Genomic DNA, 259689 nt, shown 5'->3' with positions numbered 1-259689 from the left:
CATAAAGGAATATAATGCTCAAACATAAAATGATAATAATGATACAACATAAGCTTACACACGCTTCTTGTGTGGGGACCACCTTGCAGGCAATTGCATCCCATTTTCTATTTTATTTCGACATGAATACAAATTTGTCTTCCGGACACCCACGCGCACACAGACGCTTGTGTGCATTTTTGGAGTTCAAAAAAGCAGCTGTGGGCTTCGTGAAGGAAGGAGGTGGCGCGTCGTCGGGTGTGTATTGGAGCCAGACGACGAGTTCCACTCGCCCTATTCAAAGGCATGACTGAGCGAGTGAGGGCCGAATGACGTCCCCCTAATGGGCCATCGCGCACAAAAGAGCGTGAAAGTCATCAGCGGCGTTTCGGATGCGAGCGCGTGCACGGCAACGATGTGCACATGCAGCCCTCACGATCGTTTCGTGAACAATTCAGAGGTCATGATTGTCATAATTGTTTACAATAAAAGAAAAGAAAAAAATCTATATGTATTTAAATGCATATAATGTTTTATTTATTGTTTTTTCCTATTGTTTGATACATTTTAAGTACTTTAAAATTATAAAACATTGTTGTTTTATATTTTGGTTCATTTCATTTGATGATGGTGTTCTTATTCGTTAATTTTTTTATTGTTATTGCTTTCAATAACTAAGTCAACATATTTTTAATAATGCTAGAATGTTACCTCGTCCACGCCAGCAAGACGCCCCTGTCCACATGCCAGTTGTCAAGTCGGACTTTTTTGGGGAAAAAAAATCGATTTCTCACATTCTGACCCTCTGTGTGACACTCACGGCTTACAACAAGGCACTCAAAAGCGGCCACGCCAGCGGACGATCTCAAACCCACATTCCAGCGGTCAAATCTGATTTTTTTTGTTTGTTTACTTCTCCCCTATTTCTTCAAATTTTGAAGAAGTCCGTGCACTCACTGCGGACAACGAGGCAATCTCATGTGGCCTCAGTAAATATCTTCAATCAGGTCTTCTTTTTCGGACACAAATCTCAGAATGTACTTTGGGAGTTATTTTTAAAATTTAATTATTATAATTATTCTTTTTTTTTTTGTGGACAGACCAAAGTGACCTGCCTGCATATGTGGATGATGGCGAGACTACTCCACGTGGACTTTAAAAGGCACACCGGCCAGGTGCGTGTCGTCTGGCCCGCAATACACATTTCAACACGGACACAACATTAGGAACACCTAGATACTCGCCATACAAACGTTTGATTTCCAAAATGATCATTCCAGACTTTCGAGTCATATTTGGACCGTGCCAATGTATTTGGAACAGCTGTGGATTGAAGTGCTGTTTGTTTTAAGTGAAAAGTCCCTCAGAAATGTCATTTTGTGTGAAATAGTCGTGCATGAAGAACACCTCGACCGTGGTGCATGCCAAAGCGCCCGTTGCGCGTCGGCTATGCTGATGTTGCGTGCTTTGCATTTGCACGTGTGGCCGCCATTAGCCATTAGCATTGACACCCGCCACTGTACGAGCCCCCCGAGGGGCCACTCGGAGGACGTTGGGCTCATTATACACTTAATTAGGGATTACATTTTTCCAGAAATGTTCTGGGAACTCAACACGTGTATTGTGGATGTCTGAAGACGCGTTTTTCATTGAGAACGCGTCAGTTTAGTCCGTTTTCATTTAGCCACAGAATCTATTTTCTTGTAGCATGTTAGCTCTACAGCTGAGGTGACTTTTCGTCTTTTCCCCGTCAGGGGTTGCCAGTCACTTGCGTGATTTGTTTGGCACCGTTTTGACGTATCAATGTCAATTTCACTTTAGCGTCATCCACGGCAGTATTTTCAGATTTGTGCCGTGGCTCTATCTACGGCGTACAATTTTCCTTTTGCGTGGCGGACTCATCTAATGTCGCCATTTGTATCTCACAATGAAATCTATTTTGATTTATCATCTTTGCATTCTCTATGTGTATCTGTTTTCCTATGGCTGGTTTGCTAATCTCACGTTTATCATTGAGCGCATGTTGGCTTCATCGACTCTTTGGCTACTCACTTAGCATGCTAGCTTTAGCTCCTGGACACACGAGATTCATGGACTGTGTCAGCTTTCATTCAGCACTTGAACGTCGTCTATCTGTATCAATTAGCGTCATTGACTAGCATCCTTTCAAAATCAATGCAAAGTCCTCTTTCATCTGATGTACTCATGCAACAAAGGATCAAATCCGTCGTTAGCTTGTCCTAGCATTGAACACGAGTATATCATTTGTGACCCTCTCGTTCCAGGTGTCGTGTGTGTGTGTGGAGGTTTTGGCCTTGGGAGGTTGGGGGGAGGGCTCTGTGAAGCGGTGGTGTTGGCAGGGGTGCTGATGCAGACACCCGCCTCTAATGGAGGTGAGAATTGGCGGGTTGGACTTTAACACTTGACCTGTGTTTACACTTCCTGTGGGTGTCATTGTCCGTAAAGGGCTCACATGGGGCCGCGTTGCATTCAGGGTCCTCGGGCCAGACCGGATGTGGCCAACGGTCACTCACTCCATGCACCGCCGCTCAATCATTTCCTCTCGCTTTCTTCACCTCTTCTGTTTGCTTGTAGTACTTCCGTTATACAGCACGCACACATGCACACAGCCTGGGGCACGTTATCGGAAAATGAAGACAAAGCTATTCCACACATTCTATGGTTAAGGCCTTATTCCCATACCCCTTAAAATTCCTCATCAAATTACCCGTAATGTCAAAGCCAAACAAAGTTTAGAGAATTTATTTTAAGTATTCAACCCATCTATGTGTCATCTTTAAATAGATGACATTTTTTCGTCAAATTTATTTTTAAAATAATAATAAATAGCACAACATTATGCGATGAAAAGCTAATGACCCATTTAAAATGCTTCGTAAAATAACCTGCGTGGTGTTACGCGAGAGCAGGTTTTCAGAATGTGGGTAACATTTCATTGAAAACAAAAAACTAAAACAGTGTTGTCACATGTTCAAAAAGTATAAACTGGTTTAAAAAGTACAAAATGGATTGAATAAAAATAATGTGACTTATTTATTTTTACACAAAATGCACCTTAATGGCAAAGTCAAAACAACCGTTGGAAAGGTTTGCAAATGTACTTAAAAATAAAGATTCAACTCAAACATTAAAAAAAAATTAATTGCCCTCTTGATTGGTGCTCAGATTTTACGTTGCAGCCGTATTCAAATAAAAAAAATAAAATGCAAAATGGCCCTTTTGGACAAAGGAAAAACAGGTTTCCTGTTTTCTTTGTGTGAATCTATTAATAAAACCAAACAAATAAATAAATACATTTCTCAAATATACCATGTGCAAAAATATGCTGGTGCACAAAATGTTGTAAAAAAAAAAACCAAAACAAAAAATGTTGATGGTTCCTTTTTGGGTTTGCATTGGCGTCTCCACGGCAACAGCGGTTTACAGTGATGTGCTTTGTATGCATCCACGTCAATGTAAAGAACACATCAAAGCACCAAAACAAAGACTGCGGGACACTTTGCGCCTCATAATGGACTCCATCATGAGCACACACAAACACGCACACACTACTTCCCCTCTCTTGCGCTCTCTCTCGCTCTCTCTCTCTCTCTTTCACGCATGCACACACACACACACACACACGCGCGCGCGCACACACTGGCGCTGGACTTGATTGCATTGCAATACAGTAAAGCGTGAACTTCAAACAGGGACCACACACATGCAGGCGTCACCTCCTCCGGCCTCTGCTGACATCTGCTGGACAAGACGGGAACACGAACATTTAAAATAAAATAGCCTCGCAATGGAGAGATTCTCAATTAGTTGTATTATTATTATTATTATTATTATTATTATTATTATTATTATTATTATTATTATTATTATTATTATATTTTGGTGCCCCTCAAAACTTTCTAGCATTCTCATTTTGTCATGTAAAAAATGTTATTCACCTTCCAAACAGTGTAATTTAAAATAATGTTTACTTTCGATTTTATTGTTTTCGCTCATTAGAGGTATGGATGTCAAAGGAGACTAAATGTTGTCAGTTCAGCTGCGTTTCATACCACATATGTACGCTGGAGGGCGCCACGTTGCCAAACTTTCAAACCAAAGTCGAAAAAGAGACCAGGCTTTCCCCACCATATTTGTAGTTCTTTATTGAGCGGTTCAAAATATAAATTAATGTGCAGTTTGCTATCTTGCCTTTAGATGGCGGTATAGTACTCTTCACTCGTGCCTTCACAAGAAAGTGGTTTGCCAGCCATTTTTTTCGGAGTTCCACATTTGGTAACCGGCCAGTTGCTGATGGCCTGCTGATGACGTCATATAGAAGAACAATTTTTCAAGCTGGGAAAGAAACTGGCAGTCATGCCATCATTTAAGGGGACTTTGACTTTTTGGAGCCATTTGTCAAAGGAAACGGCATCATCTGTGATAGGAAGTGTCATCTCACGCCACATTTGGTCTCTTACTGCTCATGTCTTCATCCCCTCCTTAGTTTTCTTGTCCACAATTCCAAGTTGTCCCACGCCGCCCCCTCCACCCTCCCGGCCCGTGTCCATCTGGCGTCTTCCTCCATCTCAGCCTGGAGGTGTGTGTCTATTTAAGTGTGTGTGAGTGTGTGTGGGGGGGGGGGGGGGCGGGGGGATCTTCGGCCAGTTGGAAATTTAACTGGAGAGTCAGGATTTACGCTTTTGTTGTGATGGGGGGTAGCGGTGGGGGGGGGGGGGGGACAATAGTCTGAAGGGACACCAGGGTGGTGGTCGGGGTGGTCAGGGTGGGGGTCCATGTGACTGACCGACTCCATGCATGAGGCAGGTGGGGTGGGGGTTATTTCACCATACATTCCTCACTTTCGTGCATCTGCTGTTGTCATGGCAACAGGTTCCAACGTGTCATTTGACGCAAGCGAGACTGACAAGTCTACTCCCTGCCGTTCGGTTCACATTCACAGTTACTTTGTTGTTATTGTCGACTGAAGAGATTTGGGCTTCAGGTAAACATGAACATGACACCAAAGTTCCGAAGACCAACTTTTATTTTGTGGTAATCAAGATGTGTTCAGCAATTCAGGGCAGAGCATCTTTTGTTTTGAAGTCACCCACTTTTCAAATGAGCAAAAAAATATTGGAGCAGACATTATGAACTGAACTTCAAGAAGAAGAGCACCTAATATTTGGTGGGGTAACTTTCACTTGCATTAACTGCATCAAGCCTGCGCTCCTTTGACTTCGCAACACTTCTGTATTCTTCATTTGAAATGTTTTTTCCAGGCCTTTACTGCAGCCTCTTTCAGTTCTGTGTCGTTGCTGGAAAATGTTCCCTTCTGTCGCCTCTTTATGAGGTCAACTGCATCTGCTATTAGGTTGAGGACCAAGTGATTGGCGTGGCCGGTCGGAGACCTTCCACACATCGTCCTCCTTTTGTGATTGCATGTGTGTTTAAGTGCAAATGAAGTGGTGGTAAGTGACAGGCGGGTCAAGGGTGTGAAAGGCACTTGATGAGCGCTAAAGTGCATACACACCCAGCGCTTTGCATTTGTCTTATCTTTCCACCACAACTGTGTACGTGTATGTGTGTGTGTGCGTGTGTGTGTGTATGGCAGCATTTACATTGACGCGAGTTCAAAGCGGTCGTTAGCACAGAGCAGCCACCGCGCCGGCAACACACTTTCAGCTCGTTTGCATCACAGGCAGCGTGTTACGAAACTCATTTACGGACATGTTATTGTTGCAGATTTGTACTGCCACATGAACTAACTAAGCGGTTGATCGTCACATCAGAATTAATGTAGCATGAACGTTAGCTAGCACAAAGGTGGAGAGAGAAGGAGTTAGCTGGCTGAAATTTGATGCATTGCATGTGTCAGAATGATTTTTAGTTGAATATTTTGTTTTACTTTTCGGTTAAACAGTAATACATTTTAAATATAAGCGCCTTTCAAGACACTTTACAATAACAAAAAACACAAAACAATACGGGTAAAGGTTTTGAGTGAATTATTTATCGCCCCCCCCCCAAAAAAAATGCAATTAGCTCTACGGCCCCACGCACTGTTGGCCGTTTGGAATCGTAAAGGTGAAAAGCAACGTTTTCGGAACAATAGGCTCGGCTAGCTGCAAACAAATCACTTTTAAAACCAGTTTCCTGGTTTCCATGGAGACAGATCTGTTTTGCTGATCATGTAATCGGTTTTCCCCAATAATGACATTTTCCACAGATAAGCTGTGTAAACAGACCCCATGCATTTTGTTGTTGCCAAAACACCATGTCGTGTTTATGGGGCAGTAAACTGAAACAAAATGGAGGATGAACAAAGCATAGCGAGAAAAGTCAGCGCCATTCCTGTGTATGTTAAAGCCGCCCAAATACTGATTTTGTTGCTCCTTTGTGATCAAGATCTGACAAACACTCATGGCGATGATGACAAAATGTCATTGGAGCTTAAATATATTTATGTGGCGTCCATAAGAACGGCGGGGTATGGGTGGTTGGAAGGAGGAGGCGTCAGCAGGCGCTTTTATTCGGGAGGCAGGGGGGTGCGTGGCGTGCCAGTCTCCTCGCGCGCCTTTTGTCCCGTTCCTTTCAGAGGTGGGGTGTGGAGCCTTCGGGAGCTCGTACATGTCCTGGGGAAGTTCATTAAAGCTCATTTCCCCGTGGCACATTCAGTCAGTCACGCAAAACGTACGCACTGGATAGGTGCATGACGTCTACCGAGGGGAAGGTGAACTTGTTTTAGGTTTGGATCCAAAATGGAGGCCTGTGAACATCAAGCTATGGGGGCTGGGGGGGCGGCACACGTTGAAAAATGTGACTGTGGTGTCGAGACATTTTCACAGTTGATTCCCAGGTGCTATCTGAACACAACGCCCTGCAGTGTTTTTTGTTGTTGTCATTATTGTTTGTTTCATCAGTATAATTAAAAAATATATTATCAGGCCTGTTACATCATAACATGTTTGCATTTGTCTGTTCCTTTAGGCTGCGATCATGTGATCAAACACTTTCAGAGTACAATTGTGCCCCAATTTGTGTCCCAATAAGTCCATTATCCGAACCGGTTAAAAATGTTGGTTTTGTGTTGTTGCTTTTTGAGGAGCCATTTTGTATTTCAGTGATTTTCACTTCCTCTAACGGAATTTTACGAGCTACACGTGTAAACATAGCTTTAATCCTTATATATGTTGTGATAGTCTATTTATTAGGCTTTATTAGGTTAACTTTCGTCTGTTTCAGTGTGTTGTAAATGTGGTAAGACACCCAGTTAAGCGTAGAATAGTGTCTCAACAATTGAATTTGAATATATGTACAATAATATGCGCTGTTAATGTAAACTGATTATAAACACGGTCATATATGTATGTATTGCTCAATATATGTTGTTTTTAAAAAAATTGTCATCGAGTAGTAATAAAATGGCAACTGTAGATGAAACAAAAGACAACAGCAAAGAGAAACGAGGATGAAAAAAAAAGATACAATTTTAAAGACTGTCGTCACGATGTCGTTTTCAATTTTGATTGGTTCGGCCCACAAAACGACGACGCCAATTGGCTGATGGAATGCCGCTCCGCGGCCTCTATTTTGAACGTAAATAAGGATGTAGCCAGTCTTTCTCCCTCAGAGAGCGGAGGCTGTCAGACCGGAGGAGTTCGCGCTGCTGCGCTCTGACACGAAATAACCATGCCTCTTTAGCACCTCGGACGGGCTGAATTTGACATTTATTCACCCCCTTAAAAAGTCATCAGCTACCAGTACTTATTTGAACATGTTTCCGTAACTTTTTTTTTCCGGAGGCTAAATGGTTAGCTTGAGGTTTAGCTTACAACTCGGGGCACCTTGCTAATTGGCGACTCCAAATTCCACTAAACAACCCTTCCAAAAAAAAAAATATCGGATATCTTGAGGAGTCGACCTAGCTGGAGAAGAAAATAACAACATGGATGAATTTTTAGGCAGCGTTCGTCCCGTCGGCGGCGGTGCGAGGAGCAGGCCCGACGACATCCCCGGTATTTCCTCGTTGCCCGCGCCGGACGTGTGCCACCAGATGGCCCACTGCAGGACTCTCTTCTCCCCAGTAACAGCCTCGGTTCACTCGCCTGTTAGCAACCTCGCGCTGGATATGAACAAATTCATGGGACTCGGCAGGTAGTTTGAGTTTGATTACGTTTCGAAATACGAAAAAAAAACCCACTCCTTGGCGTGTTGCTGACATGGTATTTCCTGTCCCACAGTCAATGTGATACACCGAAGAGGAGTGTGCGTGCACGCCTGGAGAAAGTGTCCCCCATCGCCTCGGATGCCTCATCCGATGCCGGTGAGTTCCACACAAGATTTTTATGCCCCCACAACATAGTTATTGTTTTATTTAACAAACGCTCTTTTGAACTTTTCAGTCATTGCGTTTCCTAGAATTTTTGTGTACTACCTTCAAATATGTGGGGAAATGGTCTAAAATCGTCATTATGATTATTGTTGTTGTTAAAAATTGTTTAACTCTCGTCCCACAGGCCTCGGCATGGATTACCCCAGTCCCATCGATACCCTGGAAATGGAGGACTCGTACGTAAAAGCCGTCTGTTCAAATCGAGTCCCTTTCCCCTCCATGATCCCCTCCATGATCGGTCATCCATCCCAAACCCTACCCCCATATGCACCCCCCCCCCTCCATCCAACCCCTCAAATCTCAACAGCTGAGCCAACCGGTTTCTAATGTGTCACATTTGATCGTCTCAGTCAGTAGTTAGAATGTATTATTTTTTAATGGCACCAGTTTTACCATTTGTCAGGAAATTTGGTTGACATCTCTGTCATGACAGGACCCACAAAAAAAGTCTCCAGAGCCATTCTTAAAATTGAACAAAAATATGGCCATTTTGCCAAACTTCTACTTTGGGAATTTGACTGAAAGTGTCTAAAGGTATCTCAAATGATTGACAACTAATTGTTTATCAGATTCATTGACAGCTATTTTGATCATTTGAAGTCATTGTTGTCCAAATCCTCGCAACAGTAAATATTCTGATTTCTGTCATCCTCCATGGAAGCGGACTGATGATCTTTTTTTTGTTTGTTTTTTTTGTTCCCCAAAGACATTTGCAAACATCGGCTTTTTCTTTGGGAACACTTTTTGCCTGTTTTTTTTTTTTGGACCCGTTACGTACCAAACTAGCAACAAAACGACTCAGTTTCATCTATCCTGAACATCATTCTTCTTTGCAGCCGTATTATGACAAATCTCCAATTGATGTTGAACCTGAAGCTGCTTCACAAGAGAAAAAAATATCCCAAATCCCCATCAAGGTCAGGGATTGACCCAAGAAAAAACTGGGGTGCCCGAAATGATTTTTCCCGAAGTTAGTCCGGGTTTTCCCCATGTTGGGTGGCCTCTGCCTTGCCACCCAGGAGTTCCTTTACAGCAGCATTCAGGCACCGAGACCTCTTTGAGCTCCCTTACAGCTGTTGGGTTGCTAGGAGTTGTCCAGGTTGAAATTGGAGGGGGGTGGGGGGGGTGGCGGTTAATGATACCCCAGCATACCCCCTCCGGTCCTTGGCACGCTCTCCCTATGCGCTGTTGTTTCAATGGGAGGTGGAGGGGGAGCAAGGTTTTAGAAATCAGGGCAGCCCCCCCTCCCCTTCCAACACCCCTCCTTTCCCGTTAGCTTGTACGCTGAATGGGGCCGCGCTCCCCCGTCCTTGACGAACAAAAGGAGCTCTCGGGCCGCGGTCGTGGCAGGCATCTGTCGGGCGATTACCCCCCCCCGTCTGCCGAGGAGGCCCCTTCCGCCTTCACGGTTTAGCATACAGGTGCTCCCCGCCGTAATTGCTCCTGACCGGCCAGTCGCACGTCTCCCGTGTCGCAGCACCAAAAAAAAAAACTTTTCGATGTTCCTGAGGTGCAGCATCACCTTCACGCGGCCCCCGAAAACCAAACAAACGGCTGTAGAGAAGTTTGAGACTTTGACCAGGACTTTGTTCAAGTCGCAGTTTTTGTGTGTGTGTGTGTGCGTCGGCAGGTTCGAGAAGGCCATTCAACAGTCCAGTCGAGTCCACGAGTAAGTCGCCGTCTTTCTCGGGCTTCAGTCCGGGAGCCCGTTTTGTTTCCCCTCGTCAACGTGAAAACGGCTCAGCCGCCTTTTGACGCCTTCGTCTGCTTGCCTTCCCCTCACAGGAAAATGCCCGTCAGGCGAAACAACTCCTTACCGGTAAGTACCTGCCCAGAGACAGCCCCCCCCCACCAACCCCCACTACCTCCTGATAATAATAATAATCACGGATACTCACAGCGACAAAACTGCCCTGGTTTGCATTTGATTTTCTCTGGTTGCCCGTTTAGGCGCCATCTTGTCTCCGCTCATCACCATCTTGTTTTCCAGCTTCAGCTCCTTTGCTTCAGTCCGACCCTGAAGGGATCCGAACCAGACCCGAACCGCTACGGAGTATTTGGCCAGCAGCCCGTCCGCGTCGACTCCTCCTCTTCCTCGAACGCCTCATCGGCGTGGGACAACAAGGAGAACATCCCCAAGGTCTGTCTGTGCTCAGCGGCGTCCATTGTACTCGCCGTGGTGATGGGGCCCCGCGCCGCCTTTGCAAGTCACCCGACGTCTCGTCCGCAGGAGTGCTTTGAATTCAAGAAGCCCACGCAGCCCGTGGCCCGCAGCCGAATGCGCTCCGTCGACACTGCCCCCCCGAAAGATCCTTTTGCCCACCGCCCCAACTCGGCGCCGGCCCTCATGGTACGTACGCGCTTTTTGAGACGCCACTAGACGGGTATGTTTGTCCAACGCCCTGAAGACAACCCGACCATTTTTTATTTTTCCTGTGGTCCCACCAAGGCAGAAAAATTCTGTCGAGTTTCTGTGGCAGCCCGTCGAGGCGGGCTAAAATGTTTCACGTGCTGTGGCAGCCCACCATTGAGCACTGGGATGTTTTTATTTTCGGGGCGAACTACTGTGCTAACTTTGGGGCGTCGTCATGGCCCTCGCAGGTGTCGCCTCCCGCAGCGCAGCAGCCCCGGTTTAGCGACGACAGTCCGTTGTTCCTTCGATGTTCCTCCCTCGCGTCACTCGACGACGACGACGACGACGATGATGACGGCTTCCTGGACGTGCTGGACGACAACATGGAGGTGGAGCCATGTTTGCCCTCATCAAAGCCGACGGCAGCGTAACGCATCGCCGCTGCGCTTTACCGACGCCTTCTTCTTCTTCTTTCAGAACACAGACGACATGCCCCGAGGGATGGCCGACTTGCTCACAGCGCCCCTAGTGGCTGACGGCTTTGGCGAAGGCTCGGTAAGAATGTTTCACTCGTGCCAGTCGAGGCTGTGTGCTAGCTTTCAGTTTGAAGGGCAGCACGTTTAGGCGGCAGCTTCGCGTTTCATTTTGCGAAGCCGCAACTTTTCATCTTGCGCGGCAGCCCGTTGAGGCAGGAGACACGTAGGTTTTCCCTTTGTCGTCTGCGCCAGCCCGCTTCCGATGTTTTGCCAACGTCTCGGTGCGAAAATGAAATGCCGCTAGTCAAAATGGCCCCCTGGTCTTGTTGTTCTCCAGCCCGCGATCCGCTGGCGGCCTCGGAGCCTTTTCCGCTCGCCGTCGATGCCCAGCCCCTCCGTGTCGCGCCCCTGCGCCAAGCGGCCCGACTGCCCCCCCGACGACAACAACGCACCCGTGCAGGTCAAGCGACGTCGCAGCCTGGCGAGGTCTGAAGTCACCGCGGAGGACGTCGCTTCCCCCAAGACGGTTGGTTTTGACGACGCCGCCGCCTTCCGTTTGATTGAATGGAACCGTGTGCCGATTCTTTTAATATTTCGCCGCCGTCTTCAGGCTTGCATGCAACTCCAGAGGTCCAAGTCCTTCTGCCAGGCGGACATTGACAAAGTTCTCGACCGGAACGACGGCGCCGACGAACTTATTGGAGACTTTAGCAAAGTGAGCAACTCTCAACTGGGCCAAAACCCGGTCGTGGGCCCACAACATTTGTGATTTGACGCCACATTTTTTTTTCTTCGCTTTTTAGCCCTACGCTTTGCCAACGGTGGAGGGAAAACATCAGGACCTCAAGTACGTCACGGGAGAAACGGTAAGCCGCACGCTCTCAAACGGGGGGGGTCTTGGCGCAAGATTCCCGCGGCAAACGCTTGCTCGTTGGTGTCGGGCAGGTGGTGGCGGCGATGAAGGGCGACTTCGGCCACCTGCTGGAGCGACTCATCATCATCGACTGCCGCTACCCTTACGAGTATGACGGCGGGCACATCAAGGTACGCGCAGATGAAACGTAACAAATACTGTGAGAATATGGAATAGAATATGAACACGGATTGCCATTCATTTATTTGTACATTTATATATATACATTTTTTTTTTTTGGATCCGTCAGGGTGCCCTGAATCTCTACCTGGAAGACGAGGTCGAGGACTTCCTGCTGCGGCGGCCACCGCCCGAGGCCGCGGCGTGCCCAGACAACAAGCGCGTGGCGGTGCTGTTCCACTGCGAGTTCTCGTCGGAGCGCGGGCCGCGCATGTGCCGCTTCGTGCGCGAGCGCGACCGCGCCATCAACGACTACCCCAAGCTCCACTACCCCGAGCTCTACGTGCTCAAGGGAGGCTACAAGGAGTTCTTCCCTCTCTTCCAGGTATGCCGAAAATTCCCCCCCCCCCCCCCCCCCCCATACCCAGAAAATGTTTCAAAAACCCAGATCAGTATTTGCTTAACTTTACAAGAGTGTACGTTCTGGTGATTTGTCAACAATTGTTAGTTGCATGGTGTCTCCACCCTCCACCCCTTTATTTTCGGGGTTGGGGGGGGGGCCTCGAAAACCGGGTTCAGATGCTTTAGTGTGCTTAAAAAAAAATGGCTTCATTTTTGCAGCTCTTGCAAAGAGGCACCAACGGAATGACTCTAATAATTTGATGACCTGTCCCCCCCCCCCCCCCCCCCCCCCCGTCCCAGGTGCAATGCGAGCCGGAGTCGTACCGTACCATGATGGACGAGGACTTCCGCGAGGACCTGAGAAACTGTCGCCTGAAGAGTCGCTCGTGGGCCGGCGAGCGCAGCAAGCGGAGCATGTACAGCCGCCTCAAGAAGCTCTGAGCGTCGCCCCCCCCCCCCCCCCCCGCGGGCCACGCCCCCTTTGAATCCACCTTTGCCAACCACTTTTGGCCGAGTGTCTGCCATCACTGCCAATGTTCACTTTAAAAAAAAAAAAAGTCGCAGTACTTAAAAACACCTTCATGGTGAGACTCGATTTTTTTCTTTTTTTTTTTTTTTTTGTGTCCACCCCCACCCCACTCTCCACACTGCCTACGCGTTTTGACAAATTGAGTTCCCCGTCGACCATCTGAACCACATCTACGTTGTCATTGTTCTTAATTTTTTTTTTTTTATGATCCTCTACCTGTTCTCACGGTGACAAAGACACCAAAGAAGAGTTGACGGTGAGATTGTTGTCCTGCAGGACCACAAAAACGCGTGAAAGAGAGCGTGAGCGATTTGCGTGTGTTGTTGTTGTTGTGCGTTTTTTTGCTGAGCGAGTGCCGCCAGTTTTGGTGAGCCGCCCATTAAAAATCAGTGTGAGTTCCGACTCCCGACTTGTGTTGCCTCTTTGTTTTTCAAGCTACTTGTGTTGGACTGCTGGAGTACCCCAAACTCTGCAGCCTGGGGATTTAAAAAAAATGACACCATGATAAATCATGTCACAAAATGTTCTGGCATTGTAACTGACATCTTCAAACACTTGAAAATCGAAGTGCAAGCAGGAAATATCAAATGTAAAAATTGAAGCTAAAAATGGCTGAACTTCCATTTTCCGTGGTCGACCTGACATTGAAACAAAAATTCAAATCCATTAAAATTTCTGCATTCCCCTGGTTGTAGATATCAAGCTGAAGTCAGCTTTTTAATTTTTTTTCCTGGGCGCATCTACGTCCAGGCCGTTGCCCTTTCCACATGAGATCTTTTGTCCTCATGCACCATAATTCTTTTTATCCCATGACTCAGACGCACCAGCGTGGCTGTTGAGTGTCTCGGTTTTGGCGCGCACGTTTCAAACTAGGCCGCTTGTTCAAATTCTCCCTCTCAAAGTGGCCTCGGCCAAGGCACTCACGTGCACAACACACACACACACGTTTACATTCCACACTCATGTCCTGACCAGAGTTCAGCAGGAAGTCACGTGTAGCCAACATGTGCGCTAGAGGGATGGTTGTTGTTAGTGCGTGGAACAACTCCTGGCGCCACTTTTAAACGCACACGATCCTTTGGAAATATTAATTCAAGTCACTTAACATATAGCCTGTTCGTGAAATTGTCTTGCTTGTCTAAAATCCACTAGTGTGTACGCCCAAGTGGATTACAAATGTTTTTATTGTATGACTGCAAAGCAGTCTTCAGTCTCGTATCACTTTGCGTTCCTCGTAGCTTTGACTACTAACAAGATACCATTTCTATTCTTCTAGGAAAACGAACACACCACGTGTAATCGTATAGTGTTTTAACTAAGGCAATCCCAGTCATCAATTTTGTACAACTATTTAAAGTAAAAGAGAGAAAAAAAAGATATTTATTCCGTTTACGAAGTGTCATTGAACACACCAGAAGCAGCAAGCGACGTGACTGCGTCATACCGACGTGTGGCTGCCGCAAGTAAACTGCGGGTTCACACAACAGTGTAACAAAACCAAATTGAAATGTTAACATGGAAGTCTTCATTGATCCGAATTATCGACGAGATGAGACTCGACGCTCTGCATTCCTCGTAGCCGGGACGGCGGGATGCGGGTGCCATGCTTTGTGATGTTACGTCACTTCCGTCAACATTTCATGAAGTTTACGTATCGCCCCGTTACATATATACAAATTATTTTCAATCTTGAGGTATTAAATTGAATTGAATACAACTTTATTGTCAAAACATACAGCACAGAATCTGTCGCTCGTGCCACGTGTCAACATTTTTATCCAGGGTCGTTTCATTAGTTGGTTTTTAAAAAAAAATAATTCTCGTCTGTGTGTATTCGTGTGCGCGCGTAAAAATGACGTGGCTACGTCACACAGCTTTTTAAATGACGGTCACTCGTTCATGAGCGATGTTGTCACGTAGAGGTGGGCTGGCTGAAAGGTCCTCGAAAGTCATTCACAATGTGACACTGGAAAAAGCGCTTAAGGACTCTCAAGAACCACCAAACCATCAATGGTCCCAGAAAGAAGAAACAGACCTCAATTCTTGAATTTTAGATTTGAATCCTTGGCGAGTGGAACCAGGTATTTTTTTTCTTGATGTGGATGAAAAAAATCCTGTTGTGTGCTTCACTCTATTTGGTCCTGTGCTCGGTTTTACGAAGTTTTCACGTCGTTTGACAACTGCATGCGGCGTCTGCTGGCGCTGATCTGCAAATCAAGCGGCCGTGTGAAAACGTCAAACTGAGGGACAGCGACAGACGGGATTGAGCATAATCGACGACTGTTCGTTGGATCAAGAGGTCAACTGCACGGCGCAGGGAATGTTGACAAATCGCAGGCTGTGTTTTCTCTTTGCCGACGACCGCGCTGTTCCTGCAACAAGAGGCCTCTCAGTCTACTAGGACGGCAGCTGCGCACACACACACACTGCACGGATGACCAAATTATTAAAATGGCCATTATTGCCATCTGGCATCATGGGAAAATTAATCCAGTTTAAACCATGACAAGATGCTTGAACTCTTAATTCAATTTTCCTTCGTTTTATTTATTCTATTATACCTGTTTTTTATATTTCATTATTATTGTTATTATTATGATGATGCTTATTATTGAAGTTGGATAAAATGATTAAACCGTGGAGATCCTGCAAGTGTTTCTTTAGTTAATTAGTAATTAGCTTTTTTATATTTTATTTTGTTTTAATACTTTTTCATTCGATTTTTGATAATATCTTAACTGTTATTCCTTCTATCGTTTTAAATGTAAAAAAGGAAATAAAATCCCTCTTACTATTGTTGTTATTAAAGAATGGAGAAGATACCTATGATCATTTTTTACTGTATGTTTTTCGCAGTACAGTACAAGAAATGATAGTGTTGTCCATTCGAAAGCGCGGTCGTGATCCGTGAGCGCCATCTGGCGGTTGTAACCACATAAAACATCAATACGACAGTTGGTCATGTGATCGAACGCGGAAGCGAGTCCCCAAATTAGCATGACAGACAACAAGAGCAGTTTGCCGCCTTCGTTCGCGTTGCTTGAAATGTCGTTTTCGGCGTCATGGTAGTCGTCTTTCTCATCCACACCGTGTGCCCGATCGGGGCGCTCGCTCCCGGGGAGAGCCGGGTGCTCTACTCTCGCGTTTTCGGACCGGACGAGACGCTCTTCTTCCAGGGCGGGAAGCGTCAGCTCAACGCTGAGGAGAGGCGACTGTTGTCGGCCGAGAAGCTCGCCGTGGTGGCCCGGTAAGGCGACCGACTCCTCTTGCGTTGGTCCAGCAGAACTACAAACGTGACGTCATCCGTTGGTTCTTGTCTCAACTGCTCTATCAGGTCCAAACTTTCGGAACGCCTGACACGAAAGTAGTGCTGTTGTAATATTTTTAGTCAATCTATTCCTAAATAATCCATAATTTTGTTTTAAAATCATTTACACTCTTCGTTACAAATTTGCCATTCAACTATTATTTTAATCAGTATACAGTATTAGTAATGTATTACAAAATGTTAATGAATTTCATGCATTTTGTTATTTTTAATCAATGCATTGTTTAATATGTGCGTTATCAATTTATTTATTGGAAACAAATAATATTGCATTAATTCAGGGATTCCCCCACATTTTTCTGTATTATTATTATTATTATTATTATTATTATTATTATTATTATTATTAGTGATGGGCAGGTACCGATAGCAGGCATTATTTTAAGGTATTGGTAATCATGGCGTCGCAGATGCCAGCCACCAATACTCGAGGCAAAAAAAAATAAAAACATCTGTCATCGAGTAAGTCCTTCTTGGCCGTTGTTGGCGCTACATTGCGGTGTTGTGACACATTGGCGAATCTTCATCATCTGCATCAGAAAGAAACGTCTTCGATTACAAATTTGCATACTTGCTTGTGTCACTTGGTCCTGTTCGGACCAGGCAGGTCCAGAGCGCCGTCTCGCTCCGCCGAGAGGCCTCAGGGCGCCCGCCGATGGAGGCTTTGCCCGGCGAGGAGACCCTGGCCCTGCAGGAGGCCGACAGCGGCGTCCTGAGGCTGCGCTGCGGCGACCCCTACTGGCAGGAGGTCAGCGCGCTCTGGTTGGCCGTCAACTCTTTGTCCTTTGTGATGCTGTGTGAGCCCCACGAGAACTTGCTGCTGGCCGAGGGAACGCTCCGGAACCTCGCCAGGCACTGCCTGGAGCACCTGCACATGCTGGGACAGGGCAGCGAGGTGAGGGGAAACCCTAAGGGTCGATGTTATGGATGATTATTAGCATGGGATTGGCTGGCCCAAAAACCTGTTCTCTCTGCTTATTGGTCAGAAACGAGTGCTTTTGGTGACACCGACTCATATTCCACTGCTGATAACTAAAGTTAAACAATTCATGGATTAGTAGAAATAATTGTTGATTAATTGGCGATTAGCGTTCAATTAATTTTTTCTTTTTAAAAAATTTCTGTTGTGCATGTTATTTATTGTTGTGTCCTTTTTTTGCAGGTGCTGTTGAAGAGCAGCCGGGTGGATGTCCTACTGAGTCGGCTTCTTCCTCACGGCCAGCTCGTCTTCCTCAACCATCGCTTCGCTCAAAGTCTGGAGAAGGACGTGGCCGCCTACATGAACAAGTGACCTCCAGTGGACAGATGTTGGACGTCTTTGTTTCTGAAACGGAATTGTCTTTATTCTCCACGGTGTTATGAAGAGAAATTCTGTGACTATTCTAACTGTAAATTTATTTGTGTCAGCTACCCTTCAAATCCTTTTTTTTTTAATAGCTTCGCACACTATATACATGAACGGCTGGCCGGAAATGGCCCCGCATGCTATTGTTTAGACACCACTGCTTGAGAGTTATGTTGTTTATCTTTGTAAATAAATTGCCGATTAATTTCTTGAGGAAAAAAAAATCTTTTCAATAAAGTTTGAGGCAAGGAAGAAAACCAGACACGCCTTCGTAGCAGCCATCTTGGTGGTGGCGACAACCCCGCCAAAGGTAATGGAAAGCAGTATCTTAGCATCGGCAAAGCTCAAAAGAAACGTGTTGTGTCTACCTGTTGATATCTGGGCCGTGTTGGGGGGGGGGCAGGGTCGGCCTTACTCTTCCTCCGCGTGTTCGTTAATTTCGGACGACGGTCGACAGACAATGACTGCGGATCACGAGTGCGAAGGTGTAACTGTATGAGATTCACAACGCATTTATATCGTCAGGAGTGGTATCGAAATTTATGACGTGGTATCGGACTCTGCTTCGCCTAAACTCATGAGCTTGTGTCAACTGGTACTTTCCGAAGTTCTGTGTGTCTCCACGTTGTCTCCATTAAGGAAGAACTGATATCATCACGTGATTGATGATTGAAAGGTCTACTCGCAGGCGTGAGGAGAGGAGGCAAGGTGTGTGTTCTCATGCTGAAATGGGATAGTTGTACATTATGTTCAAACATGTCGCAGAATACGCACGTCTTCTCGTCGTGTCATACGCCAACACGTCTCTCAAACATGCTATTTTTGGCCACAGGATGCACGTTTTGATCTACGGATTACAATCGCAACGGAGTTGGAAGCGTCGTATCTCGCGAGAGAGACCAGCTGAACGACATTATCACCAACGAGGTAAGTTTGGATAAACTTTTCAAACAGATTCATGTGGTTTTATATTTACTTACAATAACTGAATTGGGCGTGTATATGCCATGGGGGGGGGGGGGGAACCAAACAATAATTTTGGACTGTAATGGATGTTTTCTGGGCCTGAAAAAAAAAACAGTTTTTAAATGTAACGGACAGGCGGCAACAGTGATAGTTCCAAATGTCCCTTAAAACAGGGACGAGAAAATGGATCCGAACCAACAGTTAAGACCTTCGCCACCAGAGGGCACTGTGTTTCCATCCGTTCAGTTTGAGCGCTGACAACTACAGTAAGACAAAAATGGATTTAAATAAAACATAACTGCCCCTCCCCTCCTCGAAAACCCCTTGCAGACATGGAAAACAAACAGCAGCGCCGTTTGTTTTTCGCTTCGCGCTTTTTGTAATTACGTCCAATTAATGGCGCGCGGCGCAGGAAGTTGTTGTTTGCTCGCCAACAGCTGTTTGGATGAAACGGATGAGCGGGTGTCAAGTGGAGATTAAAATCACATCCGCTCGTCAAACCGGACCAGAAATGGGAATCGGCTTGGGGGGGCCAGGAATTGGTTTTGTGAAAATTTGGGCTTTTAGATGCTGCTTTCCCCACAGGAGGTAATGGAAATAGAAATCATCTTCCAAACTTTAATCATTAAACCTTCATTAGTAGTCCGCGGTGAAATGTTATCAAAGAAATGGTCACGAGCCAAAAAGCGAAACCATTGTGTGCTAAATGCTAAGGCCAAGAGATGTTAATGCTAACACAACAAGCGTGAATTGTACAACAGCGTGTTAAACATTGCCGCATATTCATTGGGGCGGGGGGGGGGAGTGTCCAATGAAGTGGAAAACTAACAGAACTGCTCTCTGTGTTATGTTTTTTTTTTGGTACAGTCGATATTTATAGATGATAATGAATGCCAAGTTTTGATGCTAACATAACACTCTTTGAAGTCATGAAGTCATCCTTGTAAAATCATTTCGTCATGCACTACACGCACACTCTAAAAAGTCAAACTAGCACGAATGCAAACGCGACGCAATATATGAGGTGCCCGGGCAGCTCTGCTAATCAGTTTGCCAAAATAGATGTAAAATACACAAAGCGAGTTTTGTTTGCAAAGCTAAAGAAGCGTCCTGAATTCTATTGCTGACGAAACAACATTTCTGAACTAAACCAACCTGAACTGACCATTTGTTCAAAGACTCCTCACGACTCGGAACCGTAATACGAGTGCTGATGCTAATGCTAATGCTAAGCGATCTGTTCATTTCAACGGACTTCTGCGGCTACTCGCGAAACTGAGCTCTTCTTCATGTTAATGGCTTATTTCCCCTTCTCCATCCTATCAGCCAGAAGTTCTAACCCGCACAAAAAAAAAATCTTGAATGTGGAGGCTGCTCATTGAATAACTCCAAGGTCTTTTTCCCAACATAATATTTCTTCTTCTCTCGCCTCATTAGACGGCTATTGTAGAATGCGCCGAGGCTCAGCGCTGCCGGGACGCCATATGAATTTCAATGCGACTATTACAGTTTCACATATTTCTTAAAAAGGGGAATAAACGGAATTAAATAAAAGTGTACTGCGGCAGATTAGCCTGTCAGTTACAGAGGTTATTGGTAGCGATACATTTAACAGGAACAAACGGTATCAACCAGGAAGTAGCGCTGCTAACTAACTACACACGTTTAAAAAAATTACTGCTCGTGTTTTGAGTGTCATTCGACTTATTTTGTGTCTTTTTCTTTCAAAGATTAAAGCAAACTAAAATGTTGGGTCCTCTATGCTAATGCTAACAGAACACTTGAGTCCGTCATGGCTTGACATGTTGATTGACGTAATGATTCCGCCGCTGCTAATGCTAAATCAGCCATTATGGCCACGAGCTAAAGAAGCTAAACTATTGAGTGCTAAATGGTACTGCTTCCAGAACAGTTTCGGGCTCGCAATACACACACTTAAAAAATTACTGCTCGTGTTTTGAGTGTCATTCGACTTATTTTGTGTCTTTTTCTTTCAAAGATTAAAGCAATTTAAAATGTTGGGTCCTCTATGCTAATGTTAACCGAACACTTGAGTCCGTCGTGGCTTGACATGTTGATTGACGTAATGATTCCGCCGCTGCTAATGCTAAATCAGCCATTACGGCCACGAGCTAAAGAAGCTAAACTATTGAGTGCTAAATGGTACTGCTGCCAGAACATTTCGGGCTCGCAATACACACACTTAAAAAATTACTGCTCGAGTTTTGAGTGTCATTCGACTTATTTTGTGTCTTTTTCTTTCAAAGATTAAAGCAATTTAAAATATTGGGTCCTCTATGCTAATGCTAACCGAACACTTGAGTCCATCATGGCTTGACATGTTGATTAACGTAATGATTCCGCCGCTGCTAATGCTAAATCAGCCATTACGGCCACGAGCTAAAGAAGCTAAACTATTGAGTGCTAAATGGTACTGCTGCCAGAACATTTCGGGCTCGCAATACACACACTTAAAAAATTACTGCTCGTGTTTTGAGTGTCATTCGACTTATTTTGTGTCTTTTTCTTTCAAAGATTAAAGCAATTTAAAATGTTGGGTCCTCTATGCTAATGCTAACGGAACACTTGAGTCCGTCATGGCTTGACATGTTGATTAACGTAATGATTCCACCGCTGCTAATGCTAAATCAGCCATTACGGCCACAAGCTAAAGAAGCTAAACTATTGATTGCTAAATGGTACTGCTGCCAGAACATTTCGGGCTCGTAATGTCCCTGTTTTGATACACAGATCTGGAGGTAATCGGGCTTGATTGTGGTCAATGAAAATGAACTGAAAAATGTTTTCTTTTCCAACATCCTAACCCTAACACAAGCGCCGATGCTAATGCTAACCTCACACATCAACCATGTTTTTGTGGATGTGTGTCTTCTAATGTGCACGCTCAACCCCCCCCCCCCCAAAGAAAAACGTCTTGTTGGTTCTTTGCTCACTAAGCTTACAAATCATACTAGAAATTTCACAGCGCATCTTCTCTGAGAATACCCGCAGTTGCCTGTTTAGCGTCGCTAATGCTGTTCCATTTACAATTTAGATGCGTCTATTTTCTCATCGTCCTCGCGATTTGATTTCCCGCTGTTGCATTTTATCAATAAAACCCAAGACGACTTTTAATTTCCCCTCAGCCGACTCGTTTCAAATTGATTCGCCTCCTCGTGTGCCTTTTCGCCTTGTTTTCAACCTTTCTCATCAACCCTTGTGCCTCCGTAATCTACTTTTAGAGTGCTATTTTACTTGTTAAAAATGTTACCCCTCAACAGTATGTAAAGGCTTTACAAATACCTTCATTTTTACCGCGATACACCGACAACATAAGAGAGAGAGAATATATCTGATTTCTCCAGTCATAATCTCAGTGCTGGTTGTAAACGCTTACAACTTCGCACACCCCTCCCTCCCCAATAAATTTGCATATGGCTGTTTTATGGTTGGCTGCCGGTTAAAGTGAAGTTTAATGGCCGCGAACCTTCCTTGGGCTTTGCTTGTGAACTGTGAAGGAATGAGGACAGACCGACGCGTAAAAAATCCGACTGTGTACCCACAAAAGGTGCAAATTAGCCACCCGTCCAGCCCTGGTGTTGATTTTTAAAGCGCAGTAAATCTTTGCCTTTTTATTTGGCGAGTCCCTTTTTTTTTTCACACGCTATTCTCACCTGTAGACCAAATGAAAAGTTTATGATTGCTGATTGTTTTGTGTGTGTGTGTGTGTTTGTGTGTGTGTGTAGTCCTAGAACGGATTAATGGCATTTCAATTGATTGCAAAGGGGAACATTGATTTGACATGTGAGTAATTTGAGTGAGTTGATGGTATTGCACCGAGATACATATCAGGTCTTCTTTTACCGGAGAGATGCGCAAACCTAAAATATTCCATCATTTTGAGAAGGTCATGCTGCTTGGTAAAATGTTGTTTCTTCTCCCTCGAAAATATTGTGATGAGCTATTGCAAAGCATTTGTTGTGTTTAAAAAACAACATCAAAAAAACCCCATGATCTGTTGCTCAATTCGGGGCCTTTCTGTTGACTTTAGTTGATCAAGTCGGTGCTCTACACGAACCCCCCCCCCCCTTCCCCGCCCCGCCCCCTTTTCCCAAGAGTAGCAGTAGAAACGCTGCTGTGAAAGTGCCTCATTACGGCGGCTTTCCAAATGAATCGGGTGCCATGTATTATTCATTTACGTGCCCAATCCCCCTGGCGCGAGCCAGCCGGGGAGGGGCCGAGCGGGTAAAGCAAGCGGCGGTGGTGGTGAATGCGGGCGGGGGGCCCTGCAGGCCGCACTTCAAAATGAGCACGTGCGACGCCTCCTCGCTAATAAGACGTCGGCACGCTAGCACAACAATGAGTTATTCTGACCATAAAAATGTGCATTTAGGTGCGGTTGGCACGCTAGGCTAACATGCCAGTAGCTTATTTAAATCATAAAACATTAAAACATTCATGTCAGTCTGTTTATTTGGTTATTTACGTATGTATTTATTGAGATATATTTTCAACATGCGCCGAGGAGCTTTTTCATTCATGTGATTTGATTGATTTTCTTTTGTCGTCGGCTTGCGGGTGAGTTTTTTTTTTCCTCATTAAAAAGTTGCATGCAAATTATTTATATTACCGTATGCATATATGTGACAATGAAATATGTCAAAGTACACCCTCCCCCGCCTGAGAACATTTTTGTAGAAAACCGGTGCTTACCTTCATGTCATAAAAGGAGTTCAGTGGAAGATTGAAGGTCGCGGATGACGTTCGCGATCGTGAGCGCCACAGAGAAGTCATTCTCAAAATGCCACGTGAGCTCCCTCTGGTGACACATGAAAGAATTGCAGAATTAAATGGCCATTGTTACTCAGGCTTGTAGTTCAGTTTGTTTTCAATTTTTTTTTGTTTTAGTTGACATTTTTTGGTGTCAAACAGAATCCTTTTCAAATGACAGTTTTGCATTTCATTTCCCCAAATTGAAGCGGTGTCGGCGTTCTACCTCGACGCCCCTTTCTGAAACATTTGCTTGAAAGCATCGATATCCCCTTTGACATTTCCCGGGAAGGCAACGGTGGAGCTTTTCCGCCGCGCATGGATGCTCGCCTCGCTCAAAAGCGCACGGCTGAACTTCCATCCCCGCGCCGACGGGAATCAGCTGCGCGTCGTCGCTCCATTGGCCAGACGTCAAAAGGAAAAGTATCGGCCTTTGTGCGTCCTCGTGGGGCTCTCGGCGGCACTTCACATAACAGCCGCCCTCCTCCGCTCCACATTTCACGGCCTCTCATCCTAATCGGACGGCAAACTCAATCTTGTCAGTCAACTAGCACGCCTCTCGCTTTTTTACCCGAGTTGGCACGGAAAGGCATCGAAAATCGGCCCTTTTACTCTGACGTGGCCGCTTTCGGGTCATTTTGGCGTTTGACCCAATGGCTGAGTGACGGTCCGCTTCTCAAGGCGTCTCACGTTGTGCTCAAGCGTGAAGTCGAGTTTCTCCTGAGAAAATGCTTCATCGTTTGAGCCTCGCGGCTGGAATAAAATAAAATTATGAATGGAGCATAGTGTTCAAATTTGAGTAGAATTTGTGAAACTAAAAAAAATTTTTTTCAACGGCCTAAAAGCCGCTTTGACCGAGCAACATTAACTTCATTTCTATTGTTCAAATATTTTTTTTGCAAAAAAGTCCAACCCGTGAAAAGCAAGTTTGGAATTTCTATCATGAGTAGACCCACAAAAAAGGTCTCAAGAAATCATCCAAATAGACGTCGGAAATTGCCTAATTTGGCTTTGCAATTGCCCTTGAAATTTCTGCAAATGCGGTGTGATTGGGCCAAATGAGATTTGGTAGGTATGTCGTTTTGGAGTAAACCCACCAAAAAAGAGTCTCTATACAAAAAGACTCGGTAAATCAGCAATTTTGGTTTGAAGCACACATTTTGGCTCGCTTATTGCCCTCTGAAATTTCTACAAATTCAGCCCGGAGAGCCAGTTTGAGTGAGCAAAATTAAAATTTGCTAGACAGGTCTCTCATGAGCAGACCCCCACAAAAAACAGGAAACCCAAAATTCTGGTTTGAAACACTCGTTTTGGCTCCACTGTGCCCTCGAACATTTTTGAAAACAAACTCTGCCTCCAAAGCTCCCTTGACTCAAAAAACGGAATTTGGTTAGGCGTGTTTATCATGAGCCGACCCAGAAACGAGTCTCCAAAACCCCCTTGCCCGATAACGACACATTAAGCCTGACATTCGAGTTGGCGATATGGCAACAACGTGACAAAAATGACGCCACTTCCATCTGAAGAAAGTGGCGAGAAAACGACTCTTTAAATAAGTGTGATTGACGGCGTAAAGGACGACGGACAAGCGCACGAAGCGCACCGGGAGGCTCGCCGGGCCCATTGTGCCGCCCTCTTGTCGGCGTGGGAAAGCTGTCAGGTCGAGCCGACGTGGGAGGCGGAAATAATGAGCAGGTAGCACGCGCGGCCAAGGGTCCTTGTAAATCACCGCCGAAAGTGGCCATGGGCCAAATATGGGGGCTGTTTGTCAGCCAGGGCATGCCGCCTGAAAGCCTTCGGGGGAGAGTGGGGGTGGGGGGGGGGGGGGGCAAAACGCCCCCGCCGGGCCTCCTCATTTGTGTTCAAGTGTGTCCAAAAATCACCCGTGTCACTTTTCTCGTTGCTGTTTTGCTTTGTGTCATGCCGTTGGAGCGTGTTTTTTTGGGGGGGGGGCGGCTGGGGGGTGTGATATCCAGCTTTGGTACGTGTACTACAAAGACAATTTGGCGCACTAGCGAGAACGACTCTCTGACTATTGCTCTTGCCTTCCACCATTTCGTTTCAACACGCACGGCGTGAGGGTTTGATAGTAAGAGGTCAAGACGAGGTCAAGGTTTCAAGGTCGCGTTTCAAGCAGCTTTTTGTTTTTGTTTTGTTTTTTAAGTCAGGGTTGTGGTTTTAAAGTCGGGTGTCAAGCCAGGGTTAGGGTTTCAAAGTAGGCTTTCAAGGCCAGGGCAGGGCTTGGTTTCCGAAGCATTTAGGTTTTGAAATGTGAGTTTCATGCCAGGGTTAGCACTTTCCAAGCATCGTTGGAGTTTCGAAATAGGGATTCAAGCCAAGTTCAAAGAAAGTGCTTCCGTATGGTTTGGGTTCCAAGCAAGTGCTCAAGATTTTAAGGTAAGATCTCAAGAGTACTCCTTGACGTTTGTCTGGCTACCACCAAATTTGACCCGTATACAACGGACAAACCGGCAATGCGAAATTATAAAGATGGTGGTGGTAAATTTTGATTGGTCGCCACCAAAAAAATGAAAAATACAATTCTGATACGTCACACTGGGATGTCATTTCCTACCTAGCAGCTAATTGCTAATCAAAAGTTAGCCTTCATTTCCTACCTAGCAGCTAATTGCTAATCAAAAGTTAGCCTTCAGGATACACGCCTCTCGTTGGGACAAAAATAGTGCTCACAAAAGCTTTATTATTTTTTCCCAGAGAGCTTTACAGTCAGCGCTACGAGAAGCGTTTGATGTCAATCCACCCGTTTACCTTTTTAAGCTGCCAGACGCGCACAATCAAACATTTTCTTCTCCCGCTGCTTATTTTCCGCTGATGAATGATCGAGCGGCCGAGGGAACAATACGGCGTCGGGTCCCGCTCGAGCCGCGTCGTTATTCTTACTCCGCCGGTGGAGATTTATGATGTCGTCGATCGAAACCAAGACGCTTTGCAAACAAGACCGAGATCGCGTTGATCGCCTCGCAAATCGAGCGCCGCCAGGTAGCGCCGTCATCCGTCCCGAAAAGGAGGTCAACAACGTTCCCCCCCCCCAAAAAAAAAGCAACGCCGAGCAGAGGTGCGGTTTCACGCTAGTGAAACAAAAAAAAAAATTGGAGTTTCAAGTTGCGGTTTCGTGAATGATGAGCCGCGCTCCCCGCCGAGGGTGTTACGGGAGTTGAGGATTTGACGCTAATCTCGCCGCACCTCGGAAGACTCGAACCCCCACTGACGGTGGCGTCAAAAAATGCTTCGCCTCGAGGTTTCCGGTTGGCGCCGTTAGCGACTACGTTCCTGTTGACGGGAGAGCCCACACCCGTAGTTCAAATATGTAGCGTGGGGGCCACGATTAGCCTAGCAACGCCCTGTGGTGTCAGCTAGCTTAGCTTATACTGAACGCATCATGGTGACATCATGAAATGGTTTCCAAGCTTCGCTTTGCCAAATAAGGCAACACAGCCGTAGTTCAAATATGTAGCGTGGGGGCCACGATTAGCCGTGCAACGCCCTGTGGTGTCAGCTAGCTTAGCGTATACTGAACGCATCATGGTGACATCATGAAATGGTCTCCGAGCGTCGCTTTGCCAAATAAGGCAACGCAGCCGTAGTTCAAATATGTAGCGTGGGGGCCACGATTAGCCGTGCAACGCCCTGCGGTGTCAGCTAGCTTAGCGTATACTGAACGCATCATGGTGACATCATGAAATGGTCTCCGAGCTTCGCTTTGCCAAATAAGGCAAACACAGCCGTAGTTCAAATATGTAGCGTGGGGGCCACGATTAGCCGTGCAACGCCCTGTGGTGTGAGCTAGCTTAGCGTATACTGAACGCATCATGGTGACATCATGAAATGGTCTCCGAGCTTCGCTTTGCAAACGAAAGAATCCTAAACTCTGGTTCGCTAGCTTGCTTTCCTGTAGTTTTTTCAAATCTTTCCCCCATTACATCGAGTTGAGCTTAGCATATTTTAGTCCACTTTCGTCGGTCTCATTTTTTTGCCTCGATATTCTTGACTAAATTAGCTTAGACAAACGTAGCCTCGGCTTATCTTTTTGCCGAGCCTATCGGAGATATTACGTTGGCCTGCCCAAGCCATCTTATTTACATTTCGCCTGTTTGAAGCCAGCCGTTTGCACCTTAGCAATCGAGTTTCGCTTTCAACTCCCTGAACCTACAATAATCTATCCTTAAGCTTTAACCTGCGCTCAAAAGCTCTTATAGAGCTTCGAGCCATATTATGCTAGGTGACCTTTTCTCATCTAGTTTAATTTATCGTACGTTGTCATTATTGAGCCTCCATTTATATCTTTTACTCAAATTGGCTAGCCTCATTTGAATTCGCTCTTCATGCTAGCATGCTCGCTATCAGCTCCTCACCAGGCTTTTTTTTTTTTTTTAATTCAGCCCCCACCACTATAAAATCGGTGGAAGCAGATTGTGTTCGTGTGAAAGCGGCAGCCGCATTGGCGCTTTTGTAAATTAATGAACAGGTGTGAAAATGGCGTGAGTGGCGGCGGCGGCGGTGGTGGCGGCGGTGCAATGGGTGCTTTATCCCGCTTGGCGTCCTCCATCCCGCGCGCGCCCTTCTTACCTTTCACGCCTGCCTGGCTTTTATATAGGCGATAAATAAAGGAAGTTCTTCTGCCCCCACGTGTAACTCTGCTTTAGGGCCCACTGGAGCGATGCTAACATTGCACTCGCCCTAAATGCTACTTCATCTTCGCCGCACGTGTAGCACTCAGATTAGCCTTGTTGATCTTCATTTAGCTTGGTTGAGCCTCTCCTAGAGTTGTCACTTCTTTTTTTTTTCCTGCCTACTTTAACCTTAGCTTCGGTGTTCAAAGATGTATCTTACCTTCGCGTGCCCTGCTTATTTTGGTCAAGTACAGATGATTCGGGTGCATCTTTTCTGGATTAGCTTAAGCGTAGCCGATCGTGTTCGTTTATTGTAGCCTAGCATTCGAAAAAAATATGTCCGTCTTATTTAATTTGGGCAAAACTGTCTAACTTTGTTTGCCATAGATTATTCCTCACTCACTAGGGTCGCGGGGGGTGCTGGAGCCTATCCCAGCTGTCTCCGGGCAGTAGGCGGGGGACACCCTGAATCGGTTGCCAGCCAATCGCAGGGCACACAGAGACGAACAACCATCCACGCCCACACTCACACCTAGGACAATTTAGAGCGTTCCATTAACCTACGAGGGATGTTTTTGGAATGTGGGAGGAAACCGGAGCACCCGGAGAAAACCCACGCAGGCCCGGGGAGAACATGCAAACTCCACACAGGGAGGCCGGAGCTGGAATCGAACCCGGTACCTCTGCACTGTGAAGCCGACGTGCTAACCACTCGACTACCGGGCCGCCCTATTCCTGTTTTTTTTTTGGGGGGGGGTGATTTTTAGGGTAAGCTAGCCAAGTTCGTGTTCTTTTAGTTTAGCCTTGCTTTCCTTCTCCTTGCTATCCATCGCATCTTGCTGTATTCTATCGTTGATAATTTTTTAGACAAATTGTATGATGTTAGCCAGTTAGCCTAATTTCAGCTCGGCACATTTTAGTAAAGCCATTCCTGTCGACGAGCATACTTTTTCTTAGCTTTCCTTAGTTCATCTTAACCCGTCTTAATCTGAGATTCTTTTATGTAAACCTATACTAGCCTCGCGTGTTTTACCAAAGGATTTATTCCCGATCTTATCTGCTTTTCATTGTCTTGTCATTGCTTATCTTATCTTACTTTAACCAGCCTTAAACCATCGCATTTTTTTTTCTCCCCCAAATCTTAATTTAGCCCACACTTGTCTTAGTTTAGCCCGTCCAAGTTCAAGATGATTTCATTTTACCTTAGCCAAGGTTTATTTTTGACAAAGCGAGTCACAGAGAACAGTCGGATGAATATAAATATCGGCACGTAAACCGCGCAGTTGAGTCACGTGTTGGCGTTAAGTCGCAGCCAGATGCTGTTTTTCCCTCATTTGCCCTCCTGCATTCGACACGTGGGGACTTCATTGTACTGTGTTAAAAGCTGTCCCCCCCCCCCACACACACACTTTTACTTAAAAAAAAAAGTCATCTGTGAGTCATAATGGCTAATTTATTGAGTCAACTGTCACAGCAGCGAGCACCTGCCACCCACACGCCAAAAGCCAGTGAAATTTTTGGCAGGGCCGCTGTCAGCGCGTCGGGAATATGCAAATCATTAGCGCCTCCTTGGCTTTCCTCAGTGGGGACGTGTGACGACGTGGGCGGCTAATTATTATTTCCACCCCCCCCCCCCCCCGTCAGCCTCTTCGGGATCATTGATTGCGCGTCTTTCGAGGCGTCTTTCGCACTGAAAAGAAAAAAAAAGAATTAAAACGTGTGCGCAAGCGCATCGCTTTCTAATGAAATGTTTTCTTTAAGCTCACGCTGCCATGAAAAGAACTCATTATTTCCCCTTTGGCCGCCAACGACCCCCCCCGCCCCCCCAAGACCTGTTTTATCCCGATAATAGAACTATTTGGTTCCGGTCAAGATAATGTTCCTTGACAAGCAAGCGGAAAATGAAGTTTGCCATCAAACGTGGAGCTGACAGCAGGTCGTTTGTGACTGCCGCTTCCGCTGTGCACATTTTTTTTTTTAAATTTGAATATTGTGAGCAACAGAATTGAATACCCACCAAACACTTGGCTCAACTGCCTGTTGATTGGTCGGGTGCCTGTAATCGGAACATACCAGAGCGGAAAGACCAAAAAAAAAAAAAAGCTTGTTTTTCCTCATTTCTTTCATTCCTAAAATGGTCACAACCACGGATCATTCCGCTCTTGACACAACTTTTACTTTTTCAAAAAGACGAAAAGAAATTTCTAGATTGGAGAATATTCTCTATTTGGGCTCCTCTAATGTGCAATATCCTACCCGTGGAAGTAGAAATTTATAAATCTGAATTTAAAATATGTTTCTGCACCTCCAATCCTCTGGACTTTGGCCTGTTTTACTGCCGCTTCTCCTCCTCTACTGGCTGGCTATGAGGGAAGTTGCTGTGAGGACTGTGCGTCATTTTCTCCCGCGTTTTTCGGGAATTGAGCCGTAAGTCAAAACACTCTCGCGTTCCAAAAACTCCCCGCCGGCGGCATATTGCGACGTTGGCAGGCTGATGGCGGCGTGTTGTTGACACCCACAGAGAAGCCAGACGAGTGGCAGCCGGTTAACCGCGTGGAATCTTTCCGGTGTGTAAACATCATTCAAAAGTGTGAAAAAAAAAAAAAAGCCGACGAATTGGGCAATTTTGCGACTTGGAATATGCTGGATGGATGAATTGCCGTGCGGGGGACGAGCTTGTGTCGAATGACTGCGGCCATATATGGTCACGTGGACGTTTTCCACCTTCGACTCTCGTTTAAAAAGCACAGAGGGAGGCTTGAATAATGGATGACTGGCGGTTTCATCTGTCAATCCAAAGTGCACGAATGTCACGGCTTCTCACTGAAGGCTTTCAGTCACTTTTAATTACGTCGTCAAAAGGTTTTGAGGTGGCCAAAAAGTGGCAATCGAAAGGATCCGCAACACATGTATTTGCCGTAATGTATTAATATGCGCGGCCCGCTAGTCCAGTGGTTAGCACGTGGGCTTCACAGTGCAGAGGTACCGGGTTCGATTCCAGCTCCGGCCTCCCTGTGTGGAGTTTGCATGTTCTCCCCGGGCCTGCGTGGGTTTTCTCCGGGTGCTCCGGTTTCCTCCCACATTCCAAAAACATGCGTGGCAGGCTGATTGGACGCTCTAAATTGTCCCTAGGTGTGAGTGTGAGTGCGAATGGTTGTTCGTCTCTGTGTGCCCTGCGATTGGCTGGCAACCGATTCAGGGTGTCCCCCGCCTACTGCCCGAAGACAGCTGGGATAGGCTCCAGCACCCCCCGCGACCCTGGTGAGGATTAAGCGGTTCGGAAAATGGATGGATGGATATTCATACGCTGGGCCATTAGCGAGGGAAGTAGCGGTGGTAGAGTAGCAGCTACCAGCGTTAGCTAATGCTAATCTCTGTAACAACATTGAATGCAGCTCTGCTTACCTTTTGGCTTTGACGCGATAGCATTGCACAGAGTGCGGCGTCTCGCCTTCACTTAAAAATGGCGGCGCTTTTTTGCCAGCCTTCACATCATTGTGAGTTTTGAGAAAACCAAAGGGGGGAAAAAAAAAAAGCAAAACGCGTTTAGCACTCTGATCTGCACTGATGGTGATATTCTGGATCGTTAGGCACGAACCAATGAAATGACCCGTTTCCCCCATTCGCAAATTGGCTCCGAAATGAGTCTTGATTGGCTCACCTGAACGCATTAGCGGCTAATTGGCTAACGACACAAGGAAATCCCCCTTTAATTAGCCGCACCGGATGGCGTGACGCCGCCGCGCCGGGCGGACGCTAAGGCCAGATTTCCCGCGACGGCTATTCATTTGCTCCTCGCCAGACTATAAAAAAAAACGGAAATGTTCCTCTGGAGAAACTCCCCCATCGTTTACCTTCCCGCGGCTGCTAATTAGATTAACGACACCTCGCATCCAGAGGAGCCCTCCAGGGGCCGGGAGGGCTAGTAGTTAGCTTAGCGAGCGCCGCGTATCGACCGCTGCCGGCGTGGTTAGCTGAAAGCGACTTGATGCAACACTTCCCCGGGGACGCTTTGAAATGCAGTCAATATGTTACGGCGATTGCTGCCGCGGGCTCTGCTCTAATTTGACGTGTCCGTCCGTGTTCAGTCGCCGATGCCCCTGGGGCGGTGGCTTCGCGAATGTGTGTGTGTGTGTTGGATCTCCATGCCGCGCATTGACGTGACCTTTGTTACGGTGATGTCGTAATTATCAGGCTTCGGTCGCCCCGGATTACAAATCCGCGCGACGCTTAGCCGCTTCTCCCGAGTATTGAGTCGATTTTTTTTATTTTTTATTTTTTTTTTCCAAAAACGTAATTTGCAGTCGTGGCGCAATCCTGCGTTTTTGTGGATCCTGTAGCATGTTTAGCGTAGCATCTGCGCTTGGTTTTTTTGCGGGTATTGATTTTCCCCACATGCGCTTAGCAATGCTGTAAAAAAATAAATAAAAACAATTCAGTCCAGATTTTACTTTGCGGGGGGCGGAGGGGGTGATGGGGGGGGTCATTTTCTACATGTATTTTTTTTTTAATCTTGTAATCACTTCTGGATCCAAAATTCCTTCTAGTACACACTATTCTATGGGTGACTATTCCCATTTTCCGTGAGTTCCGACGGGACAAATTGTGTTGCGGCTGGCTGTGTAACGCGTTGCCGTCCGTCTCTCTGCATGTTTAATGTTTAAAAAAAAAAAAAAAAAATGCTGTCTGAAAGTGATGATTTCCACATGGAAACGCGTTGAGAGATCTGTCAGGGGGGCCGGGGGGAAACAAATCAACCGGAGGCTCGTCGGAGGAAACTTTTTTTTGGGGGGGGGGGGGGATGACGAGCGACTCCCGCCTCAGAGTTGTTTTCCATTAGCGGAGGAACACTCTGGAGACAAGAGGCGGGAGGAGGAGTGCTCGCACGCCCCAGTCGGACAAGACGAGGAAGAGTGGTGGAAAAAGAAGAGGCTAGCGAGAGCAATAAATACCTCTTGGCGCGCACACAACATTCCCTTGCGACCCCCCCCACCATTCCAAAAAAAGCAGCCTGCTCGTTGGCAAGTGGTGCGTGGCCATCGGCTTAAGTACGGATGGTGGAGGGGGAGGGGGGGCGGAGGAGGGCCTCTGGAGATGCTGGCTCGTTGCACCGCGCGACTTGTCTTGTCTGCATTGAAATAAGTCAAATATTTCGTCCCGTGGAAACACGCGACGGGCATATTGGACTCGAATGCTTTGGAAAGCGTTGCTGTAGTCAGAAATAGATTGTCGGAATCATCGCCAAAAATGATATATATATATATTTTTTCCTTGACTATAATTCAACATTTGTTCAAAAGTTGAATGGCTTCTCGGTGTGATTCTGAGCAGGGAAACCAAAATGTCTTTATTTTTTTATTTTTTCATATCAATGTTGTTCTATACAATCTGCAGAAATTGGACTTGGCAAGATACCCCCCCCCCCCCCCTCGTTTGTATTCACACAGAAATGTTGAGGCGGCGAAACTGCGGCTCGAATTGGAATAACTAGCTAACGTTCGCGGGTTTGTGTTTGCTGCGGGGCTGCCCGTTCTCAAGCGTAGCAACCAACGCCATATTTCGATCTTTTTCCCTTCAACGAGGACGCTCTTGTACAAAGCCGCTCATCCGAATTGGCTTGCTCACCTCTTCCCGTTTTTGTTTCGGATCCAAACGTCAGACGAGGCTAGCCGCTTAGCCCGTCGGCGGAAGCGCCCGTGTGTACACTCGGGTGTCTGCGTCTTTTCCTGAGTTTGTTGTTTTGACCGTACTGGTTAAAAATAACATGTTTAAAAATGAAAACAGAAAAAAAAATATTTCCCTCCCCCTCCTTTTTTTCCATTTTCAACCTTTTTTTTTTTTTAAAGCTCCAGGTCGCCACTAGGGCGGCGCTGAAGAGCCACATGCGGCTCTGCAGCGGTATGGCTGATGTAAAGGCGAACCTACTGATCAAGAATTCATCATCTTTGTAAGAGCTTTCACATTCCGAAGGGGGGGGGGGGGGGGGGTTAGAATGGCTCAAAATCCAAAAGCTGCAACATTTGTGCGGTGTGTGTGGGTGTGTATTGACACCAGTGTTACGGGGTTATTTTCATGAATACTGCAGAAAAACACAAAAAAAAACAAAACCAAGCTTTCGACGAGTGTGTAAAACATTGATAAATGCCGCAGAAGGTAAACACGGTAGCAATGCCGGGCCTGCACATGATGAAAAAGTGGAGCAAGAACATCAGACCAAACGCGCGCGTACCTTCAAGAGTGTCGTCATTAGCGCGGAATATCAAAAGGGGGAACCGTGCGCAGGATGCTGACGAGCGCAGCTTTGGCGAGTGTGTGGGATAAGCGGGGGGGGGGGGTGGAGACTTGATTAGCATGCATTAGGTGACAGAGCCGCCGCCGCCGCCGCCGCCGCCGCCGTCATGAAAGGCTCGACGAGGACGCTCGCGGCTAACGGCTAACTGCTCTTTGTTTCGCCGGTCGCCCCGGAACTGCGAACTGCTTCTTACCCGTTTCATCCACTTTGGCGTCTTCTGATCTGATGGAAGTCATCAAAAGCACTCGCGAGGACGTAGTTGTAGCTTCAAGCTAAAACGGGATGTTGGGAAAAAAAAATTGGATTGGATTTAGAAATCTCTCTTTTGGAGGCAATTCTGGATCTGTAAGTGACAAATTCAGGTCATTTCACATTTACAACGAGGAATTTCTGATTCCTAATCTACCGAGTATGTCTGTGCTTGGAGATGGATCAATAGATACATTGGCCCCTCGGGCTAACGTTCTTGACAAAATCGACAAGAGACGAGATGAACTAAAGAGGGCAAAAAAAAAAAAACAATGACGACGCAGTTAACTTTTAACTCTGCGTAATTAACTCGGCATCATTTTTATTCGATACTCATTTTTTTTCCTTTTTTAAACAACTTTCATTTATTGTGCAATAATCTAATTGTAATCTAATTGTATTTGTCACATGTTTTGATGCATTTTTATGCTTTATGAAACATCTATGTCTGAATTTTTTGGGGGGGGGGGTCTTGGAACGGATTCGAGCTTTTACATGGAAAACGAGTTTTTACTTATAAAAATGTTCGAGTGAAGACATTTCTTTCGGAAACAATTTCGGAAGTAGAGGTGTATCGCTGTACTTTATTCCTGAAAAAAAAACTGGTTGGGGGGGGGCAAACTTCTTTTCAAATCAACAAATAATGACTTCATTTTTGTCACAGCTTTTGTAAAAGAGAACTCCATTCTGGAAAACTGCAGAGAAAGTAATTCCCACAGTTGGGTAAAGGAAGTCTCGGAACGAGGCGGGCGGAGGGGGGGGGGGGTGGGGGCTGATTGCATGGATGTAAATGGGACGCAAATTAATGATGGAGCAAAACAAACAATTAGACCGTTTGGGAAAGCAAAAAGCTTCTCCGCTCGGCTGCCGGCGGCGCTAACGAGCGGCGTGGGCGGCGTACGTGTCGACGAGGTGGAAGGTGGCCACTCTCTCGGGTCCGGCGTGGTGCGGGGGGTTCGGGGGGGTGGGGGTGGGGTATTTGACTCCAATTAAGAATGAAGCGGTTTGCAAGTGTTGTGCATTTCATGCATTGCTGCCGTTTCGTAACGCATTCGGTAGCCTCGCAGTTTAGTTGTGCGGTGGCGGTTTGGTCACCAAGTACCCGAGTCGAGTGAGGCCGAGTGGATTCAGGAAACGATCCGTAACGTCCTGGAGGTCCTTCCCGAATTTTCTGGACTTGTGTGACTTTGCGTCGGCACCCGACGGGAATTCCGCTGCGCTTGAATCGCATTTCCTCGACGATGTCGACGCGCTCCCATTTGCTGTCATTCCCGGCGTAGTGGCGCTGTTCCCTCGGGGGGGGGGGGGGGGGGGGCGGCCCGTTCGACGACAATAACTCTGCTTCATAATTTATACAATGGACTCCCACGACGTGAGTGCAAGCAGCCGATCGTCTATCATCAGAAACACCCAAAAAAAGATTCTGCCTTGAAACACTCCATTTCATAAAGCTCACCATCGGCCGACCCAAAACCGATGATGGCTGCCGTTTGTTGTTCGTAAAAGCGTCCCAAAATATCAACTCAACATTGTTCCGGTCCCGCCTTGCCACGAAAAGTTGCGTCTGGTTCAACTCGGAGCTCAAAATATCTCATCAAAAATTCTCTCTAAAATAAAAAACTAAAAACGCCGTAACGCCGACCGAACCACGATGAACTGAAGCCTCCCGCAACGAAATGAACCGAAGCGTACCGCCACCAATGACGGCAAACCATCGCGCAGCTAGCGAAACGGCACCACGGCAAACAGGAACCCTTCCGCGGTGAACCGAAGCCTATCGCGAGCCAAACTGAACCACAACCGCAAAGAATCAAACCCTCAACCAAAAGTGGACCAAATCCAAACATACCTGGTCCAATCGAACTGTACTGCGTCAAACGGAACCGCGATGAACTGAACTGTCTCGTGCCAAACCAAACAGTACGGCGGTGAACTAAATCGTACCGCAATGAGCCGAACTCAACCTCCGCGAAGCACACGGTACTACGGCGGACCGAATCGTATCCTAGCGACCCGAAACCCGACCGCCGCAGAACAAATTGTCCCATTCCGAACCCAAGAGGACCACGGCCAACCGCCGCCATGTCATAACAAACGCTACAACCTCCGTCCGATCATCCCTCCGACAATGAGCCCGACAAAAGCGGACCTCCGTGAACAGAATCGTACCGCGTCCAACCAAGCTAACCTATCTCATGGCGAACGGAGTGTCAGCAGAAGTTCTGTCCATGGATGTTTCGCTGTCTTAGCCTGGGTCCTTTGATGGGTTGCTACTTCCTCTTTCCGCTAACAAGCTAGTCCCGGTTTTGATTATTTAGCAGCGCTTTGTTGAGGTCGAAAAATCGGTTTCAGTGGCAACGTGCTCATTTCCAGCTCGGCCCCGTTAGCGGCGTAAAGGCAAGCGTGCGACCAATCAGACGTGCGAGAGACGCAAAGTGGCAGCGTGATGCTAATGTGTTGAAATGGCGGGATCGTAAGTAACCGCGAGGCTGTTTCATGAAAGATGCATGCATGCGTATCTTTCATGCGTGCTTGGAGGAAGAGCGACCTCGCCGAACGTCATCGCCTTCCCCCGGATCCACTTTCATCCTCCTCCAAACCAATCACTCCATCTCAAAAATCAAAGTCTTTGGTCCAGCGAAACCTGAGGGTACTACGCCAAAGCCGACCGCAATAGGATCAATTCCATTGGACTAGGACGGGTATTCTGATAAAACGGACCCGTACGATAACCAAGCAAACAGAAATATAACGATACCGAACTCAAGCGAGACCAAGCGAATCAGATCGCGACGAACCGAACTGAACCGCGATGACGAACGCAGCCACACCACAAAGAGTCCAACTGTACTACGATGAGCTGAAGCAGATCCACCCGGCGCAACAAGAACCAAATCGTAGCACAATGAATCGTACCGCGACAAACCGAACCGGAATATGATCAGCGGAGTCTTCCAAAGCCAAAGTCCAACTAGAACCAAACCACGTCACAAACCAGTAGAGGTGTCCCGAAAAAGCGCGCTGCGGCGAGCCAAACCGGATTTAAACCGCGACGAAAGGGAACCGTAGCGGGACTAAGCCGACCGCGCAACCGCCAGCTGAGCCATCGTAGACTCAACCCGGGAATACGTCGACGAAGCCGACTGCTAACGCGCCAAACCGAATCGCGCCGAACCATCTCATGAAAAACTGAACCGAAGTCTAAAGTCCAAACCGTACCGCAACCAACCGAAATCGAATACGAAAGACTGAACCGGACGACGACGTCACGACTTAAAACAAAAGATATCGTGGCGAACGGCGAACCAAATTGTCGCAAGGTCACCTCCGTGCTTCTTCTGGATTTATCCCGACATTCCGCCCTCTCATCCGATCGTTTTACCCCCCCCCCCCCCCACCCCGGACAAGTTTTCTAAAAAGACGGGCGAGGAAATGAGTCTTTCCTTCTTCTTTTTACATTTTTTTTTTATTTCTACCGTGTTTTATAGCAGCCTCGAAGATCGATAGCTCGGCAGCTCCATTTAGACGGACGGCGTCGCATTGAAGGGGAAGCGTTCAAGAGTAGCCGGGTGATAAAAAATCCAGCGCTGCCTCGAAATTTACTGACTCGGCGCCGTGGCAAGTGCGCGCCGTTCAGGAAGACCACAAAGTTCCAACCTCTTCATATCCATCAGTAAAATATTGGCCCAGTAGCTGTCATTCGAATTTATTTTTCTTTGAAAACGATGACTTGTCAAGTTATGTCAAAATAATGGCGACGACGTACCTCGAGGGGCGTATCGAATCTACACCTTATAACGGTAGTTTGTTGCCGCCAACACAACACAAAATGGCCGCCAATGACGATGTAGAGTACAGTCGTCACATTTGTAAGCGTAAAAGCACCAACACTGCCGCGATAAGTGAAAAAGCGCCAAGGAGGTTTGGAGTGTATGTGGCTAGCAGCATGTTTAAAAAACGTAAACAATATTTATACTTTACATATTTGAGACAAAAGACCACGGCAGTACACGTATTTACTTCTAATCTTGAATTAGAAACCATTACTCAGTAATTAACATTCATCAGCATCGGCTTCTGAGAGAGACAGGAGACTTGCGTTCGTAGCCGCCGTTAGCCTCCAGCTAGCTCCTGGCCAGCTATCCGATTCCCCCCCCCCCCCCCCCCCGCCCAAATCTTGAATCTTCGTTTAATTCCAACAGCATTCAAATGACTTTTCCGCTGACATGCGTCGCTTGAGGTCGTCCGGCTTCCAGCTCGTTTCGCCATGCTAAAGGGTTAGCATTAGCGTCAGCTATCGCCGCCGCGCTGTTACTGTTATGGAGCGCGTATGAAAAAAAGAATTCACCGTCTAGGTCACAGAAAAGCACAAGACTGATTGCATCATCCCCTTTCAAACGGAGCTGTAACCGAATCAAATCGGAATTGAAGAGTGGCGAATCGTCGCGCTGGCGAATCAAACTTTCCTGGTGATCGCATTGCTCCCCATATTGAATCATCTTTGATTAGCGATATTTGTGTCTATAAGCTACACTACAATTCAAAACCAATCGGGAGGCTTGTTGACAGTAAAGGTCCGCAGAGGAGCACCTCTCCGGTGAAAACACTTTGGCGAAGGGGGCGGGAGGGGGGGGGGGGTAAAAAAAAGTCATTTGTCACGGGTGTGAACGACGTTGGCGGCATCGAAATGGATGGCGGCGGCACGACAGATTGCGCCGTTGTCGCTTTCGGCGTCGGCGTCGTGGTGGCGAGGGCCCCCCGCGGCTATAAATTTCGGGGCCCCCCCGAGCGCGAGCCGGCCGGCTCGGCCTTTATCTAAGAATGATAAATTCGGCACACTTGTGCGGCGGCGGCGGAGGAGGAGAAGAACGCTCGGGAACCTTGAGCTGATGGATGGCGGTCGCGATGACATCGGCTGTGAGGAAGCTGTCCTCCGGGTGGGGAGCGCGTAGCTCTTCGTTGCCTTCTTTACGGCCTCGTTTTCAAAAAAGTCAGTGAAGAAAAAGTCATCTTGGCTCTTTTTCAGGAACATTTGGATCATTCTTCCTCTTGGACGACACACGCTCACTTTATATCGGGAACAGATCATCCAAAGTGTCGATTAGGGTGTAATATTCCCGTGCGACCCAGAATGCATTGCGGGTGTCGTCTTTTTTAAAAAAAATTTTGTGGGTCTTTTCATGATCGACATGCCTACTTTTTTGTCGGTCTTCCTACATCAGACGTGCCTCCCAAATGCACCGGCTTCTCGGGCTGAATTGTTTGATCTTGTTTTTGGTTCTCCAGGGGTGCAAACTGAGCCAAAATAGTGACTCAAAATCAAAATGCCTGTCTTTTTTTTGTGGGTCTTTTCATGATCGACATGCCTACTTTTTTGTCGGTCTTCCTACATCCGACGTGCCTCCCAAATGCTCCGACTTCTCGGGCTGAATTGTTTGATCTTGTTTTTGGTTCTCCGGGGTGCAAACTGAGCCAAAATGGTGACTCAAAATAAAAATGCCTGTCTTTTTTTTAAATTTTTTTTTTTTGTGGGTCTTTTCATGATCGACATGCCTACTTTTTTGTCGGTCTTCCTACATCAGACGTGCCTCCCAAATGCACCGGCTTCTCGGGCTGAATTGTTTGATCTTGTTTTTGGTTCTCCAGGGGTGCAAACTGAGCCAAAATAGTGACTCAAAATCAAAATGCCTGTCTTTTTTTTGTGGGTCTTTTCATGATCGACATGCCTACTTTTTTGTGGGTCTTCCTACATCAGACGTGCCTCCCAAATGCACCGGCTTCTCGGGCTGAATTGTTTGATCTTGTTTTTGGTTCTCCGGGGGTGCAAACTGAGCCGAAATAGTGACTCAAAATCCAAATGCAAATCGAGCAAAAATCAAGTCTTTTTTGTTGGTTCTAACAAAAGATAAATTTCACCTTGCGATGGTCAAGTGATATTTTCTGGCTTCAGCAGGAAGATGACGGCTTTGACGGCGACCATTAGCGTCCTTCTGATAGCGTCATTTCACGGCATCACTTTGCCGACAATAAGCCGAGCTCGGCCCAAAACGTCTTATTAGCGCAAGAGCAAATAAAACCGCGCGAGCGAAGCGGCGTTGGGCGTGGCCACCGTCGAGGTCACGGCGGTGTCAAGGAATTCGCTCCTTGGCTCGGACAATCGCAAACAAAGAGAAACCCGCAGAGCAACGTTGACTCGGCAGCAAGGATTTTGGTCGGCGTGTTTCTCAGAAACGGACCCACAAAAAAAGTCTGTGAAAGGCGGGCTGAGGCAAACACGGAAAGTGCGCCGTTTTGCTTTGAAGTCAGCCATTTTAGTTTGCCACTCGTGTCCCGTGGGATTCAGTTGAACGTTCAGAAGCCCAACCCAGAGCAAAAATGAAATTTGGTCGCACCCTGTAGAATTGAACAACAAAAACAAAGAAGTAACATTTAGGTAGACGCACAAAAAGTCTCAAGGCGGCGTGCTCAAAACGACATGATTGTTTGGAGGCAGCCATTTTTGCTTCTTAATTCAGTCTTCGTAAACATTTCATAGGTGGACCAACCAAAAATTCTCTCAAGGCCATGTCTGGAAAAACCACAGGAAGTCTGCCCTATTGGTTTGAAGCCACTATTTTGGTTCAGTCGTGCCTGATAAAACTTTCATTTATTTTTTTTCATCCTCACCCCAAATAGGCGTAGCACTTATGCAGATGAAGCTGTCACATGTCAAAGATGAGGGTGCGGGAACCAGCCCCCCCCCCCCCCCTCCCCATGGATTCTTTGATGCAAGGCCGTGAAAAGGTTGCGGCGAGTTCAAATGGCGCAGATTGTAATTTTGCTCTCCGTCAAAATGATTTCGAAAGACAGCGTAGCCACGCCATGAAGCCAGCACTTGTGACCTCATGTGGCAGCAACCCCCCCCTCCCCTCCCCTCCCCCGACCAGACCATCACATTTTTTTTTTCCTTGAATCCATCTCGCAGTGCATCAAATTTTTGACTGTCATTAAAAATTAAAAAAAAGTTCCACTCGCACTCGCCTCATTTGTGTGTCAAAAATAATTGGGACTTTTCCAGAGTGTGAAACGAAACGAGCAAATACAACTATTCTGAAAATGCGTCCGCGAGTGAGCCGCTGAGTAGCGATGACCCAGAGCCGCTTTTAGTGTACTAAACGCTCGTCCGTCGTAACATTTTGACGTGTTAGATCTGAAAGGTAAGCAGAGCTGCAATGAGCTTTGTTGGATGCACCGGCTTGATTCACCGATCCCGTCGTCAACCAGGTGGTGCGTGTGTCGGCCGCATAAAAAAAACAAACAAACGAAGAAAAGAAACCGCTGTGTAGAATTGACTCTTATTTTGTCAAGTGGTCAAATCAAATAATCTGGAACTAGATTTAAAAAAAAAATACAAGATTTTATTTCCTGTCACCTCCTGTCGAAATAAAATGGAGTATATTCCACATCAACTGTTTTCTTCGTATGAAGTGCTGCACCCATGAGTGAAAAAAAGCAAGTGGCTATTAAGAAAAATTAAGCATGCTATTTTTAAAATTTAATTTAAAAGTACATTTTTGAGCTCACCCAAATTTTTTTAAATAAGAGTGAAAACGGGCTTAAATTTGGGGCCTTTTTAAAATTTTGTTTTTTTTATCGCATCCGATTTTGTGGTGCTTTTATTTATGAATGTGATCATTCGCTGGAAAAACCAATCGCATACCAGGATCTCTCTTAAAACAACCTTTGAAGCGTGTTCTTGACTCGGCAAGTAACTTTTCGGGGGGGCGGGGGGGGGGTCTCCTACGAAAATTTTTTTTGCGCGCGTGCATCTTTGTGTCGTATTCCAGGCAGCTGCGCCTTCTTGCTTCGCAACGCAGGTTGATTCAATTAACTGTCACTCGGACGCTTTTCTAATTAGTGAGGAGAACTAATTATGCCGCCGTCCCATCCTACAGGGACTCCTTTCCGCTCCAGCGCAGACGGTAGCGAGGGGGGGCGGGGGGGGGGATTAAAACTGACGGCTCCGGAATCGGCGCTGAAAACTCAATCACCTCTGAGCAAAGGCGCCCCCACCCTTCCGAGCGGACGTGGTGGATCGGTTCTTGTCGCCCGGTGCCACCTGGCAGGCGACGCCCAGCTCGGCCGCGAGATCGCGCTCGGGCGATGAGCACGCTGCAACCGACGCGCGTTGAACGCAATTCGCAACAGAATTCACCAAAAAAAATGCTCAAAAGCAGGGAATTAGCTCAAATCTTGTCAACGGATGAGCCGCTGGAAAAATCCTAGCTGTTTCTGGTGTTTTTGTTGTCTAATTTTGGGTGGAACGTCGCGTCGGGAATTTGGTGACCGTTTTGAGGATTGGCCGTGAAAAAAGGGGCCGCAAAAAAGCCCGCTAGCGGATTTCATTGAGCGGCATTAGTAGCGGCGCATTTTAGTTGACACACGCTTTTCATTTGGACTCGACGCAATGGCGCTAATCTGCTCCCGCGCGCTCGGGCGAAGCTTTTATCCGGCAGCTCGGCGCAAGCGTCTTTCGATCAGTCCGCCCACCTGCCTCAAAAATTCAATTTCAGGATTCGTTCCTTGAACAAAATTTAGTGTTTTTTTCCAATCGGCCGCTTAGCAGGCGAATTTCCCACTGAAATGTATGCGGGACAAACAACCGCAGCGGCGGCGCGGCGCTAATCCGCTCGCTTGGTATTTACCCAGGCAGCACTCGCTCACTTCACACACACACACACACATTTTGTGCGCGTTTGTCTGCGCACAAAATCAACATGCTGAGTCACATCAACAGCAGTTAATATTAGCGTCCGGAAATTTTTACACAAAAACAAACAAACAAAAAATAAAACAGAGGCCGATTTCACTTGGCAACAAGAAATTTGGTTGGCCTGTAGTGAGTCGACGCACAAGAAAAAACAAAAACGAAGCCATGTCGCAAAAGATAGAAAGAATTTGGCCAATTTGTTTTCCTTCGTCGTTCAAAGTTTGTTTGAGGGGGGGGGAATTCACCCCAGCGATTGATTTGATTTGATTTTGATTTGATTTTGTTTCGCTTCGTAACATGTCAGAAAGTAGGCAAAAAATGTTTTCCCTCGTTATCCAAGTTAAAACAATTCAAAGTCGATTCACACAAAGAGAATCCGTTTGCTTTCATGGAGAATGACAGAGTAGCGGAGAATATTCCCTGGTGAGAAACTGAACCCCTCCAGCCCCCCCCCCAAAAAGAAATTAAAATTATTTGAAACCTTACTGTGAAATCCGTAAGCCTTGGCCGGTAGCCAGAGAGTGCGCTGCACTGTCCTTTGCCGATGTGTTCCATGCAGGACCCCCCTCCCCCCCCGCCCAAAAATAACGCTGACCAAACTCGTGTTGTTGATTTAATATGTCCGATGGATTCTGTTGCGCCGTTTTGTTTTTTGTTTCCCGTGACTGCTGCTTGTACAAAAAAAGCGGCGGTGGCGCCACTGTGCTTGAAACTTTTGTTCCCATCAATAATTCAGCATCTTAGTCACCACAACCCCCCCCCCCCCTGTCGCTTTGCGTCGTTTGCCTCCGTTGGGATTTGGGGATTTTCTCAACGACAGGGCGGGTGGGAAGGCGGGAGGTTGGAACCTTCATCCAAGATGGAAACCCGAACCCAGACTTCAAACCCTAATTTGACACCTGAATGCTCGCGAGAAACCGTAATCCAAGTTGAATCCCAAAACCTGACTTAAAAAAAAAACAACAACAATTCCTGGCTTCAAAGCCAACTTTGACAACCTGAAGCCAGCCTTGAAACCCTAATTTGAACCCCCAAAGTCAGGTTTAAAACCTTGACTTCAAAATTTTACACACTGACCCAGTTTGGAAACCCGAACCCGACACGCCATCTCTGACTTGAAACCTGATTCTTGGCTTCAAACCTCCATTTGAAACCTGAACCCAGGCTTAAAACCCTACATTTGGCTTCACAGCCAAATTTGGGGGCCCAACCTGGCTTTAAAACTCCAATTTGAACCCCTCACTCGGTTTAAAGGTTTGAAGCGTTTGAAACCCTACCTTGAAAGTCCCTTGGAAGCATACCATTTACAAGCTAATGTCTAATTGTCACTGGTTAAAACCCTAACCCTAGACTAACACACAAATGCAGACTCGAAACCCCAATCCCAGCTTGAAACGGTTAGAAACCTTCATTTTAAACCCGACCCCTGGCTCACAACCCAATTTTTCTCTTCAAACTCAAAATTCAAACCAGAACCGACGGCTGAAGCCCTAATTTGAAACCCTACCCAGGCTTGAAACCGTAAGTCAGAACATGACTTGGAACCTTCCTTGAAACATTACATTGTAAACAAAGAACACGAAGGCCGGTTGTGGAGACCCGACCTTGAAACCCTAACCCGAAACCATGTCCCTGGCTTGAAACCCCCGATTTTTAAACCCTAATCCTGGCACGGAAACCCCATTTTTGTCTTCAGATTTGAAACCTGAGCCCAAGCTTGAAATCCTAATTTGAAACCCGACGGCTGACTTGATGCCCTAATTTCAACCCCAACCCTGAGTCGGAGCGCATCGATTTGAACCGTTGGCGTCGGGAAAGCGCGCACGCTGATGTGTCCTGTCAGGCAAGAAATGTCATTGGACAACGTCGGGCTTCATCATCTCAACTTACCGAATCGTTGCCTTCCGCTCGATGCCGTGACATTTCGTCCGTCCGTCCGCCCGCCCGGCCTGAAAACGAGCGCAGCGAGCGGCCAAGGGGAGCACTGAGACGAACGAGGCCCGCAGGGCTCGGCAAAGGCCGAACGGCGGCGGCCAAAGAAATCTCAGCCCTTGGAGAAACGGCGCTCGGGCTCCAGGCCTGCGGGTGGCGCTGATGCGCAGTACCAACAATTAATAATAATAATAATAATACATTTTATTTATAAGCGCCTTAAAAGCCCGATGAGCCACAACACTGGCGAGAAATGCTCACTTGAAACACTCTTTTGAAAACCCGACCCTTCTTTGGAACCGTAATTACCGAAACTCTTCAATTTGAAAAACGACCGGCTCAAAACTTTGACGTTGACAGTCGAAGCGTCACAGATGTGAAAGCGTCGACGACTCTCACCTGGTTTTAAAACCCTATTCAAGGAATGAGCCTTGGCATCACTTGAAACTCAAATTTGAAACCTTAACCGCAGTTTGGAACTCTTCCCTTGTCTTCAAACCCGCATTTGAAGCCCTGTTTTGAAACTCTCACCTGGGCTTGGAGCCCTAATTTGAGTCCCTGACCGTGGCTTGAAAATCTCTTTTTTTTTTAAAAAAAGCTTGAATTATCACTTGAACTTGAAACCATTTCCTGGGTTTTGAAACGTGAACCTGAAACACTAACCTTGGCTTGAAACCGTCATTTGAAATCCAAACCGTCACTTGAAACCGCAATTTTAACACCCTAACCCGGGTTTGAAACCGTCACCTGGCCTCGAAACCGTCATTTGAACCATTAACCCGGACTTGAAACCCTAATTTGAAACCCAAACTGTAGTTTGAAAAGCTGAACCGTGCATTTAGGAAAAATGACCCCCCGAACTTGAAACCCTAACCCGATCTCGAACCCGTACTTGACACCCTACCCTTGGACTCAAAACGTGTGAAACGCTGAGCCTTCTTTCAAAAGCCTCAAGTGTTCCCAACCTCGGTTTTGGACGCCTTACCGCGTCTCGGAAGCCCAATTTGAACGCCTTCCTCGAAAAACGGCGTCGCTGTCGCTCATCAAAAAGAAGCGCTCAAATCGCTGACTTGTATTCGCGTCAAATCGTGTTTGTGGTCTGCGTCGAAAAAACATCACGCCGATTGTCGCTTTTTTTGTGTTTCAATAAAGTTTTGCCCCCCCCCCCATCATCATCAATCTCGTGTTGCCCGCGCCGCCTCGGCTCCTTTTACGACTGCCATCCAGCTCAAATAGACTATCGATTGCTCTCCGATCGCTTTCCTGCGAGCGGGCCGCGGGAGGAGGGGGAGGGGGAGGGGAGGAGCGGCGGGGGCGGGGGCGCGCGCAGGCGAGGCGCGCGCCAGTGAATCATCCGCAGTTTTCCGCGCTGAGCGGCGCGCGCAGGTGGCGGGCGGGCGTGCGGGCGGGCAGACGGACACTTTCCACGGATGCTGAGGAAAGACGAACGAGCGCGGAAGGCCAAAGCGCGCACGCCGGGCGGGCTCCTTCGAATTCTTTCTTTTGGGGGCTTTTTTTGTTTTTTGGGGGCCGCTTTGTCCAAAGTTAGTTGAAATCGCCCAGCATGTTCTTCACCTCCTCCGCGGCCGGCGCCCCGCTCCTCCTCCTCCTCCACCTCTTCCTCCTCCCGCCGCTGTTGCGCTTGTGTGGATTTACCTCCGCCGCTGGCTTTTAGCTTGACGCCGTTCCGCGCAGACCACCATGGACCACCTCCTCCTCTTTCTCGGACCCCTGCAGCTCCTCCTCCTCCTCGCCCTACTCGGTAAAAAAAAAAAAAAAAAAGAAAAACTGGTGAGGGACATTGGCACGTTGTGTGTTGCGAGTTGAAAGTTGCACGCGGACCCGACTTGACGCGAGTTCGTGGATACGAGCGCCACGCACACTCGGCAGATGCGCGCACGACCGCGACGGAGACATTTTGTGCGTGCGTGCGTGTGTGTGTGAAATTTGTTTGAATGTGGATAAGGGTCCTTGTGATGACACGCGTGTTGACACGTGTTTGCTGATATTTTAGATCATTCCGACACACACACACACACACACACACACGATTTCCATCATGCACAACAATTCATTCTTGTTTGTGTGTGTGTGTGTGTGTGTGTGTGTGTGTGCTGAGTCTGAGGCATGCAACAGGCACTGTTAAGGAAACACACTGTTCACAACCGCACAAATTGCTATTGAACACAAAGATTGAGACATTTGTGGGGAGAAGTGTGTGCGTGGTTTTTTTTTTGAGGGGGGGTTGTGTGTATGCACAAATCAGCATCAGCGAAACACAAGTTGCACGCACAACGCACTCTGTGTGTGTGTGGGGGGGGGGGCGCCAGGGTGGGCGACTGGTTAGCTCATCAGCCTTAAAGTGCACAGGGTTCGATTCCGGCTTGTGGCCTTCTTGGCTTGCGTGGGTTTTCTCCGGGTATTTGGCGTAGTGGGTTTTCTCCGGGTTGCCTCCGGTGCTCGAAATGATCCCTCGTTGCGAGTGTGAGCGCGACTGGTTGTTTGTCTCGGGTGCGGGTGTCCACCCGCCTGCTGCCCAAAGTCAGCACCAGTGGATAAGCACCGGCACACCCGCATACCTCCTGAGGGGAAGCGGATTAGATCAGTGTTGGAATTGTTGGATGGATACGAGTCTTTAAATCCATATATATGTCATGGGTGTGTGTGTAGGTCCGCACGATGCCATTTCCATACCCAACAAGAATTCTACTCATCATGTTTGTGTTTGTGCACGGCGGCAGACGCCTTGGCATCCGAGTGTCGCACTTGCGTGGGAGTGTGCGTGCGTGCGTGCGTACCCGCGTTGGTGGAGAAGTGCACGCGTGCCATTTTTTTTTTTGCATCACAAGCATTCTTGAAAAACGCACTTCACATGCACACTAATACCCGTGCGCTTGTTGTTATGCACCTTGGCAGCGGAATGTCGTGTGTGTGTGTGTGTGTGTGTGTGTGTGTGTGTGTGTGTGTGTGTGTGTGTGTGTGTGTGTGTGTGTGTGAGACGTGTGTGTGCATGACGTGCGCATCGTTCAGTCTCACACATGCACGCACACGATTTGCGGAGAGCAGTAAGAAGAATAGATGGAATAGATCAGTCTTTGATGGTGAAGGGGGGGGGGGGGGGCGGCGGGCGGGCGGGGGGGGGGGTTCACTTTTCCTCCGTTGTGGCGCAAAGCATGCTGAGCGTAAAATGTAGTAGGTCTCCAAAGACAACAGCAATGTCCCAATTGATGGTCCCAACTCATTGATTTGTTGGCAATGAAAAGTTTTCCCAAAAGCGGGGGGCGGGGTTGGTGGGGGGGGGGGGGGGGTAGAAAAGCTGGCGGGTTAAACTGTTCGGGGACCTTGGGAATCGATTCATCTCAGCAGGTTGGTGTCTCAACCGAATCGACGCCTAGCAATTGTGATATCGAAAAGCCGAGTCTGATGAAGGTCAAAGAGAAAAGCTCGCCGCAGCTAACAGTCATCAATCATCAATCTCATTTTTTTTTTGTGGGTTTCGTCGTGATAGACATGCCAACGAGCGCTTTGTTGATCTATTTCTTGATTTGAAATTCATTAAATGGTTTAACTGAGGCAAAATTGGTTCTTTAGACCATTTTTTTCTCTTATTTTTTTTTTTTTGGGTGGCTCTACTCAGGATAGACATGCCTACGATCATTCATGGTGCTACAAAAAATGAGTACAAAAATTCTCAAGGGGAGCTTCAGTGCCGAAACGGCATTTCCTCCTATAATGGCAGACTTCCTGTGTCTCTTCAGCGTGTGTTGTAAGAGTTTTTTATTTTATTTTTTTGTGGGTTTCGTCGTGATAGACATGCCAACGAGGGCTTTGTTGATCTATTTCTTGATTTGAAATTCATTAAATGGTTTAACTGAGGCAAAATTGGTTCTTTAGACCATTTTTTTCTTTTCTTTTTTTGTGGCTCTACTCAGGATAGACATGCCTACGATCATTCATGGTGCTACAAAAACGAGTACAAAAATTCTCAAGGGGAGCTTCAGTGCCGAAACGGCATTTCATCCTGAAATGGCAGACTTCCTGTGTCTTTTCAGTGTGTGTTGTTAGACTTTTTTTATTTTATTTTTTTGTGGGTTTCGTCGTGATAGACATGCCAACGAGGGCTTTGTTGATCTATTTCTTGATTTGAAATTCATTAAATGGTTTAACTGAGGCAAAATTGGTTCTTTAGACCATTTTTTTCTCTTATTTTTTTTTGGTGGCTCTACTCAGGATAGACATGCCTATGATCATTCATGGTGCTACAAAAATGAGTACAAAAATTCTCAAGGGGAGCTTCAGTGCCGAAACGGCATTTCATCCTATAATGGCAGACTTCCTGTGTCTTTTCAGCGTATGTTTTAAGACTTTTTTTTTTTTTTTGTGGGTCTACTCATGCAATGCAGTGAATTAGAACCGTCTTTGGAGGGCGGAATTTTCAGAAAAAAAAATGCGCACCTCCATTCGTGGCCACTTGGCATATTCGACGAGCCGAAATGATGACAGAATGATTTTGCAACCTTCGCTTTGTATTCTTTTAGTTCCTTTTTCATTTTTTTTTTCCACTTTTAACAGCCAAATCATTGACATTTCAAGCTTATTTCTGCCCTTGCTCGTTCAAGCGTCTATCGCTATTTGGTTGAGGCAAAGCAACTCTCTCTTTTCCGTCAGGCAAAAAGCAACTCGGCAATTACATGCAAAGTGGCGACCCCGCATTGGAGATCAACACGCTCGGCTGTGCGAGTGAATGAAAGTGCGGCGGCAGCGACGACGACGGAGGATTATTATTATTATTTTTTTTTTTTTTGCCTCCCCCTCTTCCTCGCTGCTTATTATGTTAAAACCCTGTCATTTTCCGGCGGCTTTTTATCCAAGGACAATTATGTCGGTGCAAGAAGGAGGCCGCCCTTGCTAAAGGATATGGCATTTACGGGCAGAGCCCCCCCAACCCCCCATTTAACTTTGGTGTCGAAAAGGCTGACGGCTGATTGTGAGATGCCGAAAAGGTTGCAATTAAGTCCCCACGCCGCAACTTTGTGTGTGTGAACTGACTGGTGAGGCTTTAAAGGTCCTCGCTCGACTGCCACTTCCAATGTCCAGTGTCTCATAGCAACAAGTCTTGGAAAAAAAAAAATGGCGGTGCCACAAAAGCTCGTGTCGTGCCGGCCGTTTTGTTCTCGAAGCCGAGAAACGTCTTTGAGGTAGTTCGCAAACGCCTGCGTGGAGTCGGGGCAAAGCTAACGTGCGCACGGATGCGCAGCCGCGAAGGTGGAATTCGGCAGCGACGTGGAGAAGTGCTGCCGTCATGAAAGAAAATTCGGGATGCACAAGAAACTCAATTCAAATGGGCTGTTTGGTTCTCGCTTAAATTTAAATTCTTGTTTTTGGGAGGTTGACCGTAGCACAGGCGGCGTTTCGCAGACCAGTGGCTGAACCCCGCACGGTGCACGAGAGCTCAGTCGGCCCCGTCGCTCGATGTGCATCGGGGCCAACGTGCAACAGAAGTGAAAAATGTTGGAAAGAAGGAAGGCCAAACGGTTGGTTGGGAATTGGAAGTGAAGTTTTTTTCCCCCATCCTGGGACCAATTAATTAATTCATTAGTTAAAATTAATTAACTTTCAAAGAAAACTAAAAGTTATTTAAAAAAATAAATTTTAAGCGTATTCTGGCCGTGAGGGCGGCCCGGTAGTCCAGTGGTTAGCACGTCGGCTTCACAGTGCAGAGGTACCGGGTTCGATTCCAGCTCCGGCCTCCCTGTGTGGAGTTTGCATGTTCTCCCCGGGCCTGCGTGGGTTTTCTCCGGGTGCTCCGGTTTCCTCCCACATTCCAAAAACATGCGTGGCAGGCTGATTGAACACTCTAAATTGTCCCTAGTTGTGAGTGTGAGCGTGGATGGTTGTTCGTCTCTGTGTGCCCTGTGATTGGCTGGCAACCAATTCAGAGTGTCCCCCGCCTGCTGCCCGAAGACAGCTGGGATAGGCTCCAGCACCCCCCGCGACCCTAGTGAGGATCAAGCGGTTAGGAAGATGAATGAATGAATGAATGAATTCTGGCCGTGTCTTGAAAGTGGCTTTGGATCTTCGGCCAGCCAATCTTCCAACTCGAGGTATATTTTGACTATTTGTTAATTTGGAATTATGGCATATGAGAAGGGCCCGCTCCAAGACACGATTTTCAGAAAGAAGTAGATGATTTTTGGGGGGGGGGGGGGTTGGGGGGGTGAGCGATTAACTTAGTTGTTTAATTTCACACTTGACTGGTGGCCAGGCACTTCAGAGACCAAACACTTTGGAGACACACACAAAAAGTGGAATTGTATTAAAAAGATGAGCTTTAATTTTTGATCCTTTCAGTTTTGAGGGGAATGTTTGAAATTGCAAAAAAAAAAAACCCGCTCAAAATGTCCGCTTTCATCGGAAGGAGGTTGACAAAAGACGGAAGGAAAGGAGACCTTGGAAGTGGGTAACAAATCTATTTTGGTGCTATTGAGGCCAGGCCGCGATCAAATGGCTCCTCCTTGAAAAGTGAGGCGAGTCTTAAGTGTCCTACTCAGACCTGGAACCCCCCCCCCCCCCTCCCCCCTTGCGCAGGAAGAGTTTGGAATCGGGTCAGCCGCTCGTTCATCCAAGGCGCAGGATAAAATAAAAAAAAACTGTCTTGAACAAGCCGCGTGAAAGGGGCTACACAGTCACCATTGCACTACTGTACACTTACTACCCCTTTACTGCCGGTCAATTTGCACGTCAACTTCAAACCCCCATTTTGTGTCAGTACCTTTCACACAACTCGGCGACAGAGGCAAAAAAAAATGGTCTTTGACAAACCGCATCACCAAGTTGCCATCTTGCCCTCTGACACGACCTCCACAGCGTTGAAATGTGCGGGTCAACCTCAGCCCCCCCATTCTGCGTCCTTTCACCCAGAGAACAACGACGACGGGGGGGGGAAAATGTGCCTCGCCATGTTGGCAGGACTGAACTCCTTACTTACTTCTTGTCATTTCTGTCACACGGACTTCTCGCCGCAAATCCGAGTCGGCGTTTGCGCCTTTTGAAGTGTTGTCGTTCCTTTGCCGGCATCCTTCTCGGGGATCAACGTCGTTCTTGCACAACAAATCCCCTCATTTGTGGGGGTATTTCCTGCCGTGGAAGGACGGGTTACCGTCGCGATAGTTGCTCATGAATTCAGTTGGCGCTCTCAGCGCGTCACCTCCGTGCAACTCGGGGATTGTGAGAGGGGGTGGGGGGGGGTCAAAGCCTGGCGTCTTCTCGCTCCTGTTTGTCAATTTTGCTCGTGGGCAAAAAATCGAATTTGCTTTGATCTCGCCTCGGCCGCCCATCAGCAGTGGCGCATCTGCAGCGGGAAAAAAAAACCCCGACAATTTATTGAGGAGGCAGAAAGGTGGCGCTTTAGACCGCGGCTCCACCGATATGGATTGCTTTTATTTTTTGGGAGGCCAATCCTGATGTTTGGCAATGACGATGGATAATTCGGCCCCTTTCGCACTGTCAATCTCATCAATCCTCAAGTTTTTTACTTGAACCTTGAAATTGCGGATTTCGGAGAAGCGTATCTCGAGCCACTTTGCGGCAGTCTGTCAAAGCCAGTTTTGTTGCTAATCGGTGTGAAAGGAAATGGAATTGGGGGGGGTGGGGGCCGTAGTGCAGCCAAGAATTTGCCCAAGTTCAGAGGCAAGATATCTTTCGAGCCGATCGAAGCCGACTTCTGACTGGCTTTTATCGCCGTCCCACCTTGGCATGTCGACATAACGCTATTAGTAATCTGTACCTTTGATCAGAAACAACTTTGAATGGCGTTCCGCAGGGAAATGTCCAAAGTACATTCATCTTCTTTGGAAGGCTTTCCCTGTTTGTGCCTTTAATGCAACGCCGAAACACAAATGTGGTGTAATACGATGCGGTGGCTTTGGCGTCTCTTAACATAAGCCGGCGGTAAGACTGGGGGGGGGGGGGGCAGCCCCGGGGGATGGGGTGGGGGGGCAGCCCCTTCTTATAGGAGCCGGAGGGATCATCTCCCTTTCCGCTAAGCCCCTAAATCCTCTGCGCCGAGCTCTTTTTTTTGTTACGCCGCCGCGCTTCTTCTTGAGCTTGAATTCAAAGGCGCGCGACAAGCGTGATTAGCACACTGACGTGGCGATGGAGTCGAGCGCCGAGTGACACCTGAACCTTTTCCGCTTCTGTTTATCTGACGTTCAATTCATTAAACTTTCTCAACAACGGAGAGAGATTACCCCCTTTCTCGCTAACAAGGCTTATAGCCAGAAGAAAAAATGCACATAAACACAAATGCGGAAGGCATAAAGTCCAATTAAAATCTCCTCGGGCACCACCTTCATCTTCTGACGGGCGGGTCAATGCACCAACCGAATGCAGCCAGAGGCTTTCTCGCAGAGAGGCGCGGACGCTTGACGGAAATATCGACGCGGATGCCTCATTTAGCCGACGCGCCGAACGTTGATGGCGTGCGCTTGTGAGCAGCCAGTTACGGCTGCTTTGTAAGTACAACGTGAAGTCCGATGGAGTCTGTGTCATAGCGGAGGCCCAAAGGTAGCCGTTTAGCGCACCCCCCCCCCCCCCTGTCAAAGCTGTTTTTTCCCCTCTCTGTTGCACTGCTCTGTGTGGAAAGGAGACAGAATGGGGTTAAAGTGATCACGCACATTTCCTGGAGGTCGTAATAGAGGCTCATGTTGTTGTGAAGCCCCTTTGACACAGCTTGCATTTTGTTTAATTGTTTTGGGTGAAAGGACTGCAAATAAGGGGTTGAAGACTATTCATGAATGTTCTTAGAATTGTTCCCATATCTGTGTGAAAGGATTCAAAATAAAGTTTGAAGCTCGCCCTTGAATATCCTGCCATCTGAAGTAATAACAGAGGAGCGACGGTGGATTTGTATCCCCTTTCACGCTGTTGGTCAAAGCTGTTTTTTTCCCCCTCTGAATATTCCTGCATTGCTGTTTCTTATGAAAGGTCATCGAACGGGGGTTGAAATCAACACGTGGATTTTATAGCTTCAGAGCTAAAACGGTGGCATGATATGGCTGTGTAGCCCCCTTCACACCGCCTGTGAAAGATGTTTTATTTTATTTCCCTCCTCTATCTCATTGTTCTGTTTGAAAGGACTTTGGAGAGGGGTTCCATTCGACCTGTGAATGATGTATTGGAGGTGTGTGGTGCGGGGGGGCGGGGATTCTCCAATAAAGTTTGACGCAGACCCACAAATGTCCTGGCATATAAGGTAGTAACAGAGCCCGTCAGAATGCAGCTTGAGGCCATTTCATTCAAGATTTTTTTTGGTCTGTGTACTATTTTTACGTTTATTATAATGGGCATTGAAGTTAACGTGCAAATTTCACAGATTCTGAGGTTGTAACGGAGACATGACGTCGCTTTGTAGAGCCCCTTTCACGCGGCCTGTCAAGGCTGCCTTCCCACCTTCTGCGCCTTCCGTGTGAAAGGTACTGACATGGAAAGAGGTTTTAAGTTGAACCACAAATTTTCCGCTGTCCGAGGTACTTTGAGAGGTGGGATGATAGCCTGCATAGCCCCTTTCACACAGCCCGCCAAAGCTTTACGTGTTCCCTGTTCCGTACAGAAGGTGATGGAATGGATTTAATTCGAGCCATTCATTGAACTTTTTGTTTTTTTTTTCCTCCCGCGCCACCATTGTTAAAGGACACGGAAAGTGCACTGGAGTCGGCTCCCGCGGAAGAGTGTGCGCTTCCCGAGAGCTCCGTTGGGAGCATTTCACGCAGTGCTTTGATGGCGTCTGCGGTCTAACTGACGACCTGTAGCAAACGACCGTGGTCCCCGGAGAGGGAAGAGGAAGTCTCGGGTGGTCGGCCAGGCCGTGGTCCCCGGAGAGGGAAGAGGAAGTCTCGGGTGGTCGGCCAGGCATCGATCGCATCCTTCAAGGCAGCTGTGAACTTTATTTGTATTTTTTTTATTTTTTTAGCTTGATCAGCAACCAGAACAAACTAAGAAATAGCCTTGCTCCAATCTTTAAAGCAGCAGATTGGATCAAAGCCTCCGAGACCCTTTCACGCTGGGTTGAAGTGGTCAGTGCCCGCAGACAGGGGACGATAAGACTGGCGAGACTTTCCCCCAAGTTTTACAAAACCGTCATGACGAGCAGTAAAAAAAGATCGGAGATCAGCACCGCTTTTGAGTTGAAGACAAAGATCTGTCGGCTCCACGAGAAGGCACAGAAATCTTTTTCGTTCTAATTTAGCCGTTTCCCGTCCTGGAACGGCCACGCTTGAAGTCCTATTTTCGAAAAGGTATTAAAAAGGTGACGGTATGTTTTTATCTTTGTCGATCAAATCGGTGATTCTTGTCACCGAATATAATATTTGTGGGCTGTTGAACGGCTTTGGCCCTCTGGGGGGGACTCTGCTTTGAAGTCGGCTCGCGGTCAATGAGCTCAGATGGCAACGTTTCAAAGCCTTTATCGGCATCGATGTGAGTTTTATGAGGGTATTAATGCCCCCCCCCCCGAGATCTCCGCGGCGCACCGTTGTTGTTGCTCCCATGCCTCCATTTCACGTCAAAGGACACGGAATGGGTCTTGAAGTCGAATCTGACGGCATCGGGGGTAGAATTAAGAGGCCTGACAGAATGGCAGCCGCGTTGCTGCTTTCTCGCAGCCTCACAAAGCCGCTATGATATACCCCCCCCCCCCCCCGCCCCCCAAGCACACCCCTCCCCGAGCACGTGCACAAATCAAGACGTACGCGGATCACCTTGTCCAAGGAGCACCCCTGACGATGTTGGGCAATTCCCCATACTCTTCGGGTGGCGTCCCTCCGAGATTGCCTCCTAAATCCTGCCAGTCAGGCCCGTCGAGGCGCCTGCAACGCTCGGCTTAGCAGCACCTCGTCCGTCTCTCGTTAGCGAGCCCGCCGAGCCATAAACCAACAGGGGGGGGTCCGCGCCTGAGAGAGGATAAAGTGGCAAAAAGTGGACTCCTGCAAAGGCAGAGGTGCTTTTCAACAGACAACGGTGCGCTCTAATGGCGCACATGTCCGTACCAACCCATCTATTCGCCTGTGTCCCTTAATACGCACTCATCTACTTCCCAACTCCTTCAAAATCTACTTTGCGACATTCAACCCACCTTTCGCCCTTCCTACCTACTTTCCTACTCATCCGTCAACCGCCAGCCGCCTCCACCGCCCGTCTCTCTACCCGGCTGCCGAGCCGCCCGCTTAGCCGTCCATCCTCCTGTACCCATCTAACGCCCAAATGTATTCATCGACCTGCTCACCCAGCCACCCACTAACCCATCTATTCCTCTAGCTAGTTACATGCCTTCGTACCAACCCATCAATCCAGCTACCTACCCAATTACAGTAGCCGTCTAGCCACTTGACCACTTATCTAGCCACCTGTTTACCCTACTACCCTCCAACCCATCTTTTACCCATCTCTCCCGACCCAACTTTTCTCTCACCAACCCATCTATCTAGTTACCAACCAACCTACCAGTCTATCCAACTACCTAGCAACCCATCTATTCAGCTCCCCTATCCTTACCTACCCATCTCTCCAGTTGCCTACCTATCCAACTCCTGACCATTCCATCAACTGCCCACCTACCTACTTGCCTATCGATGCATCCGACGACCTAGCAACTCATCTCTTGATCTTAACACCTCGACTTCCTACCCATCTCCGCAACTACCTACCCATCTATCCAACCGCACAGAGGCAGATGCTTTGGAAGGGACAAGCGGCACGCGCTAATGGCCCGTGTGTGCCATATTGCGCCGTAAAAACCAATGAAGCGTCACCTTTTTTTTTTTTTTTTTTTTCTCGGACGTATAAAGCGCCACCGTCGAGGTTTTAATAACCCCCACCTCGTGCGGGTCGGTTCCCGGCCATCGGCGTAATTAGCCCTGGCGGAATCTTGTTTGTTGCTGACGTTGAGCAGACAAAATGCGGGCAAAAACACAATGACGTATGGGGACCTGCTGGGAAATCTTCACAAGATCAACCGTGTTAATTATTCATGTCTGAATCCCGCTTTGTTTCGTTTTTATTTGGCCACGTGAGGGCATACGCTCTTGCACGTGCGAAGAGGTTTTCTGATGGCCTGCTGGGTTGAGACGCACCAAACAATTAGAAACTTGTGCGATAACTACAAGTGCCACTCGGCACTGTGTTGTTGTTTTTTTTTTTTTTAAACCGAGTTAGCGACGACCATCTAGTTCAGGCATGTCCAAAGTCCGGCCCGCGGCCCAAATCCGGCCCGCGGTCGAATTTCACCCGGCCCTCGGCCCCCGTCATAAAATCAGTGCCGTCTGGCCCGCAGGTTGGCCGCAATGGAAGACGTGTTGCATTGACTGAGGTCTCGTAGACTGGTGAGTGATGTTTCATAGAGTACTGCTTCCCTCTAGTGGCTAAATGAGTAATAGCATTCACTAAATGAGTACAGTAATAGCATTTAGACACTAGAGGGCATCACTCACGAGTTAACAAGACATCACGCCGTGTTTATATTGACTGATATGTCACATTTCAAATGATCCTTGCAGTTGTGGATATGTGTGTTGCTTGTTCATTTCCCTGTTGTTCGAGTCAAAGGTTTTGTGACTATTGAAAAGTCACGGTGATACATTTTATGTTTCAAATCAATCAATTTGCACTCAGGAGACTTCTGTTTAAGAAAAAGTCAAGTGAATAAGCAGTTGCGTGTGATATACCCGTTTCAAATGAACCAAAAGAAATTCTTAAGATTGTTGAAATTAAAATAAAAACGGAAATGTGAAACAGACTGGCTTACTAAAATTTGTTGAACAATATTGTTGTTCAATGTAAAGAATGTCAGCCAAGGTCGGCCCCCCCCGACATTTTACCACATAAAATCTGGCCCCCTTGGCAAAAAGTTTGGACACCCCTGATCTAGTTACTGACCTCTCTCGCCCAATATCTCTTGATGTCGACATGCGTCGTTGGCCGCAAAGCACGTGGTTGCGGCTGTGGTTGGCGTACAGCCGCAGTGCCTCATGAGCAGCTTTGGTCTGCGGCAAGCTCTGCGGCGGCGGCGGCGGCGCAGGTGACAATGAAACATTGATCACGATGTCTTTTCAAGGTGAAAAGATCTCGGCCTTTTTTTCACATCCTCGCCTGCTCGCTCTCCACCTCCATCTCCGCTGGGGAGAATGGAGGGAGGTGAGTAAGTAAGCTCGGTGGGTAGGTAGAGATGGAGGCGGTGGAGGAGCCAAAGTTCTCACGATGGAAGTCGTGGTGCTTTTCTCTCTCTCGACGGGTTCTTCACATTTTCACTGAAGAGACCCCTCGCTCGCAAGAGTTGTACACGATTCCTTGCAAGAATAAGGAGAGCTTATCACAAGCATACAATTGTGTGAGCTTTGATATCGTGTGAGCTTTGATTTTCCGAAATTGTTTTTTTTTTTCTAAGTCGTCAGGAATCGAGCAGCAAAGCTTTCCGTGAGTAATCCCGGCCACTGGGAAGCGCTCATTTGCATATTTACCTGGCAGAGCACGACGCGCGTCAAACCTCCCAGACGACGATGCCACGAAACCCGCCGCGTCGACACTTTGCCGCTTTCACTTTGCCGCGACGTGACTAAATCTCCGCCTTAAGTGCGTTAGCCACCGAGTAGCGCCTTTGAAGTTCCTGTACCGCTTACACACACACACACACACACACACACACACGCACACGCACACACGGTTCAAAGAGTCAGAAATGTTTTTATCTGTTTGTTCGGCGGCTGCTTTGAGGCCTTTGAAGCACGCTAGCGTAGCTGAGCGTCACAAAGACGGCAAATATCACATCACGTTAAATGCTTGCTGAGAATGCTAACGCAAGCGTGACGTCGACCTTCATTACTTTGTTGACGTACGCTCAGGACGGGACTAGCGTCTTGCTAACAAATAATTTTAATTGTCTGCCAAATAACATCTCGCTAACTAGCGCTACATATCTAGCTAGCTAGATTTTAATTACACAGACATTTGCTGTTAGACGGTCGTTTACTGTACATACATTCAATGTTAATAGTTAGATGTTAGCTGTTGGCTAATCATTGACTGGATGCTGTACATAAATTAAAAATCTGACATGTAATCAATCAATCTTTCATGTAGCACTTTTCATACCATTAAAATGCAACTCAAAGTGCTGTACGGTTAAAACATTTCAAACGTACAACATAAAAAGAGGACCCAGGACGGTTAAAAAGCTGAACATAAAAACGGCTAAAACACTCAAACAATGACTCGTCTTGTGTTGAGTCGAAAGCCAAAGAATAAAAATGTGTTTTAAGAATGGACAGAGAAGGCGCTTGCCGAACGTTTAGCGGGAGGTCGTTCCAGATGGAGAGGTTAGCAACGGAAATGTTAGTTGTCAGCATTATGCATGTTGGTTTCGTGTTAGCTGTTAGCGGGACATTAGCACAGACACATTGTGGGTTTTTTTGCCTGACATTGGTTGATTTGTTAGGAAAACATTAATCTAAATATAAATTTGTTAGGCAAACATTAATAATAATTCATAATTTCGACAATTGTTGTTAGTTAGCCATAAATTAAATGTTAGATGGACATCAATAGTTACTCAGCTCGATGTTAGTCGTTAGCTCAACATTATTTGGTGACCAGATGTCAGTTGTTCCAACATTAGTTGCTTATTCTTTGTTAGCAAGTCATTCATTAAACATTATCTAGACATTAGTTATATAGATAAAAGCGATTTTCATCTAACTGTAAGGTAGATGTTAGACAAAGTTATGACAGCAGAACTTGAATGAATGATATGCGCGGTTTGAAAAAAAACAAACAACTTGTGTGTTGTGCTTGGCTAAAGTAAACGTAAGAAAAGGTCTTTCATCGTCATCATGTCTTTGTCAACATGATGACGATGATGGCGACAGATTGCTTGGTGCAGCTGGGAGGACTGACGGCCGCTTTGGCGCAGTGAAGAAAAAAAAACGACAACAAAAGCATTTCTCCCCCATGAAGACCTGTCTTTCATGATTAAAAACTACAAACGCGTTCCCTTTGAGACCCTGAGGATGTGTCTTTCATGATTAAACACCGCAAACGCATCCTCTTTGATGCACGACAGCCGCAAAAGACCACGGTAGACTTAATTGTCGACTTCATCTGAGACTCGCTAACAATTAGCGTGCAGCTAGCCACGAAAGACTTTTGCAGGCTAGCTAGCAACTAATGTGGAGCAATAAACGAATGATCTAACTACCAAGTAACATCTAGGTGGAAACAAGTCCAGCTAACATTTAGCTTACCACCAGTCTCGCTAACCGCTAACATCTAGCTAAAACAAAATGCTACAGGTCAGTTAAAAATAACGTCTAGATAAAAACTGTAGCATACAGTATGTCCAGTGCCTGAGTACTAATTGGCGATGTAGAGCGGCTGGCTAACGTGACCCTTACTGAATTAGAAGTTCCCATCCACTACAAAAGTGCTAACGCTAATCTCTCCAGAGGCAGCAAATTTCAGGACAAAGACGACACTTTCTGCTGTACCGATGAGAATACTTAAGTTTTGTTTCAAATAAAATAAAATGGATCTCCTGGTACCCTGTTTATACACTCGTTTTTTGTTTTTCCCCTTTTCATTTTTTTTGTTGTGGAGTTACAGACCAAAACACCCGAGGGCAGAGAATAAAAAATCATCAGTCTGGCATGTTGATGAGGGAGGAAGGGGAAGGACGAGGGGGTTGGGGGGAAAGACAAACGAAAGAAGACAGACAGATGGACAGACGGGGAATGACACTCTCATGGAGCCACACGCACGAAGCGCTTGGGCTTTTCATTGCTCACGTAACGTAGCATGGGAATGTTGAGGCATATTCATCATTCCGGGACAGAAAGTGGGCCACCGACATCCCGAAACGTTTGCTATCGCTCCCAGCAAAAGGAGGAGCCCCCCCAACGCCTGACAGCTTGATTGACAGCCGCGCTGACACTAACAGAAACTAAAGTTCAAGAAACTAAACTTTGTCGTGAAAGTTTCAGAGCCAGACATGAGATTATAACCAACTATTAGAGACTAAGAAACCTCGAACTGACTGGCAATTCTGCACTGTCCAGCCACACCGACTCAAGCGCTACGAATCTGCGCCGCTAGCTGAGCGCTAACCTCTGCGCTAAAAGCCCGGCCCACCACCAACTCAGTGCTAACGTACTCTTGCTTCCCTTGGGGCTAGAGGCGATGCTACCGAGGGGATGTGATCACCTTGATGAGGATGCTCAAGGTTCAATGGATTTTAGCTAGCAGGCGGGACTGCGGCTCTGCCATTGAGCTACGCTAATTGGCCACGTTGGAATATCTCCCCACATGTTAGCTACAAGGTACTTTGTTTAGCAAGACATTAGTTCTTAGCTTGATATGAATAGAAATTAATTGTTGGTTAGATATGAGTGATTCGTTAATGGCCCGATATTTTTTTTATTCTTTGCGAGTCCGACCGTAATTTTGTGAGCTCAAATTTCAGCGGTTTGACAGTTGTTTGTTGTTGGCCAGACACTTTTTAGACCAGGGGTCACCAAACTTTTTGAGAGTGAGAGCTAGTTCATGTGTCCTGATTGTGTGAAGGGCTACCAAATTGATACACGTCTAAAATAACATTTGTACAAATTACATTTAATAATATTAGAACATTAGCTAGCTAGATATATACTGTAGCTAGCTAGTTAGATAGCTAAATAGGTAGCTATAGAATCTATAATACTGCCCATGTTTGCATTTTTAAATCATAATTTCTACGAGCAAATCACAATCCTAGCACTGGCGGGCTACTGGTGTGGTCCTCACGGGCTACCTGGTGCTCGCGGGCACCACGTTGGAGACCCCTGTTTTAGACGTTCCTAAACTGTTAGTTGTTAACCGTACGTTTGTTGGTCATTCTTAACAAGATGTTAGTTGTTCATCGTTGAGACATTTTGTTGCCAGAAATGACTTTGTTGTTGTTTTTAGCTAGATTTCACTGATTAATTTTTTTTACTTGTTGCCTCGCGTTAGTCGTTATCCGCTCGATGTTAGTTAATTGTGAGTTATTGGCTGACTTCAGTCGTTAATGTTATAAGTCGATTTTGTCTTTTTCTTTAGCTGCTAGTTGTTAGCCTTCAATGAGCTAGATGTTAGTTGTTCGATAATTGTTTCTGGCTAGACCGTTGTGAGTTACTAGTTTGCCTGACGTGATATTTGTCGTTCGTACTTAGTCGTTACCACTATGCTACTTTTTCTTTAGCTGCTAGTAGTTAGCCTTCAATGAGCTAGATGTTAGTTGTTCGATAATTGTTTCTGGCTACACAGTTGTGAGTTACTAGTTTGTCTGACGTGATATTTGTCGTTCGTACTTAGTCGTTACCACTATGCTACTTTTTCTTTAGCTGCTAGTAGTTAGCCTTCAATGAGCTAGATGTTAGTTGTTCGATAATTGTTTCTGGCTAGACCGTTGTGAGTTACTAGTTTGCCTGACGTGATATTTGTCGTTCGTACTTAGTCGTTACCACCACGCTACCTTTTTAGATGTTCGCAGTATGACTTTAGTTGTAGTTAGCTAAAACTTAGCTTTCAGCCAGACATGAGGCGTTAACTCGACATGAAGTTTATACATCCACGTTTGTAATTACCCGAATGGAATTTCCGATGAAAGGTTTAAAGGTTTATCGTTGTTTTTACTGTTGTTTACTGTTGCGCTGCGTCGGTCGTGATCCAGTCACGAACATTCGTCAAAATAATGGTTCGCCGTGAAGGGAAGTTGACGTGATTCACGGCCAGCTTTCAAGTCTCATCGCGGTGTTTAGTTTAGTTTAGTGCCACCGCAGGGGAACATTTCTTTTCTTTTGTTTCTTTTCCATTACACTTCCACCGAGGTGGAAGTAAGCTTCCGCATTCTCCTTTTCCGTGTGGCGGGGCGATGCTCTGCGCACTTGTAATGATTTGTCAGGAAAAAACATGCATCATCGGGTATCATCGTGTATCATCCCGCAAACAGCCTCGGGAGCGCAGAGCTTCGACTGGCGCTTCTTTTTCCCCATTGTGCTCTTTTGTAAAATGCAGCTGTGCCAAAATAGCCCCCCGTATTCATTTTGTAATCGTTTTATGTTATCATACTGTAGCTTTTCATTGGTTCCCTAAAAAAAAAAATTGCAGTTTGTGAAAATCATGGTGAGAGGCACTCGTAATTAAAGGGAATCATGTCGCGAGATAATTGGTCAACTCACTGTTGGTTGTCGGCGAGCTATCTTTTTTTTTTTTTAGCTATTCCAGAGTTGCTAGCTAAATTTTTGCAATTTGAGTTCATCTTAACCGGCGTGAATCATATGACTAGATATTTGTCAAGTCGAGTCAAGAGTATTTCTGGAGCACTTTCAATACAAAGCGCTGTACATGGAGCGATTGAACATGCACAATAAACAGTAAGACAAATCGGTAAGAAAGGCGGTAGAAAGCACCAAACAGTAAAATCAAGAACAAGAATTTGTTGGTAGTTCTTAGCTTGACAGGAGTAGTTTTTTTTTATTTTTTTATTTTTGCGATCGGAATGAATCATATCTCGTCACATCAGATATCGCTCCATATCTCATCGAGACGTGTAGCAACGACCCCAAAGATGGCAATGGAGATGTTTTAATACAATTCAGTGGGAAATAAAAATGTCGTACGTCACGAGATTTGGATTGCCGCCCGTCAGACCGGTTTGAGCATTGCCAACAAATCGGCATCCGTATTTCATTGAAATCTGACGTCTGGCTAATCATTACCCCGCCTACTTCCGAAGATAGCCGGCATGGGCTCCGGCACGCCCGCGACCGTCGTGACGATAAGCGGCCGGATAGGCCAAAAAAAGGTCAACATGACGGTTCCCTCAATAGTGCCGAGGCGGCTGAGCCGTCGAAATGAAATGACTCGGATAAGCGACGCCGCGACATTTCATTGAAATCCTCAGGCAAATTTTTCCTCTCGGAAAATGCATCAATGAAGTTCCCGATCAGAGTGGACCCATTAAAGGGCCGATGGAGCCCCCCCCCGGATGGGAGAGCGGCCACGTGTGTGTCCCTGGAGATCATTGAGACCTTTTCCCAAGTGATTACCTTTCCCAAGGGGGGCTTCGCATCAAAGCGAGGCCGCCGCGGTGGCCCGTGTGCTAATCAAGTGAACTCATAGACCCCCCCCCCCCAACCCTCCAACTCCCCCACTCCCCCCTTTCGAGTCGCCTGCTTCCCTCACGGCCTCGCCGGTTCAATTAGATTCGATGAAAGTCTCCGTGTGGACTCCCGACGACGGATTTTACTGCCGGGGGAAAATAAGCTGCGGGTGGTACACGTTGGACTGGGGAGCAGTCAGAATAACGACTGTTTGTTTGTTGATCATCTCGTCGACTATTTCGGAAAGGACGAACATCACGAGACCCGGCGCAAAAAAGCGCACGGTTGGCTTCTTTGTCATTCTCGTCGTCTCCCGGCCGAGATGTGCTCACGGACGCCGGATTCGGAATGCCAACCGTACCGCTCAAGGCCTTTTTTTTTTTTCCCGCCACGTCCGCCTCTGAAGCCGGGGGGGGGGGGGGGGCTGCATTATTCACCGGCGCGATTGAAGCGCCATCCTCACGAGAGCCGGCGGCCCATCGGAGGACGTGCACTCGACTCGGCCTTCTGCTCTGCTCGCACATCCGTTGCCGTCGATAAATCCCGACTGCTGCATGCTGAGCGGCGTTCTTTCGCGTTCTTTCCTATTTTTTCCCTCGCCGTGAGCACGCGCAGGCGCTAATCCAGTAAGAGATGCGTAGCAGCCACAGTGCGATAAAAGCGGCCGCAACCGGGCCCTTGACGTGGCGCCTCGCTCGCCCGACGGAGAATTCGAGCGCTATTTACCGCAGTTGCCGCTGCTCCGCAGTCGCTTGGTATTCGCCATCCGCACGTTTGTGTCTGATGCGAAGAGAAATCATTTTTAGGCCGGCACATGACTCCGAAGATGACGGATTCAATTCAGAGGAACATGCTGGAGGCACTGAAACGTTCGAACTGATAAAAATGGAAAAACAAGAGCACACACGTTTTGTTCTCTGAATGCACCGGAATCTGTGACGTTGGTCCTATTAACTCACTCAGTAGCAGCCAATTCGAGACCAAGTCTGAAAAGACGTTTAAAAACGTCTTTGGGAGTGAATGACGTAAGAATAAAATTCTTCTCTTGGGAAAATGAGCTACAACCCAACACGGTACTTGTGTTATTTGGAACATCAAAGGGAGAGGAAAAAAAAAACGAACAAACTGAGGAAAATGAGAACGTTTGTCACATTTTTTTATTGCGTTTGAATCCGTTTAGCGCCGGCGCCACAATTAAGAACCAAAGCCGCTATTCACTTGGAAAAAGCCGGCTAATCCACAACGCGTTATCGATTCATCAAAGTAAAACGATTTATTTGCAAATGCAGAAATGAAGCCGCGCATTTTGATCTTTGATTTGCGTCGGAACAATAATAGGGAGCCCAAAAATAGCGTAGCAACATTAGCTTGTTGTTAAATAATACAAAAAAATCAACCCAATGTTACTTTGCGTGATTCCGCGAGCGGAGGAATTCGGGCAAGAGTGAAAACGAGGCTGACTTGTTGGGTTTTTTTCGGGTTGTTTTTTAAAAATTTTTTTTGGCGCAGTCCACAAGTGTCCACTGCGTGACGGACGTGCTTGAACATTGAGTTGAAGCGCCCGAAAAGGTGGCAGCTCCTTGCGGAGAACGAGCTGTCAGCACTCAGCCACTCAGCGGCGCGCACCGATGGGGGGGGGGGGGGGGGGGGGGCACGGCGTACCGTCTGAAGGGGGAGGAAAAAAAAAAAAAAACAACTCCCAAAATCACACATACGCTCACCCCCCTTGTAAGCCGACGGCAGAATGCTAATATGCGCGGTCATGCAGGATTACAGCGCAGATGTTTTGGGGATACTTTAAAGCTCCAAAAAAAAAAAAAAAATCTCGTCATGTTTCAAGAGTTTTCTCAGCGGTCGCTGAGCGCTGATGAATAATTTCTGACTTCAAATTTTTTATTTTTTTTTTGGTCCACCTATCCCAACCCAGCCCAGGGTGACTCGACTGATATTTTATTGAGCTTGTTTATTATTTCATGCTAAGCGCACAGCCTCCCGATACACGTGTAACAACTGCGGCGCAGCCACTCTCCTCCTTCGGCACCCGACAAAGTTTTTAAAAGGCCCGTTTCAAAGTGTCACACCCTAAAAAGGCTGCAAAGTGAATTCAGAGATTTGTTTCTTACAAATACATTCGACGTGTCTGGTTCAAGTCAACTGTGTGTGTGTGTGTGTGGAAAAACACTCCAAATACGTAACTGTTGCGCAATACCACCATGATGACATTCATTCATTCATTCATTCATTCATCTTCCTTACCGCTTGATCCTCACTAGGGTCGCGGGGGGTGCTGGAGCCCATCCCAGCCGTCTCCGGGCAGTAGGCGGGGCTCCACCCTGAATCGGTTGCCAGCCAATCGCAGGGCACACAGAAACGAACAACCATTCGCACTCACACTCGCACCTAGGGACAATTTAGAGTGTTCAATCAGCCTGCCATGCATATTTTTTGGAATGTGGGAGGAAACCGGAGCACCCGGAGAAAACCCACGCAGGCCCGGGGAGAACATGCAAACTCCACACAGGGAGGCCGGAGCTGGAATCGAACCCGGTACCTCTGCAATGTGAAGCCGACGTGCTAACCCACCCCCATGTGCACACATCCCAGTTTGGGAATCCCCAGTTTAAATAATATTCTTTTATTTAAAAACAAACAAACAAAAAGTCTTGTCAAAATGCGATATAAATGTGTAATTACACCAGCATGCTATTCCACTTTTAATATCGTGCGCACCCCCCCAGGAGTGCACTCACATCACGTTAGGAGTCCCGGGTTTCAATTGCATTTTTTTGGAGGGGAAAAAAAACAAAACCATTGCCATTGCACAGTTTGTCCGGCGCACCCCCTGGAGGGTGCTCGTGCATCCTGCAGTTTTAGAATCCCAGCTAAATCCAAAATTTATTCTTTGATGTTAAAAAACAAACCCCCCCACTCTGAATAAACATGACATTGTCATCTAAAACCACCAGCGCGCTTTTTTTTTTTTTTCTCGCTTGCCCTTGAGGGCTCTTGCGCACCCCCACAGATTGACAATCCCTGTCGTCCGGTCATCAGTGTATGCGAGGATGGAATGTGTCGGCAAAAGGCACAACTTTGAAAAGGAGACGCAGTCCGGAGAGTAAAACCCGAGTCTTAATTGGAGCGCTGTGAGCTGAGCCAGCGGGCGCCCACTCGCCTCCTGCGCCCACGTTCTTGTTCCTGCAAGGTGGTCGAAAAGGAAGGTTAAAGTCTCGGGGCCGCCCGCTGCTTGTCGAGTGCGCTGTAAACCCTGACACGCAGTTTGACGCCGCCTTAGGCGGGCTCAGCGCTTGTTATTGCGCCTGCTCCGCGCATGCGGCTGCCTCAAGGACTTTCAAGGAGTTTTCTGAGCCGGCGGGAGAAACTCGTAGGGCGGGTCCGTTTGTCAAATGACTCCTAAAATGTCCGCTTTGATTTGAAAAAGGAGGTCTTACTGTGGGTTTTTTTTGGGGGGGGGGGGGGCGTGGCTTCTCGAGACCCACCTGCTCCGCCCACATGCAGCGCCGAAAACCTCAAAAGTTGAGCGGCGTTCATCCGTCGAGTGTCCGTGGTTGGACTTTTGTGGCAGATTGGGTTACGTTTTTGCTCGGTCCTCAACTGTCGGCGCCGACGGTCACGTGATCATGACAACGCAAGCTGTCCGCTCGACGTCTCCCGCCGTTGTGACGCGTGTCCGACCTCGTTAGCGCGTTAGCTCGTCCCTCCTTGTCAGCGAGTCGTCGCACTCCTTGGATGACCTCCGTTGTGTTTTGCTTCCAAGCTAAAGTACAATATGCCCCCCTAATATTATACGCAGCCTCCCCCCCCCCCCCCCCCCTCTAAATCTGCCTCCAAAAGCATTTTTTAATTTGGTGTTCTCTGCACTTGTGTTGAATACAGTGCCCCAATTTCTCCAACGTTTTGCTAGCAACGTGAAGCTCGCTTATGATGCAGCCCCAATTTTACATTTTCAAGCCGCACGCTATCGGTTAAGTAAACGCGAGACATGCCCCCATCGCGCTGCCTCACCTTCAGTGGGGGGGGGACCATCAACACACATTTGTGACTTTTAATGAGCTTGACATTTGATTTTTGTCTCATTCCATTGACTCCACGTCACGCTTGGACACTTTCGGAACATGTTTCCAGTTAGCATTTCTGATCGTTAGCTTATCGATAAGACCATGCTGACTTTTTTTTTTCTTTAGCAAAGAATTGTCTTAAAATATATATTTTTTATTTATTATTTGTTTTTAAAAAAAAGTTATTTTCTAAGATAAAAAAGTAAAATTTCCTTAATCTTAAAAATATATAATTTTTTTAAATATACAATGAATTTTTTTGAGAATAAGTTCACATTCTTAAATCCAACAAAAAAATAATCGTTAAAATTTTCAGAGGAAATATATGTTTCAAGAAAAGGAATAGTTATCTTTTAAAAAGGATGTCGTAGTACAAGAATGAAGTCATTAAAAAAAAAAGTTATAGTCGGAGAATGAAGTCATTTTAACATATGTTGGGGTTTTTTTTTTATCTCATTTTTTTTACCAAATCCATATTAATCGTGAGAGATTTAAAAAAAATGTTAATGTAAATGCGTTCAACTTTATTTTATGTTCTTGAAAACAAAACAAAAAAATCTGACTACTTTCATCTGGCAGTATAAATTAATATAATTATATAATTAATAATTATAATATATATTATATATTTATATATATTATATATATAAATAATAATTATAATGAATATAATTATAATAATATAATTTTTCTTTTTTGATCCTCTCACCCATACACAACCGACTGTAATCACGAGCATGTCGTCTTTTCGCACCCGTGCGACGGCAGCCGCTGTATTCCGTGCGCTGCATCCCTCTCGCCTTTGCATCCGCAAAGACTCCAAAAATCACCTGCAGCATTTTGTGTGTCGCTTTTGAGACATTTTCTCTTATTTCCGACTCGCTCTGAAAGGTGTCTTTCAGGGTCAAACACTCGCAGCAGCAGCAGCAGCAGCAGGTGGAACAAATTCCAAGTATTAAAAAAAACAAAACAAAGAACAAAAAAAAAAACACCAAACAAACGTTGAAGCAAAATGAAAAGCGCATCTGAGCACCGGCGATGAAGGAAAGCAGCCGAGCTGAAAGGAGTCGGCGGCGCGGAGCCGAGCTGGAAATGGAGGTCATCGATGTGTTTGTTTGGGGATTAGAACCAGATTACCCGTTTAATTCCCGGCTCCAGTCTGCATAATTGAAAGAAAAAGAAAACAAAAAACAAAAAAACAAGATGCCGCAAGGAAGAAAAAGGAGGCGGACAATCAGTCCAACTTCAACATCCGAACTCTGCCTGGAGGCTGGGAAACAAAAACACGCACCCCCCCCCCCACCCCCCCACCCCCCTCTGTGTTCTGACACGATGCTGTGGCGGGATTTTCTTATTTTTACAGTCGAAAACATCAGCGGGACGCTAACGTTGCAGGAAATGCAGCGGACGCCTGTCCTAAAATGTTTGGAAACACGCCGCCGACTGTCGATGACAAAAAATAAAATAAAAAATGACAAGAGCCACGACAACTTGGCTCACGATTAATTTACCGTTGCAAAACTCTTTATTTGGGTCGCACTTTTTGTTGTGACAAGACATGTCGAGTCATTTTACGTTTCACAATTGTTGATCTGGAAACAGAGTGCAGAGCAGTTTAGCATATGATTTTACGACCTATTTTTTTTCCCCCTCGTTCCAGATGACGAGAAAAATAACGAATAATAAACAATAAAAATAATAAAGCGATATAGCGGGGTGGGGGGGGGACGATGTTTCCAAGTGTAACTGAGAAAGGGAAAACTCGCAAATCAACACAGAATGGAAGAAAAGCGTCTCTCCATTTGAACTGATACGATCAAATTTTCAACGATACCGATCATCTTTTCACAATATGGCGATGATCGTCTTGTGTAAAAAATATGTATCCATGGCAACGGAGATCGGAACAGATAATAACGCCCAAAAAAAAGAGGAAGCGCAAAGTCACATCTGAGCTACGCATCATTCGGTCATTCTGTCGCGGGTTTGCGACAATACCGATCATCATATCGCGTTTTTAGTGACAACAACGTCGTTTCCGATATTCGGCAAAAAAATTTTGCGTCGTTGCTCGCTGACGAAAGGAAAATTGGATACTGCGTCGAGATGTTTCATTACCGGATTGCCGGCACTTATATAAAACGCACGCAAAAGCTGCGTGATCGCAAGACGGATTCAAGTCAAAGTACTTTAAACATTTTTTTTTAACGACACCTGTATCAATACTCAAACTGTGTCGTTGTATTGATATGTGGTCTCTCCCACATCTGTTCTTCTTCCGCCGCTTGACGTGGACAAAACGAGAAAACGGCCTTTCCCGCCTTAACCGGCAGGGGCGGGGACACCTTGATGGATGGCTTCAGTTTCTTCTTTTCAAACGGCGACCATGTTAGGCGAGATGAGCTTCGGGTTAGCGCGTCAGCGGCGACGCGCGGTTCAAATCTAAGCGCGTGGCGTTTGCCAAAGGAAATCAACGGCCCTTGCGAAGAGGAAGCCGCCGATATTACCGCCTGCGGGTTCCCGAGCGCCGAGGCGACGTTTTTTTTTTTCCCGCGCGGCTCTCGAGCTGTCATCGAGGAAAAATGGCCGAACGGGATTCTCACAAATCCCTCGATGGCGACGATTGAAGTCGGCGTGCGTTCGTCTCTCTGCCGCTAATCCACAATATTCCCCCGGCGAAATCCAGTACCTTTGAACGCCGGATGATTGGTCGCCATATGAGCTGCGGTTGATATCCTTCGGGCGGTGACATTTGACGGCTGTGGTTTTCATCTCAGCCGGCTGCCCGCCGATCGATGGCGGCAAACAAATTAAGAGCGCCAGTGATTAAGCCGCTCATCGATTGTCGCGTTAAAAACGACGGCGAACGGCCGGCTCGGCGGCATCGCGCGCAAAGATCAAAATGTCAGCCGGAACGCATCGACCCCGCGAGGCTGCGGGAGAAGGCGTTATCTATTTAACGGCGTCTTCAACGAGGTGGGGCGCCGGGTAGCCCTCGGGGACCGCTTGAGTTAGCAGTAAGTAAGGTTCGGGGTTTTTAGATTCAGTCAGTGAAATGGTCCGGATCGGGGGACGGGCAACTGCGGTCACCTGAGTTGAACTGCCTCTCAACGGGGGAGTCGCCGTTTGGGCATTTGAAGCGATGCGGAGAACACCTGGAGGATCGGCGGCTGCTGTGAAAAGCGCTTAGCGGCCTGACAAACGCGCTTAGCGGGGACGTCGGCGCGCCGCGAGCTCTTGGTGGGAGTGCGCCATTAAGACTGACGGCTGCTCATTCAAATGAGGATTGGAGGAGAAGAACCCCCCCCCCCCCAAAAAAAAAATCAAACATCAGAAGAACTTCCAAAGACTCCAAGTAATCCGTCACATGTAATATTTCAGTTTTGACTCGTAAGAAAATTCATTTCGTGCTACTTGAACTTCACGTCAACCCGTTTCCGATGGGGGGGGGATTGTTCGGTTCATTGGAGAAGAAAAACTTGTCTTTTGGTGCCAATGTGAGTTTAGTTCAACATTCAAACACATCCAAGTTCAAGTGAAAGGATTGTTTGAAGTAAGCTAACAACGTTACACAAGTCAAAGCTAGCTAAAACGTTAGCTCACATCTGAAGGCTGCCAATAGAAAGTCCGCAATGCCTCCCGAGTTTGGCGTTCACCGAGGAAATCAAAACCAATCCAGATGGAGCTCGCGAGCACATCAAACAAAAAAAATTAAATGATGCTAGCTTCCCGTTCGTAGCGTTAGCATTTTCGTCTACTCGCTCAGAGCGGCGTGACGTGATTTTACAGCCCGTCAAGTTTCAAATCCTCTTTCCATATTGACACACCGTTTGGTCGGACTGTCAGTTACGTACGCGTTGACGCTAGCTTCGTGAGCCTGTTCTGCGTTGTGTCGCAGCATCAAGCTAGCAAATTTCCTCGGGGCAAAGTGATGCGGTTGTTTTAAAAAGGGAAGTCGAGTCAAAGATTATCTTGACGTGAGTATGTTCTAAACACGGCCTTCTGCTTATTTTTGTGTTTGTGGAATATTGAGCAGGAGAAGCCACCACGTTTGTTTTTATTTTTATTTTTAGCTCTCTCGGGGGCGGCCATTTTGTCACTCTCTGTCAATGACATCACAGTTGCGGTGCGTACGGCGAGCGGCGGGTTAAGATAAGAGTTAGCGACAGGCGACGCTAACGCCGTGCCGATTAGTATTCCCGCCGCAAATCGAGGTAACGCGCCGTCGTAATGAATAATTTATTTGATTCATCAAAATTGCTGCGAGAACACTCTGACGTCCACGGCTTGCTTCTTTTTCGCTTACATCCCCTGAAACGAAAGTGCTGGCGTGGCAAAAGGGAAGAAAAAAAAATTGCTGGTTTTGAAAACGTCAACTGAAATGACAAGCAGTCGAGCGTGACGTTTTTAAAAGAGTCATTTTCATCGCATCACGCATCAAAATAAATACAACTTTGAAAACCCAATTCCCTAGTTTGAACTCGATTCTCAAACCCTAACCGACTCATTTGTTACCGTAACAGTACTATGAAACTCAAATTCGAAACCCTAGCCCCCGTTTGAAGCCCTAATTCGAAACTCAAATTGGAAACTCAGACCCTGCTAACCATCCGACTCGATTGCGTCATCTCGCTCGTGGCGAGCGATTGTTTGTCTTTACGTGTGGCAGAAATTCAATCGCGCTTTTGGCAGGCGGGACCACGGGACACTCTTTCGGCTTTTAGCGGATGTTCTGCGCATCATGTTGTGCTTCTCTTTGTGGGGGGGTGGGGTGGGGTGGGGGGATTTTTTTTTCTGCTCGGCTTGTTTTGTCGTCATGTGACGCACGTGCAGCTTTTCCTCCCTAATCAATATTTCATCCGCAGCCAAGTGAGAATATTCCGGGGTTGGCTTAACAGGCTGCACAAGTGGCTGAAATAATCGATGCTGCTGCAAAAAGAGAAGTGTTGTTGGCATGCGCAGGGACAAGCGCACAAGTTGATATTTGGATTTGTTCGGGTCGTTCAAGGCGAGAAAACGATAACTTGGGCTCGTGTGATTGTGGAATAAACGTGGGAATCCACGTCAAGAATCGCTAATCAAGCAAAAGATGTTTATTGTGAGATTCGAAAAAATTTGGGGTTCATCCAGTTTGCTTTTGACAGTGACCCCCCCCCGCACGTCAGTCTCCCCGAGGGCGACATACATATTGTATTGTCATATTGTAAATTTCCCCAGTGTGGGACAAATAAAGGATATCTTATACTGGCCACAGACTGAACAAAAAGAACCCGAGGATTGACCCTTGCGGGACGCCGCATGTTGCGGCCAGGCGATCAGATTCAAAATGTCCACTCGTCCCAACGTCACTCCTTTGCTCCTTCCAACACAAGTGGTTGGCGGGGCGGCGGGATGTGGAAATTATTTGATAGAATACTCAAGCTTCAAACTTTTTGATCGTGGCGGTCCACCCAAATTAAATCGGGACTTTTGTAAGATTCTGACTTCAGTCCTCAGACAAATTTTTCTTTTTCCAATCTTTTGAGGGCGAAGCTCTCAATTTACCGGTTGATCTACGTCCCAACCCTCATCTACGGTCACGAGCTATGGGTCGTGACTGAAAGAACGAGATCCCGGATACAAGCGGCCGAAATGAGTTTTCTCTGCAGGGTGTCCGGGCTCTCCCTTAGAGATAAGGCGAGAAGCTCGGTCATCCGGGAGGGGCTCCGAGTCGAGCCGCTTCTCCTCCACATCGAGAGGAGCCAGATGAGGTGGCTTGGGCATCTGATTCGGATGCCTCCTGAACGCCTCCCCGGTGAGGTGTTCCGGGCATGTCCCACCGGGAGGAGACCCCGAGGAAGACCCAGGACATGCTGGAGAGACTATGTCACCCAGCTTGCCTGGAAACGCCTCGGGATCCCCCGGGGAGAGCTGGAAGAAGTAGCTAGGGAGAGGGAAGTCTGGGCTTCCCTGCTAAAGCTGTTGCCCCCGCGACCCGGCCCCGGATAAGCGGTAGAAGATGGATGGATGGATGGATGAATCTTTTCAGTGTGGCCCAAATTCAGCTTCGGTAGAAAGCGACAACGGCGCGGTCATAAAAGCTTTTTTCTCCGCGGCTTGCCGGCTGGGCTCCCCGTAGACGTCATTCCGTGGTGCATAATTGGGCCAAACGATGAGTTGCGCCGAGAACATCCCGTTCTACTTAAACATGCTTGCCGACAAGTGCCACATATATACAGGCTTCGTTCCAATGTGTGCAAAACACACACAAACACACACACATGTGCAGTTTGCTGACGAGAATTCCCCCGCCTGCTCAATATTTCATCAGCGGCGGTCACATAATACATCACACACAAACCACATCACTTACACGCCGGCTGGCGGTTCTTTGATTTGGACACTGCAAGGCTGCATCAGCGGGTCCTCCTGAGGTCTGTTTGAATAAAGCAATTCAGGGGAGGACCAAAAAAAAAAAAAATTATATATATAGTCAGCTGTGTCGCCATCATTGCAAACTCAACAACCTTGACTTTACAAACTTTAAATAGTGTTTTTTTTTATTATTATTGATTTTTTTTTTGTCCCCCTTCGACCTCACAGATAAACTCTGATGAAGAATCTGGGCCGCTCTGACCCTTTTTCTCGCCATAAATTGAAAACATTTGTCACCCACCCCCCCGCAAACCTCCGTGGCATCATTTGGATCCGCGGCAGCAGATGCATCGCAGGTTCGACTTTCTCGTGCTTGAATTTGACTTCTCACACTGAATTTGTTTTCTTCTTTTTTTTGTGTGTGTGTGTGTTTTTTTTTTTTTTACAAAAACGGCAAAAGAGCAATTGTCCTGTCAGAGCAAGAAAAAAAAAACAGCATTTGTCTGCTGTTGCTGCTCTGCCGCCTTTAAAAGTTTTGCTTCAATTGGAAAAATAAACACGTTTCCGTTCGGTGGAAAGGAACGTCTAAACGGTTCTATTAAATTATAGTCCATTTTGCAGCGCTATAAACAAACACATATATATTTTTTTTATACGATCATATTTCCCACGCTGGACTGACTCTGCCTCGTGCCGGTGTTCTGTTTATTGGCTAGATCACTCTTGGTAATGGAATTCCTTTCTGTCAAAACGATTCTATGAAACTATACGCTGTGACTATTACGATAACAAGACAGCAGCGTCACGTATAAAAAATTTTCGGATAAAACGGGCGTCAGTCACTCTTCTGGGCGAATCGCTGTCAAGTTTGAATCTGCACGAGCTTACTGAAGCCAAGCGGCGCGTTAGTTTTTCGCTCTAGTTAAGATAAGATGAGATAAGATATCCTTTATTTGTCCCACAGATTGCGCCTTGAGTAAATATGTATGAGATATATTTTTTTAGTGCATTTTGGTCTGGATTACATTCAGTAATTAGCACAAAATGGCTGTCGGATGTGGCTAACGCAGCTAGCGGGTGGCCGTTCTGTTGGCTAGCGAAAACAAACGACGCGCGCGGTCGGTAAAGTTTGCTTTCCGGTGGGTGAACTCGCCGGTATCAATCTTTTGTGTGAGTCGTCAGCCCGTTTATCGGATCAACAGATGTCCGTGACTCCTGTCGGATCGGTGACACGTTTGAATCGAGCCCTTTTGGAGTTTTTCCTCGCCTTCCTCGGGGTTAAGATCAGGGGATGTCGTTAATATTTGTCACCTGCGGGCATGTTAAGTCCTTTTGGGATATTTCCGCGATGAAAGGCTGTTTGAATTCATTTGACAGGCCAATCGAGACGGCCGATTAACACGTCAAAAAGTACATTTTCAAACGTAACAACAACTGGAAATGAAATTCATTTATTCAGTCAGTTCTTCACTCGAGTTAAGATTGTGCCTCGAGTGAATATGTGTGGGAGTAGAACCGCATTTTTGCTCGGGCGTCTACCAAGTAATTAGCACCCAAAAAAAAAAAATAACAAGCAGAGACTGCGCGGAGTGCAGCTAGCAGGTGGCTAGCTTATGGCTAACGAAGACAAACGGTGTGTTTTTGTGTGTGTGTGGGCAGCAACGTTTGCTTTACGGCAAAGTGTGAGAATAAATTGTGAAAAGGGCTTATACAATATTTACTAGCAACAGGCTAGAATCTTACGAAGCGCTACAAGAGGAGCGATTCCGCCCCGGGCCCGCTTTACACACACTCGCGTGGACACCATTTCTCTCCCTCGCCCTCATTGCTGCGCTTTCAAGTGTATTCAAAGAGCTGCGTGTTGCCTTCAAGGCGAGACGTTTCATTTTGATTGGAATAAGAAACGTACCGTATGCTAACGAACCAAAGTAAGAAACGTACCGTATGCTAACGAACCAAAGTAAGAAACGTACAGTATGCTAACGAACCAAAGTAAGAAACGTACAGTATGCTAACGAACCAAAGTAAGAAACGTACCGTATGCTAACGAACCAAAGTTATCTGGCTAACATTTGGTTTGACTTGCTAACAGTTTGTTTGTTTACTCGTGTAAACTGCTTTAGGCTACGCGAGTGGAATGAGTTTAGGTTTTTTTTCGTCCTTCTAACGGAGGACCTTCGCTGTGTAGCGACGCCACTCGAGTCAAGCGCGCCTCGGCAGTCTGGAAGTTTGGGCCGCATGGTGGTGACAAACGTATTAAATGGAACCGGCGGTTAAAAATCATCTTGGCTGTACATGTTTACCGTTTCGATTTTTTTTTTGAGAAGGATGCACGTGAAAATGTCGTGGGGCGTTAAAACGAGCCACATGCTGCGACAGTGTGTGTAAATGTCCATGACAGCTAGCGCAGGAGCAAATCCCGCCAAGTCCATTTGAAGCTTTTTGGAGACAGTTTTGGCCCGTGTGCTTTCTAATCACGGTTTTACCTGAATTGTATTGCGTTTATTTATTCCCCCCCCCCCAACTTGGACGACACAATGGCAGACAGAGACGCTCTCGGTATGCTCAGACACGCAGAGAAGCGTTTTGTTTTCGTCCCGCTTCGTGTTTGGAGCCCAGAAATCCGCAGGTGAATCTCGGCCGATCGCTTCTGACGCTGGAGAGAGCCTCGACCAGTCGTTTGTGTCCGACTCCATCTTTCTCTGCTGGGGCCGTTTTAGCTCAGCCTGCCCAATGCTGCCCCCCCCCCCCCAACACCACCGCCGCCCTCCCCTTGCTCGTTAAAACGACGCCTCCGGCTGCAAAGGCAAGACCTGCCAGTGAAAGGCATTAATACCCTCCTCCTCCTGCCGGGCTGTATCGGCACAAAACTTGGACAAAAATGTCTCGACAAGGGACGTAAAGTGTTTACGTTCATTTCAAAGGTTAGTGTTCACATATTCGCTGAGACTTTTTTTTTTTGGTTTGCGTGTTGCCGTCATAATATTGAACTTGCAATTGCCTATAAATGTCACAAGATGGCAGCAAAGCACTTTTATTCTATTAGACAAAGCTATGGCTTGACTCATTGAAACTCCTCCCGTCACTTGTTGCTTTGACCTGAGCACAAAATACAAATTGGGGAATACTTCAGTGAAGCATGATCCCAAACCCCCCATCACCCCCCCCCCAAAAAAAAAATCTCAGAATTTGCATATACCAAATCCCAAATGCACATGGAAATGGGCCGCACAGCAGGGTGAAAACACAGATCGAAGAGATAGGACGGCTACGGTCAGCTTGCATTGGGGCCGATCGGGGCTGCGAGCCACCAGATTTGGCAAATGGAGCTATGATTTGGTCTGCGGGGAAGGGAACGAGTCATGATTTTAAAAAAGAGAAACAAAACGAGACTCTATTTTGTGTTGAATCCCAACCCTTGGTTCCGCTCCCTTGGATGAAAAAATGACAATTGTGCCACAAAATTAAAAAAGTTGCTCCTCAAATGAAGTCACTGATTCACAAAACTGCTTCACAGAGCAAAAAAAAAAAAAATAGTTTAAGTCTTGGGTGTGTGATGAATTTGGTTACGAGCGAATCTGTCAATACCTACAAAGGTGAGATAAAAACTAAAAAGCAGCCCGGCGTTGAGGAATCTGCCTGCTCACGTCACAATCAAGCATTGGCCAGAGGCAGAGTTGCAACATCAAAGTCTGTTTTTAAATTTAATTTTAATTTTTTATCTCTTGCTAACAACAGTCCTTAATTAGCTAGTAATCTCTAATTAATGAGGTGTCGATGTCTGGGCCGCGGCATCAAGATAACTCGCTAATGATGTGGCGCGAGCGAGGTTTTATCTGTTAGCCTGCGTCAAGGTTAGCGTCTGCACCCGTCGAAAACTTTTAACCCCGCTAATCGTCGGTTGACGGGCGCTTTGTGGCCCCTTCGGCTTGAAAGACCCACCTTGTCGGAATCAGATTTGGGCACGTTGAACTAGCGGATAAAAGCTAAAGACGCGACAAACGAAAGATGGCGGCTGTTCAAGAGCACACGTACATGCTACCTTATCCTTAAAGGGGAATCGCGTTGTTGTTTGGAGCTTGATGATGGCTCTTTTATCTCAGACAAAAAAAAAATGAAGGTTGTTATTGACCTTACAGGTTTCAACAGAAGTCTTGAAGAAGGCTTCAGTCTCACATGATGGTGTGTGACGCGTCTCTATCACAACAAAAAAATAATAATTCGATCAAAGAACCGACGAGTTCAATGCTAAGTAAGAGACGTAATCAATTTTATTCAGCAATGTTGTTTTCCTTGTAACTTTGTCGCGTACGACAGTAAAATGCTAACAATTAGCCGAAGAGCTCAAGAATATACGGTGGTACCGCTACTGACGAAATTAATTGGTTCTGGAAGAAATTCCTTAACTAGAACATTTTGGAAGTAGAGACGCGTTTTCCATGTAAATGCAACCCCCCCTTCCCTACACATTCTGTAGAGGTCCCTTTTAACCAATGGGATGGCAGGTTGATGTTCGGTAATAGCCAATGGCAGAGCAGCTGTAAGTATGTTGCGTTCAGGAAACTCGGAGCTGCGAGTATCCACACATCTTGTATTTTTACCTTTTCTATCTTGAAATTTCTTTCGTAACATGAGGCAATATTTTGCGCTTCGTAACTTGAAAATTTCGCATGAAGAGACATTCGTAAGTAAGAGGTACCACTATACGGAGATCAAACTGGCCCCCCAAAAAAACCCAGACACCCCGATAAATTTTTTTGCCTTGTATTCTTCGATTTTACTGAGCGGTAACAATCGCGCCTGAGAGGTCTCAGAATGTAAATCAAACGGACCCAGAAGGGACGAACACCTCACATGCTAACATGCTAATGATGGCCGCACTTCAACCCATAAAGAGACGCGATGGTCTCACTTTTTCCTCTTGTCTTCCTTACCAAATGCGAGAAGCGCAACCTAAGATCAACTCGACCCGATTGTTGACACAAATCATCGCAAAAATGTTTTTGGGTGGTTTTGTCGTCTGTCAGAAGCGGGCGCTTACCGCTGCGCCGTAAATAGACGCTGACACCGGGATGCCGTCGGGAGAGCGCTGGGTAAAAACAAAAAAAAAAAATAAAAACAAAAGAAAGCAAAGCACGTTTCCGCTCAGAGAATTCAATTCAAACAGGCACGCAAAAAAAAAATCCAAATGCGCTTGGCGTTTTCCTCCTGGGGCGAGTGGGGGGGGGGGGCGCAGGTGAACTCAGCCAGGTTAATTCAGGAGCTTTTGACAGCCACAAAAACAAGAATTCCTTCACTTCTCTCACCTTTTGTCCATGTACATTTTTTTAAATGCAGTTTCTACATCTACTCGCTGAAGCAAATTATTTGGGGGGGGGGGGTGGATAATACAGGCCAATGTGTAACACACACCTGAAACCAGTCATTGATTAAATATCGGCGAAATTCACTTTGATACAATCAGGAATAATTCAATCGAGACATTTTTGAGGGGGCGAGCGGGGGGGGGGGGGACAAAATCATTTAAAATACAACTTATAATTGCAATTTATAATTATAATATAAATAACCTCGGTCTGACCTCGACGTAGTGGGCGTCTAATGTGCCATTCGGACGTCCATAAAAGTCCCGGCAAACGAGGAAAGCGAGCGTCGCCCGCTCGCCGCGCATCAGCGATTCCCCCCCCCCCCCCCCCCCCCCCGCACGCGCCGTCGACGGCGCCCAAAATGTGCCTGATTGCATGCAAAGCATATGCGAGGTGACATCATGTCACTCGTTTGGCATGCAAAGCAGAGAATTTAGCGCAACGCAAACGCCGCGTCTTTCTCTCTTGGCGAAAACTCATTTACATCGCCGACGCGCCGCGCCACCTCAACCCCTGCGGCATTCCTCCCCCCCACTCGCCACCCCCCATCTGCGCAATCATTGTTTTTCCGCTACAGGTGGCGCCAACGACGTGGGTGGTCGGCGGGGGCGTGAAAGGTACAAGCTCAAAGGACCCGCCAGATTGGGCTTCCAGATGCCTTTAAAATAAATAAATACGCTAGGCAAAATCTCCTCGGGGGGGTCGAGTGCAAATCTTGCTAAATGGCGACTAATCCTCGGCGGAGAGCGCCGGGCGCGATAACCGCGGCGCCAGATAGCGGGTGACAACGCGTGGCGCCGCTTCAAAGAGAAACACTCCTGAGCGAAGAGACCCTCGCGACGTGCTTGCTTTCTTTGCTCTTGCTTCCGGGGCCGCACGTAATGTAATTTGGTGGGCATGGCGATCATGAGTAGACACACAAAAAAAAAAAAAAAAAAAAAAAAAAAAAGACTCTTAATGAACTCATTCACTCCCAAAGACGTTTTTAAACGTCTTTTCAGACGTAGGTCCAGAATTGGCTGATACTGAATGAGTTCAGAAGGAACCACAAAAAAAAAAAAATTGAGAAGTCATCCACCAAAAAGGCTGCCATTTTGGACAGAAACAACCTTAAAAAAAATCACTAAAAATTCATCAGTGTCCTGAAGAGTTTTGTCTTAATTCAGCCCCCAAAGACAGTTTGACGTCGCTACTCATGAGTAGTCCCACAAAAAAAAAAAAGTTGAGAAGTCATCCCTGAAAAGTCACAGGAAATTCGCCATTTTGGACAGAAACAATTTTTTTTTTTTACATTTTCCTTGGTGCCCTTTATTTTGAAACAGCCATTTGGTTTGTTCTTTGCACTTTAGAATTCTTAATCCAGTCACCAAAATTCCTTGGATTTTTGGTGGGGCTTGTCTATCATGAATAGACTCACCAAAAAGGTCTCAAGGAGTAACGTCCTGAAGTCCTTTGACTTTTCTCAAAGTTTTCTAACCAGAAGGGAAAAGACACAAAAAAAAATATGATGAATGACGACAGAACGATGAAGAGGCGGATGTTTACGAATTAGAATAATCTGACATTTCCAAAAAGCTTCAAGCTCAATCACTGTCAGCAGAGACTCCTAAAACGTCATCGGCATCGAGGTCGTTCCGTGACCGCAAAGAAGACTGAAAGCATTTGCATCAGTCTGACACACGAGCATCTTTTTCTCGTTGTTTTGACGAATAACATCATCAAGTGGAGTGATTGCTGTTTGTTTTTCCAGAGAGCTCCTCATTTTTATTATATGCAGCAGCCGGCGACTTTGCGACTTAACCGAGTCAATATGGGAGAAACCCGTGATTCGTCTGTTTGGGAAGCAGCCACACACGCCCTTCACAGTTGGAACTCGACTTAAAGTTGAAGTGCGGATACTTTGAAAACTGATTCAACTCCTGCACTTTGGTCAATCGCGCTTCCCGTGAGCGTGACAGGGAGGCTGCGCCGCTGTGGGAGTGCTCAGAAAGTCGTTTGAAATTTTGATTGACTGACTGATTGAGGCCATAAAGCAAAAAAAAAAGGCGGGGTTTATTTGAGCCAAAAGAAGAATATCGGCAAACCTTGAGCGTGTCGATGTGGAATTGCTTTGGCGGGCCCATCCAGCAAAAGGCCAGACTTTGTTTTGACGGCGGCGCAAACACCAGCGAGTGTTTTGGGAGGCGCGGCGGGATGAATGGCGCCGTTCCATCCGGGCCCCGGTCATCCTGTCAGCGGCGCCTGATGGATGGCGCGCGACAAGCCTCGCCATTCATGAATAATAGAGCCGCGTTACCCGAGGACGAGCCCGCCGGCTCCGGCGTTGAGGTGGGAAGGCCCGCTTTCATCGTCGCCCCCCCCCCCCCCCCTTCGGCTTGTTTGCCTTCCGACTCACTTCATCCATCATGAACACTCGCGCTCTGTTGTTCTCTGCTGTCGGGAACACTTGTGGGGAGGGGGGGGGGGGTGGGGGGGGCGATTTCCATTTTGGGCTCGGAGGTCCGAGTTTGGGCTTTCGGACTCGAACCCGGACACGGTTTGATTTTGTGTTTCAACTCCGGGGGCATTTGACTCAGACTTGTCTCGGACTCCGAAAAGTATTTTTACATGGACATGACCGCGTTTTGTCTTCTCCGATTGTCAAATGAGATTTTCCCGGTTAACGTTTCCAACAAATGAAGTGGTTGAAATAAGTGGTTGAAGTCAAGGTTTTGGCTTTCAAAGCGGGCTCGAGGGAGGAGTCCTGGCTTTCAAATTGGGGGGGGTTAAGACCAGGGTTGGGCTTTTAAACGAGGCTTAGCGTTTCAGATGATTCAAACTTGGCTTGAGGGACAAGATTGGCTTGTCAAACCTGGGTCTAAACGGCAGAGGTGGGCAAACTACGGACCGCGGGCCAAATCTGGCCCGTTGGTCTTTTTAATTCGGCCGGCCGAAAGTTGGTACACAATTAAGGTTGGATGTCAACGACTGCATTCATTTCATTTGGACTTGTAATGACAGGCATTTCAACGCCAGGTGGCGCAGTTATTTGAGAGCATAGGGAGGAAGGGGGAGACGATACGGAAGCCCGCGGTAGCGCCGAGTCAAGCAAATCCCGTTCGTTACGACGGAATAATGTACTCTTAAAGTCTAAAAAACGTGCCAAAAAATGCAAAATACTGCTTTTTAAATCAAGAAATCCAATTCATATGATGTCGAATTTAGAACCGGCCCCCCTTCTGGTTCTCATGTGGCCCTATGCAAAAAATAATTGCCCACCCCTGGTCTACGGTCTCAAGCTTGGGCTGGGGTTTGAAGATTCCAAATGTAGTCACCGAGGTCAAGGGTCAGCTTTCAAATTGGAATTTCGAGCCCGAGTCCGTTTTTTCTTTCTTTCGGCTCAGGGTCGAACACCCGTAACGCCCGATCGATGGTTGTCACTGACGGACTCGCCCGGCGCTGTCTCCGCAGGAGCGGCGGGCGCGTGGCCGGCCGAGGACTCCGAGCGCCGAGACTGCCTGAGCGCGGGCGACGCCTGTTCCGGGGACGACGGCTGCAGCCCGCGCCTGCGCACCCTGCGGCAGTGCGTGGCCGGAGACGGCAGCGTCAAGCTGGGCCCCGGCGCCCGCAACCAGTGCGAGAACGCCGTGGCGGCCCTCGTGTCCACGCCGCTGCGCGGCTGCCGCTGCAAGCGAGGCATGAAGAAGGAGAAGAACTGCCTCAGCATCTACTGGAGCCTGCAGCAGGCCTCCCTGCACGGTCGGCGTCTCCTTTCTTTTCTTCTTCTCTTTTGATTAAATAGATCACATTAATAAATCAAACACCCGACCACCACCACCACCTAATGATTTCTTTTATTTGGATTTTTTTTGCAGGCCCGAAACTGGTGGAGGACTTCCCGTACGAGCCCGAGGAAAGGGACTCCGACTATGTTCGCTTGGCCTCCATCGCCGCCGGTGAGTTTTCAGGCCACGCTGACGCCTCGGGTATCATCTTTTATTAACAAAATGCACACGTTACACACGCGTGTGTACGTGTCCCTGCAAACCGTACTTGCCGGCCCCTCCGGCTCAGATTAATGACCATTTTAGTGAAATGCACGCACAAGAAAAAAGGAATTGATTTCGGATTTCGGAGAGCCTGTTCCTGCATCTTAAGAAACGTGACCAAAAAAAAAAAAGCAGATCGAATCCGATTGTAAATCTCACCTGGATCGTAGAGAAACGTGTCAAATCGTCTTTGGAGGAGGGACACGCGCACACCCAATCGTTTGCCGTTTGATGAGTTGACTCGCAGGATGAAGCAGCAATGCGGCTCAAGATGACACTCCGTTCTTGTTCCGGCGGGAGGTCACGTGACCGTCTGCGCCGGAACATTCGCCAATGTTTGATTTCGGGACGGAAGTGTCGCGGCGGGTGAAGCGTCTTCTTCACTCGAGTGAAGATGGAGGCTGAAAAAAAACGAGTCGTCAAGATCCGCCACGTCGCCGGCGACAGATTTCGCTAATTAGCCTAATGAGGCGTCAAAAAGCGTCTTTGGTGCGGAACGTCGCTGAGCGACATTAGCCTGAGTGATGAATTCCGGGAAAGGGTGGCGGAACCTCGCACGGAAATATGAGTCGGGGAGGCGAGGGGGGAGGGGGGGGGGTTTGCCGTCATCGACCATCTTTTTTGCATTTTTTAAAAACTCTGATGTCTGACCTCTACTTTGTCGCTCGATGCGAAATAAAAATAAAAGCCGATGTTAGCGGCCCATTCTTTTGCAGCAGCTCACCAGTCAATGAGAGGAGATGGGATGTCGAGGAAAAGGGCAGCCGTGGCACGCCGATATGAATTTTTTGGGCCTGATGTTGGCCCGCTTTTATTGTTCAACGGCTGCTTGAGATTGGAAAATAAATCCAAATGCATTTGCGGCTCAAATAAAGCTGCGGCTTCACGAGCAAGTCGCTTTCCCGTCTCATCAAAAGGACGCGGGCGCAACTGTGGGAAAGCAAATCTTGAAAAATGCGGGGAAGTCGGCGGCGTTTCAACGGCGTGGCGTCTCCACACTTTGTCAATGGTCTCCTCCTCTGCCAAGTCGGTGGGAAGAAGCGATGTGGCGCGACGGGTTGTTAGCTCGCTCTCCGGGGGTCCATCCATATTTTATACGACAGCTTCGAGAGGGGCCCGGCGCAGCGGCCGCGGGCGCTTTACACACTAATGAGCGGCGCGAGCTGCCGTCATGGCCGGATTGACGAGCGGGTCGCTTGGCGTTTGGAGGGGGGGGGGGGGGGGTGATGGATCGCCTGCTTAACGCCAGATCATGTACGAGCGCGCTGCATCGTAGCGTTGGGCCACGCCGGCGCCACGGTGTGGTCGGGGGTGGAAGATGCGCAGGGTCGCTCAAGGTCACGTGCCCCACACACACTCAACCCGACATACGTTTATTGATTGATTTATAAAAGAAACGACCATGTATAGCGAGGCATTTTTGGCCATTAAAAAAAAAACAACCAGTTGAGTAAAGCATTTTTAACCGGAAAAAACGACCATGTATAGTAAGGCGTTTTTGACCCGAAAAAACGACCATGTATAGTAAGGCGTTTTTAGCCGAAAAAAACGACCAACCAAAAACGGGCTAAAAACGCCTTACTATATACTGTCATTTTTTTCGTGCAAAAAACGCCTTACTATACATGGTAGTTTTTTCGGGTCAAAAACACCTTACTATACATGGTAATTTTTTTCGGGCTAAAAACGCCTTACTATACATGGTCGTTTTTTTTTAGGCAAAAAATGCCTTACTATACATGGTCGTTTTGTTCGGCTAAAAACGCCTTATTATACATGGTCGTTTTTTCGGGTCAAAAACACCTTACTATACATGGTCGTTTTTTTTCAGCTAAAAATGTCTTACTATACATGGTCGTTTTTGTTCGGCTAAAAACGCCTTACTATACATGGTCATTTTTGTTTGGCTAAAAACGCCTTACTATACATGGTCGTTTTTTCGGGTCAAAAACGCCTTACTATACATGGGCGTTTTTTCGGGTCAAAAACGCCTTACTATACATGGTCGTTTTTTTCGGCAAAAAACGCCTTACTATACATGGTCGTTTTTTTCGGCTAAAAACGCCTTACTATACATGGTCGTTTTTTTTAGGCAAAAAATGCCTTACTATACATGGTCGTTTTGTTCGGCTAAAAACGCCTTATTATACATGGTCGTTTTTTCGGGTCAAAAACGCCTTACTATACATGGTCGTTTTTTTTTTCAGCTAAAAATGTCTTACTATACATGGTCGTTTTTGTTCGGCTAAAAACGCCTTACTATACATGGTCATTTTTGTTTGGCTAAAAACGCCTTACTATACATGGTCGTTTTTTCGGGTCAAAAACGCCTTACTATACATGGGCGTTTTTTCGGGTCAAAAACGCCTTACTATACATGGTCGTTTTTTTCGGCAAAAAACGCCTTACTATACATGGTCGTTTTTTTTTAGGCAAAAAATGCCTTACTATACATGGTCGTTTTTGTTCGGCTAAAAACGCCTTACTATACATGGTCATTTTTGTTTGGCTAAAAACGCCTTACTATACATGGTCGTTTTTTCGGGTCAAAAACGCCTTACTATACATGGGCGTTTTTTCGGGTCAAAAACGCCTTACTATACATGGTCGTTTTTTTCGGCAAAAAACGCCTTACTATACATGGTCGTTTTTTTCGGCTAAAAACGCCTTACTATACATGGTCGTTTTTTTTTAGGCAAAAAATGCCTTACTATACATGGTCGTTTTGTTCGGCTAAAAACGCCTTATTATACATGGTCGTTTTTTCGGGTCAAAAACACCTTACTATACATGGTCGTTTTTTTTCAGCTAAAAATGTCTTACTATACATGGTCGTTTTTGTTCGGCTAAAAACGCCTTACTATACATGGTCATTTTTGTTCGGCTAAAAACGCCTTACTATACATGGTCATTTTTGTTTGGCTAAAAACGCCTTACTATACATGGTCGTTTTTTTTTAGGCAAAAAATGCCTTACTATACATGGTCGTTTTTTTTTAGGCAAAAAATGCCTTACTATACATGGTCGTTTTGTTCGGCTAAAAACACCTTACTATACATGGTCGTTTTTTTTTCAGCTAAAAATGTCTTACTATACATGGTCGTTTTGTTCGGCTAAAAACGCCTTATTATACATGGTCGTTTTTTCGGGTCAAAAACACCTTACTATACATGGTCGTTTTTTTTCAGCTAAAAATGTCTTACTATACATGGTCGTTTTTGTTCGGCTAAAAACGCCTTACTATACATGGTCATTTTTGTTTGGCTAAAAACGCCTTACTATACATGGTCGTTTTTGTTTGGCTAAAAACGCCTTACTATACATGGTCGTTTTTTCGGGTCAAAAACGCCTTACTATACATGGGCGTTTTTTCGGGTCAAAAACGCCTTACTATACATGGTCGTTTTTTTTCCGGCTAAAAACGCCTTACTATACGTGGTCGGTTTTTTCGGCTAAAAACGCCTTACTATATTACATGGTCGTTTTTTCGGGTCAAAAACGCCTTACTATACATGGTCGTTTTTTTCGGCAAAAAACGCCTTACTATATTACATGGTCGTTTTTTCGGGTCAAAAACGCCTTACTATACATGGTCGTTTTTTTCGGCAAAAAACGCCTTACTATACATGGTCGTTTTTTTTAGGCAAAAAATGACTTAATATACATGGTCGTTTTTTTCGGCTAAAAACGCCTTACTATACATGGTCGTTTTTTCGGGTCAAAAACGCCTTATTATACATGGTCGTTTTTTCGGGTCAAAAACACCTTACTATACATGGTCGTTTTTTCGGGTCAAAAACGCCTTATTATACATGGTCGTTTTTTCGGGTCAAAAACGCCTTATTATACATGGTTGTTTTTTCGGGTCAAAAACACCTTACTATACATGGTCGTTTTTTCGGGTCAAAAACGCCTTATTATACATGGTCGTTTTTTCGGGTCAAAAACGCCTTACTATACATGGTCGTTTTTTCGGGTCAAAAACGCCTTATTATACATGGTCGTTTTTTCGGGTCAAAAACACCTTACTATACATGGTCGTTTTTTCGGGTCAAAAACGCCTTATTATACATGGTCGTTTTTTCGGGTCAAAAACGCCTTACTATACATGGTCGTTTTTTCGGGTCAAAAACGCCTTACTATACATGGTCGTTTTTTTTCCGGCTAAAAACGCCTTACTATACGTGGTCGGTTTTTTCGGCTAAAAACGCCTTACTATATTACATGGTCGTTTTTTCGGGTCAAAAACGCCTTACTATACATGGTCGTTTTTTTCGGCAAAAAACGCCTTACTATATTACATGGTCGTTTTTTCGGGTCAAAAACGCCTTACTATACATGGTCGTTTTTTTCGGCAAAAAACGCCTTACTATACATGGTCGTTTTTTTTAGGCAAAAAATGACTTAATATACATGGTCGTTTTTTTCGGCTAAAAACGCCTTACTATACATGGTCGTTTTTTCGGGTCAAAAACGCCTTATTATACATGGTCGTTTTTTCGGGTCAAAAACACCTTACTATACATGGTCGTTTTTTCGGGTCAAAAACGCCTTATTATACATGGTCGTTTTTTCGGGTCAAAAACGCCTTATTATACATGGTTGTTTTTTCGGGTCAAAAACACCTTACTATACATGGTCGTTTTTTCGGGTCAAAAACGCCTTATTATACATGGTCGTTTTTTCGGGTCAAAAACGCCTTACTATACATGGTCGTTTTTTCGGGTCAAAAACGCCTTATTATACATGGTCGTTTTTTCGGGTCAAAAACACCTTACTATACATGGTCGTTTTTTCGGGTCAAAAACGCCTTATTATACATGGTCGTTTTTTCGGGTCAAAAACGCCTTACTATACATGGTCGTTTTTTCGGGTCAAAAACGCCTTACTATACATGGTCGTTTTTTTTCCGGCTAAAAACGCCTTACTATACGTGGTCGGTTTTTTCGGCTAAAAACGCCTTACTATATTACATGGTCGTTTTTTCGGGTCAAAAACGCCTTACTATACATGGTCGTTTTTTTCGGCAAAAAACGCCTTACTATATTACATGGTCGTTTTTTCGGGTCAAAAACGCCTTACTATACATGGTCGTTTTTTTCGGCAAAAAACGCCTTACTATACATGGTCGTTTTTTTTAGGCAAAAAATGACTTAATATACATGGTCGTTTTTTTCGGCTAAAAACGCCTTACTATACATGGTCGTTTTTTCGGGTCAAAAACGCCTTATTGTACATGGTCGTTTTTTCGGGTCAAAAACACCTTACTATACATGGTCGTTTTTTCGGGTCAAAAACGCCTTATTATACATGGTTGTTTTTTCGGGTCAAAAACACCTTATTATACATGGTCGTTTTTTCGGGTCAAAAACGCCTTATTGTACATGGTCGTTTTTTCGGGTCAAAAACACCTTACTATACATGGTCGTTTTTTCGGGTCAAAAACGCCTTATTATACATGGTTGTTTTTTCGGGTCAAAAACACCTTATTATACATGGTCGTTTTTTCGGGTCAAAAACGCCTTACTATACATGGTCGTTTTTTTCGGCTAAAAACGCCTTACTATACATGGTCGGTCGTTTTTTTCGGGTCAAAAACGCCTTACTATACATGGTGTTTTTTCTGGCTAAAAATGCCTTACTATACATGGTCGTTTTTTTTAGGCAAAAAAACGCCTTACTATTGTATAGTGTCAGGTTTGTCCAATTTTACACTCAGTAATAAACAAAAGGAGGAGACAGGAAACTCGATTCTGGTACCAGGAGGGAACGAGGAGAAGCGTTCGGTTTCAGTTCTCGGCACGTAACCCTAACGATTTCCCCCTTCACCTCCTCATTTATTGGGAAAGCCACTACATAGGTGTGTCCAACCTAAAGGTTGGGGGCTGTTGAACACACACTGAACTTGTTTGACTATGTGGTTGCGTCCCTAAACTTCCACACAGTACACCAAGCATTCTGAGTATATAATGGATAAAATGTGAGTACATAAAGAATGTATCTTTATTCAAAGCATAAGCGTTCTTCTTTGCAAGCATAATCAATTTATCATGTCAAAAAAAAATGACCAGGAAGTCCACCATTTTGATTTGAAGCTCACTCAAACTTTTATAGGAAATCCAGTCGTCAGAGTGACTTTCATGAATTTCATGAATGTCATCCACCCACAAAAACATTGAAAGATAGAAGGAAGCCTTCCATTTTCCAAAAACACTCACGAGCACCCTCGAAGGTATTCGCGGGTGCCGACGACCTGCCCGAAACGTCCATAAAGCCGCAAGCAACCGAGTTTCCGTCTCGCTTCCAGAATCTGAAGTGACGACGGTCAACCGCTGCCTGGACGCCGCCAAGGCCTGCAACATCGACGAGACGTGCCAGAAGCTGCGCACCGAATACGTGTCGTCCTGCATCCAGCCGTCGGCCCGCTCGGGCCCGTGCAACCGGCCCAAGTGCAACAAGGCGCTGCGCAAGTTCTTTGACCGCGTGCCGCCCGACTACACGCACGAGCTGCTCTTCTGCCCGTGCGGCGACACGGCGTGCGCCGAGCGCCGTCGCCAGACCGTGGTGCCCGCGTGCTCCTACGAGGACAAGGACAAGCCCGGATGCCTGGCCCAGCTCAGGGTCTGCAAAGCCGACTACGTCTGCAGGTCGACGTGCTGCAAAAAAAAAACAAACAAAACAACAACAAAGTCTCAGGAAACTGGCTTTTTTTTTAAGTTTGAAGCGGCCATTTTGGCTCATGACTACTACCCTGTAGATGTTAACGGCCAAATAAATTGTTCTGATTCTCATTAACACGGCCCAATTAGCTGCACCTTGTCAAGGCTCTAGCGGTGAGCTGGATGGCGCTACGTAAGCTAAATGGCAAAATGTTCCGCTCGCTCCGTTTCATGATATTCTGTAACCGCGTAACATGCTAACGTTGACAGTTCATATTGTCACCCATGACCCGGAGCTTGACTCCGAAACTTGGGTCCACGTGGAAAAAAAAAAAAAGTGGCGTTTTGGTCTCAAGTGGCAATTTTGGCAAAGTTAAAAAAAAAAAAAAATCAGTTGCACTCCTCAAAAGGAGCCGAAAAGACAAATTAACATTTTAGTCGAAATTGGACCTTTTTTTTTTGAACGTTGACAAAAAACAAATTTTGCCAGCATGAGACTTGATGGGGAGGGGGATGGGCCAGTAAATGCCACGTGGAGGAGCGGGGGTGGGGGGGGGGGGGGGCGTAAGCGTCTTGTACAATGATGACAACAATGACGACAAAAAAAAGATTTGTTGTTTTCCGTCCTGGTTTCAGGTCCCGCTGGGCCCAGTTCCAGTACGACTGCCAGCCGTGGCATCAGAGCTCCAGCGGCTGCAAGCAGGACAACCACGCGGCGTGTCTGCTAGCATACACCGGCCTCATTGGTAAGAACGAGCGGCGGAGCGAGCGCTTGGCGGGACGGATGCAGCATGCTGGCACACATTTGACACCGGAGCGAGGCACGGGAATTTTGGAGAACTCTTACCGAGGCCTTGGAAGCCCACCTGGAGCCGCTAATCCTGACTGGCCGCTCCTAATTTGCAGCCATTTTGTTGTGAATAAATTTGCATGAGAACGTGAGGTTTCGAAGTGAGCTTTACACTGCCCCCTTCCTCAAATGCACGCACAGTAAAGTCACGACAAATGAGATTTTTAGCGCTCATTTAGCGCCTATAAATTTCCCCGCTGCCGCGAGCTTGCTGACCCTGACCCTCTTTTCGCGGTTACCGTAGAACTTCACGACTATCGGAAAATGAGTTGACGTCGAGTTGACGCGGGAGTTTACATCTCGCATACATTTCATATGATGCCGCGTTTTATTTTGGTAGACGAAAGGTTTTCTGTGGCCTAAAATCCTTTCATATGGCAAACGTGTGCGATTGTGTTCTCGCCACGGCGGCAGGCAGCACAATTACGCCCAACTACCTGGACAACAGCACCTCCAACGTGGGACCCTGGTGCTCCTGCACTACCGGCGGACACCAGCGGGAGCAGTGCGCCGACTTCCTGGCCTCCTTCCACGACAACGTCTGCCTGAGTAAATACGCGGCCGCTTTCCGTCAGACCCCCATGGACCTTCACAGTATCATCGCATCTTTCATTTCTTATCATACCTTTGTCAATGCGGGCAGGAGGCTTTAACAGCACGTGGTTGGAGCACTCCACGCCTAGTGGGTTGAGATTCAGAAAAAGGAGAAAAAAAAGAACACAATCGCTGTTTTTTACAAGATGTCACTAAACGCATCACGCGCAGCAGAAGCGGCTGCTCGACGAACCAAAATGGCGGCGGCGGGCTCACGACCTTAACACAAGCGACCAAATGATTAAACGACACAAAAGCAAGGATATACGGTGAAACTGAACAGAAACAAACGTTACCCGCACCGTGGTATGGCGGCAAGCAATGACGTGAAGTCGCATTCGGTCTCTGACATGACTGCGCAACAGACAAGCGCTTCCAATCATCTCAAGATGTCACTAAACGCATCACGCGCAGCAGAAGCGGCTGCTCGGCGAACCAAAATGGCGGCGGCGGCGGGCTCACGTCAGTTAACACAAGCGACCAAATGATTAAGCGACACAAAAGCAAGGATATACGGTGAAACTGAACAGAAACAAACATTACCCGCACCGTGGTATGGCGGCAAGCAATGACGTGAAGTCGCATTCGGTCTCTGACAAAACTGCGCAACAGACAAGCGCTTCCAATCATCTCAAGATGTCACTAAACGCATCACGCGCAGCAGAAGCGGCTGCTCGACGAACCAAAATGGCGGCGGCGGCGGGCTCACGTCAGTTAACACAAGCGACCAAATGATTAAACGACACAAAAGCAAGGATATACGGTGAAACTGAACAGAAACAAACATTACCCGCACCGTGGTAAGGCGGCAAGCAATGGCGAAGTCGCATTCGGTCTCTGACATGACTGCGCAACAGACAAGCGCTTCCAATCATATCAAGGTGTCAAAACGTTCACCCGACAAAACGTTAATTAAATAATACAAAAAGCAATTTGGGCTCAGAACGAATCGGGGAACTAACTAAGCACACCCAAAAGGTTGAAAAAGGAAACCAAAGTGTAATCTTTTAAAACTATAAATGAATGCGGACCATCAACGAGATGCGATTTGACAATGCCATTTGCATTTGAATGAATGGGACCAAAGTGCACAATGGATGAACTTTGAATCTTCAGAATATCGACGGGGGCCGACTGCCCGGGATCGATCAATCGATCGATCGGTGCAAGCAGCGAGACGAGAAAAGTGACAAGGCTTTCGGAGCGTTTTTTTTTTTTGCTCATACCTTTCCACCGTTGGACTCGTGGGCCAATCTTAGGTGCTAAGCCGAAGCGTCCCGTTTCAGAGAAGGCCATGCTGGCTTTCGGCAACAGCTCCGACCTGAAAACGGGCGGCGCGGCCCCGAGCCCACCCGCCGACGACGACGGGGCCGACGCTCCCCGGGCCACCGGCGTGCCGGACGTCTCCGTGGAAACGGCGCAGGACATCCTGAGAGCTCAGATTCCCACTCAGGTTGGTCAAACCCAAAAACGAATTACAACACGTTCAAAATATTGTTTAAAAAAATAACAAATAAATAAATGAGGAAAATCTATTATACCAGAAGAAGACTAAACTATTGGACAAAAAAACCCTACTACAAAAGTAATGCAAAATTACAACAAATTCAAAATATTGTATAAAATAAAATATTAAAACTAAAAACAAGATACAATAAACACCAAGAAAAATAGAAATGAAAAAAAAACCCTGTATGAAAAAATATTGTACGAAAGAAAATTGATGTAAATTTGAAACAAATACACAAATGTTGGAATGAAAACCACAACTGCACTACAAAGAGAAAAATGTGAAGAATTGAAAAAGTTGTTATAAAATTCACCAGAAAAAAAACACAACACGTATGAATTAAAAAAAAACGGAATAAAAAATACCAACCCGTTTTATAAACAGACTTTTTTGGGGTGATTAAAAATCGTTTTTAAAAAAATTGAACGATAATGCAAAACTCCCCAAATATTACATTTTAAAGACATGTAGAAAATGACATTGATCATCACATATTTGTGAGAGGGGAAAAAAAAATCTCCAAAGGTGAAATGTAATTACAATCAAGAAAACAAGAGTGAGGTGAGGCGTAACTTTGCGGGTGTTCCCCAAAGGTCAACAATGGCAACGAGCGCCTTTGGGGCGACTCGACGCTGGCGTCGCCCGACCTGTCGGAGGGCAACGGCGCCGTGACGCCCGCTCGGCCTCCCCTGCCTGCGCTCCCGTTGGCCTTCTGCTGGCTCCTGATGACGCCGCTTCTCCTCCGCTGCCACTAGGGGGGTGGGGGGGCAGGGGTGACTTTTTCCCGCACCCCAACATTTCCCACTTGACCACGTGGAGGACGGTTGACGGAAGAAAACGCTTCACGGATACGGATTACAAATTATTTTTGCTGTTGTCGTCGTGGAAAGAGGATTGATGGCGGTTTCGCGCCCGTCGCTAAGCGCAAGTCGCTAACCGCACACATTTGTGTTGTCGTTATTGTCGTGTTGCGGCCACAAAAAAAAAAAACACCCCAAAAAATGTTTTCGTGAACACTTTTTAATGGATGGGGAAAAAAAAAAAAAGACAAGCGTTTGTGTTTGTGTGGATGCTATGCATAATTTTTTGGTGTGTTCTTGCCGTACTCCCTCACAATGTAACCCAAACAAACGCCACTTTTTAAAGAGCCTTTCGTCTTGGGCACAACGGCGCTGAAGGTCGCAAAGGGGGAAACTTTCCATGGGAATTTAACGAGAATTGACAAAATTGAAAATCCCAATGCAGACAGATTTCATGCAAATTTTTCCAAGTTTTCACCTGTTTTTTTTTCCTCCCTTTCTTTTGCTCTGTGTTGCAAAGCACAATTTAAGCTAGCCGTGAGCTTAGGCTGGCAACCGCTACTGAAATCTAAAGAAATAAATGGAGCAATGAAGGTACTGTGATGCCCTCGCATGTGGGCAAGGAAAGCGATCCGTTTTGCATGAACAATGTTTCTATTTACGGTATGCCCGAAGATGAGCTCTTTTCCATAAAATCGCCCCCAATTCTGACTTAATTCCCATTGAAAATTTCCATTAGGAAGCGTTCAAAAATCCCCCCCAGCCCCATCAGAAATTCACATGGACACTTGACAGAAATTCACGAGACCTTTTTCAACGGCACTGCTGCTTTCCCGGAGCACACACACAAAAAAAAAAGCCACCAGAGCCATTTTGGGGAAGTGGTTTAAGCTCCAAGAAGAGCCAAAAGGCGCTCATTAGCTTGTTGGCTAGTTAGCGTCACCAAAATGGCCGCACGAAAGCGGCAATGGAGAGACTTTTTTCTGTTTGGAAGGGTTTCGAGAGTTTTGTCACCGGATGGCGTTTTTGTTTTTGGAACATTCAAACTTTGCCGCCGGTTTTGAAAGAAGAGGAGACTTGGGTTGCCGTGACAACCGGGGGGGGACGATTGACAGCCCGAGTCAAGAAATGGAAAGACTCTCACTTGCTCTCGTTCGCTCTTCTCGTGTTGTTCGACACTTTCACTCAATTAAAAAATCAAAACGTCCAACGGCAGACTGGCGTCTTTGTGGCAAAAGGAAACACAATTGAGCACCGTTAAAGACTTTCTAAGACCGCCTCCTCACATACACGCCTTTCGGAGAAGAGCCTGGAAAGTCCAGAAAGCAAACTATATTTGGAATTGAACAGAAATGTTGAAACCTTCGTCATAAAAAAAAAAAAAAAGCAAAACAAACTTCTTTTTTTTATTTTTTTTATTTCCACATGTAATCAGTCCAAAACATTGCGTCTTTTTCTGTCTGTACAATCAGTAAATGTAGAAGCTCTCTAGTTCACTTTTACAACAGAAGCAAAGCAGCGGGACTGAGTTTAGCTCGCTTGCCGTCTATTTACAAAAGATGCTAATTCATCAACGCTAGTCATGACGTTATTTCGTTTTTTGTTTTTTTTTAAAGGAGGATAAATTACTCTTGCGGTTTAAAAGCATTCAACAAAATGTCATTCACAATACTTTCCCCCGTTATGTACAAAAGACGTATGAATAAGCTCGGGACGTTTTAATGCCGCAAGATGACGACCAACCAAAAGGTGGCGACGTTGTTCGACTGCTCCGTTCAAATGCGCGCTTCCACTTGAAACCATCGAAAGGAAAAAAAAATAAAATAATCATAAAAATACAGTCAGTGTTGTTTGTGAAAAATGTCAAGATTATCGCAATTCATTAAATCGTTGCTGTACAAGGACACTGGCCAACACCCCCCCTTACCCCCACCAAAAAAAAAGAAAGAAAAACCGAAGCTTTTCTTGACTGTTTATTGCAAGCATATGAAAATCATGATGCTCTCGCGTTGCCTTTTCCCGACATCGCAGCTTATGCTTTACGAAAAAAAAATACCTTTGCACCCACGGAGGTTGCCGACAAGAAGGGACGTTAGCGCTAAACGCTAACTGTTACGCACGCGGAACGCTGAGCTATGAAAATGGAGCCAATCTGCTTTTGTGCTGAAGAGAACAACGCAGATGTAAACAATGTAAAAAAAAATGCCTCTTGATGTAAAAAAGGTCAAACTTGAGATTTTATCAGACAAAAAAGACGTCTCGAAATAAATCGGTAGAGCGCAGAAAAGCTAACGTTTTTTTTTTTCATTTGCTCCCAAATATCAGCCACTCTTATGATTCAAGGGACCTTGTGCAAATATCGTGCAAAGTTGACGTCACATTTTGCAAAACAGTTCCAACGACGGGCTGGCGGAAACCGCCCAATTTTGTCGTCTGTTTTTGAGTACTGCGGGGGCTACAACAGTTCGGAGGAAGTGACGAGACTCGAAATACGATCGGAAAAAGCAACACGAACTTCTGAAAATGATTCCGTGGAAAGAGGACAGACTCGCATTTGGCGCTACGTTTCCAATTGTGTACAAAATAGCTAGTTGTCATTCTTAGAAAGGGATCGCCGACAAACCGAGGAAATTTTACTGTTTTCCTCTCGGGGTGAAAAGTTTTGGTCGAGCGTTCATTCTTGCCCGACACCTGCAGCTGAGGTTTGTGCGGGTGACGATAAGGATGTTGATGGATAAAGAAGAAGGAAATAAATGCGCTTTAAAAAAAAAAACTCAAAAAATGGACGCTTGGGAACTTGCTAATAATTTTTTTAAAAAGGGGGCGGGGTTAGGAGACTCAAGTAGAGGCCACCAAACAAACAATTGGGATATCAACAAAAAAAGTGTTTAACAATTAAAAATAGCTGCGCTCAATCAAGTGCTCACAAGCAAGTGAAAAAAAGTGAACTTTTCAATGTTTTGAAATTGAAGACAGCTGAAAAAAATTGGGCGCTGCTGGAAACGCAACCTTTTTTTTTTAACAATTTGAAAACGAGCGACGTTAGCTAGCCGTGTGTGAAGGTGCTGGCGACAAAAGAACTGAAGAACTCGCAACGACGCAAATAAATACACTATTAGGTGGGGTAGCAGCGAAAAATAATAATAATAATAATAAAATAAAGTATTTATATTCACATTTAGTGTTTTGAATGAAATGAAAATGTCATTCTTTCACTTTTAGCAGGCAGCCAAAAAACTAAACACAAAAAAAACAACGCTGTGAAAAGCCAACCCCCCAAAAATAGTTTGCCTTTTGTGTAAAATGTTTTTTGGATGATTAAAAGGAATGAGTGGGAAGGAAGTTGAACACCACATTCTGCAATTCTGAACTTTTGGTGTAATTTTTTGCCCCCAGTTCTCAGGGACCTCCGGATATTTTGTTAGCTACTTCTGTCCTGCCGTCTAATTCGTTTACAGCAGCTCAAACGTACTTTGTTTATGTTTCGACGTTTGAAATCAAGAGCAAAGTGTCAACAAAAACGATTTGAGCGTTCCCGCACTTTCGCACGAGTCGTTCAAATCCGACCACAATTGCTCCAATTTGCTATCGCCACCAAAAATGGTGAGTGAAGGGGCTTCCGATTCACCGAAGATAAAACGCGTGTGGTTTTGGGGGGTTTCTTTTGCTTCCCAATTCTAGAAAAAAAAAAAACAGCAGTGGAAGTCGGGTTGAGTCACAGACGAGCTAATTCGGCATTCCATATTTTCACATAACACATTGTTCCGTAACCCGACAGAAATTTGTCCAAGTTTGCGTGGAAACAGAGGAACTAGCCGGAATCACGCAAGATGCCAAAATATGAGTTGTTCTTTACCCCCCCCCCCCCCACACCCCCTCAATTAAAAAGAAACAAAGCAAAGAGCTAGCTGGGAGCTAACTCCATTGCCTAAAAGGTGCCGGACTGACCTGGACCAACAGGAGCTCGTCAATCGCCACGGTTACCTTTGGAGGAGGAATCCCTTCCGACCATCTGGGAATGCGTCCAATCCGTGAGAGAGCAAAGCGTCCGTCCTCCGGGTATCTTAAATTAGCAACAGAATAGAATGGATTCTTTGAGGAAGCTTGTAAGAAGGTCACGGGAGTCCTCAGGGATGCTATTCGGGGGCTCAGTCATTGTTGGCTCCAAAAAAATGTTTCTTCCAACTAAGCCCAAAAAAACCCCCCAAAAACAAAACGAGGTGAAAACCCAAGTAGTCTTGGATGGGACGAGACGAACATCTCTTCTAGCAGCATGAAAGTGGGGTCAAGACCGTTCCTCATCCTGCGTCCCGCAGCATGCACCACTTCCGGGTGAGAAGTCTCCGAGGGAGGGAGGGAGGAGGCGGGGTTTGGCGGCCGAGCCGCCGGGAGGTCAGATGCAGGTGGAGGGCTGAGCGCTGGGCTGCTGCTTTCGGCTGCGCAGGCCTCCCGACTTCTCCTTGAAGCCCAAACACATCTGCTGCGAAACGTCCACCAGAGCGCTCGCCATGGCCAGACCTGAGCAAAGAGACCAAAACCCGCGACGAGCGTCAGTCGGGCGCGAAAGCAACGGATATTTGGATTGCTTTGGAGTGTGGTCGTCGTGGCGTTACCCGACTGCCCCGGCGGCGGGATTCCTCCGCTGCCTCGTGGTAGGCGAATGAAAATGGAAAGCACGGCCGCTTTGTTCCCAAAACATGGCTCCAACGCAATCGGCTTGGGAACGCACTGGAAGACAAACGCAAAGAACGTTGCCGTCATCCAACAAACGTCGTCTTTGCCACGCGCGAGTCCAGCTTTGAATCGAGAAGGCATTAAAAGGAGTAAGAATTAAAGCAAGATGAATCCATCCATTTGGTCCCTATAGCAGCCTCTGCCGTCGACTGAAATGACCGTCCAAGTGCCTTCGGGCTCGCGTTGCCAACATCACATGACCAAACCCATAAAACAGGTGAGCAGGGACGTCTGAGCTTGGATTTTTATCTGCTTGCTTTCTTAGTTGTCCGTTGTCGATTGACTTTTTGAGGTCTGATTTGATATTTTACACGCAGCGCGCGTCTGCGCCGGGGAAGGAATCGCTTTCAAGCTCGTTCACGAGGATCGCCTGGCGTATATGCGCCAGGATTCGTTTCTTTGCCGTTTTGGCGCTTGGCCCAAAGCAATTAAAAAGTTTCGCAGTGGAGAAACACACACACACACACAAGTGCACACTCCTAACATTAGAAAGCACCGTAATGTTATTCAGAATTTGACCTATTTCACACTTTCAATGTGCGTCGATGTTTACGTTTGCCAGCGATGATGACGAGTGTGCTTGTGCGCTCGGTGAAAAGCGCTTGTTTTATGAGGCTTGCCTGAAAGCAACAAGAAAGGAGAGCATCAACTTGTTTGGTGTGAATTATTCAACAACTTCCATTCGGATATGTTTTTTTTTTTTAACATTTATGTCTGTTTGTTCTTTTTCTTTTAATTTTACCACCGGGAATGCGTGCGTGTGCGCGCGCACATAATCTCATTTGTCTGCATTTGAACCTATTCTGGCTCCCGAAGAGCCATGTTAACATTTGTCCTCCGTTTCTATAGCGACAGAGCTGCTTTATTTTGTCAAGTCACTTATTGTGAAAGGCACACCGGATGTTGTTGCGCGAGTCATTTCCGGTTTCACGTTGTACGGGGAAGCTCCAAAAGATGGACTGTAACTTCGTCTCCTAAACCAAGTACAGCCTGTATGTCTACATTACGTAAATGTATGCAATATTATTTATTAGTGGGGTGTGTTCACCGTGAATTTACATTTGAGGGATGTTCCGATTGTTTACAGTTAGCACTTACGTACAGCGATTAGCCGATTAGCTTGCGAATGTTAGCGACGCGAGCGTAGTTGCGATGACGCAATCGCTATCAGACATACACGCACATTCGCTCACTTGATTTTATCTTGCCCCACCTACTCAACTCACATCAACTTGTTCACTCTCTCTCATTCACGCTCATTCTTTCCCAATCACTATTTTTTTTTCCATATGGGCGCACACACATACGAAACACGCACTCCATTGGGAGTTTTCTTGCGAATCGCTTCCGCAATTGACGCGTTTCACTCACAACAACAATTCGTCTTCTTTGCCGCTTTGCCGCCGCCGATGCGCCGACACACAGCAAGCGGACTTATTATCTATCCGCCGCAGGCAGAGCGAGGCGTCCGACTTCAATTAAGCCCCGGTTATTAGCCTTCCCCCGCGCGCCGCCGCGCCTCTTTCATCGCTCGCCGCTCAAAAAACGAGGCGTCGGGAATGGCGCCACAATGCCTCGCCGTTGCTTCGGTTTGTCAACACTCAGAAATGAGCATTTAAAGAAAAAGGAAAAAAAAATGTTAGCTTGTTTCGCCGGAAGCAATTACAATCCTTAATTGGAATCTTTTAGCCAAATTAGCTAACCAAAACAAGAGATCAAAGATGAGGCCGCGAGGACACGACGAATCGTCAATTATTCATTGTTTGTTAAATTGCTCGGTTAAGTGGAATTTAATTGAGTTAATGTTGATATAAACGGCTCATTTAAATGGCAATTTTGGCTGGTTTGAAGCCTTCGTGGGCTGGCAAAGAGATCAATGTTGGCTAATTTAGCTCCGCAGTTCATACACGAAGAAAAACCAAATCAAATCTTGTGTTTCTGATGTACATTTTATCTTTGCAGTCCCATTTAGCAAATTGATTTATGCAAATGTTATTTAGCGTGAGAGTACATTCAATGTATCGTGACTGGAAGCTTTTTTTTTCCCCTTTCTTTTCGGGTCACACCATATGAAAAATCGCCTCCTGGCTAACTTTGGCATTTGCAGAAATATTTATTCTTATGTGGTTAAAAAAAAACATTTATTTTTGGCTTCCTGACCACATCATTTCAAGCTTTAAATCCAATGATAGAAAAAAAATGGTTGTCGGAATCCAAATTGGCAAAAAATCAGCACCAAAAAAATAAATAAAAAGGGAAACCGCGAGCACAAATTGCAACAGACGTGAACTGATGGTGGCCAGATGTCTTCTTTTGTGCTCAAGAGTTGATTTTTTTTTCTTCTGACAATGAGCTTCTTTTTTTAGCTTTTATTTTACCTGAGGTAAAAACGAAATTCTTTGTCTGAATAAAAGGGAGAAAAAAAAAAACGACGTGAAGTTTGCTGTCGGCGCCTAACGGAGCGTCTGAAGAAATTGGTGCCTCCATGGAACCCAAGACAAAGCAAAAAAAAAAACAAAAAAATCATAATTATGTAGCACCTATGTTGCGGCACTGTAATGCGAGCAGAAACTTGCAATTTAATTCCAATTAAAACAGCGATTGGTCAGTAACAGAACTAATCTTTTTCACCCCTTGTAGCTGTGCATGAGGCTCGCGTCAGCTCCAGAAGCTTCCGGCGCCACTTTGGACAGCGATTTAAGGCCACCAACAACTTTTAATGAATGTATGCAGGGTTCGCGTCGCCTTTCAAACGCCACCGCGGCGGCCTGATAAACGAGCGGCGACGAGACTCCGAGAAGCTCAATCTGAGCCGATAGGACGGACGGGCGTGCGTGCGTGCGGCCCGGTGGAGAAAAAAAAAAAAAGGCCGGGCGGACGGGAGGATCTAAATTGGATCTCGGCTGGCGGGAGAGCAAAGAAAGAAGAGGAGAGCGCAGACGGAAGGGGAGGGGAGAAGAAAAGCCAAAGCGCAGATGGAGAAGGCGGAGGAGGACTGCACTGATAGTGGCGGCGAGCTGCTGTTTTGACTCCCAGCTTGTTAAACACACGCGCACACACACACACACACACACAAATAAGCGCAGATAAGGCCCACACAGAAGAGCAGACATCATGGGATAAGGGTCAGTAAATTAGAGGGAAACACCATGTGAAGTAAACACGGCTGACACCGAATACAAACAAAACCAAATGCTGAAAATGGTTGCTTCACACCAAAATGGCAGGTCTCCTGCGGCTTTTTCAGGTATGAGTTTTGGTGGGTCTACTTATGATTTCAACGATTTGCTGTTCGAATCCGAGCGGGCGCAACCCATTCAAAAGCTCAGTTTCAAACTAAAATGGCGGATTTCATGTTTCTTTTCGGCCACGGATGACTTTTCTGGGTCGACATGTCTGCCAAATTTTACGTTGCTCAGGAAAACGAGCTTCAGGAACAATTTTTATTTATTTAGTTAGTTTTTTTGCTCAAGTCTACTGGCGCGCCAGACCGCCAAAATGTCAGCTTCAACGTAAATGTAACAACTTCCTTTAGTCTTTTTGGGTATAGCTTTATGAGATTTTTTTTTTGTGGGTCTACTGAGGATGGACATCCCAGGTGAATTTCACATTGCTTAGTCAAACTGGCTTTGGGACCTGAATAAAAATAATTTAATAAAGAAACGATGGTGGTATAGAGACAAAATGGCAGCTTCAAACTATGGCATTTTTGTGGGTCTGCTCATGAGAGATATGTCCACCGAGTTTCATGTTGATCGTGACATTGGTTTTGGGGGATTGAATGGTTACAGAACCAAAATGGCTGCTTCAACCTCATATAGCAGACTAGCCGTGTGTCTTTTTGGGTATGAATTCTTGAGACTATTTTGTGGTTCTACTCATGATATACAGGCTTACGAATCTCATGTTGCAAAGCGAACCAGGCTTTGGGAGAGACTAATTTTTGGGGTGAAATCGCAATTTCTCATGATGGAAAAGCCAACCAAATTTCACGTTGCTCAGTCAAACCTGCTCCACAAGCGGAATAATTTTGTCAAATCACAAAGGACGCCGCAGAGCCAAAATGGCCGCCTCCAACTAAAATGGTACACTTCCAATTTTTTTTGGACAGGGCTTCTGGAGACTTTTTTTTGTAGGTAGAGTCATTGCTGACGCGTTGCTAAATGAAACTAGCATCAGGGGCTGGCTTCCTGATTGGAGATGTTTTTGTGGGTCCACTCAAAACTGACATCTTGATCGAAGTGCCTATGACGAGCGGGTTTTAGTGCCAGTGTCCTTTCAGTCATGGCTACCATCATTTCTTCACGTGATCTGCTCCACGTCGACAAACTCGCTTTTCTTTTCCCGTCTCTGTTCTGCCAAACTCCCCGGACAATCCAACTTTTTCCGCTTCTTCAACAAACAACATCTGCTCCGGAACATTTTTTTTTTTTTTGCTTTGTAGCGCGAAAGAAGTAGCACGCGGCACAAACAAACAACATCCTCATTGCTTTTTCTCGACTCGTTTGTTTTCACGCCGCACCGCCTCCCTCGGATGAACTCACGACTTTGTTACGCAAGTCGGGCCGCTAATTGACACTTTTGATCCGGCGCCGTCTTCGAGATCATAAACGGCGTGAAGCAAAGCGCGTAGAGCGGGAAATCAACGCAACGGGCTGAAATAATACACAACCGTCTTCGTCCACATGGTCGCAATGTCAATCGTCAGTCGACGGAAACAAAGACGCAACCTCGAGAAAGTTAAGAGCGCCCACACCTTGACGTTTCCTCCAATCAGGTCTGGCGGCTCCTCGTCCGTCTCCAAGGCGACGTTGATGGTGGCGAAAGGCCGGCTGGCCATCTGCTGCATCTCCCTCAGCAGTTGCTATGGCGACAGAGGAGCAAGGTTTGACGGTTAGCCGCGAGGCGCTTGGCGCCAACGTAAACAATCGGCCGACATCGTAGCAGCACGGAATTCAACAAAGGCTCCTCGGCCCCCGGAATTGAATTTCCACAACAGTCCCTGTGACCCAAAAGTTCGGAATGAGGGAATCCCTCTGCTGTAAGAGAAGCCGGCGATGATGATAGATGCTTGAGGGGGGGGGGGTCAGCCGAGGTTGACAGAACAGCAGGATTACAAGCTACACTGGAACGTGTCCAAATGCTAATGTTATGCTACATTAAAAAAAAATCAAGGGAGGGAAGATTAGTCGGATTTCGATGCATCGCGCGAGCCGTGAGAGGCAAAAAAGACGCGCGTTCACACAGGCATCAAGCGAAGACTTGTCACGCTAACAGACAAGGTGAAAAGCGGTACAGTGTGCTGGGAGGAGAAGTGAAAGTGCTCGTCAAGGACATCTTTAAATATGTGGCAGAATGTCGGTTGCCTTTCAGCCTCCTTAAAAAAAAAAAAAAAGAAAAAAGTTAAGTGCTTTCAAGAAGGAAAAGAAGCACTCTCGAATATTGCACTTTAGAAAAATAAACAGTCATGAGATAATTGTCTGTCTACGTGCGTTTCTCCACCCTTTGTGTTCAAATTCGATTTCGGCCGGAGGGTCAACAAACAGCTGGAATCCAACATTGAGTTCCATGCAGGTTATCCTGAAAGAGTCCTCGACGGATTGAGAGGTGAGGGCTCCCGCGCAAGGGGGGGGGGGGGCCTCCAAGAGGCTCTCCAACACCGCGCACAAGCAAATCCGAGTTCGCGTGTTGTTGGAGGCCGGGACCCCTCTCAAAAAAATGCAGCACTCCAAAACAGAAACATCCCAAATGTTCACGCTGAAGAGCGCCGGGGAAAGACAAAGACTGCCAACACACACACGCGCACACACACACACACACACACACACACACACACACACACACACACGGCGGACAAACTGGCACCAAGTGTTTTGTTGACAAAAGCAAACCTATTAAGCTCAGTAGAAGAGCTTAATTTGTTAAAGACTAAATTATCTTGGATGTTGACCAAAACACATCCGATTATATCCAAAAAAATGTGTGTATATGATGTTGCTGGCTGAACCAAAGTGTTGGGAAAAGAATTGGTTTTGATTTTGGAATTGATGAATTGACAGAATCGCACTTTGTCTTTGATGTTTAAAAAAAAATTTTTTTTTTTTGAAAAGACGACAGCGGCGGCGGCTAACCTCTCGTCTACGCGACGCCCAGCAGCTCTGCTTGATCTTCCAAACCACGGCGGCCACCAGCAGCAGAGACAGGAAGCAGCTACGGACACACAGGAAGTGGCGTTAGTGACACAAAGCCCCACCCCTGCGTACTAAATCAAAACCGTAGGTGGCGCTATCAGCGCCACCAACAGTTTCTACAGTTTTCTTTTGGGTCGTTTCTCCCAGTTAAAAGGCAGAAGAGAAGTTACTCCCAAATAATGTGAGCAGACGGAATAAATAGAATCAGTACGAAAACAAAATACATTCGTGAATTAACCACGTTATGTCAGAACTCAGCGCAAAAATGAATCCAAAAAGTTAACTTGGAAAAATCTGTTGACCGGCGTTATGAATGATTTCATCTCGTCGTCAAGCTAAACGAAATCGAATTTGATAATTCAAAATGGTTACTTTCAATTCGATAAAATTCCACCAAATAGGTAAATATATGTAAAGCAAACACCTCAAACATTAACAACCATTTACAAAGCAAATTAAAAAAAAAGAATGACAAAGAAATCAATGCATTGCATCAAACCAACTTTGAAAAATATTTAAAAAGTATAAGACAAAGTTCTGAATGAATAATACCCAAAAAGTATCTTCAAAATGCTCATCAATAATAACAACACCCAAATATGCTCCAATTTCACACGCAGCATATTCAACACGCACAAAAACACGTTCACACCGACGATGTCACTTGTTGTCGGGCAGACTCTGGGACGATGCGAACAAACGTGTCAAACATCAGGCACTTAAAAAAAATAAAAAATAAAAAAGCGAACATCGTTTTGCACTTTTACCCGAAATCCCCCGAGGAGGTCTGACAGGTGATGACGATGCACCGCGTCAGCTTCTGAGTTAGCGATACACACACATGCGCGCAAACACGCACACTCGCATAATGTGTGTAAGGCCACTACGCGCTACATTTCCATTTTGATGATTAAACTTTATTGCGCAAATAAATTCCGCTCGGTTATGACAAGCTCACCGGGTGAGTGTCACATCACGTCTTTTGGAGGATTTCCTGCCACCAGTTCCTGCTGTGCCCCACGTAATTTCTCACTCGCCGCAAGTTACCCGTTTCCCCCCCCCCCCTCTTAATTAGTTTTCAGAATAAACGCCTCGCGCTAATGTTACTCAGCTAACATCGTCACGAACCTAATCACGAGCGAACAGTCCCCGTCACGCGACATTGAGGACAGTATTCGCGGCTTTCCCACAAGGCGAAAGCCACGGCGCATAAACGGCTAGCAATAACCACACAGAACGGAAACGCGTCGTCGCGTCATCGGACGCTACGTCACAAAGGGAAGGGGATTTGTTCAGACCACAACGTCTCGCTAGCGCAACCATCAGATAGCTCCGGTCCCGATCAGACTATCTCAATCGAGAAAGCGCTAGCTTGAGACTGTTGGCTAACGGACGCTAACTTGCGCCGAACAATCATGCCTCACTGCTAGCTTGTCTGTGTTCATATTAAGCGCGCGGGTGTTGAGGGAAGCGCCGTCTACGTTTCACAGCGAGGTTTGTGCATTTTTACAAATAGCTACGAATAGCTGGCGGGGGTCACTGAATTGAACTGAAACGTTTTGAGTTTTGCTAGCTAAACGCTGCCGATGCTACACATGTTGCGTTTCACTCACTGCGGCACAGTCACGGTGGTATTTAGAGGTTGATTAAATCGAGTTGAATCCCCCGCCGGCCCGCCTGTCGCCAAGCATTTCGACGGTTCGCCGTCAAGCTGCCATTTGCCGCCGTTTACCTTGGACGGCTTCACCTCTAAGCGCTCTCTCGCGCCGCTAATTAGCCTAGCGCCAGCGTGACACCCGACAGGACTGGGGGGGGGGGCTTTGTCGACATGCCAACTGCCATCTGAGTTTAAAAAAAAATATATATATAACGTTTTCTTGAAGGGAAATGACTTTAGGGGGGAAAGAACCGGGGGGGGGGGGGGGGGTGGGGTAAAAATGTCCTCTTGAGCATTTCCGCAATTACAAAAACACGTTTGGGATATTCAAAAGCTTTTTTTACTTGATGTACAGCGCTTTGAAATCGCCCAATGAATCAAGTTGTGTTGTAAATGGATGCGTTAGGTTCTTGGAAGCTCGTCTCGAAAGCAATCGAGGATCGTGTGCGTTTATCGTGAGTTCGCTGAAGACGGACCCTTTCGGACATGCGCGCTTGCATTTTGAGAGCTCTGCGGCACCGACGTTGTCGCCACTGAATCGTTTCGACGCTTTCCCGGGCTGTTAGCGTCGCTTTGGTAAAGGAAATGAAATGTTGATAATTGTGTCTGCGGCACACAACTCAACTTGTTCTCAGGCAGATATGACCTGTGCGTGTGTGTGTGTGTGTGTGTGTAGTAGTAGTATAGTTAAGTGGAGCGTGTTGAAGAGTTGTGTTTGTGTGTATGTGCAAATGAGCGTCAGTGGGCTTCCCAGCGGGACGGCGTCGTACTAAAAATACACCCATCGAGTCTCCCGGAACCAAGCGCACCTTTTTCTCCCCCCCACCCCCCTCCTTTTTTTTTTTTTTAATGGCAGCCGCAGTGCGCCACGACAAGTTTCACTCTCAGGGGAAGAGGAAATGGAAATTTTCTGGAACATCAGGCCTCACCGCAGGATAAAGTTTGAAGGAGTAAACGCAGCAGGAGCAGCCAAGACAAAAGCTCACACATCACCTGACTGCTAATTACCACACGATGAGCCCGACGTCGCGACGCTGGATGTGAACTTTCAATTCCTCAACGCCCAAATATTTGGAACCATAAAATTGGCATCTTGAAACCCGAACGCCGTCTGGAAAGCATACTTTGAAGCTCACAGTGTCAAATGCCAAATAAGCATCGAGTCAAAATCGGATTTTGTGTACCTCATGACGTGTCCACAAGGTGGACATTTGGCTTTTCCTGACCAAAGGCGCAGCGGAAACGCCGCCGCACTCAATCTTTCACAGTCATTTAAAAAAAAAAAATCAATAACACATTAGAGCTCTTCCTGAAGAGATGCCGCGCGGACACAGATGCACGCCCACACACACACACACACACACAAGTGTACTCGCATGCTGACCTGAAGAAGGTGACAAAGAACTGAACGAGGTCCATGAAGTTGCTGTGCTGCGAGAAGGCGATCTGTGGATGAAACAACGTGACATCAGCACACCCGGAAGATGAAGAGGAGCCCACTTGGGGGTTAAAGTGCATTACGGAGCCAAGAAGGAAAACCGCCGAACTTTATTTGGGGTGGATCAAAGGGAGGTTGTGTGATGACGACCAATTAGCGATTAGCGATTCAATTCGGAACATAGACGCATTGTATTCATGGAAGGGTGTGCACACTTTTGCAACCACGTGACCCTAGCCCAGAACCGAAAGCACAATTTGAAAACCTACAGCTGACATGACCCGATGGCCCTAACCCCACGTAGGACGGCCGCTATTAGAGCGCACTACATGCTATTAGTAGCATTGCCGTCGACAGGTTTGTTTTTGCGTGAGCTGGCCGTAGCGTGCGCACGCGCCCGCGCGCTCTCACTTGCGGCGGGCAGATGAAAAGTCAATCATGACAAAAGCAATTGTATTCACGACAAGCTCCTTCATCAAGGTTGCCAGGGGCAACGATGCAAGTGTGCCTCTCCTCCCCAGCGGCGAATCAAACGCCTGGCAACAACAGCAACAGCAACACAACAGCGCCCCGCTCTGGCGGCCGCGCGTAACCGCGCGTAACCGCCGACCGCTCCGGTCAGCGCTGCTGCTTTTTTATTTGTCAGCTTAGGCGGGATGAGCGTCAGAACATGTGCGATGGGCGCATGAATATTTATCAGGTACTTTTGGATGGATTTATGTGGAGGTCAGAGGGCGCCATTTTAAATAAGAATTGGATTGTTGGTTTGAAGTTGGATTGATTTAAATCTTCTTTTGTTTTGCGTATTTTCATTATGGCATCATTTTCTTAATTGTCCGTCTTATTTGTGTGGGGGCGGGGTTGCCACTCTATTTTGTCTCTTTGAGTATTTTCTTATTTTACTTTTTTTAAATTCAATTTTATTGTTTGTTTGTTTTTTAATTAGCCATTTTGCACTCAATAGTGGTACTTTTTTTCAAACAGTCCCAAACAAGTCACGGCATTGTCTGCAACTTCGCCTGTTCAATGAAACGTAACTGAAATGAAGCTAAGCTAATATTTGACCGGCTAGCGGTCAGCCCAACGGTGACGCGAAGGTATAGCTTACCTGTCTTGGTGGGTTTTACAACGGCGGAGGGCGTTAGCTATCGCGTGCGGCCATTCCCCTCTCGTCAATTTGATCCGAAACATAGTCCTCAAAATCCCAAATTCAATAATCTTCGGCTCCCTTCTGGAGAAACGAACCTGTCAAGATGGCGGTTAAAGCCCGGCGTGTTTGTTTCAGAACCACAGCAACTGGACTGGAAAAGTCGCTGTGCAGGAAGCGCCCCGCCCTGGCCGGCAATACTTTGCCGTTGGCAAACTTGGAGGGCGGAGGGCCAGATTTGCTGAGAACGTCAGCGGGCCGAGCCGCGCTAGCGAACACACGCAAAGCGCTTCCGCCGAGGCATGAAGAGGCGCATTCACGCCGGACCGCACAGTGAAGCGAAGCGGACAAGATTCCCATTCATGCGCTTCAGGTGGACGTTGTAACGCAAAACCTACAAACACACCCGCCGGGGAAAAAAAGAACGGCAGGTTGTTTCGACGCTCACGGGACAGAACATTAGGGACAACCGGCGAGGGCCATCGCAAGAGCAACTTTGACGCCTTTTTTTAAAAGCTCATTTCTTGCTTTTATGTCGACTATTTTCATGGGCTGGCATTGTTCCCACAATTGCAAAATGCAGGCGCGTCTCTTGCAGCATTTTTTTTTCTTTCATTTTTGACATCTTTTATTTTTTTGGTTCATTTCCTGAATTGGCTGCTTCACTTCTAGCTTGACATTTTTCATTTTTTGTTTGCTTTCTTGTGTCATTGTTTTTTTTTCCTTTGTCATTTGTCATTATTTCATAACCCTTCAGATTTTTTGTTTTTGCTTGTCATTTTCTTCATTTCTGTCTTGAATTCTCGTCGCCGTTTCCTTTTTATGTTTTCATGACAACCATTTTGACTCATTTAATTTTTTGGTTTCCTACCATTTTGAGTGTCATTTTATCTCTTTGTCAGATTATTGTTTTGTAGCTCTACTTTTTTGAACTTAACTCATTTATCTTTGTATTTTCCTTTGTCCGTCAACTTTTTTTTTTTGTCCTGCCTTTAAAAATCAAAAGATTAAAACACATTCTGGTGTTATAATTATTGTTATAATGACGATTCGTGTCACATTTGTTTACAAGATATCATTTCAAGCCAAACAGAATGCAGACGCTTGGTTACGGAGGTGGCTCAGGCCAAGGGAGTTGGAGCGCGTGGCGAATGGTGAGAACGAAGTCGGGACGCTAAAGCTAACATGGTCGGGCTAACGCCGCGGACATCCTCACCTGTATCTTGATGGGCCAGGTGAAGTTGCTGACGTAGACGAAGAAGGTGATGTTGGGGCTGTTGCGGAAGTCAAAGTTCTCATTGGAGAAGCTGTCCTTGAACTCCTTGATGTTGCTGCGCGACACGATGGGGATCTCCTCGCCGCTCTGCGTACCCGCTTGGGCCCCCCAAAGCACATCAAACACACCGTAGCAATTAGCGGCTACATTCGTTTACTAAACCGATTCGTTTGAGAGCTTATACCTGTGAAGCTGGCAGCCCAGGTGATGTTCAAGTTGAAGTTCTTGGACGCGTTGATGAACATGTCCAAGTCTCGGTTGGGCTAAAGAGAGAAAAGTTGAAAAGACGAGGCGGCGCAAAAGGTGCGCGCGGAGGTTGGCGAAAACTCACTTCCTCGGGCGTGGCCACAAAGTTGATGGCCGTGTAATAGCGATCTTCCTCCTGAGACAGGCTGAAGGTGAACTGGTAGTCAATCAGCAGGGTGTCTGTGGGAGGTCCATTTGGAAAAAGAATTTGTCCCGACACGTCAGAACTTGTCGCGGGTACGTGACAGCCATGCAAATGTCGACATTCTGTTTTTTTTTTGGGATGTCCACGTCGCTGTCCTTCCTTAAGACGCATGTAAAATGTTTTTTTTTTTTGCATTATTTTTAAAAAATATTTTCGATTGGAGTTATGCAGTCAGATTTTTTAGGCCTTTTTTTCAATCTCTGATCTGCGGTGTACCGCGTGTATATAAAATGTATTAGCGTTACGTTGCGTTATTATTAAAGATAATTGTCATGGAAAATTCACTGGGTGACCGCCACCTGCCTGGAACGTATGAGTCACTATCGTAGACCGTTATGCACGTCGACCCTCAGGCTTAATGAGATGCTTGATGCTAACCTGCTGCGACCGCTATAAAAAGAAAATGACAAAAAAAAAAAAAAGCTTTCGATTGACTTTCAGTGGCACTTTGAATGCAGATGAGCGCCATCTGCTTCTTGCCACAAACCCGAATGAGGGGCGCTTTGATGAAAGCGCAGCGTAAGTACGCGTTAGCGTTGACCTCCGTGCTCGCCTGTTAGCGACGTCTGAATCTGATTTTCCCGCCCAAGGTGCATATTTTACTTTAGAAAGAGCTCACGGCACACCGCCGAACAAAATTTAGGAGAGCCTTCAACAAATGTGTTTGTCTTTGCACACTTTTGGACAAAAGCAAAGAAAAACAGTAGATATAGTAGACCACCGCAGAGTGTTGATCTCCCCCCTCCACGATATTTATTATCAAATGTATTCATTATTTGAGGATTTTCACTATTCGCAAACAGGGTTCTTTCCTTTTTTTTTTTACCGACTTCCTTGACACCAATTATTTTTTCCTATTAGCCAAGGCTTTGTCGCCATCTAGTGGCACCACAGGGCTTGACATAAAGAATCCAATTGGTTCCACAGGGGAGGAAAAAATGAATTGCACTGAATTAATGACGACATCAGCTAAATTTACTCACAAAATTAGTCACTCAGCGTGAAGTCTAGGCCTGTTCAATTCAACAAAACTATTATTCGGTTGTATGAATGGCAGCGGGTGGATGCACACTTTAATTGGACACTCTGACATCCAACAAGATCATCTCATTGCTTCCCCTCCCCCCCCTCCCCCCCGTCGCCATCTGTCCCCGGCAAAGATAGATGAACAGAGATGTCATCATTTGTAGTAGAAAGTGAGTCAACAATTATTTTCCCGTGGCGCGTTTCCCAGCGCAGCGCTGGTCTGATTGGTACTTACAGTAGCAGGTGCCTTTCAGCGGGTTGCCTTGGTAACGGTTTTCCAGCTCGCACCTTGAACACACCATAAAAAGCGATGAACAACAAGGGCGCTATGAAGGATGGACAATAAACATCATGCGTACTTCATTCTGCTCCAGCGCTGCAGTTTGGGTCGTGCAAAATATTAAAAGCCAGTAAGGGGGTGGGGGGACACACTGTGTGCTGGTTCTACTCACAAGTGGCAGCGGTCTCCTTTGATGCCCTTGGTGGTACAGAAACATTTTCCATTGTTGGTGTTACACATGCTAGCGTGACCGTTGCATTTACATGCTGCACCCAAAAGGGGGGGGGGGGGGACAAAAATAAGAAAAAAAGTTAATCTTTAAAAAGTTTGCCGTTGGTGATCAAGCGATTTCTACTGACGCTGGCAGCTGCCGCCGTTGGTGGGGTCTCCGTAGAAGCCCGAGATGCAGCTCTCGCAGTGGCGTCCCGTGGTCAGGTCTTCGCACCTCTCGCACACGCTCTCGTTGACGCAGCGGCTGTGCCCGTTGCACTGACACGCTGACGGCGACGAGCGACAAAGGGCCGATTATTGACGAGATGTGAAAGAGCAACGCCAAAATGACCCATCTTTCATTTTCATTAAATCACGGCAAACTTCAAAGTCTAGCGAAATGCCCATGATAGAAAATGAGATGGTTTCAAAATCTGCGAGACAACAAAGCGTGAAGCGCAACACGGAAAGGCATGTAGTAAGCCAACCCAACCTGTACAAAAGCACTGCTCTATCGCCATATTGGTGCCAAGGAACTATGTTGGCATTAGAGGAGGAGCTCCCTTCAGTCAGGCCATGGCCCTGTCTAATATAGAAGTAATACTTTTGACATAATCTTGGTGCCAATAAACTACAAAGTGAGAGGAGTCAGGCCATAGAGAAAAAGTAGTGCTTTACCGCCACCCCATGCCAAAATTAGTTGCAAATAATCTCTATTGTTTGACAATTATTATTATTATTTTTTTTGCCTAGGAACCTCAGCTAAAATCACTCATTGGACAGAATCCCACCTGGGCAGTGGATGAAGGACCAGTTGTAGAGGGCCTCGCCAGGGCACATGCTGGCGTTGAGGGCGGGCGGCGGGTCGGCGGGGAGGCCCGGCAGAGTGGAGGGCGCCGGCACGGAGGTCTGGAAGGGTCCCCGGTACGAGCCCTCCATGCACTGGCCCTTGCCCGTGTTGCTGGCATCCGTGCACCAGCCGCAACCCGGCTGCTCCAGGCACTGGCCGCACGTACGGTAGCCCGAACAGTTCTCGGCTGCCGGCAGCAAAAAAGAGAATCAAAGAGCTGCTCACGGTAAGATTTCGAGGTTTCAAGACTGATGACATTTTGAGACAATGTAAAAAAAAAACAAAACTTTTTTTAATGGAATAACGACATTTCCGGGAAGTTTGACTTGAAGACAACAAAGCGAAATTCCAAGAAGTGACGACAAAATGTCAACGGTCCGCTCCGATCACAAGATGGCAAGCTGACGATTTTAAGGCGGTGCCAACCGGTTTCAAACGATTGAAGGCGATGCAGAAACGGGGTCTTACGTGGACACGTGCTCATGGAGTACCACTCCATGCACTGGCCGAAGGGGAAGGAGGCCACGTAGGCGTTGGAGTCCACGCACTGCTTCATGTTGCTGCACCACATGCACTCCGAGCTGCTGCTGGTGCACTCGCTGCAGGTGGCGCGCGTGGCGCACGGCGTCCGACACTGTTTGGCGCTGTGGTTGGCTGTGCAAAAAAGCCACGCGGCGACACGGTTAGCGCGGGGGACCCCTCGCGGCAATGCACCTTTTTCTCGCCATCATCGGGAATCATTTCGCCTGCGTGGTCGACAGTTCTGGCAAATTCGCGCAGGCTAGCTCGCATTCGAAAGACTTGCAATCAAGTCCAACGAGTGAATTATTGTCACGATGCAATCTGCTTGCCGAATGGCTGCGTTTGATGAGGCAATTCGTCACCGGCGCCGTTGGCGGAGTGGAACGCGCGTGCGCCCGGCTCCGGCCGTGCGCTTGCATTCGGTCGTTAGCTATTCATTACCGTTAATTTGCTTGATAATAAAGGTGACGCTGCACTGATGACGAGAGGAATCATGTCATCAAATATGTATTTACACATTCGCGCGGGGGGTGTACATGGGACCGGTCTTGTCAGCTATGATTCTGCCGCTTCTGACCGATGATTTCGGGTTTTCGCAACGGTAGCGTTCCAGAATAGCCCGGAAGTGACGCGCAGGCGCGGCACGCGCTTTTGCAGAAACTATCGTACGTACTGTACGCGTCTCGTTTTAAAAATGCTCGCGCTCCAGATTGGCATTCTTTGCCAGCGCCGTTGGCGAATTGCGCACCGGACAAACTTTGAATGAGAATAAAACCAATAATAATCATCGAAGATGCACCGCAACGGCTCTGACGGCAATCTGCAATCGCAGCCAGCTAACCGCTAACAACTTCCCGTCGATGCAGCTCACGCGCCGCCGTAGCCCGAAGTGAAAGTGAAACTGCAGTGAAAGACAAATGTTCACCCATTAGCGTAGCGCAGCGCGGTTCCGCGGACTTACCCGGCCGCTCGCACAGACTCCCGTTGACGGGGCTGATGCAGGTCTGCGCCTTGAGTCCACTGGAGGCGGGCTCGGCCAGGTAGCCGCAGAATCCGGCGTCGCTGGGCTCGCCGGGCAGCCACTGCAGCGACGTGTTGGTGAACGGCGACATGTCCTCCCAGCACCAGTACGACACGTTGATCTTGCGCAGGCCCACCCAGGGAGTCACCATTGCCTTGTACTGCGGGCGGGAGGGGGCGGGGGGGTTGGGGCAAAGTTTTAAGATGGCAGGACCAAGTTTTCAAAAATAAATTGCTATTCTCTGCAGTTGATGATAAAGAATCTGTCAAGCCGTCTCTCGTCCTTGAAGTGCTCTACATTTCGGGACATTCCGGAGCAATCCCAAAATAACGCCGGCAAGGGTTCGGGTCCAATAACGACGAAACAACAATCACGAGAAAGAGGAATCTTTGCCCCGGCATCAATTTTACAGGCTGGAGCCGAGCGCGGCGATAAAGGCGCGCTATCGGCAAATCAATTTCCGCGGAGCCTTCGCGTGCGTAAACAAAGGAAAAGAGAGCTCCATCTCGCTCCGGCGCCGCTCCAATTACACTTTCTCCGGCCAAGATATTCCGTTGCAATTCTGGGATGGATTGATCGTGTCTGGAAGGGGCGCTAAACGCGCCGTCGATAGCCCCCGATCCTGCGAGCCGCGATACCTTGATGCCTTAACCAGCACAGTCACGAGCTGCAGGATCACGATGCCTTTTATAAACGGGGCTTCAAAGTGGTTTGCCGTGCTGGAATTTCGAGTTATGAAAAAGACTTAAAATTGGAACGCCGAAAGTCGAGATGGCAGACAACATGCGCATCCGGCCCGGGAAAGGCACCCTAATCCCGCCGCCTCGACGCCTTACCACCACGCTCATGATCTGCAGCTCCTTGAGGACAAAGTCAACCTTCTTCTGCGTGGTGAGGGAGGCGAGCACGGCGCTGTGGCCGCGGCACGCCAGCTTGGCGTTGTCGTAAGAGTCCTTGGCGGTTAGAAACTTCAGGCACGAGTTGCCCACCAGGTGCCAGCTCTCGCCGCACACGTTCTCTGCAACGCAATGCGGGTGCGAGTTACTAAGGCGCCGTGCCGATGTCCTTCCATAGGGGCGGGGGGCGGGGCGGCAACTTTTCTGCTAGCATATTTTGCATCATTAGCATCATTCTACATTTTGGCCACATGTGGCTCTTTTGCACCGCGCTTATGCTAGCGCTAGTTACGGGCCACCGGCGAAATTGGCTCTAGCTCAGCTGCTTTGTTTTGTGTTTTTTTTGGGGTGGGGGGGTGCATCATTAGCATCTTTCTACATTTTGGCCACATCTCGGTTCACTAGCGTCCACATGTGGCTCTTTTGCACCGCGCTTATGCTGGCGCTAGTTACGGGCAACCGGCGAAATTGGCTCTAGCTCAGCTGCTTAGTTTTTTTTTTGGGGGGGGGGGGGTGCATCATTAGCACCATTCTACATTTTGGCCACATCTCGGCTCACTAGCGTCCACATGTGGCTCTTTTGCACCGCGCTTATGCTAGCGCTAGTTACGGGCCACCAGCGAAATTGGCGCTAGCTCAGCTGCTTAGTTTTTGTTTTGTTATTTTTTGGGGTGGGGTGGAAAAGGAGTAATGGTTACCAGGTAGCGAGATGCACTCCTGGTTGCGTGGTTCCCACTGGCAGTTCTGGTCTAAGGCACAGCTCTTGCAACTGGTCTTCTTGTTGCAAACGTAGGACGGGTTGTCTTTTGGGCAGCTGTCAAAGTCCAGCACGGGACCCTGAAGAAAATTGGCACAACATGAACGTCACGTCACGCTCGTTGTGGCACGCGGGCCCGGTAACGACGCTCCGAACAGCCCGGCGCCGCCGGTGTCGCGCGTTGCGGTCGTTACCGAAGCGGCGGTGCAGTTGCTTCCGAGGGAGACGCACTGTACGGAGCACCACTGGCAGCCGTTGGTGTTGGCCGTGCAGCTGTAACAATCCGCGTACTGGTCGCAGCGCTCGTTGTCAGCATCTAGGGGGGGCGAGCGCATCAAATACATTTCAGCGGCGGCGCCGGAACGAGACTGTACCCCAACGCTTGCGCTGGTTTGACTACCGCAAGCCAAAATTTGAAGGCATCTTCCAAAACGTCAAGACGACGTCACATGGCGGCTACTGTCAACACAGGTTTGACGGCGCCACCTACAGGATCTAGTGTTGCAGGACAGGGGCATCTGCTGCTGCTGCTGCTGCTCCGGGTTGGCGTTTCCCTCCCAAGGCACACAGGAAGCCTGGCTGCTGTTCCAAAGGCAGTGAAGGCCCGCGGAGGCCTGCGCGCACGAGGCCGCGCTGGAGAAGGCCGAGCAGCGCGGGGACGTGTACGCCAAAATGTCGCTCAGAAGAAGGCTGTTGAAACCGCCCAGCACGTACATCACCCTGCAAGCAGCAAAAAAAATAAAATTAACTTAAAGAAACAGGAGATAAGACATTACAATTACTTTAGAGAACTAGATTTGCTATTTGAACTTTATTCACGTTTTGCTGATAAAACGGCAATTGGAAATTGTCCAAAAATAATCACTAATGAAAATGAATTTCAAGTGTGTTTTCATTTTGAATAAACAATTTAAAGAGAACATTTTCACAAAAAATGCAATCATTCTTAATCATATTTTATTCAATCATGCCATGAACTAAATCTCCACGAAAGGCTAGACAACGTCGTTGCATGTAAAATTATGACATTTGACATTTGCTAAACAAATCAACCGATTCATAATTAATTTTTAAAAAAATCAAGACGATATCATCTCAATCTCATTTTGATTTGTTCTTTATGCGCACTAAAAAAATTAAAAAAAATATATATATATATATAATGCAATGTGTATGTAAAATCATTTACACCATCGCCATTTTTTTTAAGCGCGCCATTTTAAAATCAATCAATGTGATTCATTTTTTAATAAATGACAAGTGCATATGGAATTCATTGATTTGACTCGTCCTTGCCGGTCGGCGTCTGGACTGCCGACTCATTGCGCGCCATCTGGCTTCTCGCTGGCACATTTTGCAGCTGCAAGGATGTCTAAGTGATGGGACGCAAACGACCTTGGGTCGTCGCAACCGGCCCGGTGCTAATTAGCCAAGAGCTAATGTTGAGAAAATGTGCAGTCGCACACAAGACAAATTCATCTCATTAAAATGTGACATGACTCGCATTGCACGTGATTGAGTACAAAAAAAAAAAGAAGCAAAGTTTAAAGACTTGAAGTCCTTACATCAGTGTGAAGAACTTTCAAGCAGGGTTATAACAGCTTGGAAATTTTTTGGAATCTTTTTTGGAATGGGTTTGTCTTTTTTTTTTTTCCCCCGCAAATGCTTCATGTTAGTTTTGTCTTTATTCGAGACGAGCCCGTGTCGAAACTGGAACATTTTCACAATTCCAAGAATGTGTGATGAATTTTCAAGCCAGTCTGACGTTTTAAGTCGCCTTTTAAATTGTTCACCCAGAAGACCGCGGCACGGACGTGGCTGGGGCCCAGCGTCAAGTCTCGTGGTGTAAAAGATTCATGTGGACATGGAAAAAAATCTCCATGTTTGCATCACATGTTCGTATGTCACAAAATGCCAGACATGCATTATTCACACATTTCCAACCTCATTTCGCATTTGAAAAGTCACAGCAGGAAGACAAGACATTGCATATTCTACGTATTAAGAGATTCACCCGTCACTGGCGACCGCAGAGTGGCCGAAGCGGTTTAGGTCGTGGAAGAGCTCAGGCCGCGGCAGTGGCGTCCACTCGTCGCATGCTGGAAATAAGAAAGATATAAGAAAGTGATAAGATTTTTTTTTAAAAAGGGTCAGCGTCTGAAAGCTATCGCTGAACTGTAAAAGGTGAACAGTGCCCCCTGGTGTCGAAAACCCATAACAGGCAATGTGAATCCAATGACGTCATTGCTGCAATGTCAAGCAAGGGGAGTGATGAGCGGGCACTCAGATCGCAGGGACGAGCCGTAATGATCCATGAACTTTTAGCTTTGGCTAAACGCTCCAATTTAGACACATTCAGACGTCCAACAAATCTTCGAAGGGTGTTCTTTTCAACCGGATAAATCGCCGGGGGAATAAAATTTGGACAGTAGTTCCTGTGGTCCAAACACATTTTTGGGGCTAGGTTGACTATGGGAAAACAAATAGCCACAAATAAATAATATTTTTAAAAAAACAAACAAACGATGATTGTACCAACCCAGGCTGTAGGCCATAAAGTCCGAGGAGAAGCACTTGGCGCCGTGACTCATGGAGGTGTCGTTGTGCGTGTTTCCACCGAAAACCAGCATGGTGCCGCTCACTATCACGGCCGTGTGGAGATAGCGGAAGGAGCCGCTGTCCTTCAAAATGGTCCTGCCGCAGAAACAGCCGGCGTTAACGGCCGGCCGGGCTCGATCCCCGACCGCCCGCCCGACCGTCCGTCCGACCGCTCACCACTTCCTGGTGTCCACGTCCAGCCGGTAGAGGTCTCCGGCCAGGCCGCACTTGTTGGCGCTGAACGCCTTGTAGCCGCCGTGCGCGTAGATGGCCCGGGTGGCGTCATCGAACACGCTGCTGTGGCCGTAGCCGCCCTGGATCAGGGCCCCGTCGGTGGGCGCCACGCTCCACTGGTTGCGGTCTGCCATCAAGCGCAAAAAAAGGTTTTTGAGACCCCATGATGACGTTTCAAAACGCTACGGCGGGCCACCTCGTCTAACTTACGAATGTTGTACTCCTGCACCAGGCTCATGTATCCGTAGAGAGGACAGTGTCCGAAGAGCACCAGCATGACGGGGGCGTCCCCCTCCTGCAGGGGGGGTACCACGTGGGCCGAATGTCCCACCACGGCGTACTGCTCCTTGATGCGCGGGCTCAGGAGAACCCAGGTCTGGTTCTGGACGTGGAACACCCACAGCTGGCTGGACACGTTCCCAGTGGAATCCATCTTACCGCCGTACATGTACACTTTGCCCTGTGGAACGGGAAACTATTTTTTTTTTCCAGTCACCACCCCCAAGAAGGCCGTTGACAATTTGGTGCACCCCCCCCCCCACGCCCCACCCCTTACAAATTTCAACAATCTACAGGACTTGTCATCTTCTCGAACTTGGATTTACCTCGTGAAGCGCCACCGAGTGTCCGTATCGAGGTGGGACGCTGTTGACGGACGGGTCCAACGTCAGCCACGACTTGCTGCTTAAATTAAACCTGCGATGGCGAGAAAAAAAAAAAAAACCAAACGCCTTCTTCTCCTTCTCACGGCCGCGATTTCCCAAACGCGGCGAGGTCTTCGGACTCACGCTTTGACCATGTGATAGTCGGAGGCGTTGAAGACGTATCCCCCGATGACCCACATGACGCCCTGCTCCACCACCGCCTTGTGCGAGGCCCTGGCCAGGCCCGGCTCAGAGACAAAGGCTTCCCGGCTCCAGAAACCCGAGTCAGCCGGGACGGACACGGAGCAGCCGGGGCCTGGGGGGGGGGGGGAAGAAAAGACGAGAAGAAGTTTAAGGCTCTGTTAAGCTATGTTAGTACTTCTCACATACTGTGTGTGAGTTGAATTGTTGGTTGTGGTGACCCCTTTTATTTTGGTAGGTCTATTCTTGTTGTTTCTGTCCCATTTTTATTTGTCCGATTTCACTCTCAGACGGTTTTACGCAGCTTTGTCCAGACGCTTTTTTTTTTCTTTGTACTTTTGGTTGAGCCATTTTTTGCATAATTGTCAGACTTAATTTTGGAAGTTTGCTACTTCCTGTTTGTGTTGCATCGCCATTGCCTTGACAGGACTTTGCCAGCAGCTTTTTGTGAACACGTGACTACAATTTGGATCTTTTGTGGCTGGTGTGAAGCAAATGTTGGCTGTGGTTCTCGTCGCGCATTTTTCGTAAGCGGGTTTCTAATTCCTGTTTCGGCTTTTTGGGAACAAAAGCATTTTGATTCGGGATCTTTGCGAGTCGTGCTGCTTCAATAGCCTTTTTTTAAATGACTGCTACAAATTTAATGGTGGGTTACTACTTCCTGTTTTTCTTTCATTCCAAGCGTGCTTATGCTTTGGTAGGTTTCTACTTCCTGTTCTGAACACATTCCGGATTGCTTGATATGACTCTGCTCGTTTGCGACTGCTTTTCGGCAACAAAGTTGGTTCTATTCAGCTATGTATATCCTATCCTATCGAACAGCTTTTATTTTGAAAGCTTCCCACTTCCCATTTTCTCTCCACATCCACAAGCACTTTATATTGAATATTTTGTGGCTGGCGTGTGATAAATGATTTGTTGAATTCAGATTTTTGTTCCAAAGCGGTGGGTCGTTGCGTATGCGGCGGCCATTTTTTTCTGCGTGCGCGCGGGCGGGCGCAACGGAGCGGCAGGCTCACCTTGCCAACCCCGCAAGCAGTCGCACGTCTTGTCCCGGCAGCGACCTCGCTCGGGGAACCCGCAGTCGTCGGGGCAGTAGGGCACGTCGCAGGCGTCGCCCTTCCAGCCGTCTCGGCACTGGCACCGCGGCGCCCCCGTGGCGTCGGCGAGGCGGCACTCGCCCCGACCCGAGCAGTTGTTGGGACACGTGTTCACCCTACGAGGGGAGGCCAGAACCACACACATTGCTGAAAAGCAAATTCTAAATAAAACATCACAGGGCGCCTGATGAATTATTGACGCTCACATCTGCTCTTGCGGAATCACACGCCTGTGCTCTTTAAAGAGTGGAGCACGTGGCAAAAGCCAAAAAAAAAAAAAAAAAAAACGCGAGGGAATTGAGAGGATTTATGTGCTCAAAATAAAACTCGAATTTGACCTCCAGCATGAAAACAAATCTCATCCATTCAGGTCGATGATTAACAGCGCGTGTGCTTCACACACAACTTTACCAAACCCTTCACGCACCTTTTTTTGCCCCACTTTTCATCAGTGAAAAACCCACGCGGGCCCGGGGAGAACATGCATCTTTTGGCTTCCAGGTTGACGCACCGTTCGGCACAATCAAAACGGCGTCCCGACAGCGTCCTCGGGTTTTCTCACCTGTACGAGATGTTGAATCCGGTCAGGTTGTAGGCGGCGTCGCTAAAGAAGTGCAGCAAGGCGAAGCCCGACTGCGACGCCACCTCTGGAACCGTCTCGTTGCCGTAACTCTCGGGAATGATCAGACCGCTTAAAAACAAACAAAATCGTTTAGCGGGAAAACCTCCGTTGGGCCGCCGCCTAGCGAGAACGGCGGTGGGAGTACCTGAAAGCGGCCAGCAGGGGGGCGTAGATGGAGTCGCCATCATAGACGTAAAGGTGGTCCCAGCTGCACTCGGTGGCAAAATGTTCGAAGCGTAAACGAAGGACGGAATTTGGTCTGGAAAAAGAAAGGGAGGACCAATGCTAGCATCCGGCTGGTAGCCCGGATGAACGTGTTAGCTTACCATTAGCTCCCTGGCGTGGTGTATGTTGTGTTAGTTTCCTTGACGAGTATGTTAGCTTCCTGTGTGCTCATCTCCAGCAAATAACTTGAGCTCCATAGGAAATATTAGCTCACTGTTAGCTTCCACCTAGCTTCCTGGTTGGGTATCTTAGCTTCCTGTTAGCATCTTGGCAGCATATGACATGTTAGTTCAAACAGTCGGTTACTTTTCCATTTGGTTAGCTCCCTGAGAAACAGGAGCAGCTTCCCTTTAGCTCCATGGAAAATTTGGTTAGCTTTCCGCTAAATCCCCAGAGAGGTATGCTAGCTGCCCGCTAGCTAACTTTCAGCCTGTGTTAGCTTTCCGTTATCTCCCTGGCAGAGTGGCCTAAATCCCGTTGGACACGCAAGGATTTTTCAAATCTTAACAAGACAAGCTTTGAAAACATACTAGAATCTGTCATTTGTTGTCATTTTCATTAGCTCCCCGGCAAAAAAACTTTAGCTGCCAGGACAATGACGTTGCCTTTTTTTTTTTTTTAATTTAACAAAAAGTGAAGACAGCCATGAGAGTTTGAAAATGTGTCCGTAGAGTTTGTTGTATTTTAAACGCGCTGCAGGTTGATGATTAACCGACTTCTGGTCCAAGTGTTTTCCATTCGCAGAAACACTTCACCGGCTGCCCCTGTATACCTTTGTCAATTATTAGACTATCAAAGTATCACTGTAACATAGTTGTCTTGTCATAGCTAAAAAAAACGGTCATTAAAAAAAAAAAAAAACATCTATACAGCCCTATTCAAATGACAGACTTTTGTGATACAAGAAACAAGACAGAGACAAATCATTTCAATTTTTTTTGACAGCCATTAGTTTTTGTATTTACCCGTACAACTCCACTGGAGAAATCGTACGAGCGACGCGCAGATGCGACCGCACTCACCGTCCTTCAATGAGCCAAGTGCATTTGTTCTTGTGCTTGTAGTTGCCGGGTCCATCCGATAGGAAGCCGGAGGGCGCCGTCAACCTGGAAGCCAAAAGATACAAGGATTGTTGGGAGAACATTTATGGACAAAGGTTTTTTTCATCCATGGCCAAACCGGATGGTTCCATCGAAACACGGTCGCCGAAAAAAACATTTTAGAACGCACATCAGCCGACATCCGCAACGGACCCGAACCTGAACGAAACAAAATTAACTAAGACGCAAGACTGAGCTCCTTAAATTAAAAAAAAAAAACGACACAGGCAGACAGGGATGAAATTTAGTTGCGTGTTAAGTGCAAAAACATCTCTAGTTTGTACAATTTGAAAATGCTGCTCCCGTTTCCTTTCTTTGACAATGCCATCAGTGAATCGCAGATCAAACAAACTTACAATGAGGATAAACACAAATAGATTTATCTCAATGGCTCTGATCACGAGCTGCAATTGCAGACTGCTGACCGCTAAAAACCTCCTGTGATGGAGGTCATGCGCCACTGTAGGTTAAAGGTGACCTACGTTTTATTTGATTAACTACTCTTGTGGACGTCAAACTGATGCTTTGGCTGCAGTGCACACTAACACTAAATATATAATGCACACACACACACACACACACACACACACTTTTTCCATTTCCCCCTACACCCTTCGCAGTCTACATGGAACCAGTCTGCAGACTACTGGTCGACAACAATCGACTGGCTGGACACTCCTGCGTGAAATGAAAGACAAGTCCAAAAAAAAAATTAATAACTGTCCATCATCTTAAAAAGCCATTTATATTCTTTGGCTTTCAAGCCAGCATGAGGCATTGTTCGAGTGTTTATTGTGTTTACTGTTTTTGTATGTTTTTTTACTTGATGAAAGTGCTCCCTAAATAGAGTTGATCCGAGTAAATTCATTGTAATTATGATGTGAAAATGTCACCATCAATCTCGTCTAAAAAAAAATGTTTTAAGTTTTTTGAAAAGTCGGAAGGCTCTTTAATTAAGTCACCCCCACTCCACAAAAAACAACAATCTACACGAATAAAGTCGTCTTTTTCAAGAACGAAGCTGAAGTTTTCCCTTAAGAGAGTCGAGTCGTATCTTTTGCGAGGCTTTAAAAATAAAATACTATTGAACTACGATAAGAATGCAGCAAATGTCACGTTTACGTGATTCAGGTGTTAAGGAGGCACCGCCATGTTGCTCAGGTAAAACGACCCCGCGAAATCTCTTCGACGTGTCGACGGGCGCCAAGTCGCCTGTCTGTCACCCGAGCGGCACCGCAGTCGTCGAACTGGCGTTCCGCCGGTGCCAGTCGCGTGCGGAGCTCCGTACCTGAATCTTCCTCCGCAGTGCTGGCACTGGTCCCCGACCCAGCCGGGGGAACACACGCAGCCGCCCGTCGCGGCGTTGCACTTGCCGTTCACGCACGGCTTGTCGCACTCCTTGTCCGCCGCCGAGCCTCCGAGGAGCTCCGCCGCCGCCACGAGCACCACAAGCACCCCGGCCGCCAGGCTCCGGCCTCCGGGGCCGGCCAGCGAGCAGGGCCGCCGCCGAAGCCGCGTCGTCCCGAACATTTGTCTCGTTAAAAGATGGCTGCTCGAGCCCCCAGACGCTCCGCTAGCTTCGCGGTGGGCGCCGTCAGGCGCCGTTCGAACGCCCCCGTCGGGTTAGCGGAGCGGGAACGCGTCGGTCGTGGAGATGACGAGGCCGGGTTCAAGCTTCCATCGCGGGCTCCATATTACATGTTGGGACTGTTTGTGTTGGCCATCTCGCCTCACCGAGCCGCATCTTGACGTCCAGAAGTGACGTCACGATAGCGGAAGTTCGAAAGACTTGGAGTGGGAGGGCGGAGTGAGGGGGAGGGGCGATGCGACGCGCGCACACCTGAGAACTTCCAAGCGACTCATAACACGATAGGATCCGTTTTAGGACGAAGAAGTTGGAATGTGATCACGAAAATACCATCTTCCAAGAACACCTCCCTTCAGAGATTGCAATTTTACGAGAAAATGGGAATCACGAGAAATAAAACGCATTGTCTGAAAAAGCTGTCATTTTCACAGCAACGCAAATTGTGTAATTTTCAAAGAATTACGTCAGAAGAGAAAAAGGTCCAATTCACAAGAATGTAATCATGGTCAACAGAAAAAAAAATAGAATACCATCATTTGGAATTATCCAAGACCTAATTAGTCATATTAGAAGCGACGATGTTGCAATTGACAATAATGTAATCATAATCATCAGAGAAAACTACAAAGTTGTAATTATGCTAGAAATACACACACGCACACACACATACTGAAATGCTATCAAATCTAAATGTGATTCATGGTCAAAGGACAACACATTACAATATATATATATTTTTTTTTCCAACAGATTTATTAAAGTCAGACTTGTAAGAAGTCATATTCTCTTGCGAATAAACGCCAACCCCAAACGGATTGATCAACAGCATGGAACATAAATAAAAAGCTAAATCAACATATTTACATTTCTGTATGAACAGAAAAAAATGTGTGCCTTTTCACCCCGAGGAATTTTTTTTTTGTTTTGTTAGTTTTTGCAGAGTAGGACCAAGCTACTTGTCCCATGATATTTTCTCCCCCCTCATCCCCTCCTTCTCTGTCAGAGCCAAACAAAAGGCAGCGAAACCTCCGCAATCAGGAGAGGAACAAAGAGGAACAATCAATGACGATTTGACTTGGACAATGAAGATGATGAGTTGGTGATTGTCCGCAACATTGTGTGCGTGCCTGACTCACTTTAGAAAAATGGCGCGGAAGGCCCAGTGTGTGAACATCACTTGGCTTCCAAAAACGCCATATAACAATTGGAACAACAATAATAATAATAACAAAAACAATCAAAATTGCTCTTAGCCCCAAAACGTTAGAAAACAACCATCTTGGGAGCACACGACGGTTCGTGTGACTCTCAGCACTTGGCGAGCAGGTCACGTGACCGCCATCAGGTCCAGGATTTCGCCGGCTCACGTGGCAAAATTCGGCAGCGGCTTCTTCAGCCCACGCTCAACACCACAAACATTACAATCAGAATTACAAAATCAAGTCATACAATTAGCAGAAAAAACTTTGGAATATTCAGAAGGGGGGAAAAAAAAAAGTATTTTCCCTCCTAAGACTTAATTCGTGAGAAAAAAAATAATTCATCCAAGGAAAAAAAGTCAGAATTAAATTTTATGAGCGGGGGGAAAAAAGTTGTACTTTTGCAAGCATAGAGAATGACATTTTGACAGAAAAATTGAGTCTGAATTTTCTGACAGTTAAATCGTAAAAGCCCTACTTTTCCAACAATAATGTTGAAAAAAAAGTCATTTTATGAAAATGAAACATAAATTGTGAAAAAGAAGTTGTAATTTTCTGGAAATGAAAAAATAAAACGTAATTGTTTCCCTGGAAGTCTATCCATTTCAGAGAGTGAAGTCATCATTTGGAGAAAAACGACCAGAAAAAAAAAAGTTGTAACTGTCAGAGAAAAAAAGTGCACGTTTTGTCAGCTGTAATTTTGCTACAACAAAGTTATAATATGATCCTACAAAAAGAAAAAAGAAAATGTATTTTTCCAGGAATAAAATTCTAATCATATTTCGTGGGGGGGAAAAAAAAAAAGTTCACTTACAAAAGTCGCTATTTTCAGGGCCCTCCAAAAATAGGAACTTTTCTGAGAAGAGTTGAAATTTTCCCAGAATAAAGTCATAGTTTAACGGAAAAATGTCATAATTATGCGAGAATTGTCGCAACATGAGAATTTGGCATTAACCGTCCAAAGATTTTTTTGACTTCATTTTCCCACGACTCTTCTTTTCAGCGTGGTTCCTCATACTTGGGGCATGCCCACATGCACAAGGCTGGATTGAATTAATAATAATAATAATAATAATAATAATAATGGCACTTGGAGGAGTTTACAAAAGAAATTAATTCCAATATAAAAAAAGGTATTGCAGGTTGTCATGTACATGCCCAAGCACTAGGGGGCACTGTACAGGCTAACTGTGAGGCCATTTTGCGATTGGAGAAGAACAAAACCAAGAGCGAAAAAATGTTGTGGGGTGGAGGAGACAACAACCATCTTGGGAACACGAACCACAAAACTGCAGTGAGAAGCGAGCGGTCGCTACGATAAGCGAGTGGTTGTCACACTTCCGAGGTTGCGCTGAAACCTTCCCCGAAGTGCATGTCCTGCTGACTGCCATCATCCTTCGCCCGACGTCCACCCAACAACCACCAAGACTGAAGGAAGCCTTTCACACCGAGCCGCTCGCTGTCAAAATTTTGCGACAAAAATGGGGGGGGGGGGGGGGATTGAATTTTTGGGAGTTTCACGCAGAACAGCGTCATTTCTAGCTGTATTTACAAAGAGGAAAAAAAGTGGCTCTTCTCATGTCAGAGCCTGCCTGTCACAATCGGTACACATGAGGGTTAAATAAAAAAAAATACAAAATAGCAATGTGTTTGCTAAAAATGGCGTGGTGGATGTTCAATCGCTCAGTGTGAAAGGGGTCGGAACAGATGTAGAGTAGGAGTAATCAAAAGCACTGGCTTGGGCCATTCATTTAGTCGAAAGGCAATTCAGATCCTCTCACAGTTCTAACGAAATATGAAAAAAAGACGGTCTTCCTTGTTTTTTTTTTTGTTTTTTGGTCTTCCAAATCAGGCATGAGACTGAAGGCATCTCCTCGTGGTTGTCCTACCTGAGGTGTGGCGTGCGTGCGCGTGTAACCATGGCGTCGGGACTGAAGCATGACCGGAGGAGAGGGGTGGGGGGAAAGTTCAGAGAAGCACTTGGCTGAATTCAGTAGCAGTCGTGTAGAAAATGTTGTTTCCTTGGGGAAGAGAGGGAGGGGGGTGGGGGTTCCGTCAGGTTGCGCAGGGCTGTCGCGGGGAGCGTCCTCCGCCGCCGCCGCCGCCCGTCGATGAGGTGCTGTAGGTACGCGAGCGCTGTCGCACGGCCGCCTGCCGGCACGGAAGCTCCAAATCCGCAAAGAGCGGCAGACAGGTGATGTCCGCTGCCTCCGGACGCTCGGCAGGGATGAGCGACAGCATGCTAAGCACCATGCTTAGCTAACACGTGCAGAAAAAAAAAACAAATATGCTGGTCACAAAAAGACACTCATAAATAGAATGGGAAATATATTGTAATAATAAGAGGGTGATGTTGGAATCTTATGGGGGGGGGGGGCAGGTCGCAATATGCTCAGCTAAGACAAAACCAAACCAACAGCATGTGAACAGGTGCTACGCTAACGCTAGTGAGTAAAATAGAACAGTAAATAGAAGTTGTAGACTGATTTCTTCCTTTTTACTTTTTTATCTACCTTATTTTCTGTCAAATTATTACGGTATATGTTTTATGTTCAACAAACAAACAAGTTGTCGTTTTAAAGGGAAAAAAGTTGATCAGCTAAAAGAAACGCAAGCTACACGCAAACAGGAGCTACGCTAACTCGAATGCTACTGCCAGCGCTAACGCCGCTATTAAAAACACAATCATAAAAATTGAGTCGCATCAAGACTCTCAAGTTGTCATTTGACAGGGGGGGGGGGGAAGTCGCGTAAAGAGGAAAAAGAAGTCACAATATGCTCAGAATTATGTCATTATTTTACACGTATTCCTCAAACACAATATGAATCAAAATGCCGTGTTTAAACTAGCGGAGGCGCATCACAACTTATGATTGTCAAGAAAGTTTTGGGTTGACCTCCACGTTAACGTCCCGGCCAAAAAAAGAACAATTCTTTATCGGTTTCAATCAAACTTTAGTGCGTGTGTGTTAAAATGCATTCAAAAAGTAGTTGCATTTTGCTGCCAACAGGGGTCAGCAGAGGGCCACTGACCTCGTGGAAGTTGTTTTTGGAGAAGGATTCTGGGAAGCGCAGCGAGCGAACCTCCATCAACGTCTGTAAGAAGGGAAGACAACAAACGCATGTGAATTTCCTCGGGCAGGCCAAAGTTAGCGCAGCACATTTGATGGACTCACCCTCACTCTTTCCATCTGCGTCCGAAACGGGTAGAGCAGCTCAAACAGGATCAGGCCCAGAGAGTAAATGTCCACTTTGTGCGAGTACGACTGCCCGGAGAGCTGCCGAGGTTAAAACAACAACAAAAAAACGAATTAGAGGAGGGACCCAGCCACGGTGGAAGCGCAAATGTTCTTGCCTGAACGACTCACCTGCTCTGGGCTCATGTAGAGTTTGGTTCCCACCTGGCCCGTGTGGCGCGTGAGGAGCGGGGCCGGCGTCAGGGCGCACTGCTCGCACTCGTCTTCCTCGTGCTCCATGGCCGTCACCAGGCCGAGGTCGCCCACCTTCACCACGTCGTCCATCGTGAAGAAGATGTTGGACGGCTGAGGAAGCACAACGTGCCGGCAAGTGAATGGGCGGGCATCTAGCCACCGCAGGAAAGCCGGAGCCGGAATCCAACCCGGTACACCACTGCACTGGGAGGTCGACGCGTTTGATCGCCATTTTGCTTACTATACATGAAAAAAAATGTCCTCTTGATTTTCAATGTTTCTATTTTCTGAGTATTCTAAAAGAGTGAACGGAGGAGCGGCTGAAGTTAGCGCAGCACCACACCTGAAAAATCCTGTCAATTGTGATCTTCGGAATGTTTCCGTCTTCCATACGAAAACACTTGATGAGAAATTTAGCATGAGTTAGCATGACCCTTTGGGCACCTGTTTTGTATTTTCAAAAAAAAAATATTTAGTTTTGATATTTCAAAAGGTATTTACGGATAAAGGCATACGGAAGGTCAAGGTTGCTTGGTGCAATTTGGCTACTTTAACAGTCGAGTTAGCACTTTCAGCGCCAATTTTGAAGCTAGCGAGCGGACGCTATGTTAAAACTGATTAATGGTGTGTCATGTTTCGGGATCCAGTTCAGGGACGCCAGAGTCGGAGTTTTGTCCGCCCTCTAATGAGTACCAGTCAAGAGGCGAGCAGCGGCATTTGGGACCAACTGGACATGCTTCATGGAGGACTGGCTTCAAATCACTCTCCAGTTAGAGACTCGCATCCATTTTGTTACCTTTGCGGTGGATGTTTTCATCCAGACTGCAAAAACTCTTGCAAGTGAGGCTACTTGGCCCGGTAAGAATTGAAATTGGCTTTTGTATGTTGGACTTTGTCAACAGGAATCTGTACTTTTATTTGCGCATTTAAGTTGAAACGGTGAGCCCTGAGCTTGGGGTTCCATTACTTTTACGGCTATCGTTCCAGTCCCCGTCCGTGCTCGGCGTCGTTTACCTTGAGGTCCCTGTGCATGAGGCCCTTGCTGTGCAAGAAGTCGACGGCTTCGGCAATCTGCAGGAAAATGTCCAGACACTGGTTGTGCTCCCTCTGCTCGGGGAGGCAGCGCCGGGCCATCCAGTCCTTCAGGTTCTCCTTGCGGCACAGTTGCATTTGGATGTACAGGTACACCTGCGGACAAAACGGAGACACGCGAGCGTCGTTCAAATTCGGCAGCGAGCCGTTGTTGACTCCAGAATTGATGTGGACCCAATACGTTGAATTTGTACTTATCTTGGACCCCACAAAAAAAAAAAAAGATTAAAACGACTAATATTACAGCTAGTAAACTAAAAACCAAACTTGCTTTCACAACTCGGAATTGATAAAAACTCGTGCCGTCAGTTCGACATATTATCGGTATTAATTTAAAACAATTTTAACTCGATTAATTTGATTAATAATTAATTAACTAGATTAATGTGGCACCACATCACAGCGGATGTTACGTTGCTCTAAAATAATCAAATGTGCTCCAAGTTTGAATAACTGCTCCCAGTGAAAAATGTTCATGTCAAATTGAAAATCGAAATTGTTGTTTCAGTAAAACTGATCCACGATTCCATGTTGACGAGAGCATTAAAATGGGAGAAATAGGAGAAAAAGAAATCAAAGGAAATTTTCAATAGATCAAAATCTGTGATTAATTTAATTAATCACTAATTTAATCGTAATTAATTAACTGATTCTGAGTTAACTATGAAATTATAAATTTCAGTCAAGATGAAATAAAAACCAAGAAACCCCGCCCCCCCCCCCCCCCGACTTTAATCCTGAACCAAGTTTGGAGTCTGGAAACCAACATATACAAGCGGCAACAAAATGGCGAACCTTGGGAGACGGTTGCGCTTGTTGGCCGGCCAGAGTCACGGGCAGAGCCAGGGCCAGCGAGTTGGGCCGAGGAGGCGTCGAAGTGGAGGGCCGGCCGTCCTCGGGCCGCGGAGTGTGCGGCGAGGACGAAGCGGACCCCCTCACGCTGAGCGGGTCCCGATGGGTGGCGGCGGAGGCCGAGTCCTCCTCCGCATCCGCTTCCACCTCGGCGTCGCGGTCGCATCCCGAGTCCTCAAAGACAATGTCGAAGGAGGACGAGGTGCAGTCGCTGGGCCGGTGCGGCAGGCAGAGATCGAACGAGTCGGGTGTGTCCGGGCGGTCCGGCTCGGCCTGGCTGTCCTGTTCGGACCCGAGACTATCGTGGCCCAGAAGAGGGTTCGGGGACGCGTTGCTGTTGGTGCCCGCGGTGGTGACCTGCGACAGGTGCCCGTTCACCAATGGAGCAGCGGCGCCGGCGCCCGACCCGCCGCCCGGTGGCGACAAATGGGACACCGGCACTTTGACGGAGAGCGGCTCCATGTGCTCCACGAAGCTCAATGGCGACTCGGTGACACTACGAGACAGAAATATGTCAACTCGGTCTAAGCGACTTTGACGGCGTTTTCGGTTTCACGAGCGAGTGAGTAAGACTTTACGGGGTCTTACCTGGCGTCTTGCAGCCACCTGTGGTCCATCCTCTCCTGCCAGCCCTCGGGAGGGCTCTCCTGCCAGGCGTTGAAGTATCGAATGATGCCGGGATGCTCCAGCTTGGCCAAGGCCTTCACCTCCCGCATCACCTTCTCGCGCGCCACCTCCCTGCGGGAGCCAGAGACCGCCTTTGAACATCGCCGTCGAAACCGCCTCGACGTCGGGGGCCGCGACGACACCGCCGCCACCTGTTGGGCAGTCGGATCCTCTTGATGGCGTAGTTGCAGTCGTCCACTTTGTTGCGCGCCTCGAAGACCACGCCGAAGCCCCCGCGGCCGAGGCACTGCACGGGCTCAAAGTCCGTCAGGTACCTGAAGAGAGGCGCGTACGTACCCATGAGCATACCCGCTTCTCTGTCTGGAACTCGTTTGGTAGTGAAAATGGCGCTTTACGCCAATGACCTACCTGGACACGTATTTGCTGCAGCGCGTTTCCTCGGCGTCGGGCTCTTTGGGTTCCACGACCTCGAGGTCAGTCTTGTCGGTCTGGCACTGCGTCTCGGACTCTTTACGTTGCTTCAAAACACACACCAAAAAAGGGAAGCACATGGGCATCAACTAAGTGAATCCATTATGACCATCTCAAGTCCTTAAGCTTCTTGGTATGACGGTTTCTTTGCTAGGAAAGTCGATGATCGTTTAGTTTGCCCGAACAACAGACCGGCAACCAGCCCAAGGTCTAGCCCACTTTTTTTCACCTAAAGTCAACAAGTAAGAGGCTGTAGTCCACATTATACCCTGAATCTGGCTACCGTCCAGGGTGCATAGCGCTTCTCTTGCCAAAATAAACCGGGATCGATTCCAGTCCATGGTGCACGCCTCTTTTCTCACTTTAAATCAACCGGGACAGGCTCCAGTCCAGATGATACACCACTTTTATGGCCTAATGTCAATTAGGAAAGGCTCCAGTGCCCACTTCTCTTGCCAAACGCTGATGGAGTCGAGGTGGGTCTTACCCTGACGCCAACGGAGGCCGGCGGGTGGAAGAACTTGCGTACGATGTATGTGGTGGCGGTGATGCAGAAGACGATGGTGCCCAGGATCTCCTTCCACCAGGGCAGGAGCAACACGGGGTCTTTGTTCCTGCCGCTGTCGGGCTGCGCCCCGCTTCTTTTGATCACGCTCACCGCGCTGTCCCGCTTCTCCCGGTAGCGCTTGCTGTAGGGGAAGTGGTAGCCGTTGTCTACGGAAGGAAGAGAGGCGGGGTCAAGACGGTCGCTCGGACCGGCTTCCGGGGTCCGGAGTCTCACCGTAAGGATACTGCAGGATGGACAGAGCTCCGTTGCTGTACTCGTCATGGGAGAACTTGTCGTTGTTCAGACACTTGTCGAACTCGTCAAAGCCGACCAAGGCCGGAGTCCGAGACGGGGAATCTGTGGGGAAACGGCGTCGGCCGGGGGTTGTCGCGTGTCGTCGTCACCCTGGCGTTGCGCGCGTGCAAGCGAGCCGCTCGACTCACGGATAAGAGGCTTCCATTTGACGGTCGGTAACGCGATGATGTCCTTCTCGGACCCGATGGCTTTTGACGGGAACTTTTCGGTGATCCTCACCGAGGATTGGAGGTAGAGTTGACCCTGGAACATCCCTTACGTCGGAGGGGGAGGCACAGGATGCAACGGTGAACCTCAAAAGTACTCGCTATAAAACAAATTCATTTTGTTCTATTTTTTTTGTGGCCACACGGGGGCGCAGGTGAACACATACCCAGGTAAACGCTGGACGCCGAAGCATCTTTGGAGGCATCTGGATTGTCGCCGTCATCGTCCTCCTCGTCCGTTTCCGACTGGTTGCTGTAGGCCGTGTCGTCAAACAGGCTGATGGGGGTGACTTGGCCTCCGCCCACCAGCCAGGCAGAGGCGATGGGAGTGCAGAACTGCGACAAGAGGAGTCCATTTGGTACCGGGACCACCGGCCGGGCCTCAATTTGAGCCCGGAGAAGCCAGACTTTTCCCGTCCGGCGACTCACCTGATGTTCCCAGACCAGCTGTCCATCGGGCTCGGTGCTGAAGGCCATCACCTTCCAATCGGGGACGGACACTTTGATGACCAGGTCCAGGTTGTGGTTCTTCTTGTTGGCCGCCTGTTCTTTGGACTCCTCCGTGATAATCCTCTGACGCTTCGCCCGCCGCCAGGGGTCGCCGCCGGCCATCTCCGCCTCCAGGAAGTTGATGGCCGACTGCGCCTCCGGCAGGAGTTTCAGCTCAAAGTTTCCCACGCTGAAGTTCCACCTGAGGACGAAAAAATAAGCGACGGTCTCATTGGCCCGACTTCAAATATCAGGTGGTTAATATCGGCGGGACGCCGAGGACCCGATCCCTTGAAATCGATACCGTGACCGAGCATGGCACTTATGACTACGCACTTTTCCAGTCCCGAACGGGGCCTGATGGCTCGGACCGTCTTCTGGGTCCTCTGAAGCAGGAGCACATCTTCGCTCTCCTCCGTTTCCTCGGGCCTCCAGCGGCTGCAGCCCATCGCCGAGCAGATATAGCGCAGCTAAAGATGAGGACGACGACGACCAAATTAGGGTTTGACACGGTGCTACGCGTTGCGCTAAACTGAGCTGAATTGAAGACAGCAAAGTCCCGGTGACGGGACATCTGTAGGAAATGATCCGCAGAGACGATTCCGTGGCGTGAGCTAGCTTATTCAACTCAAACTCTACTCAATCGTTTACAAACAATCGTTCCGTGCGTAGCCCGCATCCGATCTGACCTTGCCGCTGTAGGCGCCCAGGCCGTAGGTGGTGAGCGACTTGCCGCCGACCAGCACGGTGTCTTCTCCGATGCGGTGGGACGACTCCAGCAGGGACTCCACGCTGAAAGGCACCGCCTCCATACTCTCGCGGTCGCGGTTCCACTGGAACAAGGCGCCGTCCAGAGACGGGATCACCATCTTGCTGCCAAATACCTACGACAGAGACCGGACATAGAACATTCTGGACCAAGGCATTCATATTTCGAGACAGAATTCAAGTTACTCCACCGAGTGATTACGCAATACTAATTTGGTCATTCAACAAAAACGGTTGCGTGTAGAATCTAAATCGGCCCTTCAAAATAAAATACAATCAAATCATTCACGTACACAAAAGTCCAGACTCAGAATCCCGTGAATCTCCGAAAGCCGGCTCCTCTTTGTATTCCGGGGCCGAGTGCGTCATTAGCGATAGCGTTGGAGGCTAACAGAATGAAGAGAGGTCTTGTAGATTTGCTTCCACTTTGCTTGGAATTGTGATTTGTCTTCGGTTTAGCATGCTAGCGTCTTCTTTGCTAACAAAGCTAATCAAAAGCTTTTCAAGCTCACACGGCTATTACAGTAGCTTGCGCATCACGGCCGCTAAACCAAGCGGCTAATTGTTGTCGTGATCGACCAATGGCCGCTTTTGCTCTCTTCGTGCGCAACTTTGTGTCGGGTTGTTTTGTTGTGAGGCATTTTGGGATCTTGCTAGCATGAAATTTTTGTTTTGGTGGTAGCCGCTTGTGAAAAGAAACTCATAAAAAAAAAAAAACTTTTAATGTTCATTTAGTTAGCATGTTTTGTTTTTTCCATGCATTTTAGCAATTTTTTGTTTTTGTTTCGCAAGAGTGGATATTATACAGGTGTGTGTGTGTGTGGGGGGGGGGGTGCATGGTAGGCCAGACAGGATGACATCATTGCAAAAAAAAAAAACCTGACCCCAATCCTGCCAGATCAACAGCTTATAAAGGATTGGACATACAAGACTAATTTTGTCACACAATCTCACGATTTCTATTCATTCTAGAGTTGTTGGGCTTTTTTTTTTTTTGGGGTGGGGGCGCCCTCGTTTCGGACAGCTGCCGGAGTGGAAGATCGATGGTGGCTTCAAAAGTGCCAGAGGGCTGATGTGGCGGCCGGCGGGCAGAGTTGATGTCATCTCTTCAAGTTGATGAGATTTAGCGAGCTAATGAAGAAGGTTTTAACGATGCGGGTGTGTGTGGGGTGGGGGTGGGAGTGGGGGGGGGGGGCGCTGGATGAAAAGCTTTGTGTGCAGGTGAGTCATCTGGCCGCCGATGCTTTCGTCCTCGCCTGTGATCCGACGCAAGTTAACGCCTGTAAATGGATGCATTTTTTTGCTAGCATCCAAATGAGCGCGACGCAGCGACCTATCGTTTGTCACTTTTAACGTCCGAGGCTCCGCGTTTTGACGCCTCGTCGAGAAAGACATCGAGGGACAGACAAAAAGGTGACTGAGGCGCTCCATTTCTTGGGGCCTGCCGCACCTCCACTCCATTTCCCTTTCGCGACCAGTCCGTAGAACACGTGTGTGTGTGTGTGTGTGTGTGTTTTCTACTATGTAATGACATCATCTGTGGGCCCAAAGCATTACCTCAGTCTCCTAATCACACACGCGTGCACACTGCCCCCCCCCCGCACCCGGCCCCCCCCTCCCTTCATCGCCAGCATGACTCATTCCACTTTGATTGACAACCTTGTTCTGACCTTTCGACACACACACACACACACACACACACGTTTCTTTTTGTGCAGACAAAGCAGTTTTGTGTTTGTCGATCTAAAAAAAGAGCAATAAAAAAAAACGGCGCAGATCGGTGCACTGCGGGGGATTGGGGGGTGGGGGGGGGCGCAGCAGGTGACTGGTTGCCTCTTCCCACGGCGTGTCGGGGGGCCAGCCAATGGCGCGGCGGCAGAGCCCTCCCCAACGGGACCCTAATCACCGAGCAGACTGTCTTCTGCACACGGAAGACGCAACGACGTTAGCGCGGGTCGGGGGAGGGGGGGGCCGCGCATTCACAAAACGAGGAGGAAGACAAATTCACAACCCCCCCGCACCCCCCGGCAAAAAAAAAAAAATCATAACACATGACGTCACGGCCAAGCGAGCAAATTCGGAGCTGGGGGTGGGGTGGGGGGGGGCAGACTTACTTCTGCTCTGGCATATGTCAAAGCTAACAGGTGAAACCTGAAAAAGCTTGCTCACACACACGCACGCCTCTCATTTCTTTGTTTTGTTTTGAACGAGAATTTCAAAAGGAGAATGTTTTTTTTGGGGGGGGGGGCGGAGCCTGCTCTTGAACCACGCTGGCTTTTTTTTTTTTGCAAGGCGTTCGGTACTCACTCATATCTTTTCCCGGTTGAGACCCTCTTCCCACACATCCACATTGAAAACCTTGTCAAGCATCCGCGGCAATGGAGGAGTTAAAAAAGTCAATACAAATAGAAAATGGCGACATTTCGATGTCGATCAGCGAGCGTATTGCCGTCGTTGTGATACCGCCGACAAAAGTTGCCATTGTCAAGGTGACATTGTTGTGGAGATGGAAATGCGAGTCTGCGCTGCAAGCTTCCTTCGGGGGGAGTTTGACACTTTGGAACCTCGGAGGAGAGAGACCCCCCCAACAAAACCCCACAAAAACCCACTGTGTCTGAAGTGAGAGCTTTACGTCTAAATTTAGAATGGCAGACTTGAAGAGACCCGTGCACATATTTCGCCCCCCCCCCCCGCCGCCCCCCTGAGTCAAGTGTGAAGTGTGAAGTTGGAACAAAGTACCTGATCCAAACAATGGCAGGCAGGCTGCCTTTTGCTCACCGCAATGGTTTGGGAGGCGAAGGGGGCGTGGCTAGACAGCGTGCCGAAAGCCGATTGGTGGACAGCCAATGGACAGTTGCGCAAGACAATATCAAAGGTTCTTTTCTAAGTTTAAAAAATAAACACACACACACACACACTTAACCTTGTTTGAACCTCTACCCATGATTTGAAAACCTTTTCTTGAAACCCCGAATCTTTTCTTGCAATCGAAACTTTAATCACAAACTCGGGCTCGAAATCGTCAAGCCAAAGCCGTCATCTGAATCCCCAACCTGGGCTTGAACAACTAAGGCCACTTTTTCAAATCCTCGTTTGAACGACGCTTCGCGCGAGAGTCGAGCGGCGTCCGGAGCGGTCGCCGCGATGCCGCCCCCTTGTGGCCGGTTGAAGCCGGCATGCGCGCGTTGTTCCAACACGAGCTCCGACAGCGTTTGCGCGTGTGTAAACCTCAGCGGCTCAACAAAAGCGGATCATCCTCCAGGCAAAAAGCGCTCCTCCGAGTGGAGGGAAAACAGGTGGGGGGCGGGAGGGGGGGGGGCGGGGTGTCATCGTGTTTACATGTTCCAAATGTAGGCAACGCCCACGCCTGCCCGACTGTTCAATGTGCAGCGAGTTCAGCGGCTGCTCTTACAGAAGGGGGTGGGGAATGGGGGGGGGGGGGCGCCCCTGGAGATCTCGTTAAGAGGAAAAATGTATCCTTGACCTCCGAATGGAAGACGGAGGCATATATTTTTTTTTCTTTCCTCTTTTACAATCGTGCCGTCATGCGTCTGGCGCGCCTGCCCGGCGTTCCGTCTCTGCGTCACATCAGAGCTCGCCGTGGGGCCTTCTGACACCAGGGCGCCGGCGCCCCGACAACACTACTGGCTTACGGGGGGGGGGGGGTGAAGCGGCCTCACGCCGCTTCCTGTCAGATTCGAACGAAAAGTTAAAGAATCACGTCTTAATGCTAACAAACGACGCCAATGTGGCACTTTTAAGCAGTCTTTCAACTGTGTGGCTATTGGAACACAAATGTTGCAGCAACACACGCAGACAGACAATATAACAACAACTGTGTTAGAAACAACCGGGTGGGGGGGTGCGTACCTCAGGTTTGCTGAGACTGGAGGACACCAGGCACCCGGAGCCGACGTCCATGTCCCACTGCTTGCGCCCTTGATTGTGCGGATCCAACGCTGAGATGCGGCCGTCCAGGGTGCTGATGATCACCAAAGACCTGCGCAAAGAAATCCAACCATCAAGCAAAACATCATTTGGGCGCTCACACTTTTCCAAGTCCAAGGTCAGTCCAGGTTCGAAATCCAATCGCCCTCCCACTTCAGTTGTAAACCTTAAACCTGGCCTGAAAGGCAAACGTCAACCCCCCCCACCCCCCAAAACCTGACTTCAAACTCAAATTAGAACGAGCAAACTTTGCGCAACCCCCAAACGTTAGCTTGAAACCCCGACGTGACAGTTCTTTGTTTTTGGGCTCTTTTTACTCCGCCGTTGTCTCAAGATGCTCGGGCGGAGCATTTTGCTGAGGTTTCATGGCGAGCGGCGCCCTGTTGTGTGCAGGACGACGTTTTGGCGACATAAAAGATGGCCGACATTGCCTGAAATGTCGGCCCCGCCCTGCGCGCCGCAACGGCTGTCAATCAAGTGCCAGGCTGCAGGGGCGGACGGGGCGCTGCTGCGGGAGTGGAGAGTTGGCCAGCGGCATCCTGTGCTGGGGTTAGGACCTCCAACCCCCCCCCCCCCAAAAAAAAATGCATGGCAGTGACATTTAATGCTAAAACCTGAACCTCTAATGTTATTCAAGTCAACCCCTCACGATTGATCAATAATCGCATGTGATGAAACTGCCCCCCTCGGAGGAGCCACCCGTCGCCCCCTACAGTCGGTAAAAAGATGACGCCGGCCGGCATCGCTCGCCCCCAAGCAGCCGCTACTGATCACACCTAATCTGCGATCGATGGCGTTTATTGAACAGCCCTCATGCATCAAGGGGCGCCCGCGTGCCGGGGGTGGCGTCGGACCGCAGACGACTAAAACGAGGATTAAACTCAATCGATGGGAGGATGTTTCCTCTGGTTTGGAGGGCTAACATCTGCAACTACCCTTTGCCGCGCTACAGACTAATTCACATATCACAGTCGGGGGCTGAGGAAGACATCAAAAGAGGGCTTGGGGCGGGTGGTCTAGTTCTTGATTTTTTTTTTTTTTTTAACATCTGACCAAGGCGCAGACATATCGGGGTCACTTTCCCGCCATCAAATTAAGCCGAGTGAGGCTCACCAGTGAACGCTAAAAACGCAAACATTGTCACAAGCCATCAAAGACTATCACAAAAAAACAAAAAAACCCCCAAAACAAAACAAAAAAAAACCGCTCCAGGCATTATCAGACGTGCGAAGAAAAAAAAAAACAAGTTTGTTCCTCTCCGGACCGCCAATGGGGGGGAAAAAAAAAGAAGAATCCAGTCACCCTCCCGATTGGCTGTCGGGCCTTTCAAATGTCAAGCTGATTGGCTGTTGCTAAGCAGCGGCACGGGGACCCGCCCCCTACCCAAGCGCTGCCGAGGAAGACAAACAACAAGTCGACACGGACTAGAACGAGTCGAGAAGGCTTTGGTGGACTGCTGAGAAAGAAGGAGCGAGGGCTAAGTAGCATGATGCTAATAATGGACTAAATGAGCGCCGGCCCAGACAAATAAAAGGCCGCGTATAAAAAAGTGGTTTCTCAAAGCCAAGAGGGAACGGGAGGGGGGTGGGGGGGAGGCAGCCCCACGCAGTCTTTACAACTGGGGGCGGCTTATTGACAATGGTGGCTGTCAAAGCCGACCGGGGAACCGTGAACGGCATCTTGGCACTCACACACACACACACAATAAATCACCGTTAATAAATAAATAAATATGATACGGAAGCCGACATGCCCGTCAAAAATCAATGCCGCCCCCCCATGCTAGCTTTACGCCAACCGATTGGAATTTATCGTCACATCAATCTGACATCAAAAACGGCGACGTTTGTTTGCGCGCAAAGGATGCGTCGCGACAGGAAGCGGTGGTGGCGCTATTTATTTTTTTTTAGAACAAAAAGGTGCGATGATGGTACGAGCGGGAATTCGATTGGGTTGTCGACATGTCTTTGCTGGTTCCGCTTTGAGGGGAAACGGTATTATTTGGATGAACCTATTCTTGGAAGATTATCCGGGGGAGGGAGGAAAAAAAATGCAGAAGAAATGACGATGAATGAATGAAACGAGTCTTCCCTAAAAAAAATGAATTTGTTATTGCTCCATTCCGACTTTTTTTTTCTTGAAAACGGGCATGGCCAAGTCCACATTTTGGGAGCCAACTTTGGAACTTTTCAAACCGCCTTCTCAGGACAGCACGGACGAGTCGACTTGAATCACATATAGAGCATTTTTGGGGTGGTCTTGAAAGGGCATCCTGCGCGTCAGGAATTGCTTCATGGCCTTGTCAAACCCGATGACTCGTTTCCAATCAATAAATAAAGAAATCAAGAATAATGCCTGTTATTGTGGATTACATATGACAATTTGGAATTTTTGTTAGCAAGCGTCATGAAACTTGACCTGCTTGATTTGCTTTATCGGGCCACATAAAGTGATGTGGCGGGCCACAACTGGCCCCTGGGCCTTGACTTTGACACCTGTGATTAGGACGAAAGTAGTGTTCGGGTCTTTTGTTCGCGCGGCGCCGTCAACGCGGCGTCGTAGCGCCGAGCGCTTCTTCCACGGCGACGGGGAGCCAATTAGGCTCGCTCCCACGGCTCCTCCCCCCCCCCCTCGGAGACAAGCTCGCACTCGCGGGAGTCGCCCAAATCAGCTGTAAGCACGCACTCCATTGAAAGAAACAAGCGGCGTGTTGACATACGGCCGGTCTCCGAGGAGAGCCGCCGCGGCCAATCGGCAGCGCGCAGGCTGCGGCCGCCAGCCAATCGGGCCCGCGTTGTTTCCCCGCCGCGCGGCCCAATGGGCAAGCGGCCGGGCGCCGGGCCGGCCAATGGCAGCGCCGCGCCGCCTGTCACCATGCGACGGGAAGAGCGCCGAGGAGCAACCAAAATACGAGCGCGTGGGGAACACGTGGTGGGGAGAAAAGTTATGAATGCGGCGCTCGGCTCGGGCGGCCGCGCCCAACGGGAAAAACGCCGAGCCCTTCCTTCTTGTTGCACCAAAATGCGTTTTCGGCACTTGTTCGTCGCGCAGGCTGGCTGCCGCGCTTTTCGTAGGCTGCGAAAAAGGAAACGCGCAAGCTTTTCGGGTCTCCCTCCCGTAAGCGTCGGCAGAAGCACGCGATGTCTTTCACACACACACACACACACATGAAAGGAATTTAGGACAAGGACACGCGTGACAAATTCGATTCCGACAATGAAAGTAAACAACTGTCGCATTATTTTGACGTCATAAAAGTGGCCCCAAAAAAAGGTATTCAAGGGGGAAGAAAAAGGGATCAGGAGCGAAAATAACTCAAACGCTTCAATAAAATGACAACTTTTTTTGGACATTTATGTCGTTCAATGTACTGCAAAGTCGCCGGAGTCCATTTGATCAATTCGCTATTAGATAACTGGCGAAAGGTAAGCTACATGCTAACCACATATCATGTCATGGAGGGGGAGAGGGTTGACTTGCGCAATAACAATCCAACGACTTTACCGGCTCGTTTGAAGGATTTTGGAACATGTTTGTACGTTTGAAGGATTTTGGAACATGTTTGTACGTCGGCCCAGGCAAAAAAAACAAAAAAAAAGTTAACGTTAGACCGATCAATTCAGTAATTATACTTCCAGGAACTTTATTTGGCAACTTATGCGAGCCAAAATGGATGCCATGTCATGCTGGAAGGTAATCGGATGGACGGTCTTTCAATTAAGCGTCTCCCGAATGTCTTTTCAATCCACCCAGCTCAATTTAAGAGACATTTAGAGAACATCTCTCCGTCTTCGCCGGGGCAACCGCAGAGGCAAGGGTGTGGTTTTTAGGCAGGTTTAAAAAATAAAAATACAGCGAGCAAGCAAGCAGACCACTTCCTCGCAATGCAGAAGCGCAGCGCTCTCCTTCTCTTTCTCATCCCACGTCGGCTCACACGCGCTCGAATCCAAAAGTGTGTGGCGCCGCGCGGCGCCGACGGCCGCTGATTGGCCGCGCGCTCGCCGCCCCATTGGTTGTTGCCAAGCAGTGAACGCGGCGAAAACAAGACAGCGTGGTCCGGGCGGCTACCGGCTCCTGCCTTGTTTTTCCTCTTTGCTCGCTCGCTCTCTTTCTCCGAGTCCCACCTATTTTTTTGGGGGGGGGGGGGTTCTGCGCTTTTGCCCCACCCAAAGTGCTGCAGTGCTGCAGGATGTGTCCTGCTGCCGAGTTGTCAAAGTCGCCGCTGACCTCGTAAATCCAATCTGCCGCATGGGGCTGGGGGCAACTTTTCCCAAATCAAGCAAACAACAACAATTAGCCCGTTTGAAAACTATGCGCGCGTACAAGACGAGCTTGACAACTCAAGTTTGCGGCAATCGAGCTGCGCCTGGCGGTGCGAATTTGGTTGCAGTATGACCAAAACGCCACATGTTCACCTTTCAAAAGAAAAAAAAACGTCACCACCACATGGCCGCTTGGGTCCCAAATGCGGACTTCCTATCTGTTTCCAGACCTGGCGGCCGCCTTTTTGTGAGTCTGTGACTGAATTCCACATCGCTCAGTCAAACCTCGTTTTAAGGCCTGCACGAATGCCTGCGTCAGACCAAAACGGCAATGAGCTGTGAATCTTATAAGCGTGGCTTCTTGAGACCCTTTGGTGGGTCCTATGGTGACAAACCCGTATTTTCCGGCACAGATTTTCAATTCAAGAAACTTTTTTTAAATAATCATGCTTCCACTTATGATAGAGATGCCTTCCACATTTCAAGTTGCTAAATGAACCTGCTTTTGAGGGGCGTTAAAGCCCAAAATGGCAGACTTCTTGAATCTTTTTGGGCATGGCTTCTTGAGACATTTTTTTTTGGCGGGGGCGGGGGGGGTTGTCTACACAAAGAATAATACTACAAAATCAAATTTTTATAGGTCAAACGGACTAAAATGGAGACGGCGCTTACAAGGCAAAAATGGCAGACTTCCTCCTGTTTTTGTGGGTCTAGTCATACCTACCAAATTTCGACGCTCAAATGAAACTCTTTCTGAGGACCAAATTGAATCCGATCAATTGTAGCGGCAACACGCATTGGCCGACTTCCCGCATCTCTTCGGCGATGTCGTTTGGAGAAATGTTTTGTGGGTGAGTCTACTCATGATCGACGTGTTTACCGAATGACAATGGTGATAAGTCAAACTGGTTTGTTTTTCAGGTCAAACCGCCCCGTTGCGTCAAATGGTTGCTCACTGCGTATTTACAGGACTTTTGGGGGGGGGGGGCGGGGGGGTGCAACGACACATGACGGAATCGAGAATTTGTTTGTCCTCAGAACAACGACGACAAAGAGACAAAACAATTTCAAGCTGGGTGAACTATAAAACGATAACGAGAACGCACCGGATGAGATAAGATAAGATGACGTCATAGGAAAATAAAGCAAAGCGGCGGCAGGCGCGCTCGAAAACTTTCCCTCTGGCTTTCAATCACAGCCTCAAAGTGGCCTTTCGTTTTCAGGACAGCTTCTATTTATAAAATCTCCCCAGTTACCGCCACGCAAGGACTCAAACTAAGTCAGCAGGACAAAAAAAAAAAAATGGATGAAAACATCAACTCTTGCAGCTGCTCCTCCTCCGCAAACTAATTCTAGGCAGACCCGTGTGGCCCCGGCGCTCAAATCGGGAGTCGCGGCCCGTCTCCGCAACGCCATTGGCCGCCGGGACGGTCGGCCCGGCGCATTGGCTGTTGTTGCTAAGCGAGTAGGACTGCCGCACGGCGGAGGTGTCAGAGCCTCGGGGGGTAATGGGGGGGCGGCGGTACAAAGGAAGGTGGGGGAGCAGGTTCAAGCCACGCCGCCATCCTCGCACCTGTGAGACGCGGCAGCCGACGGGACTCGAATTCAACTTTTTGGTTTTGTGGCTAACGGCAACACAAGTACAGTTCAGTCGTAGTTAACTTTTTTGGGGGTCAAGATTTTGGAATATGCGGGTCAACGAAAGACACTAAATTCCACAACAACAACAGAAATTGTAATACGGTGGTAGCAAAGTTTAACAAGCCCCAATGTGATTTTTGTTTTCGGGTCCTAAATTGCAGAAAAAGCACAAGGATGTACGCTATGGAACATTTCGACTTTGGAGTACAATGTACATTTCAGTTGTATTTAACTTTGAAGCTCAACACAGTTCATTCAATTCTAGCAGTTTGGTTTTTTTAAAATGTGATTTCGGTGCGTAGTTTTTCCCACTTGACGTTTTTTGTGTACGACATTTTAATTTTCATGAGTTTTTTTTTGTGCACGTTTGGACCCTCAAAATGAGCGTTGTTTTCTTGGCCAACAGCGTTTTTCGCAGAACAATTCCAAAACTTTGTGCTGCAACATTGCGAAGGCCCGAACACTCTGAAAAAATGCGGGGTGACTCCATTTAAGCCGCTAGAGGGAAAAAAAAATCCCCCTGTAGCCAGTAGGTGGCACTACCGCTACTGTTAAAAAAAAAAAAGTTTAATTGCGCGGGCAAGTTGCAGCGGCTTTGTCAAGTGAAGGCCACGCCCACTTTTTTCAAGTGAACTCAATTTGGCCGACTTGCTGTTAGATTTCACATATGGCTCCAAGATACTTTTTTTTAAGGTCTTGGTCTGTTACATCTACCACCAAATTTTTTTTGGTCTTGGTGAAAGGTATAACCGTTGGCTGCTTTGTTAAAACATCCTAGGGGGCACTAGTGAGCCCTTTTTAATTATTCAACAATAAACTATTGCTGATTCTTGCCAGGCCTGGCGTTTTTGTGCACGTTTTCATCCTGAAGGCCCAAAAACTCCCGCGGGCAAATATGAACCACATCTGATTAAGATTTTTTTTTTTTACATAGCCAGTAGGTGGCGATCCTCCTGACAGACGGATGGTAAGCAGCCACGCAAACCTCCAAGGATCTGGCATGAGGCAGCAACATGCTTCTCCTGTGAACAAGGTGAGCGGGGAGGGGATGGGGGCAGGTGGGAATTTCGATAACAAAGGGCGTCACACACACACACACACACACACACCGTCTTGTCGGTGTTCTTGAAGCCGCACCGAGCGCAACCGAGACATCCCCCGATGATCCGTTGTCATCATAAAGAAGGACGCTCTTTAGTTCTATGGCCTTCCATGTCTTTTGTAAAGAATTCACACGCGTCCTCCATTTGGTTTGATCCCCATAAAGGAGCGGCGCGTTTATTTATCGTATTTTATCTTTTTTTGTTGGTCATCCTTTATGACTTTTATGTACATGACGCATACATTGTGGCTCGCACTTCAAAAAGCCCCCCTCGCCCCCCCACCCTTTCTAGTCTTCCAAGGCCGGGCCTGATAAATGAATGACAAATTTCAGATCATTCCGTTTTTTTTGGTTTTGTTTGTTTTTTTTGCACTGACTCTCGATCGACGCATTCGCAGGAGAGACGGTCGACAACGCCGGGAATATTTGGCGGTCACGCTAATGGAAATAGAAAGCCCATTTGGGGGCCTTGACGCTTCCCGCCCCCAAAAACATGGAGTGCTGTTCCCCAAGCTAGCTAATTTAGCATGTCCTGACATTTGCATGATTTCAAAAACAAATCATTTGAAACCCCCCAAAAACTTCATATTAGTTTGAATTTTTTTCTTTAAATGCCACAACATCCCGCACGAGTGCAATATGACCTGGTGGACAATTAATCCAGTGAGGTTCCCCAGCGGGTGAAGTGAGCGACTCAACCCCCGCCCCCCCGACGACTTTGCACTTTTGGCAGCGTTTTGGTGTCCCGATTCTCAGGTTGACGTGATCCTATTTCTCATTAACTGTGTGCCGCCTTTCTGTTTTGAACAAGTTGTTTTAGTGCCCATTAATCAAACATGAAACAGACCGTCCGTTCCCACCCCCCCCCCTCAAAAATACAAACATCCAGCCGAAAAAAAAAACCCCAGCTGAAACGATGCGTCACAATTTCCACTTGTGAAAACGTGACGGACACGCGGGGAGAGTATTGTTACATTGCCTGTCTACATGCTCCACCGTTTGTGTTCACATATCCACCGCATGAAAGGTTTGTGATGCCACAAGGGAGATGCTATCCGTTAGCCCGTCCATGGCGTTTTGTATTGATTGTTAGCATTGAGCTAAATGGACCTACATACATTCACATTTTCGTGGATTTTTCTTTTTTCTTATATTGCTTGAATTTTGGGGGGTCTTTTTTTTTTAATCAAAAATGCAGACCGAACATTTACCAGTGGAGGGTTTTTTTTCTAAGAATTCAGGGCCTTTAAAGAACGTTTTGGGGTTTTTTTTGCAATGCATTCCAATGGCCGCCAATTACAAGTGGACTTTTGTCTGCGCGCTCTTCGCGTCCGCTCTCTCGTTGTTTAAAATGCACAAATGTGAAGTCGTTTTTGTTTCAAACGTTGACCGGCCCTGAAACAACTTGAAGAATCATCTCTCAAGTGTCTTGCTTGTTGCGCACCGCCAGGAAGCGCAGGTAGGGCAGCGGCCAACTGTGTTAGTGGAGCAGACAACGGCGCGGCACCCGGGGCTTGTTTTCTTTCGTTACGAGGGCGAGCCTCATCAATAAAAAAGTTGGACGGGGAAAATGTACGCAAGTTCCATAAGGCCGTGCGCATTCAAAAGCTTTTGATCCGTTTCACTCTTTTTTTTTTTTTTTTATTAATCCTGAACCGCGGCTTGCAAAAAGACACGGGCGAGCGTGTTTAAAAATACCACACAGAGAATAATTTAACGCTTAGGGTGAATGAGCCGAGGCGGCGGCGTGAAAAACACACTGCGGCAGACGCATTCAAAGCGGGGGTCGGGGTTCAATCAATGTGTGCGTGCCGCATCTCTCTCACGTTGACACATTTGCACAACTTTGCAGACCAAACTTGAACTCTTCAGCCTCATGTCCTTCATGTAAAAAAAATGATTCTTACAAATTCTGTCTTGCCAACAGAAATAGCAACATTCGACCCCTAATATTGTCATTTAATACCAACACAAAAAAATAAACAAATCGCAACTACAATATCAGATTATTATCCATAAATGTTTAGGGTTGAATTAAAAGTTTTAACTTTGACTAGCAGTCTTTGAAGCGCTCCCAGCGACAACTTCACAAAACCGGACCAAGCGAGTACGATGTAAACACAAGTCCGATTGCGATGATGTCACTTCTAAAGACTTTTTCATGTTTCATGAAACAATGCCAGCTGCATCTCGACACATGCCAGAATTAAATCAATCCAATAAATAATGCTCAGTTTTCATAACAATAAGGCTCTTGATGTACAGCAGCAGTGCAAGAGAGCTTTTTCATGATGGTAACCTGACAGGAAAGACTCAAAAGAGCTCCCAGCACAGTTGTGCGCACCCGCGAGCTACAATGTCAATCATAACCACATTCCGACACACATATCAACCCTCGGTTCGACGAGCAAGCTCTGAAAATGCGGCTTATAGCACCCAAAAAATGCGGCTTTTGCGACACGAATCCGGCCGCTAATGCAGCAGTCCGTTCCGATGTGCCTCATGACGTGACCCGGGGTGGCGATTTTTAGCCACGGAGCAAACAGGCTACATTAAAACATTAAAAAAACGCGCTGGGTAAACTTAACAATAAAAAAAGAAGTATTATGCTGCGCTTTAAGGGGTCTGCTTTGGATACGAAATGGAGGAAGAAAAAAAAAGTTTGCTTGTGGAGCGTGTTGTGCCGTCGCCCGAGCGGAGCTGCTACATCACCCCCGCCCACAATCGTTGACCACAACGTGCGCTAAAAGAAGCAAAGTACACGCTTCAAAAGTTCGATTGCAGTATTACCAATTTTCCACCACCTTAAGGAACGTGGCAATTTCTCCGCTTGATTCGCGTTCGTGGACACTTTGACTGGCCCCGATTTCCATTTAAAGAATTTAATTGATGCAAGAAAAGTTTGAATTTTAGGAATAACGGAAGTTAAAAAAAACTGTCGCTAACTTGCTGGCTGTTCTTTTTGTTGTTGTTGTTGGTTTGATTTGATTTGGTCGCATTAATGTGACGTACAAGTTATTTCGGTCATCGAATCCAAACGAAAGCTTTGAAAGCTGATTTATATAACCGCTTCGTGGGGAAAAGGGGTGATCGTGTGATGATGTTAGGCAGCTCGGCGGCGGCGGCGTCGTCGTCGTTGTCGTGTTCCGAGTCATATCCGCCTCGCCTACCTCCTCATTGGGACACTTCCGTGGCGTTCTCCCCCGCAGGACCCGTCGTCCTCGGCGGCAGTCGGCCCGTTCTCCACGTCCTCCACGGTCACATCCGCCACCCCCGGGGGCAGCCTGACCGCTTGTCCATTGCCCGAGCCCCTTGAGGCTAGCTGGGGCTCTCTGCCGGCGACGACGTAGCCCAAAGTGTGCAGGGTCCCGAGGCCGATGACCACGTTGAGGAGCAGGAACGACAGAGAAACGCTCACGCTGCCAAAGCGAAGCCCCCTTTCCATTTGGAAGGCTGGCACATTAGTGAAGCAGGAGATTCACATGCCACTAGTCGGCCGTGTAAATCTTTACATGCTAAAAAAAAATATTTCCTGCTATGAGTGTCAATAAAAGTAATGTCGCGGTTTGCCCTCAAGTGCCCTTTATTCTTTGAATTAATGTAAACACAGCCACGGGAAGGGAACTCCGTGTTTTCGTCTTTATACTTGATGCAAGACTTGCCGTGGTTACGACTCAAAGACCCGCCTTATTTCCATACCGCGATTGGACGATGAAAAGCACGCGTTCGTAAACCTACTTTTCATTGGTCGCCAAACTGTCAATCACTATAGCGGTATACTTAGCACAAGGTAGTTGGACCGCCTACCCGTCACTCACGGCGAAGCCCGCGGAAACGGCCAGCTTCAATAACAGTGCATTTCATTGGCCGAGTCGCCTGCCGCTCGAGGCGACGCGTGCGCAGATCCACAAGTTTGTGATTGGATGGGTATTTCCAATCGGTGAGATGATCCTGGTAAACGTCGACGCGATTGGCTCAACACGTTGCCCTGTTTACTAGAAGCGAAAACTCCATAGGATAGTCCAGTCGTCAATCATCGGCCGTTGTTGAGTCGCCCGACGCAAAAACACCAACGTGGCTCCTCCAGTCGACAGTGGTTGCGAGATTCCCTCTTCCTGGTCACGGGTTGTGTTTCAACTATCAAGTCGAAACTTTTTTTTTTTTAAAGACGTCATGTCCATAATCGAACACTTGATTAAAAACGGGTAAAGACTACAAGTACTGATTCAACTTGCGCTTATATAAAGAAATACGGGAGGCTGAAACGTACCACAGACCACACTGGAATTAGTCCACTAATTAGTAATATAATAAAAAAACATAATCGACCTATATTTTCCTTCAATACAAAAAAAAAACAATTCTTGCCACAACTAAATGTCTTTTAACAACAAACAGCTGATACAGTACTGTATTTAACGTTGACTGCAGCGTTCTGGGAAGCTTCACAGCGCCACCATGTGGCACGACATAGCATTCACGCCTCAACAAACACCTTTTTATTCGTTTGACCACTCCCTAAAAATCAAACTGTGTTCCGGATTGTTGTTGTTCGAGATGCAGTCCAAACTCAAATTTATATCATGATCAAGTTTATTTGAAAAGTTAGAAACAGGCACATGCATGACTTTGGTGTTGTATTATTGGGGGGGGGGGGGGGGAGTACCGTTAAAAAAAATAAAATCATTTACAGTCACATTGGAATGATTTTTAAAAAGCTGGTGCAAAACAGACTTTGGTGTAGCGGAACATGTTGCAATGACACTTAAAACAACACCGAGAAAAGGCAAGGGGGATTTTTTTTTTTTGCGTGAAGTGGAGACACAGGAAGCGCCCTGTGTGCATACACGGTTTTCATATTATGACATCTCAGTGTTTTTATTTGACTTCCTTCTAAATACAACAGCAGCTACTACATCAAGGCACATCGGGGTATGTTCTCCTGTGCGCCACTTTTTGGGCTGACATTCAAAAGCCAAATACTGGATTGCTGACAAACGTCCGTGACGTTTTAGGAACGGTGTGGTTTTAAAATTACACTTGAATTGAATCCCACTTGAAACAGGAAGCTTAGCACAGCAACGACAGGTCGCCGTGTCCACGAAAAGAGATCGAGGAGCGTCAAAATATTTCTACCTCCTCCCCTCCACGCCGCTTTGTCGATATGAGATGATGAAAAACTTGCCTGGAATTCCCCACGGAGTTAAAAGACGTGTCAGTTGTGCACATCGGACAGTTTCCTTGTAAAATCGGGATGATAAAACGGTGTTCCGGAAGGAAAGTGGCAAGATGAGCCCCGGCGGGGGCCGTCAGTGGACGGACGCCTGGCGTACCTCCACGCGCCCGTCCTCCGTGCCAAAGTAGGCGCGCTCCGCCATGCCCACAAACAGCCCCGTCTCCACCACCCCTGAGGACCACACCGGAGGGTACGATTAAGTAAATGGCATGACGTGGTTGCACAAGTGCGCACACCCCCTCGCTACCAATCCCCGCGGGTTCAAAAAATGGGACCACCATTGAAAAGGTCTCCGATGAACTGCAACTCCAGTCCAGATGTATCGGCGGCCTTTTTCCCCGACATTCAGCGGAGCTTACCCGGAATCATCTTGATGGCTTGGTGGACGTCCTTCCAGCGGTGAACGCGCTCAAACTTCCAGTCCAGGATGAAGTTGCCGTTATCCGTCACCACGGGACCCTGACGCAGCCACAAATAGATAACCGCATCCGCGTTGGCACAGTCTCCGTCTCGCTCCCGCCCTCCTCATCTATTCGCGTAACTGCTCAGCCCTCCCCTCTGAGGCGGCCCGGTTACTCAATTGTGCAAGTGGCCAATCATATTGTGCCTTGCTGAGCTGCCCCCCATTCGAGACCATTTTTTCTTTTCTTTGAATACTTACAGCTTTACTGACACCCATCCGCAAGTTGACCCCCCCTCCGAAAAGCTGGACGATCTTCCTGGAGACGGGCACGTGGGCCATGGGCACGACCTCGATGGGAACGCCTTTCTTCCATTGCTCGCCCATCACTTTGGAGTCCTTCCTGACAGAAGAGACGGCGGACATTTGGGAAAACTCAATCGTCTTCTCTTCTTTCTGGAAACACGAATGGGGGATATCTTTGAATCCAAACCTGTAGTCCGCGATGACGACAAAATGGCGGGCGCAGCCGGCGACGATCTTCTCCTGAGTCAGGCAGCCGCTGACATACAAAAAAAAAAAAGTGTCAGCGAAGATCATCAACTAAATACGTGGGAAAGCGCAGCTGCGACGCGGGACTCACCCTCCGCCTTTGATCAGAGTCAGATCTGCATCCACCTCGTCCGCCCCGTCGATGGCAACGTCCAGCTGAGCGAAATACGAGAGAAACCATTAACGCCACCTTGTGGTAAAAAAAAACATGACTGGCGGCTCAAGCGTTTGCAGCCATTTTCTGCCGTTAACCAGGCTTGTTGTGAAAGTTTTGGAACGGTTGTAGACTTGGTCTCCCGCTAATAAATATGAGAATCAATAATGTATCAAAAATTATACCGCTATGAATCAAGTTTTGAAGAAGAAAAAAAATGGCTTGTAAACTTGGGCTGGGGGGGGGGGGGGGGGGTTCCAAAGTGGAGTCAATAAAATACCTCAGGGTTCCTGTCCAGATCCGACAGCATCAGTCCGTGCTTCAGAATTAGCTGGCGGGCCTGAGGGAGGACAAACATTGAAACTTTATTTTGGGAATTAAAAAAATAATAATAATAAATAAGTATGGCATTACGACAGCAACGGACAAAAGCCAAACTAACCTGGAAGGAGGTGGGCACACAGATGATGTTCAGCTTCTCCTGACGCACCCGCTCCGCTAGTCCCAAAATAAATAAGATTCATTCATAATAATAATCATTCTGATCAAGGAGTCGCCTTTTGGGGGCAGGGGGGGGGGGTCTCAACATGCCGGATACATGCCCCCTTAACACACTCAATCAGATACTGTATTGAGCGTGTTCTCTTGTGCAAGACGCACAAAAAAAGGTCTCAAGGACCCAAGTCCAGAATTGACCGTGAGGTCGGTCGTTTTGGTTTAAAGGCATTTTGTGTGACTCCGGGGCCACACCGAAGTCCTCCTGGGGAATTGGCCCGACGAGAACTCTGGAGAGACGGGCGACCTTAAAATGGGTCCTTAAAAAAAAAAAACTTTTTTTTTTGCCTATGCCATTTAATACAAGTGGAGCTTGGCATCAAATCCTCAATTTGGGAATCGAAGGTCCCTGGAAAGTTAAAAATCAAAATAAAATTTAAAAAATGCCAATTACACCACTCAACACAATATTAGGTGGACATGGGTCCATTTTGGGTGAAATTGCTTCTTTCAGATGTAATGTTCATCATTTTTTAGTATGATGACGATTGACTCACCGAGTCTGTCCACTGCATAGACGATGGTCGAACCACTGCCGATTCCGACCACCTGATTGTTCTGTTGGACAGCAAAGAAAAATCGAAATAAATGGCATTGATTACACGAGTGTGGACTTCAGAAGGGTTTTCTTTTGGCGGTGAGGCGGTGTTGTGTTTGTGACAAACGGAACTTTTGGAATTAATGTACAGCCCAAATGTGTTTTGAAAATAATTGAAAGAAAGGGGCTGTGGAGACGTCTTGCATGCGTCTCAGATGGATCGTGTGGCAGATTACATTGGCATGGCAACTAAAAAGAGTCTGAAATCTGATTGGACAAATTCCTTGTGTGTTCGACATTCTTGGCCAATAAAAAATATTCTGATTCTGAAAACATATTTTTTTTGTCTTACTGGCTAACTTTGCGTCACCAGAACGCGGAGCTAGTAAGAGCTCCGTCTATTTCAAACCATTCACCCGTGGACAATGATCAGAATGTAAAAACGAGTACAAATACTTGCATACCTGTACGTGGTTGTCCACCGCCGTGTAGGCGGCTTGTTTCTTCGCCTCCTCCGCCATGTTAACAACACACGTGCTTGTCTCGGGACCGGTGGCGTGAACAAACGGACGACGGGAAGACCCAGAAGACAACAGGAGGAGGGAGGCAGGCGGGAGTTTAACAAAGGCGACCCAACCCCGAAAGTTCATGGGCCCGGCCCACAAACACGAAGTCGCCCTCCGAATGTGCGATGCGTGCGTTCCCGCGTTTCCGCGTTTGTGGTCCGGTGACGTGCTTCCTTCCGGTCGCTGGTTAACGCGAAGCTAGCGACAGACATTTTGGCATGATGTCAAGCCAGCGTAAATGACGTAGGACAGTCTGCTTTGTAACACATTTCCGGTACAAATTTGGACTACGCACCAGTTTCCGGTTTCATTTACTTGGGACGCCATCTGGAGGAAAAACATGAACTGATCTCTCTGGAATCTGTATTTGTCAGACTAGAACTTCGCTAAATTACTATTAAACTAGTAATAACGAGTTGTATCACTAAATGAAAATCATAGTATATTAAAGGTGTCAAAAGTTTCGTTCCGCTCCAAACCAGGACCTGCCCGAAGTAGTCGTACAGCTGAATGCGCATGCGCAGATGCTCTACCTGATGTCGACTCACTTGCTTACTTGGCAATTTAAAAAAAATCCACAAATAGTGACTATTCTCGTTTTCACCTGCACGTATGATACATTATTCATACTTTAATATGAACTCCAGCAAAGCGGCGAATGTTTCTCAAACGATTCGTTTTCAAGCTAGTGAGGTGAACGTAATGGCCTGAGGATGGCGCAAGAGGACAGTTTGAAGTGTTGGGCAGTGAGCACAACTCGAGGGTCCTCAATAAGTCGTCGTCAAAGTTATTAGAGTTGAGCTTGTTGTCCATGTTGGGCATTTTGTCATCAAATGATTACTTTTAGTAATTAATGCTAACGTCAATAAGCAGTATTTCAGCGGAGAGTGCAGCGATTAATAGGGGGCAAGTATTAGATTGCCACTAACTGGGTTGAGGTGTTAATTTTTTTCCCTGAGAGAGGATCAATTAGGGCAAGTCCTCGATCAGAGCCGAGGCCATGACTTGAGGTGAGGTGTTTATTTGTCCAAGTGGGTGATTCATTGAGGCATACATATATTAAATGGAAGCGACTCATTTGTTTCAAGTGTATGTTGATTAATTGGAGCACGACATTTATTTGTGTAAGGGTATGAAGATTCATTTGGGCAGGGCTCCACTCAGCGGCTCGACAATTATTAGGGCGCGGCATGTATTCGAGTCGAGGCTACTATTTGTGGTGAAGTGTTTATTTGTTCAAGTAGATGATGATGAAGTGGGGCATGGCCTCTATTAAAGCAGAGGCCGCTGTTTGAGTTGAAGTGTTGATTTGCTCCAGCGGAGTCGAGGCATGTTTTATAGACTGCATTGAGGGCGGGGTTCACTCGTGGACAGTTAATTGGAGCACGGCCTCTTAGAACAAGTCTTTGACGCGAGGCGTTTATTATTTGCTCAAGTGGATGGATATTGATTGGGACCTGGGGAAGGCGATTAGTTGAGGTGAAGTGATGCTGAATAGTTGGGGGGGGGGGGGGGGTGGCGTCGCAGAGGGGATGCAACCGTTTGAGGCAAGGTGTTGATTTGTTCAAAAAGACGTGGATTCATTGATGCGAGGTGCCGATTGGAATGGAGGTCTCTCGTATCTGAAGTGAGATGTTTATCTGCTGAGGAAGGCGGGGCGCGGCGGACCTTTGATTAAAGCGGAAGCTGCGATTTAAGGTGCGGTATTTATTTGTGGACGGCTATTGATTGGAGCACAAGAGTCAAAGGGAGCGAAGGCCACTCGCATACGAGGTGAGGCATCGACAGCTTAGCATGGCGCTCGTTAGCCATTTGCAAGGCAACAAAGAAAAATATGCCCCCCAACATGACTACTTTTTTTATTTGGCAAACAGCTTGAGATAGTCTCTTTTTTCAGTGTCAGTATATATATACATATATATCTATATATATATAGATGTATATATATATACTATGTAATAAAACTTAACACATTCTCTTAAGATATTTTTTACACCATATTCCAGCTTACAAATATAGCTGATCTTCCCCCCCCCAAAAAAGACTCCATGACACCCTGTATATATACAGTATATATACTGTATATATATATATAATCTTACATTCATGGTTAGAAAAGTAGACTACTGTATATGTAAGAAAAGAAAAAAAAAGGTTTCAAGGTCGGGAAAAACAAAGGTCGGGCAAAGAGAAAACAACGAACACCCAAGAAAACACTTTCGAGTGGAAGTCAAGAATGCACAAGACTTGGGATGATGAAAAGTTTGTACGAGTACATGTGACTCCTGGTTTTTCTCTCTTTTTCCTGCGAGGATCGTTATGCAAATGTCTCCACGTGGGCTTACGCCTTTCCTCCGCGTGGTCCGACGGAACCGACTGCACGAGGGGAGCTTTTTTTTTTCTCTCTTCATCTTCAAAAATAGAGCTCGCTGAGCTTTTTTTCTCTTTTTTTATACACAGTATTGCTGAATCGTCACGTGTTGCATTCGAGGACCGTCTGTGAATTGGCAACGGGTTGTGGGAAAAATTAAGCTGCGTACAAAAAATCTGAAACTCTAGCTAGCAAACAACGTGTCGAATCCAAAATTGAGGGCTATTACGTGACGTTATACCTTGCAGGGATGCATTCGAATGCTTTTCATGTCACTTTCCAGAACGACAGTGGGCTCGGGATGGTGCCCATGTTTTCCTACATGTAAACATATGAAGCCAAAAGCGCTAGACAAACATTCCCAACACAAGAAATGAGAAAGTGACGCAAAGCACGCAACGTAGGCATTTCCTTCAAAGTAATGATAAGATAAATAAATATTCAAAGCTATTTTTTTTTTCCAATGTAAAAATATCTTGAGAATTGTCATTTTGGTTTGTGCTGCCATTCTAAATAATCTGACAATTTATATATCCTATCGTCTATATTTGTTTTGATTTCCATTACCCATGAAACGTCCGGTGAGTGTTTGGCTCAGGGACAGGACTAGGGGGGGCTTGGGAGTCCAATTAGGGTTGTCATTACAAGCGTTGGGATGAGGTTGGCTTTCGGAATTTTGGGGCCGCGGACCAGGATAAGATTTGGGACAGGACACAACAAGGAGAGTTGGGGACTAAAAGTGTTTGGGGTAGGAGTACTGGAAGGGTTGCTGCCGGGGGTTAGGCTGAGCAATAAGGGACAGGACAGTTTTAAGGATTCTGGTTAATCATAGGACAGAAATAGGAAACGTTCTGGATAGGGCTTTGGGACAGGTTAGGGGTCGTACCAGAAGGATTGTGGCAGTGGCATAGCGGGGCTTTAGGGGGAGTGTTGTGTGTCAGGGACAGGACAGGTTATTGGGGCAACAGGACAGGGAGGAGGAGGGGTTAGCAGTTAGGCTCATGGATTCAGGACAGGAGAAGATGGGGTCGCAAACTCTGGCCCTCGACGGCCACTTTCCTGCATGTTTTATAGCACAGGTGTCAAACTCGAGGCCCGGGGGCCAAACCGGGCCCGCCACATCAATTTATCTGGCCCGCTTAAGCCAAATACCTTCCATGACGCTTCCTAAAATCCGTCGAATTCTCATATGTCATAAATAACAGAGACATTGGAAGCACTTTTTGGTTACCAAAACCCTCATGACAGTAACTTAAATATTTGGGGAGAAAAAAAAGAAGCTTCTTGACTTCTTTATGTGATTCCCAGTCATGGCGGCCCTCCAAGGGAAACAGTAACTACAATGTGGGCCGTGACAAAGAAAGTGTTTGACACCCCTGTTTTAGAGGTTTCCCCTGCAACACACTTGATTGAAATGATCAGGAACGGGATCAGGCCCAATCAGAACTTGCTGATCATTTGAATCAGCTACGTTGGAGAAGAGAGACATCGAAAACAGGCTGGACCCAGGATCCGACTTTGAGACCCCTGGGTCAGGGGATGGAGACAGGACGGGGGAGGGCTTAGGATTGTGGTTAACGGTGGGCCAGGAAGACATTTTCTACCAGTTTTGTTTTGTTTCAAATGGAACGAATGACAGCTGGATTAAGCTCTGGCACGTGCGACCCTCCTGGGGATGAAGCGGTTCAGAAAATGCTGTCAAATGTCATCATAGGTTTGCCTGTCACGAGAGTCTCGTCAAGTATTGGCGATTGCAACTGCAGCTTTTGAGGAAGGTGGGACCGTCTTTGTACTATTAGGGACAAAGGTGTGGGCGTGGCAAGGACATCATCATGGCCAGACAAGCCCCGCCTCCTGCATGGTACACGAATGGGAATGCCTGAAAGAGGAGAAAAAGTAACCCCCCCCAAAAACGCCATGCTACCTTTTGGATCTAGTCTTCAACTACTCATCAACAGAGTGTAAGTATACGTCACGTGGACCAAACACCACCAGCACCAGCACGGTGGAAAAACACGCAGGTGTGGGGGGGAAAAAAGGGGGCTGTGCCGTTGCGCCATAGTTCCGAGTACTGGAGGCAAACACAAGGACGACAACTGCGGTAAAATGGAGGAGTTCTGGAATTGCTCCTCGGGCGACTTTGCCGCCCTGTTGGAATGTTCCCACTTTGGCAACAGTCGCTGCTGGACTTCCTTTTTCGCCTTTGCACAGATTGGCGTTTAAAAAAAAATAAAAAAAATCAAAGATCACTTTTTCCTCGCCCTTTTGCGGCAGGTCTCTTGGGTTGCATCTGGCGCCGTTTGCGCCCTCTGCAGCTACATATGTTGGGCATCCATGATGTCCAAGTATTTGGCCTCAATGATGTGCGGAAGCACCCTGTTCCTACACACACAACAAAAAGAAACATGGATGTGACATAACCTATTCAAAAGATAATAGGGCCGCATACATTTCCGTGAGGGACGCCAAACAAAATGTTTGCCCGACGCTGATGATTAATTGTTGTTTTGGCACATTTTGATTTAGGATGACTTTGTATTTTGTAATTATTTGAAAAAATATAACATAACCTATTCAAAAGATAATAGGGCCGTGTACATTTCCTTGAGGGACGCCAAACAAAATGTTTGCCCGACGCTGATGATTAATTGTTGTTTTGGCACATTTTGATTGAGGATGACTTTGTATTTTGTAATTATTTTAAAAAATATAACATAACCTGGCGGCCCGGTAGTCCAGTGGCTAGCACGTCGGCTTCACAGTGCAGAGGTACCGGGTTCGATTCCAGCTCCGGCCTCCCTGTGTGGAGTTTGCATGTTCTCCCTGGGCCTGCGTGGGTTTTCTCCGGGTGCTCCGGTTTCCTCCCACATTCCAAAAACATGCGTGGCAGGCTGATTGGACGCTCTAAATTGTCCCGAGGTGTGAGTGTGAGCGTGGATGGTTGTTCGTCTATGTGTGCTCTGCGATTGGCTGGCAACCGATTCAGGGTGTCCCCCGCCTACTGCCCGGAGACGGCTGGGATGGGCTCCAGCACCCCCCGCGACCCTAGTGAGGATCAAGCGGTACGGAAGATGAATGAATGAATGAATAACATAACCTATTCAAAAGATAATAGGGCCGTGTACATTTCCTTGAGGGACGCCAAACAAAATGTTTGCCCGACGCTGACGATTAATTGTTGTTTTGGCAACATTTTGATTGAGGATGACTTTGTATTTTGTAATTATTTTTAAAAATAATAAGAAACACGCAATGTTCATGTCTTTCTACTTATCGGTAGTTTGAAAGGAGCATTTTAAAAAAATAAAATTTGGCTGTTTGACGTCACAGATACATACTTTTTCATGACTTTTTCAAAAACTTTTTTGTATTTGTTGATAACGTACAGGTGTAACCTCCTTGAAAGTGGCGAGTGTGAGAGTTTGTGTGCGCGCAACTTTGAAGTGCAAATGCTCATGTCTTATTGAAAGCAAGGTTCACTGGAGAGACTCCTCTCTGTGCATGTACAATGACGCCTAGCGTACTGTATGGATCATCATATATAATGCAGAGGAAACATCTGCTCGCTTTCATGTGGTCTCCACGCGAGGAGCCCAAACAAAATGGCAACAAAGTTTCCCCAGAAACGAAACAACCAAAGGTCGGGTGACCAAAGCGATTGGAAAAGCGCAGCTGGACTCGTTTCTTTTGTAGTATTTCTTTGACGTGCCAAAGTATTAATGCGCGTCAAAAAGGTGGGATGAGGTTTTGCGGCGGTGCGAGGCCGTCACCTGATGGGGATGAGCAGGATCATAACCAAGGGGAAGATCATCTTCATGTAGGGGACGGGGTACATGCCAAACGTGCACAGCACCAGCAGCTGCATCATCTGCAGGAAGGTGAAGTAGTGGATCTTCCTCTGGGGCACTTTGCGGATGTAGTGGGTGGGCGGGTACGACGTCTGCGGTAAAGGAAGGGGGAGAAAGAGCGTCGGGAACGGGCCGGAAAACTCAATTCCCTACGCTTGTCTTCCTCCAGCTGTCGCGAAAGGAACAACTCGAGGAAATGACGTTTTGAATCAACACGAAAACCAAAGTTCAGGACCGGGACTTTTACACTTCACCGTTGTTTTCCCACTGTCTGCGTGAAAGGCAGCGACGCAAAACCGACGGGGGAAGGCGGCCCGCAAACGTCATGGCTTCGACCGTTCCCTGAGGTTTGACGGCCGCCGCGTGGAAGGAAGAAGCCGATATAGAAGTCTGAAGTCCTCTTTCACGCGGCCCAGCCAAACCGTTTTTCTCAAGCTGCCGAATGGCGTGAAAGGGTCTGACGGAATGGGGCAGATAAAGGCATCTTGCTTGAGAGGATCAACGGTAGCTTTGTCAGAGTGGAAAAAGGGTCAAAAAGTCCCAAAAAGGGAAGAGCCTAATGCCTAAAAAAAAAGTGTACCCTTTCACGCTGTTAAATATTTTCCCCATGTTGCCGGACTGTGTGAAAGCTTCCAAGAGAACGGGTCAGGTCAAGGCAACCTGCTTGAGAGGCTCAACGGCAGCTTTGTCAGAGGGGAAAAAGGGTCAAAAAGTCCCAAAAAGGGAAGAGCCTAATGCCTAAAAAAAAGTGTACCCTTTCACGCTGTTAAATATTTTCCCCATGTTGCTGGACTGTGTGAAAGCGTCCAAGACAAGGAGTCAGGTCAAGGCAACCTGCTTGAGAGGCTCAACGGCAGCTTTGTCAGACGGGAAAAAGGGTCAAAAAGTCCCTTTTCACGCTGTTAAACATTTTCCCCCATGTCGCTGGACTGCGTGAAAGGGTCCGACGCAGATTGCGAGCGATAAAGGCAACCTGCAAACGTTCCAGTTTGAGCCGCTCAGTGGCAGTTTTGTCAGAGGGAATAGCGAACGGCCTGAAAAAGGGTCAAAAGTCCCCTTTCACGCTGCCAATAACCCCCCCCCCACGTGTCACAAAGGGTCCAAAGCAGATTGTGGGGTACAAAGGAAAGCCGGGCAAATTTCCTTGCTGTGGAGAGGCTAATAAACGGCAGCTTCGCTAAAAGCAGTTGGGGGGGGTGGGGTGGGGGTGTTCAAATTGTGCTCTCCTCTACCTGCTCCTTGAGCAGCAGGGCCATGCGGTCGCACATCTGGTTGCCGTCGATGGAGGTGAGCGCCATGTAGAGGAAGAGGCCGTAGAGGACCGGCTTGGGGATCCACTGCAGCGGCAGCGGCAGCAGGAAGACCGAAGCGCCGATGAAAACGTTGGCGGCCAGCGACGTCACGCGCGTCTCCTTCACCTGCACGATACTGAACGCAAACGCAATCACGCACTGGCGATGATGCGGGGCGGCCCTCTCGGCGGCCGAGGCGTTCTTCCGCTCACGTCTCGTAGAGGTGTCCCCCCTCCACGCGTTGCTCCACGAAGGCAAGCTGGCGCACGTGCAGCGTGGAGTGCGGGAAGGCGGCGTGCATCCAGGGCAGCCCCAGAACCGACATCAGGATGTTGATCAGGCCTGACAGCATCAGGTCCCAGTGGTACGCCGTGCCCTTCAGCAGCCTAGCCGCCGACGACAACAACAACAAAAACAACATCAACAAACGCACTCAGATGGCTTCTGAAAGCTTGCCCGGACAACTTTATTTATTTTTTTGCAACATGTTAGCTTGCGCTACTAAAACGGTTTCAATCCGTTGTGTTTAGCAGCGTAGCCTCAAAAGGTTCTCGGACCGCGCAAAAGTACCACAGAGCTTAATTTTGACCCGCCGGCCGCCATACCCTTTCACGCAGAGCATTAACACGAGAGCGCCGCTGACCTTGGAACGTATCGAAACGACGTGTACGCTCGTCCGTACGCTTGACGGACTTCTCCGTTAAGTAAAAGAAAGGTCGGCAAGGCGTCGGCTCGCGCGCGGCATTCATCAACGTCGGCAGCAGGAAGCGGAGCGCGACGTCGCCTGCCTTTTAGCTTTTACGGCGCGGCGTGAATAATTTTGTCCCCTCCGGTCGGCAAACTCACTCGCTGCGGCCATGCCTGCGCGAAATTTTTTGGGTGGGTCATGGCATCAAATTAAGCGACAAACGGGAACAGATAAGGCAGCGCCGCTCTTATCGTGACGGACGGACGGACGGACGGACGTCGGGGCGTGTGGGCAGACGGCGCAGCGGAAAAGGTTAGAATCCCCGTTTTGGCCGCGGGGGCTTCTTGACTCAGATGTCAACTTTTGTGGCTCACTTGTCGCCGCAAATCCCCCAAAGGTTGTTTGTGGCTTTTGAAGCAGGCAAAGGCAACCACGTTACAAGTATTATTATTCAAGAAAAATCCGAAGAAATATGGATGCGGCAAAAACGGAAATTTGGGTTGTATTTAGTGCCGGTAGCCGATTGGGTTTGGCAGGTTTCTACTTCCTGTTTTTGGATGACTCGCATTTTCCGCAAATGGCGTGAGCATCAGGTGACTTCATTGTGGCTTTTATTTTGGCCAATTTTTCTACTTCCTTTTTTGGTTGCAATTCCGCTATCTTGCCGGGAGTCCGAACCGGCACGCGAAGCAAGTTTTTGCAAGAGAAGGGGCTTTTTGTCTTCTCCCACCTGTTCTCGGGCGCGTTGGTGAGCGAGACGACGATGTTCTGGTCGATGAAGATGAGCAGAGCCAGCAGGAAGCCGAGGCCCATGGCGCTCAGCACGTTCAAGGCCGTCAGACGCTCCAATGGCGCCACGCTGAACGTTGGCTTGTTGTGGACTTTAAACACCGGAACTGTTCACACCCCAACAAAAACCACAAAGAAAAGCACTTGTCATTCATTTCCACAAAATTATGGATTTTTTCCAAAATAAATTTTTTGTCCCCAATTAAAAAGAATGTTTTCAGATAAATCAGATGTTCATGTTTGTGGAAAAAAAAACATTTTGCTTATTAAATGCTTTCCTATTGAGTTGAAAAGGCTTTTTTGTTACTACATTTTTCTGCAATAATTTTTTTTTTTTCAGATCAAGGTCAATGTTTTGGCCATGAAAATCTCTCAGTGATCTTTTGATAATCGTAATTATTCAAGATTTTATTATTATTTTTTAAAGAACTTTTTTTTAGATTAAAAAATAATAAATTTAGAGCTCTAGAATTTTTTTTAAGACCAAAAAAAACTAAATTAAAAAATATATACTTTTTTTTTCTTTTCAACAATACACATTTGCACGGTAAGCTTTTTAACACAAATGGGAATTATATTTTTAACTTTTATTCTTGTATTTTTTTTCTCAAGCAGTGTTTACTCGAGGGACCAAATCATTTTATTTGATACGCTGCCCCAAAAAGGCTGACGAAAGACCTTGGAGTGGGCCAGTAAAAAATAAAAAAACGTGTTTTTCACATGTATTTTTTTTTTTCTTCTTCTCCAAGAAGTCAACTGGAAGAAGGCGTTTTTAGAACAGCAAGGCCTTGAGGTGTTTCCCGAAGGACGCGCAGCAGCAGACGCTCACGCTTTGCGTCCATGAAATAAACATAACAAACATTGCCAAAACAAACATGAATAATCAGCGAGGCTGCGGATATCGGCGTTCAATTCCCTCGGCCTGCCGTGCCCCACTTTGCGCGCGCGCGCCTCCTCACTTTGTTCTCCGTTAAACGTTTGTTGCGTGCACCTGAGTGTGTCAAAACACAACAGGGGCACCAAATCAATGTTTTTTTGTGTGTGTGCCACAATAAAGTTTAATGTTGCAAAAATAATTTGTCAGTTTTTTTGCGATAAACTTTGCTATTTAAGAAAGAAAAATTGTCATGTGAATAATTGTTTTGATGTTGTTTGTCATCTTTGAAAAATCGTTTTGTAAATGTTTTTCCCAAGAAGAAAAAAATTAATAAATCCTTGATTAAAAATCTAATTGTCAAAGTTTTCAAGACCAAAAATTCCTTTTTTTTCATGAATTGAACAATTTCCCAACAATAAAATGGTACTTTTTGAGGAGAAAACACAATTTCAAAGAAAATCTGTCAGTCGTCATATTTTTCAAGATACTTATTACTTTCTGGATAAAGATTTATTTGTAAGAAAAAAGTCAATCTGGCAATCAAGTCCTGATTTTTTTTTTCTTTTAGAAAGAAGAATGATCCGTATTTTTTTTGTTTTTTTGTTGAAATCCCAAAAAGTTTTTGTCAGCTAAAAGGCCAAATTTTCCACGATAAAAAGGTAATTTTCCAACTTTTAAATGAGATTTTCTTTAGTTGTACGATTTTGGGGGTGGTTTGGTGGGGGTGGGGGGGTGAAATCAAATTCTCTGTCAATGGCACAAAACAAGTTAACATTTAAATTATTTTAAACTGAAATTTAAAATCAAGTCATGTTTACTCAAGGGAAAAAAAAAGGATGCAAATTTTGTCTGGAGAAAACAACCCCCCCTCATCAATTTTCCGGCCAACCCTTCATGGAAGTGTTTATGCAATGAGACAAGAAAAGCGGGACTGACGCTCAATGTCGCTAAACAGGTACGATCCGATGAAGGAGAAGAGAAGAACCGAGATGGGCAGCGCGCAGTCGGACAACACCTCCCTCACTTTGGCGTGCAGGAACGGACTGGCGACACACACAAACGCGCACGTCAAGACACCGTATCCGTCAGGCCCGACGAGTCACGGGTCAGCGGGCGCCTGGCGTACCTCCTCTTGAACTGGTAGAGCGTGTAGCCCATCCACAGCGTTCCCATCATGAGCAGCAGGCAGAGGACGGGCCGTTCGCGCGTGCAGTCGATCAGCGAGTCGGGCAGGGCCTGCAGCACCGAGGCCACGCCCGAGTCGCTCCCGTTGACCCCCGCCCCGGCGACGCGGTGCGACACGTCCGCCGCACTGGCGTTGCCCAGCGTGGGCGGGTGGTAGTACCTTTGGAAGACTGGAAGGACAACGGATCCGAGCTTTAATTGTTGCGATGATGAGTAATGTCCTCTCATATTGGCGTCCTAATGTCTCCGATCCATCAACAAAATGGATGTCGCTCTGTCGGGTCTGATTAATGAAAAGTCGGTGCTCGTTCATCAACGTTCCAAACGTATCAAAATGCCGAACGCATTAGCGTTAGCGCCGTGAGAGGTTAATGTTATGCTAACGAGAGACCGGCTAGCGAGGCTTCCATTTGAGGAAATTAAAATGGACGACAATTATTTATGAGCCGCTCCGATGGGTAGCGCAACATTTTAGGTTACCCGAACCGCAGCGCCTCAAGGCTCCGTTTTGGGTTTGTTTTTTCGTTCATCAACGTTCCAAACGTATCAAAATGCCGAACGCATTAGCGTTAGCGGCGTGAGAGGTTAATGTTATGCTAACGAGAGACCGGCTAGCGAGGCTTCCATTTGAGGAAATTAAAATGGACGACAATTATTTATGAGCCGCTCCGATGGGTAGCGCAACATTTTAGGTTACCCGAACCGCAGCGCCTCAGGGCTCCGTTTTGGGTTTGTTTTTTCGTTCATCAACGTTCCAAACGTATCAAAATGCCGAACGCATTAGCATTAGCGGCGTGAGAGGTTAATGTTATGCTAACGAGAGACCGGCTAGCGAGGCTTCCATTTGAGGAAATTAAAATGGCGACAATTATTTATGAGCCGCTCCGATGGGTAGCGCAACATTTTAGGTTACCCGAACCGCAGCGCCTCAGGGCTCCGTTTTGGGTTTGTTTTTTTTTCCCCCCCGACGTATTCATTGTGAGTGTGCCAAAGGTGTTCAAGAGAAGGTCGAAGTCCATCAGGCCTTTCTAGTGACGAGGAAGTGGTCCACGGTTCAACTGTTTGTCGATATGTGCCCCGCGATTGGCCGGCGACCAGTTCGTCCGGCGCTCGTGACTCACTTTTCACCGTTCCTTTGACGGCGTCCACGACAAAGGCGATCGAGATGAACAGAGCGATCACCTCCTCCGTCGACCTGCAAAAAACAAACAAACATCAGCCAGGAAAACGTTTTTTTTTTTTGTGGTTTTTTTTTGTTGCACACACCTTTTGAAGAGTTTCATGACCAGACTGAGATTGAAGACCCCCCCCAGGATGAGGAAGAGGCAGTTCCACAGCCCGATGCAGGCGTAGAAGGCTGGGAAGTCCAGCTGGTAGTCATCACAGATACCGCGGATGACTGCCCACAAGTACACGAGGATCCTTGCAGTTATCAGGCCCGACTATGCAGTCTGTGGTGTTTAGTGGCTCATTGGAAAACTTTCTTGTAATGATGAGTACAGTTAGCGCGATAAGTACACGGTGAGGGGTTGTGATCAGACTTTCCACTTGTTTTTTTTTTTTTTACAGTCGTCAGTCGTCAGCCTGGCTGCTGCCAGGATGCTTTAAATTCCAGGGAAAACCACCGCGGCCCAAAAAGGGATTCAGATTGACGGCTGGGCGTTAACGGCGAACGGTATGCGCTCGGCAATCGACATCGTCGTCAACAACATTTGAGGCGCGGCGCTTTTGGACGGACGTACCGCTTATGAAGATGGCCAGGGGGGCGGTGGTGAGCGGGATGACCAGAGGCGAACCGGCAAACAGCGAGTAGATGACGCCACCGATGGACTGCCCGATGATGGCCTTCCTCACGTCTGCAAACGCGTGTGCGGAGACAAAACGCGCACGGTCAGATTTGGAATATTCACAGTGGCAAAATATTGGTTGTAAAATTAAAACCATTTTTCATCGCAACTGTGTGTGTGTGTGTGTGTGTGCTCGCGCCAGAGTTTGCACGTTTCCGGGCTGTCTCCCGAACGCTCGCTAATTTCACACTAGCGCGGAAAACACAAACACACTCATCAGCACTGAAAAATCGATGATTAGCGACGTCATCAGGCCCGACTATGCAGCCGGTCAGTGACGTATTGGCGACTCGAGTACATTCGCGTTGCCGTCACGCCGCGCCCGACCGTGCAGTCGGCCGTTGCCGTTTTCCGGCTCAAGAACACGAAGATGCTTATCAGGCCCGTCAGCGGTGCTAGGTAAAGGCGCGGTGGGTACCGATCTCGCCGCGCGTGCTCTCGTCGTTGAGCGAGCCGAGCGCAATGGCGGGCAGCAGGATGGCGATGTACAGGAAGATGGCCGTGGTCATGTACTTCAACAGGGTCTTGTTGTTACCCACGATGCCTGTAGGGGGAGGGAGACAAGCACACGCAGACAGCCGCGCACAAAATCACACGTCGACGTAGCTAGCAGGCATCAGCTAATGAAGTTCGGATCAAATTTCCCATCATACGAATCGTTTAGAATCGTGTCTGTAGCTAGTTAGCTAGCGACTCGTCAATCTGTAGCGATGTTGAATGATTATCCGAGGAGCACAAACTAATGTAGCTAACGGGCGCAGGAAACAGGATAGCCACCATGGGTTAGCATTGCGTTTGAGCGGATAATTTGGCTAACAACAGCTAACGCTGCTAACGCACAGCAGCTTAGCCATTTGAGTGAGCGTCCATTTGGGACGGATTATTATTCGGAGATCACGAGATAATGCGGCTAACAAACACCCGCAAAGGCAGCGGAGGTGGGTTAGCATCACATTTGGGCGGATTATTTGGCCGACGTGACATCAGGTGGCTGGCGAGCCCTCGCCAACGCGCCGGAAGCGGCTACTATGAGCATCCCGTGGCATATTCGCGCGCCGGGGCGGCACAGGTTGCACACGGACACGGATCGGCCTTGACGTGCCGCTATTAGCGACAGGCTAACGCGTTGTCCGTCGCGCAGATGCGAAGCTTAGCTTAGCCCAGTGAAACTGAGCTCGGCTTGAGCAAAAAACAGGCGGCGGGTGAATCGTACCATCTGTGAAGTCGGAGGCGTAGAGAGGAAGGCGGCGACGCAGGTCCTCGTAAATCCCACGGCCGGCGAGGAAGAAGTCTGTACACTAGGAACACATAAGGGGGGGGGGGGCTTGTTGTTAACGAGGTCGTCGCGACCCGACGGTGCAGGACGACCCGAGCGGCTCGGCGCCGTCGACATGGCAACTAGCAAGCGAGGGAACCGAGGACACCCGCAGTTTTCTTGGAGTTGGACGCGCGGTGTTTTCGAGTGTATCATTGTTTGGAATAATTACATCTGGCGGGTGGCGGTTGACGGTTTTGTTTTGTTTTTTTGTTTTTTAAACAAGGATCACGTTTAAAAAACTGCAAGAGTTTCGGGAGAACAACGATTTCCAGTTCAAATGAAATCAATGGAGGCGCATTTTGAATGACATTTTTCAAGGAATTGTCATTTGCAATCGCGGATGCGCTCTCCGTGCTTTTTTTTTTTTTTTTACTTTTTAATGACTTCGGATGACTTTGAAAAATCAAAATGAATTTGGCGTCTTCTCGACACAGATAATAAGGTTTTAATTAAATGACTGTAGCCAATTAGAACGAAATATATTCCAAACATGGAAAAAAAAATGTTGATGGGAATTGAAAAATAAGTCAAATAAAATGTATCCTCATTCTTTTCATTTAATTGACTTTTGGCAGTTTTTAATTTTTTTTTTTTAACGCGCCCTCCTCTTCATCTTCCTTCCTTCCTTCCTTCCTTTCTTTTGTGTTCATTGTTTTTGGGGCCCGAGGAAGGACACCCGACATGCTTGAGTGGAGGAAACACGCGAGCGGAAAAAATGTCTGCAAGCCCTCAACTGTCAGAAGGGCGTGCGTGTGTGCGCGGGGATGCGCGGGTGCGCGTGGCAGGCCTGTGAGGGGATGTACGCTAAGCTTCTTTGGAACGGAACTTGATCGATGGTGCGCAGAGGAAGAGTCAAAGAAGCCCGCACCGTTTTTCAGGAGCCCCTTTCGCGCAGGTAGGCTACAAAATTGCTGCAAAAATATGGACTTTTTTTGACTTTTTAGGTGTGTGAAGAAGTGGGGAGGGGGTGCACCAAATTTGTTCAAGATGTGAGTTTGGGAATTTTTTTTTGGGAGTGTGAAGGTCGGTGCGCCAAAGGTGTCAAGTGTTGGAAAGTTGTCCAGGACGCATAGCTTAAAAAGTTTCGGAAATGTCACCGGCGAAAAAGGGGGTGCGCCCAGCGCGCCAGGTGCCCTTTTACGAATGTTTGCTGCATTACAATGGATGGAATGTGTGTGGAATACCAAGTTGGGATTCCAAAATGTGCGTGAGGGGGGGGTGCAATGGGGGAGAGGCGTGCTGACCTTGAGGGGCTTGTGTCTGCGGGGGTCGGTCTCCTCCTTGCCCAGGGCGGTGGGCTGCTGGTTGGCCGCCGTCAGCTGGTGGCGCTGGAACACCAGAGCCTCCTTGAACTCCTCCTGCGTTTTGGTCTCCAGAAGCTTCTGGCGGAAGGAGATGTCCGAGAAGAGCGTGGCGAAGGTCCTGCCCAATTCCATCGCCGTCTTGGTGCTCTTCTGCGGGACACAACGGTCGCCGAGCGTCCCGATGAGACATCGGCGATAGCGTAGCGTATAAATCGGAAATCGGATATCGGATATCGTAAATCTTACCATCTTGAGCGGCGCCAGGACCAGGATGACGTAACGGACCTCGCAGCAGTTCTCCCCCCAGTTCTGAGGCCTCTCCAGCCGCGAGATGCACACGTGGCGGCGCTGCAGGTTCTTCAGGTTGCACCTGCGCGCCCGCACGAGAAGCTCAAGGCCGGCAATTTGCGTCAACGGTCAACTTCACAAGACAAGGAATCCCCCCCCCCCCCACTTACCCCCACCCTCAAAAAAGGAAAATCAGATGAACTTCAAGTCAAAAGTCAAGTAAAATCATCTTTTCAACTCTTTTTTAGTTTTCAAGTGGTTCAAATATATATCACGGTATCAATAAAAAGGGGAGTTGGGGGGGGGGGGGCACTCACAGTATGCAGAGCCACGACTGCTGGTAGTGAACTCCCGTGTCCGTGGCCGTCACGCCCTGGATGGTCTCGGACAGAAGGTGAACTAGGCGGGAAAAGAAAAATGCGTGACAAGCGCACGCGACATGTGAGAGGAGGACAAAGGGGGGTGGGGGGGGGGCGTGGGGTGGAGGGGGGCGTCAAGGTCGGACACATCAGCACGCACGCGCACACTCCACAACACTCATTTCAAACAAACGCCGACCCTCAGATTGCAACGTTAATTTGGAACCTGACCCCCCCCAGATTTGGAACCTTATCCCGCTGGTTCGCAACACCTCCAATTGAATCTCCAATCCATGTCTAGAAGCTTCATTTTGGAACCCCAAGTCTCGTGTTGATACCTTTTCTGGAGACCTAACCGTGGCTGCAAACCCAATTTGGAAACCCGATTTGATCGCGAAACCCCATCCTGATTTAAAACCCCCACCATCCCTTCCTCAAAAATTTGAAGATCCAATTTCAAAGCCGCCTCCTTGTTTGGAATCTTCATAAAAACCCGAACCTGGACGTAAGACCCTAATTTGAAATCTAGCCTCTGTCATGATGGAAAGCGTAAATCGGAGACCCTCAGTCAAAAACCTAGACTTGAAAGACTCGTTTAAATCGAACGGACTCGTCTTGAAACCCTAACCCTTCCTGGAAAGTTGAGCTTGAAACCCGAACTCGGTCTTGCGACAAACACACATTCTTGTACGAGACCTTCGATCGGACACGCGTTTTGTTCTCCGCCGTCTTGGCCGACCCGGTGAGGCTCTCGCGTTCACGGCGGTGTGTGACGGCCGTTGCCATGGCAACCGGCGCAACCAGGCGCCCGGGCATGCGCGGAGAGAAAGACAAGAAAAAAAAAAAGAAAAAAAAAGCAGAAGGAGAACATTTTCAATTTCACCAAAACCTCAGTCGGGGAGCACGCCTGCACGCTTGACACCCTAATTAGAAACCGTGACCAAGGTTCGGGACTCTAATCTGAAAGCCAAACCGTAGCTTCCAAGCTGTTATATGTTTAAGATTTAGTCATGGTTTTTGTTTGATACTTTGGACTTTGTTTTGGATTTAGTTTTCTTTGTTTTTAATACAACTCTTCAGATACACCCCGCTGTTCCCTCCTTCCTGCTTTTTGGGGACCACCACCGCTTTGCAACGTGACAGAGGCGGAGGCGGTGAGATTTGCTCTCACTTTGGCGGTCGACGCCTTCGCCGAGGTCGGGCCGCCCCGAGCGCGCGGCAACAACGCCGCAAAAGAGATTGTCGGATGGCGCTTTTGTTGCGGACCGAGTATTCACTTTGATGACTAACCGACTGCGCGCGAGGACTTTGAAGTAGGGCGCCAAATAGTGCTGAGGAGAATGACGACGTTCAAATAATGCCGCTGTTGGCCCGGTAGCGATACGACGCTAATTTCGGAGCTAATCCTTGTTCGAAAACTCAAACTCTGTCTTGAACTCTTCACTTGTCATCTAATCCTTATCAGAAATCCTGTCTTGAAATTGCACTTTTGACAGCTCAATCTAAGCTAGATACACAAGCCCCCATCGAGTAACCCTCATTCTTGTTTGAAACCCCGACACCGTTTTGAGACCGTGATTTGAAACCCCAAGGCTTTCTTGAAACCCTCGCGGAAAAAAAAAATTCCCGTGAGGATGTCCCAAATGCGGCCGATATTACAGACGGGCCTTCTAATAACCCAAACGCGGCTTCTAATATGCTTTGTATTGGCTGGAGGTTGAGGAGCATCTTTGGAGGTGACCTCAATAATATCCCACAATCTTATGCAGCCTCAGAGATTAGCTGTCTGTCTCTCTCTCACACACACACACACGCACACACACACACAGACACACACACACACCGAGGAATGATTGGTTTCCCTCATGGCTCGGTGAAGGAGGTGATTAAACGAGAGACGAGGTGGTAGATGAAACACTTATCCTATATGGAGGCATAGATCACGAGCCAATCAGCACGCAGCATGCTGATGATGTCACGGCACGCCGGTCGGAATGTGGAGGGGAGGGAGGAAAGGGGGGGGTGTTGGTTGAGAGCCGTGCACCTCCTCCAGGACGCCAATCGTAGGATGGCAGCGAGGTCGAGTTGTGCTGACACGCTAGGCTAAATTGCAGTTAGATAACGTGGGCGCGCTCGGAAAAGCACACACGACGATGGAAATTAGAAGTAGGACGCTAATGTGTTGTGCGCGCTCACAATTGTAAAAATGTTTTCCTACAAAAAGAAAACGGCGATATTCACCTTTTACCTGACTCTCCAAGAACTAGCAAACAGCTTGCAGACTAGCATACAGTACGACCAAAAAAAAAAAACAAAAAACAAAAAAAAAAATCAAAAGGAGGCTAACGAGTTACGCTAACTCGCCATTATGAAGAAATTCTCCGACAAAAACCGTCCGCATTGTTAGTCTCCGTAAACCAGGAAGTAGCGTGAAAAACCGCATAAGACACAAATGATGATACGCTAATACGTCATGCTAACTCACAATAATGAAATATTCTCTAATGTCTACATTTTACGTTAATCTCCCCCCCCCCCAAAAAAAACAGGAAGTAGCATTCAACCAACCATAGAAACAAACCTCTGATTTACTGACTTATTTTTGTCTACATAAACGTTTTCTTTTCAACAACGACTTGAGATGAAAGGATCCTTTTGGCTAACGGGTACGCTAGCCGCTAAACGGGAAGGGGGACACGGATCCAGGCGGGTGGAACGGCGGAGCCGTGGATGGAGATGGTGATGGGGGACACGGGCCAAGAAATGACGCTGGAGACATTTGGACATTTTTGCTCCCCGTGATAGCTTACCGTCATCAAAGAAAACAAAACTGTGAGACATGTCTGCGTGCAAAACAAAGGAGGAAGGAAGAAAGAGGGGTGGGGGGGAAGACACAAGTCAAAAAAACCTACCAAACCAACAAAACATTTGCTCTTTTGTGGGTCGTTTCGTTTTCAACAAACGTTTTCGCAAACAACAATTCTCCAAATTTGAATTCTGATTTGCAAAATGTGGTCAAATGACCATGCAAAAAAAAATCCGCAAAATTATGTTCGTATTAGGTGACCAGTAAAACAAACAATTGGTGCCCCACCCACCGAGCAACAAGTAACCACATGACCAAGAAAAAAAAAATTAAAAAAAACATCCCAGGCCACTGCAAATTCTGCCCGGCAACAAGCAATTTTGTTGCTAATTGGCCGTATTTTCACGCGAGAAACGTCTCGAATGTGTCGTGCGATTCTCCCGGCATGCCAATCCGTGGCATGTTTGCTTGCATAACTGAAAAAGCGTTACATCACATCTGCAGAGCCGCCGCCGCCGCTAATTAGCTCCTGGCTGGCTCGTGTCGGCCATGATTGTTGTTGCCGCTGCTAAGATGTAACCTCGGGAGGGAAAAGGCTGCTCGAGTTTTTGGGCCGAATTAAAAAGTATCCCCCGCCAACTCGGAGCTAACGAGAGGGTTATTCCAGTGCGTCTCCTCCCCAATTACAAAGTCGAGCAAAGCAAAGTCCTGCTTGAATATCTCATCCTCATAAATGTTACAATGCGTCACATTAATTCGGTAGTTCTGTAAATCTTCTCCCCCCCCCCCCCCCCCGGACTCTCGAGTACATTACATTGAGTGCACTGGTGATTCTTGCGTAATAGCACACTGCAGATGGCGCTATGTGAAAAAAAGCCACCTTCTTTTCGTTGCTTTTTAGTCATTTAACAGCAACAATGAGTGAGGATGGTGCTCTACGAATTCTGCCTAGCAACAAGTGATCACGGGGCTAAGGCGGAACATCTGAGCTCTTGTTCATTGTCGCTATTTAGAAATTTAACAACGTATAAGCTGCAACTGTGCTCCGCGAATTCTGCCTAGCGACAAGTGATTAGCAAAAAAAAACCAAAAGATGTCACGACAGCGGCTAACTAAAACGTCAATTTCTATTGTCTCCGCCCTCCTCCCAGGAGTGGCTGCCGGCTGCCATGTTGGAGACAGAAGACACCACTCAATTATCACCTGGCCCAGGTGTCAACGGCGTAGGCGCGGGGCCGCGGCGTCGCCCGCCCGGCGGTCCCCACTAGACGCCGAGCGGGCCGCAACATGACAGGCGGCGGTCACCTCGGCGAACTTTCGCCGGAAGCGCCAATCATCAAATCTGCTTCTTGTCAACAGGGCAGCGTTTGAGTTGAAATCCACTTCATAAAACCGTTAAAATGTTCCCAATCCCTCCAGGGACACACGATAGATCGCCTCAGACCGTTTCGGGTCTGAGCAGTAGTCGACAGGTACTCACCGTTGACTTCCTGTGCGCCGGCGTCGGTGAAGAGCAAGCTCATGATCTCCTCAAAGTTGCACCCCGGCTCCGGGGCGTTGTCGTCCTGTCCGACGTGTCTCAGCATTCTCTTGAGGACGTCGTCCAGCGACGCCGCCGTCTCGTCCAATAGGATGCTGGCCCGAGCCAGGAAGCCGTCAAGGTCTCGGTGGGCGCGGATTTCCTCCTCGAAGTTCATCAGCTTCACGTACTGCGCCCCACACACACACACACACACGTCGGCGTTTTGAACAACGGCTAGCATGTTAGCAATCACCGCACAAACCGCGTGAGCATTGTTAGCTAAGCTGCATTGCTACACGGTAGCATTCTACATATCCAGAGACACACACACACACACTATAACTAGATTATAATTCATTTTTTTCATGCCCCCCACCCCCCCATTTTACTCAGTACTTTGCCGCCCAAAACTCAAAACACAGCCTGAGATTCTTTCATGAGACGCTCGAGTGGACGGTCAGATGATTACGGTTCAATACGGCGCGTCGACATCCAACCAGCCCTCCCGTCGCCCGCCACCCCCAATCATCACTCCTCGTCCCGGAGTATCGATCGAAGAGATTGACAAAAATCCCAAAGACGAGTGGAAGCCCCCGCTGCTCTTTGCAAAACATGAAAGGACGTCTTGATGGAAGACATAGTGACACACCGAAATTGGCACACTGTGTTTGTTTGCGTGTCTGGAGCCGCGGGTGGGCGAACTATTTTGGGCTCTCGTCGAGTGCGCCTGTTTTTTTTTTTTTCCTTTTCTTTTCTTTAAATAACAATGTCTTCGGATCAAAAGCCGCGCGTAGAACACACGGAGCCGCCGCAGTGAGGATATGCAGACAATCAATCAAGAATTTGACGACAGCATGCAATTCGTAGAAAATATACGGCGCATTCGTTAGTTCTTGGCAATAGAATGAAAATACAGTAAGTCAGTAAATATTACAGCGAGTGCTAACGGAAAGTCATAATCTACTGTTGTGTAAAAAAAAAAAAAAAAGACCTCACTAAAGATGCTACGCTAATGATGCGCCGGGTCGACAGAACAAAATGGACGACACGCAGAGCATACCAAGCAGAGCATCGGGGTTGGCAGGATCACTCACAAATTGTCGCGTCGGCCATTTTATGATTATTGTTATGATTTAACATTTTTTTTCTTTTTTGCAAAATCGGATGAGGATGCCCTTCCAACGGACATGCGCGTTAGCATCTCGAGCGGCATGCCGCTAACCCGGCGAGCTGGTTCAAGCTCTCTTTATGAGCGAAGTCATTTGAGGCTCACCCTCCTGGACGTGTTGAGCAGCACGCAGCCGGAGTCGTCGCTCTCTGCGCGGAAGCAAAACAAAACACAATTAGAGAGGAGGCTTAGCCATCGCACAAGTTTTTTTAGGCTACGTTGTCGTGTCGTAAAAAAGAACAAGTTGAAAAGCCAAAGGAGGCAACTTGAGAGGTAAAGTGTATTTTCTGAGCTGATATTTGAAGCAGAGCTTAAATCGGTGGATAATAATTGGTTGAAATCCAGGGCAAGCAATTCCAATTTTTTTTTTTTTTTGCCTTTGTGAGGCAAAGTTCTGTGTGCCTCACCTGCCATTGAATCTGTGGTTTTATGTGATCAGTAAAAGTAAATAGGTAACATCTGAACGTGAATTAAGTCGATTCGGTGATTCCGATGATGCAATTATAAGCACGTTTGAATTCAAAGAAAATCCAAATCAAGGCCAGAGAAGTCAAATGAATGGAAAGTTTTTGTTTAAAAAATAAAAAAAAATTAAAAACGCATTTACTGGTCTATTGAAACAATAGGCCAGTCATATTTTTGAAAAGGGGGGGTGTGGATGTTGAAGCAAAATTTATTTCTAAAATCAGGACATAATTTAAACCAAAGAATATTCGAGTTTCTTTGAAAATATTTTTTAAATGTATGGAAAAGTTTTTTTGAATGTGTGGAATAATTCAAACACTTGAGAAAAATGCTTTGGACATTTTTTCCTAACTGGATATGAAAAAACATTGATACACAAATGAGATTTTTTGTAAATAAAAAAAATGACATTCTTCAAAACAATATTTTGATCATGTACGAAAATATTTAGAAATGTTTTTTTTTTAACTCCGATACTTATTCTTCTTTCTTTTTTCACTTCTGTACCTCTGTCACATCATACCCTGGGATTGTCTACAATTTCCAAAGGCAAATGAAAAATTAGGCAAAAAAGCGAAGCGGCTGGGGCAGACGGGTCAAGACTCGCCGTCAAGAACGCGTTGCTCAGCAAGCAGGCCCAACCAAATGAGGCGGTGAAGTGAAAGTGAAGACAAGCGCGAGATCTTTCCCCTCCGAAAAAGCAGACGAACAAGAAGAAGGCGAGGAAGGATCGTTGAGAAGCGAGTCTGCTTCTGCGATAACGCTATTAATCTGCACACGATTCCGAGCTCTGAGGCGAGAGAAGAAGACCACCCCCCCCCCCCCAAAAAAACTGCGGCTAAACCTTTTATGCTGGCCGCCGTTATGTAACGCGCGGGAACAATATGATTAGCTTCGGCGCGGGCTTTCCTCCGTGGCCTGTCGGGGGAATCAATGGGAGCTTAAGGAAGACGTCGTCTCTGCTGCGTGACTGGGATCTTTGGGGGAGGGGGGCAGGGGGGTGTGAGGGGCTGCACGTGGCCTAGCTGGCCGACGCCGCGCTCTAATTGCTATCGGGCGGGCGGGCGTGCTAAGAAGATCATTTTTGCATCCATAAAAGAAGATTAGCGACATTAGCGCCTCGACAGATGTGAAGTCATGCTCCTTTTTAACAAATCGCGACAATGAAGCGCGCTCGTCAAATGAGGAACCTAACTAATGACGTCCCACATTGCGAATCGCTGCGACCGAGTCGTTCCAAGTACTGACTACAAACATAAGATCAATCCAACTTTATCTAAGAAAGGCGTGTTTGCCTTTCCTGAAATGAAATAATAGCTAGCTAGCTAGCTAGCTACTGAGTCAAGAGCATCTTCCGATTCTATCTGAGAATTAGCAAGTGGCATAAAACGCTTCCGTTTACTTCCAAGTAGCCAATGACTCGAACCAAATATTGACAAAACACGAAATCTATGTCAGATGTATGAACGGGCTATGTAAACACGCTTGACATGGAGATGTAAAGCATTCACGTCATATTCCGGCGGACATTTTGAATGGCCGACGGGAACATGAAGTCGACTTTGTCCCCCTGTGCAAGGAAAAGTCTTGAGATTTATTCCCGCGCCGACCTTTTCGGTAAACAATAAATCTGCTACTCCAGGGCGCAGGACAAAGTGACGGCTCAATCATATTTGACAAAAAAAAAAGAGGAGTCAATAATATTTGACAGCGATGAGGTCGAACGTCCTCGCGTCCCGTCTTTAATTTGCCGCCATCAATCTCGGACATGTGACGTATCGTTAGCTCGCCTGCAGTTAAGCGGACAAAACGTGCGCCGGTGCCGAAAAGGTTGACTTCGGCTGGAGGAAGAAAAAAAACGAGGATATAACGGCAGCGGAAAGTTAACAAAAAATCCACAGGGGGGGTCACAGCCATCATGGGTTCAGGGAGGCAGCCATTACAAAACACCAGAGGTCACATGACTCATCTCAAATCATCGAAATCAATGAAAATGCCATTCATGCGTTTCAGCCCTCCAAATGACCCCGCCCACAATTTGTTTTTCTTTTTTCATGTGCAAACCTCTTGCCAGAAACAGAAATGATCGCATCATATAATTTTGTACGTCAAACTCGGATTCCCCAAACACTTGACGAAGACATCTGACAGGATTGGCCTTGAAAATAAACGGCTCACAGGTTTGATTTGGATTTGGTTTTCAGCATCGATCGGTGTTCAGTGCCAGTTTGTCTAATTTTATCTGACAGCGTGTCGTCACTTTTGAAGCTGGTGGGCATCTGGCGTTCTCCTGGTGCACCTGGGACCGTTGCCGTGGCAATGGCTGAACCCCCCCCCACCCCGGGAGGGACGGGAGGTGGTGGGGGTGCTACACGGGTCCAAATGGTGTGCACCTGCCGCCTTGTCGTCGTGAAAATGGTACAGTCACACCACCGCGAAAGTTGAGTTTTTCGGGTTTTTGGGTGGTGGTGATGGAGGGGCGGGGTGTAGGGGGGGGTTCTCAGAACATATGACACTGTGTCTTGTTTAGCGTTATGAGTTTTTCGGGTTTTTTCATGGTGGTGGTGGAGGGGCGGGGTGTGTGGGGGGGGGTCTCAGAACAGATGACACTTGTTTAGCGTTAGCATTTAGCATCACTAACATTGCCTGCTAATAGCGTCAGTGCGGTGTCGGTTTGCGTGCGTGTCTGTTTTTTATTTTGTGACCGTTCCGGTTTATTTGCGAACAAACACACACTTTATTCAAATGACGACCCACATACACACACCGGAGACGCACATCATTGTTCGATATCGCAACGTGGTAAAAATAGCCCCGCTAATTTTACTAGCATAAATCAGAAGAAGATGACACCAAGGAGTCGGAACAACTTAAAAGCCTTTCGCCTCGGCCAAACGCTCCCAATTTGGCTCTGACGCGTCAGGATTAGACAACAAAAGCGCCTCCTTGGATCACACCGAGCGCGAGCGTCTCCAAGTATGTTAGCATCTCCGAGGGTGTTAATATCTCTCATGGTGTTACTATTGCCAGGCGTGTCAGCATTCTAAAATACGTTCCTGACTCGAGACGAGTTGGCCTAGCTGAGCGCGGTCGCATCTTTGAGTGAGCGAGTCTCTCGAAAGGCGCGTCAGCAAGTCAGTTAACGTCTTTGAGGGTGTACAAGCGAGTTAGCGTCACTGAGCGTGTCCACATCTTTGAGCGCGTTTGCATCTCGAAGCGAGTGAACGTGGGCGAACGTGTTTTGCATCTTTCAATGAATTTGCATCTTCGCTCAACAAATTAGCATCTTTAAGCGTGCCGCCATCTCTTGTGGTGTTAGCGTCTTTAAATGTGTTCGCCTCAATACTTGAAATGAGCTAGCATCGTTGAATGCGCTAGTCCCTAAAGTGCTAAATGAGTCAAGAGTCTTTGTGTGGGTGAGCGATTAATGTGTTAGCGTCATCGTATGTGTTAGCCTACTTTTGCGCATTAGCATATTGAATGGCCATCTTCTCCCGTGCGCATGCGTCTCCGCGGGCCGGCCAAGTCTGTTGTTAACATACACTCATGCCAAGTGGCGCTAGTATGTATAGTTCTAATATAGTGAGCGCTAGTTCTGCTGTAAGCATCTTGAAGGGGGTAACGCTGACCTGATCCAGGGGTGACCTGGTTGTCGTAAAGATGGACGTCATCCGCAGAGGTGATGGGCGAGTCCTGGACCTCTTCTGGGCCCTCCTGTTCCCCATCCGGCTCGCCCTCCCTCTGCTCTGAGGACACCAAGAAACACCATTAGCATTTTAGCCAAGCTAACGAGACTCATTTGGGCTCGTATCGGATGTAGCTTGCTCTTGCTTTTCAGTGACTGTCAGAGCAACAAGAGAGCTAACGGCACAAAAACGATGACGACCTAATCAGGATGCGCGCGCGCCGCATGTCCGGATAGGGCAACTTTTGTTGGTGATGTGATGTAGCATACAAGCGGTAAACATCACAAGCTGAATGAGTTAGCCACCAGTTACTAATTATCTCGAGCAAAGGCCTTGCCCATATTCCTCAATTCCTGACCATTTAGTCAACATGCAATTATGCAAATGCAATTATGTCCTTGGTCCAGTCTGGGTTTGTGCTTGGAGCCAGAGGCTCTTCTGGTGTTTTGTCCCATTGGAATTGAGAAAAAAAAAAATCACGCCCATTCCAGGACACACAACAGCTCGGCATGGTGTTGTTTGAAACTATTCCAAAACTATAAAACTTAAAATAAATCACTAATCTTTAATTCTACACCTACACACAGTGATGCGCGGGCAGTTCTTGATGAGGCAGATAAGACACGCCCCTTTTTGAGCCGTGTGCCAGCGAGCTCGTAGGGGCAAAGGTGCCGGCAGGAAAACGAAAAGAACGAGGAGGCATGAGCTGCATAGCATTACTCACAATGCTGAGCAATTACAAGCCATGCGTGAACGTCACAGGCAAAAATATTTTTCTTTTTTTTCCCCCCCTTTAATGTTCTGCAGTGATCGCACAATATATTGGCATTGAAAAAAAAACACGAACCTCATGAAAATTGGTTGAATAATTTGCAAGTTGTGACTTAATTTCAATGTCCACGCATTGGCTGTGATAGGTACGTTGCCCCTACCAACATGTCCGACACAAATACGTGTCAGTTGTCCAGGCTGAATCGGCGCGCTGGCGTTTTCTCTTCCTATTTGTGGCTATCTGTTCCTGTTCTCATTTCTCTGTCGTAACATTTGCTGTGTGTACGCTACGTTGGGCTTAGCGTCTTGGTGAAATCGCATGTGAGAAAGTTCTGGTCCAAACTCACCCATTTCCTGAAAGAAGTATCCATTCTTGGACATGCCACAGGGAGGTACCTCTACCAGGAAGAAAGAAAGAACAACAACAGTCATGCGACCTAAAGGGTGGTGTGCTACGTTGCAATAATATGATAGAACGGCAATCCAAAATCAATATGAAACACGAATTACCAGAGAGCAATTGGGCCATACTTGTGCGAATCCAAAAAGATAATGACCATTAGCTCAACTGGCTAAAGGACAGCAGCCAGGATCACAGATTGTTCTGGTAGTGCTAACGATACTAGCAAAACATGACAGAAGTCTACGAGGCGAACTTCTGCCTTCAATGAGGTGACCTGTTAGCAAAAACAATGCTAACGACACATGATGACACAGCTAAAAATGCTAACAAAACCAGATAGGTCCGCGAGGTCACCTGCCTTGCGCTAACAATGCTAACAAAACATAACCATGAATTAGCCACACGGACATCAATATTTTATAGCTATTAGGGAGCAGCGTGGCTAACGCTACATGCGATGGAACAGTCACCGCTGACTTCCAAGTTACTTTGCCAAGTTGAATTGAATACAACTTTATTTCTCAAGGTAGCACAGCTGTATGATTCGCCTTAATCTGACAGCGCAAACATTCATCGCAACATTTTTAGCCACGAACGCGAATATTTCATCATCATAAATTCACATGAAAGCTGATGACTCCCCCCCCCCCTTGCCATGCGATGACCTGTCACTCATCTGGACGAAAGTGACCCGCTCGCCAAGCTTCCAGTACATCGGCGCGGCCGCTGACAAACGAGGATTATAGATTGTTCTGGTAGTGCTAACGATACTAGCAAAACATGACAGAAGTCTACGAGGCGACCTTCTGCCTTCAATGAGGTGACCTGTTAGCAAAAACAATGCTAACGACACATGATGACCAGCTAAAAATGCTAACAAAACCAGATAGGTCCGCGAGGTCACCTGCCTTGCGCTAACAATGCTAACAAAACATAACCATGAATTAGCCACACGCACATCAATATTTTATAGCTAATGGGGAGCTGCGTGGCTAATGCGATGGCCTGTCACTCATCTGGACGAAAGTCACTCATCTGGACGAAAGTGACCCGCTCGCCAAGCTTCCAGTACATCGGCGCGGCCGCTAACGTCGCTTGAAATGTCATCGACCTGGAAGGTGACATTTTCTAAATGCCGGTGGGGGGAAAAAATGAAGCCGGTAATTTTTCCCTTAACCTCGATGAAGGGTCGCTGCTGTCGAACTGTACGATGCTGTTGCTGCTGCTGCTGCTGATGATGATGATGAAATTCACTCAGGCTAAATGACCCTCTCTGGATGTACACAACACTGCGAGGCAACCTCATGACAGCGTCGGCAGGAAATGACTCAAGTGTAGGCCCACAACAATGTGAAGCAACCGGCTGCTAATTTCAACTCCACAAAGCGTCGCGGAGTGAGCCGAAAACGTTTAGCAGGAACACTGACAACATTGACGCGCGCAATGTTGCGGACTGCAAGCGCAACCACCAAGTTGGATGGCAGCATCCAACTTAGCCCGGAGGAGTTTACATCCGTCGGTTGGAGACTGAACAAACATCAAAAAGACGTTGTCAACTTAAAACAGGTTTGGACCACAAATCCTCGGCTTTAGGAGGGACAACTATTTACAGGCGTCCCTGCGAGTTTATTAAGCTGTCTTACGAGGTCTGGGCGGGGGGGGGCACTTTGTGGGCTGATTTTGCCCACGGGGAACTTTTGAAGAGAGAGACTCGCCCCTGTCCGGAGGGCACTTGCATTCTTGCACATTTAAGCCGCGGTGCCACGATTGGGCCTCGGGCGACGTGAGAGCACTAACATGCTAACGACACGCGCTAGCGGCACATGTCGGAAAATGTGCGGACGCGTTGAGTCGGGTGTGAAGGTGTTGAAAGAAAGAGAAATGAAAAGAAAGAAATGACATCGACGGTCAATCGCCCTCCATCCGTTGCACAGTTCACGACGATTTTGTTTCGCCTTTTCGTTCTTTTAGGCGTAATTCCAGCTTCGGCCACTACATGGCGCCCCGCTAGCTTGACACGGTAAATTTGACTCGAGAAGAAGATTGCAAACTGCCAGAAGAGCGCTTCAGATCAGCCTCGATATTTGCCGATGATGACTAAACGTGGCGGCACCGGTTAGCACGTCCGCCTCGCAGTTTCGAGGCGCAAGGTTCGATTCCGGGCGCGCGCCAGCCTTCCCGTGTGGAGTTTGCTTGTTCTTCCCGTGCCCGCGTGGGTTTTCTCCGGGTACTCCGGTTTCCTCCCGCATTCCAAAAACATGCGCGGCAGGTTAATGGAACACTCGAAGATGAGTTTGTTCATTTGGAAGAAAATGGCATTGCTAACCTGTGCAATGGAGACGTGATGGCCGCATTGTTAGATCCAATTTAGAGTGCATTCCGAAACTCTTCCGAGTACTTTTTCCCCAAGTGAAAACCAAACATTCGGCCCTGCAAATTGTTGCCGTGACAATTTAACCCGTACTCCGCACCCGCATAGTAATATCCACGCTTGTAAAAGCAGATCCAGCCGTAGCTTTAATCGCTAATGCAAACAAACGACAAGCAGAAGAAAATGACGATGGCGCGGTTGCCACGGCAGCGGCCGGGAGACCTCGCCGCTCGCCAGTTTCGCATGCGGATGATTTTTGAGGTCTACATTTTCCCTCCCGTCGCCTTGACGAGCTTTAGCGCCGCTACCGACTGTTTTGCTTGACGACGACAAGAGGGAGCCGGGAGCCGCGCAAAGATTTTAGCGCCGGGGTGAACGCCGCATTATTTCATCAATGTTTCCATCCCAACAACCTTGGAGTGCCGCGTTTCAACGGAAGGGGGGAGTGGGGGGGGGGGGTGAGGAGGTGGGGTGGGGGGGGGGTAAGATCTTTTTGTGATCGAATGATGCAGCCTTGCAGCTAAAGAGTGTTTTGGAATGATTGTAGCGGCTAAAAACACGCAAGAGCAACAGGGGGCGCTGTGGCCAGCCAGGAAGGAGTTGAAAAGCCCCGCAAACAAAATTAAAAAACCACAATCACCTTTTTGTTCTGTTATTCACAACAAAAGTTAAAACCGACTGTTATTGTTGTTGCATTTCACCATTATCGGTGAGAAACGACATTTTGCACTTGGATGACATTTACATCGAGAAGGTTAAAAAAAAATTTTTTTTTAAGACTCCTAAAGCTCAAGTATGCCAACATAAAACTCTTTTTTTTTAATTTAAATGAGCGTTCAAGACAAGTGTGACTTAGTCAACTTGTTCTAGACTTTAATCAACAAAGTTGTGACGGGGGTGTCCTATTGTTATTACATTTGACCTGAAATGGTGGTTAATTTTTTTTTTTAAGGCATTAAGCAGGAGTGTGACTTTACTCAACTTTATCAACAAAAGTGTGACCGAGTGTCCTCTTTGTTATGACATTTGACTGTAAAAAAAACAAAAAACAGAAGGCAGTTTTAGAATCTTACATGAGTCAAATGTATGTCATTCACTCCCAAAGACGTTTTTAAACGTCTTTGGAGTTAACGGTGACAGGAAAAGGCAAAGTGGGCTCAAAGCACGCCATCGTCATCTCGTGTGTTGAGTGGAGGTCACGAGACGCAACACAACCAACAACCAATGGGAGGTACGAGTTTTTCAGGTTATTCGGGTTATTCAGGTTCCGGTAACTTATTAAAATTTCTAACGGAAAATATCCTTCCGTAGCAAAATTGCTTGGTAGGGAAAAAAAATATGTTGACGTATTTTCAACTTGGATTTTCGTTTTTTTTTTTTTTTTTTTTTGAAGCGTACGTCCCGATCGGCAGATGGCCGTTGCGCTGAGGCAACCCGAAGCTTAAAATGGCTCTTTCCCTACTTCCACGTCACGCAGGCTCGCTGTGGTTTCACGTCTCTGAGTTGCTGGTTGTTTTTTTTTTTTTTTTTTTGGGGGGGGGGGGTTACATCCCTTACGCACGCACACACGCGACTTTTCACGTGGTGTGACCTGACAACATGCGGCATTGTTTTTTTTTTTTTTTTTTTTCCTCACGGGGAGGAAGGCGGCGCGGCATAAATGAAAAGCGGCAAGCGAGGTAGCGGGAAGGGTTTTGTGCTCGGTGGCGGCGGAGAGAAAGAGAGCGTAAAAAGAGAGGGGGGGGTGAGGGGGGGGGCAAGAAGACACTAAGTTGGCGCCTGGATTTAATTGAGCCGAGGCAAGAAGAGAATGTGTGAGCAATTAGCAGGAATTCCCTCGGCTTGAGCTGGCTGGCGCACGCCCGTAGCGCCTTCGTGTTGTGTCACATTAAACCTGGATTAGCTTTGCAGGCAAACATTTTTTTTTTTATATTCTTGACTGTCATACAAGTGCAAAAATGAGTTTAGCGCCGTTCGGTGTAAAATACAAGAATCATTATTGTCAACAATTTTCACTGTCATACAAGTGTAAAAATAAGCGAACCACTGTTCAGAGTCAAATGTCATAACAATATAATGCCAAAGGGCAAAGTTGAGCTTCACGAGCAGTTGAGCAACTGTTCACACGATTTTGGCAAGCTGCACCAATTCAACGTAACTTCCGATCATCGCCGCGAAACGTCGTGTACTTGTCAATCACAAAAAACAACAAAGGATAGGGGAAAATTCACAATGGCGGATTTTTTTTTTTTAAGCGTGCGAGCGCGCGCACGTTTTTCTTCCCCTCCTGATGATGCAATTTCACACGCGTGTGAGCGCGTGTAGAATTATCCGAGCTACTGTTAGCGCGCGCGCGGCTGACGACCGCGTGCGAGTGTGCGCGAGTGTGCGCACGTGCCGCTCTTGTCGTCTCCCGATATTTTTTTCCCGCGTACATTTGCATGTGCGTGCCCGTGCGCTGTAGAATCATTTGGATGCGTGCGTGCGTGCACAGATGGCTGCTCGCAAGCCGCAGTGTGTCAGATGCGTTGCCAGCGGTGAATACTGATCAGGGATCAGTGTCACGTTGGCACGCACGCACACCCCCCCCCCCCCAAATTATTATACCGGCGCACGCACGTGCGCAGACACACACGCACACACACAAATACACTCGCAAAAATAAAGAACCGGGACATGAAAGCGCGTCACACTCACGCGACAGGTGACAACGTGACACTGTGTCACGACTCACCAGCAGGGGGTGCCGTCACATTTTTAGTGACAGAGGCAACGGACGACGGATCGCGCGCGAGTGCGTTCCTCGCGGTGACCTTGATCGAGCGGCGACAACATTGAAAGCGGAGGCCACCTGCGCAAAGGATGTGCGTTTGGATTTTTCTTGAGATTTTTTTTGGGGGGGGGGGCATTTTTTTGGGGGGGGGGGGTCGAGTATTCTGCCAATCACGCCCTCAATTTATCGAGCAGTCGGATTCGCTACATGAACCAAACCGTAAGGCGCGTGTGATATCCGTGACTTTGGAGCGTCTGTGGCTTTAAAAGACGGAGCCTGGGCCGGTGAGTGACGTGGGTGTCGTCGAATGAGCCGCCTTAGGATCGCCCGCGTGTCGCGCCACTTGCTGTTTGAATGACACATCCAAAAAATGCCACCGTGATGGTGGCATCCAAAATAAATCACGGAGAGAAGACCAAAAAAAAAAAAAAAACAGCTGCGAAAGTGTAGTTGCACAAGTGTGCACACCCCCGGTATAACTGGGGTTTCCATCTTCGTCGGAACAGTTTGGTTTCTTTTTTTTTTTTTTCCATATCGTCACCACGATCAACTACGGGGCCGTGGATCGTCGCCGATGAGGCGAGATGAGAAACGCTTCGACTGGCATTCCCACTTGCCAGGCGTGCCTAACGAGGCGTCCCTCCACACCGGCCACCCTCAAGGGGACTCGAGGTCAAAAGACCACCTGCGGCCCTTTGCTAGCGCTCAACGCTAACGAGACCGTCAGAGACGCGGCGGAGCGAGTGGCGACGGCGGCGGCGGCTCGCCTTCGTCATCTGCAACTGATATGCAAATGAGCCACGACGCACACCCGCGTTATCCCGCAGGGGACACGCTGTTGCGCACACATCTCGATCTCTGCGCGCGCACCCGCACACGCGCACGTACGCTAGTACGATCCCTTCCCGGACAAAATTGAAGTGGGTTGGCACGCGCATCGCACCTCAAAATTCACTCTCGGAGGACACACACACACACACACACACAGCACCTCTAAAGAACTCCTCAACACACCCGCACGCGCAACCAAAGTGCATGATTGCCTTTTCTCCGCATTCCAGCTGCTCCAGCCGGCCAGGTACGACGTTTGTCAGCCTCTTGACATAAACAAGACGAAAGGGGAAGAGAGGGGGATTTTTTTTTTTTAATGTGTACGCGTGTGTGTGGGAGGGGGGGGGGGGCTCTTCCTGGAGGACCTCCTCCAAGCAGAAAAAGTCAAATATGAGTCAGTTGCAAACGGAGCGAAAACAACAAACATCTGGTGTGGAAATGGATTAAAAAAGGGTAGGGGGGGTGAAAAAAAGGGAGGGGGGGGCTCATAAGAATGAAGGGGTGGGGGGGCTCTCCCTGTTTTCACCAGGAAGGGAACCCCAAGGTTCTCCCCCAGCGAATGAGGCGGCGGAGGCGCTGCGTTCACTTACCCAACGGCACGAAATGAAGAACTTTGTTGGTCTCCATGTCTGCGCGCGTGGCGGCGGCGGCGGCGGCCGTGGCGTGGAATACACACACGCACGCACGCGCGTGTACACACACACACACACACACACACACTTCCTCTTTCCGACGGAGCGTCCGACCGCCTCCCTCCCTCCGTCCGTCCGTCCCCCCCCCAGGCCCACAGTCAACCCATCATGGTGGCGTTCCCCTCCGCGCGCGACATCACCTTCCCGCTCGCTGAGTTCCGACTGACGCGCGCGCGTGCGCGCGCACGCAGTGACTCAGCCCAGACACACGCCGCCGCCGCCGCCGCGGCGCTGGCGGGGTCCTAGCGCCGCCCTCCTACGATCCTCGCCTCGCGCGTTGGCTTGTTCGTTGGTTTGTTACTTTCCCAAGTCATTCAACGAAAAAAACTTTCTTCCATTTCCATCGATTATAATTCGGTGGCTGATTTGCTCCGTCGGAAAGTGTCGTCGATCAAAAGAGTCACTCAATCAATCGGTGGCTTTTTTTGTTTTTTTAGTTTTACGAGAATAGCATCTTATTTTGAAGGACCACACATTCATTATTTACTCGTGTCAGATTGTGTGGCAGTGAACCATTTCATCATTTTAGAAAATAAAGCTGAGTTTATGTTGATGGTCAATGTTGATCTTTTTTTTTTGTGCTTCAATGTGCACTTCCAATTTTTTCGAAAATAATATTTCAGAAATATTTTTCGGGTCTCTTAATACTGAGGCACAACATTTGACTGACTCTGACAGAGAAAAAAAAATAAATCTGCCTTTTTTTTTCCTTTTTTTCGATTTGAAAAGAATTAATATCGGCTGATTAAAACGTCCGGATGATTAATCGGCTGGGCCATAAAATTTTTTGTCACTGTACTGCGACATGACCGCGAATCAGATCCGGTTGCTATCTTCCCAACAAACGGCGCTCCACGTCTGCAAATTCCGTAGCATCATGCGCACGCGGCTGTGAAGCGGCGGCAGCCGAGCGAGCGTCGGTTGCCTCCCGCGTGACTCCGCTCGCTTGCCAAAGGTCGCTCATTTGCATCCGTCTGCATATCCAAAACGGCCGCCGGCCCCCGTTTTGCATTTTGGACCGTTTGGCGCCGACGGTTAGCCGCCCGCGTGTCGGAACGTGTTAGCTGCATGCGCTACCTGCGCGCGCGTTCGGGCCATTTAAAGAAACAAACGAGAAGAATCGCTTCCGATTGAGGAGCGTCGCCAGTATATCGGAGCGCCGACACGTGTGCTTGTGGTTTGTGGGTTTCCTGAGCCGTCGCAGGCCACGTCAACAAACTCGGCGATGTCATCTTGTGCTTCGGTGCCACATTAGCCATCGCTACCCGGCCGCTAAAAAAAGCGCTGAAAAAGTGTCGGTCCCGATTGGACGCCGCAAATGCCCCGGATGGGCACATTTGCCCCGGCGACTGATCCCGCGGCAACGTTAGCATGGCGGCTAACACGACTCGGCAAAACTACTCGGGAATATTTTGAGATTTGTCGACAAATTACAGATGGCAAGGCAGCGCCGGGAAGGCGGCGGGCGACACGCTCTCTCATTAAGCGCGTCGGCTGGCCGGCCCGGAGGGCAAATGAAAGCCTTTGCGGGTCGGCGCGGTCGGCGTTGGGTGGGCGACGCCGTCTGCCAGGACCTGCTGCGGTTAAGTGAGGACCCTCACCGTCTACTTAGTGTCAGTCAACAAGCGGGGGAAGCTCCTGCGGATGATTTCTAAGCTTTGAAGGAGGTCGCACGTCGCGCGCTAGACAATGGAAGTCAAGGCAAGTCAAATTTGATGACGGGGTGGAAGCCGGGGAGTCGGCCTCGGTCCGACGTCCGCTTGTCCGATTGTAATTTAGCGCCAGTCCAATTTTGGTCAACAAAAACAAAAGAAATTGGAGTTGACGAAATGAAATTTTGATCACATCTCGGCCAAATTGCCGGTCACGCACTTGACTTTGGAGTCAGCCAATCCTCCATCGAGCGCCTCCAGTTGGTCCAAAATGCTGCTGCTCGCCTCCTAACTGGAGCTGGTAAAGGATTTCTATTTTTTTTTTTTTTTTGGCCCCATGTTGACAGCAATGGTCGTTTTCTCAGTAGTTTTTAAACTGTTAGACAACCCGGGGGGGGGGGGGGGCTGGTTGATGAAGTTCGGAACCGCCGCACTGGTGAGGAATAAAAATTCAAAGGGGAAAAAAATCATTTTCTCCTGAAAGCAGAACATCAAAGCGGCCCATCACATCCGATATGTAACGCATCAACATGTTTGTTACGACGCACTGTTGTTGAGGGGAGGGGGCGGGGCGTGGGGTGGGGGTGGGGGGTATGTGATCAAACGAGCCGAGACGCCACATGGAGTCACGTGCGCATCTTTTTCCCATCCGCTGACATCAACGTCACATGAGGGCTAACGCGCGCACCGCAAGTTGAGCCTTCAAATGCACTTTTATCACGCCGAAATCACATCGAAATCGCCGCCTTCATATCCTGCGCCCGGGCCCGTGCTGATAACACTTCGGTCGGGAGGAGCCGGCGGCGGCGGCGGGGTGCGCTCGGCGGCGGCGGGGTGCGCGCGGGAACGCCGGAGGCTGGCGGCGAGTGCGTTAGCCGCCGTGATGAATCACCGACGCCGCTGGAAAGCAATAAGGTGCGCGGCGAGACCTTTGGATACACGCCTCCAGAGATGCCACGTGACCCCGATTAGGACCGCTAGCGCACCGAAAACACACACACACACACACACACACACAAAAAATTGCTAATGACATTGCTAATGTCATTAGCAATGCTAATGTTTTAACAAATTGCTAATGTTGTTTCACAACAGTGAAACAAACACCAAAAAAATAAAAATAAAAAAAAGAACTGCCCATGCCCATATAAGGAAAACATTTTCAACATCCTGAGAAAGTTGGCGCACCCCCGACCAAAAAAATAAAATAATAATAATAATAATAGTAATAAAACCGCATTTCATCACATTCAGACAGAGTTGAGAGAGAGCCTACCAAAAACTAAAAATAAAATCCATTTCGGGTGGAGCTGGAAGAGATTTTAAACACACTCGACCCCCCCCCCCCCAATTTTAAAAACGGACCGCTCGGGTAATTCAAGGGGGCGCCGTTGCACCACTCGGAATCGATCTGCAGTCCAGATCCAGACGTCCTTTTTGTCCTTGCGCTACATGCACGCAGAAAGGGGGGGGGGGGGGAATCACTCTTTAGGGATGCCAGCGCCCGCTCGCAAATTCCGGCGTTGCGTGCCGGGAAAAAGGGGGGGGGGGCCGGGGGCCCACCGAGTCATTAATCAGAGTGGGAACGAAGAAAAACGGGGAATCCTGGGAAGCACCTTCATTAGCAGAGTGCGAGCGCAGGTGCGCGAGGACTGCAAATGGGAGCTCGGAAGCAGCAAAAGCATGACGGGGGTGGGGGGGGCGGGGGGGTGAAGATGAGGATGAGGATGAGGATGAGGATGAGGGGAGCAGCTGGCTCTTGTTACTCAGCTGCCCGCGCACACCACATCATTGTGGGCGTGTGCGTGCGTACGCATCACGATGAATATTCATCGGAAAATAATGATGAAAATTTGTCCAAAAAAAAATGTTCCAAAGCGCTTCCTTCACTCATTTCAAGAAGAAAGGAAAAAAAAACTAAAGACTCAACAGGAAGGTCTTGAAAATAAAAGACTGCATTCAATCGATGAAAAAGGAGGACGCGGATTCGAATGTCTTGACAAAATAATCATTCAAGATTGCGTTCAGTCTTTTTAAATGAATACGAATTGAATTTCCCATTTCATAAATAAATAAAAATGGAAATGAATAAAAAGCCGTAAATCCACAAACGTCCTGAAATGAAAAATACAGAAGAGCAACGACTGATGGATTGGGAATGTAAAAAAAAATAAAATCGATTTTTTTATAATTAAAAAAATTGACAAAATTGACAAATTGACAAAAAGTTTTTTATAAAAAAAAAAACATTGTGAATTGATGATGCTCACCGACTGAATACAAATTCAACCCCCCCCCCCCCACCCCAGACACTCCAAATTGTTCAGCTCATTCAGAGCAACTTGGACCTCAGCAAATTTCCCAAATAACAAAAAAAAAAAAATCCATTCACTTCATCTCCAAAATGATTTCCATCCCACCAATTTACAAATTTTACCAATAAAACGAACAAAATGTTCAATTCCTCCCTTCCCACCCCCCCCCCCCCCCAGCAGACGTTTGCCGATCGCAAACACGCGTGTGACAAAGACATTCATTCAAAAATCAACCAATCAATCAATAACAGAAAAGAAACCGCACAGAGGAGGCACCCCCCCCCCCCCCCGGCCCCCAACCAATCTGCCCGCACGTACACACCGCCCCCTGCTGGTGACCACAGTCAGAGTGGATTCTTGTCGCACACGCACACACACACGCACAAATGCTTGGTCATGAATTTAGTAAACTGCTGTTTTGGAGTCATAATGACAGAAGAAAGTCCTGCAAAAATTCGCAATGAGGAGCGGGTTTTCTTTTTTTTTGGGGGGGGGGGGGTAAATCTTTTATTTTCATTCATAATCATTTGTCCTATTTTCCATTGCGCACCGAAAACAGATGGCAAAGTGCATCGCATTGAGATTATTATTTTTTTTCCTGTGCTGTTCCGATTTTCCAAATTTTGCAACCATCCCATCTTCAAACAAATTTGACAAACTGCTCGACAGCGATTGAGACACACCGGCTTTGTTTTTACGGCGTAAAAATAAAAGTGTGCAACCTGAAATATCCGTCAAAATCTACACGTGACAATCAAGTGTTGCCTTCGCTTCTATAAAGTGGCGCGGCTACGTTCATCCTGGCGTGCGCTAACCCGGCAGGATTCCCACGGCGGCGTCTGCTCTTTGAACTCCCGCCGGAACCAAGCAACACGTTCGCCGCCGCCGAGAGTGGCTGACACGGATGGACGTGTCAGCCGAATGGCAAATAAAAGGCGGCGGTCGCGGACGGCCTGACAGAAAAACAACAACGTGGTGACACAAAGTGCACGCGAAGGTGCGCCGAAGGTCGAACCCAAGGTCAAATCCAAGAAAAATGTTAGCTACATCCTGTGACTACCAAAATATTCGGAACAGCTCTCACATGGAAGAAGTTCGTTCGTTCGTCTTCCGTACCGCTTGATCCTCACCAGGGTCGCGGGGGGTGCTGGTGCCCATCCCAGCCGTCTCCGGGCAGCAGGCGGGGGACACCCTGAATCGGTTGCCAGCCAATCGCAGGGCACACAGAGACGAACACCCACACTCACACCTAGGGACAATTTAGAGTGTTCAATCAGCCTGCTACGCATGTTTTTGGAATGTGGGAGGAAACCGGAGCACCCGGAGAAAACCCACGCAGGCCCGGGGAGAACATGCAAACTCCACACAGGGAGGCCGGAGCTGGAATCGAACCCGGTACCTCTGCACTGTGAAGCCCACGTGCTAACCACTGGACTACCGGGCCGCCCCATGGAAGAAGTAAAAGAAATAAATTGAGATGACATTTATCTCGGCTCTGACATGGGGGTGGGGGATCCCTCAAGGGTCAGCGCTTGGACCCCTTTAGTTCAGTCCAAGTTTCCGGTCATTGCATCCACACTTTCAAAATTTCATCAGTCAGAGGAGCTTTTAAAAAAAAAAGTTTACTTTTTTTGGGGGGGGGGTCATATTTAGGGATTACAAATAAACCTGTTTTTTGTTTGTTTGTTTGTTTGTTTTTTGTTATTTCAACCCAAATTTCAAGCTCCAATCAATTTAATGAGTCGGACGAACTTTTTCCAAACACATATGCAAGGCGAACTTTTGTGCGCTGAAAATTTCCTCCTCGTTTTGTGGCATGAAAGTGAATATTTGTGGTCAGTCACCGATTGAACTGCGAGCCAGACGTCTTTCCTGAACGTCAAGAGTTTGAATTGTTTGAGTTGAAGTCCCGCAAAAACAAGAGCAGCGAGCAAGCACGGCGAGCAGGACAAAGGCACACGTCACAATCTGGCATCCGAATGAGGCGCGCGAGCCACTCAATTCGTTCATCAAGTCGCATCAACGATGATTCAATTAAAAAAACAAAAAGTTTATTACCTGCATGTGTCGCGTCGCCATCATCCATCGCCTCAGGCTTCATGCTGACGTCACTGGAGCGTCCACCACCCCGGAAGTAAGCGACAGGAACAGAGCAAAAAGTTGAAAGACACACACACACACACACACACACACGCGCGCGCGCGCAAACGCACACGCTCACACACACACGAACCAAACACGAGACTAAAAAAAATAATAAATATAAAAAAAGGGCAGCCTGTCGAGCACTTGGCGGTGCCTGCCGTGCATGCGTAGGCTGCGTGACGTCATCACGTCATCAATGAGACTTTAATTTGTTGACTTTTAGATGTAAAGCGAAAACTCAAATCTGTTGTCTCGTGACGTCACACTGCCTATTATTACAATAACAATACAATTTATTGATAAGCGCCTTTCACAACCCTCAAGGAAACCAGAGAGGGGAAAAAAAATGCAGCTAATTTGCATTTGGAGTAGGACCACGTTTGATTTTGTGTGTTTGTACTTTTTTTTCATTCGGTGCTCAATCAAGTGGGTTTAGCCAAGCGGGATTTGATTGAATGAAATTGACTGTATTTATTGTTCGTGATGACACGGCACCAAAATCGGCAAATATATGCACCCAATACATGACAATACATTAAATATGCAACTTTCAATATTTGAGGTTTTATATTTAAATATATATATGTATATTTTTTTAAACAACAACTTCCACTTTCCAAGCGTATGTTTTGGGATGAATGTGACAACAGTGTAAGTGATTCTTTCCAAAGGAGCCGGGCCGTTTGCCGGAAACCATTTTGAATAGGAGTCACCTGACGGCGACAGCTGGAACTGGCCTCGCCGGTCACATGATTCACATGCCGGCATGTGACAGCACGCATCATTTTCAATTTCCTTATTTTGCCGTCGCCACGACTACCGACACACAAAGGCTTCCAATGTCAAGGTCCGGCTCGCTCTTCTTTTTTTTTTTTTTTGCCATCCCAGTGGATGAGTGTCGGATTCTGGTGCGAAGCGCCTGAAGGCGACGCGCCATCATCCTCATCGTCTTCCTCCTCACCAGGGTGTTTGAAGAAGATGAGGCCAGCAGGTGTGCGAGAGATCACAGGAGAAGCTCGCAGCTGGACGCGCCTCAACATCCCGTCGGATGAAATCTTTTGCTGGAGGCGCGAGGCCTTCATTTTCTCCCCACAAACCGCCGACGACGACCCTTCGCAGGACATGTGCAAATGTACGAGAATTCAGCCATTCCGATTTCATGAGAGACGCCGCCTCTGGGTCCTATTCATCATTTATGATCCGCAATTGGGTGCGAGAATGAAAAAATAAGAGCCCTTTTCATTTTTTTCATGAAATGCCAGAAAAAAAAACTAATCAATAGCTGGACACAAGTCTCGTCTATTGGGGAATAAAAGTCGGGAACTTCTGAATGATCAAACTTGTCAATACAGCGGAAAACGGTTTCCAGGCTCCTGCAGAGCTCGCCGATGAGCTGATGGTTTGAATCAGGTGTGTTGCAGCAGGCGGAGACGTCTTCCTGTCCAGCTGCTAAGTTTTTCAAACACATTTTTATTGGGGCTGTAGGAGCAGATGTTTGCGTTCCGAGAAATCCGCCTAGCAACAAGTGGACCTGGCGCAACTCCGTCAATCTGCATGCCGTCGTTGTCCACCCGATAACATTTTATGGCGGCAGGCGGTGATGGTTTTTTTTTTAAATACAAATGATTTACTGCCTTTGCTATTTATAGCCTAGCCTAAGCTGTTGGATCTTTACCGTTTTATTTCAAATTATACACGCAGACCCCCATCAAAAACTTATAATTTAATATTTAAATTATATAGAATATTTTTATTTTTATTATAAGTCCCAACCAAGGCTAAAGTGAGCTTCTCGTTTGACATCCAGTTGCGATATATCACTTCAGCGTCGTTTCTGGACGATGACTACAGTGGTACCTTGGCGAGTTTCATTCGCTCCGTGACCAACTGAGCGGACTTACTTCTTGTGAGATGTTGGTTAGAATTTCGTACACTCCTAAATGAACATATGTGCTCCGTTGTGTGTCGTGTTTTAACCTTTTAGCATGTGTTTTGTTATATGGCGGCTAGTTTACGGGCAGGCCAGCTTACCTGTTAGCCGACTAGCCTTTTAGCGCACGGTATGTGGACTCAACTGATGCCGTTCAAGAAGTCGCCGCCTCGCTCGTTTAGTGTCGTGTGTGAATGTGCGTGTGTGTGTGTGTGTATAGCCCACATAACATTAGCAGGCTAGCCAGCTAGCAAGCGGCCGGGCAGCTGGCTTCTCTGAATGCCAGAAAGACCAAGTGTGTCAAATGTGGACACCTGCAGTGGGGAAAGAGTTGAATGCTCAACAGTGGAGCTCCATTTTTTTTTTTAGCATGCAACACAAGCTTCAAAAAGTTGACAGAAGGTCAAATGAAGTGCACCTGTCAAGGTTGTCATGGGTTTTCGTGTCATCCTGAAATGTCACGCACTTTTTTTCTAAGTGGTGTATTAAAAGAAAGAAAACAACAACAAAAAGAAAAACGACAACTGCACAGTGGGTAACTCGGTTCCCTTGGTGACAAACAAGCGGGGTGCAAATAACCTCCCCAAAGACGTGAGCTTTTTTCGGTGGCCACTTAGCCGACGGCCACTAAGCCCCGAGACACTTACCCGACTCGTCTGTTAGCATTTTGACTGTCCGTCAAGAATCTTTAAAGCTTCAAGTTTCTTTTTCGAGCCGTTGATGTGTTTAGCACCGATGGACACATTATCGGATGCCGGCCGGGCTGTCGGCGAAAGCCAACATACATCCCAAGCGCACACACACACACACACACACACATGCACGAATGAGTGCATGGTGGGGACTCAACCCCTATTGGCTGCTCTTTGTTGTATTTTTAGGCCCGTTATTCTGGGGCCCGGTCCCGGCAGGCTATATAAACTGTGCCCACCGCCCACCGCCGGCCAGCGACAACACTTGGAAACAACTCCATGCGGCACTCTCGGGCAGACTCGCAGCAGGCATTTCACTTCGGCTCGGGGTGAGTAGACGGTGCGCCGACGTCTGTTTGAGAACGTTTACGGGACAGATGGAAACAAGATGGCGGTCCAATGATTAGCACGTTGACCTCACAGTGCAGAGATGCAGGCTTCTGGCGGGAAGAAGTTGTAACGTGGTAATAATCTGCTGTAAGATTGGACAAAGACTAATGACTCCGACCTTCGCCGTCATTAACGGTCAGGAATAGAAACGATTGAATTGGCAATTCATCACTGCCGTCCAGAGATAGCGTCGTACGGGATCCGCCGAGACACTGTCCAGGCCGAGTGTGAGAACGACAACGTTGTGGTGGTTTTTGTTTGGTGGTCAACGGTTCCGCTTTCTCCCTCCAGGCCGTTATGATTTCCGCATAATGTCGGCAGAGGTCGGAATCCAGAAGTTCTCCTTCCCCTTCTCCTGCTCCGCCCCACAGGATGAGGCCAGCCAGCCGGGACGCATCCGGGTCAAGGCCCTGGAGCGCCGCGGGCTGCCGGAAAATCCCGTTGCGAGGCCGCCGGGCGCCGTTGCCCTGGTGGGGATTTTGCCGGGGGACGCTCCCGACGGGGACGAGAGCCGAGCCCCGCGGAGCGCCGTGCTTTCTCGCCGCAGCGTCTTCGAGAAGCTGGCGACCGAGGCCGAGGACCAGCGGCCGACGGCCAAGAGGCAGCTGTCGACCGAGAGCGCCTCCAGGAGCATCGCGGTTGTGAAGAAGAGCGCCGTGCGGGCGGAGGAGCCGCAGAGGAACCTCAAAGCCAAGGCGGAGGTGGCAACGAGGGAAAGGCGCGGGAGGAGGAAAGACCTCTTTGCCAATTCCGACATCTTCCACCGGCTGGATTCGCATGTCATCAGGGCCGGCGCCGAGGTGACAATCGCTCGATGACAAAAGTGGCAGTGGCCCAAAACTGTCTGGGGCTGCGTTCAAATCCCGGGAATAATCCACTTTTGTTGATGTTTGCGTTACAGCTTCGGGATAAGCGCGTTCACGATGTGGCGGCCATCGTCCAGAACATCGCCAGCGTTGCCAAGAGCGAGCTGGAGAAAATCCGCGCCATCTGGGTTTGGCTTTGTCACAACATCGGTGAGGGGAAGCCCATCTCCGCCGAGCTCGGTTCCGGATCTCATTTCATCCGCTGTCCCCATCTCCAGAGTACGACATCGGCGGCTACCTGGGAAAATCGCAGAAGCTGTGCTCGCCGGAGGAAGTCATCGCGAGCGGTCGCGGAGTTTGCTGCGGCTACTCGGGTCTCTGCATGCAAATGTGCAGGTAAGGACGTCTTGCGACGGCCGTGTTCTTCCATGTCGAAAATTGAAGTCACCAATTTCAAGACTAGAACTCAAAGGAGACTCGACGTGAAGCGGTTGACTTGACTCGTCTTGCCTGTTGACCTTTGAAAAACAAAATGCTCCACGATCCTAAAAGAGATTGGAGGGTCCACAATTTCAGGATGAGTTTTAGTTGGAGCCTTGCCATCGTTGAACCGGCATTCGCGGGGACTTCCCGTGTCCATTTGAAGGTCGCCAGAAAAAGCAGTCACGTGACCCTCACTCGCCCGAGGGGCCAAAGCGACAAGTGACATTCAAACAAAAGAAGAAGAGCTCTTGGAAAGATGTCCTGGCTCACCATGCGTTGGGAAACACCAACGTCACCAAAGTCCAGGCTTGACTCCAAGACTCGACTTGCCTAGATTTTCGTGGGAACCCGATTCTGTCACTCCATGGTAACGCCTGACCTGAAGGCTTCAACCAGACCTTTGTTGGTCAGTATTTTTCATGCGGGATGAGGAAAGAGATGGACGAGGACAGCAGCGGGTGGCCTGGACGGACGACAATGTGGAAAATCTTGCTCTTCTTCAGGAGGGCAATGCCAATTTTGAGATTTCAAACACAAGCGGCACGCCGGGCGCAGGGTGTCGTCTTCCGCGGCGCAACTCTGCTCGTTTTGACAGGCTGGTGGGCGTCGAGTGCCAAGAGGTGGCGGGCCACAGTAAGGGCATCGGCTACCGCCAGGGCCAGAGCCTCAGGAACGTGAAATCGGATCACCTGTGGAACGCCGTGCTCTTGGGGGGACAGTGGTTCCTAATGGATGCCTGCTGGGGAGCCGGACGAGTGGACATGGAACACCAGAGCTTCGTCAAAAGGTCTCCGGCGCTTTGCTTGCTTGAGCGGCGATGACCCTACCAGGGTCTGAAAAAGAGCCCGTCTTTGTCCGTCCCCACCCCCTCCACCAGGTTCGATGACTTCTATTTCCTGACGGACCCGGAGGAGTTTATCGATTCGCACTTCCCCGACGAGGAGCGATGGCAGCTTTTGGAGGCACCCGTCACCCTGGAGGAGTTTGAGCGGCGAGTCTTCAAGACCTCGGCCTTCTTCGGCATGGGTCTCAGGCTCATCCAGCCTCATCACTGCCACCTTGTCACTGGTCAGTCTGATGCGCAAACCGTCGCGGATAATCCACCTAAGGGGGAAAACTGAGGTGTCCGGAAACGGGCTCTTTGGAATTTAGCTAGATTGTACAAAATCCAGCCGCAAATCCAGTTTCTCCGTCCAGGACTTTACTAGGCTGGCCGAAGATCCACGATTTTCACGATCGGACTACATTGAAACATTCGGTCGTCAAAGTGATTTCATAATGGTTCGGATCTGATCGATGACGTACTCGACGTTTGGGGTGACGCTGCTGCGCGTTAAGTTCAGTTCAGTGGCTCGGTGACGGCCACTTGCGTCGTTGGGCTGAAATGACCCGGTAGTTTCCAGTAGTAGGGAGTCTCCAACGAAGTCGCTAGACATCAGGAACGACCGTGGATCGCACGGTAGCGAAAGTCAGGAACGTCCCGAGACCTTTTCTGAAGTTACCCGGGAATTGTTGATTGCTCGGGCAAAAGATCGCATCCGGTCTCCTAGCCATTGGTTTCTCCTCAGATGAAGGCGAGGCCAACATTTCGCTGGGCTTCTCGCGGCCCGTAACCTTCACCTACGAGATCACGCCGCACCAGGACTTCCTTCACTGCGGAACTCCGGAACACAAGGAGGGCGGCCACTCCTCCTTCGGCCTCCTGACGGTGTCCCAGCACAGCATGAACCTGCAGCTGCTGCCGCCCGCCAGCGGCGCCTACAACCTGAGGCTGTACGCCAGGCCCGAGAAGGCGACCACCCCGCTGAGTTGGGTGTGTTCCTTCACAGTGGAGTGCCTGGAACCGAGGGCCACCGAGGAGATCCCCGAGAACCCCCACCTGTCGTGGGGGCTGCAGCCGGCGGCGGCTTCCCTGGGGGTGGCGGGGAGCAATCAGGGCAGCGAGATGGCGGAGGTGGAAGGAGGCAGCTTCAAACTGACACTGAGGACGTCGCGCTCGCTGATGATGCTCTGCGAGCTGGTCCATCCGGGCCTGGAGGCCTCGGTGGCCAAGCGTTGCTTAGCCTCCCAGATCCAACCGGAGCTTCTGACCTGCCACGTCGTCTGCCCGTCGCGCGGCTTCTACCGCCTCTCCGTCTTTGTGCGGGACTATGAGAAAACCGAGGCGAGGTTCCAGAACGCCGCCAACTTCCTGCTCCACTGCAAGGGCAAGGTGGCCGGCCGGGACGAGCTGTTCCCGCCCAATCTGAGCTCGGCGTGCGGGCCGGGCACCCGCACGGCGCAGGCGGGGCTGTCCAAATTCAGCCACACGGCGGCGCTGGTGAGCACGCCCCAGGGCAAATGCAACATCACCTTCCACAACCGGCGAGACCTGGAGCTGTACACCACGCTGAGCCGGGCGGACGAGACCCAAGCTTCCGCCTTCCCGCTGGCGCGACACCTTTTCTGCACGCACACCGAAGGCAAGGTGACGGTCAGCGCGGGCCTGCCGGACGCCGGCACGTACCGGCTGGGCGTGTACGCCAGGAACGGCCCCGGCGGAGAGTTCCACCCCATGTGCGACTTTGTGCTGAAGAACGTCTGCCGGCAAGCGGGGCTTCCTTTCCCTTGCGTCTACGCCGCCTGGAGGAAAGGCTGCGTGCTCTTTGAGCCCCGCGCCGGCCTGCTGGACGCGGCCTCCTGGGTCCGCTTCCGGGTCAGGATCCCGGGGGCTCGGCGAGTGTGCGTGGTGGCTCACGGGCGGACCGACCTGAAACTGAACAAGAGCCGGGTCTGGGAAGGCGAGGTGTTCAGCGGGGAGGGGTTGGCGGTCCTCAAACTGGCCGCCAACTCCGGAGAGTCTGAAGACATGGCGGTCATGATGACCTTCGACGTCAAAAAGCCGTCGTAAAGACGCTCGGAGTGTTTACTCGCTATCCTCCAGATCTGGCTTACGGTCCATGTACTAGTACGCTGGTTGTCCTCAGACCCACGTCGATATATCGCTTCGTTCCGAACTACTTCTCTGGCCAAAAAGAAAGAATTCAAGCCGAACAACTCTGGTCCGTCGGGTGCCTGGCGCTTGGGCAGAAACTCGGGACGGATGACGGGACTCTGGAATAAAACCTCAAATGGCTTTTTGTACCGAGGTCTTACAATCGCGAGGCATTGTCATGACACTGCCCAGTTTTGCGCAGGTTCAAATTTGGCGGGTCGGTTGCTCCAAAAAGTTTGAGGCGGTTTTTTTGGGGCAGATTTCAGGACGATAGTTTGAACATTTTCACTGGTGCTCAGCTGTCATGACTGCATTTGTATGTATTTGTATTGTGTGTCGGCAAGAAAATGGGGCTTTGTCATCAAATACTTCAACATAGAGTAGACTTGGTTTTTTGCAGCAGCAATAGTCTAATTTTCAATAAATATTGAAGGAAATCCGATTGCGTTTGTGCCGTCATGTCCACATCCATCCACTTCAACTTTGCACTAAAGTATGTCCACATGAGAAAAAAAATGATACGTCCACCTCAAAAAAAAAAAAAAACGAAAAAGTACTTTGTTGCAAATTTTTCTCCTTCTCATTGAGTCCATTTTGAATTTGATCCCAATCAAAAGCATGACTTGTCTTTCAACAAAAGCACGCATTAACACAAAGTAAAACGATCATCAATTAGGACCACTGTTGAGTTGATTTTTTGTTCCTTTCCACACAACATCACTAAAAGAACAACGGCAACGAAATTAGCAACCGTTTGAAATAGCAGGGCGGCGGCCCGGCGGGCCAATGCTTAGCGTGTCGACCTCACAGTGCTGGGTTCGATTCTGGCCTTGCTGTGCGGAGTTTGCATGTGCCCGAGTGGGTTTTCTCCGGGTATTCCGGTTTCCTCCCACATTCCAAAAAACATGCATTGCAATCTGGTTGAAAACTCCAAATTGTCCCTCGGTGTGAGTGAGCGCGGCTGGTTGTTGGTCTCTGCGTGCCCTGCGATTGGCTGGCAACCGGTTCAGGGTGTCCCCCGCCTATTGCCCGGAGACGTCTGGAATAGGCTCCCCCCGACCCTTGTTAGGATAAAGCGGATCAGAAAATGTGATGGAGGGAAATAGCAACTAGTCTTAGCACAAAACAAAAAAGCCGACAAGAACATCCGAACTTTATTTAGGCTTCATCAGAGGCAATGTAAATCCTGGCGAGTGTGCGCTGATTCCAACTTCCAATGTATGTTGGAATTTGATTGGTTCATTTTTAACACAGACTCCGCCCACTCATCCACACATGATCTCACTGTCTCCAAAATATTTGTGGGGCTTTCAGTTGCGACGTAGCCCCTATTGTAGCTAAAAAGTGACCGATGTTGGTGTCATTTGATCCGAAAAACGCGCCATTCCAACAAGGCCGCGTCGACTTTTTATATCCCGCAACACGTCCGCCCAAGTCACGATCAAGCGTGGCCCGGCGTCCCGCGAGGCCTGCCCCCGCTCCCATTTCCACTCAAGCCGGTCGAGAGTGACGAGTGTTTACACCAGGCTGTCACGGCGGTCCGCAAATAAACCGACACAATGGGAGGGGGGGGGGCGGCTGGGCTCGCGACGACCCTCGGTGGATATTTGAAGTGAGGCGCCCCCAGCGAGGGGCCTCCAGGTGCGCGCGTGTTTATGTGCGAATGCCGCGTGTGTTTATGCGCGTCGGCCTTGCCTTCAAGTCAGCGGAGGGCGAGAGAGAAAGGGGGCGGCTCGTCGGTGGCAACGGGAAGGGCTGATGTCAGGGGTCAGCCATGCGGGCCGCTCCATCTGCCTGGCAACAATAAGCGGGCACACTTGCACACTGAATTTCCTTGGCTCACACACGCACGCACGGGCCAGCATGTGCAAACGGGAGCGGTAAAAACTCACCATGTGGGGCCAACATCGGGGGGCATTCTCAGCACGTTTTCGCTCTTTAGCGCTTGCAAGTGGGAAAGAATCAAACACCATCAAGGAGAAGGAGCCAAAATGTGCAAGTTCATTTCTGGTCTCTGAAATGAGCAAAACAGTCACTGAACAGTCAGCAATCTCAGTTGATGAATTGTTGATGTCGCGCTATTCGCAAAAATGCTCCACGTTTAGCTTTCTTTAGTTTGGGGATTCGTTTTATTTGATTTTTTTTTTCAACTGAGTGTTTCCTGTGAGCAAGATTTTAAAAAAAACAGGACAGTGAGTATTGGGTTGTAAAAACTCAACCAAAATATGAGCTAAAAAAAAAAGCCATCCACAAATCAAATACAGAGACCGTTGGAACCATCCACAGACTTTGGAGTACAATTCAGTGCAGCGCATTGTAGCGCTAACGCTAACGGCTTTACTTTTCCGCTTGTACTGTGTACTTTTTTTTTTTTTAATATACATTTCATGCGGTAAATACTCACACCATGTGATGATTACTGTACGGTCAGGAAAAAGGCATCAGTCACAGAAAAAAAAAAAACAGTTACAGCAAATTTTTGTGCAAAATACCATTGGACACGCCCCTCGGGACAGAAATGTTTGGCACCTTTCGATAGCAAGAGAGAAGAAATGAGCCCTTTGTTTTTTTTTCTCTCTCTTGTTTCCGTAATCTAATTGTGTCGGCGTGACATGAAAAATCCATCCCGACTCAATTGGAGACGGCTTCCTCTTCTTCTATTAGTCACACACACACACGAGCTTGGGCAGACGGACGGGTCACGTATGCAAAGCTCTGGCCAAACCGCATCTTACGGAGATTTGGGCTTCCCAAACCAAACGAGCGCTCGTGTGAAATAATCCGGACGACAAACAACGTCATTGGGACACAAAAGTGGCTCTCGGTTCTCGGGTTGCCGATCGGAATGCCGGGTCGGAGCCAACGTCGCTCATTTTGCAGACGGGTGTAGCGTGGCGGATCTGCCAGAGGGAGAGCCTCGCCGCCGTGGGAGTGGTCAGAGCTGACTTGCATGGTGGCCAAATTCACTTTTAACGCACTTCAGGCCGCAGGCTAATCATGTTCAGCATCCAAAATCAGGACCAAAAAAAAAAAATTCCTGACTTTACATCGGTCTTCAGTTGCATTCGAATAAATACCGAGACGTGTTTTTCTATTTAAAAAAAACATGGCCATGACATCGTTACGCACTTCGCTTGTAATATTGATCATCCTAATCTTGGATTTCGATAGCGCCCGCCCCTTTAAGATACGGCAAAGGAGGGAGCGCACGGACGGCGGCGACCGTTGACCCTCTTCCGCAGGCGAAACCGAATCCACGGCAGGCTTACTGGGTTGCTATGCCGGCTGCTATTCTCGGCATTCCGCCATTGAAAAAGACGGCGGGAGCGCAAATGCACCGGCACGGGATCGGGTGGCTCCAGAGTCGGGACGCTGGGACGGCGGTGGCTTGGGTTGGGCTGAAGTGAGGGGCAGGGGTGGGTGGGGTGGGGGGGGATTATATAAATCCGCATAGAGACAGCAACGGACGGGAGGGAGAGTGGGTGTGGGGGGGGTGCAGAAAATAGCTTTTATCACTTTTGCCCCCGTGGCCCTGGAGAAAGCACTTTTTATTGTTTTCCTTTCCTCTCGCTGGCCGACACGACCACGAAAAATAATTTTCGGAGAATTTCACCGCGCAAGCCTCATTCTCAACGTCCGACGCAGTGGTGCACCTGGATGCTTTTGATTTAATCTAATTAGTTTCATGTTTGAATGTCATGATGCGGGGGCAGTGCGGGGGGGGGGGGGGGGGCTGGGATTGGATTCCGGGTTGTGGCCTGACGATGTTAGACGGACAGCTCGCCTGACTTGTGAGCGGGCAGCGGCGGCGTGGTGACCCCGTTCGAGATCGGCGCCGTTTCTGAGAACAAAAATTGCTTCACTCGCTTGAGTTTAGTTGAATTCGATTTGAGTGTTTTGACTGTTTTATTAAAAAAAAGATCGCTGGAATGTTTGAAGTAATCACCCACCGCTGCATCACTCGTGGGGCGAAGTAAAAAAGTGATGGAGAAGAAGATGGGGTGAGGGTGGGGTGGGGGGGGGGTTAGAACATTTTCATTTGAGGGCCGCATGCAGAAAAATGGAAGGATGAAAGAGCCGCTTGATCATTTTTTGATATTTCATCAGCTCTCTGTTCAGTTTCTGGTCCCAAAAAGAGCAAGCTGGAGAAAGAGGCCATTTTGCAAACGGATCATTCACGCCATGTTTTCATCAATCGGAGCCATTTTTGCCTGGCAAATTGGATGATTCCATTTTTCTGACAACCTCCAATCTCACTCTGCTTGCCTTCACCTTTTGAATTAATCTTGCGGCGCATGTCCAATGTCATTTTTAATTGTTAACGTTTTTTAGGCTCCTGGAGGAACACGTTTGGAGAACCCGTGTTCCAACCTTCAAAAGATAAAAAAAACAACAACCCCAAAAAGCTGAAATGCGTTCGTTCACATGTCCAAGACTCACTCATCACTCATCTTGCGTCTATCTCTGGCTTCCTTCCTAGTAACCATGAGTGGAAAAAAAAAAAAGGGGGGGGCCGCCGATTCAGGCAGAAGATTGTGGCCGACACGTGAGACGGTCCTCAGCTGTTCTGCAGTGGGTGGGGGGGGGACCCGCGCGCTTAATTGCACTTTCATTAGCTTGGCGGCAGGGGACTCTTAAAATAACGCGGCGCTATTGTCCTTGGCGTGGCGGCAGCCGTAACGTTTGTTGTTTACATCGGACAGCCTGCCGGGGCGGATGGGGTGACGGCAAATTCTCGAGAAAGCCCAGCGAGGCCGCCAAGATGGCGGGTGCGGGACGGCGAAGCCCGACTGAACTTCTGCGACAAGCTCACCTTCAACTCGAAAAAAACAAAAAATCTCACTTTCAGGGATCAAAGAGGCCGGCGGTTGAACATCTCGATGCGTTTGTAGGCCTCGGCCGCGTCCTCTCCGGCAAACTGACGCATGTCTGCGGGGACAGGCGGGTGAAGGACAACGGAGGATCCGATACGATCGCATCGATTCTCAAAAAATTTGGCACCGATTACCACTCCGAAAAAAAATATATATATAAAATTCTTCCCCTTTTTAACTCATTCAGTCGCAGCCAATTTTGGACCAAGTCTGAAAAGACGTTTTTAAACGTCTTTGGGAGTGAATGAGTTAAGTCCTACAAAGCCAATTGCAACTGTGCACAAAATGAGTGAATTCAATGTTCAGGTGAATGTGGCTAATGTTAGCGTGGTTCAACTGATTTTTTTTCCCCCCATCATTTTGTTGGGGAGCCCGATTTCCGCAGTCACACTTGTGAGGACGCGTCGCCATCGGTGAAGGATACTCGGACGGCGCTCTCACTTCTCTCCAAACGCGTCCACGTATTGACGGCCGTTGTCGGCACCTGTTGACGGCAACAAACAATTCAACATCAGATTTACCTTGTACCTTGACTTACAATCAATTGGTTTTGAAACCGGCGTCTTAACTCAAATGAATTGCGGTGCGCCTTATCATCCGGTGCGCCTTATATTAGGAATTAATCTTGGGACTTCTTGGACCTAGCATTTTAAATGTTTTTGGTTACAGCTGCAGCGGTCGGTAAAGCTTCATAGAAGTAAAGCTGTATTGTATTGTATTCCCTTTAGCGTAGCTCCATCTAGTGGATGCATAACACAACCGCAGCTACGACTGTCGCTCTTATTTGGCAGGTGCCCGTTTTGGTATCGCGCCCAATTTAATCATTTAACGAGGTGACACATTTCTTTATTTCTGCACAGGACCTGCTTGGTGCACAGCCTGAGCCAATCCTGGAGCGCATCCTCGGTCAGGCCGACGCCATCAAAGACCAGGAAGCAGGAGACGTCAACGTCACTCTCGGGCTGGGCCGTTTGTTCCGGGACGGCGCGGAGGTCGCCGCTCACCGCGCTGTAGGTCACCGCCATCACGTGCGGCGAGTCTAGAGTGACCCACACACACACACACACACTTGGAACCGACTCAAAATGGTGACTTCAAACCAAAATGGTGGACCTCCTGTTCAATTTTGCTCATGGATGATGGAGACTTTCTTTTGTTTGTTTTTTTATGTGCGTACTGGGAAGATAAATATGGGGACCCAATTTCCGGCCAGTTGGGCGTCTCGGGCTGATTTCTAACTTTCTAAGGGAGAGTTCATGAGTGAGTTTTTTTTTTGGGGGGGTGGGGGGTTGTGTGGAGGAGCTCTAAAGTTTTCGCCAGGCGGGCAAAAAGTAAAAATGACTTTTTGGCCATATTGAGGACACCAAAAACGACCTTCAATAATCAGAAGAAGCATAAGAACAAGAACAAAACCTGATTAGATCTGCAAGTAAGGAAAAATATATTTAAAATCATTTTCCTACCAGAAAACCTGATTTTTCCCCACACGTTGTAAACATTTCCGCTGAAGGGACTCGGCCTTAGCGACGCCTTGAACGCTGCAAAGAAGAGACAGAAGCAATCAAACTTAGGTCAAGGCGGCGTTATGCAGTCAGAGCGCACGCCGCCAGCTCGCGTCCGAAGCCCGCGCCACGCGTATGAGCACAAATTATAAGGCGGCCGGGGGCGAGGGCCGTCTTTCTTTCCGTTTTACCTGCGCAGCGGGCGGCAAACAGAGGCCTCTCCAGGGGCCGGCTGAGGGCCAGGCGGTGCCGGCTGAGGACCAAAGAGCCCGAACCGGTGTGGAAGCGCCCGTTGCACCTGAAACAAAGGCCTTGCTCGTCTTATGCGGAGGAAAACTCAAATTGTCGCATCATATTGCAAAGTCAAACTGGCCTCAAGAGCCGTTTTTTAAAAAATTTTAATTCAAGAGTGGGGTGGCCCGGTAGTCCAGTGGTTAGCACGTGGGCTTCACAGTGCAGAGGTACCGGGTTCGATTCCAGCTCCGGCCTCCCTGTGTGGAGTTTGCATGTTCTCCCCGGGCCTGCGTGGGTTTTCTCCGGGTGCTCCGGTTTCCTCCCACATTCCAAAAACATGCATGGCAGGCTGATTGAACACTCTAAATTGTCCCGAGGTGTGAGTGTGAGCGTGGATGGTTGTTCGTCTATGTGTGCCCTGCGATTGGCTGGCAACCGATTCAGGGTGTCCCCCGCCTACTGCCCGGAGACGGCTGGGATGGGCTCCAGCACCCCCCGCGACCCTAGTGAGGATCAAGCGGTACGGAAGATGAATGAATGAATGAATGAATTCAAGAGTGCGTGACCAAATCTCAAGGCCTGGAGATGCGTCCAATATTCCATTTTAGATGGCGTCAGCACCTTGACGCGCGTTGTTAATTAAACTCCAATTCTGTGCCTGCCCCCCCCCCCCCCCCCCCCGCCCCCGCTGATTGCTGTAAAGCCCAGCGGGCATCTTGTGTTCTCTCAGCAGCTGCCCGCTCGCAGCCCAGTAACAAGTTTCTTGGCCACGCGGCTCAGTTGCCATGTACCAATAGAGGGATTGCCTTCCCGCCTGGACCCGTTCCATCCAGTCCTCATGCCTCAGTGCTCAGAAACCACCCCCCCCCCCTCCTCTCCCGCTCCCCCTTCCCACTCCTCCTCTCCCCAAGCTTTGACTTTTTAGTAGTTGATCCTCGCATTTGAGCATTTCTCAAATGTCCTCGCTGGCCTCGTTCCCGCGTCAATAAGCTTCGAGAGACCAACTGCAGCATCGGCAGCTTCATTTCGCAACATGAAATTTGGTCGGCATGCCTATTATGAGAAGACACAGTTACCCAAAAAGAAAAAATAAAGTCGTACATTGTGGTTTGAAGCAGCCATTTTGCCTAGCTAGCTCCCTGCAGAATTTAGCAAAACTATTCAGCCCCCCCTACACCACCCAAAGAAAAAAAACTAACAAAAAAACAGCCATAGGAGTCTGCCATTTTGGTTTAAAACAGACTGGCTTCAGTAGCGTCGTCTACGATCGCCCAAAAAAAAAACCCAAAAAAAATCTGGGGTTAAAGGTCAGGGCGTGGGGTCACGGGTGCGAGCCGAGGATATTGGCTTTGTGATGAGAGGTGAGGAAAGGAGGATGCATGCCCCTGCAGTTAGACAAGTGCACAGACAAGCAGGACACCCACCAAGGACGGCATGCGGGAGGACATCGGCGCGGCCGTAAAGCAGAATTTACAGGAAAACGTCAAGGAGGCTAATTGGGAGGCTGGCACCATGGGGGTCATGGAGGACATATTGGAAGACGTACAAAGGAGACATTTTAGAGGTGGCCTGACCGCACGGGGGTTGGGGGGAGTGATTGGGAGCACGTGAGTGGTAACACTTGGAGGGAAGGTTCTCTCTCACCAGCCAGGGTAGAGCACGTAACGCGCTCGCAGCATCTGAGGTCGGCTGAAGCTGCTCGGCGACAAAATCAGCTTGACGTCTTCATCCCTATCCAAAGATGACAAATCAGTCGAGCCCCCATTTAGTGTGCGGGGATACGTCCCAGACCACCACACGGTCGGTGAAAAGGAATCGCATTCATCAAAACAAACGTTTAAACACTGCATTGTAAAATGGAAAACGTATCCAAAGTATCGTACGCGGTGCGGCGGGGTGGATGTCACATGCGTACGCGTGCGGGCTGCGGACTTACGGAACCAGAAGTGAAAAAGTCTGGCTGTGAGCTGTGGCCCACTGCAGCCCCCCCGTCTGAGTTTGCTCAACAACAAACTTTCAAGAAAAACTCGGCAGTGTTGAAATGTAACACGCATTTCCTGTTTCCTTCTTCTTTGTCCAAATGTACACCAATTTCAAGCTAAATATGACGCCATCCGGTGGTTGAACGTGGAATTACACCGAACTTAAATGAGTCACTTAGCTGGGGTTTCCTGCGGATTGTCCTAACTTTGTGGCGGTACGATTGTTACCATTAAAAACACACACACACACACAAAAAAAAGGCATCCTTGAGCGTCAGACCTCGTGACGGCCCCTCTTGCCGCCGAGATGAAGGCGGCGGTGGGGTTGGCGGCGCGCACCGCCTGCTGAACGTGCTGCGCCAGCGGATGCGTCAGGTCGGCCGCGGCCCCGGTGAACACCACCGCGCTGACGATACCTACAAACGCAAGCAAAAAGTGCCGACCCGTCACTCTGCATCCGCTTTCGCATTTATTTCAGAAACGCAAGGTGGAACGATTTCTTTCCCCCATTTCTCGCTCACGTGAGGCTCAACTTCAGATCGACTTGAGGGACGCCGAGCACTTACCTTGGCTGCACTGCTCCAGCAGCTTGGGAAAAGCAAACCTGAGGGAGGAGATGAAGAAGCACTGAGCAGCCAGGACAAGTTTTCAGGCCAAAACACAACCGACGGGTCTGCGAGCAATGAAAAATGTTCATGAAATTGGTTCGACTTTGAGTTTTGCGTTTGTTGACGCCTCATCAAACTTTTGAGTCATGTTCTCGAGAGAGACTGGAACGGGAGGCAGACTTTCTGTGTCTTTCAAAGGATTATTTTTGATTTTTTTGGTGGGTCTGCTCACGAGGAGGCGGAATTTTTCAAACGTAACAGAGGCACACGCGCTCAGATGGTGAATAAAAAGACGTGCTGCTCGCCGACTCCGCAATCAGACATTTTTGGTCAAATGATGTCACCGTGACTGATAAGCTTGGTGGGGGGCGCGCATCCACAAGTGGCTCTGGTGGATTAGCTGCGCTATGTGGAGCGAGGTGACGAGCGGGTCAGGCCAATTAACTTGGCGGTTGGCGGTCCAATCAGCATGGAGAAAAATTTAGCGCGGCAGAGGATTGTAAGACGCCTCAAATAGTCAGCTTTGGGTTCCTGGAAAAAAAAAAAAAGGGGGGGAAAACACGCGCTAATATCCGTGATGTCGCGCCGGGTCCGAAATGAAATGACTTTATTAACCGGAGTGGCGGACCGCGTATGGAGCGGCTCAGTCCAGCTCCGTCTAAAGCCGGCATGCTTAGGACACAAAGAGCGGCAGATTAAATGTAAGGCTGATCCGCCTCGACTTTCAATAGCTATAAAAGCGTCACGTGACCTCCTCCTGCAACCCCCGCGACAACTCGCCACCAACGTTTGTCAAAAGACACACGGAATCCTCGTTTCCAAGCAGGTTTTTCCAGCTCATTTTGCTTCTTGAACCCAATTTCAAAGCGCGGGTTGAAAACGCCACAAATTCCAAAATTGCCTTTGCAGAACATTTCACAACATGGTGTGACAGGTGTGACAGTGGGTGCGGTGGGTGGGGGGTGGGTTTTGCCAGTCCCTGCCTCTCACCCAAGTTAAGCCGTGACACGAATGTGGAAGGATGAGCGGTCACATGGATGCCTTTTGATAAATGTGAATTACTGGGAGTAAATAAATACATTTTTTTTTAAAAAGCATTGTTCGTCTATGTGTGCCCTGCGATTGGCTGGCAACCAGTTCAGGGTGTCCCCCGCCTCCTGCCCAAAGACGGCTGGGATAGACTCCAGCAGCCCCCGCGACCCTAGTGAGGATTAAGCGGTTCAGAAAATGGATGGACGGATGGGAACATTCATTCATTTATATATAAACTTAATATTTTACACAGATTATTCTTAATGTCCCAATTGTTCAATTAAAAAAAACCCACCAAAAAAAGTGTTTTTATTTTCCCAATTTTTTTAAAGCATATTTTTAAGTTAGAATTTTACTGCTGTGCTATATTTGCTCATGGCGATGATACCGTCAATGTGTAATATCGGCTACCCGCGATGCAAGAAGCCTCACCTGTGCTCCATGCAGGAGGCGAGCGGATCCACGCAGGCGGTGACGGTGCCAATGATGAAGCGGACCCGGACACCAGAGTCCGGGTGTTGAAGCACGGCCTGGACAACGTCCAGAACATCCGTGTATCTGTGAGGAGTCAAAATCCTCAAATCACCACCCTCGTTTGTTTGAAAATCTTCGGAAAGGAAGTCGTTTTCTTACCCGGGTGACAGGACCAGGAGGCGCACCTTCCCTGCCGTCCTCCTCTTCTGGTTTGCGGAGACGTCTGACAAAAAATCCTGCAAATGGGAGGCCGAGAAGGCGCCGTCGCGGGCGTCCGCAGCGGGAGGATACACCAACCATCTGCGGGCAACGGCAAGCATCTTTTTTTCTGGGGCGGGGTCACCAGTCATTTACGGGGCACACCGAAACAAGCGACCAGTCGCTCACCACACGTCAAGCTAAAAATGTCGCCGTATAAAAAACAATTATGTATAATAATAATAATCATCATCATAATACATTTGATTGGTAATGCACTTTACATTTCAGGGAAATCTTAGAAGGTTATATGGTGAACTTTGGACAGTCGAGGGGGGGTTTTCCCACCTTCCGTACTCTTTGTTGAGGCGCACCAGGAAGTGGCAGAGTGTCTCCTTGTGGCTTCCAGGCAGCCCGCTAATGACCGTGATGACAACCTTTGACGCAGTGAAAAAAAAAAAAAAACACAAGGTCAGCGTCAAACCCCAGCAGATTGTCGGCTCGTTTGAGCCCACCTTGTCCCCCAGGTTGGCCGAGCCCACGCTCAGTTCTGCGGAGGGGAACAGCGCCCCCAAGTGGTCGGACAGTATGGGCGCCTCGCCGATGCTACTCAGGGAAAAATGCTGCAGAAACCTGCCGAGGCGCAGCGCGACCATCAAATGGGCCGTGATCGATTCCTAAACAATAGTTTGGTGATTTGAACGCATACGGCGTGAGTGAGTACTCACACGTCTTGCTCTGGGAGGTGCGACTGCAAAGTGCTCAATGCGCCTCTGCGTTTGGCCACCGGGGGCTCCTGACCGTCGTGTCGCTGCTGCAGCCTGCTGTGCCTGGATGACAAGAACACCATTTTCACATGTGGACAAAATACCCGCTCAGAATATATTTCATGAAGCAAGATACATTTCAAAAAGCAAAATCACTTGATACTGCCACTTTATTTTCCAGTGCAAAGCGCATTCTTGTGTAAAAATGACCATTCGAGGATGGCACAAAACTGCCGAACAGCAAAAAAAAAAAAATTAAGTGCAAGAGTTCATTTTTTTATCACCCCACAAAAATCAACTCACTCAAAATGAGAATATTATCGAGGTACTGCATCATTCCAACGACGCAAAAATGATCAGGCCGACTTGCGTTGGGGTTTAGGCCTGGGTGGAAGTGCAAATATGCAGTTTCTGCCATCAAGTGGTGAATGAGGATATTACAACGCAAAACCACAGTCGATGCATATTTGCAGTTTGGCACCTGCAAATTTCCATTTTTAAAAATATTTCTGGTTTTATTTTTCAGTTTTTTTTTAAAAGAATGTCTAGCAGCATTTTCAGAAGAATTTTACTAAAAAAATCATTCATTCATTGACAAATCAATTTTGAAATACATATTTTTTAAATGGCTCAAAAATTTTATTTTATTTTCTAAATTGAATCCCCAAAATTTTTTTTGCAGCAAGACAAAACTTTCATCAGGAAAATCGCACAGAGGATTGTCTCACCCATTCGGAAAAACGGTGACAATCTTTACAGGCAAATGAAAAATGATTTCATGTTCCAAATCTTACATGTTTTTGTGTTTCCACGTCAGCTGATCCCGGTCCACCAAGCGCAGAGTAAGTCCACTTTCAGCACTTCGCCACAGCGGCAAAACCTGCGCAGGGGTCAAATGCAGTTTTTCATCATTGCAGATTCCTCGTAAAGGATCCCCGGTGAGGGTCTCACCTTGGAATAGAAACCCCGGTAGCTTTTGGACCTGGGCCGCAGGGCGAAGACCAGGCAATGGTCTTGGCTGTGGAGTGGGAAGGGCAAGTGGGGCAGCAGTGCGCTCTGGTAGTCCACAAAGAGCGACGCGACGCCGTCGGGGTCCTGTCCGAACGACAAACATTTTAAGCTGGTCCCGAACGACGAAGAAGAACGAGGCGGCGTACCGGATCGTAGAACGCCAGTGCGCCGACGTGTTCCTGGGCGAGAGCGATGCTTCCGTATTGCGAGTGGACAAACAGAAGCCCCCCGGAGAAGAAGGCCATCTTGCCTGAAATCCACATTTGACATCGACTCGGCCGGGATGACAAAACGTCCGCCCGCTTGCCGCGCTTACCATCTTCGGGCGCCGAGAGGTGGCTGGCGGATAACACGTACGCGTCATCGGCGTTGGTCAGAGCGCGACCCAGACGGGAGTCGTCCTCATTCTGTTCACAGAGGACATCGAGACGCCACCCAATGATTGCTCCGTTGTCGTTGCGGCATTTAGCGAAATCACCTTTGCGAGTTGCTGGGCCAGCTCGGACTGCTTGACATCAGATTCCATCTGCGGCAAAAACAACCACCAAACATTTCTGCGCTGGTAAATGATTTTTTTAAAGAAAACAAAAAAAACTGATGGATGATGTACCATCCAGCAGGCGTAGCGAGGCACGGCGGCGGTCAGGACGGTGTAGCAGCTGTCCGCTGTCACGGCGCCATCTCCAGGAGAAACGGAAACAGAAAATCCGTTCAAACCGGAGAAGTCACATTTCTCAAGTCTCAGGTCAAGTTTGAAAACGGTGAATTGCGGGGGGAGCAACGTCAAACCTTTGTGTTGAATGCTAATGCTGGAGTCGAGGAAGGCTTCGGAGAAGACCACGGAGCCCAGGTTGACCCCGCGACCCCGCGGATCCGGGACGTCCCGGACAGTCATGGAAGCCTCACGAAAAGGAGAAATCAATGAGTTGGGGGAATAACGAGCAGAGACAAAACACTTACTGTCTTGACGACAAAGCGGCTCGCGGTGTCGGTCAGCGGAAGGAGCCTGAATGCATCAAAAACCAACGTTCAAGCTCGTGTGTCATATGGAGGCGAAATTTAATTGGGTGGCGGACACTCACCTTCCCTGCTTATCAGCTGCTTGAATGTTGAATTCACATTTGGACCTGAGCAAACACACAAAGACAAATTAAACACAAGATGGGCCATTTTTGAAAGGGTTTTAAAAAATACTTTATTGGGGGCGGAGTAACAAGCTACCTGAGAATACTGCGGTACGCGCTTAAATTCAACGAGTCCAACGACGCCAGGAAGGTGTGCTCCGCCACGTCTTTAGCCTGGGAAGACGGCCGCATTGAAGCGAGTAAACGTCAACGGGGGGGGGGGGGGGGGGGGGGGGGGGGGGGGGGGGGGGGGCCACGGGATCGCTTACCTTGGTGGCACTGGACGTGCCGGAGAAGCATTTAATTGCTCCGAGAACCGCTTGGACGGCCGCCGAGTACACGCGAGACAAGAACCTGGGCGGTGACGCATAAAAAATGAGTCTTCCTTTTGCTCAAAAACGCACAAAAGTCTACGACGACACTTACAAGACTTCCCGTTTGTGCGCCTTTGGATGCTGACTCCCTGTGGATGAAATGACGAGACTTGAAAACACCAAAAACAGCGTTCAAAACGTGCCATGGGGGGCGTGGAATGTGAAAGTGACTTTTGATGTGCTGGTCGACAATGTTGTGGGGTCTCTGGAGTTGGGCAGGCCCAACTGTCAAGTGTGGAATTAAACAGCCAAGTCAATATTTTGCAAGCTGCGGTTTCCCCCCCCCCCAAAAAAATTGGTTACTGTGAGGAAACTATTCCGAATTTTGAAAGTTGTTTTGGCAAAATTGGACTAATTTACAGACCCGAATGAAAGCGATTTGATCGTCCGCCTGTTCGCGATGCTTTAAATCTGCTCTCAGTCGTCACGGTAACGGCAAGCCGTACTCACGGTTGGATCGGCCGTATTTTTAAGTCGCTGATTTTGCGCGGGACACAACTGCCCCCTGAAAACTGGGCTAATCTGAAGTCTTAGCAATAAATTATTAAGAAAAAAAATTGAAAAAGCACAATTTTGTATCCTTTCCTCACCAAGGAAGGGGGTGTGCGTGGCTCCAAAGAAATAGGTCCGAGAGCAGGCCAAGTGTCCTCGGGCGGCAGCGCACTGCAAAATCTGAGGGTAACAAACGACCAAAAATCAAACCCCGGCACCAAATGAGTGGCAACGTTCGGGTGCTGTTCCCGAGGACGTCACTGGGCGTCGCTGCAGCGCACTTGTTCACTGTGCTTCCCTACCATGTGACTTGCCCGGGAGCCTCCAGGTCCCGTGTTGCCGACTTGGTGACTCTCCGAGGCGAAGTTGAACGCGTAGCTGTCCATGTGCTCCGAGGACGAGTGTGCACCAAACAACACCAGGGGCTGACGATCTTTACTGGAATCACAACCACTTTTTTGAAGGTTTTTTTTTAAAGGACCAAATACCATAACGCAAGCGTGTCAAACTCATTTTTTGCCGCAGGCCACTTTAGGAGCGACGTCTTCCCTCTGGGGGCCGTCACGACAGTGAAACCGGATAAATGATTACGGAATCATGTCATTATTACTTGGACACAAACAAATTGATGGATTATTAGTTTTATAATGACTCAAGTCAATCATCCGTTTGTTCAATTATGTTGAAAGGTTCCCAAAAAAAAAAACAGCTATTTGTTTGTTGTTTGTTGGATTATTGTTCAAGTGAGTGTAAACAGGGTAACAAAATGAGCGCAAAATGTCAACATTATTTAATCACACCTTCACAATTTTGACATTTCGGCACAGACCCATGAATTGTTTTGGCGGGCCACGTCAAACGATGCGCCGGGCCGGATCTGGCACCCGGGGCCTCGACTTTGACACCTGTGCGATAACAATATTGTTTTGCGACTTACCCGTTATCTGCGAGGTCGCTGGCGATCAGCCCGTGGGAGGAATACGTGCGGAAGGCCTGTACGGATACGATACTTTTATTTTTAAGGAGCAAAGCACATTGGGAGAGAATCGGTCCTTTCTTGTTATTGTTTTTTTTTTTTTTCAAAAGCATACCGTACCTCTCCAGCCTCAGCCTCGGACAGCTCCAGGATGGACAGGTGGCTCTCCAGCTCCATGCGGGAGAAGAAGCCACTCCACTGCCTCTCAAAGCTTCTCAAATCCTGAAAGAGGGAACGGAATAGGAGTCCGGAACGATTGAACTTCACATCCATCGTTTTAGGTTTCTGCGGTACGGTTTGAAACGCATCGTGGTCAAGCTCCCGCACGAATGGAAGCTTGCTGACATGGGGCGGACATTTTTACGTTAATGTTAGCTCAGAGGATGAATCAACAAATAGAATCGTTTTTCTCGGAATGAAAGACAACAGCAGCATGAGTAAAGCTAAAGCGTCACCTCGGTCAAGAGTTGGTCCAAGGACACCGAGTCCAGCCTGCTGTAAAGCTGCCACAGTCGCTCGCTAATGTCCGACAACTGGCAAAAGGGGAAATTCGCCAGTTAAGGGGGGAGGGGGGGCGGCAGAGTGAGCCAATGAGACATTCTTTGAAAAGCACGGCTCACCTTGTACTTCATGGTGAAAAAGCTTCCGTCGCCAATGCCCTCCAGGGCGTACGCTTGGATGAGGGGCCACTTTTCCACCGTGAAAATGTCAAACTTTTGCACGTGGCCTGAAAGTTGAACGTAAAAGCGGTGGGAGGGAGGCAGGGGGGGGGGGGTCATGGAAGCTTGATTTGACTGAGGAAAATGCCGACGAGCAGGCGAAACGTCCGTACCCAGGGAGCTGTAAGGCACACCGATACGATGGCAGTCCTGCACCATGGTGACAAAACTGGAGATCTTGAACTCCTCCGCCGCCTCTTCGTCTTCATACTGCGTGAGGAGCACACGCGCACGGGGGGTGGTGAGCGAGAGGCCGAAGGAATACACAACCGATCTTTGTTGAATGCTCAAACCTCGGCTTGGGTCATGCAGTGGAGGTGCAGGTTCCTCCAGTGGGACACGTAGGGTAGCAGGTAGGCCAAATTGAGCGGGTTGCAGTAGAGGTGAACGCACTCGGCCTTGATTAGAAGGATCACGTCTGGAACGAAAAAACAACAGCATGCGTTCACAAAATCAGTTGTGGGGGGGGGGGGGTGACTTGAGAAACTCACCGTCCAGCAGATCCTCTGGACACGCGTCCAAGGGATGCTCCACGTTGACGGGACTTCTTCCATAGAGTCCGTAGAAGAGGTATTTAGCCAGCTCCGCGCAGCCTTCGTTGTACCTGCTGTCGATTCCTGACGACAAACGTTCATCAAGCATACACATGGAGCGATCCTCGCAAGTCTTAATAAAGAATAACGATGGGACTTCCCCTACCGAGAGAACACAGGATTCCATCACCACTCAAAGTATCATCGACGCCGAGCAGAGACTGAACTTGGCGCAGGCGGCAGCAACTGCATGAAAAGGAATAGTAGTCACCTTGTAGAAGTCATACGGAGGCATTTCGCAAACGTTTCGATGCTCTTCTGTAGCTTACACGGCGCTAGTCAAAAGCTTGGGGACATTTTCCTTATTCCGGTACGATCAGGAGTGAGTGAGATTGGACGATACCAATTCTGAGACCGAGCACATTGGGTTAGCGACAATTTTAGAGCCGCTCGTGAACAATTATTTCTTTCGGTCAATTAATAAATCACACTAAAAGTGCAGTGTGTAGAATTCAGGGGCCATCTAGTGTTAAACGAACAGAATCCATTGAGCTAAGATCGAACACGTTGATGCCTCAGAGAGACTGAAACTGGCAAGTCTACCAACAACTTCTTCAGCCGAGGTGCGAGCAAATTGGCATCATCGCAAACAAGTCCTGAAAGTGACTGAATAAATTCATGAGTAACATTCTAAAAAAAAATTTTTAATTTTTAAAAAATGTTTGAAAAAAACTCCAATCCAACCAAACGAAGCACGTTAATGAATACTGCATACTAAATATTTAATATAGCACTCTTGCTTGTATCTTTTTTGACCCCCCAAAAAATCACCCGTTGCCATTAAATTTGTGCTTTTTTTGTTGTTTATGTCTCGCTAGCGACCCGACAGCGAATCGTGTCTCCTGACTTTTCAAATGTGAGCCAAGCGTAACTGACGGAGCTACAACCGTTTGTGACGTTTCTTCCACTGCGAAATCAAACCCTTGACAGCCTGGCCGGCTAGCGAGCGTTAGCAACGGCGCACAGGTTTCTCTCCGAGTAAGTCCAACGCTACCTGACGGCCGGGTTGACTCCCGAATATTTGCCGGTTGCTCGTCGTATGCCGGCCATGGTTTTGTTGCCGTCGCGGAGTCGCAGTGAGACGTTTTTTATATCGTCAAAAGCGCGGCGCCAGCTGCATTTTTCTCCATCACCCAAGAGAACGTCCACACTTAGCATAGCAACGGAGCGAACCAATGAACCATTGGACAGCGACACGGGGGGACATTGAGTATATTTCTAGGGCAACGTTTACGATATTTTCCGTCGGTTATTGTTACTTTTGAAAATGTAATATGATGTATATATTTTTTACCCCCTAAATATGTCCAAAAAGATGAGTATATCGGAATTTGGCAGATAGTTGTCCCCCCCCCCTCGTGCTTCAGCGCTGTGGTCGTGCCTTGTTTTGGGTCATTTTGACAGCATCACTGTGATGATGGCGCAATGTCATTTCTTTCTTGCTTGGCTTCCTTGCACTTGCAGTTTTTGGAGCCACTGTGTACACGGCTTAGATTCGACTTTGCGGAAGTTGTAACCATTAAGAAACAAGACTGGCATGGGGCGCTACACCCGGCGAGAGCCTGAGTCCACCTTCCAAAACTTTGGATCGAACATGGTCCTTTCAAAGAATCCGTTTGAAATTCCTGCACCGAATTGGCACACGTCTTCAAGATCCCAACTTACTTTGGTATCAACACAAACACAACAAAGCAGCCGGGGAGCAAGAGGAAACAAATTTCAATCCTTGTCTTCTACAATTGCTTTTGGTATAGCGTTATAATCATGCAGTTGACATTTGTTGCCATTGCTGTGCTTTTTTTTTTCTCGGCTTCTGTTGCTGATTATGTAAGTTTTAGCATTGCGTCGTCACATTTCGCATCAGTATCCTCAAGCGTCGGGTTGAATGCCCATGACGCCGTCGATCCACTGGCTGTAGTGCGAGATGATGGTGTAGATGCCTGGTTTCTTGATCTGGCCGCACTTTTTCCCTCCATTGGACGTGATGCCCACCACCACGCCTTTGTAGAGAAGGGGACCACCGGAGTCGCCCTAAAAATACCGCAGACATTGTCAAAGTCAAATCAAAAGTGAAGACTGTGGGCTTCATTTTTTTTGTGTGTGCGTGTGTGTGTGCAGATGTTTAGCTCTGAGCTTCACACTCCTCTGCTTTACTCTTATTTCCTCCGTCCTATTTTTTCAGATGTTCATTTTGTTTTAAAAAAATGCAGTTAATGTGGATGAAAAGCCATCTTGGAATAAAGATTACATTCCGGCAGAAATTTATTTTTTTGTGTGATATTATTGCCATATGTGTCCGGCGTCACTACTAGTATCACGATACCGGGAAGAAAACTATGTAGGATATTTTTGTCGTAATTTTCCAACAATATCACAAGTATCACGATGCATTCGTTGAGCAATAATCAGACATATTGTGAACAAAATTTCTATTCCAGGAAAACTACTAGAAAATTTTTTGGGGGGAATAGTATCAATGGTATCACCACTATGCTGATTATCACACAAACACCGTATGGGAGGGAATCACGTATGATGTGTGTATAACACTTGTGCAAGTATCGCGATACAGTAATGGGGCCGTAATTTACATATTGAAAGAAAATAATTTCTGATACTGGAGCATTTTTACAAGGATATTGCTTAAATATTGAGCAAGAGTGACTCGTACCTGAATAAAATCATGCAAGATTGGTTATACCGTTAATCAACCCACTCGAAGACAATCACGTACGATTCAACGATATCGCCAGTATCACGATACAGTGATTATTAGTGGATTAACAGTCCACTCACATCACAGGAGTCCTCCATCTTGTGCGGCTGGTCACAAGGGTCCGGGCACAGCTTGTGGGCGCAGATCATGTTGGCGGTGAACTTCCTGCCAAAGTAGTCGCTTCGTCCGCATCGGTTCGAGCTCACCACCCGGATGACCGCCTCCTTCAGCGTGTCGGGTCTGGAGCCCAGGTTGTCCACGGAACCCCAACCGGCCGTCTCCACCTCTGAGTCCGTGTCGGGGTTGACGCCGCCGGCTCGCAGGAAGGCCACCGCCTTGACCGCCTCGGAGGCGTTGAACGGGCGATCCAGCTACGGACGCAAAAAGCCTGTTCGATGGTCGTGAAAAGAGATTTTCCAAGAACGTGCGCTTACTTTAAGGAGAGCGATGTCGTTGTCGTAGTTGTCGGGATTAAATTGAGGGTGATTGTGGAGCTCCATGATGTCAAATATCTGCTTGGTATCCTCGGCTTGACTCAGTGAATGAACGCCCAGAACAACCTTCCTGCCATTTGCGCTGTTAGATTGGATCAGATGGAGAACTTTACCCAGCAATAAAATTAAAAAATACAAATCTGCAAGATATTTGTCTAGTGATATCCACAGTATTGCGATACATTTATTGTGTGATTATCCCGCACCCAAAAAAATCCATATTGTTAAAGTATTATGATACTGCTAAGCTTTCAGTACAGCGAGAGTGCAACATACAAAAATCATTCATTAAAATCGTTGCATTATTTTTCCAAGGATATCAAAAGTATCATGATACAGTGATTTGAGCGATTATCAGAAAACGGCCTCCTGTGATATTCTCAGATGATTTTTTTCCAGTGAATCAACAAGAACTTTTCCAATTATATTGCTAGTATGGCGATACTTTGATATTGTCATTTTTCATACGATACCGAAAGTTTCAAGATTGATTTTGATTGCGTGATTTTTTTTCTTCTTTCTACCTATATTCTTGCTGCTAGAGGCTGTAAATTTCCCCAGTGTGGGACAAATAAAGGATATCTTATCTTATCTTATGACAGTTGACATAATGGAAGAAAAATGTGCAATAATTACCATTTTTCCACTTAGTGTAGAGTGATTCAACAAGAGCTTTCTGGGAATATCACCGGTATCACAATACATTATGTGAAAATTGTCCAATGCCGCCCCACCCCTTGTTGACATGAAATGATATTGAAGGATGTGATTTATGGGCAAAAAATAATGAGTCATTTCATCATTCCAATGTTTCCGCTAATCACTCAATCGCTCTCAGAATGTCGTAGATGCTTTTCTTCTCACAGTGTCTGTATCGTGATACCACCAATATATCTTGAAAACTATCCAGACAATTATTGTGTGTGCTTTTCAAGAGGAACAAGATGGCGTGGCGTTGTTCTCTTACCCCGTGGGCAGACAGTGTACGGCCGTCATCACCCACCGGTCGGCGACCACAAAGCCTCCGCACTCGTGCTTCATCCCGTCTCCCTCGGCCACCTGGATGGACGCCATGTAGGGCCGAGAGTGGGCCGCCGCCTCCCTGCCCCCGATGATGCCCTCCCCTGAAAAACAGTTAGACTGTAACACGTCTGCTGAATATTCAAAGAACGACGTGTCCGTCTGCGTTTTAGCCAACTCACCGAGTGAGAGGAGCCCTCCAAAAATGACCCCCCAGGCCACAAGCGTCTTGTCGGACGGCATGCTGGAGCTTCAACTTAGCAAGTCACGCAGCTGGGTTGCTTTAAAGGCATTCGGGGAGGAAGTGGGAGTCCATCCTCCTCCTCTTGTCCGTTTCTGGGAACACGCACAGAAAAACAGGAAAGCCGATGCTATAACTCAACTCAAGAAGCGCAAAAACAAAATAGTCTCCAAAAATGATTTCCTCGAGTTTGGACAAGCAATGTTTATGCAAACCGATGACGTGCGTTTCAGAGACATTTAACGTTGGCGCTTGAACCACCTCAACACTCGGAAATGAGGACATTTTCTTGCCGTTTTCCGTGGTAGGAAGTCACGGAATACGGCAAAAAGAACATTTTCAGTGAGTTTATGGTACAAGATGTGGCCGGGCACGTCAGGAAGTAGCAAAAGAAGCTGTGGGTCAAAATGGTGGACTGGCAATGCGGGTCTCCAGATCCACACAGCGATTCAGCGATTATGTGATGGTTGACACATTGGAAGCTCATCATGGAACATAGAAATCGCAATCATTTTTTTCTTCTTCACAACAACAGAATTCCAATACGGTTATTGCGCTACCGTCAGGATAAGCGAAGAAGGCCATTTTGGAACGCCATCGGAACATGTTTCCGGCGATATCGGTGATATCGCGATTATGGCTATCGCGCCAGAGTGGGCAAGTCCCAAATATCATCACGCTATCGCTAACTGAGGGCGGGGAAAAGTGTGTAATAATTGAATAATTGCTGATATCCAACGATATCATGATAACATAACCATCTCGGAAGACAACCATGCGTGATGTCATCACAATTGCTTTAACCGAGGAGACGAAAATGGCAAAAAACTGCCAATATCTAGCAACATGGATCTCATCATAATAATATCCATGGATTATACATCGTCTATTACCACGACTCCATTATTAGTCGTGCTTCGAGACGCATTCCAAGACACATTGGAAAGCGCTTCAATCTTACATGACACCAGACGGCCCTCTACAGGCTGGAACAAGAATAACACGTGAACCCTGCAAAACTAAAACCAGCATTCCTGAGCCTTGAGCAATGGCAGTGTTTCCACCGTGTGTGTGTGTGTGTGTGTGTGTGTGTGTGTGTTCCACGTGTGTGGTCTGGCATCAAGTAGATATTAGAAGTGCTTCACGGCGGATCGTTTTATTGCTCTCTCTCGGTCTCTCACCTTCTCTCTCATGTTCAGACGAGTCAGCCAGAGGCAACCTATCGGGTGTCGCAAATCAAGACATCTCTGTTTGACCATCACGTCAATGTGCTGGTGGGGGGAGAACATTGTGCATTTCGGTTGATATCAGGCTCAAGATCAATCGATATATCAATCTCACATAAAAACAAATAACCATACACAAAGACAAATACAGTATGTAGTACAGAGACACACACACACACACACGTAAGTGTCGACATCTCACATCTTTCCATCTCACCTGTTGACAAATGTCGGATGTCTTTGACTTGCTCTGTCTGGAAGTTACTTCACTGCAACAGAACCCCCCCTCCCCCCCTCCCCCAACCTCCGAATTAAAAACAGGTTTAATATATTTTTAAGACGTACCAGGCCCATGTGCAACACCAATCAGTTTTTCTTTTTGTCATTAAAATTAAGAAGAACCTTTTTGAAAAATTGTTAGGAGTGTTAAATTTAAAAAAAAAAGTCTCAAACACATTTTGCTATGTTTTCGTGCATCTCTTAGGGTGGCCATTTTGTTCAGTTTTTGGATTACTTGAGTTTTAATTTCTTTCATTTTATTTGACGTTTTACAATCAACAGCGGTTCACTTCTTTTTACACTTGTATGACAGTTACGACCCGTAAAGAAGTGACTTCCAATGTCGCTTTTATAACAGACAGCTACAGTTGAACCCCGCAGCACACGATTTCAACATCCATTATTTCCTCGAGGGGAGGGGAACAAAATGGATTCCAAATTGCGCTAAGTGCTCTTTGAAGCTGCAGTCAATGAGCTGTTGAGTAGTATTTAAGCTTCATTACACACGTCCATTAATCAAAAGTCATAAAAAAGGGCGTGCGAAGGAGGAGAAGAAGAAAAGTGGATGTGTTCCTCTTCAAGAAGAAGCAGCAGTAGCAGCGGCAGCAGCCCGGAGGAGAAAAATCCAGTCGGCGTTGGACGAGGCGTTCGGGGGCCTCTTCTGATTAAACAGAGGAATTAGTAGCGTTGCCGCCTCTTCGGTTCCTCTCGTATTTTTTGTTCTGATTCCAGCGACAGGCCCAATCTTGCCCGACTTTCAAAGCGTAATTGACACCTTGACTGTAATTTCACGGTTTTACTCCACCTGCCTTTTTGATGTCTGCTTCATGTGTGTGTGTGCGCGCCTGCACTGCGCCGCCAGTCACTTCCAAGCAAGACGTCTCGTAGCTGCAAGGCCGACTTGTTCGAGAGGGGGCCAGGGGGTGCATGCTGGGAAGTTTCCCCTCACTGGATTCTGTAAGCAAAGGCAGATACGGTCCTGGTTGACTTTGTTTTGTGACCAAGCTTTATAAACAAATAGCCCATTTAAATACATAATAAACATGCCCCAAATGTACTGTATGAACATACAGCAGTTGCTTTCTGTAGGCGTAAAAAGAAGGATTGAAGAGGATTTGCCATCCAATAAGCTTCAGCAAAACTGGGTTGAGCGCAAATACTTTCCTGTCTTCATTTTTTTTTCTTTCCAAATTTCCAGGTTTATCCACATTTACATCAGGGTCATCAAAAGTGTACGATCAGCTAGCATGCTAGCCTAAAGAAGACACAAGATGAGGTGACATCACACTCGAGCGCAGGTGACATCACACTCGAGCGCAATATTACACAAATGTTATTAAGTTGATTTTTTGGGGAGGCGGGGGGGGGGGGCGTTTTAGTGACAACGTTCTAAACGTAGGCCGCCCCGGAGAAAATGCGTTCACCGTGTGTGAGGTGACGCACCGAAGTTAAAATTGAGGAAGCCTTCCTCCTGTTGTTTCAAGTGTCAGGAAAGTGTTGACAGGCAAATAACACTCCACTGTAGCATGAATCACCGCAAACAAGACACTCAGAGACACCCCCCCTCGCTGTAATTACCCACGAGGGCCGTCGCTTTATTACAGGTTCCTTTAGTACCTGCCGTGTCGGGCGCGCCGCAGACTAGCTAACACGCTAGCAGGTGAAGCTAAGCAACGCAGCTGAAGCTCACGTAGCGGGAAAACTACGTAGCGGGTTTCAACATTTTGGGACATTTGGTGGTGGGGGTGCGTCAAATGCGGCAGGAGGTTGAAGGTAGGTTGTGGTTCAGAGGTTTGGCAAAATATTTGGAAATTTGAGGGGTGTTAAATCAGTCCCAAGAAGAGAAACTGTGCCAATTGTGTAAGAATGGTGAATGATTTGGTCAATTTAAACTTTTGTTGAAGAAAATAGGATAATTTTTACTTTTTTCGGGGAGTTCATGCAGGGGTGCACTAACTCAAGTTCTTGAAGGGAGGGTTACATTTTTAAAAAATTGATGGGGTGTACACAGGATAGGGCTGCACCACCTGTTCAGGATATTGGCGGAGGTTCATGGCTTCCAACATTTGAGCGTCTGTCGGAATGTTGACGGTGCGCGGCTGATCCAGAGGAATCCGGACAGCCTCAGCCGATCACAGAAAAGCAGATGAGTGGGCAGCAGCAGAGGGGGTGGCGGGGAGGTGCGCGGCCCAATGAGTATTGGTCATCTCGAGTTCAGGGCCGCCCCCCCCGCTGCGTGCCCCGACCTCGGCCTGCTTCGCTGCCCTTGGCAGCGTTCCAGTTTTCTGTCCAAACGGGCAACAGAGGAAGCACCCCCCCTCCCCGATGTATCACCCCCGCCCCCCTCACCACCACCATTGCTGGCCTGCCGCGAAGCTGACAGAGCGTCGCGGTTGGCCTGAGATTGCACCTGCACCGAGGGGTTCCGGAGGGTTGCCGTTTTCCAACTTGGTCCGTCCTTGGGTTCTTGCTAACAAGTCAAGCATGTTAGCAACATGTTGCTAATCATGTAGCAGAAAGGCTTTTGACAACTCTATATCGGGGCAGGACTTCAAATACGGAGGCGGGACTTCAACTATGGATGATTGTTGCACTTCAGTCGGTTCGGACTGGTCATTAGCATCGTAATCCATAATTCCATCACCGTCCTCGTAGCGTGTAGCTAGTAATGTGTTGCTGCTAGCGTGTCGCTACTAGCGTTCGTTCCTGCTTGCATCTTGCTGGAGTGGCAGGGCCTGCTGCAAGGTCAGAGGTGACGTTTACTTCATAACAAGCAAGTAGCGTGATGGTGACGCCCCACCATTGTGCCACTGCGTACACAAACAAACACTCGCAAACATTTGTAAGAAAGGAAGGCGTGTGCTTAGATAGGTTTGAGAAACTGATATGTTTTGGGGAGGATGGGGGGGGGGTGCCCACTTTTTGAAACACTCAGTCGGCAGGAATTAGGCCTCTCTCTGCGCAACTTGGGTTTCCCTTTAAAGGTGGTCTGACTGTGCCGTCATGAGCGGACTTTTCAGATGGCACTTGTTGTAAAATTGCAACAAAATCGGGAAAAGGGCGCAAAGCTGTCTTTGTTCGAGATCGTGTGAAAGGCACCGACAAGCGATGGCGGGACAAAGATGGCTAGCGGGACAAAGGTGAGCCCATCAAAGCCATCTTTGTCCCGTATTCTCTCATCCACAATTTTTTTTTTAAATTAAATCCCCTTTCACACGGCCTGTAAAAAGTCACCTTTCTGTTTTTGGGGAATTTCCCGGTTTTAGAGAAGGATCGGCGGCTGCGTAAAAGGTAACAGTTGAAAGCCAGATTAGGGGTTCAAAGTGCCCTTTTACACGACCCATCATTTCTGTGTTCCCTTAATGTTGCTTGACTGTGTGAACATGAAATGGGCGAGCAGGGGGGTTTGGTTGTCATGAAGGCGACCTGCAAATTTTGGGGCATGCCTGCCACTGTGTGAAAGGTTTCAAGCGGGAAACCGGGATGGCGGGGTGGGGAAACATACCCTTTGGAGATTTCCATCTTCCGTCCTGCCGTTCCCTTGGGGTACTGAACCCAGATGAACCTCCAAAACCGGTAACACTCCCCAAAACGCCCCCCCAACCATTGTGCCGACAAGCTGTTCGGAACGTCGCCCGACGGGTAACCCCGCCTCTCAGCACCCCCCGTAACCCCACCAATCAGCCAGCTCCTACTTTGCCATGGAGGCTGCTTTCGCCCTCTGGATGAACTTTTCCCCGAGACCCCGAGCTCAGAGGGGGCTGGATTAGAGCACGGAGGGAGAAAGTCTATGTGTGTGTGTGGGGGTGGGGGGGGGGGGGGTTGCACGTTAGCAATTATTCCCATAGTGACACATTGCCAGACTTTTCTGCCCCCACAGCGCCATTTGTAGGTTACGTTGGAGACTTCCACCATGCTTTCCGCTAGAAACTTCAACCAATCAAAACCAATTGACTTTTAGACTTGTGTTTCTTGAATAAACCCACAAAAAAAAGTCTCAAGAAGCCATACCTGAAAAGACCCAGAAAAGCTGCTACATTGATTTGGGCTCGGTTAGCCATCACCAGAATTTAACGGGAAAAAAAATGCCTCCAAACGAAGCTACAAACATGACATTTGGTCTTTGTGTCGGCTCAGGAGAGCAACAAAATAGTCTCAACTAGTCATGCTCGAAAAGACTCAGGAAGTCTTTTTGGTTTGAAGATGTGCTTTTAGAGAGTTAGGACCTTCTTGAATTCAACCAAAACATTCAGCCCCAAAAGACAGTTTCAGTCCCAAGAAAATTGTTAGGCACGTCAATCATGAGAAGACCCACAAAAAAGTCTCAAGAAGCCATGCTTGAAAATACAAAGGAAGTCTGCCATTTTTGTTTGAAGAGGCCCTTTTCGGTTTTGTCTCGAAAGATCCAATTGAGAAAAAAAAAAGACAAAATCAGACCTAAAAGCCAGTTTTGGTCAGGATGTCTATCATGAGTAGACTCACAAAAAGTTTCAAGAAGCCATGCTTGAAAATACAAAGGAAGTCTGCCATTTTTGTTTTGTCTCGAAAGATCCAATGGAGAAAAAAAACAGACAAAATCAGACCTAAAAGTCAGTTTTGGTCAGCATGTCTATCAAGAGTAGACTCACAAAAAGTTTCAAGAAGTTTTGCCCCAAAAAACGGAGCTCATCTGGTGGTTTGAAATAACCAGTTTGGTAGCACTCTCAATAATTACTTGAAAAATTCAGCCCCCAAAGCCAGTTTGACTTAGCAGGAAGAAATTTGGTCGATCATAAGAATACACACACACAAAAAAACTGAAAAAGAATAAATGAACACGGGTGCTTTTGGCTGGGCAACACCTCCTGGAATTCAACAGACAAAACCAAAATCAGCCCCAGTGACCAGTTTCACTTAGCACCATGACATTTGGTACGGATCATATGTGGACCCACAAAAATGTCATGCCAAAGAAAAGACAGCACATCTGCCACTTTGATTGGTCTCACCATTTTGTCTTGACAACACATTCAGAATTTAACAAATAAACTCATCCGTTTCTAAAAAAACAATGCCAGTTTGACTTGGCAACATGAGATTTGGTCGACATGGCTTAAAAGTCTCAAGAAGCCACGCCCGAAAAAGGACAGGAAATCTAACCTTTGTTTTGAAGTAGGCCCTTGTGTCAGTCATGCCATTTCCTCCTCTGTCCCATAATGCACTGCAGCACCATCAGGGCGGTGGCGCTGGTGGTGGGTGTGTCGTATTCGAGGGGGTCCGTCGGTTGCGTGTCGTCACCGGGCGAGGCGCAAAGTCATATTTTTGTCAAAGCAAGATGACCGCGCTGAGGGTGTTACAGTTTGTTTTCTTGTTTCCTGGGGGGCAACAAGAACAAGCTCGCCTCAACTTGACCCCTTAGTAGACACCCCCATTTCTGTTTACCTACATCAACCGCATCCCACCCCCTCCCCTCTTCCTAAAGTTGAGGGCCTGGGGACGGATAGCCAGAAGAACAACAGTCCCGTTTGCACACAATGGCCACGTCCATGTCGATTAATGCGGTGGGGGGGCTAATAGCTTATTACACAGTGTAAAGTGACAGTGTGATCTGGAGGCCCCAATTAAAAGTGTGTGTGTGGTGGGAGTGTCGGGCAGTGGGTGCGCACATGAGGCCACCATGGGCATTCCACCCCGACAGGTTCCCCGCTGAGAATGGGGGCGACTCACAGCTGACAATATTGGAGTGTCCCCCCCACCCGCCCGCCGGCTGTTGGGAAACACGCCGGAAGCGAAGCCCAAACACGCCTCGCCGTGCGCTCTCCGCCATGTTTTACTTGTTGGTGTTGAGCTCGTTCACATTTGTTTGTGACTTACATGTGAATGTTGGTGGCGCGTCCTCCAAACTGCAAGTTAGGAAGCCAAAGGCGACCATTCATAAATGTTCCAAGTCGCTCTCGAAGGCCGCGGTGGGGGTGTGCGTTCGGCCAAGCCCAGGGCGGTATAGCGCGTCGGGACGGTGGGGGCGGGCGAATCAGGGAACGATTTGATCCAGCGCGGCTCAATTAAGTGGTAAGTAGCTCCAGCCGTCGTGTGGAGCCGGCGAATTGGAGCCGGGTCATCTCCGGGTGAAGGTGTTATTCATTATTTTTCCGCCTGTCGGATCCCATGAGCGGCGGCGGGAGACGGTGGCAGCGCGGCGGCCGGGGAGCAAAAGGGCTCGCCGCTCGGGGTACGTCAAGCGCGCTCAAAGCTTCTCCGCCGGCCGGGGGGATTAAGATCAACAAAGCGTGTCTCGCACCTGCGGCCGCCCGCACAATGGAAACGAGCGGGCGCGCGCACACGCCGACAAGAACGCTTGATTAATGGAGGCCCCCCCGCCATGACGTGGATTACATTAACCCGTTGTGATGCGCTTCCTCCCCAAATGACGAACGTCATGCTAACGTTTTTTGTCTAGCTTAGCCAAAATGGCCGCCTACGCCCGCTCCCTCAAAAACAAACATGGATGTTTCCGACATGAATGAAGCAAACGGAGAAACTTTTTAACAATGAGTAGCAAAAAGGCTGATGTTGTCTTTGACCAAGCGCTGGCAAGTTGCCTTCAATGTAATCTGCCATAAAAAAATAAAAATGTTTCCGCCATGAATGACATTTCATGCTCACGTTTTTTTTAGCTTAGCCAAAATGGCCGCCTACGCCCGCTCCCTCGAAAACAAACATGGATGTTTCCGACATAAATGAAGCTAACGGAGAAACTTTTTAACAATGAGTACCAAAATGGCTGATGTTGTCTTTGACCAAGCGCTGGCAAGTTGCCTTCAATGTAATCTGCCATAAAAAAATAATGTTTCCGCTATGAATGACATTTCATGCTCACAATGAAAAATCCTTTGAGCGTTTTTGAGCTTTGTCCAGGATGCCCAAAATGGCCACTGATCATCCTTCATGGTCTGAGATTGACTCTTTCTGCTGCTCCCCCCCACCCAAAAAAATATAATTCTCATTAAGTAGGTGACACCTCTGGCAGGGTCTTTCGAGGACGCCGACCGACGCATCACCCCTCAAAACTTCGCCCCGGGCCCGATTTGCAGCCGCTTCCCAGCCACCTTCACAATGGCGCTTTTCAACGTCACCCGATGTTGCCGGTGCCAAATGAGGAAGGTAAGCAGGAAGTGGGGAGGGGAGGGTGGGGGTCACCAATGTCCCGGGACCGATGGAAGGTGGTCAAACAGACCCCGGGTCAGTAGATCTTCTCTAATTGCCAAGTTGGCAGACGATTCGCTCATTCAGTCGATGCGCTGCCAGGCTGGGAACATTCTGGAGAATGTACCGGACATAAACAAGATTTTCATGACGTGACGACCGATACTCGCCTGATTTCATATGATCAATCTGACATCAAGTATGTCCTCTTCACCAGTAGATGGCGCTACCCTGCGGTAGTTTAAAATTTTACACATCAAAAGAAGAAAAATAATCATTTCAGCAAGCACTTTGGGATTGTTTTGTTGATAGGTTAAAAATGACATGGGGATAAACGCTCTTAATCTCGTCCCCCGGGGGCAGGCGCAGCTGCGGCGTGTGGATTGTACAGATCGGCGTATCCGTTTCGGCTAACACTAACCATCAAAGGCTAACAACATGAGAGAAGCCAAGCCCACTAATTGACGGGAGAGGACGGACGGATGGGCGCGAAGGACATGGGGGGGGGGGAAAAAAGACAAGAGCGCCTTTGTCTCCCCCGCCCCCGACCTCCCCTTCGTCCATCAAGACGTGCGACAAACTCGCTTGGACCCGCGCCAAACGTTTGCTCTCGACGATGCCGAACGCGGGCCTCTATTTTTCTTGTATGTATGAAAACGCACATCGTACGGTCATTCAAAGAAAATGTACCGTACGCTTTGTACTAGAATTTGTATCATTCTGAATCGCTTCTGTTTGAAAAATGCGAAATGTCAGTGAAATATTTCACTCGTAGCGCACCGACAAAGCTCACCAGCGATTCGAGCGCGCGCGTCGTCACTTCCAAATGGATTCACATTTAAAAACTGCTCTGAAAAAAAATAATTCTTTCATTCAAGCCTTTTTCATTGACCTTCATATCATCAATTGATACAAAATATACTCATGCGATATTTATTGTGCGGAGTATTTGAATACAAATTTCCTATAAATGGGCTATTAAAAAAATCCATAAATGTGATTATCGTCAACGACACAAAGATGAAGCTCAACGAGAGTCGGCTAGTGGCACATTGCAAGCATCAAAGACATGTTATGACAACGGGACCTTTATTTGTAACAATCACAGTTTGAACTGCCTGCGTGTGTGAGTGTAGATTGCAAAAGGCGACCAGAGAAAAGTTGATGGATTGAATCCTGAGGAAAAAAAAAAATAGCGGGCAGCAGTGATTGATACATACATAGAAAATAAGATCTGTTCATCAAACCCAAGACGTCATGTACACATCTGCTGTTTTCAAACTAGAGTAGGAAAAAAAAAAACAAGGCCTGTCTGCATAAATAGCATAAATATTTCCAAACTATAATTTACAAAAATATATTTAGTTTGTTTGTTTCTTCGTACAAGGCGTAGTGCTGTCGTTTCAGTCATAAAGTTGCTATCAAAAAAAAACAAAACAAGGTGTGATGTTTACTGCATGCGAAGCTAAGAGGAGACGTGTCTCGTCTCTGTGAGGTAATGTGAGGCGACCAACCCCCCCCCCCTACCCCACCCAAACATTTTCCCTGCTCCCAAAAAAAAAAAAAAAAGAAACGGCAACTTTGGCAGGTTTGAGCACGTTGGGCCGCCACGGAGCAACATTGCAAAAAAACAAAACAAAACAAAAAAACTCCCCTATGAGGTTCGTGTGATTTGCAAGTTCATTAAGCGGCGCCAATTGAAGCGTTTTGGTCATCGCGTCTTCACACGAGGGAATTTCGTCACATCTGGAAATCCCTGGTCACGGCCTATCCGCCCGAGTTAAAGCTCCGTGCGGGTTTTGCCGCGAGCGGCGCAGACGTCAACTTGACCGAGGCAAAACTTGGACATATCTGATCTCTTTCCAGAAAACGCTCAACATATCAGAACTTGATATCGCCAAATCTCGACATGGCTACACTTTATATCTCCGCCGAAAATGAACAGATTCAAATTTGATCTGGCCAAAAGGTTCACGTGGCCCGACATGACCTTGCGGAAGCGCGAAACGTCCAAACGATATCTTGTCAAAACTCCACATATCGGATCTTTTTCGAGTTGAAACTTGACACGTCTGACCTTTGCCTTGCTAAAGCGCGACTTATTTAAATGTTCTCCGGCCGAAGCTTGGCATCATTTGAAACATATCTGAATATTTAGCCAAAGCTGGAAATCTGATCTTTATCCAGCCGAGGTTTGATCATCTAAACTTGAGTCAAAGCTTAAAATAACGACACTTTATTGAGCCAGAGCTCGACATCCTCAAAGCTTATCGAGCCAAAATTCAACATCTCGAAAGTTGAGCTAGCTAAAACTTGGCAGATCCCAACTTTCGCAAGCCAAAGCTCGACATACTGAAACTTTCCTGAGCCACAATTCGACATTGCCAAAATTTGATCGAGCCGGAGCTCAACATATCGGAACTACCTTTAGCCATCATTTAGCATCCAGCCAAAATTCAACATCCTTGAACTTTAGCTAGATAAAGTTTGTATCTGTCAAGCTTTAGCTAGCTAAAGCTTGACAGATAAGCTGTCAAGATTAGCTAGCTAAAGCTTGACAGATACAAACTTGAGCTAGCCAATGCTCAACGGCTTCAAATTTAATCGAGACAAACTCGACATGCCGAACTTTATCCGGCTAAAGTTCCACTAGCTTAACTTTATCTAGCCAAAGCGCGACATTTCTGAACTTTGCCTGGCCAGCACTCGTAAGAAGCAAACCACTGGACTGTACATATTAAAAGAAAGAAAAGATGCTTAAAGGAGAGCAAACAACATGGCATAATCACACGTCTACATTTACAAACGAGCAAAGGAGATAAGCGCTTGATGATGAGCAAAAGATCCACCAACTGGCCACTTCATTAGGTACACGCGCACAGTCTCTTAGCAACACAAAACACGGAATTTCCTATTTCGCCTGTACCTAATGAAGTGTCTGGGAAGTTTTACTCCGGGGGTAGTGATTGTGGTGGTGTGTGTTGGGGGCTGAGGGGGGGGGGGGTGACCTATAGCTCAGCCCCGTCTCGAGGGTAAATGAGGCTGTTGACGCTGAAGCTGTTGTACAAGTGGCTGTTGAACTGTCCGCCCTGCCCCCCTCCAAAGGCGTTGTAGTACACGCCGCGGTTGAAGTGCAGCCCCTCGGCGCCGTGCTCGGACCCTGCCGAGTCCTGCTGGCCGCCCGCATGGTAGGGGCCCTGCAAGGCGCTAATGTTCCTACTGGACAGCTCGTTGAGCAGGCCCAGCGGCCCCGCCGGTCGCCCGCCGGGAGCCGCCGGCGCCCCCAGGGTGGACATGCTGCCGTAAAAGTTGCTCAAGCACGACGGCGTCTTGAGGCTCTCGCTCAGGGCGTCCATGTCGGAGGGCGAGGGCGGGCCCGGGAGCTGGGGGCTGTCGCAGGGTTTGGGCGTGGGAGCCCGCGCGCCGTCCTCCATCTTGGTGGCCCCCGGCGCCAACGCGGGGTCGGACCTCCGCTTCCTTTTCCGCCGGAAGTTGCCGTTGTCAAACATTTTCTCGCAGTTGGGGTCCAACGTCCAATAGTTTCCCTTGCCTGGAGTGTGCACAGTCACATCTGTCATGAATTTCTTTTCCGACTGGCACGAGTCCAGGTCTCGAGGCCCCGCCGTCCGGCCCGCTTGAGATGTTTCCCCTCCTCCAACGCACCCGGGTCAAATGATCAGCTCATCAGCAAGCTTTGCGGAAGCCTGATCAGGATCCTGAGCGTTTGAAGCGGGTGTGTTGGAGGAGGGGGGGGGGGACTCAAAAACGGGCAGGACGGCGGCCCTCGAGGACCGGGCTCGGGTTTGTCGTCGTTTACAGCTTAAATACGCTCGATGTTGACAGCCTAAATCGAAAGATAATCTTGATTTTGGCTTTTCTCTGTTCTAAACTCAAACAAATATCAAAAGACAAAGTCAGTAAGGTAACACAAAAAAAAACTTTGTTCACTTTATACTTTGTAAAATAATCTGGACTTTTTTTCAGCCAACCATCGGAAAAATGCCCCCCCCCCCCAAAAAAAACAAAATCCAACAAAAAAAAAGATGGGGGGGTGGGGGAATGATCTCAAAGGCCTCAAATGTCCAAACTGGTTGTGATTGAAACAGTTTCAATCACACGCAATATAACATGCAAGAAACAAACGTGATGACCATGCTGCCCAAAAAGAAATCTTATTTTTGGTCAGACCTTTTCCAACCTTCTTTTCTTCTTTCGTTTGCGATCTGCGTTTAAAAATCACCTGTTCAATATGGTGATTTGTAATTGTAAAATCAATGTCACTTATTGGTGACACACTAAACTTTGATGGCAAAATTGTTACATTGAACCGGTTGTGTAAATAAATTGTTTAAATGTAAAAAAAAAAATCATGAAAGAAAATAATGCTGGTCGTGCAATTTTTGTTTGCTGTTGAAATAGGCTTGCGGTGGTTTTTAAAAATGTGTTTTAAGAATCTCAAATGTGTTTGTCTCTCTTGTTTTCATTTGGTGTCAATCAATACAAGTCTCGCAATGGCCTTGGACCACAAGTCAAACTAATCAGCCGAATTTGATGTTGATATTTTATGCGGAAGTGGGTTGCTGCCACAACAGGTGTAAAAAAAAACATTCAACCTGACGTCATATCGTGATGCCCTTCACCTTTTCAAACGCGACTCGTTTGAACGTGACAAATGATCAGGTTAGAACGTGAAATGGATGACGTTGCAACGCGAAACGTATCACGACACGTGAAATTTATTACGTTACGTCGTGAAATTTATTACGTTACGTCGTGAAATTGCCGCGAAATTTACGACGTTATGATCCGGAACTTATCACGTTATACTGTGACATTTGTGAGGTTAAAAGATGCCATTTACCGCGCTAAAACGTGTCGAATTTATGAGAACATGATACAGGTGCGACAGCAATCCACTTTTGTGCTTTTCGAATCGATTTGATGCTTTCTGTTCAAACGTGTTTGCGGTAAAGCATAAAATCACGTTCGCGTGTGAAATTGATCACGTAAATTTTCACCAATCCCAGGTGGCTCCCCGTATCATCAAGAAATGAGATGAAGTGAAAGTTGCGCCGGACAAGTCGAGAGGTTTCCGATTTTCTTTGCGCAAGTGGAGCGGCCCTTGAAAGGTGGCGGCCAGTGCGAGTGGTGCGTTCACGTACCGGGATCGTCCTCGTCGCGGGGCACCTTCTTGAAGCAGTCGTTGAGCGACAGGTTGTGTCGGATGGAATTCTGCCAGCCGGCCTTGCTCTTCTTGTAGAAGGGGAAGTTGTCGGCCACGTAGGCGTAGATCTGACTGAGCGTCAGCTTCTTGTCGTGCGCGTTCTGGATGGCCATGGCGATCAGCGCCGAGTACGAGTAGGGCGGCCGCACCAGCTTCAGCAGCTCCTCCTGGCTGGCCACCGACAGCCAGCCCAGCTCCGGGCCGCCGAAGGCCGACGAGCCGCCGGCCAGGAACGGCCGCGGGGAGCCGTACGACGGCGGGCCGAAGGGGCCGGAGGGGCCGCCGGCGTGCAGGTACGGCGCGGCCGCCGCCGCCGACGCAGCCGGGGCCGGGTTGACGCCCCACAGGTACGGGCTGGGCGGGGAGCCGTACTCGGCCAGGCCGAAGCCGGCGGCTCGGTGAGCGGGGGGCTGGAGGTTCTGAGGCGGCTGCTGCTGCTGCTGCTGGTGGTGGTGGTGGTGGTGGGAGGGATGGTGATGGTGATGGTGGTGGTGGTACATGCCGCTCAGAGAGTCGCAGTACACGGCCATATCGGCGGGCTCTTGGGCGCCTTTGGGTACGGAAGAGTGATGCTGGCTCTGCTGGTGGGACTCGGGATCGATCATCACTCCCGGTGAGGGGTGCAGCGAAGCCGGCCGGCCGGAGGTGGAGGTGGAGGTGTTCTCTTTTTTGGCCGCTTCTCTCAACAAGTGTCAGGCGCTGTGCAAAACTTCTTTGAATTGTATTGACGCCGCTGACAGCGAAAAGCTCGGCAGCCAATCAGCACGCGAGGGGGCGTGGTCAACCCCAGACACGGCGCAAGTCTCCCCGGGAGTCGAACCTGCCCCGGGGAAACTGACAAGTTTGCTTGAGCCTCACGCCCACTAAACTAACTCCGAAACGATTGAAAAATATCCTTGTTATGGAAAATCGTAACTTGGATCCATATGATTAGGCTCCACAAAACAATAAACATGAAATAAAATCACGCATTGGATTGACATGACAGTTTTCATTTGCTTCCACAAAATTGAAAATGCCAAAGTAAAAACACCTCCCGTCCCAATGTATCGTGTTCAGTACAGGTTGCATAAAAAAATAAAATAAAAAAGTAACAGAATATAAATAAGTATGTCATTGTCGATTTTTTTGTAGAATTTTCATTCCCCTATATCCAATTACAAATGCCAATAATAAATGATTATAAGATCACATTTTTTAAAGTCGATTTGTTCTTGTAGATTTTTTTAATGCATACCACTTTTGATTCATCTGATTGCATCGCGCGAAGGAAAATGATCAATCCCACAATCCGTAAAAAACAAAACAAAACAATTATTCAAACAACATGGAGAACCCATTTCGTCTGCCGGTTTCTACAATTCGCAACGCGCAAGTCCTGACAACAACAAAAAAACTCGTCAGCCCCTCACAAGTAGGGGGGGGGGGGGAACCTCCCGCGGAGTAACACCGACAGGCTGGCCCTGAGCCAAAACCGACGCATCAACGTTTCCTCAACACGATCAATCACAAAATGGCTCTTTTTTATGCCTGCTTTCGCGGTGCCACAAAAGTTAAAGAAGGGGGGGGGGGGGGGGGGACTTCCGTGCAATAATTCATCCCGTGTTGCACTTTTTGCATTGAACTCCTGAAACGTTCGTGTTTGTAATCCAAGTTTAAAATGTCATAAATAAAAATAGACAATCAATGACAACGAAAAACAATCCTGCCCCGCACAACAAAACCATGCAAGTTGTCTTTCAGAGGTCATTAAAAAAATCTCCACTTAAAAATGGAACTCAAGTCATCATCCATGAAATATTGCGATGTAGCTCTACTAGCAAAGAAACTTTAGTTGCTCTTGCTCATTTCTCTCAATCAATCGCCGCTTAGAAAGTCATCGATGACGCTCGCTCATAGAATAAAATGAATCGTGAAATAAAAAATGCCAGTGACGACGTTTTATTCGTAAGGTGAGAGCCAGCTGGCGAGCAAGGAAAAGAGGCCATGTGTCAGACGTGCGCTAAAAGAAATGACCAGATTTCATAAAATTGCACCGGTGCTGCAATAATTAAGGGCGGGAGGGGGGCGTCTGTGGCTCCTAATCACTGATAATTACGAGTGCTGCGGAGGAGTGGCTACATTGTAATGAAAGGACATGTTGGAATATGGCGAGCTGTCAAAGGTGAGGAGTGATGACATCTTAAACGTCTCCCGGAGGCCAGCGGTAAAACGTGTTCTCTTAACGCTCATTAACGCGTCGGCGGAGCTCTTGAAACGGAACTTTGGAACACGAAAAACACCTGGCTCGAAAAGGGGGGCGAGGGGACGGACAGTAATATAACGAAATATACATGATTGACATTTAAGGCATCACCGTGTCAACAAAACCAGTTAGTTGTTTGCTCCACACCATTTGGCCGAGTTGTTTTGACTGATATTTTTTAAGTGGAGATCAATAAAATGGACAACCGTTCTGCTAATTTTTATTTCTTTTGTTGTGAAATGCAGGAAAGCCAATTTTTTTGCAACAGCAAAACTTCAACTATTTTGTTGAATTGTCTGAACTTAACTGCGAAATTTTGTGTTTACCAAACATTTTTTGTCAACAGTTGGGTCAAATTGACCCCCAAATTGTAAAGACTTTTGGGAAAATATTCTATTGACTGATGTGTCAAAAGTTACAAATTGGGGAAGGATTGTGTCTCATTTACATCTGGCATTTGAGAAAAAGAACATCGTACCAAGCGTCAAAAATCATGGTGATGGTGCTGTGATGCTCTGTAGCTGTTTTGTAGATCTTCGATCCAAAAGGTTTGAGCACCCCTGGTTTAGGGAATGATTATTTTCCCACCAAAAGACCTTTTGAAAATAAGTGTTGCAATAGCAACAAAAAAAATAAAGGCGTCAAAGCCACTTTTCTGCTTGACGTCTCCCTTTTCACCAAAAAAGTTATTTTTTGCTGCTTTTGGTCAGAAACTCGTGATTTTGGTGAAACCAACTTATTTGCTTATTACAAATAAAGGATATTTTCTCTTATCTTGAGCAAATTTGCTATTTCAGAAGTGTAACCAACTGGTAGCCCTTCGCAAGTGGTGTGCTTCATATAAATGAGCAGGCAGGGCAAGACAACATCGTAACATTGAGACATTGTTCATTTCCTGACACACAAATCTGAAAAACAATTCAAACGAAAATGTCTTTTTCCAAAAATGGTATGGGATTCCTTTTTTCCAATCCGTTTTAATATCGAAAGCTGATGTTTGAACATGTCCCAAGTCTCTCCTCCTTCCGTGGCACCGGAAGCTTATTCGTCGGGCAACACTGCCCCCTACCGCTTGCTTACCGTTGAGCGCAAGTGTTTGTCTGCCCGCGCTGCGCGAAACGACCACTAGATGGAGCCACACCACAATGACCAACTTGATGACTGACCCACACAAGCGTGAAAAGGACCTGGAAGGAATCAAGGACACTTCAGGAACTTTGTCTGAAAACAACCCAAGCCCCCAAAACAGCTCCGACACGACACCACTTTACGGCAGTCGGTCGTGAAAGCAATCACGCACATATATCACTACGCCCTTCCTATACTTTAATCAAATCAGAAATACCAAAGGGACTAAACAAACACAGACAATCAATCAACCAATCCATCAATCAATCAACCAATCAATCAATCAACAGTTATCTGGGTCTGTGTGTAAGTGTGCGCGGGTGTAAAGAGGGGCATTGATATTTGTTTCTTGCCACACTGGGTTGCATTGAGGACGCACACAATGAGTTCATTTAGCGCAATTCTATTTGGGGGGACATGTAATACGTCAACCCCCCCCCCCCCAACTCCGCCCCCCTAGAACCACATTCATATGTTCCTCTGGACGTCGCCGTTTACATAGGCAAATAAACACTGTGTCCATACACACACACACACTCACACACACACACTTACGGGTGTGGCCTATTCGTGGTGGGTGGTAATGGTGATGTTTGGAGCTTTTAGTAGTGCACAGATAACGTCACAGTGTGCTGACGACGCTTCCATGGCGACAGACGAGGCTCAAATCTGACGCAATACCCGCAGTGGCCTGCAAGTGGCAGAAAAGTGCCACAGGGTATCCAGCAAAGAAGAAGACGCCAGTTGTTTGCTTACCTTTACCTTTTCCGATGTTAAGTACGTTTAAAGTCGCTGTAAAATGTTGAAAATGTCAAATTTGAAGCATGAAAAGAATTGCCAATCATTCCGTGAACGGGTCCGCTGAATGTGATGAAACCTGTCAATCAAGTTCCACTTCTTTGACCTGCAAAAACGGATGCTACGACTCCTACTAGCTTTCTCATGCTGCGGCCTACACGTTTGAACCACCAAAATGAATCTGCTTAAAGAGCGCTGTGGATGAAATACGGTACTGTGTACTGTACTCCAAGCATGTTTGACGTCGCAACCCGACACTCAATCCTCGACCCCCACACTGTTTCTTCTGTGAAGCTTTGCCCAAGTTCCTCGTGAAAAGCTCTAGTGATGCCACTAGCACTTGAAAGTTGCTGTTTTCTGGGTGCTGCTGCTCAGTATTAGCGTCCCGTGCCTTCCATGCAAAGCGCTTAAGCTAGTTGACAGTCCAGGAAGAAGGTTTACTTGACTTGTCAAGTGTTAAAAGGAGAAATAAATGGGCTTGGCAGAAGCGGGGGCTCTTTTAAGGACTTGGCCGTTGGCTGCTTCTCGGCTCCGGAGCCTCGACGCCCCCAAACAGAGTAAATAGTCACTGGGGAGAGTTGACTTTCTCCACTGTTGACACGGGGAGGTGTCTGGTGGATTTTTTGGAATGATTTTGGATTTGCGCGCCGCTGCGCAAGCATCAGCGAGAACACAAATACAGACACGACATTGCGGAAGAACCGCGCAGCGGCGCAAAGCCTGACTCACACGGCGTCGCTATCAAAGTCTTGATGTGAGCTGAGGTTGCCCTGCCACGTTTTCGCCCAACTGATGTCATCCTTCGCTAAAGGGAGCCTTCTGCCTGTTGCCATGGTGGGTGGGAAATGGGCAGAGGACAGCAGGGGGAGGCAGAGTTCACGTCGGAGTGCACTAACACTTGCGGGGGGTGAGCCGCGTCACGGGGACAAAAAAGAGGCAGTGTGTGAATGCGCAGTGAGCGAAGTGAATTGTTGGCGGTACTCTGCAGTCAAGAGTTTAACGGCGTGAAATGGGAATGAAGTCGAGTGGAAGTGAACCGAGCGTGTCGTCAAAGTGTCGAATGACCGACATCATGTGCTCAAACCAAGACACCGGGTGAGCCGTGACGTTCACAACGCGAGGCTGAAAGGGGGGTACAGGACAAAATGGCAGCGCCCTGCGGTGGATTAAAAAAAAACGCATGGATAAATCTGCTTTATTGCTATTCCAACAAGGTAATATTGATCAGAATAACCCCAGTTTAGACTCACGGGGCACAGTGAAAGCCTAGAAAACTAAGTGCAGTGTGAAAAGGCCTCTCCAAAGGCCTGGGGTTTGTTCTCGGTTGATTGATGATGCCTTATCTTTCCCAACCAATCACAGGCTCCGTTTGGTTTCCGAGGGTCTTTTATGTGTCCATGAAAGGCTCGGCCCGGACGGACCGACGGGGTTGCGGGTGGGGGTGTGGGGCGGGGGCTTTGTTCCACTGACTGATGACTCTGGGCTGCGGACCAGCTCGCAATGAAGTTGCTACCAACGGGATCTGGCAGCGATTGTGAATGTCTGGACAAGATTGCGGCGAGGGGAGGGGTAAGGGGGGTTGACAGTGCTGACGGCTGCAGAGAACACGAGACGTCTCTCGAGTCCGCCGAAGCGACGTGTCAATGTGACCTCACCGCGGGTCCCGTCGACGTCCGTCAAGTCCTCGAGCCCTCGAGCCGCGTCCATCCGACCTTCGGCCCATCCGACTGACTGCCTGTTAGTTGTCTGTCCGTCTGTCCATCAATTCTCCATCTATCCGCCCGTGTGTCCATGTCCTGCCCCGCATCCCGGCATTCCATCATCCATTATCCATCCCATTATCTACACGACGCCGGCCTTGCAAGTCAATCTCGAAACACGTCTGACCTTGTCGTTTGTGGCCTAATCTGCTTTTAACAACCGCCAACGTGCCGACTCTCCGGTCGTAAAAGTTCTCCTCGTGTCTTCCTCGCCGCGGCCGCGCAGAGATTCTCCTTACCTGCGCGTGTCAGAACAGGATGTGCATTGACCTTCAAGGTCACCGCAACCTCCGCTAAACAACATGAGCGCTAAGCGCTAATGACACGTGGGGGGGGGTGGGATAGCGGCGCTTCCTTCTGCCTCCTACGCTTTGCCCTTTGGAAGTCGGCCATCGGAGCGCATTAAATGAGAGCAGCCAATTGATTGCCATCATTTTCCTCACTGATGTCATAGTTAGCTTGTTTGGTTTTTACACGGTGAGGTTCTTGCGGTACGCGGGGGTTTTTTCCTTTGCATTTTGCTTTGTTCAGTGGGGGTTTTACGAGTGTGTTATGATGTTTGCCTTTTTAGTTTGCTACTCTTGAAGATAAGTTCATGACTTTTTGAGTAAAGCTGTTTGTTTGTTAACTCGTTAGCTTGTCACTTTGTTAGCATGAGGATTTTGGCTCGCTAGTTTTGCGAGTTCTTGAGTCAAGTATTTCACTGGTGGTGAATTGGTGAGGTTGGTTGGATTTTTTTTTGGGTGAGTTTGTTCGTTTAAAAAGTGAGCCGCCGATCTTCAAACGAAACAAAATGCGACAGCTGTCGGGGAACACAAAGTAGCTCACGAGCCATCCGTGTATTTTCTTGCTCAAAGGTGACGACAAATGTGCATTGATTTTCTTTTAAAGTGAAGTATTGATCGAAGACGTCTGGATGGAAGACAGACCCTCAAATGTCAAATGAAGGTCTAAATTGCCGATGTAGAAACCTTTCATCATTCCAGAATTGGAGGACCTTCTCTGCTTTCCCACATTTCACATTAGTAATAGACCAACATGCACCTCGTGGGATAAATTAGCTTAGCGCTACCAGCGATTTAAGCCAAGTCCTCGCTTACATTTTTTTTGTTTACCGTTGAGGGTGGCGCTGGATGAATCAAATGATGTCAAGAATTTTTGTACAAAATGTCCTAAATTCCGGTATGAACTCGAAGCGGTCTACACTTTGGGGCACAACCGCCTGTGGAGTTACTCCAGTCGCTGAGAATTGTTTACTTTTTGGGGTTACGTCGAGTTGAGTGGATTGGGTTCAGGAGCAAAAAGTGTCCCGCTGGTTCTTTGTGTCTACCCGTCGGGGCATCCGGTGGCGTGTGAGCCCTCCCAGACCTTCCCAAAGAGAATTTCCTGTCAAAACAGGGCAAGGCTGGCCGAGACCTGAAGAAGTCCTGCTCTGTGTCAGACTCTCGGGGCCGACCAATCCGGGCGGCCGGGGCTCGCTACCTTGCTTTACAAGGCCTTGAACGGAGCCACGGTGCTCAGAGCTGGCGACGTTTTGTTTGGACTTGAGGCACAAGCCGGGATGATGTGTGTCTCTGCCACACAGAACCCCCCCAACCCCCCGCCCCCACCCCCAACACACACACATTCTTCCAAACACTCCTTGAATTATTAAATCTGGCCTGTCCACTCATTTACGTTCTGTTCTGACACCAACGGTACAATTTGTCCCGTAGCGCGGCGGGCTGTAAATAACGGCGAAGCTCGCTTGAAATTTGCACACCGCCGCTCAGTAAAAGACAAACAATCCGCCGCAATGCACACAAGTGCCACCATTTGGCCCTCAGAAAATGGCTTTCGGCCGCACAGGCAGATTTTATGTCTGTGAGTGTCGCTTTCTATTGAGGCCACTTTTATCCTGTCCGGAGGAAATCGAGACCTAGATGGCGCTAAATTTCTTGAGTTTTCAATGAAAAGTAGAGAGAAGTGATGGTGGTCGGTCTCAGTGGCCTTTGTACATCCCATCCTGCGGACTTGGAGCCCCCTGGTTCCTTATCCTAAGCCAACAGTCTCCAACTTGGGCCTTCAACTGGCGAGTGATTTTCAATCGGACCTACAAATTGTTGCCATTGTCCAATTCAGCTTCTTTCATCTCGGCTAAAATCAAAGCCTCTCTTTCTCAAGAGCACTTTGAAACCGTCATTCACAAATTCATCACCTTCCGGCTGGATGACTGTCAGGCAACTTGACTTTGGAGTGAGCCAATCCTCCATGAAGTGTCTCCAGTTGGTCCACAATGCTGCTGCTCGCCTCCTAACTGGAGGAACTGGAGGAAGAACATAACTCCTACTCCGGCGTCCCTTTACTGGCTCCCAAAAGAGTTCTTTTGATGATCCTGTGATTTGTTTTCCAATTTTGAAATGGCCTGACCCCATTTCCCCTCTCTGAGGCCCTATGCGCATGCCCGGTGCCTCAGGTCTGTGGACCAGACTCTAGTCTAGATACCGAGAACTAAGAGGAGGCTTCCGTTGCCGATCCCTCTCTTTGAATGACCTCCCACTGAAAGTTACCGGCCCACTCACTGCTTTGCCGGGTTATGTTATATTCTGCCAATTTTGCCGATGTCTTGCGTCGTCTAGGCATGCCGAACGCCGAAACTAAAGGCAACACAAACAATCGTAGCAACTCTTAATTCGGGGCGTAGGGTACCGGGGGAAAAAAAATATAAAAAAATAACGGCATTTCAAGTTGTTTTTCCGACCAAAAGGTTTCTGGTAAGGCATCAAAGGACTCCAAATGGGCTCTGCGATGTGGCCAGTTCCGAAAAGGATATTTATTCAGTAGAAACATCCAAATACAAAAAAAAACTCAACCCCGAAAAACCAAAGAAACACTCTCACACGTTTCTCTTGAGGAAGATTTCACAGTCATTAGATTTCTTTAGCAAACAGCATGTGCAAACATTTCGTTTTACCCGCAGCGCCAACAACATAGCAGCTTCGGGACATGTTAAAAAAAAAAAAAAGTTTATTAAAGCTAGGTGAAGGATAAAAGTCTAAAAACATCATCAGAGGACGTGACCTTCATCTCTCTGTAGCCTTTTTTTTTTTTTTGTCAGATAAGGCAACAAACGACAATTGTGCGCTATCTTCGCCCACTTTCTGCATAGCCGTCGCTCATTCATTCATTCAGCAAGACTTATCTATTTATTTTGTAGCCTTTCACTCCTCTTTCGGCTTTTTATCGGCATCGTGCGACTTCCTGCCTCCCTTCCAAAACATCTGCTAGGCGGACACTTTATTAGGTACTCCCATGAATGAGAGCCCACCAAAAAAAAGTTTCCAGAGAAAATAGTTTTAACAGTAGCTTTATTATTGCTTTTTGTAGTAGCTGTTATAGAAATGGCCCGTGTCTTCCAACTTGATGAAGCAGCATGTGGTTCAGGGTCAGTTTGATGGTCTCGTTTTGGTCCGTGTTTTATGTTATGTGTTGTGTTATATTTTATGTTAACAGTTTTGTCAAGTGCTTTGTTACAGCTGAAGCTGTTGAGAAAGCACGATCCAAATAAAGACGTGTTGATGTATTGTCTTTCTCCAAGGCAACTGTAAACAACTGCATATTTTGAACACAGGGCGCCTCGATGTTTAGCATATAGCGCTACCCTGATTTACAAAATATTCATCTTCATTGGTACAATCTGAAAGGCGACAATTGCTGTGTGGACGCTACGCTCGCAACATCTCAACTCATTTCGTCCCAGTTGACGACCGTTAAAGCGTATCAGTAAAGAATTCACTATGCTACGTTTTTACATAATCACTGCAAGCTTCAGAGCTAGCAGCTAGCCCACCTCGTAATTATGTTGGAATAAGCCAGAAGGCACAACAACAACTCTGCGCATGTACTATTTGTACTTACAGAAGCTGTCTACTATTTTGCCAAATTTATTGTCGTTATTTTCCACAGTTTCGCGGTTTCCAGCTCCAGTTCCATTTCGGACAAGAATTAGCTCCTTGGATCACCATGCTACATTTTTATGGAGAGGCTACTAGCTCAGGAAGCTGCTACTACAGCAAATTTTTAAATAAATAAAATAAAAATCAATCAATCCATCTTGGAATTTGAAAACTCATAATTTGGGCCTCTTGAAACAAGGTGCCACTGTCTACTGGATGACAGTTTTTGTCCGAAGACATTGTAAACTGCATTGCAAGAATCTCCTCTGTACAATCTCTCATCTGTCATGCAAGGTTTAAACGAAAAACACAACTGTTGCTGTTTGCATCATGTTAAAAAAAATACAAATAGTGCAGCACATACTTTATCTCACTGATAGCTGTTCCTATTATTTTGATGTTCCCACCTTTGTTTTTTTTTGCTGCTTTTGAGTCACGTTGCTTTTATGTACCAATGTTTTTTTTTCTCTGAGTGTCACTGGGATTCTTTGTTGATTAAAAAAAATAGCTTTGACTCACTTGATGCCACCCGTATTGACTTTTTCCTCGCCTCCCAGTGAAGCAATCACTCTATGTATATTTTTTCCTCTATTTGAACCGTATAAATGAGTTACTTTCCTTCCCCCTTCCTGTTCTGAGAAGTAGATTGCGGGGAAAATCAGACAAATTCCTGAAATTAGTGCCGCTCATCTAATTAAGCTCCATTCCAAAGCTCAGAATGACACGTTTCATTATTCACTAAGTCCTACCAGCTCAATTAAATGGCCAACTCTAATAATAGAGCTAATTAAAAAGGCAGCCCTGCATTATTAGTTTATGAGATTACATTGGAGAGGGCGTTAAAAATCGTTGGTGATATCACTACATACTGTGTAAAATAAAGCTTTGTCGCATGCTGTACATCAACTAAATAAAACAACAAAATATATATTTAAAGCAGATTTTTCAGAAAATAACCACATTTGGCACCTCAGTTCATTCCGATGAGAATTCATTGTGTCAATGCATACGTGCAAATAAAATGTGGTTCGGAACAAGATGGCAACAATAGAAAGGCCACTTTAATATATATACACGTACAATAAACTAGTCATCATTTGTAAACCTACCATACAACTAACTGTATGTTTAAGTCGATTTGGAAATCTGAAAACATCATAGCACCGCCGCGTCTTTCTAATAGATGATCATGTTCTTTCTTTCTCTCAAAGGGTGTGCAAATAAAGTTACGTTCAAAGCAAAATGGAGGAAATTTGAAGCCGAGCGTCGTGGGGTGGAGCTGGCAAAGGAGCACTTAAAATTGGGGTAAGAGTGTACAACATTTGACACTTACTGATTCTTTTGTAACTAAAATCGGTAACAACAATATGACACGTCAGTTCATCCAGAGGAGAAAAAAAAGATGAATTATTCCATTAAGCCTTTGTCGTGCGAGTATATGTTAAATGGCGGCTTGGCAACAAAATGGTAGCCAAAGGTGGTAACTCTTTATTGATTAAAAAAATAAATACATAAAAAAAGGTCTACTCTCCGAATTTAGAACTCATAGCTAGTTAGCGAGTCATAGATGTTACTTAAGTTACGTCTTCCTACCAGCTATGCAACAAAAGAATGTTTTACTCATAATAGAGTTAACATGTAGCATTTAGCATGTAGCACTTAGCTTTCAAGAAGGGAACAAACACCGCACTCGAAGTACAATCTAAAATCCGTGTCCAAAATCTTATTTTGCCTTGCAGTTTTTGGTTATTAATCAAATTTAAATTATTCGATTGCCTTCAACTGTTAACACCCAAAGAAATAATGAAAATAGACAAATAAAAATGAATATTGTTTTGTGACTTTATTTTTAATCAGTGTCCACATTTCATTGCTGCGTAATGTGTTCAAATGATGCTCCAATTCCCTTGGCAACTGTTGTGTTGAGTTTTCAAACAAGCTTTCTATCAACTATCGACTATTATGTACCAAATTTTGAGGGTCTTAAATATGTGTATGTGTGTGGTATTATACAGTCATTGTATTAGGTATTAGGTGAAAAAAAAAAGACAGAACAAAGGGGACCATCCGTACTGAAGCTGAAGAGAGAAAATAATTGAATTCTTATCTTATTTTGTGCGAGTCGTTTGACTGGCGGCCTTTGGTTTGTCGTCGTTAATTACTTCTCTGGCAGCGAGTCCGCAAGTGAAGGAAGCTACTTCAATCTGGAGGCTTAAAGTTGGGCATGTCGGTACAACCTCACACATTTTCTTTTATTGCTCCTTTTTAACATCACTTTACTAAATCCATACAAACAAGTTGCATTTGTATTTTAATAAAAGTATTTTTGTTTTAAATGAGAATTCCCGAACAAACCTTGTTCGCATTTTAGTTATTCAGAAAAGAAGTATTTTTTTTTCACTGTAACATCTCTCTCATCACTTGTTGCTACTTAACTGTAGTCGAACTAGATCGCCAACTAATGAAAACATGAGGACATGTCTTCACTGAACTTGGGTTGAACGAAGGTTCATTTTGAGGTTATGTCCATGTATTATTTTCATCAAAAGTCACCGGGCAGGTTCACATGTGCCCTAGAAATAAAAAAATGCCTCCTAAACATCATCCGAGTTGAGTTCATCTTGACATTTTTGTCAAATTTGAGTTCTTTGGCATAGTCAAGTCAAGTCAAGAGTATTTCTCGAGCACTTTCAAACAGCCATCGCTGCATACAAAGTGCTGTACATGGAGCAATTTAACATGCACAATAAACAGTAAGACGAATCGGTAATAAAGGCTGTAGAAAGCACCAAATACAGTGTCCAAATTGCACAAGTCAAACCTTTGTTTTTTGTCGACACACCACGGCAGCCATCTTATTGTCTGAACAAAATATGACCGATTTCTTCTGGGAATAATTGTCAAAACCCAACGCAAACGCTCAAGTTGTCCTGGTCTGTCTTTTTAGACGATTCGGCCCTAGGAATTGATGCTGTGTCAAAGTGGCGTCTAGTCGCAATGGAAACCTGACAGCCCAATGAAAGAGCTCCCCGCCAGGCGAGCGACCTGTCATGATGATGTCATCGGTGGCGGTCACCAAGGCGACGGCGACGACAACAGACTCATCTCACAAGGGCTGCGCTTGTCTGCAGGTAGACCGGGAGACGCATACACATGTTACCATCTTTCCGTTTAGTTACTCAGCAGCAAAATGCAAGTGTGGGATCCTTGTTGAATTCAAACATGGAAATGTTGTCATTTTGAATGATCTACATATAGTCATCGAGAATTTCTCCCCCCCCCCCCCCAAAAAAAACCCACATTTGAGCTGTGTGCTCGATTAGTTGCCCTGGTTCCCTCGCCCTAACACAGTGAAACTCCTCTACAACGAAATCATGTTTGCAGCAAGAAATTTTTCACAACAGGGGGCTTTTCACTGTAGCAAATTTTATCCCAGATGTGTAGTGAATCTCATTACGAGGCAAGAGCAGAGAAAAAGATTTCATATAATGGCAAAGGGGGACTTTTCGTCGTAGGGGGAACAGAAAAGTGGGAATGGCTTTCATGCATGAAAATTTTTCCCACATAAGAGGGTATTTTCGCCCATGTAGGTTTTGTTGTAGAGGAGTTTCACTGTATCATTTTTAGCACTGCAGTGAGGGTCATAGAAGAACATTTGTGTGGCATGATTGTAGATTAGCATCTCCAGCAAGTCATTTTTGTCGCGGGCCACATTTCAGTTACCGTTTGAGGGCCGTTATGACCGAAACCATCTTACAAAGTCATGAATAACTGTTGATTCAACTCTTGTTTAGGGTACTATCACGAGGGGTTTGGTCACAAGAAAATGCTAAAATCGACATTTTAGAAAACATCATGGAAGTTGACATGTCTGATCTGTCTATACAATCTATTTTTTTGGGGGGGGGGGGTGTTTACTGGTGCAATTTGTAATCTGCGTGCTGCCAATTTGTGGTCGGATTAGTCGATTTTAGCTGTAGAGATCTTTTAAAAATCCAGTTTTGCTTTGATTTCTCTTTTTTTGTGCTAACTTTCATCTTGGAAATGCCAGGTTGTGCTAACTAGCCTGACGTTCCTATTTTCTCATTTTCTGTCACTCATCCGAAGTCCCCTAATCCTATATTATCACAATGTTTTTTTTCCAATGCACTTTCAAATAAAAGTACGACGGGAAAGAAGGCATCACACGGGCACATTTCTCGGCGGGATGCAAAGACGTCTCCCAGGGAGGATAAATATTTGGATTAATCCGTGTTTTCTCATGCAAACGCTGGCCAGCCGACGACTGGAGCGAGCAGAGGCGACGGCGGAGGCTTAACGAGATCACTCGGAGGCCGCCTGGTTTTCTCCCGCCGCCCATTGATAGAGTGTGAGCGGCGGCGGGGGGGCGCGCACACACTCATGTGTGAAATGGACTCTTCACAGGTTTTCGAGGGAGGAGGGAAGGTGGTGGGCTTGGTCCTAATCCCCATGCCCTCTCCGGAGGCTTTCTTTTTTGGGGAGGGAGAGCGTCAAGTGAGGGCTGTGAGGTTGCTTATCCGCGGGGACGGAGATGACGATTTCATTAAGGACGCTAGGCTGGACGACAATGGCCGCGCAAACAATTCTACGGGCCGTTTGGAAAAGTGGAGCTCGCCCGTAATCTCGCGTAGACCTCCGGTGGGACCCCCGTCTATTTCGAAGACTGAATTGAAAATGGATCTGTTTTGTAAAATTTATACACCGCAGTGAAAGAAATTTTGAATGCTTGAAATAACTGGCAAGTATCTCTCAGTCATGTGCGTGCACTCACGGCTGACAACGAGGCACTCGAATGCGGTCAGACTAGCCCGGAGGTACTGCCATGTACTAACTGTCAAGTCAGACTTTTTTTTTAAATGTTTCCCTCCTCATTGTTCTTCCGCTGTTCTCTGCATAACATACGCGCATTGATGGCCGACAACGAGGCGCTCTAATGCGGTCAGACTAGCCCGAAGCTATCGTGATACACTCGCTGTCAATTCAGAAATTTTTGAAAACACATTTTGGTTTCCACCCTCATTGCCGTACCTCTGCCGTCCCTCCCTCACGACGACAGAAGAGCGAAGAGAAGTGATGTTTCCTGGCTAACCCGACGGTGTGGTTTGTTTACACCGCTCGGCGCTATCGGGTGAGGAAGCGAGGCGCCAGAGCGCGCCAGATGGAAAGTGACATTGGTTTCAGCAGTGGGAGAGCAATGGGGGGGGGATAAAGTGAGGACGGGAGACAGACTGAGAAATGGACTCGAAGACGCGAAGAGACAAGAAAATACAACCGGCTCGAATGTCTTCAACACAACCTACCGCCTTGTCTCTTTAAATACGGCCTTTAATGGAGATGCTCTGGTCTCTTCTATTTCCTATTTAATTTTTTTTTTGGGGGGGGGCAGTATCAGGGAAGACTTCCACCATCTGAAAAGAAAGTCCCATCGCATGGTGGCAAATGCACACCATGGTAGTGCGTGTGCCTCTGCCTGTAGGGGGCAACGGAGTCCTCCAAACAAGGGCTGGCCAAAGGTTATCAAAAACCACTTTGACTCACTTCATCTTTTGTTTGGGAAACATGGAATGCACAAGCTAAACGCCCCACAAAAAAAAAAATCATGTGCCGAAGACGGCTGGGATAGGTTCCAGCACGCCCCGCGACCCTCGTGAGGATCAAGCGGATCAGAAAATGGATGGATGGATGAATATAATTTTGTCTTCTCTTCAATAGTTTCGCTTTCGTGGTGTTTTGAATTTTTATTAATTTTTTTAAAGATGTTAAATCAGTCATTTTCTCTTTTTAACAAGGCGCAACCGAAACATTTTGCAATTTGGGAGGGTGCAACATCCATATTTTGTCTTCTTTTTAGTAAAGTACAGCAATAATTGTTTTCAGTCCTATGTAAAAAAAAAAAAAATTAGGATACATCTTTTCAAAAACTTCTGCTGCTTATTTGTTCGTGCTAGAGAATAGAACAAAAGTATTTTTGTAAAGTTTTGGATAAACTATCAGAGTAAAAAAACAAAAACATTGTGTCAGTGAGTCATGTAACAGTTGACGCATGCTGTCCACACACACACACACACACACACACACACACACGCAAAGTGTCCCCCGTGAGGCGTTCCTACGCGCTCAAGGGAACGTCTTCATCTTGATGACAGGACAAAGCTTGAGCTCAACGGGTCATTCGGTGTCACCTCAATGCTCAATGGGACGAGTGCAACAATGAGCCCAGATAAGGACTTTTTTTTGAGGCGCAGGGGGGCTAAGAATACCGCCCTGAGGAACTCCAAACAATGGCAATCATTTGGAGATGGGATCAGCTTCCAAGAAAAGCTTTGTATCCAATTTGCAACACGCTGGAGTTTCTCATTAAGCGTGGAATTCATTTGATTCTCCTTGTCACAACAATCCACTCGAGGATGGCATGCAGTGAAAAGACGTCAATGCGAGCGCCTTTCCAGTCACTACTTTTCTCTCAATGTTTTGTCAAATTACACCGATCAACTCAGCTTTTTTTAAATCAGAGATATTAGTCAACTTTTCTGGATGAAGTTTTTGCACAGATTCCAGAAATGCCCTTGTTTTTTTTTTGTTGCTCTAGAACAGGCGTGTCCAAAGTCCGGCCCGCGGGCCAAATCCGGCCCGCGGTCGAATTTCATCCGGCCCTCGGCCCCCGTCATAAAATCAGTGCCGTCTGGCCCGCAGGTTGGGCGCAATGGAACACGTGTTGCATTGACTGAGGTCTCGTCGACTGGGGAGTGATGTTTCATAGAGTACTGCTTCCCTCTAGTGGCTAAATGAGTAATAGCATTCACTAAATGAGTAATAGCATTTAGACACTAGAGGGCATCACTCACGAGTTAACAAGACATCACTCTGTGTTTATATTGACTGATATGTCATATTTCAAATTCCTGTTTCAAATGAACCAAAAGAAATTCTTAAAATTGTTGAAATTAAAATAAAAATGGAAATGTGAAACAGACTGGCTTACTAAAATTTGTTGAACAATATTGTTGTTCAATGTAAAGAATGTCAGCCAAGGTCGGCCCCCCGACATTTTACCACATAAAATCTGGCCCCCTTGGCAAAAAGTTTGGACACCCCTGCTCTAGAACATCAGGTTTTCATAATTAAAAAAATAAGAATTTGTAATTAGTAATATGAAAAAATAATTTTATATACAGTAAATAATCGGAAACCGGTGCTTTTTAAATTTTTTCTTCTGAAACGTCAGGCATAAAAAAAGTGTGATAAAAATCTGTATTGTACAAACCTTTTTATAGGTCAAACTGAGCCACGAAAATACCTCCAAAAACTGATTTGGGAGGAGTGGGGGGGGGGGGTTCTTTTTTAAATCAGCATGCATCCATCCATCCATTTTCCGATCCACTTATCCTCACAAGGGTGGCGGGGTGTGCCGGAGCCGATCCCAGCCGTCTTCTGGCAGGTAGGCGGGGGACACCCTGAACCGGTTGTAATATTATTCCGACACAAATATATCCAAGACCCCCCCCCCCCCCCCCGACCCCGCGACCCCCCATTTAGAACTACCACAAAGTCTTACATAACATTGCCACTCTAATTGAAATGTTCTGCACACTCTGCCAGTCACTCACCAAACGTTCGTCTATGTCAAGACATTGAGCGCTGTTGAAAAAGGAAACTCCATCCTAGTCCCGTTGGATGTCCTCCCATGGCCGCGGGATGCTTAATTGCAGCTGCGGTCGAAAGCCGTCAAAAAAGCAGCCCAGTCCGGCAGTAAATCGCCGGCAGTTGAAAGCAAACATAAACCTGAAGACTTATTTCAAAGGGCGCGAACAAGTCCAAAGTGTCAAAAGCCGCCAAATCGTCCGTTTTCTTTTCAAATCGGCGTGAAGGGCGTCTTGTTGTTTCCTCTCACAACACGTCCGTGTTGTTGTAGCGAAGCGGCGGCCGTCACCTCTCACCGCGCTCAACGCGCTCGACCGCGCTCGACCGCGCTCGCCCTGTCGGCACTCGTGTACGAAAACACAAACGCGCTACGTCCGCGTCGCTAACGTCTCTCTCTGGTGGCCTTGTGACCCGTCGCTAATGGCGGCCGTTTGGCCTTCGTCGGATTCATTTCACGCTTATTGTTCCGTCTCTCGTTTGTCGGAACAGAGATGGTGAAATCCCCGTTTTTATTAAACATTCCATTTTTTTGTTTTATTGTTGAGAAGAAGCTGACGAGCCGTCTCTTGGTTCAGTTGGATTGCAGGAACTAGCATAGCTCGTAGCTGCTCACACTTGTTAGCCGGAGACTGTGCTGAGCGCTCCGTGTCTAAATCTCGAAATTGTGTCCGCAAGCTTGAATTTCTTACCTTTCTCCCCGTCCTCCTGACATTCAACCAATCTCCCCCCCCCTCCCCCATCCCCAACGAGCCATTACCTGAAGAGACTTCCTTCATCAAAACCGATCCACGCCGGTGTCACAAATAGAAACACTTTGCGTCTTTCAGTCGAAGCCAAACGTCTCCGGAGAGAAACGAGGACAAATGACGAGATGTTTTTGTGGCGACTTGCTCACTTGAATTCACAAAGCAATTACTTTTTTTTTTTTTTCCCCCCCCCTCCCTCCCTTTCACTTTAAGCAGAAAGCGAGCGAGCGGCAAAGTGGAGTATTTCAAGATCGGGTTGAAAACGCTTTCAAGACGGGCTAGGGTTCACGAGAAAGCTTCTGGTTTCAAGCGTGGGTTACAATTTCGAATTAGGACTTTTGGAAATGACCGTTTCAAACATGATGCGGTCTTCATCGTGGGCGCACGAGAAGCGCGCACCGTTCCAGGTCCAGAATGTGCGGTGTGGTCTCCCCGTCGGTCTTGAATGGCGTGTCGCTGATAAGATGACATTCCACACATCCCCAAAAACTCAAGCCAGACCTCGGGAGGGTCTTGAGGGTGAGGAGGTCCAGGCCGCTTCATTAAATCAAAGACAAGTGGGGGGGGGGGGGGTCACCGTGATGGGGGGGTTGGGGGGGGCGTTTGACCGCTTAAGCCAAAAGTTTCACAAGCAGCAAAAGCCGACAACAGGACCCCCCCCCCCCCCCCCCTGGATATCGACTTTAGCATGCGCGTTCTCCGTCCAGTCAAAAATGTTTTTTCCACATCGGCATTATAGCCAACATTTTAAAAACGGGGGGGGGGGGGGGGGGCAGATTTTTGCTGGGTTTTTTTTCTCTCTCCGTCGTGACCTTAAACTTTGTTTTTGTAAGTGTTAAGGGACCCAAAAGAGGTTATTTTAGTCCTCAAGTAGGTTTTAAAGGACGTGGCTTTTTGAAAATGGTATTCTGAAAAGCATCTGAAATGGCTTTGGTCTCAGAAGGTGAACGTTCGGCCATAAAGCAGAGAAGCCAAAGCGCAATGTAGCCAATCAAAAGCGTGAAGAAAGTCATTTTGGGGGGGGGCGGGGGGAGACGCCAGAAAAAAAAAAAAAAAGTGACCAAGATGAAGAATTGGGGCGGAAAAAAAACCCCGCTGCATGTCAACGGTGCTGTTTTTAAAAAGAATACAGCAATTTTGGGAAGCCCCGTTTTAAAACCAACGTCGGTTACAACAGAATGTGACGCATTATTGCCTCCCTAATTTTTTTTTTTTTTGTGTGTGTTTGTTTTCTCATGGAAGATTGTTGTCATTTGGAGACGTGGTGACCTCGTGCTGACTGACAAATTGTCACCGAGTGCAACTCCCCCCCCCCCCCCCCCAAATCCAAATAAATCAACTCATCGTTGGGCTTTCACGCGCAAACAGCCAAACGATTGATTGATAGCCATTTTGCGGCGTCTTTTTCTTGGAGGCCCGTGACGCTTGGAAGGGCGGACGCCGCGTCTAACGGCCGCGTGGGCCGGGCTGCCGTGTGCTGATTTGCCTTACTCGAGAGCAAAAAGAGCCCACTTGCGAAGGAGGACTGGTAGGGATGCGGAACGGCGGGCCCGACGGCTTTGCGTCCGCGGCAGGCTTGAAAATAGCTGCCGTTAGTGATTTGGGCCTATTTGGAGACAATTACACGGCGGCCTTGCCAGAACAGCTGCAGCGAGCGGCCGGCGGCTCGCGACTGTAAACTGCAATTACGCCGCATTCCCGTCGGCTCCCGTTCGCGGTCGTCCAACCGGTTTTGCTGACTAGCGACGGACGGGACGCGCCCGCGATGTCTCTTTTGTTAGCGTCGGGAGTTTTGACGGACAGCAACGCCGCCGCGAGACCGTTAGGCCGCGTACCTTTTAGTTCCGCAATGAACCACGACATTTTTATTCTTATTGTATTTTTTTTTTTTGGTAGCATCTCGCAAACGTGTTGAAAACGACGCATGTGTGGAGTTCGTAACGTACGTTCGACCCGCAACTTGATAGGATTGAACCGCAATGCCTTCGCAAGTTGGAACGCTCGTTTGCTAGCTCTTTTCATACTTTAGCAGTCAGCGATTTAAAAAAAAAAAAAAAAGGTCGGCTTCACCCAAAACCTCGAAGCACCTTGGATAGCAAAAGTGAGAATCCAAAGATGGTCACGTTTTTCCACTGCGCAGAGAACCCTCCTCACAAAAAGCTTAACGCGTTAGCATTAGCGCGTCCTCACAAAAAGCGTAACGCGTTAGCATTAGCGCGCGGGCAACATTTGCTCCTGTCGGCCACGTTTTGCTAATGTTTTTTTTTTGTTGAAAATCGCAAACGTTGGCAAAATTTCCTCGCGCCGAGAAAAAAAAACTTTTGGCCTATGTTTGGCGAATGTTCACTCACAAATGTTTGCCGCACGGTGGCATCGGGGATTTGGAGGACTAGCATGAGATTTCCTCGCTCGCGTCGATGTCAGTCACACTCTCACGCCAAACACGCATCATGGCACAATTAATATTTATCATCGTGAATGAGCCCATCGTGTCTTTTACGCCCCCCCCCCCCCTTTTTTTTTACTGGCAGCATCAGCTCGCGCCGATCTCGCAGCCAAAGTGTCTCCAGACGGAGACGTTTCCCTTTGATGGTGGAGGAAGTGACTGATCCTCACCAAGCAGCGTCAAGGAAGGAGGACACTCGACGCTCTGCAGTTATGCCCGCTCACGCCGAGACGAGCGAGCGGCGGCCATGTGTTGTCCACATGGCCGCCGGTGGAGAGGAAAGAGATCTTTGAGACCAGCCAATCGCTCTTCATCACTCCTTCCCCCCCCCCCCCCCCCCCCTGTCATCCGCTCACTTGGCTTCACTCGGCGCGTGTACGACCGATGGCCAATAGAGAGCCAAAAAGCCATCCCGCTAAAAGCTCTCCATGTCATTGGCCCATTTCCTTCTTAACAATCAGACAGACATTCCCGGGGTTAGTACGCAATATTCATTGAGAAAAATGGAAATAAGGGCAGGAAAAATTGTTGGAATTCCAAGGCGGAAAACATTTTCATGACCCCCAAAAAGTTGTCAAATTAACAAGACCGATATCTGATTGTGTTTGGGGAAAAAGTTGTCATTAAACTGCAGTATAGATTTTTTAAAACATGTATTTATGTAAGAAACGTGAATGGAAATATTTGGTATTTATTAAAAAATTTTATATATATTTTTTATAATTAAAAAAATTATGACTGATTTAGGGCAGCCCGGTAGTCCAGTGGTTAGCAGGTCGGCTTCACAGTGCAGAGGTACCGGGTTCGATTCCAGCTCCGGCCTCCCTGTGTGGAGTTTGCATGTTCTGCCCAGGCCTGCGTGGGTTTTCTCCGGGTGCTCCGGTTTCCTCCCACTTTCCAAAAATATGCATGGCAGGCTGATTGAACACTCTAAATTGTCCCTAGGTGTGAGTGTGGGCGTGGATGGTTGTTCGTTTCTGTGTGCCCTGCGATTGGCTGGCAACCGATTCAGGGTGGAGCTCCGCCTACTGTCCGAAGACAGCTGGGATAGGCTCCAGCAACCCCGCGTCCCTAGTGAGGATCAAGCGGCTCGGAAGATGAATGAATGAATGAATGACTGTATTATAATTAAAAAAAAATATATATGTTAGTTTCAACACTGGGCTTCTCCCTATGCAGGGTCACGAGCAGCGCCGGAGTCTCTCCCGGCTGACTTTGTGCAGACGACACTCCGGACTGGTCGCCCAGCCAGTCCCGGGGCACAAACGGACGACCGATCGCTCATGCCCACATCCACGCTTGTCACTGAGCGGCAAGTGACCCCCCACGCTGCCCGCACACCAATCAGGTGAGTGGACCACTCGTGCGTTGCACCGCTCCGCCACGGCGCTTCCGAAATGATGTCTTCCGATTTGTAAACACTTTTGTTCCAAACTTTTATTCTGTTTTGTTCAAGTTGATGTTTGCGGCGGTCGCATTTGTACGCGTGCGGTCATCTTTAGTCGACGTCTCCGTCAAATGAGGAGCATTGTCGCGTTGCCCCCCCCCCCAAAAAAATATTTCTTCTATTTAAATTGCTCGGCTAAATTAACTTTTTGATGCTCACTATTATGAACTCGGAGTCGAAACGTTTAACGGTAGTTGAAGCTCAAGCGGGAGCTAGCTTGTGGCAAGACGGCGTTCCGACGTCGGCTCATCTCGAAATTGGCCTCCTGGAGGCTTCGTTTATCCGCCCGGACGAAAAGATGCCGCGTCATCAGGAACGGTATGAAAACACCAAGCGTGTTTAGCAACGCCGCAGCCGGACAGTAACGGTGGGGGCGGTAGCCGGATGCTGACAAACATTTGGCGGCCCGCTTACGGGAACGTTTGGGCGGGATGACCAAAGTCGGAGTGGGAGCGGCCATGACGGAATGTTGGGGGGGGGGGTGGGGGGGGGGATGGTTAGAATGTCCCCGCGGAGACCAAGGCCGGCCTGCGGCCAGGCATTCCTGTGCTACCAGAGAATTGCGGGTCGGCCGTCGCTCAGCCGGCCGGC

General features: G+C 47.6%; 11 protein-coding genes and 1 long non-coding RNA gene across 18 annotated transcripts; 5 read left to right on the top strand and 7 right to left on the bottom strand.

Annotated features, from left to right (window-relative positions):
* Window positions 1-7585: 7585 nt before the first annotated feature.
* cdc25b (cell division cycle 25B) lies at window positions 7586-13369 on the top strand. Its single transcript, XM_052086480.1, has 15 exons — window positions 7586-8136; window positions 8223-8305; window positions 8499-8550; window positions 10005-10043; window positions 10160-10193; window positions 10365-10514; window positions 10605-10724; window positions 10976-11116; window positions 11205-11282; window positions 11541-11729; window positions 11814-11918; window positions 12007-12069; window positions 12149-12247; window positions 12367-12621; window positions 12939-13369. The coding sequence occupies exons 1-15, from the start codon at window positions 7928-7930 to the stop codon at window positions 13077-13079; spliced, it is 1758 nt and encodes a 585-aa protein (XP_051942440.1). The 5' UTR covers window positions 7586-7927; the 3' UTR covers window positions 13080-13369.
* A 2770-nt stretch (window positions 13370-16139) lies between these two features.
* Window positions 16140-17881, top strand: ap5s1 (adaptor related protein complex 5 subunit sigma 1). The gene is made up of 3 exons (XM_052086486.1): window positions 16140-16414; window positions 17099-17390; window positions 17658-17881. The coding sequence occupies exons 1-3, from the start codon at window positions 16230-16232 to the stop codon at window positions 17784-17786; spliced, it is 606 nt and encodes a 201-aa protein (XP_051942446.1). The 5' UTR covers window positions 16140-16229; the 3' UTR covers window positions 17787-17881.
* Window positions 17882-46833: 28952 nt separating this feature from the next.
* Window positions 46834-96039, top strand: gfra4a (GDNF family receptor alpha 4a). The gene is made up of 8 exons (XM_052086481.1): window positions 46834-47191; window positions 83839-84126; window positions 84243-84323; window positions 90724-91063; window positions 91712-91821; window positions 92340-92474; window positions 93806-93972; window positions 94623-96039. Exons 1-8 carry the CDS (start codon window positions 47131-47133, stop codon window positions 94782-94784), a joined length of 1344 nt encoding a protein of 447 aa, XP_051942441.1. The 5' UTR covers window positions 46834-47130; the 3' UTR covers window positions 94785-96039.
* A 187-nt stretch (window positions 96040-96226) lies between these two features.
* atrn (attractin) lies at window positions 96227-125782 on the bottom strand. Of its 2 annotated transcripts, XR_007966772.1 has the most exons (30): window positions 125298-125782; window positions 123932-124015; window positions 122830-122943; window positions 122625-122753; window positions 121982-122178; window positions 120906-121077; window positions 120723-120813; window positions 120328-120577; window positions 120061-120244; window positions 119825-119979; window positions 119300-119384; window positions 117776-118005; window positions 117480-117601; window positions 117227-117365; window positions 116469-116650; window positions 115573-115792; window positions 114558-114743; window positions 114031-114276; window positions 113389-113526; window positions 113202-113295; window positions 112985-113037; window positions 111604-111698; window positions 111457-111535; window positions 111213-111370; window positions 108796-108857; window positions 105695-105773; window positions 104320-104427; window positions 99443-99557; window positions 98778-99347; window positions 96227-96621 (listed from the first exon to the last, which is right to left on the bottom strand). XR_007966772.1 is itself a non-coding variant. In XM_052086471.1 (29 exons), the coding sequence occupies exons 1-29, from the start codon at window positions 125537-125539 to the stop codon at window positions 99223-99225; spliced, it is 4134 nt and encodes a 1377-aa protein (XP_051942431.1). In that variant the 5' UTR covers window positions 125540-125782; the 3' UTR covers window positions 96227-99222. The 2 variants fall into 2 exon arrangements, 1 of the variants encoding a protein (XP_051942431.1); XM_052086471.1 differs by having other exon boundaries at window positions 96227-99347.
* A 606-nt stretch (window positions 125783-126388) lies between these two features.
* On the bottom strand, window positions 126389-150221 carry eif2ak3 (eukaryotic translation initiation factor 2-alpha kinase 3). Its single transcript, XM_052086473.1, has 18 exons — window positions 149718-150221; window positions 139465-139594; window positions 135516-135710; window positions 135163-135296; window positions 134767-135028; window positions 134505-134673; window positions 134260-134385; window positions 134051-134173; window positions 133757-133983; window positions 133207-133316; window positions 132990-133112; window positions 132760-132909; window positions 132115-132667; window positions 131242-131415; window positions 130165-130338; window positions 129973-130074; window positions 129830-129892; window positions 126389-129055 (listed from the first exon to the last, which is right to left on the bottom strand). Exons 1-18 carry the CDS (start codon window positions 149990-149992, stop codon window positions 128852-128854), a joined length of 3294 nt encoding a protein of 1097 aa, XP_051942433.1. The 5' UTR covers window positions 149993-150221; the 3' UTR covers window positions 126389-128851.
* Window positions 150222-151122: 901 nt separating this feature from the next.
* Window positions 151123-154777, bottom strand: rpia (ribose 5-phosphate isomerase A (ribose 5-phosphate epimerase)). Its single transcript, XM_052086482.1, has 9 exons — window positions 154447-154777; window positions 153942-154002; window positions 153332-153387; window positions 153170-153229; window positions 152827-152891; window positions 152677-152745; window positions 152445-152586; window positions 152143-152242; window positions 151123-151954 (listed from the first exon to the last, which is right to left on the bottom strand). Exons 1-9 carry the CDS (start codon window positions 154630-154632, stop codon window positions 151857-151859), a joined length of 837 nt encoding a protein of 278 aa, XP_051942442.1. The 5' UTR covers window positions 154633-154777; the 3' UTR covers window positions 151123-151856.
* A 2177-nt stretch (window positions 154778-156954) lies between these two features.
* On the bottom strand, window positions 156955-194362 carry slc4a11 (solute carrier family 4 member 11). 5 transcript variants are annotated; one of them, XM_052086474.1, is made up of 21 exons: window positions 194228-194362; window positions 181480-181530; window positions 180305-180421; window positions 176316-176359; window positions 175001-175229; window positions 173525-173557; window positions 170673-170754; window positions 170314-170437; window positions 170008-170217; window positions 168659-168743; window positions 167864-167989; window positions 167341-167454; window positions 166865-166997; window positions 166720-166793; window positions 165540-165768; window positions 165350-165456; window positions 163478-163643; window positions 162272-162445; window positions 162000-162195; window positions 160690-160859; window positions 156955-159301 (listed from the first exon to the last, which is right to left on the bottom strand). In XM_052086474.1, the coding sequence occupies exons 1-21, from the start codon at window positions 194268-194270 to the stop codon at window positions 159235-159237; spliced, it is 2574 nt and encodes an 857-aa protein (XP_051942434.1). In that variant the 5' UTR covers window positions 194271-194362; the 3' UTR covers window positions 156955-159234. The 5 variants fall into 5 exon arrangements, with proteins under 5 accessions (XP_051942434.1, XP_051942435.1, XP_051942436.1 ...); XM_052086475.1 differs by lacking the exon at window positions 194228-194362 and adding an exon at window positions 188101-188372; XM_052086476.1 differs by lacking the exon at window positions 194228-194362 and adding an exon at window positions 187723-187813.
* A 2813-nt stretch (window positions 194363-197175) lies between these two features.
* ky (kyphoscoliosis peptidase) lies at window positions 197176-201940 on the top strand. Its single transcript, XM_052086479.1, has 7 exons — window positions 197176-197265; window positions 197618-198126; window positions 198228-198342; window positions 198411-198528; window positions 199211-199402; window positions 199493-199683; window positions 200184-201940. The coding sequence occupies exons 2-7, from the start codon at window positions 197638-197640 to the stop codon at window positions 201503-201505; spliced, it is 2427 nt and encodes an 808-aa protein (XP_051942439.1). The 5' UTR covers window positions 197176-197265; window positions 197618-197637; the 3' UTR covers window positions 201506-201940.
* A 1265-nt stretch (window positions 201941-203205) lies between these two features.
* Window positions 203206-219962, bottom strand: dnaaf9 (dynein axonemal assembly factor 9). Of its 2 annotated transcripts, XR_007966773.1 has the most exons (38): window positions 219544-219962; window positions 218656-218735; window positions 218448-218573; window positions 218250-218374; window positions 218070-218166; window positions 217858-217964; window positions 217693-217770; window positions 217358-217459; window positions 217199-217254; window positions 216564-216699; window positions 216360-216441; window positions 215822-215858; window positions 215665-215749; window positions 215493-215569; window positions 215354-215398; window positions 215232-215277; window positions 215061-215172; window positions 214882-214952; window positions 214750-214797; window positions 214588-214678; window positions 214418-214521; window positions 214212-214355; window positions 214055-214140; window positions 213222-213323; window positions 213009-213126; window positions 212842-212930; window positions 212455-212595; window positions 212254-212379; window positions 210748-210785; window positions 210462-210597; window positions 209844-209930; window positions 208157-208263; window positions 207927-208001; window positions 207327-207502; window positions 206888-206947; window positions 206403-206518; window positions 203482-203603; window positions 203206-203383 (listed from the first exon to the last, which is right to left on the bottom strand). XR_007966773.1 is itself a non-coding variant. In XM_052086472.1 (36 exons), the coding sequence occupies exons 1-36, from the start codon at window positions 219705-219707 to the stop codon at window positions 206435-206437; spliced, it is 3438 nt and encodes a 1145-aa protein (XP_051942432.1). In that variant the 5' UTR covers window positions 219708-219962; the 3' UTR covers window positions 204168-206434. The 2 variants fall into 2 exon arrangements, 1 of the variants encoding a protein (XP_051942432.1); XM_052086472.1 differs by lacking the exons at window positions 203206-203383; window positions 203482-203603 and having other exon boundaries at window positions 204168-206518.
* A 373-nt stretch (window positions 219963-220335) lies between these two features.
* cfd (complement factor D (adipsin)) lies at window positions 220336-223126 on the bottom strand. The gene is made up of 5 exons (XM_052086483.1): window positions 222962-223126; window positions 222727-222883; window positions 221700-221841; window positions 221346-221636; window positions 220336-220580 (listed from the first exon to the last, which is right to left on the bottom strand). Exons 1-5 carry the CDS (start codon window positions 223020-223022, stop codon window positions 220419-220421), a joined length of 813 nt encoding a protein of 270 aa, XP_051942443.1. The 5' UTR covers window positions 223023-223126; the 3' UTR covers window positions 220336-220418.
* A 10106-nt stretch (window positions 223127-233232) lies between these two features.
* Window positions 233233-237895, bottom strand: foxi2 (forkhead box I2). Its single transcript, XM_052085621.1, has 2 exons — window positions 236870-237895; window positions 233233-235257 (listed from the first exon to the last, which is right to left on the bottom strand). Exons 1-2 carry the CDS (start codon window positions 237534-237536, stop codon window positions 234716-234718), a joined length of 1209 nt encoding a protein of 402 aa, XP_051941581.1. The 5' UTR covers window positions 237537-237895; the 3' UTR covers window positions 233233-234715.
* A 10132-nt stretch (window positions 237896-248027) lies between these two features.
* LOC127615351 (uncharacterized) lies at window positions 248028-259064 on the top strand. The gene is made up of 3 exons (XR_007966898.1): window positions 248028-248102; window positions 249745-249928; window positions 258831-259064. It is a non-coding gene; the product is annotated as an uncharacterized LOC127615351 (long non-coding RNA).
* The last annotated feature ends 625 nt before the right edge of the window (window positions 259065-259689 follow it).

The sequence above is a fragment of the Hippocampus zosterae genome, chromosome 14 (genome assembly GCF_025434085.1).
Source record: "Hippocampus zosterae strain Florida chromosome 14, ASM2543408v3, whole genome shotgun sequence".
Lineage (NCBI taxonomy): Eukaryota > Metazoa > Chordata > Actinopteri > Syngnathiformes > Syngnathidae > Hippocampus > Hippocampus zosterae.
Note: the sequence above shows the minus strand (reverse complement) of the source record. Positions and strands in the feature narration are given on the sequence as shown.

Excerpts from the sequence above, each read along its gene's own strand:
- eif2ak3 (XM_052086473.1), bottom strand. The coding sequence starts at position 149,992 with ATGGAAAGGGGGCTTCGCTTTGGCAGCGTGAGCGTTTCTCTGTCGTTC. Across the intron at positions 130,339-131,241 it reads TCATGCACAGGGACCTCAAG|CCGTCCAACATCTTCTTCAC; the intron begins GTAAACGACGCC and ends GTGCTTCCTCAG. Across the intron at positions 130,075-130,164 it reads TCTACATGAGCCCAGAGCAG|CTCTCCGGGCAGTCGTACTC; the intron begins GTGAGTCGTTCA and ends TAACCTCGGCAG.
- ap5s1 (XM_052086486.1), top strand. The coding sequence starts at position 16,230 with ATGGTAGTCGTCTTTCTCATCCACACCGTGTGCCCGATCGGGGCGCTC. Across the intron at positions 16,415-17,098 it reads AAGCTCGCCGTGGTGGCCCG|GCAGGTCCAGAGCGCCGTCT; the intron begins GTAAGGCGACCG and ends TGTTCGGACCAG. Across the intron at positions 17,391-17,657 it reads TGCTGGGACAGGGCAGCGAG|GTGCTGTTGAAGAGCAGCCG; the intron begins GTGAGGGGAAAC and ends CTTTTTTTGCAG.
- foxi2 (XM_052085621.1), bottom strand. The coding sequence starts at position 237,536 with ATGATCGATCCCGAGTCCCACCAGCAGAGCCAGCATCACTCTTCCGTA. Across the intron at positions 235,258-236,869 it reads CCGCGACGAGGACGATCCCG|GCAAGGGAAACTATTGGACG; the intron begins GTACGTGAACGC and ends TGCACACTCCAG.
- cdc25b (XM_052086480.1), top strand. The coding sequence starts at position 7,928 with ATGGATGAATTTTTAGGCAGCGTTCGTCCCGTCGGCGGCGGTGCGAGG. Across the intron at positions 11,730-11,813 it reads ACGTCGCTTCCCCCAAGACG|GCTTGCATGCAACTCCAGAG; the intron begins GTTGGTTTTGAC and ends CGCCGTCTTCAG. Across the intron at positions 12,248-12,366 it reads ATGACGGCGGGCACATCAAG|GGTGCCCTGAATCTCTACCT; the intron begins GTACGCGCAGAT and ends TGGATCCGTCAG.
- dnaaf9 (XM_052086472.1), bottom strand. The coding sequence starts at position 219,707 with ATGCTAAGTGTGGACGTTCTCTTGGGTGATGGAGAAAAATGCAGCTGG. Across the intron at positions 218,736-219,543 it reads GGAGTCAACCCGGCCGTCAG|TTGCTGCCGCCTGCGCCAAG; the intron begins GTAGCGTTGGAC and ends CTTTTCATGCAG. Across the intron at positions 214,522-214,587 it reads CCTCTCGGCGCCCGAAGATG|GCAAGATGGCCTTCTTCTCC; the intron begins GTAAGCGCGGCA and ends TGTGGATTTCAG.
- cfd (XM_052086483.1), bottom strand. The coding sequence starts at position 223,022 with ATGCCGTCCGACAAGACGCTTGTGGCCTGGGGGGTCATTTTTGGAGGG. Across the intron at positions 221,842-222,726 it reads GTACACTGTCTGCCCACGGG|CGCAAATGGCAGGAAGGTTG; the intron begins GTAAGAGAACAA and ends CCAATCTAACAG. Across the intron at positions 220,581-221,345 it reads AGATGGAGGACTCCTGTGAT|GGCGACTCCGGTGGTCCCCT; the intron begins GTGAGTGGACTG and ends CGGTATTTTTAG.
- rpia (XM_052086482.1), bottom strand. The coding sequence starts at position 154,632 with ATGAACTTTCGGGGTTGGGTCGCCTTTGTTAAACTCCCGCCTGCCTCC. Across the intron at positions 152,587-152,676 it reads GTCGTCATCGCGGACTACAG|GAAGGACTCCAAAGTGATGG; the intron begins GTTTGGATTCAA and ends CTCTTCTGTCAG. Across the intron at positions 151,955-152,142 it reads AGCCATCAAGATGATTCCGG|GGGTGGTGGAGACGGGGCTG; the intron begins GTAAGCTCCGCT and ends TGTGGTCCTCAG.
- atrn (XM_052086471.1), bottom strand. The coding sequence starts at position 125,539 with ATGTTCGGGACGACGCGGCTTCGGCGGCGGCCCTGCTCGCTGGCCGGC. Across the intron at positions 120,814-120,905 it reads GACTATCACATGGTCAAAGC|GTTTAATTTAAGCAGCAAGT; the intron begins GTGAGTCCGAAG and ends TCGCCATCGCAG. Across the intron at positions 111,699-112,984 it reads GCTGAAAGGCACCTGCTACT|ACACCCTGCTGATTGACTAC; the intron begins GTAAGTACCAAT and ends GACCTCCCACAG.
- slc4a11 (XM_052086474.1), bottom strand. The coding sequence starts at position 194,270 with ATGAAGCCTGAGGCGATGGATGATGGCGACGCGACACATGCAG. Across the intron at positions 162,446-163,477 it reads ACCAACGCGCCCGAGAACAG|GCTGCTGAAGGGCACGGCGT; the intron begins GTGGGAGAAGAC and ends GTCGGCGGCTAG. Across the intron at positions 159,302-160,689 it reads ATCCTGCTCATCCCCATCAG|GAACAGGGTGCTTCCGCACA; the intron begins GTGACGGCCTCG and ends TTGTGTGTGTAG.
- gfra4a (XM_052086481.1), top strand. The coding sequence starts at position 47,131 with ATGGACCACCTCCTCCTCTTTCTCGGACCCCTGCAGCTCCTCCTCCTC. Across the intron at positions 84,127-84,242 it reads GCAGCAGGCCTCCCTGCACG|GCCCGAAACTGGTGGAGGAC; the intron begins GTCGGCGTCTCC and ends TTTTTTTTGCAG. Across the intron at positions 92,475-93,805 it reads CCACGACAACGTCTGCCTGA|AGAAGGCCATGCTGGCTTTC; the intron begins GTAAATACGCGG and ends GTCCCGTTTCAG.
- ky (XM_052086479.1), top strand. The coding sequence starts at position 197,638 with ATGTCGGCAGAGGTCGGAATCCAGAAGTTCTCCTTCCCCTTCTCCTGC. Across the intron at positions 198,127-198,227 it reads TCATCAGGGCCGGCGCCGAG|CTTCGGGATAAGCGCGTTCA; the intron begins GTGACAATCGCT and ends TTTGCGTTACAG. Across the intron at positions 198,343-198,410 it reads TTGGCTTTGTCACAACATCG|AGTACGACATCGGCGGCTAC; the intron begins GTGAGGGGAAGC and ends CCCCATCTCCAG.